General features: G+C 40.7%; 3 protein-coding genes and 1 long non-coding RNA gene across 8 annotated transcripts; 2 read left to right on the forward strand and 2 right to left on the reverse strand.

Moving 5' to 3' along the window:
• Positions 1 to 346: 346 nt before the first annotated feature.
• Positions 347 to 153,076, forward strand: KIAA1549 (KIAA1549 ortholog). 3 transcript variants are annotated; one of them, XM_064514007.1, is made up of 20 exons: positions 347 to 1,033; positions 74,019 to 76,739; positions 78,245 to 78,333; positions 84,325 to 84,502; positions 86,219 to 86,349; positions 87,648 to 87,831; positions 95,273 to 95,332; positions 97,975 to 98,120; positions 106,207 to 106,384; positions 108,209 to 108,393; positions 123,718 to 123,920; positions 127,308 to 127,432; positions 133,924 to 134,129; positions 135,907 to 136,130; positions 137,094 to 137,238; positions 138,870 to 139,199; positions 140,063 to 140,115; positions 143,949 to 144,094; positions 145,993 to 146,147; positions 151,508 to 153,076. In XM_064514007.1, the coding sequence occupies exons 1-20, from the start codon at positions 817 to 819 to the stop codon at positions 151,760 to 151,762; spliced, it is 5,931 nt and encodes a 1,976-aa protein (XP_064370077.1). In that variant the 5' UTR covers positions 347 to 816; the 3' UTR covers positions 151,763 to 153,076. The 3 variants fall into 3 exon arrangements, with proteins under 3 accessions (XP_064370077.1, XP_064370081.1, XP_064370088.1); XM_064514011.1 differs by having other exon boundaries at positions 138,870 to 139,103; XM_064514018.1 differs by lacking the exon at positions 145,993 to 146,147.
• Positions 153,077 to 153,267: 191 nt separating this feature from the next.
• LOC112995053 (uncharacterized) lies at positions 153,268 to 161,527 on the reverse strand. Its single transcript, XR_003262083.2, has 3 exons — positions 160,859 to 161,527; positions 155,469 to 155,539; positions 153,268 to 153,445 (listed from the first exon to the last, which is right to left on the reverse strand). It is a non-coding gene; the product is annotated as an uncharacterized LOC112995053 (long non-coding RNA).
• A 678-nt stretch (positions 161,528 to 162,205) lies between these two features.
• Positions 162,206 to 168,673, reverse strand: TMEM213 (transmembrane protein 213). Its single transcript, XM_064514027.1, has 3 exons — positions 168,489 to 168,673; positions 166,456 to 166,521; positions 162,206 to 165,223 (listed from the first exon to the last, which is right to left on the reverse strand). Exons 1-3 carry the CDS (start codon positions 168,568 to 168,570, stop codon positions 165,054 to 165,056), a joined length of 318 nt encoding a protein of 105 aa, XP_064370097.1. The 5' UTR covers positions 168,571 to 168,673; the 3' UTR covers positions 162,206 to 165,053.
• A 6,567-nt stretch (positions 168,674 to 175,240) lies between these two features.
• On the forward strand, positions 175,241 to 205,431 carry ATP6V0A4 (ATPase H+ transporting V0 subunit a4). Of its 3 annotated transcripts, none has more exons than XM_026119824.2 (22): positions 175,241 to 175,378; positions 175,467 to 175,519; positions 177,301 to 177,480; positions 178,007 to 178,085; positions 179,177 to 179,271; positions 180,423 to 180,548; positions 180,933 to 181,027; positions 182,105 to 182,231; positions 182,847 to 182,929; positions 186,845 to 186,938; positions 188,461 to 188,673; positions 189,092 to 189,242; positions 190,122 to 190,261; positions 191,132 to 191,289; positions 191,758 to 191,851; positions 192,744 to 192,862; positions 194,972 to 195,188; positions 196,852 to 196,959; positions 199,787 to 199,921; positions 200,881 to 200,998; positions 202,935 to 203,106; positions 204,470 to 205,431. In XM_026119824.2, the coding sequence occupies exons 3-22, from the start codon at positions 177,364 to 177,366 to the stop codon at positions 204,561 to 204,563; spliced, it is 2,535 nt and encodes an 844-aa protein (XP_025975609.1). In that variant the 5' UTR covers positions 175,241 to 175,378; positions 175,467 to 175,519; positions 177,301 to 177,363; the 3' UTR covers positions 204,564 to 205,431. The 3 variants fall into 3 exon arrangements, with proteins under 3 accessions (XP_025975609.1, XP_025975611.1, XP_025975612.1); XM_026119826.2 differs by having other exon boundaries at positions 175,241 to 175,362; XM_026119827.2 differs by lacking the exons at positions 175,241 to 175,378; positions 175,467 to 175,519 and adding an exon at positions 176,481 to 176,791.
• Positions 205,432 to 210,923: the final 5,492 nt, after the last annotated feature.

The raw sequence follows: 210,923 nt of genomic DNA on the forward strand, positions 1-210,923 counted from the left end.
CGGCGGGCAGCCAGCCGCGCCCGCCCCGGCCGCGAGAGCCGTTACTCGAGTAACCCCCTGAGGGGAGCGGCCGTTGGGCACCTCCCCCCCCCGCCCCCGCAGCCCTTCCCGGGCTCCTGGAGCTGCGGGCCGAGGCGGCGGCTCGGCCGTGACAGAGAAGAGGTACCGGGGGGAGGGCGAGGGAAAGAAAGGGAGAGGGAGGGAAGGAGGGAGAGAGGGAGGGCAGAGGGGAGGGGCGGTGGGGCACTGCCGGCACCGCCCGCCGCCCCGCGAGCAACAGGCGGGGGCGGGGGAGGGGGAGGGGCCTGCTGGCCCCGCCCGCCCCGCCCCTCCGGCGCGGGACTCGGCCTCGGCTCCTCCCGCCCCCGCGCGCCCCCGCGCAGACGCGGACGGCGGGGCGCGCGCAGGTGGCGGGCGGCCCCGCTGCGCTCGCCGCCGCCGCGGGCCGGCCTCCGGCGGGGTTAGCGCGTCGCCGCCGGGAGGGAGGAGGCGAGGGCGCGCGTGCGAGCGCGGCTGGCTCGGGGCCGCCGCCTCCCACGTGAAGGGCCGCGACCGCCCGCCCGCCGGAGCAGCCCGGCTGCTGGCGCGGCGGGGGCGAGCGCCGCGGCCGGCAGGAGGAGCCCCGGTGCCCCGCGGCGCCAGGGCTGCCCCGCCGCCTCCGGGCCGTGCCCCTTGCGCGCCCTTCCGCCGCCCGGCCCCGGCGCTGCCTGCCGCCTCGCGGCTGCCCTCGCCGCTGTCGTCGTGCGGTGGGTGGTGGCGGGGGGAGGGCTTGCGGCGGCCCCCCCGCCCCGGGAGCTTCAGCCGTGCCGGGAGTGGATGCGCCCAGGAGGAGCCGCCGAGCCCGCCCAGCCCCTTCTGCTCGGCCGGCGATGCGGGGCGCCGCGATGGCTTGACGCCGGGCCGCGCCGTGCCATGGAGGGGATGACACGCTTCGTGGTCGCCTCGGCGGCCGTGGCGCGGTGGCGAGCGGCGCTGCCGGCCCTGCTGCCGCTGCTGCTCGCTGTGCCGGCGCTGCGCGGCTCGCCCGCTGCAGGTAAGGGAACAAAGGGGCCGCGGGGCCGCGCCGCGCCGCCTGCCCGCGGCAGGTGTGCGGGGCCGGGGGGACCCCGCCGGCCGGGCCGGGCGGCGGCGGGGGGCAGCTGGCTGCCGCGGGGGGTGGTGTAACGGTGCCGGGCGAGCGGGGGCCGCGCCTGGGGCGGGCGTCCCGGGCCGCGCCGCGCGCGCCGGGGCGGGCGGGAGCCGTTAGTAACGGCCGTTGGTGGTGGTGGTGGTGGTGGTGGGGGGGGGTTCCGCGCCTCCCCTGCTCCGCCGAACGGGTGGGGGAGAAACCCCGCGTCGCCGCGAACGTAACCGCCTCTCCTGCGCGTACGTACACACACGTATATAAATATATATGTGCGTGCAACGTATGTCGTAGCGCTGTGCGGACTTGGAGTAAGTGGGTGACTTCACCTTGTTGCGCGGACTGCGGGGGAGGGGGGGGGTGGCTGCTGGGCCGCGGGGGGCCGGCTCGCGCCGCCGTGCCCGGGCCGTGCGGCGGGATGAGGTGTTTCGGCGGGATGATGTCATCTGCGAGCTGCCCTTCCCGGGGGAGGGGGGTGCGGAGAGCCCCCCGCCCCTCCTGCGTGTGGGGCTTTCTGAGGACTCGGGGCGTTTGGAGGTGCCACATGTCAGGCGGTAGTAACACCTGCGGAGTGCGGGATGCGCTGGCTCTTTTTCCACGGTTTCTAACGTAGAAGTCAAGCGTTTGGAATTAGGAAACGGCAGAGCCCCTCGAAACACAAAATGCTGCTCTCCAAACATAGCCGGGGAATGATTTGTGTGTGAAGAAAACTGTTAACGCTTCATATGGTGGCTGCATTCTGCAGATAGTTCAAAATTGCCAGGAATCAGTGATCTTTTTTTTTCTTCTACCCCCTCCCTTTCTCTAGTGGCTCTAGATATTAAAATTAGTCTGTAGTTAAGCGCACAGTTTAATCACAAAGATGTCTCATTTGGTTCTGTTCCCATAGCACTTTTTGCTTGATTTTTAATACTAGATTTTTTTTTTAAATGCAGCAACTGACATCCCATAGGAAGAGACAAAATTTTTGCTCCGATTATGTCTTCTCCTTCTGGTAGACACCAGGTATAAAGTAATATGTTTTTATCAACATAAAAATAGTAGTAAGATATGGTAAAAACGTGTTAACCTGTTTCACAAAGTGGACGAACTGGTGTTGACCTTCTTATTTAAACTGAAAGAGCTAATTGAGGTGTTTACTGTTGGATGCTTAAATATAGGAAGCCTTGAGCCATTTTACATAGTGTCACCATCTTTTTAGTGATAGTTTGTCTCCAACTCAGTAGTTTGTTTTGGTGGTGCCTGGTTAGCTTTTTAGTTGTTAGGCTCTGATCCACCTCACTTTTTAACCAACAAGAGATGTTCTGTTTATTTTTAACAATTGGATTGTTAAGATGAGAATTCATAATTTCTGGTAAGCTTCAGAGATTTTTTTCTTAGGTGGAATAGGTTTTAACAACAAAAAGGAGGAGGCAAAGGGATAACTCAGTTTTGGAGATACTTTGTTTTTCCGCAGAGGTTAATAGAATATGGTTGGGTGTCTTTTTCTAGAACTTAATGGTAAGTCAGTAGAGGGTTTTGTTTAATTGTTTGTCTAATGCTTAATAGGCTTTAACTGAAGTTGCTGTAGAGTTCTGTAAACTTTTGTGTTAATGCTGTACATTCTTGTATAACTTGCGAACAGCAGTACAAATATTATGTAACTTAACGAGTTTTCGAGCTGCTCGGAGAGAACATTTGGAGACAATAGATCTCACCCGGAGCAATGCTTTCCTGTTTAAAATTGTTAAGACTAGAGCAGGAGCCTTCAAACTCTTTTGATTTGTGAACCCTCTACTTGGTCTTTTTCCACTGGACATGTGAATCATGTACACTGAGTTTCAGCATAATAAGAACAGACTTGCTTTTCGCAGGATACCTCTCAGAGGCACCTTAGAAATGGCCCGTTGATCTGGAGAGATTTGAAGACCTCAGGTTGCAGAGAAAAAACGTGTTTTTGTTCTTTCTTTATTAAGGTGAAATGCTTTATTAAAAAGCCTGCCAGGAATCTGATTCCTGTCTCATGGGCTGATAATTTTTAACAAGTTAGGACAAAATCTTTATCCTGGCCTTTTCTTTAGCCTTGAAATGTTTCGATGGTGTGGTGGTGGTACCAAACAGAAGAGGAGATGTGGGCTGGTTATATGCAGTAAACTTGGATAATGTTCGCTTGATTGTTCAGGAGATTTTAAACTCCCTGAGTATCCCCCTTGGTGCCGTTCACTTGCTTTTCAGTGCCGTTTGGTCTTTAACAGTATAGGAATGGCTAGAGCAAACTGCTACAGCTTAAAGCTATGCAAAAGAGACATATAGTAAGAGAGGGAAATGGCTATTATAGCTACTTGCTTGCAGTTGAAATAGCAAAGTGAACATCAGTACTTAAGAAAATTAAGTAATAAATCAGCTTGGATTTTGGAATGCTTAATCCAGTTCCCACTGAAGTCACATGTTGCTGAATCAGGGCTTCAGCTTCTACAATTAAGCAAATGCTGAACTCTTAGTACGTGGATAGGCAGCTAGTGCTAAATTCGGTACGTATCTGAGTACCTTGGTGAACGAGGGCTTTGGTCAGGCTCTGTGAATGTCTTGTTGCTCAGACAGGGTTGTATTTTTGCTTTTGTTTTATTGCACAATCCATGTAACTCCTGCAGTGACAATCAGGAGAGTTTATCTTGTTTTGCTGCAGTGCTTTCAAAGGAGAGAGGAGAGCTATGCACCAGACTGAGGAGTCTCTCATGAGTTTCCGCAGAGGCTCAAGGACCAAAGACAAGGTGTTGAGGTCAGGAGAGAAGATCAGATATAACTGCCTTATGGGACAGTTGCAGGATATTGCTTATTCAGCTTAATTACATGAAGGTGTTGCAAGACACTTTAGTTGGCATTACGTCCCTTGTGACCAGTTCAACTTGTCAAGCTTACTTCCAGTTAATTTTCACAGAAGACCCATATGTTTGGAAGATTCCCACTAAGGCTGCTTTCTATGCTGTGCTTGCTTTATTTTTGTCAGCTTTGTGTCTACAAACTACACTTAGTCTTGCCAGAAGAAATGTGTTTTTTGTTTGCATGTTCTTTCAAGAAGTTAGAATGCTAAAACAAGCTAGTGCAGCTTTTTGTTCAGTTATCTGTTTTGAGGGTGACATTTGTTCCCTGTGGAGCTAAGTTTTAAATTTCTCAGACATGCATGGGACTTTGTTAAAGGCATACCTTTTTTTTATTATTAAGTAAAGTAACTTTTAATAGCTTTTGCCTACCTTGTGTAATAGATTTCAAGAACTGGACACACTAAAGAGCAGTGATTCTTGCTGCAGCACAAAATTTTGAGGTCTTGAGAAGCTAATTGTGGTGAGTAGCAGATTCTGACAACCCTGTTCTCATTTCTCAATTCGGAGAGTGCGTGTGCGTGTGTTGGGGGGAGTTTCGTGGGAGAGGCAGTGTGAAGCAGAAATAGGCTTCTCTGTACTCTCACTTCAGCTGTGGGAGACGTGGCTTTCCTTCATTTGAAAATAAACCTACTTACGGATGATGTCTGTAACTACTAGTGTGTCTCCAGCCTTGCCCATTGTGGTATTTGATACAAATAACACTAACTGGATAAGAGTTATATTAACTATGAGTGTGTCGTGGGAACCTAGGTACAAGTAAAAAGGCATATGGAAATAGCACAAGAAGTCTTTTAAATTGTCTTAAAACCCCAAAGTCACTGTATAATAGCATTAAGTGAACAACACAAACTTATACTAGCTGGAATTAAATTAAGAATTACATGTTCACCGAGTCCTTGCCAGTATAGTGGCTTTTGTACTCTTGAGAAGTGTGATTTGATGTCTTTTTATTGCTTTAAAAGTCATATATCTCTGTGCTTTTCTTCAGTAGTTTCAAAACACATGAGCAATAACAAATTTGATTGGCATACATTTTTCTCACTCCCTATATATGCCATGTTTTCAGCTGTTGATGTTACTTGATACAGCTACTTTGGAAGGCTGATAGAAAATACTACTAATCGGTTGCTCTCATGAAAGGTTTTCCAACTAGTCCACGAGACAGGAAAAAACATAACTGACCATTAGTAATCACATCACTAATTTCATCAGGGTGATTAATTGTATGTAAAATGCACAGAATAAATACTGGACAAAGCTAAACTGGGCTGATAGTTCTAGCTCTTATTAAAGCTTTAAGATGTTATGAGATACTTTTAAGAAATGGTATTACTTTGCAGCACAGTTGGAAACAAACAACTATTTCAGTTGCGATTTTCTTTACTATGTGTTTTGCCATAGGCTGCAGTTTTTTGGGAGTTTTTTTCAAAATGTCATCTGAAAGAGTTCAGCTACTTTGGTGCTGAGGCAAAGAAACAAACAATAGTTTCTGTTTTGAGTTCTGCCAGCCTCTCTTCTGAACAACTTTAATACCTTATGCTGTGGAGCATGCAATTAAAATCTGGCAGGTTGTTACTGCTGTGAGAAGGATGTTTTCTTTGCTGCTGCTTTGAAAGTGACTTTTCTTTTTCAAAAGCTTATAATAACCACACATGGTCTATGTGCCCTTGGCAGAGAACATGTGGTTTTTGTCTGCTAAAATTTAAGTATATTGTATTCTTGCAGAACCACCCCTGTCTCTTAATACTGACCAGGGTGTGTGTGGTACCTTGACAGAGCTATTAAATGTGTTTCCCCCAGCCCAGAATGATATGTGAAATCTGACTACAGTGTAAAAGTTGACTCAGACTGCTCCAGCACTTAGGCTGGATTAATCGTGAAGAGCTGGCACCTACCTGCTTTGTGTTTAAGGACATATCTGTACTATGTAATGGAAAGTTTTCATGTCTTTGAGGGAACTTGGACATCTATGTTGTGGTGCAGTATTGTGTGATGTTACTGGGTTTCATTGGGCAGGAAGAGGGGGAAAAGGAGAGAGGGCTCTTAAAAGAAGTCATCGTGGGACTCTTAATTAAGCAGTGGGACTAAGACAAGGATCTATAGATCTCCTCCGGTCACTGTCGCACTCACTGAGATGTGCGCGGGAGCCTGGGAGGTGCAGGAGTAAGAGGGAAAGAGACACAAATTTCAAGAAGGTTTGTGAAGTGAAAGAAAGTGGAACTGATAGGACAAGAAGACCGTTAGGGCAGGAGTAGGAAATAGGTCTGGGATGAGGGAGACTGCACTGTGGATGTTCATCCCAGAGGAAAAGCAGGGCAGCCTGCTAATGGGATGAGCAGCTTGGGAAACATAAACTGACTTGGTAAAAGAGGCAAATAGTGTTGAAAGGAGGAGCTAGAAATAGGGACAAGGGACATAGGACAAGGCTGGAAGAGACCTAGTTGAAGGAATCAAGCTTTAAATTTAGGAGCAGAGAAGCTTGTTCTTGTTGCTTTGGGACACTTTCTCTAGAATTTGGCATGGAACCGAAGATATTGGAATATTGTCACTTTCCTCCTCTTAGCCAGGAGTGTGATGATTTGTTGCTACTTGGACTTTTGGTGAATGTATATGATTCAACTCTGTGGCAGAATTGTTTTTCATGGCTTATTTTAAAAACTGGAAAATTTCTTCCACAGACTGTAAAGACAAAACTCAAAAAGTTGTAAATGTTGAAGTTAAAATCACATGTGCAACTTTTAGCTCTTTGCTGCTGTGCATGTAAGTTATGGTACAGCCTGTGCTAAGATGTTCACAAAGTGTGTGTGTGTGTATATATATATATACACACACACAAACATAAATATATACATGCATGTTAATTACATATTAATAGCTATATACACACATGAATATGTATACCTGCACACACCCACACATAGACAGGACCACCATCGCGTTCAATATACAGAATTGATTCTGCTCTGGGGAGAAATTTATGTTGGATAGTAAATGAAGAAATTATCTATAGGACTCATGCTGCTTTTGTAGCAGATGTTTGAAGGTGTGAAATGAATGGGGCAGAGGCAACAGAGAAGTTTTTGGTTTTTTGTTTTTCTTTTTCTTTTTTTAAAAAAAGGTTTCACTGTTAATGTAGTTAAATGCTGTCCTAGACAATTGAATTCTGTTGCTGTTGCAGAGTTCCAGCATGATATGAGCAGGTTGCTTAAACCAAGCTTCCCACAGGTGGTCACTAGCTGTGTGTTCCTCATTTACTGGACTTGAGACCTTTGGGATCTGTTTTGCAGAAATACTGAGTGCTTGCAGCTGCAACTGAAGTCAAGGGGAGCTATTCTTGAATAGATGTTGTGTGTGTATGTAACTTTAAATATTTATTAATGCTTCAAGCCAGGGATGCAAAATTTGACCTTGTTTCTTGGTTTCATATCTGTAAAGCTTGCATTCTTAGAGGTATTTTGAAAATCAAACTATGAAAGATTGTGAAATGTTCAACTGTAATAACTGATCACAAAAGAAAAGTCCATCAGGAAGCTAAAGACTTGTGTTCAGAACGATAAGATCCAGTGGATCAGTCTAGTAGATCAGTCTACCTGACTTGAATCCTCAGAAAAATGTTGGAAGAAATAAAATATTTCTAAACAAATAGAAAATAACAGGTGGTGATGTCATGGTGTGCATTTGTCGATGACAAAATTTATTTATTCTTTTTTTAGGATGAATTAGCAAGCCCTACAGATGGGAGGGAATTACTATGCTTTATCCAAGTGTTTGGGGATTTTGATTTTTATTTTCTTTTAATCATATCTTCAGAAAAACAACTTGTGTTTATGGTGGTTGATGTTTGTTGCTCACTTCTGTTTTTTATCAGTGTCAGCCTACGTCCCCTACTTGTCTGTTCTTCGCACATGAGCTGTTTTCTAACCCCTTTTGTCCCATTCTGTATTCCCACTCTGATTTAGAGAGGCTTCTCTTCCATGATGTCCCTGATTATAATTTTGAATCAATTTCAGCCATCTGGTCAAGACAGTGTGTCTCGTCTTGTGGTCTGAAATAAAGGGAAGAGGCTAAAATTGACCATTAATCATTACCAGCAAGTAAGGCGGGGTGGGGGTGGGGCTGCTGGAGACATAATGAAAGAGAAGCCTGAAAATCTGGGTGCTTTTCAGGAAGGAAAGTGCATAATATTGTGATACAGAAGGGGCTGAAAACCAGCACAGCTGTAGAACGGGGAACGGGCGATGCAGTGGTTCTGCACAGGGTGACCGGGAATTTATAGCAGATCACAAATTGAATGTGATTCAACAGGATCGCAGTGTTGCTGAGCCTATGGGTTAGGATCCTTAGCACATCATGTGTAACTGCTTTTTTGTTTTCTTCAGCATCAAAGTGCTTTAGATGGAATGCTGTGTCTAGTATTGGGCACTGAGCTTCAAAGAAGCTGGGCCACTGGAGAGAGTTCAGGCCTGATCTAGAGGAAAAAAGGGTGGACAGGACCTTATTCAAAGATATAAAAGATAATGCAAAGAGAAGGATAATAAGCTGTTCTTTATGACTGTGCTGAATAAGAAAGCAAGACTTAAATTGCAGTAAAAGAAACATAGGTTTTCTAATTTCTGACCTTTCTAACAGTGGGGATACTGAAACCCTAAAATAGATGATTTGGGGCAATAATGTAATCTCTATTACTGAAGTTTTAAGAACAACTTAGATAATGATCTAACAAAAATGGATTGCACCAGTGATCCCACAGTGGTGTAGAAGGATAGATTAGATGACTTCCTGATGTATTTTGCTACCCTGTTTTTCTGAGATTCTACGAATAATGTGTAGACATGCAACACTGGGGCCAATATCTGTTCATTGCTGGAAACTGTCTGATGTGATGGTGAAACAATGCATGGTCATATAATTAAATACTGTATTATAATGTTTGTGCAGAGAATGGCTGCATAAGGGTTTCGTGGGCAGACCTGGTAATGACAGCTCCTAACTTCTGAATGGTTGACTTTAGGTTTAACAGTTTCATCAAGTTTCCATTTCGTACCTACCGCAAAGACTGTTTTGTAGTCTTTGCTACAGCGATCTTATCCTTGGTAATAAAGAATAAAAATCAAAAAGTAAACCTTCAATGTGCTGCATTTATTGCATGCTGTGTACATTTTATGAAAGCAGCTGTAAAAAAAAGAAATCTATTTAACAAGAAACAATATTAACATAAAATAATATGTTTAAGTGAATCCCAGTTACTAGTTATTAGGGACTGTTAAAATCCTCTCCCTCTCCGACAGGTACAAGAAATGGTATGGATATGATTTTGCATGTGTGAGTTTTATTCATTAAACTAGTATTTATATATTTAACAAGTGGAAAGAAAAGAGAGGCAGTATTAATGTTCGAACACATTATTGATATTTCTATGAAACACAGTTAAGCGAGTTGGGAACTTGTTTGCCTTAATACAAAAATTGGGATTAGCCCTTCTCTTTAGGGAAGGGAGATGATGGTCAGAAGAGGTCCATGTGAAAGTAATTCATCATATCGGAAAGGTAGACAATACAGGTGAAGATGCTTTTCCTTACTCAGTATTGCTATGATTTACAAATATTGTTTGCAGCCTATTTTTTTAATTACTTTTTTCAACTGCATTTCCTATTGAGTGTTTCCATACCAAATAAGAAAATCAAACTGTTTAGAATATGTGTATCACTTCTTACCTGAGAAGAAAGGTCTCCTTTTATATGCTCCCCTGCTGAAAGTGTATGGAGCTGGTTTGTAGGTATTTTCTAAGTAAACGTTCTCTCCTAGTTTAGCGGCAGTTGTCTGATACTGTAGTATGATGCGGTGACTGCTCTTCTTTTGCTTGATAGGAACTAGAGTAGATGCTGAGCATATCTCACCTTTCTGTCTGGGATTTATAATTCTATTGTAAATAAACTCCACATCATGCATGCACATTTCAGTGAGTACTGCTCTCAACCAGAAAGCCATGATGCATGATTTAATTCAGCATAACTTGGCATTATTTGGAAATAAAACTCCAAACATTTATGTAGAAGGTCCCTCTGGGCTAATATCAGGTTACATTTTGGACAGAAAGAAGAAGGTTGTGTCTCAGCTACACAGTATTCTGATTAAGTAACTTCTCTAGTGCATGTCTACATTTAAAACTGGAACTAATGCTGACTTGGGACTAACTTGTGTGCTATATCAGGATAGAAATCTCATGTCACAAAGACACAGAAATCCCGATCTGGATCAGAAGTCTGGTTTGAAGATGGTTTCAATTAGAATCTGACAGTGACCTTACTTCCTGTCCTTATGCTGAAAGATGAGAGATTTGGGCTTCTAGCCATTGACATTCAATTTTGAAAAGACTTAATTTGTTCCACTCTGACAGAGCTGAAAAAAGTTTTTCTTTTGTCTTTCCAGAGAGCATGTGCTTTTTATAGTAACTTGGTTTAAAAAAAAATCATATAAATGCTTATCAACATAATAACCAATTTTCTGTCATAAAATATTTTATTCAGTGTTAGTAGAACCAAGGAATTTTAAAGAAAATAAAATGCTTTTGTCTGTTTACTTTGTGCATTTCTTTAAGTAGTTACTTTACTGCTTCTACCACAGCCACTTTCTTAAACTATAAAAACTGTCAGAAGGATTAGGATAACTGAGGAATGTGAAGTGAATGTAAGTTCATTTTGCTGCTTTTAAAATTCACTGGATTCCTAGTAGACAGTGTCACTTGAAAGTATAATCTTCTTAAAGATCCTGCGAGCATTACAAACTTCTTTAGAAACAAAACCGAACATAGTTTCTGTACTGAAGTATTAATTCTTATGCTATGTTAGTATTACCAGTGCTGTTTACTGTATGTAAAGATTAAGTACTGAGTTCATGTGAAGATCTAAAAATATTATTGTTAAGGAGATTCTTTCTGATTTACTAAACTTACACTGTTAGTTGTTTTTCCTTACTTGAATGAGCCAAAAACATCATCAAAATGAATGCTACTTATGTGTGAGACTGTGCTGGCAGTTTAGAATGGCTGTATTAGTTTACACTTGGAAATAAAATACATCCCAGAAGAATGGAATAACACTTTTACTTGATGCTATATCATGTATTCAGTGCAAACATCCTTGTCATTCAGATATGACACTTTAGAAATGTTCTACAGTAACAGACAGTACTTTCCCTCATTCCAAAATAGTATGAACCTCAGAGGTCATATTTAAAACTTGTCCTGTTTGAATGTGGTCTTAAATAGCTTTCTAGATTTTTTTTTAAAGGCAGAAAAATGTATAAATTTGACATCTTCCAAATGCGGGAACAAGAGTTAATGTGCTTTGAAAAGAGAAGTACCTTGATTTGAGTGAATACTTCAAGCTCCTACTTCCATTTCTCGTAGGTCAGAAGAATTTATATTTCTAATGAATTAGTGGACTTGAGTTTTATGAAGACATATATTTTGAGATTTGCTCTTTCTGATTTTGAGGGAGTTGGAACAATATGAGAATCTTGCATGCAATATGAAAGTAACGGTTTCATTAAAAATGGTGGCTATTGGAATTCTTTCACATGTTTAAGGTCAGTCCTTGTGGATTGAATTATTTGGAGAAGGGTAGGTGAAAAGCACAGGTGCATGTTAAATATAGTTTGTTTTAAGCAATCAAAGCAACCACCCAACAGAACAGGTGTTTGTGGAATATACATATAACCTTAGGCATATGGTACTCATTTGTACTCATACAGTAGAGCACTAGCGTTTTTGGTTTTTTTTGTGAGAAAGAGGAAGAACTTTAACGTGCAGGATTTTTTTTCTGCATCAGTGTATTTAGGAAGTTGAAATGGAACAGAGTAGGTATAAGGTTTGTTTTTGTTTGTTTTTCATAACCCTTTCAACAACTGCTTGGTGGTTGTATATTTCAGTTAGGGTAGCCTGACTTGCAATGACTTACCTCTGATGGTCACGTGAATAGCCTGTTTTCTACCTAAAAAGTCTTGCAGATCCCTTCATAGCATTCCTTGCTGGTGTGTGTGGAAAGTGGCACATTCCTAAGTAAAAAATAATGCTTTGATAAATGGGCTGTTCATCAAGCAACCAGAACTTCTATTTCAAACAAGTGAAAACACCAGGTTTTCCTCTGTTTCTGTGTGTCATAGCAAGTGGCAATATATATTGAATCAGAAAACACAACAATAGAGTTAGAGCTAGTCTTTGGAGCTCAGGCTCTTTCTGTATCAATGTTGTTATGTTGTTGCGTGTCTGAAATGTTAAATTATCATCATACATAGCTATTGAAATAGAGACAAAAGACTAAGAGATTTCAGTTCCACAAACATGATAACATGATTTCTTTCATCCATTTGTTTCTGTTCAAATATAGCAAGTTTCAAATCCTTGTTCTTCCTCTTCAGTTTTCTTTTGGAAGACAATCCTTTTATGGGATTTTGTTTTTTTAACGATTGTATCAGCTTTCTCCAGTGTCCCTTTTATTTATTTGTTTTCTTGTATTCTGTCCTCTCTTTGTTATGTCTCAGTTGCTCTCCTGGAGTGAAGTTCCATCTTACCTCCTACTGAAAAAGAGAAAATGACATGATTCCAACTTTGGTTGGTTTTGCACTCTGTATGTTTCTTCCAAGCTTTTAAGGAGGAGAGTAGAACTTGTTAGGCGTGAGTGGGATTTCTTCTTTGTGGGGAAGGGAGGACTTGGAAAAGGAGAAAGGAGGAAGAAAGCAGGAGTGCAACCTCTTGCCAGACATGATTTTCCTTAATATCAGGCTGTGGTTCCACACTATTATTTCATGCAGGGGCAAATCCCAGTTTAAGATGTTCCTGTTACTTTTATCTTAGGTTGTCATTTCAGCTTTTTGGGTGGCTGTATTATATGCTGTATTTGCAAAACAGTCCTTTTGGTTTTTTTTTTACTTTTTTTTTTTTGTGTGCGTTCTCCTCTCTGAATAGGATAGGTCTTGAAACCCTACTTGGAGTAGAGGCATGCGAACAATTGGACTGGCACCTTTGGAGCACAGAAGTGAGCATCTGGAGATGTCAGGGTGGGGTGAGAATCTTTTAAAACAGTTGTCACTGACAGAATGGCATCACAGCTCTATTTTACTCTGTAGAAATTAATTTAAGGAGCAACTGCATTAAAACTTGTTTGCTCTTAAGTAGCCTCTGCCATTGAGAAGCCTTCATTTAAACAGTAACTTTGTCCCCATTTGAACTAGATTGCTCATTAATAATTTTTGTATGACTGCGTGGCTACTTTGGGAAGTTTTATCTTCTGAAAGGAAAGTAGGCTGTTCTGTTTGTAGGCAGTTGAATCAACTCAGAGTACATGGCTATTTCCATTTTTTTTAGGGAAGTACTCGTATGAATGATTGAGTTAACATGTTCCTTAGTCCTCAGTCACTTCATACTTAATACAGAAAGCTCCAACATTTCTCTAGATAAAGCATTTTCCCTTCTGTAACCGACAGCTTTAGAGAACTAGTGTTCTTGCTAATGCATTTTAGCAGGGCATTTTGCTCTTTTTTAAAATTGCCTTCCATTTTAGAACGAGGTTCAAAGTTTGCCCTAGCTTCAAAATTACTTGCTTTTCAGTCTCTACTTGAGTACTTCAGTTCCTTTCTTTACACTCTTTTTGCATATGCTCTCCCTGCATTCCCACAGATCCCAAACATTGGCGACACACTAGGCTTCCTTCCATCTGCCTTCTTCCCTGTGTGACAGCTGCTGCTCCTGTTTTGTGCCTTGCAGTGCCAGAGGACTAGTTAGAGTATTGGCTAAACCTGTGTCACTTGCATTTTTGCCTCTCTTGCATTTCTGTACCTTACATGAAATAGACCACCACCTTGTAGGTATGTCTGTATTACAGTGTGTAAATCAGGCCCTTACTAGAAATTGGTTCCAGTCTAACAGGCCATGGTTGTCTGTGGGGCAGTAAATGCATCCTTGGGCATACTGAAGTAAGGGCACAAATGTAAGCTTAGAGCTTTCAGAGGCTTTAACTGGGCAAGCTGGGGTGTCCAGGACAGTGTGAAAAGCCTGGCTAGTATGTGAGAAAATGTTAGTTTGAACTTGGGATGCACAGTATAAAACATGAAATGGTACATGTCTGGCCCCCAACTGCAATCATGCTATGAAGCATCTATGATGCATCATGCTCTCTGCCTACCGAAGAGTTAGTGCTGCCTTAGATACCCTTCCGTAGCATCCAAGAGAGATCAAGATTGCAATCAACAGGCTTTAGCACTAACTAGATACTGAAAATGTTTGTTCACTTGCCTGATCGAACACTACCATGTGTGAGACAGGGCTTGAAAGACAATGTTTTGTAGTGAGCACATTCTTAAATTCCGGCGGAGTTTTGGTAACTCTTTTGAGTGCTGCTGCTCGCGTTTTCCTGTTAGCAGAAAAGTTAATTTAACAACGTGGGCCCTGTTTTGTTGCCTTTTGGGGCACAAATTGACAAGAGGCATCGTGGCATGTCAGTTTCATTCAGAGCTTACTTGGGGAAACTGATCAGAGTTGGACAAATTCACTCTGCACTAGAAAACCCAGGACTCTGCCTGAGTGTTGTGATACTGTGAGGGACTCAGAGCAGAAGAGAATGCTGAAATATTTTGGAGAAACATAAAGGCAAAACAAGTTCCTTATTGTGAGGTAAACATTTTTATTTTATCTTAGTGTCTCTTTAAAGACAAATGATACTGAATTAAGATTTTGTTTTTTCTTTTTTTAGTCTGTTGCCTTAATGATGGAACAGTATTTTGGGGAGAGGAAGCCCCAACAGGGAAAATGAATCATTTGAGGCTATGCATATGGTAGGTCAGTTTTAAGAGACTTTATTTTTCAATCTTGCATGGAGTTGGAAGCATCACCCTTGTGATTTCTTTAATTGTAGTTTAAGTATCGCATGGATAGGGAGCATTAAAAATTCTAAAGCATCTCTGGGACTGAAATAAAACAAAAAATCTGAATACCACTAATCAGTGTTGCAATTCTCAGTGGTACTCAAAATTGAGGAAGGCTTTTTGCCAGAATAGGTTTTCACTGAAAAGCAGACTTTCTGCTGTCTCTCTTCAAAATGGTGTAAAAGCTTTAGATCTTTTGCTGTGTTTTGCATTGTTAGCTTTGATAATGACTTTGCATTGCCTCTAAGAACTGATGCAGGAAAACTTGCAGCAAGTATGTATGTTAGCATGTAACCTTAGTCATATGTCGCTTCATTCACACTGAGAATTTACATAGGTTCTGTTCAATCAATATTTGAAGATTAATAATAGGTGTCGTTCTCTATCTATTTCTGTCTAGCAATGGCTTTTGAGATACTGTGAGAAATGGTCATGTGAAGATCTTTCCTGATGCTTACTGTAAGTGACTTAGGCTCTGATTAGGACTGGTTTATGCAAAACAGTCTGGGAACTGTCAAATTCTCAATTTCCTAATCTCTTGGGAGTGGGGAGGAAGGGGAGAAAAAGAGGCTCAGGAGGCTCAAACCTTTAAATAGAGCACCATACAAATCTGAACTTGCTGACTTTTTAAGGAAAACTGCAAGTGTTGGAAACATACAGGTTTTAGTAGCTTAAAAAATAATCTATTTAATAACAAGCTGTGTTTTTACTAGAACAGGCTTCTCTAGAGGAAATACTATCATGAGTCTTTGCTGTGAAGTGATACTGTATTGAACATTCAAATTTTCATAGCTTCATCTGTTTTTCCCTGCATGTTCCTATATGTATGTTGTGGGAATACTGGTATGTGACTTGCATTTGAGGAAGAGGTAAGGACTTAATATGGAGACTGACTCCTTGTCTGAACAGAAATTATAGCCACATGCTTGATGTGGTGAAGTGCTTTTCATTGATTGCTCTGTGAGTTCAATGGAGCAGGGATGAAACTAAAGGCATCTTCAGATTTTCCAACTGGAAAATAGCTCTCTGTTGTAGAAAGATGGCCTCAGTATCTGTGTTAGCTCTTTGTCCTTTAATAGGTATATTTTCTTCTACCTATATCAAACTTGAGTCATATGTGTTTAATATAGTATCATAGAATCACTGAGGTTGGAAGGGACCTCTGGAAATCATCTAGTCCAACCCCCCTGCTCAAGCATGGTCACCTAGAGCACGTTGCACAGGATCGTGTCCAGACGGCTTTTGAATATCTCCAAGGAAGAAGACTCCACAATTTCTCTGGGCAACGTGTTCCCGTGCTCAGTCACCCTCACAGTAAAGATGTTTTTCCTCATGTTCAGACAGGACTTTGTGTTTCAGTTTGCACTCGTTGCCTCTTGTCCTGTTACTGGGCACCACTCTCTTTGCCCTCTCCCTTCAGATACTTACACACTTTGATAAGATTACCCCTCAGTCCCTGTGTTGAACTTCATGCGGTTCCTCTTTGCCCACCTTTCCAGCCTGTTGAGGTCTCTCTGAATGGCAGCACAGCCCTCTGATGTATCAGCCCCTCCTCGCAGTCTTATGTCTTCAGCAAACTTGCTGAGGGTGCACTCTGTCCCTTTGTCCAGACTGCTGATGAATAGATTGAACAAGACTGGAGCCAGTATTGTGACCCCTGGGGGACACTGTTAGCTACAGGCCTCCAGCTAGACTTTGCACCACTGAGCACAGCCCTCAGAGCTCTACCCTTGTGCCAGTTCTCAGTCCACCTCACTATCTGCTCATCTAGCCTGCACTGCCTGAGCTTGCCTATGTTATGGGAGACCACGTGGAAAGCCTTACTGAAGTCAAGGTAGACAACATCCACTGCTCTCCCCATACCTGTGCAGCCAGTCATCCCATCATAGAAGGCTATCAGGTTGGTTAAGCATGATTTCACCTTTGCTGACTCCTCCTGATTACCTTTTATCTTTCATATGCTTAGAGATGGCATTCAGGATGAGCTGTTCCATCAGCTTTCCAGGGATGGAGGCAAGGCTGACTGGCCTGTCATTCCCTGGGTCATCCTCCTTGCCCTTTTTGAAGACTGGAGTGACATTAGCTTTCTGGCAGTGCTCAGGCACCTCTCCTGTTCTCCATGTCCTTTCCAAGAGTGGCCTAGCAATGACATCTGCCAGCTCCCTCGGCACTCGTGGGTGCACCCATCAGGGCCCGTGGAGTTGTGGATGTCAGGTTTTCTTAAATGATTTCTAACCTGATCCTCCTCCACCAAGAGAGGGTCTTCCTTCCTCCAGACTTTCTCCCTGCTCTCCAGGGTCTGGGATTCCTGAGGGCTACTTTTAGCAGTAGAGACTGCAGCAATCTTCAGTATCTCCGCCTTCTCTGTATTCGTTGTCACCAGGTCCCCCGCCCCATTTGGTAGTGGTCCCATGTTTTCCCTAGCCTTCCTTTTGTTGCTGAAGTATTTGAAGAAGCCCTTCTTGCTGTCCTCAACATCCCTTGCCAGATTAAACTCCAAATGGGCCTTGGGCTTCCTCGTCACATCCCTGCATGCTCTGGCGATGTTCCTGTATTCTTCCCAGATGGGCAGTCTCTGCTTCCACCTTCTGTATGCTTCCTTGTTCTGTTTGAGCTTTGCCAGGAGCTCCTTGTCCATCCGTGCAGGTCCCCTGCGCCCTTTGGTTGACTTCTTGCTCATTGGGATGCACTGTTTTTGAGCTTGGAGGTGGTGATCCTTGAATCTTAATGAGCTCTCTTGCACCCCTCTTCCTTTGAGGGCCCTACCACATGGGATTCTTCCAAAGTGGTCCCTGAAGAGGCCACAGTTAGCCCTCCTGAAGTTGAGGGCTGTGATCCTACTTTTTGCCCTGCTTCCTCCTCCTCCTCGCAGGATGCTGAACTCCACCATCTCATGGTCACTGCAGCCCAGGCTGCCCCCAGCCTTGACATCTCGAGCCAGCCTTTGCTTGTGTGTTAGTACAAGGTCCAGCAGTGCACCTCTGCTCGTTGGGTCCTCTGTCACTTGTGTCAGAAAGTTATCATCAGTGCTCTCCAGGAACCTCCTGGACTGCTTGTGCCTTGCTATGTTGTTCCTCCAGCAGATCAACAGGTATTGATCTTTCAGGTAGAGAGACATTATTCTGATGTTGACATCATCAGCTTACGGCACCTGTAAGACCAGATGTTGGCGTATGCCTGACATTTGATAACTAGTGACTACTTTCAGAGGCTCTTAACATCTGCATAAGTTGTGCTTCGTTAAGTGAAAAAGTCTGTTCACAGTCCAAACAATTCAGTTTGTTTCTCAAATGTTTAAAATGACATAGTCTTCATTGTTTTACTTTTGGCCACCTTAAAAAGCCTTTGGAACTTCATCTCCTCTGCGAAGGTGTAGTGTCTTCCAGTGAGCTTGAAATGGTCTTTCTTTTTTTTATTTTTACATCCATTTGCTACCTGTTTTCTTAGAAATAGAATCATAATTTGCTTCTTGAAAAACAAAAGGAGAAAATCGTGTTAAAATACTCTGGCTTTGAACCTGTCTGGAACGAACTGGATAAGAGGGGAGGGAGAACAGAGGAAATAAGACTTAGTCAATTGGCTTAACATACTAGAGAATAAGTGGACCATGATCGAGTCTTGGCATTACAGTTGGGTGAAGAATAGTAAGCATATTTAGTGGTGGTTTGGGGGATTTTATGTCTCTAATAACAAATGAAGGATTTTTTCTTTTCTTTAAATCCTCATTTAATTGGTTTCCTTAACAGATTTTGATAGAATAAAATGGGGGGAGTGAAAAAAAATTGTGCAGATGTCTATTGGGAAGCTGGCATTATCAGATTTCATATTTGCCATGAAGGAAAAGTGTTATTGCTTTTAATGAAAGATTCCATAGATACTTTTTATTTATTAAAACTAGGTTTCTGATAAAGTAAAAGATATTAACTGTTGCTTGTTTTCTCCTTTTTCCTCTTCTCCTGTGGGGTTAGGAGCGTGGGAAGACATTCAGTTTTTAGATTATAAGAACTTCTACATTTTTATTAAAGCTGTTTTTGACAAGGTTTATAAACCAGCTATTTAATATTCAGACTGCAACCTTTCATTTAGTGGTTCTCAGAAGACCTAATATGGCAGCTGCATCAGATACTCCATAGGTACTTTGCTTCAGTATTACTCCCCAGGAAGCATCTTGTAGACAGTGTTCTGTGCAGTCAGTTGTCACTTAAATGGTATTATTACGGTTCTGTCATGAACGAGTTATCACATAATATACCAAATCAGTGCCTACTAAAAGTAGGATACTACTTTGAGAACATGAGAGAGTTGTTGCTAGTTAAGGATATATTAAATGTGTCAGAGATGTTGCTTTGACTGACAACGTAAAAGAGACGTGAAATGACTGAATTGCAACGATGTTGTTGGGAATTGGGATTAATGTGCCCCTTGGGAGCTGAGTCATTAGAGTGTACTTCAGGAAGGTATCTGTTGTGATTGGGTATTAGCTTTAAATTGAAAAGGTAATTAAACCCATTTGTTTAAAGATGCCATAGAACAATGTATTGGTTTCTGTTCAGTAATATGTAAAGTAAAGAAGCAGACCTTAGGTGACTTTCAGATGGTTATTAAAAGAATGTTTACTTCAGAAAAGAACAACTTATCCATTTGGTTGGTTTTCAAGTTTCTGAAGTTACATGGAGCTGACTTACACTAACTGGATATAATATGATTCTTCTCTTAAGTTTTATCTAATTCCTTCACATAAAATTTTGTACGAAGTTTCATTTTGTGTTTTTTAAACAAATAGCATGTAGAGGTTAAGCTGATTCTTCTAGGCAGGCTTAAGCAGTGAAGGCTGTGTTGACATGTCAAAAACTATTCTGAAGAGCAGTGACTTTGAGGGGGGGATATATCAGGAGGAGGAAGAATTTGGTCGGTAGTTGAAGTGGAACTCACTGTGCAGTGAGTGGCTGGGAATAATCTTCAACTATATAAGTGAAAGCTGAGGAGTTTTCTTACATATGTGTGTGGTAGTTGTATGATAGCACCTGATGTCAACGTTTTGAGAAAGACACTGACTAACTGGGGAGGATTCAGAGAACGTCTTTATGAAGATTTGGGAAATGTATTTCCAGGTGAAAATGTTAAAAAGAGCAGTCTATTATCAAGTTCAAGAGAAAGTGGAGATGTGTCTTGATTGCAATCTGTCTGGAGAACTTAAATTTGATAGTAAAAGGGCCCCTTGCGTCAAACAGGAATGAATTTCAGTAAGTGGAAGTTGAAGCATAAACAAAATCAGATTAGGAGTTATGCATACGTTTTGTAACAGTGAGGAGTCGTTAACCAAAGAGCAACTGCGCTGGAAACCTTAAAGTTAAGAATGATCAAGGACATTTCTTTTCTAAAAGCCTCAAAACGGGAGTTAATTCAGGTAAGTTTTGTGAACTGAATTAGGCCAAGTATAGTGCTGGAACATCACATTGTTGCTTTCTGTCCTTAGAATTTATAAACTTCTGACTAGGTGCTGTAGAAAAATGATATTATGGAGTCTAATAATCTAAAATGGAATCTAATTTTCCCCTCTTGGGCTCCATTCACCTTCTTTTGGAGTAAATAATAAAACCTCCTCTGAGAAAGCAGATGCAGTACTGCCTCTACTTGACTCCGTTGACTGGATTATAGGGAAGGCTGATATAATGTTTTAATCATTTAAAGAACAACTTCTGTACTGAAAATAAGCCAAGATGTCAAGATGGTTGTGATTTGCAGTAAGCACTTCTAAAATATGGCACTGAAAGCATAACATGCAATCTAATAAATCAGTTTTTGGCTGATATATCAGTTTTGCAGTGTAATTATGGAACATGTAATGTAGTTCTGGAGGGTGACAGGGCACAGTGTTGGATACTGCTGGTGCTGTGGTGGTGTCAGCAGGGAGGAGCTGGAGGTGAGCTGAGCTGAACTGCTACCACCTTGGCTGAGTGTGCCTCACCCTTTTCTCTGGGGCCAAAGGGTATAGATGTTGAGCAGCCTGTTGTGCACCCATACCAGGAAGGGTTCTTTTGATTTAGAAGTGGATGGTTTTTTTTTGGGTGATATCCTGAATTTCCATGGAGAGGCAGCAGGAAAGAAGTCCCAAAATCAACATCTCTACCAGATGTCAAGTCCCCCAGAGGTGCGTGGCACTGCAAGCAAAGGAGGGAGCTCTAGAGTGAAAACAATGAAAGGGCCAGAGAACGAGTTGTAGAGACCACTTCTCTCATCCCCTCCTCATTGACCCCATTACACCAAAGGTTTAATTCGCTTGGAATATTGGGTAATGTTTTTGATCCTGCTTTTTGTCATGGGCATCATGCCAAGGTTCAAATGATACTGGCCACCATTCCTTGTGGTATGGTTCCCCTCAAGCCTATTTTGCATGTTGGCATCTGTTAATGTGCACAGAAGGGAGCAGCTGGGGTGGGTTAAACTGAGACTTCTGTAGCAATGGAAACTTTATAATAAATAATTCAATACAGTACCATAGCAACTGGTATCTGTGGTTACCAATATTAATCATTTTAATGATTCTCTCTCACTTCCTTGCTATCTTAGCCATTTACATGGAGTTATTTGTTCTTTTTAAAACTGTGATGGGAAAGGGAGAGAGGGAGACAGCAATATCTCAGTAGTTCTGTTTGTACAGTTTTCGGCTGTAACCTTTGACGTTCCTTTGAGTGAAATGCTGCCATAGGTTTTTTGTCAGTAACTTTCTTACCAGAGATCCTGCTGATCTTGTACTTGCTGTGGTTAAGATGGTATCATCTGAACTGGAGCCTTCGGGCTGAACCCATTTACTGTTTACTGTGGGAGAAGTGTTGTGTTTGTTCAGTTCAGTTGTTTTCTCTTGTATTGCTGCTGTGTTCATAAACGGTTACTGGATTCCTTCCTCTACAAGCTATGTGCTACAGAGCTCTTGATCTTTTTTAATTTGTAGACTCCTAGCAGCTAGTGGTGTGGTGAAGCTAAGTCTTATGAGTTGCCTTTTTGTGGATAATTTGGAAATAGTATATGGCCTCAGGAAACTGGGAAGCAAAGACTGAAAAAACTTGCTATAGTAATGTTTGAGGGTTCCTCAGTCCAGAGCACTTACAGCTAGTTTCAAACTTGGTACAGTGTTTGACCAAGAAAAGCAATGGGTGGGGAGAAGACCACTTTAGTGGAGATGAGACAGCTATTTCATAGTTTGTTTCTGAAGCTGCTCCTCAGACCTTTTAAAGTTGTGTTTGATTTTTCCTTAAAGAGAAATTAATGGAGCTTAAGGAATGTGCTTTTTTTTTTTTTTATGGTGCCTTGTATTTTATTTACACTTGGCACAAAATGTGAAGACAACTGTGTAAGGATCTGATAAGTGGGTGGAGAAAGATGCATGATGATGTGATTGAACAGGGTTGTGTTTTGAGAGGTCAGAGTAGCAAAGCACAGACTTACGGGCATTGCAGATAAAGCTATAACTAGAGCATACTGCATTAAATCAAAGGGAATTCTACTGGAGGACTGGTGTTAGACAGATTATTAGTATCTAGAGCTGGGAGTGGTTTCAGCTCTTCAAAATTAGCATATTTAGGAAACCACCCTTCTTTAAAACTTAAGTAAATGAATGTCATCAGTATTGTCAGTGAAGTTAGTAATGTGTCCAAAAAGGAGATCTTTTCAGAGGTATATTCAGGATACGCCTGTGATAGAAGATGGTGTCTGTCACTAGTAAAACAGAACTCCAGAAAGAAGCTAAGTTAATGCTATATCTGATATATACCTAGTGTCTAAGGGAGAGATGTAAAAGCGTTTATAACAACATGCTCTATGAGATTTGCCTTAGAAATCCTTTAAAGTATTTGGCTGCTTTCAGTGGACAGAAAAGTACAGTCCTACTTGCTGTTTTGGCTTTGTTAGGAATTAGTGACCATTTACAGATGTTATATTCCTTGAGTTGGTTTATACTATACCTATTCACATCTGGTTTGTAAGCAATCTGGATTTATTTGTACCAGTAGGTAGGATGTATATGAATGAAATTATTTGTGTTTCTCTTTCTGTGTGTACATGTATGTACATCCTTGAAGCAAAGGGGAAGTAAGGAGGTACTGTTTAATACACCAGTTCCCACTAGGCTGAGTGGAATCTAGTTGAAATTATTTAAAAGGTAATATTTGTTTCTTAAGGTATCATATGTTTCTGAGCTCATTGTGTTCTGCAGCTGGTTTTCTCATATCTCTCTAATATAAATGCACATCACTGCACTTAAGAATTGCGGAGTAGTATGCTAAGATATGTCATGTTTCTCTCATACTGATCTTAAGCCAAGTATCTCTCTATATATGTACGTACTTTGGCTTCCTGATGTGCAACAGCGAAAACCTGGAAAGTAAGAAATTTGTCAGTTAGAAACCTGTTTTGAGACCCATGGATTTAAGATCCCACAAGATGAGAAGTTGTGTCTACTGAAAACCCATTCAATTTAAACAAATCTTGGCATTACAGCTTAAAATCAAACTCCCAGCATGTTGCTGCTTAACAGTGCTCTGCTCTTTCCTTAAGCTACTGAACTGGTGCAGTTCTTCAGATTGCCCAACGTGGTGGATATTAGCTTGTGAGATCATTCTCTTAAATGTTTTTCTTAATCTTCTGCAGCTTTCAAGTGGGCTCTTGATCTAGGAAATCTGTTTATCTCAGATATGCAGGATACACGCGTACATAACATCCAAATCTTGCTGAGCGATGCTGTGGAGGAATTCTTTTGGGGAAATATCTGGAAGGAATGACTCCATGACTTACTGTCTTTAGTTCTAGAGTGAGCTACATGCCACTTTTGCATCAGAATACATTATTTTTGGCTGTGTGTGATTTTCCCCCCCCGCTGCAATTGCAGGCATATTTATTCATGCATAGCTGATGTGAGTCAAGAGAAGATAAGTACCAAAGAAAGTTAGGGGCAGGTGGGAACAGGAGTAGTACAAGATGCTGCATCCAAGAAGCTAGAGAAGATGTGTCAGAGACTAAGACAGTACACAAAATACTTCTAAACTGTTGAGTTCACTATAAGCATCTTTAATCATTAGGGGACCAGATAGGTTGACTGAAAGATTGGATAAATTTGTTGACATTAACGAAGGCTGTGTATAATAGTCACCTTCACCTATTTGTGCTTGCTAACAGAAAGATTGGGAGAGCAGTATAAATGGTAGCTGTCCCTTCTCTTAAAATCCTCAGAGGGAATGTGTGTGCAGGGGCGTGTAATTTCCTTAATTCACGTACAACATCTCAACCAAAGTTTACAATATTTACAGATGACAGTAGGCTAGTAAGCCATGCAACTGGCTAAGAGAACCTTGTATTTTAGTAAGGGCTTTTAAATTGTCTGACCATATAGTTTGTGGGTTGATATTGTATAGTGAGCTGAAAACAGGCATTTGCTGTTTTCTTTGGAAGGGCTTGATGAAATATGAAACTGTCTTGAGATTTCTGTTTTTTTTGCCATGTGTGCTAATTGAGATTGATTATTTTTTCATGATGTCAGACAATAGCTTTTCCTATGAGTTTTATTACCCTCTTTTTGGCTTATTCATAATACTAAGATGTGGTTGTCTAAGGTACTTACAAATTTGTGCTTCAGAATTCAGGGCTGCAAGTACCTCTCTGAACTGGAGAGAAGACATTGCGGGAAGACGTCTTCATATCTCTTTGTCAAAAGGAACTAAGTCATGACTTTGTGCAACTGTACGTTGTGCCTCTAGTGTGCCTCTTAAGTGAGGTTTCCCCGTTTAACTGTATAGAAGATTTCAGTTTTGTTCCCTATTGTTTCTCTTACAACTAGCAATATGTGTTATTTCACAAAAAACAGTTTAATGTTTGTGTATTAGCAGCATTTATGCCAGTTGGGTCCTTAATGATATCAATAATGGGATACTGTACATCTTCAGAGCATAAGTTTCTCTGTGAGGCTCCTGATTTAAGATCAACAGCTTTGGATATCATATAGAAAAGATAATACTTAAAAATGGCAAGTTGATTTCAAACCCTTCAGTCCTTGACAGCAAGAAGATTTTTTTCAACAGTGCCTTTAAAGCTTTGTACACAATGTGAAATTATATGTAGGGATACAACATATATGAAAATATATGTTACTGTTTTGCTTTTCCCTATTTCAGCTAATAGATATCTGAGATGATGTGTTGATGTGGAAGACACTTAACCCATTTAATTCATTCAAAATCTTGATTTGTAATACATTGACTACGTTTCTGAAAACAATTTGTGTATGGAACATGTTTTTAATAGCAAAACTTTAGTAAGTTTGGATTTTTTTTTGCAGTGTCTTTGCATTTATGTTCAGTGTTAAGTAACCTGTCAGTATAAAGCTCACTTCATTTTCTGACAGCTTAACATAATTCACAAAGAAAGCAGAATCATCCAGACAAACTGACCTCAAACTTTCAAGAGTATTCTGTTGTTCTGTCTTCAAGACCTTGCTCGTAGAGTTGAGAATTGTTTCAAAGAATATCATCCGTTTACTAGGAGAAAGATTAATTGAGTAGTACAGCTTGTCATTATTATTATTTTTTCCAGTTTCCACATAGCAGTCAAATGAAGCATTCAAATTCTGGTGTGAGAAGGCAGTGCGTAAAGATATTTTTCATGTGTGTTCCCACTGGTTCCCTGAAACGAGGGGCATTAGAGTACAACACCTGTTTAAACCATGTATTGGAACTCTTTTAATTAAAAAAGTGATATCTTTAACAGAATAAAAGATTCTATGGGTGGTTAGCAGTAGAAATAGATAGTGAAAAATGACATACCTATCTTGAACTCTTGCAGTCTGCCACTTTGGAAATAAAAAGAACAGAATTATTGCAGTGTTATTAGTGGTAAAGTCAACATATATAGTAGAACTGCACTGTTACACTTTAAGATATGAATGGGATTTATTTCTAAAAGTTTTATGTGCATTTCTCTTGAAATAACATGACTATATTGGCCCTCTCCTCTTGAGGTGAAACCAAATCCTATAGCTGTCAAGGTTTAGCAGACAGCAATCAATTTTGTAGGAGAAATAAAACTTGTACAAATAGCATCCATCAGACTAGACTGTCTGTATGTTTGTTAGCTGTTTTTACTTCCATAGTTTTTGAAGATCCTAAGGAACTGAACATTTCTCCCTCTGCTCCTTCTGTCTCCCCACTTACTCTGGGGTTACATCCATTAGGTTACATCCATGTTGTCAAACATGTCCATTTTGGATGGAAGGTCCCTTCTTAAAATATTTTCATTGTTCATTTATATCTAGGGTATTGAGGAATTACATTTGTTTCAAGTCTGATGAACTTTAGTAGGGTAATAGCCAAGCAGCGCCATATATATAGATGTCCCTACATTTCATGATGAAAAGACATACCAGCAGAGAAGTACTGTGCTGGATCTCTTGGATCATCCCTGGCTCCATAATATGTCCCATTCCATTAGAATTGAAATGCTAAGGTTAATTTTCCATTGTTATTGATAAACTTTTTGTCACTATCAGCTGTGAATAAATTCACTGACTCTGTTTTGTGAGGTTTGTTATGCTATGGCTATTGCTTTTGATTGGGCAGCAAAGTGGAACTGCAGTTTCACTAAGACTTGGACCCGCAGTAGGTCTTTCCATTGAACTTCTGCAAAGATATCATTGCACTTTCTTTCAAAATTGCATTGTTAATCACAGTGACTTCAGTGAGAAGAATTAACGTTCTGGTAAAATGTTTGGCTGAGCACTGTTTGTACTGTGGGCAGTCTCTGGATTTCCTCAGTTGAGTGGATCTTCCCTTGAATTGTTCAGTATCGCTTCCCAAGGCTTTGTTGCAGGTTTTGCTGTCCTAGGGAAATCTGGGCTTTATCTCTTCAATATTAAAAGAGCAATTAAAACTCTCCAGAGCTCCTCAGCATTTAGTGAACAATTACAGCTCTTTTGCTAGAAAGAAAATGGGACTAAGGAGAGGGTTGAGGGGAGAAGGGATTGATTCTTACTTTTACTGTAGAAGACACTTTCTTTTGTAACCCCTGAGCAAAGACAAAAGAAAGATTTACAGACCGTGTTAGTACTATAGGATCCATATCTGTATTGGTGTATATCCTTAATATAACAGATATGTAACTGAAAACAGTGCTTAAGTTGCACAACGCTTCCTTCTCCCTCATGTCAAGGAACTTTTATTATGGCTAACAGGATTATTTGCTGAAGACAAGACTGCAGAACTGGGAACAAAAATATTTATGTGTTTGTGATGGAAATTTGTTTCCTTAGCTTCCTTGTTAGTTCATGGAATCTAATTGAAGAAATCTTTTGCATACATTTAGGTTGTCTTCATTTACTTTGTAAAACTAAATTGCTGATGAGATATTGAAATGAGTAGTCTTTATTGTACTCTCTTGTAAATTCTCTGAAAACTTCATCCAACTAGTAGTTTAGGGATATACTTCCCACTACCTACTCTTGGAAACAATAATTATGTATGTCTGTGTATGTAATTAACTTGAATATAGTAATCTTGGAAAGATGAGATGAAGTGTGCTGCAAGACAATCTGTTGCTTGGCTTCACTAGAATCTACCTGAGACCTATGTGTAAATAGAGGCAAATCCTAGATGAGGCTTCAGCATTAGTGAGCTCCGAAGGCTTTGAGTAAAAGTTGTACAAGCGTTATAACGATGCTGAGAACGCCAGGAGCTGCAGTAGTTGATCAACTTTAGCAAAGAGTGTAAGCACTAGTGTTTCAGTGTGTGTGCTTGGCTTTTTAAGTGGCCTATGTCTTTGGATCACAAGTAGCAGTTGCACAGACTTTTCCAAGGTCCCAGGCATCAGGTGCCTCCTCTCATTGCTTTCTTGGTCTCATGGGGAGCATGTGTAGTGTGCTGCCATAGTTTGCAGCTGTGAAGGCTGTGCATAACTCCTGGCTAGCAAAGCTGCTTCTTCCAGAACAGACTGTGATTATAAATCACCAGGTTTCAGTAAAAATTGAATTGCACTGCTGTAACACTGTCTGTAACTAGTGAAGACTCAAAATATCTGTCCTGTGGGCTGATTGCCCAGCTGTTGCAAGAAACTCAGCATGCAGTAAGCATCTTTTGGCAAACTGTCTGATGTTGACTGCTCTGGGATACAATATAGTACACTATTCAGTCTCTTTGTGCGATTGAGAGCACCAATTTCTACATTCTTCAAAGAATTAAAGATACTAATTTGAAAAAGTCTTACTGCAGGTTTACTCGCTGAATAACAGAGCAAATACATTGTGTCATGGTTCTGTAATATGCAAATTCTCAAAGACCGAAGGCATGTGTTAGCAAGAGCTCGGGCTGGAGGTGATGCAGGAATTGCAGACTGTTGCCAAAGAGTGTTCCTGACAGCTACCTTGTTGGTATCAAAAGCTTACGTATGACAGTGTGTACTTATCATCTCTTAAAATCTTATTATTAAGAGTATACTTTCTTATAATGCAGCTGTTTCCTACTGGAGCTTAAAGGATTGTAGTTGATCGGTTGATCCTGCATCTGAGTACTGAACATTTCAAAGTCCTGTGGCTTAATGAGTTACCCTGTGTCAGTGGAGCTGCAGCAATAGTGTGTGTGTGTGTGTGTGTGTTAGCAAGTGCAGACTAATTTGAGTTGACTTGGTTTAGTCCTCTTTACATGAAGACTAAATCATACAGTATATAGCTGGTGTGAACTGTCTGCCCAGACGGTTAGGCAAATCAGCAGATATTTGGTAACTTGGTAAGACCTCCTAACTCGGTTTTGAGCCCAAGCCCTTAATGTTTCAATCATAAAATATTTTGGTGCTAATCTCTGTCAGAAAGGACATCAGGCACTTGCTCTGATTTCTTGTATAGATCAGTGCTCTGCTTATTTGAATGACAAGTTAGCATAGGCAATGTCAAGCACATCAGTTCTGTGAAATACTGTAACCTCTGGAAAAGTACTTTCTGACTCTCGGAGGAAGAAGGGAATGGTGTGTGCATAAAAGCAAAACAGAAGAGGTGACAACTAGTGTATGTACTGAGAGGGGATGGAATAGTTTTGCTTTTGGGTCCATCATAAAGCTTTTGAAAATAGGAAGCATGCATAAATTTATGTGAAATATATCATCCTCTTTTTACTGACATGTAGTTGTAAATTATTTATAATGAGCCACGTAATTTTAGTCCATTTTCATAACACTCTTTGCATTTAAGCCAAAAACTGAGAACTGTTGTTGTCTCCATCACATGTGGTCCCTCATGGCTCCACATGAGTCCCTAAATTAGTGACTGTATCTAATCTTAGATTTCCTAACATTTAAAAGGCTTATTGAGGAAACAAAATATTCTGATTTTTCAGAGAAAGGTCAGGAAAACCCTGAGGATGGCAGTTCCTATTGTTTTGCCCAGTGCATTATGCTACTCTTGGGGAAACTTCAAAAGGGGCATGTATGTTTGCTATAGAGCTGGCAATTTTGATGAAGTATTCAGTACAGCCTGCTTGTAGACCTATGCAGATCTCGATCAGTGCTCTTATCTCAGTTATGTAACATGATATAAACCGTATAAGCCATGCTCTGAGCAAAATGTGGTTTGCCTAATATGCTGAAATGCTGTGCTGGAGAGCCAACGTTTATCAAATTGGATTGATGAGGGAATATAAGTAGCGTGGAAGAGAAGTAGTAATAAACCTTTCACGCTAGTAGTTTGTGAAATAGATATAAGTATGATGTAAAAGTTGGGACAGAAAATCCAAGCCTTTTTAAATGCATAGAAAATTAAAGATAGGGTTATTAAAACCTAACCCCCCTGCCTATCCAGGCTGAGAAGCTTAAAAGATACAAAGGGCCGCTGGGGTATGACAGAACAGTGTAAACCACCAAGTTGTTATTCTTGTAGTCTAGGAAGAATATGTGATTTTAATTTCATAATGCAGAATTGAGGTATAGTTAGATTAAATACAAGAAAATACTGCACATAAGCAATTATGCCTGTGTGCAGGGGAAGTATTTTGAAACTTTGTTGCCATCTACTACTTGAAAATGGCTTCCTGGGCTGTGCAAGATTCCTGAATGGTAAAAATAAGCAGGAATGGATACTGGAATAATAGGATTACGGTAGAGATCCTAAAGACTTCAACACCTGCCCTTAAAAAAAATAAAGAAAAAAATTACTAATGGTAGTCTTTAAACTGCATTTTCCTTTATCATACAAACTTGATATTATGTCACTTTAAAGTGAGTTGTCTGCCTAAATCTGACTGACTTTAGTCTGCAGAGTGTGTGTTGATACAGTAGGAGTTTTCATTTTAGTGTTTCATAGATTTTTTTTTTTTTTTTTTTCCTTCTTCCAAAGGAGCTATTCAAAACCGAGCTCTGGCTGTCTGCTTTAATGGAATGCGTCAGTTAAGGCAATTTCCTGTTGCATGGAGAGAAACCTTAAGTAGATTTACTGAATGTGACAGGAGATGTACACAAAAAGCAAATTATTTAGTAGTTCAGAACAAGACATTATGTTGCTTTGGAAAATTTGACTGAGCGATATGTTATGTAACAGGTAATTCTGTAGGGTATTAAATATGTCAGTTTGGGGCAAATTATAAACACGGAAGCAGTTTTCCTGTGCTTCTCTTACGCATTTGATTATTATGCAGATTAGACAAGACTCTGCCACTGCATCATCCTATTCCTGTCCTATTTCTTCTGAAATGAATTTGTATGAAAATGGAGAAGCAAGGTACTATGGTACAGAAAAGCGTGCCCCTTTAGGTAGTGCTTCAGTTCTAGCATCTCCATTCTCATGACTTGGCTGCAATAACAGTTGCCTTTAATGGCTTGCCTGTTAGTGCTTCAGTTGTCACAGGTGAGTACTAAGTTGCTTTTGAACTAGGGCTTTTGTTACTTCTGTTACTCCTTCCATGAAAGGTTGGTACATTAAATTAATAACTTGTGTGGGAATTACAGCGATTAATATCTCTTTAATAAAATGGTCAAGTGCTACATGTGTATGGCTTGGCTAAACAACACCTAATAATTTGCAGGCACTGAAAAGTTTTAAACACCAAAGTTGTGGAGGGTTTCCTTCACATGTTACTACTAGTGGTCTGCTGAAATAGGGAGATGAGGGCAAGGAAAATGTTCTTAGCCTGTGAGTAGCCTTGAGGGAATTAGTTGCAGCACTGCAGTCTGTTTATAAAATTAAAATGAGGAAACAAGCAATAAAAAGTGCAGGGATAAAAGCATCGCAGTAATCCATGGTGAAACACAGTATGTGTACTAGTGGAATGCACAGGAAAAGGCATCTTTCTCTTTGTTTGAATCTTAGAGACCTAAAACATTTATTCTTGCTGTGTAAAGATTTGTTAAATGCTATCATTTTGTGGTTAATGAAAAACTTGAGTTTGAGGAAGGATTTGTCAGAAGGTGCTTTCTGTTTTTCTCCTTTTTCCTAATAGGAAAAGATTACTTCAGGGGTAAACACTGTGCTATTTCTTCATTTTTTTGTAAAGATCCACTGCAATGTGACTGCTGAGAGGTAACTTTGGGGTCATCTGTTAGTGAACTATTTCTGAAACAGAAATGATTTCTATGTGGGGCATGGATTTCTTTAATTGAAAAAGTGACCAGCTTTGTGTTCCCCTTTCTTGTGTAACTTTGAGCATCTGCATAGTTTTTTGTATAGGTGTATATGAAAGATGTATGCCGTCGCAATGTCCTAGCTTTTCTCACTTTAAAGAAATGTAGAATTTAATGAAAATTAAAACTATAAATGTTTTTGTTCAGTCTGAGCTATTTTTCTATCATGATGTTTTTCAGTTGTGCAAATGGAAAGCAGAGGATGGTACCTGCCTTTGAGATCTGCACAATCACAGGAGAGCATTTTGTTGTCAGTTAAATGGAGCCTTTAAAAGAGGAGAGCCCTGTCATTCCACTGTTTGTGTTTGCTACTGCGAAGCAAATCCAAACTTGGAGCAATAGCACTTCTCCAAAGAGAGGAAAGGAGTCATCTTTCTTTGTATCCACTCCCTTTTTTTCTTTTAAAAAAGAAAAAAGCTTGAAATGACCTTATTTGGTCTAATCTAACATTATGCCACGTGAGATGATGTTCCCTTTTAAAATGGGAGCCTTACTTTTAATATGTGGTTTCAGTATGGAAAAGACTTGAGCTCTTGATCTGAGAATACCAAAGCAGGCAAAGTAAAACCAGGAGTGAGTTCTGAATATGTAATATGCAGTGTGTACTCTGCTGCTCCTTCAGACCATATGAGGGGGGAAGTATTGTGCTGACATGTCTACAGGGAGTTATTTAAGAAGGTGAAGGTGTGTGTTAATTAAGAACTTCCTGAAATGTTAAGATTTCTGGTAGTCCTTGATTTTTAAGTGTCATTTTTTTCCAGTGAGATATAAAATAAACTTGCGTTTTTGGTTAGGAGTGGGAAAGGGAGCATCGTAGTTCACGGTGTGTGGCTTTTCTTGTTGTTTTTTGCTTGTTTTTTTTTTTTCAGTCCGATCAGTGTTATTTTGAATTAACCTGTCTGGAAGGTGATGGGAAAACTGTCTACAGCATTGTGTGTTCAGTTTTATGATGCTGCAAAGAATGAAGAGATTTGCCATGTTAAAGGTTTTTTTTCCTCAGCTCTTATTATGTCGTGAAAGTTCAAGAAAGAAAAGTGTTGAGCATATTTTGACCTGATCTAATCTGTAAAAGTTTTGTCATTTTTGTGCCGCTTTCTTTGTTCTTCCTTTCCTCTTAGTGCATTTCTTTGGCAGCCTAGAAATACTTTGAAACCTGAGTTGCAGTGAGCTCTAGTCATTTAGTAAGTGTAGTTTAATAAATAGAAACTGTATTTAGCATTACTAGAGCCCAATGAACAGCATGCTTGTAGGAGCATGGAAGATGCTTGTAAGATTTAACTGGCAGGTCATGCCTGAAGGAATGTACCTCATCATCCCTGTTGAGGGTTTTGAAAAGTTCTGGCTCTGTAGATATGCCTGCTGAGTATCTGTTCTGCAGCAGTGTGTCATCTGCCTCTATAAGCAGTAATTGCTAAAACCTGTTCCAATAGCAGCATGGGAAAAATAAAATGGTATTGAACCCGACCTCTTCTAATAACTTCTGTAGAAAACAGCTTTGAGGCTAAGGATCCATTCTGTAAGTTAATGTGACTGTTAAAATGGGATGAAATATGTATGAAGCCTTAGGAAGTTTTACTTCCAGATATACCATGGTCCTTTTGCTACCAGATTCTTGATGCAGCAGGGCTAATGCAGTTATCCTAACATGTAGGGAAAGATGAGGTAAATTGCCTTTTGACTTTATGTGGCAGCCATCACTGTGGAACTGTAACTTGCTACTGTTCTGGTTATTGCTTGAGATGTTAATTGAGATACTGCTTGAGATACCGCAAGTATTTCAGATGTAAACAGGAGATTCTTACTGCTTTCTGTTCAGTTACAATTCCCATTAGTGCCTTTGCATTCTTGTGGCTATCTAAATTTGTCAGTTCAAACTCTGCCAAAAACTTCAACTAAACAAAAATCACATTTGTTTCTTTTGACAGGTATGTTTATACATACCGCTGGTTCTGTAAATTGATCAGAATTGTTGTTTAACACTATAATCTCTCAAATACATCAAGTCCTTTTTTATTTTTAAGTTTCTCTTCACAATTGTATCACGTGTTTATAATTTATGGTAACTTGAATAGTGAGGAGGAAAAGTGCTGCTGTTGCATGACTAAGGCTTGAATGATGAGTAGGGCCCAGGAGTTAATTTTGTAAATGTTTCAGTGTTTTAAAAATGTTCATAAACTTTGTCTCTTAAACCAGCTTGCTCCTCATTAAAAATAAAAATCCTGCCCTTCCCCCTCCCCCCCAAAAAGAACCTGCAGTAGTAAATTTACTAAAATAAATTCCTAGCATCTGTCATGACTTATACTTAAAGGCATTCTTACTGTTTGAATTTTTGTGTGTACTTAGTTGTATAACTTGGATAACTTTAGTTTCTTCTCTAGAGGTCTCCTTCAAATGTCCATTTCCTAGACACACCTTGGCTTTGTCTGTAACCCTTAGATGGAGTGTGGAATTCTCCTGTGAATATCCTGGTGCCTAAAGGCTGGCAAACTGCAGTTTCCTGTATCTATGAACAATTCCACTTCATTCTTTTTCAACTCTGAGTTAATGTTTACCATGGTAATGTGAATAAATGCCTCTATGCAGAGAGCCAGATATGCTGTATCCCCTCTTCCTCCTAAGAGAGCTGTCTCTCAATTACTTTTTTTTTGAGTAAGAAAATACATCAGCTGTTTCCTACAGCATAGTTTTTCTGAGTCAAGAACTGTACTTGTCTGTCCATGATTTCTCTTGGATATGTGCACTATTTAAATCAAAGGTTGCACTTCCACCATAGCATCATGAAATAGACTTTAAATGGACTGATTCTTTCTTTTTGAAAAACAATTATAGTATGCACTTCAGCTTTTCCATACGTTCTTTTTGTAAACACTGTTAGTAAAGAACAGCTTAGATCTTAGTTATCTGCTGTATAACTGTGGCAGAAAGTACCCCTGGGCAGCATACAGCTGATGTGAACTTGGCCTCCTGTGATGGGTCAGAGAGAATAGTATAGATCAAGGCCTTTCATTTTCCTTGGCTTTGCTACTTAGATTTTCATCTAGGGCTACTAAACAAAAAGACACAAAAAGTTTGCGTAGCAACTATTGGCTCTCTAGGAACTGAGCAGAGATCAGCAGTGTATTTCAGGTATGATGGGAGAGGACATGATGTCTTCATGCCTTTCTGTCGCTCTCTTCCCTCCCCACCCAGCGTTGCCCATTTTGAGTGGTGACCCAGAGGTGAGAGCCTCCAAGGTCCTTGCTGTAGGTGGCTTCTGAGTTGCAATGTATAGCTGTTACATTGGAAGGTGAAATGAACTAAAAATATGTTGCAGTACTGCAACAATTAGAGTCCCAGTTAGTCCTAAGTTACAGTAGGCTCTTCACTGTGCATCAAGAGCTTTTGAACTGCTCTGCATTTGAAAATACTGGCTACAGCCCAGGGAAGCACTTTACCTATCTTCCATACAGCTAGTTCACCAGTTGCGCTTCCAAGATCTTGGGTCACAATTTCACGCTCCAAGTGGTAAACAAGCAGCCTGGTCTTTTTCAGAATCAACATGAAGACTTCAAAAGCTGCATTCAAAATTAAGAAACACATTTTTAGCGCCAAATCAGGTTCTTAAGCTTAGTTGGAAGAACCTAGTGTCTGAAATGCTAACCGTGCAGCACAGAAACCATTTATTATCAAGGTTAAGGGCAAGGTACTCTGGGGAAAGCCTTTATCCACATCTTATGAAGGAAATTTCCTTGCTTCTCCGAGCTGTGACTGCTGTGCTTCCAGGCAGACCAGCTGCCTTTCTCGGACGCCTGTTGCTTTTTCCTGCAGAGGTGCTGGTGTAGTATCCTTGAGATGTGTTTTGGCAGAACTAGGCCATCTGCAGATTTCAGGGTCATGGGCAGTTAAGAGTTGCAGCTGACTGTTATTTCGCTGTTGTGGATGTTGTCTTGTCTGCCCCTACGCCCTGAATGTTATAAGAGCCAATAATCTATTCTGAGACCCGAAGACTGATTTCCTTCGTTTTGAACTTGTGTGGTCAGTGATATGTTGCTGATGAAATTGAAGTCAGATTGTCTCCCTGAGTTGGTTCATATCAGCTAGATAGGGAATAGTGTGTGGATTTGACCTCTCTTTGTTGTGGGACTAGTTCCCTGGATACTTCTGTACTACCTAAATTAAGGAAACCTCCAGAAAATACACATGCTTTTCCCTCCTTCCTAAACAGGGAGTTGGAAGCACATTCAATGGTGTCCATGTTTCTGATGTGAGTCCCAGATGGGGAAAACACCTGATCCTCCATGGTAATTCTTACTGTTCTTTGATTGTATTTCCTTTTCTCTGCGCATCCTTTTTTACTCCAGCCAGTTCTTATCTCCACATCTCCCGGTATGGTGACTGTGGAAAGCTCTTGGAGGATTTTTGTTATAACTAGTAAGCCTATTTGTTTCAGAAAATCTTCAGCCTTGTTATTTCAAGAGCTGGGAAGAGTTCGCATGGCTTCTGAAACTACTTCAGCTGAAGTATAGTAAGGTAATACATAACATACATAGATAGGTTTGGTTTGACTGTATAAACAGAAGCCAGTTAAATGCCCATTCTTTAATTCTTTCTTCTGTTGGATCAAGTTTCCTTACCACCTTTATGAATATCTTAAACACAGTAATCTTCACTAGTGTCGTGTAAAAACACTAGATGCTAAAATATTTGTTACATCTCTACTTCAAAAATGCCTGTGTGCTATTGTTTTTTTTATACTTTGAAACAGTGACGAGGTAAGGCTGTAGACATATCCATGACTGCTTGATTTGAACACAAGAATATTAAAGAAAGCAGAAACATGTTACAGATATTACAACTGATAGGTGAATCTCTCAGAAGCTTATTTATTTTGTTTGTATGTCTCCATAACTTGCTAAAAGCCTTAATAGAAATACTTTCATATGCAAAAAGTCTGAAGGCTACATGGTGCTAAAAGCATATTCTTTGCTGGCTGTCCCTTTCTTAATTTCACAAGCAGCTTTGGTACAGTCACTTTTTACATTTTAGAGTCCTTTGGCATTTTAGTTAGTTATTGATTTAAACTTCTATCTTTGCCATCTCCTCTCTGGTATACACTTATTTTTGAGAGGACAGTGAGAGAGCCCCAAATATGCAAATTTTTATTTGAAATGATGAGGGAGGAGAGAGGATAACTTCTGCCTTGTATTTTATTTCAGGTATTTAGGGCCCATCTGTACTTTACAATGACATGTTTCATAAGTGATTTAAACATTTTTTGGCTTTCTCATCTCTCAGTACAAAACCTTGGTGTTAAGTCAGTTCATAAGTGCTTAGGGAGTTCATTCAAGTGTTTTTTGCAAGTCCTGCACTGGCTATATAAATGTTTGAAACCAGGTTCCATTTTCTCTTTTCATGGCACCTCCTATTCTCTATACAGGAAGTGTCACTTTTCTGAATAGTAGCAAAGCAGTTATGTGGGCTACTTAATAACGAAGGTTTTAATAAGGGCTTATTTACAAATGCAGGAGACTTAGGGATAACTTCCTTTTACTATGTATCCTAGACTGTTCCATAACTTCCAGGCAAAACCATTTACTTACAGCACTGCAGACTTGTCTGTGCCAAGTGTCTTTAAAAAACAGCTGGCCTAGTGCCAACACTGTTATCCTGTCATTATTGTGACAATAAAGAAGCGCAGATGTGCCCCAGTTAATACCATCTGAAGCACTGAGGAATTGGGAATGATCAAAGCGCAGAGAATAGAATTTTGGCCCAGCCTTATCGTGGGGGAACCCCGAGAGGAGGGTGCGGTTGGTTCAGCTCTTTTTACATCAGCTTACTGTATTCTCAGCAATGTTGACTTGTTCGTGTTGGTAGTGGAACTGGAGCTGGTTGGGAGATGGACCTTCAGGTATGAAATTCATAATTTTAGGAAAATGATTTTTTATAAAATGGGAGGTTTTCTCCCAAAAGGCCTGTGTGCCTGTAACTGTGCTTATCCCTAAATGCCAAGGCGTTATTGTAATGGGAAACAGTGAAACATTCTCAGCAGTGCTGGGGGCTCAGACATCATTGCAATAATCTTTGTGAGCTATTTAGAAGTCCAGAAGACTTCAAAGGTAGAATTGCTGTGTTTTTCAGACTCTGACCTCTGTGGAAGTTTCATCTGGGCTCCAGAGGAACAAAGATAGGAAACCAGGTAGAATTCAATTACTCCCCCCCCCCCCCCCCCCCGGCTGAAATTAAAAAGTTTAAATTTTTATGAATTAGTATTTTCCCACAGAAAAATATTTCTGTGGGAAATTTTCAGACTTAAGGTTTGGAATAGAAACCTGTTTTGGACAGAGTGGAGTGTTCAAGAGGCACAGGCAGTAACTCTGAGCTTTGGCTGGCAAACAGTGAAATTCTGGAAGGTCCTGAGAGAGGATGAGAATTGGTGTAGACAAAAATAGCACTTTCCTTTAACAAAAGTAAGGCGTGAATTGGTAGGTCTGATGCTTCTGGCGGTAAAAATACACTGAGAGTGTGTGTTTTCAGGGAAATATAGCTGAGGCCCTTACGTAAGTAAATACTTGATAGTGGCAAGCTTCCTGGTTTAGGGTAGGAAACATAGTCAAGTATGCGTCAAAACGCACCTGACATAGTGTCTGTTAGGCTATCTTACATCCAGCAACTGTGTGCCTGTGACCAAGTCAAATACAATAAAAAAAGTCAGGAGGAAAAATAGTAAAGTAGCAATATATCTGAGTTAATATGCCTTACCAGGCATATGATACCTGAAAGTGGCTTTACAGAGACTCTTTTTACAGATCTCTCTATGTACCCCTGTGATTTACATCTATTACTTTAATCAATAGTCAGATCTTCCCAAAACATCTACTTGGCTGAAACTATTGAATAAATAATAACGGTTTTGAAAGAAGATACTTGATGTACTAGCAAGGGAGGAAAGAAAAAACCTTTTAATAAATGAGGGAGAAATGGCTTTTGCAGATTGATTATTCAAATAGGCTTTTTATTTTCCTGATTGTTACTCCATTAGCAATTCAACTGAAAGACCTCTCTGAAAGAGTCTATGGAGGAGGGCAAGCATGCAGACTTTTAACACCATTGTGTTTTTGTATATGACTAATTTGAGCCTAGAGTGATGATTTGCATAGTGTTTTCTCGGTTTTTAAATGCAATAGAAACAGCCTCTACATTATTTACCTTTTGCTCCAAGGTGGGGCCAGTTGTATTAATTATCTTACAAACCACTTTCTAAAGCTTTGAATTAGCACTGCAGAGATCTCATTTCATTTCTTGCTCCCTCTAATTTTCCAGTGCTTCCAGCTACAGGTGTTCGTTATTGAGCCCTTCAAGAGGCAGCTGCATGCTTCATTCATGGGCGGGTTTTTGTGTTTTTTTTCCTTTTTTTTTTTTTTTTTTTTTTTTCTTAGAGCTCTTCCATAAATTACTTAATTTGAATTCCTTCTGAAAATCCACTTTTGGTGGGACATTAGGTGACAGAGAGAGGCATACTAAAGAAATAGCGTGGAATGCCTCTTCTGTCTATACTGATAGATACCGAAGTATGCCAAACCGAGAGACAGGGAGAGACAGAGACACAGTGTATTGGTAGCTGCTATGACTACTGCCTTTATGGTTATTTACCTTTATTTTTTCCTTTCCTCAATTCAGCAGTAGAACTGTGTTTAATAATGGTTCATGGGATTCTGGTTACGACCAAGATGGCTCTGCAATAAGCAGGCTTGGACGTTACTGTTTTTATTGGTTCATGCAAATATGGCTATGCTGTTGGTTCCAGAAACAGCAGTTCTGTTTTGTAGCCCTGCCTCTGACCTACTGTGTCCTGCCAGGCCTAAGATACCCCGGAAAGGATTCATGCAGAGTAACTGTCTCCCATCTCCCCTGCCCTCCTGCCATAGCGATTTAGATAATCTGTCTATGGACAAAGAAGAGTTGCCAAAAAGAGCTGCCAAAAGAAAAGCATCTATTGATAAGTGATGCGATCTGTTTTCCAAAGTATTTACTGTTAAGAGCGCACATGGATTCAGAAAGGTTTGCTGTGATATTTTTATAAGCACAATTACAAAGAACATATGAATGGAGTCACTCTACAAGGCCAGGGGTGAATATTTTTGGATACCTCTTGAGTATTGTTTGCTTCATTGTCTAATAATGTTAGGGTTTCAGTGAAGAGGTGATTCAATAAAGTATTGTTTCCACTGCATTTCTGCATTCAGGCCATGAGGGCAGTGGGGAAGGAATAGATAATAAGCAGTCAATTAATAGAGGTTGTCTGACATCTCTGTGGCGAGAGCTTGGGCTGCAGGAGACAGGATGGCTTTTGTAGCAACCGAGCAGCATTGTGGATGTCTTTGCTTGTCTGTCAGTTCATTTGTGTTGGGAACTAAATGCTTGGAAATACATTTTACTTACGCAGGGGAAAAAAAAACGAAATGCAAAAATAGCTTTCTTAAAGGCTTGGAGGAAAAGAGGATTACCTCATACATAGCTTCCCAGTGCTTGTGGCCCCTTTTTTTTCTTTCTTCTTTTTGATGTAGCCATTTAGCATGATCAAATCTGGATTTATGCCATAACGAATGAGTTAAGATGAAGAAAGCTAAGACTGCTTCAGTGGTCATTCAAGAAACTGGGAAGTCCTAAGGCACAGCAGCCAGCAGTGCCCTGTTTTGAAATAGAGACAAAATGGAGAGCGAGGCTTTCGCCATTGTGGACAAAATGCATGTTACTGCACTTGAATAGACAGGGCTAATCCTCCCCCTTCCAAGCCTTCCCCTTCTCGATCCCTCTTTCCTCTTCCTCTCCCCCAAAGCACTTGATATGACAGACAGTTCAGCTAGAGACTTCTGCTTTTGTTGTGCTCCGGTAGCCTTGCTGCCATGAATTGTTCAGTGGTTTGAGTTCATTCACTCTGAAGAGTAAGTTAGGTGGCTAACTTTGAAAGTTAACTGTGGTGCTCTACCTATCTCATTAATTTCCTGTTTTTCAGTTTACATATTTGACATCCATCCTTTTGTGGAATGCTAGCACCAAATACTAGGGCATCTGAGGATTTGTTTTTTGTTCTTTTGAAGTTTCTTTGCTTTTTCAGCGGGCAGGGTTGAAAGATTCATCTCAAACTGCAGTCTTTCTTAGTTGCTGATTATTTTAAATCATTCTTCTAATATAGGCTGTAGCCAAGTCAACTGACACGCAAAGTTGTGATTTATTCAAAAAAAGTTTACTGTCACATTATAGGTGTAGTTATAGCTATATTCTGTATGTGTATATAGCTATGTATTCATATATGCTTGTATGAATGTGGCACATGAGATGTATCTTAAAGTTTGTTTTCAGCTTAGTAAAAGGAGAGAACAGCTACTATTTGAACTCTTTAGAAGAGTATTTTAAATCTTATGGAAAGACACCGCAGGGGAAAGCTGTGATGGATTCAGTTACTAGGAGTGTCATGATCCTTGTATAGTACTTCCAAGCCATTATAAAAGGATGCCGTAAAAGGCAGATGTGTGGATACCCTACTTCTCAATGAATGTTTTCTGCTTTCTTGCAGACCTGGTTTCATTTCAGTGTGGCTGAGTGCATCAAGCATGCTGATGGCCCTTGGTACTGTGCACATACTATAGAATGCTTTGTGTCTTCAGGACTTTGAGATGTTTTCTTTCTGCCTCCTCTTTTCTCTTGTAGAGCTATCTGAAGCTATAAAACAGGTGAAAACTCCTCTCCTCTCTCCCTTCATCATATGTCTTGTTTCTGAAAAATGAGAGGGAGAGAGGAGGATTGTAGAACAATCCAGAGAATGATAAATTGGTGGAGACTGTCACCTGATTCTGACTGCACGTGAGGGATGGTTGTATTTGCTTTAGGTGGCTGACAGTTGTCCTGCTGCTGGTTGGCAAACTGTCAGAAGTTTTTGCCAAATCATACCTCAGGAATGATGGGGGTCTCTAACTTCACTTAGGCTTGAAAGTAAGCAGGAAAAGTTTGGAAGTGGTTGGCATTCTTGGGAAGACATTGCTGTATCATTTTTCATTCATTGTTCTGATTTGAATGGCTAATTTCATGTGGCTTTTAACATTTTTAAAGAAGCTTAAAGTCTTCAAAATCTGGTGTCTTAGACTAGTTGGGGAAATCTTGCTATTCTTCTTCAGTGACAAAGTAACTCTTCTGAAGTCATGGTAAATGATTCAAATCATTTTTCACTTGTGACACCTACCTAGATATTAAATACTGATATTCAGAGTTTAAAAAAAGGTAAGTGAATGAAAACATCGTAGCTTTAAAACTTCTAGTTGCAAGGTGGAAAGTTCACGATTGTCCAGCCGAACGTTAAAAAGCTGTCCTGTTTATCCTGTTTTCTGTGGGTGGCAGGCCCATATTCAATAGAAAACAAATCAGGTCACCTGTATCTCAGTAGCATGCTCCAGATAGGCTCTTGTATTTCCTCATTCATAAATAAAACTGAAACATTACAAGCAAGTATCATCTACTGACTTGGCCCCCAAAGAAGACATTTTTAAGATGGGATCCTCAAAGTATAAAGGTCATTCTTATTTTAAGTTACTTAAATCAAGGAGAAAGAAAATTCTGTGTTTATAGGATTTATGTATATAGATTCCTAAATAGGTATTTATATAGATATCCAGTATATCTAAATATATATTTACTAAATACATATAGAGTAGATTATTCACAAATTAAAGAAATAATTTATTGTCCACTTGAGAACTTCCTACCTTTACAACTTTTCTGATACATTGATTAATTTAAAAGTAGTCTTAAAAATTTAAGACTAGGTTCTTGAAGTTACTGCAGGCACCCTCCTTTTTTAATTACACTTTTTCCTACCTATGCTTATTGGCTTTTCAGTGGAATCATAACTTCCCTAGAGCTGCTTTTGCTGTTCCTTCTTCTTTTGTGAAGTTTTTACCTAAACAGTTGCAATCTCAAAATGATTTTCTGTATGTCTGCCTTAAGACAATGAAATTAATTTTGGAATCTGCAGAAAAGAATGGGTTCTTAAATCAGAAGCACTTCATTTCTGCATTTTTCTTTGGCATTAAGAATATAGAAATATTAGAACTAGAGCTTTATTAAACTGTATCCATCAACAGTTCAGTAAGATTGGAAATGGGCCGTTTGGCACTTCTGCAGTGTGGTCGTCCGTGTTTCCCCCCCCCCGAGAAGTCAGAAACTTGGCTTTTATTGTAGTAACTCCATTATATCAGCAAATGCTTCAAAATAAACTTCACTAAATTAGATTTAGATCACTTAGATGTCAATGTCAATTTCTCCTTCTGTTTTCTGTTAATTTCATAGTCCAGCCATTCCCTCTCAATCTGGTAAGTAATGGAGTAGCTAAGCATCTAAAACAGACTGCTTCATGAAATTGTTCTTAATGTCATTTTACAGTGTGATGAATGCCTCCTTGTAATCTTCTGTCTGTCAGCTATTACTTTGGCAGAGATTTTGACCTTTACTGAAAAAAGTCTTGATGAAGACAAATATTACAGAAACTTGGTCTGACTAATCATCAGTTTACTTGCACTTAATGATTCAATATAAACTGTTTTCAAACACTGTTGTCTGTGCCTCTTTGCAGATGTTTAAACTGTGTCCAAATTGCAACCGTACTGCAATTTGGAATCTGCAATAAGTAGTCAGCAGGGTGTGTGTGTGTGTTTTGTTTTAACAATCAATAGAGGTGCAATCTGTTTTCTAAGTGTTTTCTAAAGCTAATTCCAGTTTGGAGAGTTGTGTTCTGGGGACTTGGATTGCTTGATTTCCATTCTGCTGTCTCTGTTGTTCAGTAGTCAAGTGGCCTTCTTAGGTGAGATGAAAGGTCCTTCTAGTACAATGCCCTCTCGGGAACAGTGGGTGCTGTTGGTGCTGCTTTGCTTTTGATTGTCCCTCCAATTCCTTGTGTTTATGTTGACCCGTACTGCCCTTAACACCCCCCTTCCTTTTTTTAATGTTATCTGTTCAAATCATTTAGTTTATCCTCTTTTATTTTTCTATGACAAGGGCTGTCTGGTTTGGTTAGGGAGGAGCATCAGTCCACCTCAAAGGGGAAGACCGTTAGGAACAGTGGGCATAAGAAAGGTGTTAGTCTTCCCTGTGGAGGAGGGAGGTAGGGCCTGCTTTGTCAGCATCCCTGCCAGGTCTGCTCTGTCCACCTCTGGGCCCTGCCAATCTGCTTGTGGTGCAGGCAGTGTGGAGGGAGTGTGCCTTCTATTTGCCTTCCTCTTCTGGCTCTAATGCAACAGGCAACTCTTTCCAGGTGGCATGAGAGCTCTTCCTTGATGTCTCTGGTCTTTTACCAGGCACTGGAGGCTCCTCAAAGCCCCTAGGTGCCCCATAGTGCCCAAGCTCCCTAGTTGAGACCCTGCTGCACAAGCCCCAGTGCAGTGCCCTGTGCAGTTGGTGGCTGGTCCTGCTGCCTCTTGCGAACATCAGGGACCTCCTGAAGAACTGTTGGGAAGGATGGGGCATTTCCCTGGCTGCATGCACAGGTCAGTGGGTGACCTGCCTGCATTCCTCCTTCTCCACTCCAGAGCGGGAGTGGGGCATGTGCTGAGTGTGCCAGACTCTGTTCCTCCCCTCACTCTTTCAGAACCTCTTGTGGAGGTCCTCGCTGTACTTGTGTTACTTTGCCTGCATCCTTCCTCCCCCTGCAAGAATTTCTCCTCCTGGCCCTGGCCAGCCCTCTCCTCCACAATGCGAGGAGGAGGAAGAAGCTTGACCAGAGAACACTTACAGCCATGCAGCTGTGGCATGTCGTGCCTGTGCTGCTCCTTTTCTGAATGATGTGATGGAAACTTATTCTGCTGGAGTACTCCTTTCCCTCTGTTCACTCACACTAGAAAATGCTGGTTAATTGAAATTGATGCATACTGTGAAACGTTTCTGTTTTGATGCTTCTGTTAGGAACCTATTGCTTCTGTATTTTTCTGAAAATGGCACATATATTGTTGAGTGCCTTGTTAAACTTACTATGTACATCTGTGTGACAGCAAAATGAGGTCACAAAATACTCTATTTTGCTTATATGTAATTTTAAAGACCACAGTAGCTCACCATATGTCATTAGTGCAGGTTTTCCACGACTAAGTGGCACACCAGTTTGACTTAAAATTTGAGAACCCTGAACTTGACAAAGTATTGAGCTTTCAAACTTGGAACAAGGCTTATTTTGAAAATGTTTGGTTATCATGTGTCTGACTTCCTCTTGCTTTCTGAAAAGCAGAAGTAAATATTAAGAAGCATGCATGATGGCAAGAATTGCTAGTGCTCTGCAGCAAGGCTGACTTAAATATTCTGCTGTAAGTATTTAAGTTATGAAATATGAGCATAAAAGAATCATTGTATTAATTTACCTGCAGTACTGACTGGGCTTGGAAGAGGTAGAATTTTCCCTCTTTCGGCACATATGTTCGGTTAAAGGAACCTCCGCTACTTTAGGTAGACTGCTTCTGGCTCTAGATGAGCTAGCGGACAAAACCTCTATCTTGCTCTGTATATAGAAGTGCAGATATGTTTCTTTTTTCAATATTAGTGTCTTTATTTCCTCAGTGTGTTGACTTTGAATGAGCAGTGCTCTGTCACCCTTGACAAGGAGTAAATACAAAATAGATTCTGACTGCCTCTGGCGTTCTCAAAACACAGTGTGCTCTTAAGAATGGGGGTGTTGTGTAAGTTGGTGTTGTAATCGTATATTCCAGATATGTGGGAAAGGCTGCATTTCATGAGTAGTGAGCAAAATCATGGGCAGATGATGCACTTTTTTCCAGGCCCAGATGTAGTTCTGACACTGTTGTGGCCTGGAAACCTCTGTGTAAATGCTGGCAACTGTGTTGGTGAAAAGGGGGCTGTATCCCATTCTCTGTTGGAGAAATTTACCCTGCTTTCGACCAGAATGGTTTGCATCTGTCTAGCTCTAGCTGAATTGCAGATTTGCATCAATAAAAAATTAATGACCTACAGCCCAGTCTAAATTAAATATTAAAACTTCTCCATTCTGCCCCAACGTTGTTATTGTAAAAAGAACTCCACAGTATTAAAGCTTGTCATTCATATAGGGCAAGATCTTTCAGGAATTGCTTGTTTTTTATGTTAAGTATTTTACTTGCCAAGTAAGGTTTTTCATTCAGAAACCTATACAAGTATCCATCTATTCAGTAATGCAACATGCACCAGAATTGGGTCAACTACGGTTTTGCTAAAACAATCATTTACAATGTCAGCTGGACAGTATTTGACAGTTCTGCTTCTGAAATCTTGAGCCACATCTGTTAGAGTACTTACCTGAAACCAACTGTAAAAGGTTTTATTTTGGAGAAAAGAATACTGAATTTAGGGGTGGGAGGGAAATGGAATTGTTAAAACTTCCTTTTCTGGTCATGGAAGCGAGAATGGATAACATTTTCATATTAAATCATTTCTCTTGATTTAATCTTTTTCTGCTAATAGCAAGATAGAGTTTTTATGTGTTTTTGGGTACACAGGTCTGCTGTTAGTTTAGGAGAGATGGCTACTTTAGAGGGCTTAGTAGATCTACCAACTAGCAGAACATCCCTTGGCAGGCCTGTTATGCTTTTGTTTTATGACTAAAAGATAATCCAGTGACATGTACAAATACTCTGTTTAATATTCCTCATGACTTTAAAGGTAAGAGAGCTTATGTGCGTAGTGTTGCTGAACTGCTAGTGCTTATGTCCATTGTTTATTCTGTAACCAAGAGGGAGATGGTCTGAAAAGGAGTATGCAGGTAATGTTTAATCCACTGAAATCCTTGATGTATGGAAGACATAACGGCAGGGATAATAATGAAATAGCTCAGTATGAATTGGGAGTAATTTCTGAAGTCTACATTTTGAGGTGTACAACTGATACGTCGTTGAGTTCAATGAGTGTCTAATGTACTTTGTTTCTGGCAGAAAGCATTTGGCAGCTTGCAGGAAGAAACTATATCTTAACACAAATGATTTTTCTCAAAGTAAAAAGTGAGTATTCTTTAGGTCTTTAGAGAGAAGCATTTGGATGCAAAATATGTTTGACTTTTCATAATCAGGTTCATTTGAGAAAGATGTAGGTTCAGTAACTATTAAAATGCTGTGGTATCAGCTTACTAAACTGCTGACTTTTTTTCTGACCTTTGCTTTGGTTTCCATAGTTATGCATATTTATTGTTGCAGTTCCATATGGGGCAGCTGTAAACTGCAGTGTTTAAGAACATCTGGTTATGCAAAGCCTTGCTGAAGAGGAAGGGATGAAAACAAATGTAATGAATGAAAGACTCCTCCTTAAAAAGCAAAAACTTTGCATGTAGAGTTTAAATATAGCATCAGGTTTGTTTCACTTTTTTTTTCTAACTTAAAACATTTTCTGAAATATATTTAATAAACTATGCTTCTCCTTGTATAGTTCTCTTAAGGTTTCATTCTGTCTTCAAGGTACTGCCTGAAAACAAACAGAGAAAAAAGTCCTCAATCCCTTTTCCCCATTCTGAAGTCTCCAGTTCTTCAAGGGGATAGAAGGGGTTGGAGAATGCCAGGCTGCTGAACCTCTGACCGTGTAATGGTAGGAACTATAAATTAAGCCCATCTGTGGAAGCAAAGCCCTTTGGTCTACAGGAATATCAAAGTATTATTATGGAATCATGAAACAATTGTGAGGGTAGAGAAAAGCAGGCAGTTTTCTCTTGGTGAACTCCTAAGGAAATGTGTTCACTCTAGGCAGTAATTAGCACATCTTCCACAAGTGCAGTGGTACTAGCTACCTCTCTGAACCACTCATAACTGGATCTTTTTGACTGCATCTTTTTGACTCATAACTGGATCTTTTGCAAGAGTGTTGCAGCTTTCACACAGTGGTAACAAGCCAAGTGTATGTATGCTCAGATGTCTGTCTTTCAAGCAGTATGATGATAAAGAATCTTTAATTTGAAATAGGTTACCTGTTATGTAAGAGAAAGCTGCATCTAATGTATTCATTAGAAGAATGTAAATGTTTAATAGTTGTTATGTAATACTTTTAATGTTATTAACTGTGATAAGCTAGTTCCTTTTTTTTAGTTTGTTGCAAGACTCTTCTGGAAGCACTTTATCAGCTTAAGGGTAACGTAACAAAAGTCCTCTTAATAGAAGGATAAAAGTCACACTTATCCTCATGTCCTTAAGCTAACAAGCCATTGCAAATGGAGAAACATTGCACTGTTAAATATTTAGATGAATACACAGGTGAGCAGATCTAAGCTGTGGCTCTCCTGAGCTTTCAATCATCTATGCTTGCCCATATGGGGGAGTAGGAAGCAAATGGAGGGGAACAACAGGTGGATCTCAGGATTTGAGACTTCAGGAAATAATTTTCCCTCTCCCCCATCTTTGTTTGAATTGTAGTGAGGAGGGAGGCTATGAAGGAAAAATACTTAGTAGTTTTGAACAGTCTTAGGGATTACATCTTAATGTATTGTCAACACATCTGTTGCATTGCAATACTATGTCATGATTACATTTTAGAGAGAGAGGAAAAAAAAGAATTAGATGAAGTGATCCTTTAAGCTCCCAAGGGTTTAACACACTGCTGTAACATGAGTTACAGCTTAGAAAAAAAAGTTTAATATTTACTTTGTTTCTAATGAATTAGGAGAGTGGGATCCCCAGATAACACATGCACAATTTACAGAACTTTAAATGGACAGTGTCATTCTGGAGTTGACAGAAGTTCATCTAGAGTTACAGCACCTTGTATGGCATTCCAGTCTAGAGGAAGATTTCTCAGACAGTTTAGGATGCTTACAACAAACTGGAAAAAAAGTCTGTTATTTTCTTATGGACGTTGTGTAGCTCTGTCATCTTGCTTGCGTGGTGCAATGCCATGTGGTTGTATTAAAGGAGGCTCTAGTAGAGGTAGAAAAGCAAGCGGTGGCAAGGATAAGTATACGTAGCTGCTTTGCTTTAGGGAAACTTTAATAATACTTACTAGATTATCAGCTGTGGGGGGAAGTTTTAACAATCTGTCTCCATCCAAATGAGGATGTTACTCTTTTTCAAGCTATGTAGGGGATCAAAGGAGATTCCTGACTTGACAGACCAGGAGAAGGAAAGTGTTCTGAAGTGGGGGGAAGGATGGAGGTGCACAGGGAAAGAGGGGCAAGTGCAGAGCTGGAAGGGGTGAGGTATCCTGGTACTGCCAAAGATAGAACTGAGTGAACCTGGGAGTTAGAATTCTAAGTTACAAAATGCGCAGGTTTTATTCATTTAATGATTTTCTTCTGAAGCTTTGGTTCTGAGATGCTAATAAATCTTACTCTTTTTAAGGGGGTTGAATTACTCTAAGCAATGGCAAACCTGTGTTCCTAAAGACTCGTGCTCAATTCATTCTCGGTTGGACTTGCTGAACTAGGCACAAGTAATACTCTGAGGACTGTGGCCCAGGTCCTTTCTTAGTAGTCAGCAAACTGTAGAAAGTGTGAACTCTATGCTTGACATCTGAGAGTTGCAGGAGGATAGTGTGGTATTGTTATGTTGATAACCAGGTCAGTGCTGAAGCACTTAGCTTTTTAATGATATATTAATCTGCAAAATTTAGTTATGGTACAGATAAAAGATATGTCAAACATAGAGCTTAACTGAAATAAAAAGCATAAGACTGTAAAAGAGGGAATGAAAACTTCCTTTTAGGAATTTATGCTATCATAGTGTATTACTCTCATATTAAAAAACATAAATCTGCTTGTTCTCCTGTGTTTTCCTCATTCTGAAGGCTCAATGGTGGGAGGTGGGTTTTGGGGGGGGGGGGGGGCAGGGGTCCTAATAAATGTCAGGCTGATGTCAGTAGTTTTTGAACAAAAGCTTAAACTCTTCTAAAACAAACTGCACCCAGAGACTAGGATGTTTAGATTTACTTTGTTAGCATAGGGAAGAAAGTGAAAAGCAAGTTGAGTGTAGTGCTTAATCTGCTTTTAAATGTTTTTTTTTGTTTAGCATCAACTCAGCTTTGCTGCTGTTAAGCTCATATATTCTCATTTACATTTCTCCAAAGGTTGTGCATAAATCAGATTTTTGTCTGATTAACTATTTAACCTGAAATTTGCCTCACTTAAGTAATTAATTTAACTTTTCAGTTTTTATTTTATTTTTTCTCCCATTAGGATTCTGTCGGTGCTCAGGATTAAGTTACATGGGATGGCTGAGCAGACTGAACAGTTCACTGTTGCTGAAAGAGGGAGACATCTCACTTTGCTTCCTCCTTCCACTACTCTGGCTTAACTTTGCTCAGCTCTTTCTCAGTGACTCTGGTGCACTTTGGACTCTCCACTGAGCCAGTTCATCCTACTAATCCAGCAAAGCTGTTCTGCTTCTAGCAGTTGTATAGTGTGAGGCTGGCTCTGCTGTACAGCACAGCTGTCCTGGGACACTTCCTACCTTTTAGACAATTTTGCTGTAGTGATTGCATCCTGGTTTTCATGACTGCCACAGCTACTACTTGAATGACAGAATCACAGAATGATTGGGGTTGGAAGGGACCTCTGGAGATCATCTAGTCCAACCCCCCTGCTTAAACAGGGTCACCTAGAGTGCATTGCCCAGGATTGTGTCCAGATGGCTTTTGAATATCTCCAAGGAAGAAGACTCCACAACCTCTCTGGGCAATGTGTTCCCGTGCTCAGTCACCCTCACTGTAAAGTCAAGTGGAACTTCCTGTGTTTCAGTTTGTGCCCGTTGCCTCTTGTCCTGTTACTGGGCACCACTGAAAAGAGTCTGGCCCCACCCTCTTTGCACTCTCCCTTCAGATACTTATACACTTTGATAAGAGTACCCCTCAGCCTTCTTTTCTCCAGGCTGAAGAGTCCCAGCTCTCTCAGCCTCTCCTTGTATAAGAGATGCTCTTGTCCCTTAATCATCTTAGTAGCCCTTTGCTGGACTCATTCCAATAGCTCCATGTCTTTCTTGTACTGGGGAGCCCAGAACTGGACCCAGTACTGCAGATGTGGCCTCACCAGGTCTGAGTAGAGGGGGAAGATCACCTCCCTCGACCTGCTGGCAATGTTTTCCTCATGGAACCCGGGATACCATTTGCCTTCTTGACCACAAGTGTGCATTGCTGCCTCATGGTCAACTTGTTGTAGACCAGGACCCCCAGGTCCTTCTCTGCAGAGCTGCTTTCTGGTAGGTTAGCCCCCCCAGCTTGTACTGGTTCTTCCCCTTCTCTGTATTCGTTGTCACCAGGTCCCCCGCCCCATTTGGTAGTGGTCCCATGTTTTCCCTAGCCTTCCTTTTGTTGCTGAAGTATTTGAAGAAGCCCTTCTTGCTGTCCTCAACATCCCTTGCCAGATTAAACTCCAAATGGGCCTTGGGCTTCCTCGTCACATCCCTGCATGCTCTGGCGATGTTCCTGTATTCTTCCCAGATGGGCAGTCTCTGCTTCCACCTTCTGTATGCTTCCTTGTTCTGTTTGAGCTTTGCCAGGAGCTCCTTGTCCATCCGTGCAGGTCCCCTGCGCCCTTTGGTTGACTTCTTGCTCATTGGGATGCACTGTTTTTGAGCTTGGAGGTGGTGATCCTTGAATCTTAATGAGCTCTCTTGCACCCCTCTTCCTTTGAGGGCCCTACCACATGGGATTCTTCCAAAGTGGTCCCTGAAGAGGCCACAGTTAGCCCTCCTGAAGTTGAGGGCTGTGATCCTACTTTTTGCCCTGCTTCCTCCTCCTCCTCGCAGGATGCTGAACTCCACCATCTCATGGTCACTGCAGCCCAGGCTGCCCCCAGCCTTGACATCTCGAGCCAGCCTTTGCTTGTGTGTTAGTACAAGGTCCAGCAGTGCACCTCTGCTCGTTGGGTCCTCTGTCACTTGTGTCAGAAAGTTATCATCAGTGCTCTCCAGGAACCTCCTGGACTGCTTGTGCCTTGCTATGTTGTTCCTTCAGCGGATACTGGGAAGGTTAAAGTCCCTCATGAGAACCAGGGCCTATGACTGTGAGGCTATCTCCAGCTGTCTGTAGAAGGCCTCATTGACTTCCTCTTCCTGATCAGGTGGCCTGTAGCAAACACCCGTAACAGTGTCACCCATGTTAGTCCACCCTTTAATTCTTATCCATAAGCTCTTGGTCCACTCATTGTCCACCCCTATGCAGAGCTCAGTACGTTCCAGTTGCTCTCACAAAAAGGGCAACTCCTCCTCCTTGCCTTTCTGGCCTCTCCTTCCTAAATAGTTTGTATCCATCCATGGCAGCATTCCAGTCATGCAAGCTATCCCACCGTATCTCTGTAATTGCAATGAGATCATAGCCCTGCGACCGCACACATCTCTAGTTCTTCCTGTTTATTCTCTATGCTGCCTGCATTTGTGTACAGGCACTTCAGAGAGGTATCTGAGCACACTGATTTTCCAGGAGGGGGTGCAAGAGGTTTCTCCATAGTCTTGTTTTGTAGGTACCTCCTTAGCTGCATGCAATTGCTTGAGGTGTCCCTGCTTGAGCCTTGTTTTGCTGACTGCATGGTCTCTGACCCTTCCCTTCCCATGTCTTTCCTAGGTTAAAGCCCTCCTTAGCAAGTTGGCCAGCCTGTTGGCAAAGATGCATGTGCCTTGTTTAGTGAGGTGGATTCCGCCTATCCTGATCATTTGTCGATCTTCAAACAGAGTCCCATGGTCATAGAAACCAAAACCCTATTGCTGACACCAGTGGCACAGCCAGTTGTTTACTTGCAGTATCCATCTACTCCTCTTCCCATCCTTCCTGCTCACTGGCAGGATTGAGGAGAAGATGACCGGGGCCCCTCCACTTCTGACCATTGTCCCCAGAGCTCTGAAATCCTGTTTGATACTTGCCAGGTTGCCTTTGGTAGTATACATTGGTGCCCATGTGGAAGAGCAGCAGGAGGTAATAGTCAGATGGGTGGACGAGCTTTGGCAGTCTTTCCATGACATCTTGGATTCGAGCCCCTGGCAGACAGCAAACCTCTCTAGACACAAGGCCAGGTCAGCAGATGGGTGTCTCTGTCCCCTGCAGCAGGGAGTCACTCACCACACACACTCACTGCTTCTTCTGGGTGTTCCTGCATAGCACAGAGTTTGTCAGCCCAGTTGCTTCAATTGAAGCCATGCCCAGCTCATCCTCAGCTTGGAGGGTACTGAACCTCTTCATCAACTGCAGGTGTTCAGGAGGAGGAAGAACCTTTCTACTCATACGAGAAGTGACCAGTTTCCAACCTTCATCTACAGAGTTAAGACTTACTGTTCAACATGGCACAGAGCCTGCCTGCACCTCTGCTGATGTGAGACTCTTGAAGCTGTAAGGTCTCTGAGAATATCCTATCTCCTGCTTGTCGTCTGGGATGCTATGCAGCCTGCTTACTTCCTCCCAGACTCCTTTACCTGGTGACACAACTCAACAACAGCAGCTCACCTTCTGCAGAAAAGTTGACTGCCAGCCCCAGCCTCATAGAGAGGCCCCAGGCACTCCCTGCAGCCTGAGACCTGCAGAGCTGCATCCACTGTCAGAAGGTCTGTCTGGGTGGAAGCCTCTCACATGGCTGACACAGTGACTCCAACAGCTACTGCAGAGTGCGCTGTGCAGAGTGCCCATATCTGAGGAAGTGTACGCTACTATGGCTGGAGACGAGGGCCCCTTCTTTGCACCCTGCTGCGCAAACTGCTGCTTCTATTCCCTGCCTCTGGGCCTGGCACTTTTATAGGCCTCTCCCTAGCACTGGCTTGGGTGCTTGGGGTGCTTGACCCACCCTAATCAAGGGTCAGCTGCAACAAAGGCTCCAACTCCATCTGATCAGGGACAACCAAGAGAGCTTGTTAGCATCAGCTACACCTTGCTAGAGCTTCCCAGGAGACCTGAAGGCCTCCTGTAGCTGTCCTTACCTAGCTTTCCTTACGTGTCCACAGCAAGCACACTCTAGTTCCTCAGGGGGTCCCCAGAAAGCCCCCACAGCTTCCAACAAGGTTCTGAGAAGCTCCAAGCAGAGCCCAGACACTGCTGTGCAAACTGCTGTGTTTGTTTGCTGCCTCTGTTAGCTGCATTCTCAGTAGGGCATTAAAGTCTGTTTGCAGACTGTGGAAGTTTGGGCTACGTTAACTTTGAGGGGCACTACTGCGCAAATGGGAACTTACTATTGGTACTATTATGGTTTTACTGGTACTATTTATTTTATTGGTACTATTTAATGGTACTATTTAGCAGACCATTCTTAGATTTAAAAGGCTGAACACCAGAAAATGGTCAAAATAGATCAAATAGATCAAAGCCCAACATCATCTCTTTTCTCAGTTTTTGAAATCAAATGCAAAAGATGACCTGTTGGAATGGAGATGCTTTTAATCAGCAAAGCATCATTTGTGCTTGTTTCACTTTAATAACTGAGCTTAGCCAGCCTGAGCCTGGTATTCTCCTAGTTACTGTCCTCTGAAATACTGTGCAATTTCAGATTTTACGTTTATTGTATTCACTGCTCCAGTACTTCCATTCTTGGCACCTGAATAAATATTTTGTGACACTTCATCTCAGCTTGCATGTTTTCTAGGCTTCTCTGTATGTAGTGAAATAAGTAAGATGTAACCTCTTGTTTACCTTGCTCTTGTGAATTATTGGATATGTATCAAACCAAAGACTATACTCATGTTTAACCAGCTAATCAGCTATGTAATTAAATGACAATACGGTATCTCTCCTGCCTTGTTCTCTTTTGGTGTTTCGTCTTCTCTTGCTGTTCCACAACGCCATGAAAATGACCATTTCTTTCCCTTGACTTCTGTCTTGTACTGCTTGCTCTTTCCTTTGGGAAAGAGTTATGTCTCCTTTTTTTGGCCACATTTTTTTTTTTTTAGCTGCTGTAGGTAAAAAGAATAGAGAATGTGTTTTAAGCACTGCAGTCTTTTTCAGTACTGCTTCAAATGTAAGCATAGTGCTAGTACTAAATGGAGGTAATATGCTGCTTTGCAGTAGTTTCTATCATTACTTAAACTAAAGAATGGATTCTTCCTTCACATGTTTAAAAGAAAAAAATAATTGAATCCTAAACTGATACTAACACAGAATAATTTGCTTTTGTTATTTGAAAAGTTCTAACAGTAGAAAGTTAGAGGTTGTAGAATGTGCATCTTTTGGGGGGTCTGGTTATTGTTGCTGTAACATTCAACATATAAACTTATTTTCACATAGTTTAGTTTATTTTTAAACTGGGGAGCAACAGATAAATTCTGGCTTTCTCCTCTTCTACAGCCTCATGCTATTCCTCCTCCTCTTCTTCCAACAGAAATGCCTTTGCACAGATAGGAAGAAATATGCATGCACGGAGAATGTAGAAATTAACTCTATACAGCTGTTTAGTTCATTAGTCTTTCCAGTTCCTTATGGGAATTGAATTACTGGCAGGATGAAGAGGGCAGAAGGTTCACTACAGTGGGTTTCTTTGGTGCAGTGATAATCAAAAGATACTTTCAGCTGGCATGCAACTGGTTAGTGCTGAATTGTAGGGTTTTTTTTTTTTTTTTAATAGGCAGAAAAGATCAGTACCCTGCTTAGTCGTGGTACTGTCCCATCAGTTTTCTGAGTAATTATATACATAACAGACTGTTTAGGCTCTTTTATATAATATTTCATGATAGGGCCTTGTTTTGAATTAAAACATTTTTTGAACAGATGGTTACCAGAGGTTTGGTGTGTTGCCTTCTCCTTTGTCTTAGCACATTTTCTTCAGGGGTTAGTTTAGTTTTGCTGCTTAGGGTGTTGACAGCCCAGCTCCTGGCACGGCATGGATAAAGGGATGGTTGCTCTTTTGTTTTGGTATAGCTCCTGACTAAATCATCCAGTGCATGCACACTGATTTGTTTGGGGTGTGTGGGGGGAAATAGATTTTGGACTTCTGCCCCTAAAACCATCTATGTAGGTTTGGTGTAACCTGCGCATACCAAAGTCTCAATTACTGGACCAGAATGTAGCATAAGCAGGAAAACTGAAAACCCTGCCTTTAGGCCAGATCCAGCCTGCTTGATGTATTTATCTAGATCCCATGACAGATTGTGGAGAATTTTAGCTTGTGGCTTTGAAATAGAAGCAAGATTTCTGGTCCTTAGTTGCTAAGAGGACTAACTTCCAAATGTGAAACGCAGTGCTGTTTTAAGTGTCCTGAAAGAACAACTCTCAGATGAGGACTGCTAAGCATAATTAGAGGATTTCTAAATCAAATCATTAAATAACTTAAACACATGAATATATGCATAATTTAATTGTGCACATAAATTAGGTAAAGGGGGTAGAAAGACTGGAGAATATTGAAGGCGCATAGCTTACATCCTTTTCTCTTATGCTGAGTGATGCTGGGTGCAAGACAGGGCAGTACACAGTGAGGCATTCTGTTCCCAGCTGTTGTCTGATCTGACTGATGGTGTCTGTAGGAGAACTGCAGAGATCTGAGAGTAACATATACTAAGTATATGCTATAATATATATTGCTAAGTAACTAACTCCAGCCTTCAGGCCAAGTTATAATTGTAATTCAGTCCACTCTGCATCTTTCGTTTGTAACCTGCATGTTAAAACATAAGCATAAACTCTGCTTCCCACCAATTGATTGTTTTTTTCCTTTTACACCATGTCAGATAAGAGGCTCATTTTACATTTTGTATTGTTAATGATGTATCGAATTGGTTCTTATATGAGCTGTGAACAAAGTGTTCAATAAGAGCGGAAAAGGAAAAAGATCTTCAGAGGACTTCAAGCTGCAGGCTGAAGTATAAGCAAATGCTGTAGCTGTATGTTACCATTGGATTATTGAAAACAGAAGGAAACCCTGCTTGCTGGCTGAGAAGTTTTTGCAATATAGAGAGCTGAGAACAGAATTTAGGAGAGGGCAGATTTCCCTGAAGTACAGAAATGAGTTTGTGTAGTGGAAGAGGGGACTATCAAAGATGATCATTTCGGGATGGAAATTTTTCTTGTTACTCAGAATCCACTGTTGTCTACGGTCATCTGTGTGTGAAGTGCAGTCATTTAGTAATGGGAGCAGGAGGCAGAGCTGGAATAATGTAGCATTTTGATACTGTTAACATCATTTTGGTCATGTAATTGCTATAATTTTTTTGCTTACCTAAGAAATTAATAATTACTCAGGAAAACATGATGTTTCAGATTGGCTGTCTTCTTGTTGGGGGAAGAAGTGCTGTCTTGTTACTGAAAACTTTCTTATGTTTGTCTTAGACTTCTGGTCCAACTAGTTGCTAGTTGTGAGCTAATGGTTGTGGCAACTGGTTGCTAGTGTGAACTTTGCATCTGGGAGTATTTGGCTGCTTGGTTTGTATGCAAAAAATAGCTTTCAAGAAAGATCCAGTTTCTAAACTTACTAGGCTTGTTCTGTTCAGCCATTTGAAAACTGCTCTTGTCACTGGGTGAATTTTTGGACTTCTGTGCAGAGCAGAACTAGGTGAATGGAGGGAAAGGCAACGTGTTCCAAAAAAAGTGTGTTCCATGATTGGTAGAATCCTTGAATCCTGGTGCATTTGACACTGGTATCCTATTTCCCTCTCCTTCCACCTTCCATCCATATCTGACCAGGGCAGTAACAGCAGATCTGAATGTCAAAAAGATACCTGTACTGGGCAAGAGACAGTATGTGCGGTGGCATGTCTGGAGCTGTGGTGTGCTAGCCAGCTGTTGCCAAAAGGCGTGTTAAGAGCTGAGCTCTGTTTGAGTCTCTCTCTCAGAGGGGGGGTGGATGACTAATTTATACTTCTTTCCTCAACCGAGATGCTTATTTTCATGAAATTTGAGAGAAACGGATTATTTCTGAGATTCTGCACCTTTTTTTTTTTTTTTTGAATTGGCCAATGGATTCAGAAATTATTGGAGAGGACTGATACTAAAATAACGTACTCCTTACTTGCTTAGGAAATCAGGCTTAAAATAGCGATTGTTAGCTTATGGTCTGTGCAGAACTGTGTAGTCTTGGCAGCTGGTAGGAGGCTGCTAGGGTGTCTCCCAGTGATTACACTAAGAATCATGCTCCCAAGTGCTGGTTTGCTACCTCCTATTTAGAAATGAGACAGGAGGAATAGCACACTTTCTATATATGTTTGCATAATCATAATTTGTTGTCTGGTTTTGTGTAGCCTTCCTCAAGGTGAATATTTCATGTAACTATGCCCAAAGGCCCTTAGGTGGATGAGGATGTTATAAATCCAGACAAGGGCATTAATATCTACATCCTGACTTCAGTTGCTTCCTGAGAATTGGGGAATGGGAGCAAGAAGAGAGATGAGGTTAAGGATTTAAATGTTCAAGAAACCATAGCAGAGTTTGGGGATAAACATTATGTGATTCCCTTATTATACTCTGTTGTGTTAAGGCAGTCTGAAGGACATAATCATTGACATAAGAGCTGGATACCAGTCTACAAATCTGGGAGAATGTTATCTCAGCTTTATAGCTTGGCTGTGTGGGAAGGCAAACTCTTAGAACTGATCTAGAACACAGGCACATGTTGATATATGTACGCATTTTAAAATATATTTTTATATCTCTTTTATATATATATAAATTTTCTGCTTACCTGTTCTTCAGACCTTTAATTGTGTTTATATTTTGATTACATGACACAGTCTCCGTCACATCCTCCATTTGCTTTCATTGTAAGGTGATTCATTTAACAGGAAATTTCAGAGGTCTGGCAAAGAAGAAGGCACATCCCATGCTCCTGGGTATGGAAATCACTAAAACTGGACTTTCAGCCACGTTTAGTGCATTGCATCATAATACTTTTCTCTATCCTTTCAAAGGATAACAGGATCTTTTCCCACAGAGTGCGGTTATTGCTCTGAGAATTAGTGCTGCAAGATGTGTGAAAGTGATTTTTTTTATTTTTTATTTTTTGGTGACTAGAGTTAGCAGAGACTTTCAGGTGCATAAGAAGATTACAGGGATAATTACTGAACCTTTACGGTCTCCAACAAGCTCATTTTGGGGGCGCTTTTGTGACTTAGCTGCCAGCAAAGACAACTGTACCTCCTCTGGCTTTGAAAATCCTTGTGTTAATACATCTGATTTTTCTACGAGGTTATGATCTGACTGAAATGTATACTAGACCTGGTTATGTCTTTTAAATTGAAATTTTCTTGGATGGGACAATTGTGCTTGCATCTCTTAGGCAGCTCAGTTTGGGATGAAAGTGTTTCAGACTTTTTTTATGTTCATTTGGAGAGACGGTAAGCAAGTTCACTTGACTTGCACGTGAAATGATTGGGTGATCTGATTAATCAGACTGGAGAATCCTTCTGGAAACAACCTCAGTGTTACTCTCAACTCTGTAGGAAAGTTTGTGTGGTTATTATACTTCCCCCCCCCCCCCCCGCCCCAAATCTTAATTCCTACAGAGCGAGTGTATGTACGTGTGTGTGAATGAATAAGCTGTAAGATTGTCTGAAGCTGGAGAAGAGCTCCATGGTTAACTTTGAAAGGAAGGGAAAGGAGATGAGGGTGGAGAATAAGTAGCAAAAGAAAAAATCTTTTGAGTCTAGTTTCAATAATTTCAAACAATAGATTTAATTTAGAAAATTTTCACTGAGATAAAACTCCACTTACCATCACTTACTATAATTTCTGAGGCAGGATGCTGTGGACCAGGCACTGCCAAGGCCTGGAATCCTGCTCTCTGCTAGGGGCTCGTACGTGCTCCCAGAAAACATCAGGTAATAATAAAATATCCTTCACTTGTGATAACCGAATGCATCACTGTGCCTGTCCAGTGTCAGCGTACAATGGGTAGACCAGACAAATGACACCTTTTTGATCTCGGGAGGGTGATGTTAGAACAATTCCATCTCTAAGGGCAGGACACAGGTAACTTTCCTTCTAGTTTCCCTTCCTTTGGTACAGGAAGAGCAGCTTCTCTTGACTTCCTAGCTGAGGTTTGAAATAACCTGCACTACTGCCCGCATCAGGGCCTTGACCCTGCAGCTCAGAAGTGTAGCTGTCCTTGGCCATTTCTCTCCTGAGCTTCTTCAGGTGGAAGCATAATACAGGACAAGTTTTGGGAAAATTTCTCAGTCCAGTTTGTAATATATACTTGCAACTTCCTCTCACGCAATCGTTGCCAGCAGTGATAGGACTTAAAGCATACCGCCACAGCAGGAACTGTTCTACTTTGCCCTTAATCTCTCTGAACAGGGCAGCATTGGTTCATAAAACGTGTGCAGTTATGGAGACCCAAGTAGGTCCTGAAGTGCAGCTGAGGATAACCTCAGCCAAGGTTGTTGAAGAAACTTTTTTGGTAGCTGCAGGAGTCCAAAGTAGCTCGGAAGAGCTTTGCCATAACTGGTTTTTATCCCTGATGCAGATATTGTGGGAAGCAGCAGGGTAGAGAAGGAGGGGATGGAACATCCTCAGAAAGTAAAACTGGTATGTGTGTATGATGAGGATGGCTTTCTTGTCTGTGCAGCTGTACAGACATCTGTAGTTGCACTGGTTTTAAATCGTTTATTTATAATTAAGAAAGTGGTTGTGATTTCTTTGTCCTTTCTCATGGTGGTAGGAAAAGGTGGAAGCAGTTTTTTGGGGAGCTGGATGTTTGCTTCTTGTTTACAAGTAGAATTATACTCTGTATATACCCCTTTTTTACTCCAGTTGTAATCAAGAACTGAACAGTCTGGCCTTTGAAAGAGGGAACAGGCAATGCTGGAAGGCAGCATAAGCGAAGTGATTTGGAGGTTTGCCTCACTGGAGAAGGGCCTCTGAAAGCACAGCTAAACAAGTTGTGCTCTTACAATGAACCCTGTGGTTGTTTGGAGATACTGTAAACAACATACTACTGAGGATGCACAACTGCTGACTAAATCATATGCATACTGCTTTCAAATACTTTAATTGTCACTTTAACTGTGAAGTTCTCAGTGGCAAAGTTGTTTATATATGCTTTTATCCAGCTGACTTCTGAAGATTTATTCTGTTACTCTTAGAGAGGTAGCATGCACTTTGCTTACTATCCATTGCCAGCTAATTACTAGTTAGGATTAGGGAATTCTTTATAATCACCAATTAAAATCACTGCTTAGGATACTATTGCATGTCTTAATTGGCCTATTCCTTGGCAACTTCATATTTATGGCTGAAATTCACTGTCTATAAGCTGGCAATTTTATTTTAACAGATCTTGGGCACAGGCAAGAATTTCCTTTCCCAAGGAGCAGGAAAGTCTGGATTTTCATAAACAAAGCTTATTGATCTGTTCTTTTTAAAATAGCTTTGCTGTTTATGAAACTATGTGCACAAAAGGTTTAGTCGAACTACTATTTCCCCCCCCCCACAAACATGCATGACATTGATTTCCCTCTGCAGTGCATCTGAACAGCCTGGATCAGAGAAAATAGGGCTGGAAGAAGTCTCAAAGTCATCTCCAGACGGAGGATCAGTTATAATTATCATTCCTGATATGGCTGTTTAAGCTGTTCTTAAAGACCTCTAGTGATAGAGACTCATGAACCATCTGGAGCAATCCTTTTCGATACAGAGCAATCCTGACATTTCCTAATGACTAAAGTCAGTATTTCATTTCCACTGTAGTCATAATTAATAGCGCTTTCCCAAAGACCACATGTCAAATGAAGTAACATGTAAGATACTTTTCTTAGAAATGCACTCACTTAAAAAGAAAATGGAAATTTCCCTGTGTTTCCAAAATGCATGCTTATACTAAGCTTGGGAAAACATCCTCCCTAAAGCCCTTCCACCCCCCCTTACCCCAAGGAAGTGGAGGAATTGTGATTTAAGTCTATGATAAACATACTCCTCCTCCTGCCGGTCTCCATATTAGGTCAGTTTATGGGAAGAGAGAGTACTAGTGGGGTAGTAGGAGTATCACAGAGATAATTAGGCTAGAAATGCATTCCCACTTGTCTGTTGGCTGGAGATGGGTTTGAAACCACAGGGAGTGAGGTAGAAAGGGTGAGCTACAGTTCATACCTTGCATAAGACTGACCTGCTTTTCTATCAGCATAAATAAAAATTTTATGTTAGTTTGGTTATGTTAGTAGTGCAAATACTTTATGTTGCGACCTGATCCAGAAACAGTGCCCATTTTCAATCATGGGCAGTTAAGCAGTGTAACTTGTGTAAGGCCAAGCCGTCCTAACAAGGGAAGACAACTATATGCATGATGCAGCCTTTTGAACAATGGAAGTCGTTGATATGAAGAACTTTGTCCTGTTTTATTGGGGGCAATTTTTTTCTGTAGGGAAGTACTTCCTCTTGAGACAACTATTCATTTTTTCATTGAACAGTTTTTGGAGATAGCTGCTTATAACATTTTGCTTTGAAGTACCTCATCTTGGTATCCCATTTTTTGGTTTCTAAGATGTGGACGTATAGTTCCCATGAATGACATTATTTCTTGGCATTAAGGTATTAGGAGCAGAATGCATCAATGGTTAACCAGTGTCTTTAATTCAGCTCTTCCATCCAAGAAAGAAGAAGAATCCCAACATACAGGAACTGGGATCAACTCTTAGATTTTGTCTCGTTATATCTAATGTGCTGTCCTATAACCATTTCTTTCCTTGGAGAGAGAAATGAATTTTCTAGGTAAGACAGATATTAAACAACATGAATAATACCAATTTTAAATATTCTATCACAAGTACCTGGTAACTTAATAGAGGAGGTTAACATCTTTTTTTCCTCTTTTTTTTGAACCTGTTACATTTCAGATAGAATTCTTTTGAACAGTTAATTTCTTAAGACATAGTGTGAAAGAATGATCTTATCAGGATTATTTCTGTAGTCAGTAAAATTGTTTATTTTAACAAGCTATCTTCTGGAATAAAAAAGTGAAAGTATTTATTAACATTATATGCAGTCATTTTCATTTGATTTTTCATCTGGAAATATTCCAATGTGCATAATTGCAATTTTTTTTTTCAATCAACTGAAGAAGCCTACGACTTATTTGTACTAAGAATGCAATAGAGGGGAATGGGATTGGGTGCGTTTCACCAGAAAGGGGTTTATTCATTAATTTGGAAAATCATATCTATGTATTTCTTTGTGTTTATACACAAAATAAAAAGGTGCATCAACTTTGTGCCTCTCACCACCCATTGTGTGCTTTTATTCTTGGCATTCATGTCAAGATTCCCAACAAAACTGAATTCTTGCTCACCTACAATTCTGCCTTTTCCCCTGTTGCAGATAGAACTTAATTGCCTCCTTTCTCTTACAATATTTCAAAAAGGGAAGGGAGGTGCTTCCAAATATGTGGTTGCCTTGTGGGGAACATTGCTGTTTATCCCGTTCACACTGTGGAGACCCAGTTTCAATGCCTTTGATTGTGCCATTGATATTTTTCTAGTAGGAAGGTCTAAGCAATTCACAACACCATAAACGAAACCCAGAATTTTTCAGTTCAGTTCTGAATCCAATGGGTAGCTCTTCTAGCATCCAGACACACTGTGTACTGTCCTGAGGAGTACCACGTAGCAGAGGAACCCATCAGCACCTCACCAGGTTAAATTTCTAGGTTGTTCTAAAATGTGGATCAGATGATCTAGAAACAAATACCAAGAGAAACGTGCATTCTTATAACGAGATAAATGTTACTATTCATGCATATTTTTACTATCCTTGTCCCAGAGTGCCTGCAGCCAGAATGCATCCAAAGCATGTGTTTCCCCATTGCTTTCTCAAACATGCTTGGCTGCATGCATGCAAACATACATCAGCTTGGTTTTAACCAGGTTCAAGATTCACCTGAGCTGCTTTTAGTTTTAGCCCAGTTTCTTTTTAGTGGCGAGTACCTTTAACTGTGCCATCTGTGTTTAGGTGGAGTAGTGCACAGTGCTCCGTGTTTAATTGGTGTATGTTGCAGTTTGTTCCTGGATATGGCAGAGTTTGACTATTGTTACCTGCCTTTGCATGTTGCCTTGCCCATCTCCTTTCCTTTTCATTGCTCTGAGGAAGGGAAGATATTTTGCTCCACGCTGCTAACAAATTTCAGTTTTTATTAAAAAAAAGAAAAAAGAAGTCTTCTCCAAGACTGGTGTGGCCAAACTCTGGCTCTTCAGTCTCTTTAATGCTCAGTTGCTCTGAACCATGTTTTGGTTGCTCTTTGCTAGCATTCGTGTTTGAGAAAGGCATATAAACTGATTGGTTTCCCAACAGTTCTTTGTTTCAGATTGTCTCACGTGTGTTAAGTTTTCGTAAGAGAAAATTGCCCATCTCTTTTTTATTTTTGTCTTTGTAAATATATTCCAAATAAATTAGCAAGGAAGTGCAATTTTGTGATGTTCCTGAAGTGATACTGTTCCTGTTTAAGCGTCAGGTGGTGGAGAATACTATGATCAGACTACTCAGTAAACTAGGACTATGTAATGCCTTTCACTCCTGTATTTTTCTCTGCCCTTTGCAATGTTTTATTACTTTTCTGATTCTCCTATGTGTCTTTCTATTAAAAATACTCTCCTTGGATTCTTTTTTCTGAATTACAGATATATACAGATACAGCAGATCTTGTCCTTTCCTGATTTATTTTTGCCACTCCAGTTAACCATCTATTTACTTATTCTTTTATTTCTGTTTTTAACTCTGCCTATGAAGTTTCTAGGGCCATGTGGAAACTCCGGTTCTCGTTTCAGGGTAATCTTGTCACTAGGCAGGATATGGAAGTCAGGAATGTTGGGGATTTCAGCATTCACTGATTCTTTCTGTAAGTTCTGAATGCAGCATGCACCTCGAGCAATTAAAAATACCAAGAAGTAGAAGACACACCACTTAAGATCCTGGATATTATTTTATAGCAGATAAATTGTAGTCTCAGAGGATCAAAATCACTGCCGCAAAAAGGTGATGCAACTTTGCTGAAGCCAATAGGGTTGAACTCATTTATGTTGGTAATGAACTTGGCCCCAGGTCTGAAAGCTTAAATTGCAGTAGCTCAGGATAACCAATTTTCAGGAGAATGCTCTGAGAGCAGTGATTAGGCCTGCTGTATTGTATTAAGGAGACAGAAGAAAAGCCTTTGGGCAAGTTTCTTTTCTCTAAGACATAACAACTATGATTCTTTTACTTGTTGGGTTTTGAGGATGTTATAAAAGAGAAAAACACAAAAAGACCAGAATTAATTGCTAAATCTTGTGTTACTTAATAAGCAACAGGATATATACATTTTGACATTGTAATTATTCTTAGAATTCATACAGATCCAAAATCTCTAACTAGGAAATTTGTAGTGAATTTGCAAGTATTGTGCAATGAATGCCCAAGCCTAACATTTTATTGAGAAAGGTCAGGAAAGCCATTTATTTATTTATTTAGAATAGTACTTGTATTACCTTTCTTTTCTCTCCTGTAGAGATTTTGCCAGGGTGATATCTTCTGGAGGTTCTATGGCTATAAATTATGGCAGAAGTTTGCTCTCTAGTGTTATGCAGTGACGCTTTCTATTACAGTTTTTTAAGGGATTTCTCTTTTTACAAGTGAGGTCAAGACCAACAATCCTTGCACATTGTAAAGAAAAATACTAAGCAAACTTGTGTCCAACTTCTGCTTAAAGCTGGCCCAAGTGTCCTCAACCGACTCGGAAGGAACTGACCCACTACCACCACCAGGTCCGCTCCTTCTCTCTATATGTCCCTTTTGTTTGTATGTTTTCCAGCTCGTGCTGAGCACTTAGATTTAATCCAAAGGGCTTCTAGCTGACTGGGACTATTCTGCTCTCTTTCCCAGCTTATTTTCTCCTTCTACTGTGAAAATGCATTGACAGGATTCTCATGTGAACTGGTTTGCCTAGTGACAAACACTGAGAGTACCACCAACGACCTTCATATCTGACTGTGCAAGAGCTTTTCAATATTACTTTTGCATATACTGCTTATTTCAAAATCAAGTATATACAGACATATTTTCATGATCTGGGCCTGGAGCAAGGAAGGTTTTTGGTTTGCAAGTTCCATACAGAGTGATGGTACTATGCCAGTTGGAAATCTTGTCTTTTCAGATATTTCATCGTGCTTTGCTTAACAATAGTCTTCTGAATTAACCTCTCAAAGGAGCTCATTTTAGGCGTTGCGGGTTGGGACATCCATGTATTCCTCTAAGTAATATAATTCTGGAGCAGCGTCACTGTACAAGCAATGAGCGTGATGGCCTGAAGCTGTCAAGGTTATTTTTCCTTTGTCAGCACAGCAGAGTTAAGGATCTATGTCAATGAAGAGAGTCCCTGTGGATAACTGGGTTACTAGGATACAGAATAGGCTCTGTTTTAATTAGGCAGTTACGCTTATATTTAGGCTCTGTTATTTCATTACTTCTAGAGGGTTGCTTTTTCTTTACAGTGGTAGTGCAGTTTAAAAAGTAAAAATCACTGTGCTTTAAAGATATATTTTCGCTAAAAGCATTTGTATGCAATAGATGCAAAATATTTCTCCCTGGTATGTGTTACCTCTAGAAAGGAGAGGCTAATATAAATTTAACTGGTGCTTTCAAAAGCTTCCAGTATCTCCATTTTGGAGGAAGCCGCAGTGTTGAATGTAACCAGAATGCTTCTCAGTAGTCACTTGGTTGGAAAAAAAACTAACACAAGGTCTTTAGAGATTAGAACGCAAGTTGCAGGGCAGACAACTGCAATTTGTTCAAAAAAGAAAAAGGGGGGGAAGAAGAAGAAAGCGTTTTCTTTCTCTTTTCAAAAATGTGACCTAGTTATCATGATGAGCAAATCTGAGAGTTTTTCTTAGAATTAACATTTGTAAAGCCAATTCAAGTTTGTGTGTACTTTATCCCTGGCATATGGCTTCCCACATGATGATGTCATATACAGCCAAATGCCAAAAAAAGCGTGAATGCTCCCAGCAAAAGCTAGGCTTCGGACTGTGATTTGATTTGCAGTTTTCTGCGTGTGTGCGTGCATGCAAGCCAGCCAGACCTGTTAGAGCCCTGAACTCTGCACAAAGCTGTTGCTTTCCTCAGTTGCGGGTGATGGTCTGTATGAATGAGCAGCAGCTACAGAAGGCTTCTGTGTTCAACATCTTCTCTCCTAACTTCCTTCCCCCAAGATGTTCCCAATGGTTTTGAATTGTCATTGCTAACTGGTTTTCTCACCTCTGAATTGAGGTTTATTTGCTCAGAGAAGCTCTAGAGAGTGAGTGTCAACTCAAGGCATCTTGATCCTGTAAAAGCTTCATGAACTTCCTCAGGGAGGATTTCTTATGTTTGGGTTCGTAGGATTTCTGAAGTCATGAAAAATTACGTGCTCAGGTTGTGTTCCCAGCCCACTTGTTAACAGGCAGGTTTTTTTCAAGGCAGTAGTACTGTTTGGGGGATGTTTCTCTGTGGCTGTGTTCACAGAGTTTGTGTGTGTGTGTGTCGGTGGGTTCACTCTCTCCCCCATTTCTGTGCTCTCCTTACCCTACTGCCTGAGCTGCTGGTCTGCTGTTACCTTTTGTCTTATGAAAAGCTTCACTTGGATTGCGAGGTTTTTCCTCTCTTTCCCACAAAACAAAATGTGCAACATTGGTACTAGATAAAAAAAAAGCTGTGCTTTTTTATTTAATCTACCAATTACTGTAAGCTAGTACAGGCTCCTGTTCTGCTCCAGCAGTGGGTTTATTTAGAAGATTTCTGGACCAGGATTCTGATTACATAGATTGCAAATTTTCTGATGAGGTCTTCCATCAAGTGGCTAGTGGAAACTGGGATCCCAAATTTCCTGTAGGTCTTTCAAGCGATGGTTGCGGAAAGAAGCATGCATATTTTTAATGTTGGATAAGAAAATGTAAATGTTAGTGACTGCTATTACAGGTTCATTGGTATCATTTAAGTACGTGTACCCCAGTGAGTTTTCAAATGCAGTACTCAGTGAGAAGTGCCATGATCTATTTTTTGAGTTGGAAAGACAAGTCGTCAATTTTATAAAATGCAGTTAGACTTTGTCTTCTAGTGAGCCTCTTTCTTTACACAGACTTCATCAACTTTGCTGGCAAGCAAAAAAGGGTATACCTTTGCCATTTGCCCTTGTGTTTTGGTGCATCTTTTCCCCTCGTGCAAAGATCGTGAGCTGTGTTCATTTGCTGTGCGGGAATGGAAACTTTTTGTACCCTTACACCTGCACAGCAGCTGAGCCACACCTGCTTGCATATGGATAAAGAATGCTTTCAAGATGTTGCTCTTCTTTCTTTGCTATGTACAAAACCCTGAAGTGCACAGAAATATGCCCTCACTTTGTGTCCTTCCTTTTAACACTAGTATTTTTCTCTGCACTTTAATACAACCTTTTCTATTTGTTAAGAAATTTTACTTCCAATCTTAACTGCAGTGCAAAAGAGTGTTGAGACTTCGCATAAATTTTGTAATTCTCCACTGTCTATTTTTACTGTTTTTCAGATGGTATAAACAACTTAATTCATTAGTTAAAATTCATGAGCGCACAGGTTAAATGAAGACCAATACTCTGGATCTTTTAATATAAGAAAATGAAGATGAACATCTTTGAGAAATGGCTTTTAGGAGTCCACACAATTTTTGTGCCTTGCACAGCCTGAATGTATGTTATCCTGAAGGAGTGTTGAGCACATGTGCATCATGTGATAGGGGAACAGGATCTTCCAAAAGCTGATGAGAGCCTGTCCCATAAGGGAGCTCTAAGAGCTGGATACAGCTCTGGAAGGGAGGACTAAAGCAAACTCCCATCCCCATCCTCCTTGTATACCAAGGATGATTACTGTGAGTGTCTAATCCATGCTTACATGTCTCGCAGAGAAGAAAGGAGACAGCTTTTCATCTGCACATGCTTGTGCACTTGGTATTTTCCTACAAGCCAGACAACTGAGGAATGTAATTACAGACTTAGACAAGAGAACCGTGTAAATGGTTTGCAGTGACCTAACACATACAAGACCTTTTTGTCTAAAGCTGAAGTAAATAGTGCTAAATGAGTTAGAAAGTTACTAAGTGTTAAGCCGTATGAGGAAGACTTTGAGATTTTTTTTGGATGCATTTGCCTCTATCATTCTCTTTACCAAGCCCTTGGGTGGTCTTGTCCTACGCTACTTTCAGTTACTTTGGTTTCCTGCTTCCCTGTTCTCAAACAAAAATCTCAATAGTGGCAAATGGCAAATTTGTTGAGTTTCCTTGAAAAGTGATATGCACTAACCTACTCCATGGTCAGAGAGCCATTGCACACAATGAAAATTCTTGGTGCATACAGAACTTTAATTTTAGTCATTTGGGATTTGTTGCTATCTAGTCAGCTAATAGGAATTTTCCATTTATATTTGGAACATATATAATATTAGTTGGCTCTCTAACTAAACTGCCTCTGTTTGAAAAAATGGGCAGTGGTAAAGGAGGAATTGTTACCCCTTGCTTAAAAAATGAAGGGACTAAAATTTAATTATGTAGATCATTGTCTTTGTAAACAAACAGAAGATCATTTTTGAAGTGATTCACGTTTTGAGCTACTTTGCTGGTACTTTCTAGTATTTGCAAACTTGGTTAGGCCTTGCTTAATTTTGCTGTGTTATGTTCTTTGAGAAACAATTATTTCTGTTCTCAAGTTGTAGTTTTATTAAAAGCTTCTCTATTGTATTCATTGTTGTCATGCCTGTACCTATCATCTAATTGAACATATTCATAAGGTAGGAAAGTATAATTACCACATTTTTCTAGCAGAATGCAGAAAAGTGATGTGACTTCTTTTTGAAATCCCAGGAGAGTGCAGTAGCAGAGTTGAGATTAGATCTTGGGTCCTGTGTGAGTGAGTGTGTGTGTGTGTGTACTTTATATATTTTAATGCCAAACCAGCTTTCTTCTCTTTATAGTAGGACATAGAACAGACACTGCTCTCTAGCACTGCAACTACAGAAAGAAACCATTTTTCTCATGGCTCTCTGGAAAAATGACTAGTCTAGTTCCTGGTTTATGAACACACGCTTGTCTGGCAGGTTGACGTAGTATACTTTTGTCGCCAAAGAAGTCTACAGCATGCAGCAGTCCTTTGCTGTAATCATGGGAAAGCTCTGCACTGGCATTGTGGCCCTTCCAGAATTCACATGAGTCTCAGCCAGAGTTACTAGTTATGGTGCACAGCCGTGCTTCTGCAAATACAGATTTGGCAGTTGAAGAGGTCATTGTGTTCAGTGATGGGTTTCATTTCTTCTGAATTTTGCTCAGACTCCTACCGGTTGTGATAGGCAGCATAAGCAACAGAGTTCATCACCCCAAGCACATTAACGTATTTTCTATGCTGTCACTCACTGCTATAGTGTCTGAATTTCATTGTCTAAACTGAGGCATTGTCCTGGTGCCATCTGTGGCTCATTTGCACAAGTGTTTTTCCATTCTCCCTCTTTGCTGTAGCTTGGGATCATGGTTTTGCATCCCAAGCTATCTAGTCCTGTTCATAATGTCATCAGTTTGTGGAGTTTGGCTCATCTTATTGTCATCCTGTCAGCGTTGCCTAGCACTAGGGCAGGGTACCTGCTGGGCAGTGAAACTGTCACCCAACAAAAACAGCTGTGCAAGCAAACAAGTCAGAATTTATATTAATCAATAGATTTGTGCAGTTGTGGCATTAAAATATACCAGGACATGTGTGATCTGCCTGCTTCTTTGTCTCATGGTATCCCCAGATCAGCTGCTCTGCACGGGTGAGGATGATATGCTTGTCATGCAGTCTGCCTTCACGTCCTTCAGCCCACCTTGCTTTTCCTTTCTCTTTGTGCACTGTCTGCCTGTTCTCCAGCGCATCTGCTGCATGTCCCATCTGTTCTTGATGAGTGGCACACACAGTTCTGACAAGCAGCATTCAAGTAGTTTGCTGTTCTTCTGGAGATGACAGAAAACAATTATTTGTATTATTAATGGCTTGTCATTAATGCTTCCTGCTTCTAATAAGCCCAGCAAAGCAAATAGTATAGAACGCTGGCTTGCAGACTTGCCCATGAGTTTTTGTTTCAAAATCTGACATGCAGAAGTGAATTTCTCCCACCCTACTTATCTCAAGTAATCGGTGCTCTTACCTTGTCCAGTGGCTTGCAGTTTTCCAAGATCTAGTGTGTTTTGGGGGTGGTGTTTTTCTTTAAAAAATAAAAAAAAGAGAGAAAGAGAAAAAAAAGAAAAAGCAACTTCTTTCTCAGAAACAGAGTTTCCTTCTTTGCATGAATGGGAATGTTCTTTACATTAAGGGCACAAGTGTTTGATACAATTTTTAGTTACTATTATTCTGTGCAGTTCAAGAAAAAAATTTAGTAGACTCTCAATAAAAATTGTAAAGTAGCAGTGTATTTAAACCCAAAATTGCCTTTGCCTTACTTTGCCTTATCCATGTCCATTAGATGGCTTATAGCCATGTAACTAACTCTTCAAAGTACATCTTCCTGTGATTTGTAGTTACTGCCAGCAGAACTTTGCTTTGTGGTGGTCCCTCTATCAGATTGCACAAAGGTGAAGGCATTTTTCTATGGGTGAAGGAAGATGAACACACGCAGCATAGGCATGCTTTGTGTGGAATTGCTTTGTTGTGTCAGTGGAATAAACATAAATATCATCAGCTGTAGTTTTCAGTCAGAGATTTGTGCAGGTATCTGATCAGAAGTGCACTTTCTAATTAGAAGGTAGTCATCTTTGCTAGTCAGAATAAAAATGGCTTCTATAGCAATGCCATATTTACCGTGTTTATTTTGTTGAAGGTGTCTAACACATCTGCCTTGTTCTGTTACTGATATAAGGAAATGCAATGTGAAATCATAAAGATGAGCACTGAGCAATATATCTATTAGTATGTTTGTCTATAATTTGGAATTCATTTTAAGCAAGTGTTCAGCATACAAAGTGTGACAAAGATGGACAATATTTTACAGGATCAGCTGAAAGGAATTCTGATATGCCTTTATACACTGCATGCATATATATGAAGAGAAGTGATTCATTTTAACAGTGTTTCTTCTGTAGTCTTGTGTTTTTTTTCCTTCAACTAACTCCCTGCTTACTCAAAATATGTTAAAAAAAAAAAAAAAAGTCTGAAAACCTAAGTCAAATGAACGAGCAAGGTCAGGGTGACTTTTAAGGATGAGGAAACAGAGAACTTTTTTCTGATACCAATGGGGGGCTGCTGTCACCAGCACGTGCTCAGAGTCCATGATTAGGTTCCGTGGTTGTTGGAAGCTGCTGCTTCTGCTGCTTTTAAATGCAAATGAAACTCATGATTCCAGTATGCTACACTATGTTGTGTTCAAATGGTGAATCTCTGAGGAGGAAGTCAAGGATGTAGTTGTGTCTTGCACAAATTTTACAAGGAGTATACAGTAATTATTTTTTTTTCTGTTTTTTCCTTGAGAATGTTATAAGACTTTTGTCATTACCCTGTAAGGAAGCACCGTAAAGTTGGCTATGCTTACTTTGAGTCTTGGGAGGAAAAGAAGATTGAGACTACTGAAGAGAATACAATCTGTTATGCTGCAAAACACTTGTGCTTTAGATCCATAAAGTATAGTATAGTATCACAGCGCACATGTTTGTTTAGTGGTGATGAGTGGTATTAGCTCTATGCATTAATTCTTATGTTTAATTGTGCTTTTCAGATCATCAGATCGAAAACATATCAAATCAGTATGTCAGTGTTTGAAATATTGTGTCAGGGTATTTAGAAAGCAGACCAAGGAGGAGGGGATAATTACAGCAATATATCATTTTTGGGAAGTGTTGTTAGACTGCCAACAGTGTGTAACAGATTAGTGAACTACTGCAAAGGTCTCCCATGCGTTACTGACTTTGAGGCATCCTCTAGAAGGTTACAAATGCAGCTACAGTTGAGCACTGGTACTGTAGCACTGTGGCACACTTTATAATGTGTATTACCATGTTTATTTTAATCTATTCCCTCATTGTGTACCTGTGTTCCCCTTTACCTCCTCCTCCCTACCTTTTTTAATGCATATTGTCAGTAAGCTCCAGTAGCACTACAAGGACACTTCTTTATGAAAGCAGTAGTGTTGGGAAAACAGGATGATCAGGTAAGATAGCTAATTTCAGGATGAAGGCTTTGTGCACATCCTAGCAAAATGTCCTGGAGCAATTTTCTGTGATTTCCTTTAATATTCAGCTCTGAAGGCTAATAATGCGGTCTTGACACTTTAGTAAAATAGTCAAGGACAGTTTCTCTGCAAAACATGTCCATGGTTGGAAAAGGCTGTATACACATCTTCACAGTAACCCAAGAATGCTTTTGTGAGAAGGGAGGGATTATAGTCAACTAATGCAAATGGTATTCATATCTGATTTTTTGCAAGCATCTTGATTAAAATATGTAGTGAATTCTTAGCTTTTCTCTTTTGTGCCTGAAGCCAGCTATTACTATTTAAATTCTGTAAATTGGAACAGTGAAGTTTTATTATAGGTGGCCCATAAACTAAGCACTCTTGCTGTGGATTGTGAGTGAAGATGGCAGTTGTGGAATGAAGCAATTTGCTGCTGACTGTTTAAAGGCCAGATGTGAAACGAATAGCAGGCAGTGTCAATGTAGCTATTGGACACTTTTCTTCTTAGCAAATTCTTGCCATTGACATCAGAATCACGCTGCGCCTTACATGAAGGCAACCCCTCTTCATCTCTCATAAGTGGCATAAATGTCACTCATTGCAGATACTGGCAGGAGCTCGTCCTTGAAACAGCAGAAAAATGCTGCCTGGAGTTTGTGTTTGTGGAACAGTTCAATGACTCAAAGATCGCCCGTAAAACTAGTGTGAAGGTGGAGGGCAGCCCTCAGCAACAAGCAGCATGCTGTCTGCACTTCCAAAGCATGAGCTCTGGTACCAAAATACTCTCTAGTTGCATCAGCTGTTAGTGATTTGGACTGTGAAGGATCTCGGGATCATCATTAAGACCTCTAATGAGAGACGTAACAGTAGTCATGTTTAAGCGGCAATGGAAAGAGTAGATGTACTACATTGGGAAGAAAGTAACTCGGACCACAGTTTCAGTGTTTTAGTGTGACTAAAAGTTCTAGTAGGACTGTGGGTTTTCTGTATTGTAGTTCTGACAATGTGAACTGAAAGTCAGAGACAGGAATAAGCAAATATATAATTTAATAATATAAGCAAACTGTGGACACCTTTTTCTAGGGATCAAATGAAGCAGTCTCTCAGCTCAGCAAATGTGTCTCTGGCAGCTGTCAGTAGGCAGTAGAAAGGGCATGATGGCTATCTACTATTTTTTAGGTAGGTGGCAAAAAATGGCAGGAAAGAGCTATGAATTTTGGGACACCAAAAGTGTATGAGGGCCATTTTTGCAAGTACTGTTTGCCAGTTGAAAACAAGATATGCTCCTGTATTAGATAGAAGACTCCATATTTCAATGCCTGAACAATATATTGCTAAATTCTGGCTGTATCTCTCCAGAAATATAGTTTGTAATGTTTGCTGATTCCACTCGTACTGCTTGTGCTAATTTGTTACTTTTGTTCTTTCTCTCTTTCTCTCTCTCTGTCGATTTAGATGAGATATCCTTGGAGCAGCAAAATTTTTCCTTTTTCTCAGCGGGCTCAAAGGTGCACCAAAGCATATCAGGCAGCAGAACACACATGGCCTTAGCAAAAAGTACTTTGGAGTCCCAAGAAAATAATTTTCTTCAAACGGTTTTATCATCAGTTACCGCTCCCTTTGATGTGACTTTATTTAACCAAGAAGAAATGGTCAGAAGTTCCGAAGGGGGAAATGGACCGTTGGTACACGTCTCCATAACTAGCAATGAAGCATTCTTAAGTGACGATGAATTTATTAGCTCATTTCCAAAGGCACAGTGGACTCCTCCACTGAAGTCTTTTGTGGCTTTAACAGATCATCACTCAGTTAATACAATAGAGCCACCAAAAGAAACATTAGAAACTGTGTTGCTAACACCTTCGTTGTCTGTCTTTTCTTCACCATATGATATGAAAACAGCACAGCAAAAGACCTTAAGTGCTGTCCCTGAAGACAGTAACACTCTTATGAAATTACAGCCTTTGGTACCAGGTAGTGAAATTTTAACTGCAAGCAGAGACTTGCTATTGTACCCTCCAAATACAGATGTTTATTTCACTTCCATTCCTTCAGAAGATGTAGTTGCAGTGTGGGAAAATGTAAATAAAAGTTTAGCATCTCTGCCTTTTGGGGCCACTTCAGAAGGGTCATCTGTTCTTCTTAGACTGCTGGATACAGCCAGCCCTATTACACCACATGCTACAGCACAAAATATAGACCCATATAGTGACATTTACGCCAATATGAATAGCAGGGCAACAGAAGCTGTCAGCCAGAGGACCTCTTCAGGCATTCCCTGGGCCACATCTGTTTCCGTAAGCAGTGCTGAGCCTGCTTTGTTCCCGGTTAGTCTTCCATTTGCATCTCTCCTGGTTCACTCACCTGCCATTTTCAGTGACTCTAATATGGTTCTTAATGGCAACTTGTTTACACACAAATTCTCCAGTGCAGCACCAAATTTGCCTGCCAGTTCAGAAACACCGAGTCAATCTGAGCTTTTCAACGAGCTCCTAAGCCCAGTGCCTTTCACTAGTTCATCCATGTCTTGTTTGTATTGTGACTCAATTTCACTTCTCTCGGAACCAGGCTTTTCTGCAGAGCATGATGTGGGCTCAGGTGATTATGCTGAAACTTTGTCAGTGAAAGCCTCTGAAGTAAAAGGCATAACTCCATTTACAACTCTAATTGCTGATGTGTATGAATTAGAGGAGCCTACATCTGAAACTTTTGATACTTCTTTTCCATCAAGACCTGTTGTTTCTTTTTCTTCAAGATACGCAGAAATCCCTGAGTCAACCATGTTTTTATTAAGCACTGTGGATGCTGCCCTTAACAACGAAAAGCCTACAACAATTTTTCCTTCCTACAGTCAACTTTCTGGAGGCATGGCATTCAACATCTCTTCTGCTCAATTTTCCCTCCCTATTATGGAAACTATTTTGTTAACACCGAGCATTAGTGTAGATCTTCCTGATGCTACCAGTGTTCTCTCTGAATCTACCTTCACCTTGAGTGAGCCAGTACAATCATTTGCAATCAGTCATACAACTTTGCTGGAGTCACTAGAATTTATGCCATCAGAATCTTTATTTTTGCTTGACAAGACATCGTCAAGGGAAGAATCACCTGTAAATATTACAGATTTTCCATCCAGTCCTTTATCAATGCCATTTCTTTTTGAACCTAGCTACTTGTCTTCATTATCATCAGCCATACTAACTTCTTACTCTCTCATGCCAAGTGATTTATCAACACTGTTACCTCAGACCTTGTTGACTGGGACATCAGTACTTTCTGAGGACGTTTCCAGTTGGGACTCAGCTACCCCTGTCAGCACAGACACTGAGGCTTCTCAGTTCCCTCTCTGGCAAACGTCATACTTCTATTCAGATGCATCCTCTATTCTAGGGGCGCATGTTCCTGAAATAATGCCATCATCAAATTTTCATTCGGACTCATCTACATTTCTGGAAGCAACATCAGTATTGTTAATGGATTCTGAAGTTTTGTTTACCTCAGCTTTTACAGGAGCTACCTCTGCGTTAGAGTCTTCACTCTTCTCCTTTCAACCAGTGGTTCCTACCCCGGTGCTGTCCATTGCTGACACTGAGTCTGTTACCAGCAACATCTTGCTCAACGAAACAAATCTGATCTCCTTGTTTACTACCTTTCCGACAACTCCTGTCTTAAATGTATCTTCATCTCTACTGTCAACTGTTCTAGCGTCTGATGAGGATACTGGTGCTACAGTTAATCCCACGTTGCTTTTAACATCTTACACCATGGTCAGTGCTGACACTGCACTTCCTACTGCAAATCCTGACAATCTCACCTCACAAAGCGACGTGAGCAGTATTATTTTCTCTCCTGCAGAATCTGTATCTATGACCACATCATTTGTCCCTACACAATTCCCTACATCTTTGAACACTCCCACTGGATATGATGTTCTGCCAGGAACTAGTGTAACTGATGGTACTGATACGACAACTGCTGTCCCCATGACCACTGCCATTAGTGCTGTGGGCAGCCATGGCACAACGACTATGGAAAGCAGCCCAAGTACATTCTCCTCCACATCCCTGGTGGCCACGACTCCATCTGAAGCTGTATTTGTAACCCCTGCCATGACCACTACCAGGCCACCATACGTCTGCGACATCACAGTTCCCGATGCTTACTTGGTCACCGCTGGTAAGATATTTCTAACATTTTTATTTCATTTTTCAGAAACCACTGTAATGTGATCTCTTAGTTAAATTACAAGTTTTGAATTAGCTCAGTAAACATTTCAAAGGAATATGGTGGAAGTTTAGACAAACAGCTGTAAAACTGATTTATCATTTATTATTGCAAATAATAGAATTCACTTGAATAAAGTCCATTGTAATAGTGAATTACATATACATTACACAGCACAGTGAATGAAAGTGTTTTAAAATTGCTTTTATGTACATAATAGCAAGCTGTATTTGAGGTTGCTTTATCACTTGGTTTGTTGAAAATGAATGTTATTCTCAAGGTCCTGTTCTGCCAAATTATTAAATTTCCTGCCTGAATAAGTTTCTCTTTAAAGCTGTTGCTGTTGTTTGTAAGAAAAAGCCTACATTTAAGGAAATGTTGTAATATGAAACAGGAAATTTGGGTTCAAACATTTTGTTTTTGTTTTTATTAGCATTTTTATCATTTTACCATACTATCTTGCATTTGTATTTTCCCTCTTCCTGTATTTATTTTGGTTGGATTTGGTGTGGTTATAACCAGAAAAGTGACTGCTGTATGTTTCGAAATCAGTTGTCTCTTAGCATCTGTGTTTGCTTTTTTGGTGTTTTCCTCTCTCTTTCTACTTTGTTAGCAGAACAGTACCACAGAACAAATACAAGGCAGCTGTAGAAGTGCTATATATTCTAGCCAGTCAACACATTTTGCCCTTAACTTTGTACTTGTAATGAGTAAATGTAATATATAAAGCAGAGTGAGCATAATTTCCTCTTCCAGGTAGGAGGGTGAGCTGGCTATCATGGTGATGAGGAAGAGTTTTTTTAACTTGTAATTTGAGTAGTTTTGTAGGCAAGTTACTGATTAAAAGTAAATGGAGAATGACAACATGGTGTTTTTCAGTTTTTTCCTTGACCATAGTCACAGTCTGAAGTGTGACTGTAGCAGACACAACATCAATAAGGGTGTGGATTTTTTAAAGCAGTTTCTTACTCAGTGGGTGTCTCTTTCGGTAATCAATGTCACATTTGTTTACTTTTTATTTAAGAGAAAAGTAGATGCATATTTTCTGTGGCTTTTTTCTGACCTCATCTACATTCCATGCGTTGTCTACAGAACATTAACTGTGTTGTGACAGCAGACTCATTGTGGTGCACAGATCAGGCTGAATATGGTATGACTTTTGGATCCTTTTTAAATGCCTCAGTGGCTCGTAGGAAAGTTCTTTCACTAGAATAGTAAAGAAGTTAGATATGGGGAAAAAAAGAGAAAATAAACCTGGAGCTCCTTAATTTTTATTTAGCATCACTTTTTAGGATGCAGTCACACCTTCACCTGTTTCCTTGTCCATTGTCTTATGTGTTTGACACAGTTGATCTCATTGCCTGCTTTTTCATGCATTGCACAATTGAAATGTGGCTTTGAACCAAGGCCCCAGAGATGAAGCTAAAATGTATTTACTGACTGGCATTAATTTCCAGTGCTGGCCCGAAGAGCAGTTCTACAAAATGTCAGTGAATCCATCAGAGAAGTGCTCAGAGTTCAATTCAGGCGTTCGGTAGAGCTGGAGGTAAGTGGTATAAAGTGTGCGTAAGTATTCTTTGATCAATATAATACAACAGCGCTTTTAGTTCACAGGATGAAATGATGATTTAGAAACAATCCATATGATACTAAATCACAGAGAGGTTTATTCTAACTTAAATCTGTTAACCATATTTTCTTTCTTTTATTGTGTCTGTAACATCAGCTTTTTACTTTTAGAATGTAATTATTTTCTAGGGCACACCTTCTTCTTTCTGACCAAGCAGCGCCCTGCCTCTGCTCCTCACCTGCTTTGTTGACTGGTGAAGTGAAACTGAAGGAAAAGCTTTCACCCTTCTGAAGTATCTGTTAAAGTTCTCTGGCTCCTGCTAGCTGATTATAGGCTTAGCACCTTAGACAAAACAAAACCTTCTCCACAGCCCTAATCCTTTTTATCTTGTAAGTGAGGTCATCAACATTTGCAGGGTAAATGGTGGAATCCTAAATGCAGGATTTGGCAGATGAAAGAAGAAAGGAAAAAAAAATTCAGGTGTGCAATGGTCAGATGTTATTTTTAAGCCCTTCAGATAGGCAGTACCTGGTTCTCTGTGAGGTTCCAGTTTCTTGGGTTTTTTGAATCTACGATTTTATTTTCAATACATAGTTAACGCAAATTGCTGTTTGAATGTTGAATGTAACTTGAGTACTTCCATGCACAGGCCCCCGTACCATGGGAGTGGTGGTGCCTTTAGCTTCCTCTTGCTGGTTTGTGCAGGGGAATGGTCTTTTGACAGCTCCTGCAACAATCGCTGCATGTAATAATTAAAGTACTGTTTAACTGTTCCATTGCAGTGACATAGGGCAGCTGCTCTTGTTTTAGAATATACCTCTCTCTTACTCAGTCAGAGTTTTATGAATCTCTGCCAACCTTCAGCCACAGTGTTTTTAGCCCTTTTCCCTCAAGCAGTAGCAATTTGTACCTCTGACTCTGGATTGTGATTGCTGTTAACACTAGGCAGGTTTTGTTGATAGTATCAGACTACTGCTCTTGATGTGTCTGGCTGGCTATCTACACTTTTGCTGTACTCTTTAAGTGATTTCCCCCCCTCCAAAGTAGTGGATAGTTCAAAGAATTACGCTTTGGTACACTATTGGTTTCTAATCTTTTATATATATATATATTCTGTACATTTTAGGATAAATGCTTTTTCAGGAAATCAGAAGAACAAATAAGGTAAAAGGTGAATTAGCCCCTTTTACTCACTTCAGACAAAAGTAACTGAGAAGCTGGAGTCCAGGATTAGTGAAAACGTAGGGGGAAGAATTTCTATGAAATTCTTACTTATTCATCAGTCTGTAGTCAATTATTGGAACCCCACACATTATGCTTATTCCTCCTGTTCTGTGCAGTGTTATTTTACAAGCTGCCGCTGTAGGTTATGTTTACTTTAAGTTCCTTTATCAATACCTGCCCATAAGCTTTTTATTTTTTTGAATAAAAAATATTTATCTTCTGGATTGTGAGTTACATCTTCAGATTGTGCAAGTTGACATAGTCAAGTTGAAGTCAGAAGTTTATGATGATGAAGCTACACTGTTTATCAATGGCCTTATAAAATATATTCATCAATAATATGGAAGTGCTTACTTTCTTAATGGTAGCAGCAACAAGACAAAATACATTGCTAAATATTTGGAGGTTGAATGGAGCAAATATTTTATATCTTTATATATTTTCCCTCTAAATTCCTTCCTTTCGTGTCCACTATTGCCTTGCAAAGCTCTCGATAGGATATATTGGCCCTAAGGCTGCTTGAAGGCAACCGCTTTTATAAATAATGCAGTTAGTCCAGGTGCATTCTTTGCAAATTCTTTTTTTTATCAAAAGGAGAAAACATCTCTGTGGAAGCAGTTATACTTATTTAACGGTACAATGCTGCTATCATATGTGTTCTCTCCTAGCGATGTCTTTGGTATGGGTTTTTTTTGCCCTAAAAATCACTAGCCAATGTCTTCATCTCTAACAGTGAAGTACTAGCAAAATATATTTTAAATAAAGAACCGTCTATAATATTGGCGTGTTTAATGGCGAGGTAATGCAACTTTTTAAAGAGAATTCTTCTATATTACTAAACTTAAGTAAACAGACTAGACTTTTGTTAGTCAAGAGTACAGAGGACCTGAGGAGTGAACATTGAGAGTTATGGTAAAGTAGTGCACTTCTTAAAGCTACTTTTTTACTGTCTGCAGTTACAGCTCACACATCATGTTTCCGTGCAGGGATGTAATGCACAGTAAATCAGGAGAGAGTCTTGTTAAATTTAACTTGGTGGTAATGTAGACTTTGAAAATACAATCCATGGCAACGGGGGATGTAACTATTACACATTTTAAACACAGACCAAGTTTTACACTGAAATGAGAATTTAAAATGTTCCCCCAACACACACACAACTTTTAGAGTTGAAGCTTGGGTCTTTGATTCTTCATCGTTTCAAACATTAACTGTTGGAGTGAAAAAAAAAAAGAGGGACAGACTTGAATCCTGTTTAATAAAAAACTTTTGTCAGTTTTTTTCTAGCAAAATTCCTTACAATAAGCTGAGGATGACCTGAAATTTTAGTGTTCTCTTTCCAGTTGGTCTCACTGAATTGCATCTGCAGAAGAATAAGGCCCTATCGTTTGAACAAGTGCAATTTTTGTCAACCTTCTATCGTGTAAACCTTATGACACTTGCGTAAGATCTGTTATACAAAGTTCTGTTGACTTAGCTTTGTCACACTGGGGTGTGAAAAAGAAATAGTGTTGGCAGTGCTCTGCTGGCAGGACAACCTCTGATGCCAGGGAGATCGTGCCAACAGAGAAAAGATTTTCGTCAGCCTCATTTGCGGTTTGGAAATTTCACCTTGAAGTCTAATGTATACCTCAGTGTATACACTCAGAAGTACACACTTCATTGCTATGTTTAATTATGACTTTTAGACCTGTCCTTAGCCTGTTAATGTTTATAATCCAAAGATTGTAAACATCTGCCTTAAAAGTAAGGCAAGTTAAGGCAGTTAAAGTCAGTCAGGCAGTTAAATACTTTTTTCAAAGATGCTATCATGTGTACTTGCACCGACTTCTGTAATACTTAGGTGTGTAAAAATGGTGTGAGAATGTTCTCTTACGATCCTAAAGTGTATAGGAGCACAGTCTTTGCTTCATTTTTAAGACCAGTCAACCTTTGTAGTACATCTTTAGAAAATTAAACGCTCTCTGCAGATTCTTTACAGAATACTTAATAAGGTGAGGGTGAGGAAATCCATTATTTATGCTTTCTGTCAGATGTTTACACAGCATAATGCAGTGGTATGTAGAAATAAAAGCAGTTGTATTGGATTGTACCAAAGGTGCAGCTAATTGAGTATATTTCATCTGACAATGATCAAATGCAAGTGCATAAGGAAGAGCATAGGGGACAGAGTAAGCATACAGTGATGTTTTCCCCAACTACTCTTCTAGCCTCTAGTAAACTTTGGCTCAAAAACTTTCTGTTCTAGAAGCAGTCATTCTGTCAGGGTAGCTCTGAATGAGATAGGTTGTGCCCTGGAAACAGCAGAGTTGGATTAGCTGTTTCCCTTTGGAGAAGACATAAGTTAACTTGAGATAGTATAGTGGCTTTGCACTCTATTGAAGTTTTCTGCTTCTGCTGTGGGAGTGGCTCAGAAGTGCATGGGGCATTTGAGCGCTTTTGCAGCTTTATAGCCCAACAGATTAAGATAGGATATTTGTTGTTCTTTACTTTAATAGGTGGGACTCTGCATTGTGGTGGTTGAGCAGCTAGTTTGCCAGCATCTAACTGTTCTGGTAGTAGAGATAAAACCTCCAAGAGAGGGTTGAATGGACGGCTGGGTTTGTGAACCACTAGAGCTGTGCCCAGAGGAGCTATTCTCATTCATGCATCAAGAGTCATCAGCTATACTTGTCTATCCTAGATAACTTTCCATATTTCTCTGTGAATTAACTTGTAGAGAGCAGCATGCTAGCATGGCTATATTATTTCTGGCATCTGAATTAGGTTGTTCAGAGCTCGCTCTAGACAGCTCTGCAGTATCTCAAGCAGAAATAGCTATTGCTTTGAGCCTATGGTGGTTGTAATCTACCTATCTCATATTCACACTTAAAATATTTAAAATATCTGTTCTCCTGAGTTACTATCCCCCTTCTGCTACAGTGAGTCGCAAAAGGGAAGCATGAATATTAGCTGTTGAGACTAAAAAGCCAATGCAAAATTTCAGGGAACTGTTTGGGGTAGACTGCTTTCATTGCATCCATGGTGCACTGGAGTATAGATCAGAGATATAGGCAGCTGAGTTACTTATGAGAGGCTTGCTTTCTTGTCTGAAATGCCAAACTGTAGTACGTGAATGCAAGCAGGCTACGCTGGGCCCCTCTTCCTCTGCCTATATTGTTTTAGAAAGCACCAGCAAGTTGTTGCTAAGATTTGTAATTCTAATTTGTCTTTTTCTTGCCTTTTAAGCAGTCTCTTTTGCAAGTAATGGACAATTTTCCTTTGGCCTGTTATATGCTGTTTCCATTTGACAAACTGAAGCTACAGAAATCATTCCATCCTGAGATAAAAGGATAAAATTTCAGGCAAGAAGAACTGAAAAGAGCTGTGCATATTATTCGTATCAAACAAATTGGAGTGCTATGGGTCTAAATCCATTTAAAATAAAAGCTGGATGCTGCATGCTTTTGTGGACAAAGAAGAAGGAATAATGACAACAAGGAGAGTTTTTTTTGTCTTTCTGCTACTTGGTTTCTTTCAGTGAAGATGTTCTTTTTAAAAATGCATCATATTTTTTAGAGGACAGGAAAGGACTGCTTGGTGTCTCATCTAAACAGCAATTGCCAATATTTTACACTGCTGCAAAAATCCTATTAAGGAACATGTGGGTCATGATTTAAGTAGCACTGTGCTTTTCCATAAGGCTGATCTTGAAGTTGAGGATATCTAACATATCCCTTCACCAGAGCAAAGCTTACAAGGTGCTAGTGCCTTTCCATCTACGAGGTGCAGATTTATTAGAACCTCTGTGACTGGTCTAGATTGATGATTTGTGAGGGCGCCATGTTGGACATCTCAAAGTATTGTAGTGTGACTGCATTGGGCAGACAGAGCAAACTCCTAGGAGAGTTAAAAAAAAAAAAAAAAAAAAAAGCTGGGGAAATGAGTGATATTGAGAGACCCTCATAGGGAGAGAAGACACTGCAATGTGTTTAAATAAATAAAAGCCTTCACTTTGTTTTTATTTAGGTGACAGAATGATGGCATATAAACATGTCTTCATTAAACCTAGGTTTATATTTAACTTTCAATTTTATTTCTTTTACACAATGACTAAAGCTTTTCAAGATTTCTAAGATTGCTCAAAGTCAGGAGATAGATGAATTGGAAGAAGAAAATTGTAATTGCAGTAACTGTGCTATAATAAGCAAATGGGAAGAAGCGTTCTCCAGAAGAAAAAGTGTGCTTGTTTGTAAAAATTATACACATAAAATACAGGCTATGTGTATTTTGCTTCTTGCATATCATATGTGCGTATTATGGGATGTATGTGCTATGCAGTATGTTTGACATGCAGGAGCTATGGAAGTGATTCCGTGAGTGGCCAGCGATTTGTGTGGGAACTTTTATGCAGTCAAGGGAATGCAGACTAGGTGGAGTGGTACCCATAACAGGCTACGGTATGTTAACTCATGGTGTGTTGAGATCAGTGTGTTGGACTGAAGAGATTTTGACAGGTGAGCTTTGCACATGGAGGGTACCATTCTGGCATACTGGAGTAGAGGCTAGTGGATATGGCGCTTTTTTTTTTTTTTTTTTTTTTTTTTTTTTTTCTTCTAGTATCTCTTTGTAAAATATAAGTAAAATAAAGTTTGCATTTGCCTGCCTCTTGAGGATGTGGCTTTGAAATGAGTGGGAGTCTGTAGGTCTAAAGTGTGTTTGCCAAATTTCATGTTGAAGATACTTTCTTTCTCTTTTTCGTAGGTTTATAAAATATCCCCCAAATTTGCTTTCTTGGTGACATCAGGTCCTTTTGTTTACACGGCAGTGGCTGTCGTAAATGTGCTTATGAACAGCAGTCTTCTTCGTGGTCAGGCCCCCCTGATCCTCTCACTGCATCCTTCTTTCACTGTGCCAGATAACAGATTCCAAGTTCAGACAGGTGAGTTGTTCCTAACACTAGGAGGAGGAGATGCAACTTCGTACTGGTTCACACTTCTTCACTTGTGGATGGTCTAGTGATTAATAAGTATGCAAGCTTGAGTCAAAAACCTTGCATTCTACTGCTGAGAGTCTTAATTCATGCCTATTAATAAAATACTTGTCGAATCTGTGGTTGAGAAAGATTATACATTCTAAACAGTTAACTCTGTAATTTCACTAGTTCCAGGAATTTTTTCTGGAGAAGTATTCTCTTTTTCTTGCTTATTTTAACCGATGGTTCACTACTGGACTGAGTGGAGGGAGTTCGCATTCTTTGTCCTGCTTTAAGCCGCGCTCTTATGTTGCAAAATATGCTTATTTTTAGTAGCTCTTTGCCTGTCAGTGCCCTGTTCTGCACCTTTTGTAGCATTTTGGAAAAGGTGAGAAGAAGAGAAAAACTTTTGTGTGTGAAACATTTCGTCATAAAATCACAATGCAGCCACTTTTTAGTGCATGACTCAAGTTTTGAATTATCTTTACCTTAAATGCCACTTTTTCAAATTCTTCTGATGTGGGAGAATTGGTGAGCAAGAGGATTGCCCATGTAGGATTCAGCTTTCCATGGCTGCTCTGTGGCAGTAGTTAATGTAAAGTCCATGATTACTAATAATCTAAAGTAAGATATGAACCATGAAATAGTTTTTGAGAGCCAGTGGTATCATTTGAAATCTTCAGCCAGTATTTGCATAACAAAAACACTAACCTGGCCGGGTGACTTTGAGTAAACAGGTAGTGACAGGGATTGAGTAAATGGGGAGTACATGAGCAGAAATTGCATGAATTTCCAACATAGGTGCTTTTATTCATGTGTGCTTCATGTGCTGTTTCTGCTCTGCTAACACCTGTACTGTAATACCTAACTTCTCTGTGCCAGCGTGATGTCTTTCTCCACTGCTTAACATGGTTATAGAGATAGATGGCAGACATGTTTTCTGGTCTCGATACTCGTATAACCCTGATACTAGCCTCTGTAATGTAATGATGGCATTCATTTGCTTAAGAACATATTATCAGGAAATCTGCAGATGTGCATGTAGTTAAAAGTGTGTGTGCCCACTCACTTGCATGCTCTCTTTTCTCTCTCTCACTCCCTTTTTCTCTCTCTCACTCACATGTGTGCAAACCCATGCATGTACAAGTGAGAAAGATTTTAAAGTGTATCTGTATAGTTTTAAAAGTATGCTTGCTAATGAGGTATTTGGAAGTGTTAAACTGATATTAATGTGTGTTAATGGACCAAATATGCAGTCTTTTAGCCAGATTAAGTATTAAATTTTAGTCTATGAAGAATTTTGTTGTTATTTTTCAGATTTTCATTGAACTGTTGGGTACTGTGGATTTCAGTGTGGCCGTTTCAGTGTTGAAGTCCTATAAAACTAGACAGCTTGTGTGTAGCAAAGATCTTTCAGTATGCTAGAGGAAATAGTGGATATTTTGTCTGTAGAGTCTTTTTGTAATCTAATTACTGCAACAACAGATATTAATGACTAGAGAGTTACTGCAGCAGTACAAAATGCATTTCTTTCAACAGTTTTACCAAGGTTTTCATGGTGTATGTCCTGAATTCCATGAAAAGGTGACAGCCCTGTGGCCTGAGGATTCTCTTGCTTATTCTGTTCTCTTTCTCTCATGGAAGTGCTTCTCTGCAGCAATAACATATACCCTTTGCCTTCAGTGCTTCAGTTTGTGCCTCGGAACGTGGACGTTGGGTTCTGTAACTTTAGCCAGCGCATTGAGAAGGGACTGACAATGGCATTCATGGAGGTGAGCAAACATCACCAGGACTTCTACAACTTCACTGTGCAGGTGAGAGTATTAAAGTGTTTTGTATCTGTCCCTTTTTCTCCTCACCTTTGGTTGTCTTGTGTTTTACCCAACCAGTAATACTGAGTTAGGTATTCATTGCTGCCACTTGCTTTCTAGATCATGCAGAACTGTGGTGCTTTGTCATAAAGTCAGAATTTTTTTCCTGCAAAATACTTTGGCACTACACATCCCTCTGGTTTCAAGCTTTCTCAGAAGATGATCCAGGATGATGAAAATTTTTGTCAAGAATCATTCATGAATATAATAGGAATATAAATGTGTTCATACTTTTTCAAGTAAAGGCTGCCCGGCCCTTGTCAAAATCATTCTTATCATATCTTGCCATTACAAAGTAGAATGAGGCTAGTATGGTTTTGTTTGAAGATGCCAGTCTGATATAGTTGCTGCTCAGGGGTTCTTGTTCAGGAATATAGAACTTACATGCACTCTGCCATCACGTGAGCAAGCATGGTAGTTGGTTACGAGGTCTAGAGATACTTATATACTGCTTATAGTAGTATATGATGTCTGTGACATCCAACTTTCTTGTAATACCAAAATTACTAAAAATTGTATTGTGTTGTTTAACTGGCACCATAAATGCCTGTTCATGGTACCCTAAAAATAAAATCATAGAAGAAAATAAAACATAAGCTTTATAGTACACACAGTTGAAAGTGCATAGAGATGTACTTGGAACAGTGCATTTGAATGACAAAATACATGTAGATAAAATGAAGACAGATCATACAAAACAGCTTTTTGAACTATCAACTTAGCAAACTTCTATTTTAAATACTTCCTGTCTGGAAGAAGTTTGTCTATATGAACATAGTTGCTGTGTACATTGGTGCCAAAATGGGCTTCTAACCGTTGTTAGGGTCTGGGAGTGTGCGGCGCAGTAGGTTTTCACCAAGAGAACAGCTGTTTATGTGCTGTCTCTTTATCATGGTCTCTTCCTGTCTGTTCCATGAAGATTGATATCCACCTTAGCTTTTTTTACTGTTAGATTTATTTTGCTGACTGTCTTCTTGGGCATTATTTTCTATCATTTTTTGAGCAGTTAGCTTTCAGGTCATCATGGATTATAACTGACCTTAAAGGATAACTCTCAGAAGAGGAATGCATGTGTGACTTTGCCTCTTCTATGACTTAGCAGGCTGAATTGATCTGGAATTGAAGTTCCTCTGTTCTGATGTAGAGTCCCATTTCACATTAGGAAGAAAATTTCTGTGAGGGAAGGAATGGAAATGACAATGATTTGATTTTGCTAACCTTGCTTCAATCTTGTTTTTCAGATACTGAATATAACTCTGAGTAGGGCTGGGGTAGCATTTCGACAGGGCCCTGTGAGCATTGTTTTTGCCATCCGAGATAGATACGGTTTTCTAAATGGGTCTGACATCAGTGAGCAGCTAAGAAACTTGTCTGTGGTGGAATTCAGCTTCTATCTTGGCTTTCCTGTGCAGCAAATTGCTGAACGTGAGTACTTGCTGTTACCAAGACTGAAAAATACTATTTTTATTGTTTTTTCTCCTGTCTAATTTTAAAGTGATTCTGCACATAAGTTACAATGTAGCTTCAGATATCTCATTTGTGTCAGGAACTTTGCAGAGCAAATCTATACCTCTCTTTGCTCAGATAGTGTGTACCAGTGTCACAATAACTTACTACTTTTGCCAGCATCCTTTCTTTCTGCGCTGGTCAAGTTGTGACTAACCTGGCTTCATTTTCCCTGGTTTTGCTTTAGATATTAAAAAAAAGAGAAAAGAAATAAAAGGTCACTCCAATCATTACTGCTGTGAACTATGATCCTAGGTTTGTCCTTGGATATGTCTACAGGGGCATTTTCTGCTTCTTAGCAAGATTTAGTGCCTTGGGTTCTGTGCCATGCTTAATTGTGGCTCTGTGACTTCTAGTAGGCCTGGGACACTGGCAACTTAAGTTTATATTTGCTTTCATACAGTCTGTCTTTGTTATCTGTTAGTAGCAGTGCTTTTTAAAGTAGTCTGTTATCTTTTAAGATATCCCCAGCATGTCTCTCTCCTTACGTACTACTTCCATTGCATGTCACTTTTTCCAGTCCATGGCCATCCTAAACTTAGATTAACAGAGAATGGTCACATAGCAGAGTTTGCCTGACACTCAGTTTTTATGACTTATGTTTGGTTAGATATTTTGCATGACCTCAGTCTCATAAATAAGCTAAATTTCTAAGCTCAACACTTATCCTTGCACACTGATGGACTATTGCATGACAAAAATGGCTAGTGAACATAAGTAAGATTGTGAGAGTACAGTACTGCCTTTCCTGGTGGCAGGCATTAATGTAATCGAGTCCATTAATTCCCAGTTTATCCTACCTCATTGTGCATTCTAATACAGATTTTTAATTATCTGAGTTATGTTTTGAGGGCCTGACGCAATGATTCTCTCTACACACTCAAGTGTCTAATGGAATTTCAGGCCTAATGGCAGCTGCTGTTCATTTTCTACTGTACCGTAGTATGTCAGCGAAGATATGATAAATAGAGTAATTTCCACGAAAAACAGTTGCTTTCGGTAGCACCTTTAAATCTATGTAAAATGATGGTGCAGGATGCTTTTCAAATAATTAGAAGTAGTGGAAGTGTACTTTTGTTTTTTGCAGCCTTTTTGTTTTCACTTTTGGGGATTTTGATCACTCTGCTCCCACAATCCACTGAAAAAGTGTGGCAGGCTGTCGTATTTTTCTTTTCATTTCCTTTAAACAATTCAGCTCTCGTTTGGTCTCACATAAACTTTACCTGTATAGTGATAGCAGCGTTTAATTGAGCTAGGACCAAAATCCTTGGCATATTATGATTTGCCAGCAAGAGAAAAATCAGAACCCTTGTCCACAGATAACTAACGTTTCTTTTGTTCCTTGTGAGGCCACAGAGCTTTTCAGATTGTGGGTTATGTTCTTTATCTCTCACTGAATTAAAATTAAATATTGCTGTTGCCTCGATTGCTTGAAAGACATTTCTGTTCGCTATGCATGGTATCTTTTGCACCTTTGCCCTAGGGCTTATTTTTAGCAGCTTGGGTATTATTTTTAGTCTCTTGTTTTTTTCTGAGCTTTACACACATTTGGTCCTACAGTTTTTAGTTTTGTCCGCATGCTCTAGATTGTGATTTGTAGTGAATTTGCAGGTTGCTCCTTGCTGAGAATCCATCTTTTAGATTGTGCTATGTTGCTACAGTGCAATTAAATGAGAACAGAATTTCAACCAGGGCCAATATATCCTGAAAGGCAGACTGGTGTTAGGGAAAAGCATTCCTATTAAGCATGCATTTGCACTGTTCTCCTTTTCTTCTTTTCCTGATGATACTTAAGAAATGTAAAGGAAGGTTACTTCTTTTTATTTTTCATTTTTTTAAGCTCTCAGAGCAGGAACTATGCATGTGTTATGTGCATGCCTATAGTTCCCAGCCAGTGGGGCTGAATCCTGGCTGATGCTAGGAGAGCTCTATGGTAGCTTATGAGTTAATGAGAAAATTGTAAAGTAGAATGAGTGACAAGGCCGAACAGTACCCACAGAAAATGGTCCCATTAGAATTTCTCCTTTTGCCTGACTACTGTGAGGATTTGCAAAAAACTCATGTAGATGTTGGCTGCTGTTCCCTGGCACATTTAGTTTCTGTATGTACCGCAGCATATCCAAGCATGTGGATGAGATACTTTAACTTTTTATCTGAAGCTTCAGGAATTGTTTGTTTGTTCAGATTTGCAATCCTTAACAAATATGCCAGCAGTGTTCTAATACCATTCTTGCAAATTCCAGCCTCGGCATCTAGACTGTGCTTATCATCAAACACTAAATTATTCTCCTTCCCCCCCAATCTGCCAGCAAATCTCCCAAACACCTCCAAACCTCAAATCCTCAAACAAACCCTTAGTGTAGGAAGGCAGACTTAATCGTCAATGGTGATTAAGTCCTTTACGATAAATGTTTTGTCCCAGACTCGTTTCTGGAGCTTTTGACGAATGCTGTTGTTTTGGGTTAATTTGTGCTGTATGCTTCATTTGAGCTACATTTCCGTTAAGAAGGATGATGACAACCAACCAATCTATATATATGCACCCTTGCATTCAATGACCTGGCCTAACTGCTGACATGGTGTATTGAATGAATACTGCCAAGAAGAGCATAGCATTTGCCTCAAAGATCTTTGTCAGAGTTTGACATTGTTGGTGTCTCTTAGTTTGCTTAATGGTGAAATTTTGAAGAGCCTTCAAATTTGTCTAGACTAAATTTTCAATACATATAATTTTGAATTAATAAAAATGAAATAAAATGAAATACATTTAGTAAATTAAAATGAAAGTAAATGCACTAAAATGAATTTTTTTTTTAGGAGAGATAAGATCTTCCTAAAGTCTGGGATGTATAAAAATTGAGAATTTGGTGGATATGGTTCATAAGGAGTATCTTGTCAGTATTTGACTTGCATATTACTTGAGCAACCCATTTGCTGTGGATTTAGCTAACTGCAGGACAACTCATTTTGATTTGAACTCTTCCATTGCAATCTCCGTAGTGCTTCAAGGTGTTTATGTTCACTGTTTTGGAACACCAGACATGGTGCCATTTGATAGCTCAACAAAGTGGGAACACAGTTTCTCAGTTTGCTCAGAGTTATGGGTCTGTCTGTCAGCAAGCATGAATGTAGTTCATACATTTTTATAAAACAAGGCAACCTCACTGTTATTTTTAGCTGTTTCTGCAGTTTCTTTGCACTGTTGCTGTGAAACAATTTTGATCCAAGGGATTTTAGATCTTTGGTATTCAGAGCCAGCAATCATGCCCAAAGGCTCAGCAGCACTGGGCAGATCGTTCATGAGACATCTTACTCAGCAGTCTGTTGAGGATGACCAAGAGCCAGATCCTCAAAGTACTTTGGCAGTGAGATGCCTAAATACTTTTGGCTCCCTAGGCCCTGAACTATCTTGCTTTCTCACTCTCCCATGGTCTACAGAGCAGTGATATAGTAGGGGAGCTACTGTAAAGATCTTCTTTTGACAGGTAGCTGCTTTGTTCTGTGCAAATTATTTACAACCCTTTTAACATGAAAATTTTCAGGAGTTTTGGAAGGTATGTTGACATGTAAATTTAAAATGTTTTTCCATACTGTCCTATGCCATTTGCTCCTTAGTTATCAGGCCCAGCAACACTTAATGCTCTTGGTGGTGACCCAATTTTTTGAAGGCTTTCAGAAGTTTTATTAGAATCTGCATCTGAAGAAAAAGAACTGATTTGTATGTGAGCTGAGCTGTCAGGGGTTTCACGTTGATTCATATTAAGGAAAAGCTACTTGTGTAATACTTGTAGCTTAGCATTGTTAGGCCAAGTGAAGTGAAACCTTGCCTTTGATATCCTGAATATGAGCCTTAATATATTTGCTCCCTAGTTTTTGTTCACTTTGCATTGCCTTTCACACACAGTCCTTTCATTAGGTTTTTCACATCATTTATATGTACCGTTTATACCTTTAGTGGGGTAGGTTGTCCCTGTGCAGTACATCGTTAACAATTAGGATTTTTTAGTCAGATTTTTCCCACTCATTTAGAACAAAGGTAATAGTAAAAATTGTCAGTTTGACAGAATGGACTATTCTGTGCAGGAATAGGGCTGTTCTAAGCAGGAAAACTTCCAGGCTTTGGGTTTGTATGTGGCCTGACAGAGGGGTTTGGGGCGGGGGGGTGGTTTGTTTGTTTGTTTTCTTCAGAGACTTCTACGTAACTTCAGCAACATACCTATACTAAAAGGTTCAGTTTACATCTTCCTGCCAATAATTTTGCCCTGTCCACCTTCCATCTCACATTTTAGATTGTTACCTCATTTGGTTAGATGGCCAGGAATTACATGTCAGCAAAAAGAAACCCCAGTCTAAGCGCTAGGCATTAGTTCATTAAAAATAATAGGAAGGAATATATTTAGTATCTCTTTATGGCCGGAAGACGTCTCTGAGGCAGCCAAAGGCTAGCCATGGACTAGATGAAGGATATTGGCCTTTGTGACCTTACCTGGAATAAATCTTTGGGTTTTTTATGGCTTAAGGTAGAGTGAGTTGTCTTGGCTCTTGCTATTTTTTCAGTGCTGTAAGTAGCACCTTAATGAGTAGCATCTATTTCAGAAACCTTGGAGATGTTGCAAGGTCAATAGGTTAATATAAAATCATATGGTATGGTACAAAGACTGCAGAAATTGTTGGCAATTTTTATTCAAGTGGGTTTTGGATCAGACTCTCAACAGATAAATCATTTTAGTGTTACCCACAACCCAATATTTGCATGGAATCTTACTTTTCAAGTGATGTTCTCTCATTCAAAAATGTGCATTTACTCCATGCTTTCTATTACAGTTCCTCCCTGTACCACAAATAAGAATGATCGGTATGGTACCAGTTCTATCATGCATGGTCCCACATGTCTTTATGTAAGAGACCAGAGATGTCCTTGTTAGAGCTTTTGCCAGAGTGCATGTTGCCAGAGTAGTATGCTTCAGACTGCTTTTGAGAGGTTTCTGGATCACTAGGTGCCCCTTTGCTGTTTCACTCAGTATTGAATCAATGCCATTACATGGTATGGCGCTTCAGGAATGCATATTAGGATCTTCTAATTATGATAGTGTGTGCTTCATTAATGCATCTATAGTCATTAGTAGACCAGCCACAATCTAACTTACAATTGCATTTTCTCTGTCCAATCTTCCCCTCAGAATAACAATCAGTCTATGCTGTTTTTAATCTTTAGATCTTAGGGGGCATTAGGAGTCTGGCAAATATGTTGTTCCTGTAGTGCTGAGCCTCCAGCTGAGCTCAGGCTCTGGCCACATGTGCATTGGTGTGACACTGAGTGACCTATGGTGAAAGAATTGGATTTTCTGACTTGTTACCATTGTCTAAATTTCGGAAGTGTCCTTCATTTCATGCATCCTTTGTCAGGTTTTAGAACCCAGACTTAGCTGCCAATGATCAGAGTACTTCCTCCTTTTTAGTTTTAAGATTTTCTGCTTGAGACTTGTTATTTTTAAGTTTCATTAATTCCATGTAAAGTTTAAGTGACTAGTCATCTAGCAATTTGCATGAATTAAATCATTTTCAAGTACTAATTAGAAAAAGCATGAAGAGCACATTAAGTGTCGAAGCAAAACATTATTGTGGTTTAAATGAAGAAAAAAACCCACAACTGTTAGCAGTTCAAAGTTGTATTGCCATTTGAAAGTTTTTGATTTTCTTATCTTGCTTTTCCCAAGCTTTGGAAACCATAGATGCAGTTTAGTTTATGCTTTTGTTGTTCGGGTTGTATTTCTAAATTGAAGTAAACGCTTGCATAAGCAGAGCAAATACACACCAGTTTTTAAGCAACGCTCAGAAGAACCATGCAGCAGCATGCCAAAAATAAATGTGTTAAAAGAAGTGGACTGTGGAGTGGGGTTTTTTTGTGTCTGAGTCTTAGAAATTTGATGCATCCTGGTCGGAGTACAGAGTACTGATGTCTCCTATTCAGAATAAAGGCCTATATTCTGATACTCTTCTGAAGATTAAGTGACGATGTGTCTCCCAAGTGATACTCTTGAAACCAGTGGTGCTATTACTGAAATAAAGGTGGAATAAGACTTCAGAAAATGTCACATTTTATTTTTTATAGGATTATTTATAAACCTATAAAAACAAAAGGTATAATATAACTAGTGATTCTTTTGCTCTTTCATTAACAAAAAATTGAAAGGTTTTTGAGGGGCAAAAGATTGGATTTTAGAAAATGAAGCTTGAGTGGGTACACTGACAGAGGTCAGCTACTCTACAAGTATGTGTCATAATTTCTGAAACAAGTAGTAGTGCCATACATACTAGTTCTAGAACTGAAAACGTGGTATCTTCATTCTAAATAGTGGTCTGGCACCGACCAGGTCATTTTAATTATGTGCCTCATTCTTTCTATTCATAAAATGAATTAAAAATTAACCTTTGCAAAATGCTTAGCAAACTGCAGCTGGATTATCAAATATTTTGAGAAAGTTATGACCCTTCCTTTTTCTCTTTGTTATACTGTCATTATACTGAACTTAAGACATCCCTTGAGTAAACTGTTGGCCCAGCCTCCATCTTCACTTGTTTCCCAACACGTCTTTACTGCTCTCCAGTGGAAACCTTGGGAAAAACTGTATTCCTACTGAAGTCGGTCGAAATTGACTTTATTCACTTCACTGGGGCAAGGATTTCACTCTGGAGCATGGCTTTTTGGAAGAATTGTGAAATAAAGAAAACTTATGGCCACAGATCAAACATAAGCCACAAGATTTGTCCACAGCAGTGCTCTTGTACATGTTCATTTTGTGATTTTTATAAAATAATTTAGCAGGGCGATGTTTTTCAAATAGTACTTCCCCCACACCAGCCTAGAACACAAATCAGGTCTGTTTAGTTTTCTACTTTGCACTTAATATTTCTGTGTAGTTTCTGCCTCAAAGAAGGTTGTATTCCCATTCTCAGGCACTCATGAATTGCCCTATCACCCTTTGAGCAAGAGCCTCATCCTGCAATTAGCTCAGTAAGAATCAGAATTTGGACGGTGAGCTTTACTTAAGTTTCTAGGAGTGATGACCTCAGTATAGTAGCTTGAAATCTTTTAGGTAATAAATCTGACTGCTTCTGTCAGCGTCTTTGTGTTCAGAGATGAACTGGGGAGTGTATGGTCAGAGCACTTGCCTTACTGTTGGGTCTGCACAGCCTCAGGAGTTGTAATACATCTGTGTAAATAAGATGCTTACTGACTATGAATTATGAAGTGGCTTTTTGTGTGTGCGTGTGTGCGTGCGTGTGTGTGTGTGTGTGTGTGTGTTGTTGAGAATACTGTTCTTACGGATGTTTTTCCTCCATTCTATTTTTCCCCCAGCCTTTCATTATCCTAAGCTTAATGTGTCTCAGTTGATGAAATCTTCCTGGGTGAGAACAGGTACGTACAGTCCATGTGAGTAAATAAGAGTGCAATTATTTTGGCAGTGGGGAAAATATCCTAGCTGAATATTGATAGCTTAGGGGTGCTGTGTGTTTACAAGGTAATTATGTGCCTGAACTGTATGAGTTCTAAAACTGAAGGCCTAATGACCTGGAACATCTGGGAGATATAATTCTTGGATCTGGAATGAACTACTGCAGTTCCTTGATAATGGACACACAATGGCTTTTTGTCTGTAAAGCAGTTCATTCTTAGTGAGGCAACTTACACTCTCAGGCATAAGGAGTCTATTCCATGTACTATCAATATCACACTTTTTTAAAAAGGATTTTTCATTTTAAGTGAAAATTAAAATTTTCTTTATATATGGCACTTTGCACTAAAGCACGCCCGGAATACAACAGACTAAAAATAGATGCAGTCAGAGTAAGTGAGACGATTTCATCACATTTCATCGATCTCTTCTGATTCATTTGTGGCAGATCACTCCCACCCAAGTCTGCTGCAATTTTTACTCTGTAATTCACAGGTCTGTTTGAGCTTTCACTTATAGATGCTCAAAGGCTGTTGTGTTTGTCTGCAAGCAGTAGCACCTACCTGCTTCTCAAACCAAGAAAGCCTGAATAGTGACCAGGCTATGCCTAGCAGCCTTCCTCTTAAGGTGCATATGCCCTCCTAGGTACACTTTTGCCTTCCTCCAACTTTCCCATCCTGAATTCACTGGTAATATACACATACTGATTTTTTATTTCAGATATCCCTGTCTCCTCCCATCAGTGGACCAGTTTACTTTTTAAGCAGGAAACCAAGTGGCTGCTTATCTACTGAAGTCCACATATTTTTTTTAGAGAAAACTAAACAGATGAAGTTCAAGAAGTGGGACAGAATTACATGTGTGTATCCCACCTTCAATGTTGCCTCCACTTTGAGTTTTATGCTGGCTTTTTTGGTCAGTTCTGTCGAGACCCACACCCTTCTCTCCCCTTTTCAGACTTAGATTTGCTTTATCCATTCTTGCTGGAAGTTCTCTTAGATCCTGCATTAAAAAAGGTTCTGCCAGCTCAAAAGTCATGCCCTTTTATATTTTCTAAACCTCCTGACCATGACTTAAAAATCAGTTGCAGCAGCTTGCTCCTTCTCTGCTGCAAGGGAATCTTTTGTAACTCCAATTCCTGCAGGCAGCCTGAGAAGAACTAGTACACGTGGGCTTGGTCAGTCCTTTAAACCTGCACTTCGTATTGTAAGGGCAAAATCACTCAGTGTTAATACCTTTTTTTCTTTATTTGGTAGCTGTTTCTAGGCAGGCGACATGACTGATGACATAGGCAAATGATAGGATTAACACACACTAAGATGAGGTTTTTAACTTCAGGTTACCAAGGTATAGGTCGATGCATGTTCTGAAGTATCATGACGGTCACAAAACAGTGGGACATACAGTATTCTCTGTAGTTATGCCTTTTACTTGCAGAATACAGTTCGTGCTATTAAGTATAATTCCCTGCTGTTGAAATTCAATATGCAGGCAAGAATGGTCTTCAGTTTGTTGTATATAATAGCCCTAGGTCACTGTCTATTTATTTTGGTATTTAGTTCTGTGATACTTAGTCTATGATTGAAAGTAGTAGAGAGAGGCGATTGATCTCAGTGTGAAATTACGGAAATGTTTCCTTTTTTCTGATATATCCAGTGAATTTTTTTAATTTAGAAAGTGTTCTAAATCATTTTTTGATTTAAATTAAAATAATTAAAATTATACTATATCTAATTAAATGACTATTTCCTAAGTACCACACTTTAAAAAAATTAAACACACTTGAAAAACATTTACTGAAGAGGCTTTTTTTAAAAAAATAAACCATTTTAGTGGAGAGCTTAAGGAATAAAAGCTGAATTATTTTACTGCAGTCGGTGGTGAGTTGGTTTACTGTACTTTGAGGTTGTTTAATTAGATTGTTTGAATGACTGTCCCTCCGTTCACTCTCCATTTATTTTACTGGCTGCCATCCTGTTAGTAAGAGTCCATAATTTTTTTTTGTTTCCTGTGTGGTGTTCCTCAGGGGTTCCACTCACCATTAGCTGCCCCGACACAAGTGCCTAGGGTGGGGAGTGAAGGTGGCAGGGCAACTAACCAATTTGGCAACTAACCAGCAGTGCTGCTGCTGCTGCTGCCCTCTTCCCATTTTTTCTGAGCCCTTGCCCTGCCCATCTCTATCTCTGTTTGACTTCCGAACATAAAATTTTGACTGAAAGTAGTTGCAGCAGATGATTTAGCCTGAATTTTCCCTTTTGGTTGTTTATGAGTAATTCATTAAATATTCAGATGTTCATGGTTTTTTAGGCTTGGAATTATTTCTTCAGTGTTCTGGGTCTGTCTAGACTGGATGAGATTCCAGAAATGCCCTCCCCCTTTTTTTTTAAATTTACATTTCTTTTAACCTTTTCCCATCCAAAGCCTTACATTCCGGTGTGTAACCTCTGGCTGACCTTGGCAGTATTCCCATATGAATACTGCTGCTCTTGAATTGTCCATAAGATATCACAGGGTGACTCAAAGCTTATAATTGAAGTTACCGAAAAGACACTGACAACTCTTACTAATTCATTTGTGTTCTTGGGTTACTTTCTCTGCAATGTAGTTCTCTTGGGTGTCGTCGACCAGCGAATTCAGGAGGAAGTGTTTCAGGCTGAGATGGAGCGGAAACTGGCTCACCTGTTAAACGAGGCTTTGGCCAGAGGGCGGATATGGAGACGAGCCAGTTTTGCAGGCAGCAACATTGTGCAGGTATTAAGAGCTCAAAGTCAGAGGAAGAAATGAAGGAGAATAAATTATTAAATAAGTTAATAATATCTAGGTTTTGAGTGGAGGAAAGATGACACAAAAGTATATATTGCATCCGGCTAGTTTAGCTAGTTTATTGTGGTTGTGTTCTGCACCTAAAATATTATTCTTTTGGTTACCTTGTTATCTTTTAAACTAAAATTAATAAGAGGAAACAACTGAGTATTTAAAGTGACTACCAGAAATACTAGTGACTTTTTTTTAAAGCATATTGAAAACTGCTTTTGCCAATGTCCTACTTTAAAAATTTGCTAACCTTCTCACTTACATGCGGTGCCTAGCAAAAGGAGATAGAATGGTACTTTGAGTCAAAAAGGTACTCTACTGGAACAGCCTCTTCACAGCTCTTGAAATGTTTATAGATGATCTGTGGTATTTTGGTGACAGTGTAGAAATATGAAATAGAATGAAGTGTTGTTTGCAGCAGTAGAATAGTATATTCCACCTCTTAACTGCCTATTTGTCACAGTACTCCTAGTCACAGGAGTGGTTTTCAAATAAGACTGATTAATTATGTCAAATTTTGCACACATGGCAACTTCTGTTTGTGCTATCTGGATACCAGTGCTTCCTTAGAGTTTTGTCATAGGTGGATTTATTGACTTAATGTTCATGAAAGTTTAATTTTTAGATTCTCACATATGTTCCTCTAGCCAGATCACCAAACTGAAGGCCAAATTTTTAATGGATGATCTTCTTTAAAATTACCTTTTCCAGCTAATTCATGACAAGTACGCTATCTCACATATGCTATTCTAGGAGTTCAGACCTATTATCTTCATTTAGTTTAATCTTGTAGTTTTTGCTACCACTTTTAATTTCCAGATGTTGGGGTTTTCTTATTTTATTTTCCTGTCTCAGAAGCATCTGTCTCAGTAATAGGGTTTTTTTAATTTTTCTTACGTGTGGTTTTGAATTGCTCTAAATAGGTATCTGCTTCGGATCATATATTCCCAACACCTCTTATTGCACTTTGTTTTTTCTGCCTCAGTCCTGCCTTTTTGTATAAAATAAACAAATAATCCTTATGTTGCTAGCAAAGACTCCAGAGTCTATAAAAAGTGTATGTGTAGATTACTGTTTTACTATTTTAGGTAATAGAGCTCAGGTAGTTTATCGTTTCCATGCACAAAATTGCAAGCAAGTCCTTTCTAGCTAAGGACTAGTATTTCAGAGGGTGCGAATGCAGTATTTTTCTTACAGACTTTGTATTACTTGTGGGATGTAAAACGTTCTCGGCAGCTCATGTTCCAAGTCTCAGTACTGCTCATATATGCCACTTAATTAGTGCAAGAAATCTGGATACTTCCCTCTTCAGACAGTGGAGGACTCCCTCTTCGGACAGCGGAGGTATGATGGTCAGCACATCATACATTCCCACATAACACATTGCTATTCCAGGTGCTCACAGCTAACGCTGTTAGAGATGGTTAGCACTATAATAAAGGAAGTGGGGCAGAAGGAAGGCTGCAGCGTTCTCCTTGCAGTGTGTGATCCTTGCTGCTAGGTGTCTGTGATGTGTGGTGCTTTCCTGCAGGAGGATAGTATGTACTGTCAGGTACCATAGCTTCTTGTTTGCTTGCTTTTGCAGGCTAGTCAGGGGTGTTGTAGGCTTAAAGGCTGTTGGTTTATGCTATCTCAGGTAGCCTTTATTAAGCATAAATGATTCCTATTATCTAATGCTTAAAGCTCCCTTGTGAATTGGTTACTTCTATTCTGTCTCTGAGGTCAATTTCCTAACACTCAGAAAGTGAGCAAACTTCTATGTCATCTGTTTTTGAGTCATTTGTTGGTGCTCTCAGAAGACATATGGGGAAGAGGTTCTCTTCTTGTGGGCAGTATTTTGCAGCATTGATAAAGGTATCTGTGACTTCTTACATTTTAATTAGCTTGACTGGATATTTCAGTAAGCCTTCTGTTTCTTCCCTCCCCCACCTCCAGCTCTCAGAAGCATATTCTAACCTGTGTACTCTGCAGGAAGAAGCTACTGCAGGGATGACTGCTGTAGAGAGTGTACATGCTGAAATGACATTTCTGTAGAAAACAGAACAGGTTGGCTAGGTTTGGGTTGCATTAGTCAGGTAGATAATTAAGAAATAGTTCTTCCTTAAGAATCATTTTTTCAGAAAGTACCTATCTTTTTACCTAGATTGTTATCTTTTGTTTTTAAGGGCTCAAACATAAAGCCACCAAACATGTTGCTACCTTTTTCTGTTGCTCGATTACAGGGCTGTCTGGAGCAACTGAGTTATATATGTGCAGCAGGGCTGTAAACTTAGCCTGTAATTGCTGCAGCGCTGTAGACAAGGACCTGGAGTCTGAGCATGGGGAACACTTTTATGCTTACAGCAGGTTTCATAGGCAGTGTCTCGACTATGTCAGTATTCCTGTGCTGTAAGAATTGTTGACCTCTTCCAGTCCCAGTGTAACAGATACGTCAGCCTTGCGCATAGTACAAAGACGTGTGCAGCTGGAGTGATGGCAGTGTTAGTGATCTCCTGAGTGGAGAAGTACTCCTTTTGAGGGTACTCCCCTGTCAGTCAAGGATCTAGTCCATAGTCACTTGCAATAAACCATTTAGTTTTACTGCTGCTAATTCTCTTCTTCATAGCCAAGTTTATAAGTTCTGTTTGAAATACATTATATGTATGCATCTGCTTGTGTCTTCGGGGACAGCCATTTATGTTCTTTCTGTGTTTTATATTCAGAATTTCCCTTATATATTTCTTATACACACACCAATGATTAGTATAATAACAAGCCACAGTTAAGTGACAATAAGAACAGAAGCTTCCAGTAACATCAAAGTGTTTGGTACTTTTATTAGCAGGTCATACATATATCCACAAAAGACAAGACACACTCATTTCAGTTGTGTTAAGCCCCTGAGTTTTGCCTGAGGTGAAATATATTTATAGTATATTGAAATTTATAGTGTACTGTGACATTGCTAACCTCTGTGGAAAATCAAGACAGTGGGTCAGAAGGTGAAGCAATTATTTGTGAATGTTACTGTAGGCATATTAGTTTAGTTTCTTTTCCTTTCCTAGTTTTACCTTTTTTTTTCTTTCTTTTTTCCTTTTCTTTTCCAAGAAAATAGAACTAATAATGTGGAATTTTAGATTTCATTTCTAAATGAATACGTTATGAGCTAAGAATGTTAAAAATTACTCCTTTAAATCTAGACACTTCGAATAAGAATTTCAGATTACCTAGGGTACCCAAATGGCATGTTTTTCCTCCTCTTGTACACCTATCTATGTTATTAGCAGGTGGTACTCCATGATTAAAAATCCCTATAACCATCACCTATAATAAGGCTCTGAAGCCTCACAGCTGGCTGTAATACATAAGATAGTTCTATTGATTTTTGTGTAATGTTCATATTAGTGTTTCACAGAGCATGTAATATATTTTTTTAATAAGTATCTGCTGCTGTTGCAATTTTAAGCTGCGCACTTAATGTAGACTCTGCTGCATCCTGTGCAGACTGGACCATGTGATGTATTTTGTCAATAGTTTATCACAATACTCCTAATCCTCATTAATTTTTTTGAGGAATTAGGGGCTTAAATGTAGTTTAAAAATACACCAGCAGCTAATACAAAAATAATTAGTTTTCCTTTATTTCAGATTGCTTGTTCTTTTGAACCTAATAGAAAGCAAGAGGGTGACCCTGCTAAGTGACAAAAACCAATGGTCTGATTTAAAGAAAAGAGCACATTAAATGGCACTGTAGTTATAGTGTGCTTGAGAAAATAATAGCTATAGAGGGACATATGACTGAATCAAGTTTTTCATTGAAGCAGAGGTTCATTCTCTTGTTTTTCTGCTAACAGCTTGTATGTCTCTCCCAAGTGCATATGATCTGAGCAAAGGCCAGGTCTTTCTGGGAATTTTTAGGTTTTAAAGCAGAGCCTTTGGGAACTGGTGCTGCTTGACCTTCTCGTTATAGAACTGTTTTGCCCCTCTGAGAGCTGCCCTGTGGGGAGTGCTGCCCCTCCCTTTGCTGCCTGGCACAGAGCTCGATGGGGCACCAGAACAGTGCTGGTGGCAGGAGCCTGAGGACCTCTCCAGCCTGGGGAGGACCTTTGCAAAGGCAGATGCTACAGGTGGACTTCTGCAGAGTTCCCAGCTTTTTGATAGCATTTTGCCTTTTTAGGTTTCCAGTCATTTACTGTCAGGCTGCCCGCAGCCTGTTTCTGTCTCTGGCATACCAGTTTCTCAGCTGGCAAAGTAGAAGTGGTTGGCTGGCTGCAGCAAACCACCAAAGGAAAATTCCTTAGTGGTGTGCTCTGTATTCTGATCCTTTCCACTCATTTACAAGTCTCCCCAGCTCAACATGACAAGGGTCTGCCTTGCAGGATCAGGGCCTGTATGCCAAACTGGATAAGTACTGGGTAAGACAACAACTGTACTGTACAGTCCCAACCAGAGTACTTAAGGACAAAGCTGGAAGCCTGTAAGCTGCACCAGTACTTCCTATCTTGACAGGTTTATATAAGAACTTTCTCAGACCTAGGGCAAGTTGTGTGTGATGCTTATTTCATGTATGTTTTATGTTGCATTGTCTGCTGTACCATTCAGACCATGGTACAGTTCGATTTAGTTGCATAGACACTAAAATCCTATTTTTAATAAGGTGGAATCTTTTTTGATTATTTCCTATGGGTTGAACATAGTGAAATGGGAAAATAATCCTGGTGCATACATTTTGGAGTTTTTATGTGTGTTTGTTTGCTTGTTTCTAAGTAACCCTGTGCCTTCAAAACCTTGAATTGATTCACACAGGGATTCCTTACTTCTGAATGGGTTGCTGACTGGGAGATCTCACTTGGCTGACTGACATTCTGCAAATGCTTTTTGAGTACGTCCACCACCTGGATTTTCCCCACTATAATTTATGAACTAGACTTTGTTACCAAGGCAACTCTGCTCACTGACCTATGATATTCTTTTGAAAACACTTTTTAAATTAAATTTACTGACACCTGAACACAGTTAAGCCTTTATTCTGTGGAGGCTAAATGCACATCTAATATCAACAGAGATGATGCAATTTATGTACACAGAAGTTGAATGAATTAGTCTTTTTTTAATTTTCTGTCTCCAGTGTATCGAAATTCTGTCATCTCTTCCCTCCCCTGTATGTTTCCTCACTGCCAAAGTATAAATGTAAAATGCTTCCTTATGCATGAGCTGCCTTTCTGGATGCCTGGAAAATAACATTTCTGTCCATGCTTGCGTTCCTAGCACTCTCAAGTTGAGGGGGACCTCTGTAGAGTATGAGAACAAGAGGAATCTGAAATTGCGTGGAGGATGTAATTTGGAGCAAATTGGTATAAAACTTACTATACAGAAATTATGTAAAAAAAAAAAAAAAAGTACAGGAGTTTCTGAGCACTACCCTGTGTGTATAACACATATATAATCAGTGTAATACTTCTCAGGTGCTTAAGAATCTTCAAAATGTCTCTAATTCTGTAGCTTTGCATGTGTCCCAGGGAGGCTATGTAAAATTGAAAATAGAACCCATTGACTTTTTACCCCATGAGGCCCTTAATCTGCACTGCTCTCCATGCAAGCTATGTGCTGGCTAGGAATTTGTCCATGCTGAAAGCAGATACCACTAAATGCACCCTACTGTATTGTGTGTTAAGGCCAGGTTGTGAAGAAGGCAGCCCAGCTGAATAAGAAATAAGTAGTTGTGGACATTTGTTAAGTACATCTGGGTTCTGGGAAACCAGCCTTCACAGCTGCTGAGTATGTGTGTTGAGAAATTTACATTTACTGATACCCTTTTGTTGCCCTCAGTCTCCCATTAACTCTCCATTAGTTGCCCATTAACTGACAGAAAAGCGAATAGCAGTCAGGATAAGAAAAGAGGCATTTGTTAACTGGTCCTTTTATCAGGTCTTGCTGTGATTCAGAAATGTGCTCACTTTTTTACTGTTTGTGGGTGTTCTGTTATTTATACCAAATATAACCACCAGTGAATATTATTCTTTGCTTTAGCCTTCAGACGATTGAGTCTAGAAGGCTTTCATGATGATTGCTTTTTCTCTTTTTTTACTGTATACTTTAATGTTCACACCTGGGAGATACTTTTTTGCCATTCCCTGTGCTGGCTTAGGGCACTTGACTTGATGTCCCCAAAGACCACAACATCATCCCTGTTGAACTAGAACATTGCACTGCTTCCCTTCAACATGATTGTTTTGTTGGAAACTAGAAGAGGAAAAATGGAAAGCTTTGTGTTTGTAAGCCTCAGTCATGCAAGCCTTTGCATGTTTTCTTTACTTTGGGCCTATGAGTAGTTGTTTGAGATTCTAATTTATTAGTTAAATATGTACTTCGTAATAAAGAAGAGTTCTGAAAGAAACTAAGTGTATCGCCCTATTGTGGCAATTACTTACAGATCTCTTTAAACTCTGTTTAACATGATAGAATAGCTCCTGCTATTTGCTTGGCCTAATTGTAGATTGAGTTCACTATTACATGTAAATGGTTAAACAAAAGAGTTAAAATGTATGAGATTTAATTTTACAGGAATGTAAAACTGTTATGTGAGTCTCATCTGCAATTTAGATGTTCAGTGGTTAGACGCTATCTACAGGGCCTCCTCATAGCACACATTCTTTTGATTACTAACATCTTAAGAACTTGGTAGGAAAAGTGGCTTCCCACAGGGTCAAATAAATTCCTTTCTTTCCTGAAGAAGGGTGGATGCCGGGGGGAAGATGAAGTTGACTGTGCAGGTGCTTTAGCTGAGGAAGAGTAAACAGTTCTGTTTGAAGCTCATAGAATATTTGCTTATGTACGTGCTTAACATTCAAAAAATCTGGAACAAAAAAGGGTGTGTTATAAATAACAAAGTGAAATCAAAATAGGTGTTTAGAGAAGGACAAGTGCAATCAAATTAATTTCTCTTGTAGCTTCTACTAAGCGAAGGGAGTAGTAAGGTATTAGAGGCTTTTAGAATGGGATGGTGGAAAGCAGTTTTCTTACTTCAGAGTGGAAGACTTAAGAGTTTCAGGCCTTCTCCCTTCCCCCCTACCATCCCATATTTCCCACATGCATATTTGAAAAATTAGCATGCAAAACAAACCACGGTTTAAGTTCCAAACATGTACAAAAAATCACAACCAACCTGTAGAACATCAAAACAGGGAACCCGTTTATGTTGTAGAAACTTTGGGTATTTATGAACACTTGATTTCATAAGCACCATTGTAAAAGTCAGTTGGTAATCATTTCTAATTGGTGTGGGGCTATTTTCCACTCCCATTATCTGTATGTCATCATGAAACAAATGGAGAAAAGCTGGAAACTTTAGGCTTGCCATAAAAATGTATTATGTAAATCACTTCCCTGGAAGCTTTCCTTTCAGTTGCAAAGCAGCCTGTAAACCTGTAAATTTCCAAGTGTCCTGAAGTACTCAAATAGTGCTTGTGTAGTTAGGCACTGACTAAACATTCCTCTAATGTTGCCTTGCCCTGGAAGAGTTCCACTCAGAATCTTCTCTAGTAATTGGGAGCCAATTATTATTACTGAATATTAACTCTGTGTATGTACACTTGTCCAGTGTTGACTACAGTTCTTCTCAGATGAGAGAACTATACTGTGTATATGTTCCCTTTGCCACTTAAAGTATTTTGGAGTACTACACATGCTATGTCTTCCATCAGACTTCTCTGGATAGTGACAGTTTCCAAACTTTAGCAGTTCATAGCAGTTATGTAGTTAGTATCATATCATGTCCTTAGGTGTGCTGGACAGAGGGATTTTTTTTTACAGCAATTGTACTGCTACACTATTATTTAATGTTTATGCCCCGGGGGTTGCACACAGTGGCAATTGAGAGAGATGCTGATGCCATCCTGGCAAAGCTGTTCCAAATCTTTCTTTTTAAAGAAGTGTCCTTAAGATTCAGGCCCCGTGAGTGGGAGCGGTAAGAGTAAAGGCCAAATATGTGGGAACCCCAATTAAATACAATTTAAAATGTAAAAAAATTCCGATTTCTTTTCAGATCGTGAATGTGTCACGATTAGGTGGTGCTGATAACCCTGTGGAGCTGATCTATTTTGTGGAGGATCGAGATGGAGAGAGACTCAGTGCTCTGAAATGTTCAGACCTGATGAACAGAGTTGATATCCAGCGAGCTGCAATCATCCTTGGATACCGCATTGAAGGCACCGTTGCACAGCGTAAGCCTTATTAAATCCACACTGATGCCAGCAGAGAGAAACAGGAAGGGTGACATTAGCTGTGGAGATTAGGGCACTTCACAATATCCACCACTGTGGTATTTTGTCTTGGGGTACTCCTATTTTGGCAGTCCTGAAGAAATAAATCTCAGCAGTCATGTAGTGCTGAGCGATGTGGTGTTGCGGTCTTTCTTGAAGACACTGCTGAGCTTGGAATTGCAACAAGGTCCTTAAGAGGGTGGCCTCACTGTTCCCACCATGCTGCTTGCACTAGAAGAACGCTTTGCTAACCAGATACTGAGCTTTAGGACCCCTTTGTGCCCTTTTCATCTTCTTCTGCTAGTCCAGTCTTTCTGTACAGTTCATCTTGTCCAGGAGCTTACAGAAGCCACGCTATTGTGGGATGGGAAGGCATAAGTGGAATGGGCATTTCCTTTATCTGAGCTGTGGTAATGAACCTTAGCACTAGTCCTTATTTGTTGTTTGTCTGAATTACTGTTTCTGTGAGTGGAAGATGGGCTAATTTTAGCTCTGGCATTTTGGAGTGTACAAGCTAGAAAAAACCCTTTCTTTCCTTCATTGAATATAATGAATCTTATTTTTATTTATTTGTCCATCAATAATATAGAAGTAACGTGAACTGTTAATAAGGTAGTATTGGTAGGTATACATCAGAATAAATATGACAGGTCCATAAAACAATGACTATGTTCAGGAAGCTTGATATATAAATAATTTGCAGTAAGGTGCCAGACAGCAGACCTATTCAAAACATTGTATTGTAGTTAGGAAGGAAACTTGAAAATATTTAAAAAACAAACAAACAAAAACCCTCAAACCCCCCAAAACACAGATGTATATGAACAATAAAATACTTCATAGATTTAAATGCTTCATAGATAGATCAGTAACCAATCTGCTTGTTTTCTGTTAATGGAATATAATATTGGCTTGACAAAAATGCAAAAGGTTATAAGAATAAGTTCCCTTCACAAAAATAATAAGGCTTGACCAAAATTCATGGAGCATGTATAGCTTATTCTGTGTGTTGAAACTTGGTATCTCCAAGACTTAATTAAAAAGTTATTTAAAGAGGCATAGAAATCATGTTTTTAATGTTTCTTCTTATTAGAGGAGAAACTAGATGAAAAGAAGAAATTTTTATATCATAAAATAAAATGGCATGGACGAACTGTCATGTAGAAGAATTATAGTATTTCCATTTAATCTCTAGATTCATCATTAGAAAATAAGATTGTACAGAAACACTGTTTTTAATTTGAAAATATTCTTTAAGAAAATGCATTAATTTACCTGGAAATGTATTACTACTGTGGTTTTTAGTCCCACCTGCAACCACTATCCAAAATAGAGCAAATGAAAGTTCTGTCAGTTCTTCCATTTCACGATTAAGACGTGTGACTGATTCGATTGCACTTTCCAGTATTAATAGTTTTGTCTTCTGTTGGGTGTAAAAGTTCTTCTCACCTTTGTTAGTGGTAGGTCATTTTTCCAAACCCATTTCACTATGGCAGCTTGGTTTGGGGTTATAGAATGATGTGACAGAAATGTTTTTTCTTTAGTAACTTAAGCACAAGTCTTTAGAAGGTAGGCAAGAACAATTGATTACCTGCCCCATGCTTCCTGAACATGACATACGTTAACTTAAGTGTGTGACACTTCCTGTGGTGTGTGGCTGGTTTCTGATAAATCCTTTAACTAGCATTTGCAAGAACATAAAAATACATATCCTTGAAGTGTCCTCAGTTAAAAACATATAACCACTTAAAATAGTCTTCTTTCTTCTTTCTTCTAACTTTACAGCTGTGGAAAAGCTGAAGGGGTCCTCTTCAGAGTCACAGAATAGCAACCTATGGATTATTGTTGGTGTAGCAGTCCCAGTTGCTGTGGTGCTCCTGATCGTTATTATTTTGTACTGGAAACTTTGCCGAACAGACAAACTGGAGTTTCAGCCTGACACAATGAGCAACGTTCAGCAGCGACAGAAGGTAAAATAGGAAGCGGCATTGACGGGGTGTTTGAGTGTTCTGAGCATAAATGAACATGAGAGTCTAGGGAACACTTAACCATCCATTAAAACGATGTGGAAACACTGTGTCAGAGCCTTCTGGTATAAAAATAGTTAAATGATAGTGCAAGTCAGGAATCATGTAGTGTTTTATCTGTTCTGCTAGGTATATGATACTGCGTTAAACAGATAAATCTTTCTGAAAATGTGGGCATTGAGGTTGAAGAGAACTTTACTTCATTTCAAGGCTTTGGCTAGGACTGAGTAAGAGAAAATGTATTCACTGCTGAATCACTGACCTTGTTTTCTACAGAAGGCTGAAGTTTTCTGTGGAGAACTACCTCTAAACTAATTTAGCAACTCAACTGCACCATCCATTATACCCCACATTGGCACTAGAATTTGCTAGAGCCCATCCTTGCTGCTCAGCCTTCCTCAGAGTTTAGTAGGATGCTGCCCCAGTGCTCATGTTGCTATTGTGAGAGCCTGTTACGGGACTAGAACTTGAGGTGCTGAAGTTGAATGAGATTGCATGGGTAGGCATTTTGGTTGAAGTGATAGAGGACTGGGTTAGGATGGTGAGAAAGTCAGTAATCTATTTTTTCCTGCCCCAAACTGTAAATTATGAAGAATGTAATCCAGGACTTGCAAAAGGAATACATTCATTAAAAAGAGTGGAAAAATGACTAAAGGATTACAAATCTTACTTTTCTTTTTTACAACTGAAGAGGACAGGTCTGTGTCGCAAATACTTACTCTGACTATACCTTCACTTCCCCTTGTCACAGGCATTAATAAGGGCGAAATTGCCTGCCTGTGCTAATCCTGTGGTACTATAGTCATGTTCATAGTACTGTCACCTCATGTTCAGTCATACAGTTTCCCCTGTAACAAGTCTTGTCTGTGCACCATGCTCTCTCTCAAGATAATTAATGATGTGAAAGATGAGAGAAGCAGAAAGCGGTTGCACTTCTAAAGCAGTCAGAACAAATCAATAGCAACTTCCACTTGTCTTGCCACTGTAGAATGAGTATCAGAAACATGGTCAGCAACAAGTAATAAATACCCTTTGATGAACTGCACCCCCTGGTAGTTGTTTCACCTGCGCTGTGGTAACATTAATGCAGACTTTGATTGAAGAAGTTCCCCATAGTAGTTTAAGGTAATTTGAGAAGGGTCACAGGAAAAAGGTGGGAGGGAATCAGTATCCTTGGTACACTCTTTCATGACCTAAATCTGAGGTACCTCCCTGCTGTCTCAAGTTTTTTGTAAGAAAGTAGTTGTTGACTGTAGGGCCAGAACCATCTTTCATAGTTTTACACTGTTTGAGGAAAATCTACTGACTATGCTCAGTTTTTTTTCTTTCTCTATTGCTTCCATAGGATTCTTCACTTTAATCACTCGACTCAGAAGCCTTGAATGTGTTTGTATGCAAGTCTTGTTTTGGTTTGCCTAGAGAGCCTGTCACTTTGCCTTCTTTAGGAAGTCTCTGTAAGCAAATTAGAAAGAACCTCTAAGGACTTCTAGTCCAATGTTCATGTGCCAGTGGATGGCTCATAGTTTAGTACTAAATGAGGTAAAGCATTAAAAAATGTCTTAAATTTTTATCATTTAGCACATGAAACAATTGGCAGAATCCACTTCCAAAAATGTTTTTCTCCTTGGCTCAAGAACCAGAATGAAAGATATAATCTGGCTTCCTTGGTACCAGGCTGTTTTTCAACTTTCTTGGTGTCTTCTCTTCAAACAGTGAGTTGGTTTTCTGAGTCAGAATAGGGCATATTTAGCAAGTACTGAAGACCCTCAAACAGTCAAAACAGCATTAAAATGACGAGGTGCAGTTGTCCTTGTCTTGTCTTTTGTTTATGTGTTTTTTATTCTGTTTTATTGCAGTGAATGCAAAGAAAAGATCAAAGGAGTGAAATCATGTGGTCAGGGATTTGGAGCTGTAAATAAACTCCATTTAAAAACCATCTCAGACCCTCCCCCCAATTATTTCCTTTTTCTAGCCCTCAACTTTAGTACCAAAGGAAAGTGAAGGCCTGCACTGCATCTGTAAATGGAAGGATATTTGGGTTAAAGATCTATTTTGTTTTTTGAAATCAAATACTTCTATTGGTTTAAAAGAAATCATAGAGGAGACACATTTATAGTGTTAGCTCTTCTCTATCAATCTTAAAAAATAAACATTTTAATGTAAATATAGAAATGGAATGTGTAAATATCAAAGTATTTCATTAACATGTACATGGTATATCTACACTGGAAATAGAGCATAATTCTTGTCAACCATATAACAAGTCTACAACATGTTTTGCACTTGAAAATGTGCTGAGTTTTTTAATATTAATCACATTGGTTTGGAAGATTGGAAACTGGGACACTTTTCTTATTCAGGTGAAATAGGATATCACATTGCCCTGGTGGATCTCTAGAGGTATCACCAGTCTGCTCTTCAGTGTGTTTAATGACCCGTTTTACCATTGCAGATCAGTGGGTATAAAAACCTGATAGAATTTATAATAGTAGAAGATAGCAAATAATGTCATCTATGATTTAAAGCCTGATGCAAGGTTGGGAGTGGGCTGAGGAGAAAGCTTGTGGTGCTGTTTCACACTGCTGAAGAAATACCTCACCACTAACAGGCTAGGTCATTGAAATGTCAACAGAGAACTTCTGTAAACATATAGTAATGTTGATGACTTTTCTGCAAATTGTGAAAGTAAGACACAAGTTTTAGAGGAGGTTTTTCTTGGTGTAGAGTCTATTTTACAAATTTGCATTCTTATCTTGAGGAAGATGTTTAAAAGATGCTACCAATTTTCCTGGATTCTGTAGCCGTATGTGTCATTTTAGTCCCTTCCTCCCTTCTTCCAGGTTTTAAACATCTGCTTTTATCCTAAAATATTTTGATGTGCACTCAGGCAATATAATTTTTTGATATTTAATTTTAATCATATATGTATAAACATTTGCTTCCACAAAACTTTATTCTTTTTTTTTTCCTCCTGGGTAAGTATGACTTCTATGTTTTCATCACCATCATTTAAAGTAACTCGTAAGAGAAAAGTGCTATTATCTGTTGGTAATAAGAGCCTAAATGCATTTTGAGCATGCCCCTGAGAGTACGGCTGCTTGTTACACTGCAGTGAGGTGAAGATCTCAGCATAGCCTGCGTCTGGTTATCCAACTATTCAGTCATTCCAGGCAGAGGATCCTGCTAGGACAGCTATAAGCTTGGTGCATTTGCTATGTAGACATTCTTCACTTGGGACTGGAGATTGTAGCGTACCTTCCCACTTCAGCAGTCAGAACTGTTAAGAAGCACTCAGTTCCTACTGTGAGGAACCCATATAAGAACCTGAGGCTACATCTGTATTGATGTGCCAGAGCAGCCTCGAGGCTGGCATGAATCCTGATTTGCTGCTTGTTCCCACTGTCCACCCTTAAGGCCAGGTCACCCTCAAAGATAACACTGATAATAACAAAGATAATGTTCCTTCTAAGGCGATGACCTGGCCATGGTGGAGCATATTCAGAGAAGCCCTGTTCTGCAGAGGGATGTGCCATGCCACTCTACCCTACCAGTTCCTGTTCTCTTCATCTGGCCTTCCAGTTGCATCACAAAATTGGTGTCTTGCAGACAGGATGGCATCAGGGTCCTTCCTAAAAACAGTGTCACATAATGTTATCTTCTGCAAAGGATATATAGCTAGCCTGAACTCAAACCAAGTTAAGGTTTCTGACACAGAGAATGAGAATGTAAGATGCAAAGTCTTAAGGCATGGTCTAGACTTTGGATATTCTCAAAAACCTTTCTACTTGAATGACTATAAACATAGCTGTATATAGGAAAGAAAAGTTCTGTGGGGAACGATGTTAGCAAAATACTGAGAAAATGACTTGTTCTGCATTTCTACTTACAGTGAAAATTAGGTTTGAAAATAATACTTAAAAATGGACCTGGAAGAGACTCTGGTAGATGAGCTAGTCCATCCCTCTTCCTCTAAGCAGGATCAGGTATATCTGAAAAATCTTAGAGTACATACTTGGTTCTGGAGAGTAGATGGAAAAACAGATATTTAAATCAGGGTTATTTTGGAGCCTTTTTAAACTGGCAGTTAAGGAAGCAGGTCAGAGCAGTGAATTTTTATGCAAGATTGATTGGTCTGTGCAAAGATTACTTTTCAAGAGATGGAACCAAGATATTTAAAGGGCACATCAAGTATTCATGACTTGCTCTGTAAGCTGCAGCATTCTACAGGAAAATCACCTTGATGTGATCTGAGTTCTTGCACTGGATAAAGATGTCTTTGCCTTTGGAAATAAAAAGATGCATAAGTGGCATTTGTAAATTACAGGTTTCTCTCTTGCCGTTTCCTATATCCACCACAACATCGTCGCGTCGTGAACTTTCTTTATTGCAAAGAAGCTGTGCCTTTATGGGCAATTGGATTTTTGCCATGGGTCATTTTTCTTCTTCATGAGAAAATGGATAAATGTCTTTTGTGCCCAGACCCTCATTCTGCTCTGTACTGGATTACCGCCATTTTTGTGTGAAAATACTGTCAACTCTTTTCCTCTTCCCAGGAGAGGAAAGAAACATTCTACATAATATCTGTAATGCAAATAGAGTTGGAAATATTATTTTTCTCCCTATGAACATCCAAAAATTAAAATGAAACATTGTTCCTTATGGATCTCACTTTCCCTGCTGTGTATGAGCTTTTCAGAGGACAAAGTCAAATCCTTTGCTACAGCTTTTCAGAGGTGGTTTCAGCCATTGACAGTTATGCATGGCAAGGCTCCCTTCCCTGCTAACAAGAATATTACTGCTATGGACAAGCTCATTAATTTCTTTACAGGGTCTTGGAAGTTCTCCTGCAAATGCTGGGCATGCTGAAGTCATTGCCTTTGCAGTGCTGACTTTGAGTGAATACTTGTTCAGTTCCTTGTTTTGCTGAGGGTACATCATAAAACCCTAGAGAAAAAAGTCTGCTTCTCTAGTTAGGAGACACTCCTCTCCACTCTGGGCCCTCTGTGCACCAACCACTAAGATGCTTGAGGGCTCAGCACATCTTTCTGGCACAGTGTCCCTCCTGTATGTTCATGTGGGGAGAGGTGGGGTGAGTAGGTCCCTATGAAGCCTAGGAAAACCCATATTGTACCCCACCTTCTCCATGAGCCTTAGCACAAATAACGTCAGAGCTGGAGGGCTGCCAAATTACATCGTGTTTTGGCAAACCTCAGCTAATGTGTAATCACTGGGGAGGCTCTTGCATGTCTGTCCTAATCTGCGATGCTTCTGTCAGCCAGTCAGAGCTCCATGTTTCACTCATAGCTACAGGTAATGAGTCATGCATTCTGCAAGATGCCTGAAATACGGTTTTGTGGATTTTTATTTTCCCCCCAAGCAGAGGGACATCTGATATCCAAATCTCATGTGTCAGGTATAACTTTACACCTTTGAATTGAGAGTGTTGCTTATTGTTGTGTATTCAGTAGACTACCTCTTGGATGTTCCCAGGATCAAAGAGGCCAGCCCTGCTGGAGGCTGAATACTAGACTTCTGCTCCTGATATAAAGAACTCTTATGATGTTTTGACATTCTGTAATGCTTTTGTTCATCTGTATAATGTAGAGGCAACAGCTCTGCATTTCAGAATAATGCCAGTCAAAAGAGACTCATGTAAAGAAAAGCAGCTGACACCAATCTTATAAAAGCTATCTGAAAAGTGACATGAGTTTCTGCAAAGGATTCATGTCTGTGCTTACTGTTTGCATAACAAATGTTGTTCATTTCTAATAGCGATCCTAACTAACTATCCAAAATATTATTTTTGAAATGGGCTTACAGGTTCTGCTGCTTTAGAGTCAATAGCTGGATTCTAACAAGCAACACAGTATTCAACAGATTAATTGCTTCTCAGAAATTCATTTTACCTGATGGCAGATCCTCTGCAGGAGCTCTTCGTGGTAACTCTTCTATAATGTGGAGTAACTATTGACAAATTGTGGATCTAAAATGCCACACTTAAAAGCACTGCTTATACTGGTAGGAAAAAAAAAGTGACATGTCACCATCTGCTTTTTTAGAAAGATTTAGGTAGCCATATGGAGGTCAGATCAAAAGGGCAGCTAGCCCGGTGCCAACAGGACAAGTCTATAGAAGGGGACAAGGACAAGGCAAGTTTATATGATGCCTCTTGGCCTTGAGTGACACTTTGGCCTCCAGTCATTTGTGGCTCATGGACTTTCAGGTCCCCATAGTGGTGATGTTTAGCAACCCTCTATGGATTTATCTTCTGTGAACTTGTTCAGTCCTTCTCCTAAACCCATCTAAGCTGTTGACAGTGAGTTCCACAGCATGTTATATGAACCATGTCATCTTATTTTGTTTTGTTTAACAGCAAACAGTTGATCTTTAGACAGCTTCTCTATGCCAGTCCTAGTTCTACACATCTCTGCTGTATTCCTATCTCAGTCATCTGTTTTCCAGCCAGTGGAGTCCGAATTTACTTAGCCATTCTTTTGAACTCAACTTTGAACTAACTGTTTCTTTGAATTAGCTTTTGAAAAGACTGGAATATTTTCTTTTCTTTTTCTTTTCTTTTCTTTTTTTTTTTTTTTTGCAATCGTTTTTGAGAGCAGAAGACTACAGAACTGCATATGCTATTCAAAATGTAGTTGACCCATGGATTCATACAACGATATTTATATAGTGACTACTTTTGAAAAGGAGTTAAACCCAAAGAATCCATTTTTGAAATACATATTAACTGTAGAGTGTCCTAAATATAATAGGCTGCTGGGGCTAGATTGCGAGTGGGGAAATGTCCCAATTTTCCTACTAAAAGGTGATAGAACGTTTACCTTAGAGTTTAGCTATTTTGGGAGCAAGGAAATGCGCTTGTGTCAAATCACTGTTGCCCAAGGTTTTAATGTTGCTGTTCACTTGTTGCAGAACAGTGAGAAATTTCACTAAAAATACTTTGCAATTTACATTGTGATTGTAGCAAAGCGACAAAGTCATTGGATGCCTTTTGCAGCCACAGAGCTGATAGGCTAGGTGACTCATTCATTTAGCTTATCTTCCCTGCATGAAGTGGCAGCATCATTTGAAAGGATCCCTGGGCCTGCAGTGAGCAACAGATTTACCTTGGTTTTAAATTAGTCACTAGTCACTGATAATGAGGAAGACAAGGAAGACAGGAAAAAAAAAACTGTAGCTTCATTTCAGCAAGTAGATTTTCTTCAGTATATATGAAAGGGCTTACTGTAAACAAAATGAAAGCACATTTAAGATATATAAATGTTTGAGTTATAAGACCACAGTGTTATCTTCATTCCCTGAGCCCAACAAAATACCAACACAAAAATAAATTAAAATTGCTTATCTACACTCTATCTTAAAGTTTGTTAGCACTTTCCTCATTATTTGTGGAGAGAAAGTGTTTCTGGAATGTGTTGTGTACGTGCTCTTTCCCGACAGCAAAAGCCATGGTATGAAGGTATTTTTTTGCTTCACAAATTAAGAAAATAGTTTCCTTAATTTATAATTTTTTGAAGTGTGCTGCCTCTGTTAGAGCTTGCAGTTGATGTCAGACTGGTTTACATGGCCTTTGAGGAGTATAATTGTTTGATACAATCAGGTTATGGAAAAGAGATTGGTGGAGCTGAGACAGCAGTGACCTGTCTTCCCTCTAAAGGTGGCAACCATTTTCTAACTTACTTTCATTTAAGTAGTGTGTGAAGGGGCCTCACCAAAGTGTGCTTAAGATCGTATCCACCCTGCGGCACTGCTGTCTGAGAAGGAAGGCTAAAACTATGTACAATCCAGACACAAAATTCTGCCTGTTACAGCTGTTATCCCAGCAGCCCGTAGGCATAGATGTACTCAGAGTTACGGGCTTTCGGTAACATGATCCCTCTTGTATTTTGTCAAATTTACTAAGCTGTCACAGTAACATTAATGTGGCAGGAGAAAATGCAGAGAGAAGGATGGGGATGATCAAAACTGCTGAAAAGAATCTGTCATAAGAAAATATTTCAGAACAGGAGTCTTTAAGAATTTCAGGCTTTATGAAGTTTTTGTAAATTTGGGGGTTTCTTTATTTGCTTTTAATCCTACTCCTGGGGCAAAGACTCCTGAGGTGGTACTTCTTGCAGGATTCATTCTTTACTTCATATTTGTACAGTGGTGAGCTGGAAACCCCAGTTTTGATTTTTTAGAGGATGAGAGGAGGGCCAGGTGATGTACACTAGCTTTTTAAAGGCTTGTTGTCCTGGTTTTTCATGCCGGTTCTGGTGATACACTGCTCCACTTTTCCCAGACTTGATGGTAGAATCCTCTGCAACCATGAGCATGGTCCTTCTCCACAAGGACGTGTTTGCTGAACTGCCTGAACTCTTCCCTGTAATGGTGATAGTTGACAGAAGTGCTGTTGTGACAATATATGTGAGAAAGAATTTGTAGCAAGAGGTAGTTGGTCCAACATGAGAAAATGCACAGCACTTTGCGTGTACAACTCTTTTGGCCCTTAGAGCTTAAAATCCTGCTGTTTTGAAATGAGGCTTGCCACAGTCATAATGGGAGGGTGATGGTATCCCACCAAAACGTGATAAAATGAACCACCAGAAGGCAAACTTTTCTCTTCCTTACATACATGGTTATCAAGTGGAGGTATTTAAATAGTTAAAGACCTTTTTAGTTTCAGTTAGAAGTCTCTTCCTAGGCCAGCAGCTGTGAATCTCTCTGCACTTTTCCTAGTGATGCTGCTATAATTTTTAAAAGTAGGCCAGGAAAGAGTTTGTGGTTATGGCACAAGTTGGTCATATCCCATTTTCATAGGCAAGTTGTGTTCACTGCATGAGAAGACCTGAAAATACAAATGGGCCTGTTAGTATTTTCGGGGAGGCAGTGGAGAGACAGCTCTGTTTCTGTGTCATCTTCTAACATACCTTTTGATCAACACAGGGCTCTTGTGCCTTTACTCACATATGCATTATTGTTACTGAATCCAAACACTGTATGCATATATAATTTCTAAGCATACCTTACAGGCAGTCCCCCATGGTGATCCCGAAGGGTTTTGTGTTGAAGGGGAGCCACGTAAACAAAAATATGGAAAGTATGTGCATATGGGGTGGGAATGAAATAATGAGCTGAATAAGAAAACGAGACTGAATGGGAAAGGTGAACATGCCTCAGTACTTCTAAAATCTTATTTACTGATAGGTGTTTTAAAATCTCAAGTGATAGTCACTGCAGAGAAGCTGGTTGAATGATCCCTTTGGGAGGAAGTAGTAGTCGATATCTCAGAGGGAATAGTAGGAACATGCTGAACAAGTGAGTTAAAATTAAGAAGACCCTAGCAAGCCTGCTGTAGCAGTTGTAAATATTTGGCATTACTGGTGCATCTTGAGAGTAATACAGTGAATTCACGCTTCCTTGTGCAGTGGTGTCCTTGGAATACAAAGATAGATTTGGTGCTGTGAATCTTACATTGTGGAAGGAAGTTTCCTATGCTTAATAATTTTAAGGAATCTCAATCAGACTGCTTATGTAGGGCTTCAGCACCTATTAGTGTCAAGCAAACTGATTCTCACTTCCTTGTTACATATAAATTAGTAGATGTGAAAACATTTTTTTCTGTGAAGTTTCTTTATCGTCTCATTTTTGTAGAATTCCATGTGTTAGCATTTAATAAGGCCATAAGTCAGCAGGGCTTCTTTACAGGGATTCCAGTCCCGTTCATAGATTATGTGCCAACACTAAAATACTGTTTTTGAAATCATGCTTAGCTCCTTCGTTTCATTAGAAATGTATTTTAACAGCCTCTGTTCAGTGCTTCTGTCTCTATAAAAAACAAGGCAAAACTGTAATATAAAATCAATAAAAAATTGTCTTTGATACATTGTTCTTCATATTATGTCCAAATTCAAATGCTGCTGCTACTCCTAAAAAAAGAAAAAAGAACAACAAAAAAACCCCTTTTAATTAGAGGAAGAATGCTGAGTAAGTGTATTTTTTCTCTGCTGCTTTCTACTGAAACTATTCAATGACCTGCATGTGCAGTTTTGCTGCCTTGAGAAAACAAATTGTTGACATTCCTGGCATGTATCTGCGTCTAGGAAAGCAATATATTGGTAACTATGTAGTCTTTCTGTGATGTAAACAGTATTGAAACTATTAGCTGCTGTCATGGAATAATTCCTTACCAAGGTGTGCACACTTTAAGTTGGTAGGCTTTTGCAGAAATTATTTGATTTTTCTAAAATTGAGTTTCAAAGCTTTTTTAAAAACTCAGTATCTAACTACAGAATTAGAAAACTGACTCGACTTTCCAATTTGAAATCTTCTTCCCCTTAGATTTCCACAAGTACTGCATTCCTGTAATAATATTATAATGCTTTAATAATGCATTAATTCATACATGCTCATGTTGGTGATAAACCTCATAGTAGTTTATATTTTCCCTTTCACAAATGTATATTTAAAAATGCAACAAATCAAAGCCCTCTCTAACAAATTACATATAAAACAAGTATTGCTAGTATTGGTTATATGCAGTCTTTGGCAAAGGCCCTTGAGACTGAAGTTCTGTTCAGTGCTTGAACAGATAGCAGTATCAGCACTAGTGTGTGCTCTTTCTTAAAAAGAGATTGTGTTCCTTCCTTGGTTAGTTTGAGTAGTAAATTACTGATCAGCACATGGTATTCTGACTACCTGTGGTAAGCTGAGCAGCAGTCTTCCAGTCTGTTACAGTATATAACTTGTTATAAAGAAAAGAAAGAAAATCAGCATCCAGCATGGAGAAATTGATAAGAAAATATAAGGAAACTTTTCAGTCTTGAACACCACTGTTCATTTATTCCACTGGATCTCAATGATCTGACTATCTAGCCTTGCAGAATGCAGAGTTGTGTTTCAGTGTCCTTCACTTGTCACTGAAAATGTAGTTTTTGGTGAGTATCGATTCTCAGTGAAAGCCATAATGTTGCCATGGTCTAGGGAGTGAGAAATTGGAAAAGTAATTTTTTTTTTTTTTAATGCAGCAGGGTCCTAATGTTGTTTCTGCATTCAAAATTGTGTTAATATTTCTAGTTTTATCTCAAATAATAGACATTATTTTTAAAAACTACTTATTTCTATTTGAGTTGAGGACAATCTTTATATTCAATCAGGTGTCATATTTTTACATATATGTATTTTTTGATATTGTATTTGTTATTCATGTTCATTTCATATGTACACACATATGCACATGCCTACAGTCTCTCATACTGTCCATGTATTGGTTGGAGCTGGTAATGCCAACTTTACTTAAGCTCTTTTAGTAAGAAGTATCATGAAATCTTACTGTACAGCTGTACATGGCTTTGCCAGATTTGAATCAATCAGGCAGAAGTTTTCCATCCTGATACTAGTTTCGTACTGAATCTTTTTTTAAGAACAACAACTTGTTCTTTCAAAGAGCAAGGTTAAGAGAAAATATAGTTCATTGCCCAAATTTAAAAAATAGTCTTAGAAATTTAGAGAAGCTGTAGTGCAACTTCTCTGCCTTTGGGGGTGCAGGGGAGGGAAGGAAAGGGGAGATGGGACCAGGAGGTTGTTTTGTGTGAGGGAGATGCTTTTGCCAGTTCTGTGGGGAATTGCCCATTTCTGACCAAGTTATAAAACTTTGGGGAGGAAGCTTGCATGTGCTCAGCAGAGACTTGTTAAAGGTTGCCACCTAAATTCTCATAAGGTTCCACCTGTGCTGAGTGTATAAACTCTGTAGAGCTGTACCTTAAAAGCGAAGAGGAAAGAGGTTGTTATGAGGCTAGATAAAGAAGCAGAGAACAAGGAGCCTCTGTTCTCGCTTGTCTGCCAGAGTTGGCCTGCAGCTACTGCGTGATACAAAGTGGGACTGGCAACTGGCAGAGAGAAGGAGAGAGGGGCAAGAAGGTGGGCTGGAGAGATTAGATCTGCCTGGCAAGGAAGACTAAGATCAGATGAGGAATTAAGCTGCCTGAGACTCTAGGAAAATAGAGCCACACATTCTGTGATGTGTGGGGTGAGCTCTTTTTGAGCTCTGGGATGAGTCAATGGTATCTGAGGTTTGCCATTCCTCTGTTGCCAGCAAATATCCATGAAATCCATTGGCAAAATCTCGGCCATCCTAGTTGCACATTTGTGTAGAAGAAAACATACTTTCTCTTCCTACGTCCCCTGCATCATTCACGTTGGCCAACTTTTGCACAAAACTATATAGGTGTCCCGGTTCTACAAAAAACATTCTTCTATTCTACCCAACTTTGACTAATAGCAGAAGGTCCAGCCTATGCCAAAGATCCAGCAGAGTAGGAGAGAGCAAGAAGGAAGAAATAGATATATGATTATATAACTGAAGTCTCTTGCAATGCTTATGCATGAGAGGATCCACTTGTGACTGTTCAGACAATTTTAACTGTGCCATTTCTTAGAGTCTGAGTGTTTGTAGTACTAACAGTCTTTTAATACAGCTTCTGTGTGGTCTGTCTGCAGATAAACATTTGTGCTTACATATGCTCTGATGTATGTACATGTACACACAAATGCATCTGTTTCTCTAAGTGTGCTTAGACAAAAGGTTACATTAGACTGCAGCTAAGAATAGGACTCTACAGTCAAGTTTAAAGATGTTTAAAAAAAATACATGTTGTTTTACTCCCCCAAAGGGTTTACAAATCTAGGAAGTTAGAGTTAGCTCTAAGATATGTTGAAATGTGTGCTTGAGACACTCAGCAATCTGAATTTTGCCACTGGGTGTGTCATCCATTGTGATAAAGATATATTAGTACTTCCAACATTACTAGAACGTTTGTCTTTTTTAGGGTTGTTGTGTTGTGTCATCACCCCCCCAACTCCCAGCCTCACAACACTATTATAAAAGGAGTAGTAACTTTGCAAGTCCATTCAAGGGTGCTGAAGAAAGGTGGAAGAAGCACCAGATTTTCTATGAAAGAACTTTACCCAGCACGTTGTGAAGTTCCTCGTCATTGATGGAGCAAAAGAGGCTTGAGGAGAGAAGTCAGTGAAATACATGATGTGGTAACTGGGAATCAGAAACAGGGCTATATAGCCGAGAAGGTTGGAGTATGAAAGGTTAGAAGAAGGGGAAACACTGAAGTGGTTCAAAGGGAGGATGTCATACACAGAATTATCTTCAAAGGGAATGGAAATAATGTTTTAAATAGGTCATAGATTAAGCTGAAGATTAAGGAGGAAGGTTAGGTCTTCTGCTGTTTCATCGCTATTGAAACTAGGAGGGATGAGGATAGACTTGATGTTCTGAACATTAGGCAGGAAAGAGGCTATCAGACACCTCAGGTCAAAACTTTTTTACTGGAAGGAAAAGTAAGGTGGAGAGAGACAATTAAAGGCAAGAGCTGTAAATGGCATGCCTAGGAAGGTTAGGGACAAGCAAGTGTCAGAAAGATGGAGCTGTTTTGATAGGTACAGACCAGAAGTAAGGGGTATTAATCAAGAAGAGCTGGGTAAGCATGGGGAGAAAACACACAAAAGGAAGATGATTAAAGGGATGTGTTTAAGAACTTAGATCAAATGAGGCCATTCCAAAAAGGATGACAGTGCATAGAGGAGAACAGGGAAGATGTGTGCATGACAAATATTATGGATTTCTTTAAGTGAGCAAGACCATGAATACAGTGTATAAACCCTGAGGGGGAGTAAGTTTCAAGAGGGATTCACTAGGTGGCTACGACTCAGGAAATAAAGAAACAGTTGTACCGTCACCTGATCTACATCAACAGTGCCTTCTTGAATCAGTGGTTGCAGTGATTTGCATAAATTCAATAACCGAATCACCCAAAATGCTGAATTGAAGGGGCTGTTGTAGAGCCTAAGGAAGATGGAATATAGTGGAAGACATCCAGATCATCTGTTCAAATAATAAGCTTACTCATCCTATGAAAAATGAACTCCAAGACCTCAACCATTCTGAGTTCTTAGTTTTTACAGGAGAGCTTTTATTGCCATCTACTGGTCTAACTAGGTAGTTCACTCTTCTGCAAGTCCTTTTTAAGAACCATTTGGAAAATGTTTGCTTACTGAAAAAATATTTTGAAGAGATTGTTTCAGAATATTCCTTAGGCAAGCTTATCTTTGGCATGATATCAGACGAGTCTGTTTGTAGTTAGCTATGTCGGCATGCCAAGCTTTATGAAAGGGGGTTCATATAAACATCTGGAACCTGACGCACCCATAAACACACTCCAACACATGCTTCGCTTTGCAGGAAATTAGCTCTAGAAACACACAGAGGTTTTTTTGTGTATGCTATGCAGTGAGTATATGTGCATGCGCTTTGAAAGCTGGACTTGTCAAGATTTCTTTCCACTTTCAACTTCCAAACTACTTAAAAATTGAATATGACTTCAAGAAAAGCTTTCTCTTAATTAGTTTTGCAGAAGCCCAAAAAAATTTCAGGGGAACTTGATACTTGTAGGCTTAATTCAATTAAGTCTGAATCAATTCATTTAGAAAGTGGGATTAGTTATTTTACAAATACAGTTATGAAAGCGAAGGGCCTAATTCTGAGACTTTTTTAAGCAGGACTCCAATTGAATATGTAGTCCCTAAATGAGACTGCTGGGATAAATCTCTAGTTTCTCTAAACTGGAAAATCTTTTGCAGTATGTAGTTCCTAAGGGCTGGATCTTGAGTGTCTTCCTGGAGGCATCTGTGCTGGCTAAAAAGTCATTGCCAGGCTGCCATATAACTCAAATCTGCAGAATGTTTCTCTTTCCTCGGTTGAACTAGCTGTTTGTATGAGCACTCCCAGACTCCCTGCAGATTTGAGAGGCTCAAAATGGAGAAGATAGTAGTGACCTATTCAAATTATTTAAAATAACTTTACTTATTTTGATGAAAAATGGAAAGATGGCCTGGCAATGGTAGCTGCTTCAGTCTGCACACAGGTGTGTGTATACCCTTGCATCCACATGTACGCAAAAAGCTTCTCCTACAGCATTAAATCTGAAGAAGCTGCTAGGAAGGGGGGATGTGAAGGCAACAGAAGGCCATTTTTTCACTAGATTTGCTGCTGTGGAGTTGTAAGCTAAGTATCATCTACTGAAAGAAGATGACAGGCTCATGTTTTCTTTTCCCTCCAGCCCTCTTATGTTCATTCCTGAGAGCACCTTGTCCTGACCATCATCCTAATGGCCATTGTTTGCCGATCTTAACCAAAGCTTTTGTACTCATTGTCGCTCATGGTTCCTGTTTTTTCTTTCTTTTTTCTTTATTCTTCTCTTACAGCTACAGGCCCCCAGTGTGAAAGGCTTTGATTTTGCTAAGCAGCATTTGGGCCAGCACAATAAAGATGAAGTCCTGATTATCCATGAGCCAGCTCCTTTACCAGGACCTATTAAGGATACTACCCCATCTGAAAATGGAGATGTGCCCAGCCCCAAGTCCAAGACTTCCTCAAAGCCTTCAAAGACCGTTCGACACAGAGGGAGGTCAGTGCACAGAGGAAAAACAGCATTGTGGTAGCTTACAATTTATTAATGTCTGATTGTTACTGGTTTTTGTAGGTTAATTTCAGCAGACATACCTCAGCTGCAGGAGTTCTAGTGGTCTCTTTAGTATAAGGTGGTGAGAATTTGGTGTCCATTTTTCTCTTAATGGCAGCATGCCCAATTAAAAGGTTTTTTTGGGACAGAACTGGACTGGTTGGAGTCAACACATGGCTTGTTTGTTGGAGACACTAAAGTGTGTGCTTTCTGATGCATTCTTTTTGTAGTGACCCCTAGCTGCTAAGGTAACAGGTAGTTAAATGAAAAACATTGATGAGTAATAACAATGTGTGTTTTAATAATATTAATAGCAACTAGTATATGTATGATAAGTCAGAATTTCCAAAAATAAGCAGTAGCTATAAAATCCAATGAGGATGCATACGTGTTCTCTGTTGTGGTTATCTAGTTGCTCTCACAGCAAGCCAGTTTTGGTTGGGAAAAGGAGTGATAATTTACAGCTGTGCAACAGGAGAAAAGTTTGACACCCTTCACTGGTGGTTTCCTAACCTTCCCCAAGATTCAAATGAAATGAATCTGCTTTGCCAGAAAGAATTGTATCTGTAGGAGAGGAGGTGGAACAGAGTTGTGCAGTAAGGAAGGATCTGTGCGTAAAAAAATAAGGCATAAGTGGGAGGGAAGTAGGTGGGAAGGACATGGAGCCCTGAGGAGAGCTGTGCTATGATGAATCATAAACAACTCAGCAGGACAGAACTCCCCTCTGCTCCACTTTCCAATAATTCTTCCTCACCCTCCCTTTCATATTTTTTCACTCCCTTGTCTCCAACTCTGCATGCTCCTGTGCTTTTACCTCTGTGCTATTGCACTGTGGGAGAAGACAAACAAGGGCAGTGTTGAATGAGATCAGAAAGAAGCTACTGGTGGTTCTTCCTGTGCTGCAGGTCTCTGTGACACGGCTTGCTCCTCTGCTCAACCTCCTGCACTTCCTCTAAAGCCCCAGTTGCTCTAAGATTCTTGCTTCATCTTCCCCACTTGGGCTTCATGCTGCTCGGTTTCCATCTTCGCAGCTGCTGAGCCTGACTTCCTAACTCCCCATGGGCTTTGCGAGCAATAGATTACCATGACTCAGTGGGAGGCTGGCAGTACTGGAAAATTATGGAAGAAAGTGTAGCTAACTCATTTTGATGTAGCTTAAATTAATAGAAATCAGAAGGACAAGTATTCCTGTATTTTTCTTTAAAATTTCAGAAGTGGCCTAAGACAGATGATACTGAGGGGGAGGAGGAGGTGTGTTTGTGTGTTCATATGCAAGTAAGAAACAAATTTTAATTTCAGAATGTTACTGTATTTCATCTAGAATAATCCAGAAAATGAAAAATTTCAGAAGCCAACATTTTAATGTTTTGCCTGCAGACTGTAATAAATTGATCAAACTTGGAACATTTTTTTTTTTTAATAGGCTCTAAATTCAAACACTTCAAAGTGCTGTACAAAGAGAATTTCCCTCCTCTGCCTTATCCACCATTAAGTGCAAATCTCCCTTTAGGCTTAACTGTGGAGATGTTACCATCATCTCCGTAACATGCTGATGTGCCCATGTCAGCCTCAGATTTAAAACATTTATTCCCTGAGGGAGAAGCTGAAATGTGAAATGATAGTGTAAGTGTGTTATGTTGTTTTCAGTTGTTTTCTGAGGAAATACAGAACTCGATTCATTATAATGCAATTCAGAACTCTGTTGCGTGCCAGTAAATATAGTGGTGATTTGGGTGTATTCCATATTGGTTAAAAAAAAATTAAAAAAAAAAAAAAAGAAAAAACAGCATCTTTAGGCTCCAGCTGAGAGTTGGACTTGTTGTTTTTTTTGGAAAGGGTACAACTGAATACTCCACAGCACTTACCGTAAAGGATGACTGATGTTGACTTGACACTGTTGTATATTCCTGTAATATATTTACTGATAATTTAGATAGACTGAGGAAAGAGTATGAAGGAAAGCAAAGCAGAGATAGGTGAAACAGTCAGTAGCAGATCTCCAGTCTTACATGCTGTTCGCTGAACCAAGACAGAGTGAAAAAGATGATGGAGAAGATAGCTCTGCCCTCCCTTTCCACTGTAGAAAAGAAGGAAAGGTGCAGTGGTGTGGATCTGTAAGCTTGTTGAGAAACATATCTCTCTCTCCCCCCCGGTAATATTTTTTTACTGGGATAAGTAAGAGTAATTAGTATTACAATCCTGCAGAAAAAAAAAATGTAATAGAGTGTTTGATTATCAGGGCATTGTCCAGAGAGGAAAAAAGGGGAAGTTGAGTTAGGAGCTCTGCCTGCTGCAAGCATTAGGTTTAACTTTCAAAGAACTTGTCTGTCTGAGTGTAGTTATCTTAGTCTGTGCACTCCAAGCAGGCTGACGTTTAGCTGAGAGTTTCAGACTTGTTCAGATGTCCATCTAGCACTAGCCAATCTTGCACTTAACAAGGTTAGTGCACTGACAAGTGCGCACTTAAGGTGGTTGACTCCCTGCATAAATAGACTATGAAAGACAAAAGGATTATTAGAGACGCTATCACAAAGGACAGTCCCATATGAAAAGACAGGCTTTGGTGTCAGCTGGATGGTGCTGTATGTCCTATATTTTTGGTTTTTTTATGCTCTATAATTAGTTTTACAACCAAATCATTCTGATGGATAGAATCACATTATTTCTTTAGATATTTCTGTAATCACCTGCAATGATTTAGATGAAAAATTTTAAGTTATATAAATGGTATTTCTGTCTCCTGAGTGTCCAAAAAAGGTTGAGGGCAAGTTGTAATAATAGCATTGTGAATATGTTTCTTTAGGCAGAGACTGGGCTCAGAATTTGCAGGTAGCAAGTAATTTTAAGGGTTTTGTGACTGCATGGGATAAGTACATTAAAACATGAATGGCTCTATATTTAACTAGACAGGAAAATATGCACGTGGACTTGCAGTGTTAACAAGAGAATACCAAGTTCAGAAGCCTGAATATTAAACCAATTAGGTATACAGTTTTGTTTGTTTATGATATAATTCCTTTCTGTCTGAAAAGTAAACCTGCGCCTTACTAATGCAGAATGTTTTCTTGAAGTATATCTTTAGAAGAAAGATCATTTAATAGTCTTGTCATGTGTGAATCCTGTTTCAGCTGACTTTCACACACGTGATAACAGTAATATCATGGTAATGAATAGATAACTGATTATTTATAACAAATTTACTTAGAAAAATATTAGCAGTCATCACAAGATACATTAACGCAGGATTCTTTGCATGTGAGAACAATGCCCCTTTATAAACTTACATTACGTGTTGAGCATTTGGTTTTGTGTTTTTTTTAATGTTTGTGGCAGAGTTTCGCCATCAGACGCTGACTCCACAGCAAGTGAACAGTCCAGTGGGAGAGAGACAGGAGAAGAAACTGCGAGACCATCAACAGTGGCAAATGAGGGCAAACCACGCAGAGCAGTGAAGAAAGGTGTGTTACTTTTTTTTTTCTTCTGTGCAGTAGCAGTGTTTTATTGGGTTAGGTTGAAGAGTTATTCTAATGCTGTAACTTTTTCTAAAAGCATATCGGCAATTAAATTTTCTGTTTTGTGTCACAGAGACTTTTGTTCCTCTCCCTTTTAGTTTAGTTTCTTCTGTTGTAACTGAAGATCTACACATTTCTTTCATTCCGGCAAGCTTTTGATCCTAATGGCTTGATAGGAGGGAGATTTCCCTCCCCTTCGCTCCTGCACCTCCCTGACAAACCTCTTTCCATTTACACGTTATAGTGGCTCTCTTGGTAGCAATCTTGCAGATGGTTATATGTGCAGTGGAGGTCGCAGCAGGACTTGATGCAACATGAGCATATGTCTGTAACTGTAACTTTGAAAAAGTGAGATTAAAATAAGACCAGAGAGCTAAAAGTTTTAAAGATGAGATATAATTCAGGTGTCAGGATGCCTTGATGTTATACTTTAGAAAGAGGAAAATGCAGTGCTAATACATCAGTAATGGTGAATTTTTCTTATGAAGAACCAGGTTTCTACCACTTAAAATGCAGCCATTTATCTTGGAGGTCCCATATGGTCTATTCCTTTCCTCACTTAGGAGTTGATAAAACACTGCAAAATCACTTTCTTTTTTTTTTAGTTAAAGCATTTTTTCTTAAATTCTATTCCAGTTTAAAAGTGTGTGGTTAACTGTGTCACAAAGTTTTGTTTCTGAGATCTTTTTAAGTTGAGATGGCCTGCTCCTTGCTTGAGACTTTATTTATCAGATCTTTGGCTTAAATCACAATAGCTTTCCTATGGAAAGTTCTGATACTAAAATATCTTGTAAAGAAGCTTGTAATATCCCAGTCTGTTTTTAATACATGTGACCTTGGTAGCAGTAGAAACTGAGAAGAAGAAAATATTGACCATATTATGAGTAGAGTCTGCCATATATTGAATGTTTTCCCATGTGTTCAGTGAAATACCAGCTGAGATGTAAAGGTAGCTATTGAAGAATGCGGTGCCATTGAAATTCAGGTCATAGCAGGCATTGTTCAATTTATGTTCATTTTGAAGAAATGACATTTAGAGGAATATGCAAGATAGTCACTTTGTAAGATAGTCACTTTGGTAAGGTAGTCACTAGGCCTTGGCCAGTTAAACAGTAGGTTAAACAATGTATGGTTTGTAGCTTTCATAGCCTGGACTACTCCTGCAAGAGCAAGGGTGATGGAGCAGGCTTTCTTCCATAATGAGCATATAAGTCCATAATGAGCATATAAGAAAACAAAGCACAAGCTGTGCAAATGTGACTAGAAAATTATACCTCCTAATAATTCAGAAGGCAGTATATGCTATACACACTTTACAAAATTTATAAAAAGAAGATACTGTCCTGTTGCTATGTTTATATTTCAGTGCCTTGGTTTGTTCTAAGGACCAGAAATCATGCCTAGATTGATATATATAAAACAGGGTTATGACAGAGCTCATCTGAGGCAAGACAGTTGCTTCAACCTATCTGACTTCAATTCTGTTGCCCTGGTTTGGTGTTGTCCCATTTCATCTTACCAGGGAACTCCACTTTTTTCTCTCTTCATTTTTCATCTGGCTTAAAGACCTTTATGTAAGGTTTAGCATGTTGTTTTGGTGTAGAAGTGTTACATATTACCACATCTTATTTATCTGACAAGGACTGCAGAAATACTGTGTAAAATGTGTCCTTTTTACCAGTAGTGCCCTTGCCAGATAATTTCTTTTCTTCAGCAGTTGGTTCCTCTGATTTGGTAATCAGACAATTTTTAACATTCAGAGTTGGCCTCAGTATCTGTAGAGAACTCTGTGCCTGTTAAATGGCAGATTCAGCTCCCTTTCTGTGCAGATGAGGCTTGGCTGTTTGATCCAAGTTATGCATTTCATTCAAAAGTAAACACAATAATTTTACTGCTGTATTTTTTTCCAGTTGCCATTGCAGCTGAATTATTTGTAATAATTACCATGTTGTCTCTTCTTTTTCCTTTATGTTGTCAGGAGCAAACAGAGTGGGTAAGTAACCAGAGCTGGTAGTTGAGTACAAGTATGAATAGAGGTGTTGGGGTAGCTGTAATTATATCTTAAGCATGAAAGGATTTGTCTTCTGAGTCGAAAAAACAAAATTGCTTTTGAGTTATTGACGTAGAAAAGGTTCTCAATAACACAAATTATAGTCATTCAATACAAACACATTTTTCTAATTTCCTCCAAATTCTTTCAAATTATTGAGGAAAACATCCTCACTGTGAAAGAGGCAAAACTGAGGCAAGCTGTTCTTGCTTGGTATAAACAAGTTACGGTCACAGTTAGCAGTATTTAGAATTGGCCTCTCTACTGGAAGCTTAAGAGAAACTCGGGCAACCTACAAGGAAGCACAAATATTTTCTCACTAAATAAAGTGTCTTACTGATCAGGACTGAGAGATAGCAAAGATTAGATAGAAGAAAGCTGGCACTCTCTTTGCTAATGCATACCATATCTGGTTATAAATTAAGGACTGTGTTCTTTCATAGTCATTTCTCTCTCCTAAGAGTAAAGATGGATGAGCAAAGGCTGGCGATGAGCCTTTCCATTGTTAGCTTTGTACTAGTAACTAATGAGGGTCATCAGGCTGCATCCTGGGGATGTAACCTATTGGGATATAAATCAGTTGTGTGAAACTCAATCTGAGCAGGATTCAAAGCCCAGTGGAAGATTCCCATTGACTTTACCTGGTTTTGGATTAGGCTTTGTGCACCTTGGTTGCAATGTCCCTTGTTTCTTTAAAGGAGGTGGGGGAAGGAGTAGCCTTCCTCTATCTGCTGCCAAATTGGTTTACAATTTCCTGCAGAGCAATTCATTTTCCCAACGCTTCAGTTCAAGTCAGCAATTTCAACACCGGCAGTAATGAATGTTGATTCTGACATGTGACCTATATGGACCAATTGTTGAAACCTGTTCTGTCCAGTATTTGGGTATTTTAATTTTTCTCTGTTATTTTTCAGCTTCAGCTATCTGGTCTGAGATCAAAATTTCATTTGTATAGTGACATATGATAGCTTTGTAAGAAGGACTTTCTGACCATGGATGATAGGGTAATGAAAGTACTTTGAAATGAAAAATCATTCTTTTTTCACCCTGTCTGAACTCTAAAGGAACTTGTTCAGATGCTGAATTTGAAATGGTCTGTTCTTTCATTGCGCGTGTACAGCACCGTGCAGTTCGCAGTGTTCTTGTCTACTTTGCTATACTTCCATCTTGGTTTGCATTTATAGATGCATTCAGTGTGCATACAGAGAGGATTTAAAGGCCAACTGTAACATAGGCATGTTAAATTAAAAAAAAAAAGCCCTAAATCATTAAGAAGTGGCTTTATATATTTGAGTTTGCAAGTGTACTTGAGGTAACTCTCTTAGCTGTAGATTACCTAATTAAAGTTTTGATGAACTGAAATAATACTATGTTAATTGTAGGATTGAATTCTTGGGAATCTTTCTTCTGCTAGTGGTAACAGGAGTTACTTGTTTCTGTGCTTAAGGAGACATAATCAAATCCAAACTGCTACTATCTGAGTGTTTTCCTTTGAAAGTAAGCCTTATTGCTAGCACAGTAGATGACATGAAAGTAAATTTTGCCATTTTTACCATATTTTTCCTCTGTCCATTTGTCCATTTGGCCTTTTTTTGGTATATTTCTTTATTTGGTGTATTTCTTTGGTATATTTACTCATTTTAGCACTGGTACTGTGAGTTATTTCCTGGGAACAGCTCCCACGCATCCCTGATAACTTCTGGTATCCACTGTGAGGATAGGGCTTATCCTTGCAGTGTTTACTACAGGAACATGGCTTCAGAGAGTTTTTCCTTTTTTGTGTGTACAACTTTTCTGCAAAAGCAAAAGAGAGAATAGCATCTTGTGTTACTCTAGAACCTTACCAAAATTTGGCAGTGGACTTCTGGACGGTTTTACAAAATGACTTAAGAACAGCTTCAGCTTAGAAGTCTGCCAAGCATCTGTTTATAGAACTGTCCCTTGGAATGAAAGGATGAAGTGTTAAAGATTCAGAGTGGATGCTCAGGTATGCTTCTGGGATCCCCAGTGCAAGAAAGACATGGACTTATTGGAGCGAGTCCAGCGAAGGGCCACAAAGATGATTAAGGGGCTGGAACATCTCTCCCATGAGGAGAGACTGAGAGAGGTGGTGCTGTTTAGCCTGGAGAGCAGAGCGCTTGGGGGATCTTATCAGTGTATATAAATATCTGAAGGGAGAATATAAAGAAGACAGAGTCAGACTCTTCTCTGTCGTGCCCTGTGACAGAAGAGGCAAAGGGCACAAATTGAAACATAGGAATTTCCATCTGGACATAAAACCAAAACAAACAAAAACAAATCAAAACAACCCAAAACCCACTTTACTGTGAGGGTGGTTGAACACTGGAACAGGTTGCCTGGAGAGGTCTCGGAGACCATCCTTGGAGACATTCAAAACCTGACTGGACATGGTCCTGGGCAACCTGCTCTAGCTGACCCTGCTTAAGCAGGGGAGTTGAACCAGAAGATATCCAGAGGTGCCTTCCAACCTCAAGAATTCCGTGATTCTGTAATTGAATATGTTGGACCTTCCTAAACAAGTAGTATGAAAATAGAGCCTAAAAATTCTTTGTTGGAGGTCTGTGAGCTTTCAGAACTACTGTTAGAACTGGAAAGGTTGGAAAAAATAACTAATGTGTGTAAAAATGAATAAGACAGATGCAAAGTTCAGATTTCTGTTGCACTGCAGGCTCAGTCTGAGGGATTTGGACAAACTGCTTAATATATCTTGTGCATCTCTCTGTGCGAGGCAATGCTTGCTTCAAAGAAATGAGTGAAGATGGTACCCATTAATTTTTGTGAAGATGACAGATGGTAAAGATTGTATAAATAGCTACAAAAGAGAGGTGGATATATTTCAATTGGTTAAAAGGGTCTGTGTCTTGCAAAACATTTGACACACAGAGATCTTGAGCAGAACTGTTTACCTTCACTTATATAGGAAAGTCTCATTTATAAATGATGCACAGTATTTATACATGTGTCAATTTTACAATGCATTGATCAAGTTTCAGAGAAATATGGGAAATAAGAATTTTTCTTCATTTGGGGCCAGACTGCATTCCAGCCCATAGTAGTATGGTGTGAATATTATAAAGTGTGCCATTCCTTCCCTTTTTTGCTCCCCTTCTGTGCTATAGGGGGGAAGTAAAGGAATAATTAATCTACTGCAGTCTTCTACAGATGGTAGCATTCACTTCTCTTCTGAACCCTGCACTTCATTACCACCAAGTATTGCAAATGGATCCAAGCAATGGCTGTTTTCTTTCCTGTCTGTCAGAGTTGGATTAGGCTGATAAATTCTGCTCTTTCTCCTCCTGATCCTGGATCTGAGAATCACAACCTGTCATTAGAAGTCCATGCAGGGATTCAGGAATCTCTCCCTCTACTCCATTGTTTCCATATTTCCATAAGAAAGGTCACAGATCTAAACCTCTCATTGTTTGTATTTCATGGTGAAAAGCACTTTGAGAATTTGTGGTGTTACTGTAAAGACAAGACAAATGGTTATTTTGCAACTCTTTAGTAGTTGTTGCCAGCTTAACTGACATAATGGTTCATGTTGGCCTAGCTCCAGTTAAAAAAAAAAAAAAAAAGTCTTAAACATATGCTTAACCACAAACCCCTAGGATAATCCTACAGATTTCAAGTTTTTGAGGGAGATGATCCATTCCTGTTCAAGTGATTACCTGTTGGCTAGACCAGGACTGTAGCTTTCCAGGTGTATTGGTTTCCATGATTTCACTTTCTGATTGTATTTGGGTTGATATAACCTCTTCAACAAATTACAACATGGCAATATTTGTGCAGCTTGCACATTAGTATGTTAACTGTTTATCGTGTCACTAAGAAGAAAACAGTGCTCTAAAAGCTTAAATCAGTAAAAGGGCTATAAAATTCTTTGTGGGTTTTGTGGATTTTTAACTCTTTTTTGTTTAGTTAATGTAGTGCTTCTTCTATGACTTACCTTTTAGGAACTGCGTTTTGCAATGTGACAGTTTTTTATTGCTTTTTTGAAACTCCATTTGAGGAATTTGCATCTCCTTAAGTACTGATAAGAACCAGCATTAGCAGTATGTGCTAGAACAGCTTTTTATGCTAGAGTGGATTGAGATTTGGGGGGGTTGCAAATGCCAAGAGCTTGATTTACAGAAATAAAGAATGGCAGTTCACCTTCTGGAAATGTAATGGAAAAATGTTTATAATTTGCAAATGACTGGGTAAACTTCTTATGCACTAAATGTGAATCAGCTGGAAGGCCTAAAGGGCAAATTAAACACAGATGGAAAACATGGCAGTCTCTTAGTATAGCATCTGTAAAGCTTGACATTTGACTGAGATAACCCTAGCAGCACTACTTTACTCTGTATTTGTTCTGGTAACTCAGGACCTCCTCAGACCAGCAGTGGAAATGAGCAACACTCCTCAGCCTCTATCTTCGAACATGTGGATAGGATGTCACGTTCCTCAGATGCCAGCAGACGGGTCCCAAGCAAGATCCAGCTGATTGCTATGCAGCCAATGGCAGCACCTCCAGTTCAGAACTCCATACTTTCTGATCGAGTGGCAGAAACCAACAAAATTAATAAAGAGGTATTTTTAAAGTGTTTTGAATGTTCATGGAGGACTATGGCACTTAAACAGAGATTTCCATCCAAAAGGGAAGTAAAAAGAATCCGGTTTCTTTCTCGTAGTCAGGAGTTCCTCATTAGTTCCTTGCCAACTCCTCAGGGATAGAATCTTGACAAGTCACAGGTATGATCATCTTTCCATCCAAAGAAGTAATCTGACCTGTTACAAGAGATACCTGAAGCAAAACTTAAACAGTAAGAGACCCTAAGCTGTGCTGATAGTCAGGATATCTTTTGCTACCATGCTTTTGCTAGCCACCAGTCCATGGCTTATGAGAGTTCTGTACATGAATGTGTGAGAGTTGGGGTTGCCTGGCCCACCTGGGCCAGTTCATTGTGCACTATTCCGTTGGCTTTCCTGCAACTCAGGGTGTGGGTTTTACAAACAAGGTATCTTAGGGCACTCTGGAGTGTGAATTTGCAACACACTAATTGTTTCCAGCTTCTCATGTACATATGCTTATTTGGCAGTAAACATAGAAACTTAGTGCTTTCTCTGGGGCTCAGGTTACTTTAGGCAGAATAAGAGTATGCCTGGGGGCAGTAGAAGAGACGGTAATGCACTGTAAAACCACATCATATGCTGCCTGAAAGTGCCATGCACCTGTGTCGTGATTTTGTGCTGAGTAAGATAGCATCCTCCCGTTAACTTAACTGTGGTAAGGTACCATTCATCTCAGTGCCTGACAAAAGAGAGAGAAATTGATGTATCTGATATATCTAGACAAGAGAAGCCAGGAAATAAAAATATAATTATGTGGGCAGAAGACTGATGTAATTCTAACTATAAATGCAAACAGTAAATCTGGCTTATGACCCTCTTATGCCTTTTTGGATTTTTAAAGAGAATACATGAAAGTTTCCATTTCTATTTGTTTAATTCACTGCTGATGATGTATTCCAGGACTAGTCCAGCACAACCAGGGTACTTGTGGCCCAAACCAGTGCCCAAGTCTTTTCCAATGAAAAAAATCATTTCAATGAACATTGAGCTGAGACTTAAAAGCATGGTGATGTGATAGCTTTGCGCAGATGCTGAGATACACACCAAGAAATTTGAAAAAGAACAGGAGAAGGCATGAAAGCTCAGCCTGAAAGAAGCCATAGAGCTTAGGACACCATGTCCATCTCAGACCTAGGCTCTGACACTGCTGCTGCATTTCTGCATAGCTTGTGTCAGCCCCTCATACTTAGCAAAGACATTGATTTGTTATGAGCTCAGCGAGCTTCTTTTTTGAGTTCTCATTCCTTACGTGACTAATGGCATTAGAGGGAATGGGTGACAGGCCTCAACCCTATTAGTCAAATATCTGTTTGACAAGCAAAAGTAGATACAGTGTATGTTGGTTAGTCTTATTTTCTCATAGCAATGTCACTTCTGGCAAATGGCAGGACATTTTTGTGCTCCAGTTGCCCTTTATTAATACACTGTCACTTCTCTTTAATTGCACCCGCTGTGCTGGCAATCGTATTGTGTATAATAGTACATCTACCTGGGGTGATAATATGGAAACTGGAAGCAGGAGGGAAAAATATCCATGAAAAAAAATGTACTCACAAATTTCATGTGCCTTGTTTTAATCCTTCAGGTTTTTTGTTTTTGGTTTTTTTAGGAGATGGGGCCAGGCAGTGAGGCGAGGAAGAGAGGTTTATGGAACAGCAGCAAGAAGTTGTATTTGCAAAAAATGCAAATAAAAAATGAAAAAAGTGCTTGACTTTTTCCTCCTCCTTCTTTTAAGATACAGACAGCCCTGAGGCATAAATCTGAGATTGAGCATCACCGCAATAAGATTCGTCTTCGCGCCAAGCGCAAAGGGCACTATGAATTTCCAGTGGTGGATGATGTGGTCGTGGTTGACTCCAAAGAACAGCATAGAATATATCGTAAGGCACAGATGCAAATTGACAAGATCTTGGACCCTGGAGGCAGTGTGCCTACTGTCTTCATAGAGCCCAGGAAGAGGTAGGGATTTCAAAGATGGGAAAGAACAGTTTTCTTTTAGAGTCAAAGTCCAAAGTACGTCAGATCTGTTACTGATACTTGCAGAGCTTAAAATTGTTTTGATCCTTAGTTCAACTTGTGTTGGCTGGGTGAAAAGATTGGGGTTATTCTAAATATTTTGGTTTACTTCTGTATGTACTAGTATGCTTTGTTTTCAGATTATTCTTTTACAAGTTCTCATGGATGAATTCTCAGTAAGTACACCCAAAAATATGAAAATTGTTTTTAAACAATTTAGTATTTGCTCTGCAATTTGTTTGTTTTAGTCTCCTGTTTTGTAGGGGGATCAAAATTGTAATATATTGTAAGCACTAAAAAAAAACCCAGAGAAAATACAAACTGCAAGAAACACTTTTTATAAAGGAAAAAAAAAGATGCAAAGTAGAGAAACTCTTGAACAACTTAAAAGACATATGAAGATTTTGAATGTTAAGGGCAGATTCACAAATAACATGTTCTTCAGCTGACTTGTCCTGGTCAGGTTAAACCCAAGGTGCCAAGTACAAAGACTTGGTTGGTGGCTTTGTCTCTTCTGCTAGTTGGAATGTATCAGACTTCCCATGGATCTGGGAGGTGTGGAGAGGAACAGGGGGAGGCTGGAGCACGGGTGGCTTGGAAGATGGGTCTAGAAAAGGGGTGACACTGGAAAGAGCTTGAAAGAGGAGGGGGACTGTTTGAAGAGCTGACAGTATATTAGGAGGAGAAATTTGAGGAGAAAGATTTGGGGCTAGCGAATGGGATTGGATTGAAGAACTGAGGAAGGGAAGAGAGAGAGGGCTGAGACAAAGATGACTTGGAGGGAATGGGCAGTAGAGTTCAACCTGGAGTGAGATTGAGAAGGAAAATTAAAAAAAAAAGAAATGTAATGACCTGTGTCTTGTTTGTTTTTCTCCATCTCTGCCTTTTTGTTTTCTTCCTATGAAGTTCTCGTGCGAAACGTTCTCCCAAGCAGCGCCGGCGACATCAGATAAATGGTAGTCCTATTGATGCGGAAAAGGACAGGTTAATCACAACTGATAGTGATGGGACGTACAAAAGGCCTCCGGGAGTCAATAACTCTGCATATATTGTATGTATGTCTCTTGAATGACAGCAGTATTCTGAATTGTAATGACCATTGTTACATGGGGCGGTTTTGGCCTTCTGACTATGGTCTGTGTGGCTAGTTTCAGTCAAATGTAATTAGCATGTAGATCAGAGTGAAATAAGGATTTCATTGGCAGTCTGTTAGTATTAAGCAGTAAAAATCTGCCAAGAATTCCATCATTTTAAAGAAGTCAAGAACTAAAACTTTGTTTTCATTAACACTACCGTATTATGTGCATGAAAATGTGCTTTGCTTGTTCCACACTATGCTGAACATAGTTTCACTTTAGTCCAATTTGCTGCATGTTACAGAAAATTTTATCCTTTTCTCTTACATAGTGGAAGACTCAGTTCCCTTCATGAGAAATTTTCTCATCTTTAAAATGTAGGATTAATTATCAATGCAAGAGTAACAGACATCTTTGTAGTGCAGTAAGTTGGAATAATTCTAGTACAATGTCTGGGAAATTAATTTTGTTTCCTGCTTTTAAAAAAGGCAAAAAAATGGAGGATGCTTCTGTTCAATGGTATCCATGTCATAAACTGTATTTGAGCATGTTTTAACTACTTTTAATCAGTCTTTACTAAGCCTAATGCTAGCATTGGAGCCCCCTGGACAGCTTTCATCTTGAAAAATAGATTAATAATTTTAAGAATTTCACTATTAGCTGTATATGCAGTCAAGTGGCTATAATGTGGATTTCTGTGGTTTCCCCTCTGCATTCAAACAAGAGCATGATGCTTTTAATGTCATGCTGTAGCAGAATGAATTATCATCTGAAGCTATTTAATTAAGACTTGTCACACAGCAAGCTCAGCCCCTTTGGCATCTGTGGAGAGAGAGTACTCAGAATGCTAAGTTCCTGATGAAGCAGAGGATTTTGCATCTTAACAACCGATTTTGCAGTCTGCATGGAGTGGCAGGAATGAGCTTTGATAATTGGTCTGCTACTGCAAAGCTGGTTTAATTTCCTGTTACTGATGAGCAGTAAGCCCATGTGGTAAGATCCCAGGTAGCAATTGTGATGCATGCCTCAGGTGATACTGCTGTGAAGTACTTAGTGAATCCCATTCAGGTGATGCACCCCAGTTCAAGTTCCATGCAGCTAACCACTTAGCTGTTTAACAGCTCCCTTTGTGTATTTTTTTGGAAAGCAGTAATTGCTTAATATTACTGCTGATGTGGTCAGTTGTAACCTACAGACTGAATTCATTTCTTGGTATTGCAAAGACTTCAGAGAATTCAGAGATGTATACAGAGCAGATTGTCTTTTTCTGGGTGAAGTCATGCTCACTGCATGACTTCATGCACATTTGCAAACCACACAATTTCTGTTATAGCTGTGTAACCACCGATGGCACTGCTGCCTTATCTGGTATTACAGTGTTTCAAGTTACGCTGAGGGAAGCATTGGAACAGTTGGGGTCATGTATGTGCATGCATAAGTGGGGAGGGTAAGGAGCAAGTTTTGTCCAGTGCTGGCACTTGTGCCATTTATCCTGTTCTGGTTTGGCGAAGAGGACGTTACTCCAAATTAAGGCCTGCTGCATCTTGGAGGTTGCCTACTTAGATCTCCTATCTGACTGCCCTTCACCTTCTTTCTGCTTTTCCAGTCTGATCCGGATTTGCCTCCTGAACCACAGACATCATCTTCAGCTGACCTTGGGAAGTTTCCTGCCTTGCCTTCCCACCCGGTCTCCCAGTACATCCCACCGCAGCCATCCATTGAAGAGGCTCGGCAGACTATGCACTCTCTGCTGGATGATGCTTTTGCCCTGGTGGCTCCCAGTAGCCAAGCAGCCAATTCCACTGCCGTCACACCACCCGGGGTCTCTGCAGGACAGCCGGTAAACAACACTCCTGCTCGAGCAGGGAGGGGAACCACATGCACCCAGTGGGGATCAACTTATGGTCCAGCTCAGGCAGTAAACAACCTGTTTAATGTGAGTGATGCATTTTGAAAGGCTTTGCTGGGCAGGAAGTTAGCACCAGTTGAGTCATGGTCGCTGTTACTGTACCTTTTCTGCCAGGACTTACACAAGCACTGAGCAAATTCTGGAACCAGGAGAGTTCCTAAGTGATCTGTCACAAAATGGTGAACTTGCTTTTTAAGTCAGTTGCATTCTTTTCCCCTTTTCCCCTCCCTGCCAAGAGAGAAAATAGTTCTCCTCCTTTAGGATAACTTTTCTGTTCTTCTCAGTTGTGATCATTCAGAGATCAGTCTTGCCATGTCTAAGAGAGAATTTTTTTTTTTTTTAATACTTGCTAGTGAACTATGTATTTTGAAAAGCAAAAAGAATGTATTGTTTTTAGGTTGTGTTTTTCACCAGGGCATCCAAATGCTTTGGAAGCTGTGAGATAGGGAAGCAATATTTCTATGTATGTTCTTTGCATTTTATGGAGCACTGAGACACATGGATAGTCAGGTCAGCTTGACTTCCACAGCAGTTCAGCAGAAGTTGATGAGTTTGCAGCATGTAAGAGAAGGGAAAAGTTCAGTTCCCTGAAAATTTTAAGCTAAATAGACATTGGGGCAGCCCTTCATCTTGAGGTGAGATAGAATATTTTTGAGAGGTTTCTAAGTTACATAAAGACCATGATCAGACAGAAGAGACTGCTGTCCCAGTGTAGAGATGCTTCCCAGACCTTCTTGTGCAACTCCGTTTTTAAAACTAAGCTGTAAAGTTGCAAACCAGTTGCTCATATAGGCCTAGTGATCTCTGCCATTCATCACTTAAAGGGCTGACAGTGAACTTCCCAGTGTATGGATTTTGATTTTAATTCATTTGTTTCATTCTTTCAACAGAGGTATGTGGAATTTGGAATGACTCCGCCAACAGCACCAGGCCTCCTACCAAGGTAGTTTTTCACTGATGGAATTATCATTTATTATTTTCTTTGCAGTTTCTCCAGAGTTCTTACTGGCATTGGTATGTTATTATGCAAAGAACTGTAGAGAGTCCAGATCCAGCCTGTGTAATTTATTTATAGAGGATAAATGACATACTGAGACTGTGTGGAATCCAAGCCTCCATTTAAGAGAAATGGATTTCTAGCCCCTTGGCTGTAGAGATAACTTTCCAAATACTGAAGGAACCATTGAGTTTCAGCCTTCAGAGAGCCTAAAACAGTGACTCAGATGCAAGCACTTCTCCCAATACTCTTGCTTTCATCTCATTTCTGTAGCCTCAGTACAACACTCACTTGCAAAAGCTTGCAAATGACTAACCAGCTCGTTCTATTTTTAGCCAAGTTAAGAACAAATTGCAAGCATACTGACCCTCACAGAGAAAGCCTGCTTTGCAGGCCTATTGCTGTAAAATCAGAGGGGAACAACCTTTCCATCTTCCTCTGGCCTTACTGTGGGAGAATCACATGAAGAGAAGAAACAGTTGCCCAAGCGATGGTTCATTCCTTGTTTGGTGTCTGTGTGCACATGAAGTCAGGTTCTTCTCAGTCATGGTACCCACTCAGGTGATACTTGTCTTGCTCACACACTCCAAACTGCTTCAGCTGAGGTAGTAAAAAGCTGGCCTGAAACTACTCATCCATTACCTTCTTAAAGTTCACCACATGAGGAGGAAGCCCACTGGTACCTGTGTTATTCATTAGATATCATCTAATGTCTTCACTGCCTTGGAGACTTGGTTGTTCTCTAGCTACAAGATGGATATGGAGAGCTTTCCGGTGTTCATTTTTCTGCAACCCTATTTTGAAAGTACCCACTAGAAAAAGAGAGGGCATTTGAGTCTGTAAACACATTTGCTTGCTTAGGTCTTGGCTGAAACGGACAGTTTCAGTGTGAATGGAGCATATATGAAATGGTGCAAAGTATGACATGCAGTCATCTTTGTCATGGGTTTATTTTCTTGTAAGTTAGAAACCTTGTGGATTATGAGTTTTGAGACTGCCAACATTTTATGTACAGTGCATAATCAAATGTGCTGACATTTGGGGTAACTGTTGGGGATTTTTTTCTTTCTTGGCCTGTTGCAGATTCAGGGAAAAGCTGATAAACTAGTTATGAAAGTGCTGTAACCTGTGTTAAAACACCTGAGCAAGATACGGTCTTTGCAACATACTCTTTGTTCAAAAGCTCATCAACCCCTGGCTTAGGCATTTTGGATTTCTGTAAGTTACAAATTGACGGTGTCATTATTAATAGTTCAAACACTTGACTCTACTAGTACCAGCAGATCAAGTTAACAATCTGCAAACTCACTGATCCTAGCAGGAAGAATTCCTTAAAAATTTCATTAAAATAAAATGTTTCCTAAAGCTTGGTTGACAGAAAACCAGAAAAGAGCTGTTATGGTTGTGGAACAGAGGTTATGCTCAAATTCAGAGGATGGTAATAATTTGATAAAACAGTGCACAAACTGGAGAAAGGAAAATAACCTGAGGTCAGTGTGATTAGGTGGCATGTATGAAGGTCATAGTTCATTTACTTCATTTAAATGCCCAAATGCATGGAATAATAGTTGAGTAACCAGGCTGTTCCCTTCTCTGTACAAGTGCAGTCAGCATCTTTAATGGGCTGGAACAAACCTGGGTAAAAAGATTTAAATGTTGAAGAGCTAGGTCACATAACAGCTGTGCAAATATAAAGGCACAATGAACAGCTTTTACCGGAGAATGAATATTGCATAATGCAACAGAGATACCTAGCATTCAAGCCACAGTGGCCCAGTGCTGCAAAACTGATTTCTGGGGCCGTCTCTGGAAGTAAAACCTTTTTTTTTTTTTTTTGAACCTGAGAAGATAAACCAAAGGCTGGATCTCAGTCTGGCAACAGAAAGCAGCACTAGAAAGCATGTATAATATAGATTCTGAAATGTATCCAGTTTCCATCCTCTTTTGTTGAACTCTGAACTTTGAAGAGTAGCTAAATCTATCTATTATAAAGAAGGTTGGGCAGAGAGGGGGTTGGTTATTAAACTTACTCCTTTCAGCTACAAACCCATCAGCAGTAAAGTATAGACCTCCTCTCCTCTCAGAAAAATTGGCACAAAAATAATACATTCAGCAATAATGTTAAGATGATATTTTCTTTAAAGGCAACAGCAAAAATCATAATAATTTATCAGTTATAAGGTTCCAGCTCTGTGCTGTAGGCGTAAAATGCTGGGTGATCACATCTTTCTTTTACTAGTTACAGTGATTAAAATAACAAAAGGCGTTGTTAAACATTACCTACCCTTTCAACATTTATTTTAACTAGTCCATAAATCTGGTTGAAAATTGTTTCCTCTGGAGCTGCTGAGTGGACAATTGGGAATGTATGCAAAGAGCTAGGGAAATTCTGACAATTCAACAGTGGAATTGTTATAGCTTGAACCCCTTACACCTCTTGCATGTAATATTGTATGCCAAATAGTTATTACTTTATTTTACAATTACTTGTTCTGGCTTTACTTGGATCTATATTTTTTTTATCAACCTTCTTGGCTATCTGTTCGCACATAGGTCGCTAGTTTTCCAGATAAAGCCCAGATCAAGAATAGGCTGGATTGGATGCAGTCACCTGTTTTTTTTGTAGAACAAAAGAATGTAAAAACATAGGTGTTAAAGGGTGGCCTAGGCTTCAGTCCTCACTTTGCGTGACTTTTTGCGTGACTTCATGTGCCTTACTTAGGAGGTTTGTCTCCCTTGCTTCCTTTACTTCACCTGTGAGATACAGGTTCTTTCAGAAAAAGATTTAGTGCACTAAATCCTTTGCTATGAATGCCTCTCAAGGAGCATGTCTCTCCCCTTTAATTTAATTCTGTAATCATACGTGGAGTCTAAGAAAGACTAGCCTCGTAACCTGGACACCTGAACTTTAGGTGTTCACCCATCCACCATATTGTCAGAGAAGCTTAGAAATCATCCATGAAAACTCAGCTGCCATCACTCTCTTAAAATATGATCTCTCCATGTCAGGGTTAAGGTATGTTAACAGGAAGTGCAGGAAAAGTAGCATTTCTACCTTCTTTTCTGTGCCTGTGAATGAATCATAAGGTTTCTTCAACAAGTTGTGTTACCTTGGCACAATTAATGAAGATAAATTTATGACAGTTGCTGTATTTAACTCTTCTCAGTAAATATATAACAACAGTGATTATTACTGCATGCAAAGACTACCAGTGCCAGCCTGAAACAGGAAACATTAATTTTAGTATACACAACATCTTCCTTCACTTGTGCTATGACACCATTTTGTGTAGTTTGATGCATGTTGAAGAACAATGTGTTTTTGAAAATATCCAGAAAAATGAACAGAACGCTTGATGAAATAACTGTTTGTGAAATACGCATGTGAAGTTGTTTGTTCTGTTTGATTTAGTCCAAAACTATGGGCCCAGCAACTCTTCCTTTTTTTTTTTCTTTCACTGAAGACACTGTTCCTGCTATGCAAAAACAGTATCTGTGGGTTTTTTTATTTTTCTCTGCATTGAAGAAACTACAACATGTGAAAAACACTCGTGTGAAATTTTTGTTAGAGTTTCTAACTTCTATTCCTGTGGAGTGCATGTTATGAAGGAGGAATGTATTCTTCGGATGTAATCATTTTGTAACATTTAAGGATAAAACATACAGCAGAGGGATCATAAAGAGCTGAGGTATGAGGTGTACATTCATACATACATATGTATGTATGTTTTAATTGGGTAATTCACTTACTGTAATCTTGAGTTCCTACTTTTCCGCAGACAGAACTTTGGGCCAAGTTTTCTTCAACCTGCAGAGTTAATGCACCCAGACCAGCAACCGCCAGAGGCTCAGTATACCTCCAGAGGGATGTACTCGGAAGAAATGCCATCAGTGGCGCGACCACGACCAGTCGGAAGCACTGCAGGTACATTTCACTTAAATTGAACAAGCACTGAAATAACTGGCCCTTTTCCAGGACTACTCTTAAACTGAGATCACCTTTAACACATCATTCTTCTTCAGCTACAACATTTGACATGTGACCCTTGTCTTCAACTGCCAAAAAAAATCATCACAAGGTGATAGTGAGGCCAAAGCTAGGCCCTGGCCCTGGCCCAAGTTAGCTTTACATACACAGGACCTTGCGGAAAAAGGCAGTACTTTGTCAGTTTTTGTTAGGGTCTTGCAAGCATTGGTTATCTCACAGTGTATTTTCAAAAACAATATTCTGTGAGAATGGAAGATAACTTAATTGTTTTAGATTACACAGTGTATGCTGACTTTCCACTGCAAATCTTCATTTCTTTTATGCTAAATGAACTAATTGATGCACCCCAAATCAGCCTGACAGAGAAACAATTTTTTGTACTTCTCTGAATCTTTATTTTTTATTTCCATTCCTAGAAACGTATGCATAAAAGCAGAATCTTTTACTGTCTGAAGATTCTATCTATTGCTGCTGTCCCATATGAAATCATTTTCCCTGATTTGGTTGCAATAGCACTAATGATTGCTGTGGAAATTGTCATGAATAAGATTCTAACATCACATGGCAGTTAAGCAGCAAACACTGATAGAATCTTTCATTCTTATAAATCTATTATCTAAATGGCACAGTTTCTCCCAGAGAAATGTGTTCTTTCAAGAGAGTTGAAAAGTACTGAAAATATGATCAGACACTTGTGTCATAGTCCTAATTTTGATCGCTGCTGACCTCTCCCTGTAACTGTGAAATGAATGAGAATGACAGGTTGTAGTGACTGTTATCATTTAATGCTGATTATTTTATTCTCTGATTCACACTATTTTATATGTGTTCATGCATCTTCTGCTTTTAAATTTGGGGTGAATTCAGATTAGTTCCAGTCATTCAGCATAAGTAAGTGCAGATATCAAACTTCTGAAATATCAGTTGGGTTTTTCTGAGTGGAAGACATGAAAGTGAACTGACATCAAGTAAATCAGACTGTGTTGATTTTGTCTTTTCCTCACTTTTTGTGCGTGTGCACACACATTTTTCTGTTATGTATATGTGGGTTTATTAAGTGTTTCATTTCTGGTGTATTTATGAAATAAATTTTGTATCCCTGTGGGAGAGAATTCAGGCAGTAAAAAGGAAAGCTGACATGTTGCTACATGTCTCTTGCAATTAATGATGGTGGCTATTCTTGTATGTGTTCGAAAGCAGTGGGGAGGAAAGGGAAAGGGAGGGAGGAAGGAGGAGATTATCTTTCAGGCTGAATTAATAAAGGAGATACAGTGTGTTCTGACCTTCTCTTAGTCAGTGGCAGCATCATTTAATATTTAACCACAAAGCAAAGCTGAAAGAACTGTACTCTTATATAGTCATGTATTTTATTCTTCTGAAAGATGGAATAGAAAGCAGTCTAGAGAGTTAAGGTCTTGCCAGTGTGATGCAAATAAGGTGTACCACAGTAGTAAATGTCTTCTCTTTGCTGCTAAGTCGTTTACATGAAAGCATTGCCAGGGCTTTCAATAAACACTGTTGTGGAAAGAGCTGACATATTTGTGGAATGAAGTACAGTCCCTGTCTGAGATACAGGTATCTCAACCTCTTCCTTTAGTGCAGTGGCAATGAAAAGCATCACACTCAAATGAATTGCACAAAATGCACATAACTTTTCCTTCTTTATTCTGCACCGGTAGCCTTCTTTCTGCTGATTTTTTTTCTTTTTAATTTACACAGAAACAGAGCTCCACTTTCTTCTTGTCTTCTGCTTCCAACAAAGTTTTATATTGTCATTTGTCTACCCTACAAATTTAACTGTGTATAAAGATGAAAAAACAATATTTGCTTTTAAGGTTCTCAGATACAGCACCTCACTCAGGTGGGAATTGCTAGCAGGATCGGAGCTCAACAAGTGGAGATCCCCTCAGGCAGAGCAGGGCATGGCCAGCCGGGGGGGCCAGGGTGGCCCCAGTACCGTGGAGAGGATGAATATGCTAGGCGAGATGCAGTGAGTACTGTGTTACACATTTGCATAGTTTCCAAAGTAGTGATATGTTCGGGTTTTTTTTTTTTCCTTGCATTACTGTTTGGAACTTTTTCCCTTGGAATACTTTCAGTTGCTTCTCTGACATCCTTTGCTTTGCTCTTCGAACCTTCGTTAGCTCTTCTAACTTTTGCTTGCTGCTCTTTCACCTTTGCTTCTTTCTAACTGCTTTCTGTCACTCTACCCTAACCTTTTTTTTAAATCAGTTGAGGCCTTCACTTATTAATTGCAGTTCGCCACGTTCTGCTTCTGAACTCCAGCAGAGGTGGAGACTGCTTTCCATTTTCTTCTTTGAAATATGCCTCTTTATTTTGAGATCATTATAGGTAGAAAAAAACTGAATTAAATTGTCCCTCACTACCCTCCAGTTTTGGATTAGTATAGTTCTTTTTTCTTCCATATCAGTGCACAACAACAACCATAGAATCAGGTACATATTTATACAAAGCAGTAGAGGTGATTCTAAGTGAGTTATTTTCCTAGCTTCAGTCAGCAGGATGTGGTAAATTAATACATATTAGTTTACAAGGTTGCCTAGGCAGCCATCATGTTTTCACATTCTTGGAAATGCTGTTTCTGGAGAATGACACTTCTGATTCAGCCAGCTCTAAGGTGAGGATTGAAAATAGTATATGGCCTTTCCAGGAAAGATACGGGTGTCTGTGACTGGTCACTGTTTGATATACTTGCATCGTGAAGCAGATTGACCTGTGACTGCTTCATTGCAGTAGTCTTGAGAGTGACACCTCTATACCCTTTCTTTTGGTGGGCCCTTGCTAAAATTATCATTTTTCTGGTTCCTTCCTTAAGGAAGAAGGATCTGCTTGTTTTGTGTATATACAGCAGTGTGTGTTCCGATGACGAGCAGTGTTTTACAGTTGCTTTGCAGTATTGCATGATACTGAAATGACTCTACAGAAGAAAAATGCAGTGGGCCTCATCTTTAGTTTTTCATGGACCCGAGCTTCCACAACTCCAACTGAAGTTGAGAGGAGCAATGTAAAGCTTTTGAGAACTGCACACAATGGAGATAAACGTACTGATTCCATTGAAAAGCATTAACTGTCAAAGCCAAAAGATGTATTTGCCTAATCGAACTTGCTGTTTGTGCTTAGAACTGTGGTATTTGTGTGCATGAACACTGCAGTTTTAGTTTACATCTAGAAGAACACTCACATGAGAGATCTTAGTGTCTCTCCTGGTCTGTTTTCAGAGGCATCTCTAGGTTACTGTTCCTTGGCAGCTCTTGTCGTTTGTCTTTCATTCCTGAAAGTGACTCTGCTTTTATAGATCTGTGAGCCTCTCCCCCAGCCCTCCAAGTGCATGTTGAATCATTAGACCATTAGTATTTATTACTTGTATTGTTAACGTATTACTGAAAATTCAGTCAGAATCAGGGCCCCATTAGCTGAGATGCTATGCAAACAATTGTTTTTGACAATGGTTACCCATACAACTTCACACCTTTGGTTACCATTTCATATGGGTACCTGTCACTTCACTCTGGGTTTACTTTCTTTTAATTAATGGGCGTTTAAACACTTTGGCTTTGACAGAACTTTTTGGTTGCTGCAGTTTATATGTTACTGCATTGTGATTTTTTTTCAGTTTGCTTAAAAAAAAAAAAGGTGAAGATTATAACATGGCTAAAACTATATGGAGTATAGTGTCAGTTACTTGTAACAGAACTCACCTAGTGCCTGCAGGTTGCTTTCCCATGAGGAATTCTTTCTTTCTTGCAAAGGATAATTTCCTTTAATAATAATAATAATAATTTCCTAATTTCTTGCAAATAATAATAGGGGGGGAAAAAAGATTGTTAGATGAGTCCTGACCTTGTAGTTTCCTGTAATAAACTAAAGTACTGTCAGAGTTTGGTTTCCTGCACTGTGGCAGAACTCTAAATTTGTCTTTCCTCCTTTTGGAAAGGAGGATTTACTTAATGAAAGTCAAGTTCCTTATGCTACTATATTCAACTGATCTTTGGCCAACAGGCTTCTTGTATTGTTTCCCTCATTTTGTGCAGGTTTCTAAAATTAACCTCTTGCAGGTAGGAAGATCAGAGCTAGAGTGCTCGTTTCACCCATAAACTCAAATAGGATCTGCATTTGTGTTCCTGCAGTGGCCCTCCTCCTCACAGTAATTTCACCTGTAATTCCTATAGTTGGCACCCTCTGATTTTTCCACTGGAATTTGATCTCTCACGTGTGCTTCCTGACCCAAAGTCAGCATGCAGGTTACCATCAATTCACCTTAATTCTTTATCTAGAAGGCCTAGGCAACTAGGGTAATTTGCAGCCTTTCCTTACCTGACAGACAGTACAATACTGAGCAAGTATTCACTTGGGAAGCAGAACTAATGAAGAATTGATTTCTTAGTCTTACAGATATGTGTACTGTCTTGCATATCTCTACCTTTCTACCACCACCTGGCATCACCTTCTATCCATCCACAATCCCTGTAGCTCTCCACTGCAGTACTTCAAGTCTCCTTCAGGTTTCCCATGTTCCCCCAAGTCACCTATACCCTCCTATTTTACTTTTTTCCCATGTCTCCCCCTCCCCCTGCCCCAGACCATCTCAACCTACTGCTAGTTGTCTCTCCTGTTCCCTATTACACATGAAATACATGCTGACTGGCTCTGTGCTCCGACAGGCACAGCTTAGCGCATCCTAACCTGTCTTTTCTGCCACTCAGAAGCAGATTCAATGGTAGCACCAATCCGGCTATATCTAATGGTCTGCCTGTTTTTTATGAAGTTTATAATATATGTGTATGTTTATATATACATATTTTTTTCTATTTTTATATATATATATAGTGTGTGTATATATACACACATATGCATACATACAAATACACACATATATGTATATAAGAGCGATCTTTGATATCTCTCCTTACATCAAGTTCACTTGAAATTGGCCAGAGAATTCAACAATTAAGTGGAGATGTAGACCATGTGATCTCATAAATCTTATTTCCTTAAGAAACAATGCTAAAAATCCAAGTATTATTTTTACTCACTACCAAAATAGAATTTATTATGAGGTAGGGAGGATTCTAACTGGAAGAAAACTCATTAAGGGTATTTTTGTCAATTATTTTATATTACCATTAATCATATAGAAGTTTTTGTATATAAAATATTTAAATATATAAAACTGTATATACTGTTATATATGTAAATATACATATTGTGCGTAAGTATATATTTCTTTTTAAAAAGAAATGCAAAAAGAAAAAGCAAAAATTCTTCCATCCTTTTTAGTGATGGACTGTATTTTGCTATTGTAGTGCTGTGCAGATGAGGTTTCTAAACTAATCTGTGTTTTTGAAAATCCTCAGGCTTGTTTAATTCTGGTGTTACATATTAGATCACAAAAACATGCACTCTTATGAGCTATTTAAGAAAGTTCAGATATCCTTACTGTTAAAAACTAGCTACTGTAGTCAGTAGATATTCTTTCTAACTTCCGCTAGGAAACCATTCTTACAGTATTAACTCAATGCTGTATGAGATAGGAGGTGAATCATATAGTGTATTTTAGTGTGAAAGAAACCTGAGCACAATTTAATTTGCTTTTAAGGCTCATGTGTCAAGGAATTATTGTTTTTAAATTTTTTTATATCATCTCTTTTCTAGAAACCCACAGAGTACTTGTCAGGTTTGCTAACTCAAGACTGCATGGGAAAAGTAGTTTCAGGTTTCAGTGCCAACTGCAATAATTTGGAACAATCAAGAGAGCTATTCATTCCTTTCTAATATTAAAATCACCTCCCTTTTATAACAAGTAAGATCGGATGTTACTTGGAAAACCTTCTTTACCTACCATTCTTCTATTAAAGCTTCTTTTCGTCTTTATCTCTCCCCTCAAATTAAATGTGTAAATGATCTGTGCTCCACATGAGCTATACAAGAGAGTCAGAGTGTGTTATTAGTTCAGTTGTGAACAAAATGGCTTAGATTTTTTTTCATTCATATTATGAGAGACATAAAGCAGCATACTCTCCTGCCTTTTTGTTTCCTGCATGCTGCTGCCGCAGTAGCTCTAGGTCTCCCATATTTTCCCCAGGCTTTCCTCTGTTAACACCTTCATTCCCCTTCCCCTTTCTCCAGAAATCTTCTTTTAGCTGACCTTGCTTTCATTTCTTCTCTCACCAGGTTGAATTCTCTTCCACTACTTAATGCTTACCCACAGAGAAAGTTAGTGCTTACTAAACTGTGATAACTGTGATCTGAAGTCTACTGCAACTAGCTGTTCTTCATCCCCCAACACAGACCCTTTGAAAGGGGATTGTGCTGCTTTGCACAGAGTTGTACTTTCAGTAGGGTGCATTCAGGCAGCCTTATGTCGTTTGTGTCCAGTGTTTTCTTCTGGCTATCTCTCAGCCTTCACTGATACTAGCCAAGAAGAAACACTTGCTTTAGGGATCTCAACTGTAATTTAGGATTTCAAAATGTAGCCTGGTTCGTGTCTACACTGGGAGTCGATACAGTCACTTAGTGTACTGTAAACTCCTTCAGTTAGTGTACTGTAAATTCATGCTCCATTTTAGTGTAAATGTTTTTTTCCGTATGTACAAGTCCATAAATTCAGGCTTCTGTTTTATTTCTCCCTTGTTTCGTGAGAGAATATATGTGACTGAAAAAAAGTAGAAGTAATCCCTTTTTACCTTGAGATAATGATTGTCCCTAAATTGGGATATGTTTTCTCAAATGTGTAAAAGTCAGCTCTAAAGTATGGGAAATTCAAACTTTCTGATTTGAATCATTTTCTCCAGCTGCTTCTTCTGTTGACCATGTTTTCCTGGGTGCTGGTCAGCCACAGGGTCCTCTCAAGTGTACGGTCTGGTCAGGCAAGCCAGACAGAGAATGAATAGGTGAAAATAGTAGTATCCCTATTCCATAGGTAGCAGGGAGAAATGACACCTGGGAAGGTAGTGTTTTGCCTGCCTGTCTTTTAGGAAATTCATGGCAAGGCAAGGAAAGTGAAGCCAACTCCCTCGAATAATTCCAGTTTGGTGTTTTTTCTACCCAACTCTTCCCCGTAAAAGTATCGGACATTAGGAGAAGGCCAGACTTTCTGTGGATGTTCAAAGAGATTTTGAAAATCCTTGAGCTTGAGGCAGTCCAGCAGTTTTATGTATGCTTGTTGTTTTGTGCTCATAGAGGAATCACTCATTCATACAAAAGAACAGTGGCAGCAGTAGAAACATTTCCATGCTGCTTTCCCACTGTTCTTTGCCGTTTTGCTTTCTTGTCTTTTCTGGGATAATCGTGTTTGCTCGGAGTACAGTAATGTTTTCTGCCTTTTTCCAGACACATATGCATGGACACCAAGAATATTCCTCCTCACCAGTATTCCAGATGCCGAGGACTTCAGCCAGGCAGCCTTCGGCACCCCCTGCTCAGCTTCCACACAACAGCCTTCAGGGCCAGGGGCTTTGCTACACCACCAGTTCCACTGAGGACCTCCAACCGGGTCACTCTTCAGCCTCTCTTATAAAAGCAATTAGAGAAGAACTTCTACGACTTTCTCAGAAACAGACAACAGTGCAGAACTTCCATAGTTGATTTAGCATTCTCTTGCAAATCTGCCAGGTATCTGCTTCCTATGGAAGTAAAGAATTAAAGGAAATCAGCAATGTTATTCTCTCAAAAGAATGAACTCTCACAGCTCTGTTGACAGCACTCTGGAAAAAAGAAACAGGCAGCAAAATGAGGATAGTAAGGGGAGACTGGAGACAAACGGGAAGTCATCAATGTCATCGCAAGCAATGTTGTTCAATCAGCTAATATTACGGTGCTTCTCCTCTCTCTCCACCCTCATTCAGTCTAACAAATAAATAAAACTTTAGGTGAAGGAGTCAATACTCCAAAAAAAAAAAAAATCACAGGAAAAAAGTCCAAATATAGTAGACTCCTTTTTCTAAGGAAAAAGGCAAAGGTTTGCATGAACTGAGATGACATTTTGCAAGAGGTTACAAGTATTCTGATCTCTCCAGTGTTTATGGAGAACTGTTTTGTGTTGCTGTTCTTCAGGATGACAAACTGTATCAAATCTAGGGTGTGGAAGGTGTGATCCCACCTAAGAATTACTTTGGTCGACAATAACAGTAGGACTACTTAGAATAAAAGGATTTTTGAGCTACTTGTAACAAACTGGAACAGTAATTGTTATAGGTCTGTGCTTCCGAATGGAGCTACCCTCTGCACTCTTCCTTGTTTTCCTTCTGGTGCTGAAGCTTCAAGTGTTCCTTCATCTTCAATGTTTGCAAAGTGAAACATTGGCCTTGTATAACTAAGAAAATATCTGTAGACTCATTCAGGCTGGAAAAACAAAACAAAGCATCCAAACAGAAAGGGCTTGGTGTTTATTTGGTTTAAAATTATTGAAATCTAGGTGAGAAATACTTAGCCACAGTTGAGTTTGGGGAATTGTGTATGTATATCTTTTAAAAATATATTTACATACTATATGCTCTTGTAAGACCAGTGATAAAATATTGCCACTCTGTAGTTTGCTTTGTGGACAGAAAGCAAGCCAGCCTGACTGGTACAGGGTCACCAGCATTAAGTTATAAATTGATGTCCTAAATCATTGCTTATGTTTGGATCTGAATAATTTTAGTGAAAGTCAGTGACAGTTTAGAGCATTAACATAGGCTTAGATTTGCAGTTTTGAGACATTTTCTATATTTATACATGTTTCCACTGTCCCTCTGGACAAAAGGTAAGCATTATCCCCATGGTAAGAATGGTACGTGCCATGGAGCTGTTTGTCACTGTTTTTTTCCAGAGTTTTAATTTAATATTAGCTATGAATTTACTAATATTTGGCCATTGCATAACTGTAACTGACATAATACATATGAGAATTTTAATTAAGTTGTGATTCATTGGAGTGTTTTTATTTTCAGATCAGACTGAACTAAAAGCTAACAAGGTGGCACAGAGAATAGAGGGTAAGCTTAGTGTTTCTAAGGAGTTTTGGAAGCCTCGTGCTATGAAAATGATAAGGAAAAATACTTGGTGCTATAATTTGGGTATGTCAAACACTGAAGTGGATAGTAGTCATAAAAGGTCTAATGAACAGTTGTCTGCCAAGAAGATCATTGGGCACTTACCAGGGTAGGGCTGGGTTTGCCTCACTTGGGTAGAAATGGCAGTGGTAAAATACAGGTATGTAACACTGGTACAGTATGGTGTTCTTTGGCTTCCAACTCTGTTTCCTGGTTCCAGTGCATGGTTCAGTAGCTGTGACAGGACAAAGAATGAAATGAAAACAGGTAGAAGGATGCCATGGAAGAACCGTATGTACCTTGTTCATGGAACACGTATGTAATGTCATTTGTTGCCAAAGCTAGAAAGCAACTGGCTGCTTACTGATGTGGAAAAAAGGATGGCATGATCTTTCCTCTCTTTATAATGAAGTTAAGTTATTGTTTAGTTTTCCCAAGTTCATCACAAAGCTGTATGAAATTGTTTGAGGGACTTACTGTAGCAAAGCAGTTGGAATTCATTTCCAATTCCCTGGCCAATAATTTAAGCGCTGATGGGCACTGGTTGAAGTTTGAAATGAGTCAGAACACCTGGATGGTTGTGACCAGCAGTACCTGTGGGTCATTAGTTTTTTGAAAATTTTTTAAGCTTTTTGTGTGATGATCAGTTCTACCATAAAAATAAAGAAGCGTTAGATCTCTGCCAAGTTTATAAACAGGAACACTGCCAATACTTTGAAGAGAGACTTTCAGAGTAGATATAAAAAACCAGAGGTTTTGCAGAATGAAGAGTGTATCAGACAGTGTTCACTGGATCTTTTTGAAAATGCTGAAGACTGTTCATAAGTGTTCTTGTAAAAATTCTCTCCTTCACAGCCCAGATCCTTCTCCAGCTTAATTCTACAGTGAAGTCAGAGTCCTGTGCTTATAACACCAGCCTCTCGTTATGAAAATTATCATGGTGTAATTAGCACATTACTGTGACTTAAATTCAAGAAAATGTGGGATTCTAGAATGCTATTTCATTATCTGTGTGCTGGTTCCAGCTGCTTAAGTTTAATAATGAATATGGAATAAGAGCTTTGAAATTTATAGATGCTGATGCCATTTGTCATTTGGTTTTGGTAGTGATGGCGATGCTATTATCATGGTCAGTCTTTCTGTTTGGAAGAATATCCTTTCTATTTTTTTCCAGTCCCAAATATTACAAAGAACGTGTAAAGGACAAATAGTTTTAGGTAAATAAAAGAAAGAGGCCTTTTCTGATTAAAAAAAAAAATCCCTCTTCAAACCCTAACAAGTTTACAGGTAAGTATGGTAAAGTATAAGAAGTTGCAAAGCTGCGTTTGGAAGTTCTGTTCTCGATCTGGTTAGAGATGTGATTTGCTGTTCACAAAAAGTGGCATGGCAAACTGTATATTCATATAGTAACACAGATAACACATAAGGCACTAAATGTTTCAGTTCCAAGGATGGACTTAACAAGGGGGAATCACACTTTCTGCAGCTGTGGGAAAGCTGGGTTTTTCATGTGCTACAATAGGACTCTGTGGTATGTGCCAAAATATGTCGTTCTGCTTGGGAATTCAGGGAGAAAATCTGTATGCTTCTGCATCCCCATGTGCATGAGCTCTTTTGCTAATTCATTTTTATTGCCCTATTAAAAGAAAAAGACAACCTTTTTTTTCTAAATTTTAAAGTATCCTGGATTCAAAGCATCTGTTGTGAATCTACCAGTTATCAAAACTGATCGAATGAGAAGTGGGTACAGGCACAGAAAACTGTGTTACAAGTGCTTATATCCATTTCCCTGACTAAATCATCTGATTCATGGAATCCTCAGGCTCTTGTGTTTCTTCACAGTTTCCTTTGACATTTTTGTTTAGTCTGTGTTGGTTTGGCATATAGAAGAAGCTGGCGAGATGAGAGCTAAGTAATTGGGGTTGGTTGGTTTGCTTTTCCTTTCCTTTCCTTTCCTACAGACCAAAATGTTGACCTCCAGCCTGCTTCTTGGTTATCTCTGGAACTAAGTGAAATTTTGCAATTCTTTTTCATACATTCGATTTGAAAAGTTGGTCATACTTCATTACTATGAAATATTCTCTACTACCATGTAACACACATGGTCCCGTCGGTGACTGTGGGCATGTGTTTCAGGAAGGAGAACTTTGCTGTTAGAGGGATTCAGTTACATAGATACTGGATTCAGGAGGCTGAATTTGTGCACTTTTCAACAGTAAGAGGAATTTCACTGACCCTTTGTAATGTACTATACTTACCAGGGTTTGGGACCTGCTTCGTATATAGTGGTTGGAGAGTAGCCGCATCTCACAAGGTGTATATATTGGCCCTGCAACCAAAGGAGGACTTTCAGTAAGGGTGCCCCAACATCATGCATCTTTATGCACATACATAAACACCTAAATTAATAGATTGATTACCTAAAAGTGCATGCCCCTACTAACTGTTGAAATCAGTGCCTTTGAAATTAGACTGCTGACGACAGGGTTACACAATTATCTTAGAAAGAGACTGTTTATTCAGATCATAACTTCCCCAAGTACCAAAACAGCTGGGGCTCTGTTGTATGTTAATTCATGGCTTGAAAGCACATTAGATGGGTTGCACAAAGAAGCCAGGGTATATTCAAGCCCAACCGAAGTCACCAGTTGTGTGGCGTGGATGATGCTAGACAGCTGAACTCATTTTTAACTATCTTACCATCACCACATCTTCCTCTTTTCCAGCTTAACAAGACACTCTCATTTTTCCACTCCTGGAAAAAATGGGCACTTTCCACTCCATGCCTTATCTAGCAGTTCTTCTCCATTAACAGGTACCAGTCATTGGAAAAAAGCATATCTTGGCTACAAGCTTTGAAGTGTCAGGATGAAGACCACTTGTGACTTTGAGGTGGGAACATGTTGTAAGCCATATTTTTGCACCAGCAAAGAAATAAACATCTTTAAAAAAATTCCCAAAAATGGCACCTGTAGGTGTTTTCTGAATATGGACACAAAGGTGAGAGCTAGTTAAAAGAAAACCAGTGACATCTGATTGTCAGAAGACAAAGGGCAGCAACCAGGTCTCCACGTCTACCTGTAACAGTGCACTAAAGAGAGATGTATAAAATCTTGGGGAACTCCCCCTGCATCCTCCAAGCTGATTGCATAACATAACCTCTTTTTTGCACAGTCCTTCACCACTAACAGTGCTGGTCTGTACAAGTGTATGAACCCATCTCTTATCAGTGGGACTCCCAAAAGCAGTTCACCAAGATTGTAGAGCTTCTCCAGAATGTTTAGAGGTGTCTAGAGAAAAATAGCAGATTTAAAGTGCTTAAACATATGAATAAAAATTCAGTTGCTTTACGTGGTGGGGCATCTTTTCTCTCTTCCTGTTATATTTTTATTAAAAAATGAAAAAAAAAAAAAAGCCTGGGGACATATGCTAGTGTCATCACTGTGCTGCTCTTTATATATTGCAATATTTGTAGGTTCTAAATGCTGAGGAAGGGGAAATTAGGAAAGAAAACTTTTGGCAATGCTGACAAAGACTCTATAGTTTTCCAATATTTTGGCATGAGTTTGACTGCTTGAAGAGTCTGTTTCCTCCGTGGAGAGTGTCATATGAAATGAAGCTTATGTCAGAAGTAGTACTGTAAAAATGCTTTTCCAACTGATATGCTCCTTGTGTGTACTCAGATCGCCTGTCTTTAAATGTCAAAAAAGGGCACCCTGACAGTAAGCTCGAAAAGCAAAAATCATAGAGAGTTGCATTGCCTTTTTTTAAAGAGACTTTCCCAGAGTAGAACTAGAGTCCTGTGAATCCTATTGAAGACTGATAGATAAAAAAGTTACATTAGTGCTATAAAAATAGCATTTCTCTACCCTTCATAGTTTGTAGAGCTGGAATATTTTGTCTTGCTTTTGTTTTTTTTTGATACCTTTTTCACATTGAAAATGTTTTTTGCTTTGAGGTTATTTTTCTTTTGCAACGGCCACTCCTGCCTAGTTTTGAGTAGTTCTTACTCCGTGACTTGAGGTTTATGTTTAGGCTATTACATCTTATTGCCTTAATCAGAATAAAATGTTGGCACATTTGAACAAATACTCTGAAGATTCTTTTGAAATGGATGCTCAAGCTCCGTGGACCTTTGATGTGATGACTTTCAGTGTCACTTACAGTAGTCTTGTTATTATCATATGTAAAGTAGGCAAAGTGAAATGGGAATTAAGAGAGCAGAAGAAAAATTGAAGGATGAAAATTACATCATTTTGCATTTCCAGTTACGTTCTAATGTATACAGTTCCTATAGAGTGCTGCATCATGTTCCTGTGAATGCTTCTCTAAGATTTTCTTCCTAAGGCTTCTCAGAGTTGGTTTTCTCATCCAGCCTGTTTATTTGACTGCTTTAGTGCTGTGTATGATTTAAAAACAGTACTTGGAGATTGCTTTGTGTTTCAGGAAAAAACTCTTTGTATTCAAGAGAAAATTAATTCAGTGTTATATTCAGCAATGCCCGGCCCTCTTTTGGACCTGAAACACGGAACCAAATGAAACTTGACAAACAGGAATTTTAAAAATTGCAATAATAATAAATCAGGAAACTTTTATCCTTGGATTTGAGGAAATAGGAGACAAAACTGTGAATTAGGCACTAGCTACTACAGTAGTACTTCAACACAGTTGCCAGATATGAAATTGATGAAATCTTGTGAAATACAGGTGATTCAAGCATACATAAACAAACTCATGAACTAGTCACAGGATTTATTAATCCATGCAGTCCTGGATAAAATTGTCTCAGGTATGTAGCCTTACATTTTGCATGTAACACTTCTTATCAAGCATTTCCATGGATGAGGTCCTCGTGACAGTTTATTTCTCTGGGCTTGATGGATGGATTTAACAGGAGCACTCTAGAAATTCGAGATTAAAAGAGGAATCTCCCATTCAGAGGACTTCTAGATGCACAGTCAAGTATTTACATTATTGCTACATTCTGTGATGCGGAAGAAATTTGCTAGGATGCTGGAAGCCACATTCTTGCTTTTGCAGAGGGTATGGTAGAACTGCAAAAATTTGTTGCAAAAAAAGTTGTTTCTCGCTTCCAGAGACCACATCACTGACACAGCATTGCCTCACAGTAATCCCATTTCTGCCTGGGAGCAAGGAATACTGTTTCCTGTAGCATTGTACTTAAGAAGCTCTTAACACTAGGGTCTATGAGCATTGTTTAGTCCTCTTTATTTAAGGATGAACTAACAACTCTTAGCTAACACTGTCGCACAACATCTGTATAAGTGTGTTTAGTATAGATCAGCTGAAGCTTGGTAACTTCTTCATATATTGGAGCCCAAAGGGTTGCCACACTAGAACTGATTTTGAGCTGGTCTGGTTTAAGTACATGGTATGTAGAAATACCATGAAGGGGACACAGCCTTGCAAAGAGATTGCTTTGTGGATGTCTCCCTTCTCTTTAGTCATTCAGACAAAGCAGCCAGAGCTGTGGGGGCCTGAAGAAGTACTGTTACTCCTGCTCCAGAAAGTCACATTTGAAAAAGAATTTGGCTGCACGTTTAATAATGTGATCTGGAAACTCCAAACTAGGAAAGGTTGCTGTCCCTGTGACTCACCAATGAGTTTGTTCAGAGCACTTTATTTTATCTTTGTGATTAGATAAACCAAAGAAACTGGAAAAGCCACTGATTAAGTGTATTAATATAAAAAGTCATAAAAGAAAAGAGGAAGAGTTTATAGACTATGAGCAGCTGGGGAGTGATTTGATTTGAAATGCCGCTTCCGTCTGGAGAGGGAAGAGAAGAAAAGGAGGAGACAGAACGTTTGAGTTGTTACAACCAATACTGGGTACAGCTATGGGCAGCAAATGAAGGGAAGAAATGTAGCATGCTGTTTAAATAGAGACTGCTAAAGGTAAAGCTGAAATGGGTAGATGGGTTGGAAGATATGGCTACCAAAGAGCATAGAGGCAGCAGAAAGTCAGTGGGGATCCAAGGATTAGGGAAACATCTGTATGTTTGTCTTAGAAATAAAACCACTCACATGGAATAGTTGCTGTGTGCCACACTATGTTTAAGGTGGTGCACAAACTTTTAGTAGTGAATATATAAGGTTTATTGAAAATAAGATCATTGGAGGGAGAGGAGCAGGGGGAACAGGAGTGATTGTAATGGGAAAAGTTGAAGCAAAAAAACCATTGAAAAGTATTATTGCCTAAAACTATCAATAATCCTCAAAGGATTCATTTCAAAATGCCTAGGGGAAGAGCCACTGTAAGAAAGCTGTTACTCTGTGTCTGAAGGGTGCTGTATTTTACCTGTGAGCTCAGGAAGCGATAAAAGGATTGCTGTGTGTGCTGTGCTTTTATCTTCCCCAAGTATCTGCCACTGTGAGACAGTACCTGACTAGAGGGGCCTTTGATGCCGCTTTGTTGCAACAGCATGTGAGAGATCTGTATGTCCTGTGGCATCTTCATCCAAGTTAGGTTATAAACTGCCCCAGGCTTTTTTGGTTCCATGAAGTAGAAAACCAAGTTGTGCATGGGAACTTTGGAGAGACACAAATGGAGGGATTTGGGATGGACACAATTTGAGGGGTGTTTGTTTAGTTAACACTCTCCCCAAAATACCAATGTCTTGCAGGTTCATGTAGAGAAGACATGACTTTTTTGCTGACAGTGGCAGAGGGAGAAAATGAAGGTTTCACAATTAGCTTAGCTCTTTAGCTTTTAGAGCTAAAGGCACCATAAAGAGCAATATGAGGGATTTGGAACAGAGCTTTACTTCAGCGATCACAGAGGCTGGAGGGGCATCTCTTATTTTCCGCTGTGAATGCAGAGGTATTGTTTTTTGGAGGAAGAAGCCAATTTAGGGGGCAGGAGGGGGAGTAGGGTATCAGCAACTTATAGCAGCCCTTTAGATGATTGTTCTTGGTGGGTGAGCTGCAAAATAGTTAACTGTTGTGTCTATAAATTTCATACCCATGATACTCCAAGCTTTTTGGAGACATGGGAGGTGATACTGCATTGTTTACCCTGTGTTTATTTCCAGAAGGTTATTGCAAAATAGGAGTTGGAAATTCTTTGAAAAGTATATGTTTGATTCTGGCATAGAAATCTGCAATGAGCTTTGAATTCTACAGCAGATCCTAATGCCACCGATTCCACAAAATAAGATCCTGAGCATGAGGATCAGAGAGGATGGTTGCTTCCCAGGAATACCTATATTTCATTCCTTTGTTGTAATCAGTTACAGTGATTTCCTGAAACTCTAATATTTGTAATGGCTTTAGCAAATGTTCTAAGAAGTCCCAGTACAGAGCACCTTTTTTTTTAATGAAATTAAGCTCTATCTTTTCTCTGCATGTCTCATGCGAGTAGGAAGCTCTGATGCTTGCCAGTTTTCATCCCCCTGATGATTTTGTAAAGTGTAATCATTGTAAAGTGCAATTGCTTAATATGTAGCTCATTCACTAAAACCCCAAGGATAGAGGCAGTGAGTAATGTGAGTCATTACCAGAGCAATGGTATCTAAAGAGATGAAGAGTCATGCATAAAGTACCAATCAATTTAGTTGTGAATTAAGAATTAAAAAAATCACTAGTTAGATGTGATTGGTATTATTTCAGGGCAAATTAAAGTAGTTACCCTGGAATCCTGTGCTGCTCCTGATGTTCTTCTGTTTTGGCAGCAGTTGTGTGTTCCCTGCAGCTTTGTTTGTCTGTCGATATACTTGTAGACTAGCAGCTTTCCTGGTTGCCTTCTCCATCTTCCTTTCCAGGCACTACATACTTTCTTGCCTGAAATTCAGAAATTTTGTCCAGAAAATATGAAGACATGTTCTAGCTTGATCAGCAATGTTAGGATTCAGACTGGTGTCTTTCAGTCACATTTATTTTTATTCAGCCATCCAGGTTTCAAGCATTTTTGCCTTTCTTTATACTAAATCCTGTTAGCTGGAATAAATTTCTTTTTCATCTTCTTGCCAATGAGGAATTTCTTGGTGCAAGTACATATAGTACACTAGCCAGTCAAATTTTAAATAACTGGAGTGTCAAGGTTTCCATCATCATTCTGAGAAGGTATTTTGCATCTTAATAGGTGATATGATCCAACATCTTCATTTTTGTGTGCTCTCTTTGAGAGCCTAAACTGGCTGAATGCTACAGCGGGACACAACAGTGTGTGACAGCCTGAGGATGCAGCAAAGTTTAACACAGGTGAAATGATATATGCACACTGATAAATCAGGAGTTATGTTCTGCTTCCAGGCTTTTCTGTGGAAGTGAAATTAGCTGGCTTCCTGAATTACAATGGAAAAAAAAGAAAAAACAAGATTTTTTTAGCTGAATGGGCTGAATATATTTTTATTAGCATATATAGCTCCCCTGAAGTAAACAGAACTGGGCAGCATTACACTAGTTGGGGATCTTCTATTAAGTGTATTTTAATAACTATCACTGATGATATTAGGAACACGAGAATATACACAATAAGTTAATACACAAATAATAGTCTGTGGCTTTGATCATAGACTTCATCATAAGGTATTGTTCTATAGAGTCCTCTTTAAGTCATGCATGAAAACCAGACCACAGCCTTCTGAAGTGACTTAATTTGTCTTAAAATATGGGTTATAAACTACAGACTGTACTACTGTGTGTTCCCCATCTAATAATATTCCAGGATATGTAACAGCAGACCACAGATAATCTTTAGATTACATTTGGGTATGCTGATTTCCATTGTACAGGAGGTATAAATAATCCAGTTCTGCATATTAATCTTGGTTTGTCGTTATACTAATTTCTCATGTCTTTTGGATATGACCATTTAATTCTGCACCTTCTGTAACTGTTGACAGGCCCCTGAAATACTGAAAAGGCCCATTGGCTGTTTCTCCTCCTTTTGCCCTGTGCATTGTTTTGCACTGTACTTGTGATTGCTCAGCATGCCTGGAATCAGTGTAACACAGCACGTACCTCAGAGACCCCATGTTTTTAAAATAAGATTTTATTGTTTTGTACTGTATTGCATAGAAACAGGTAAGATGTTTACACTGGTAGGCTATGACCTTCTGGGATACTGCCACTTCATTTAAAGATCCCAGAACACACGGACAGTAGTAGTATGTTTGTGAAATTCATTACAGGGCTGCATTTTATCAGTGACCTGATCCACTTTGTTGTAGGTCAAATAACTTGAATGGAAAATGCTATAGATCAAACTTGGTAATGTCAAGTATCAAAGGGGTTGGTACAGTAAGCAAACAAAACTGTTATACCAGATTAGAAGTTTACAGATCAGTGGTCTAGAAATGGTATGCATTTCACAGCAGCAATGGTATATAAGATATTCCTTTTCTATACCTGACTTTGTTGAGACTTGGTTGTCACCCTTAAACAGAGGTATACAAAACTGTGGGGGTGTTACGCTATATCAAAAGCCATGATTCTTACACCCATACCAAGTTTGGCTGAGCTGAGAATACCTGAAGTAAGCTGTGAGAAGTAAAACTTGAGGATTAAGCTACTACATTCCCTGAAGGTAGCTGCACACAAGCAGACTATTTTGGAAAGTATGATAAGCAAACTGTGCTTTTAAAGGCAGGTTTTAGGAAGCCAAAAGAAATTGCCCAATTATTATGGGGTAAGTCTGCACGTGTTGTGCTGGGCTATAAGACAGCTAGAGCTTGGGTCATGTGTTTACAACTCTAGTTTGGAATAGATTTAGCTTCCATGACTGCATGCATGTGCTTATGGCCTTAGCCAAGGAAGTGAGAAAACCATAAAACAAATCTGCTCAAAAATCAAAACTGATGCCATATCCAGCAGTCGCTTCTGTGTTTCCAACCAGGAGAACAATTTTTATAAAACTGGAGAACCGTAGGAAGAGATCTGTAGCAGGTAGACACTAAGGCAATATGTGGAGATTTTTCACAGTATCTATCATATTGCTTTCAGACCAATGCACATTTTCCACTATTAAAAATAATAAATCAGGAAAAATGATGTATGTAGCTATAAGATTTGTTGTCCATCAATAATTGCAGTGGTTAATTGTCAACTCACTATTCTGTCAATCAACACCAACAATAAAATGTAGAATCCATTGTTCCTGTGAGTTTGTACATGAGCAAGTTTATGTATTTTTTGTGGAAAGTAGTAGTTGGCTGGTCCAACATTGAGATTTGTCTCATGATTGTTACTTTTGTTTTAATCATTCTAAGTTGAAATGTTGAGATTTTTTTCTTAATTGAGCAATGTTTTGTGATTGTTTGCTAGTAGCGTTATGGGGCATGTAAAAATAAAACAAAAAAGTCACACAATAAAAATGCCACAGAAGAGTTAAGCCCTTCCCTTTCAAAACTTTCTTTCCTGATGCTAGCATCTTAGCTCAGCATTTTCCCTCCGTAAGAGTTTCTGTGTGAGGTGATATTAATGATTGGGAAAGGTGTCATTCTCTGTGTCCAACTTTACCCATTCCTACAGTTAGAATTGTTCCTGCTCCAGGTGATAATGGGTGACCATCCTTCAATTTGAGATGGCACAAAATTGCCCTTTAGGCCCTGATCAAAGTGCTTAGTTGTGCCAGGATTAATTTGAAGAGTTTTAGATTGATTTGTGTTTCCTAAATGGGAGAGTTATACATTAATAAGCAGAGATGAGCCTTTAATAATATTTAATAAATACAAATCTCTAATAGAGTTTTCTTTGGCTTAAGAATGACTCTTCATGGTTCATTTCAGTTTGTCTCTAGCAGGTTTGCTAATCTGATGTATGTCTAGATGGATTTAATACTGATTTATTGTTTTAATAATGGATGGAAGTCAAACTGGTGCAACTTCCCCATATCAGACAATTTCATCGCAGTGGGATAAACCCCTCTCCATGAATATTTCTCATTTGAAATGTTTCTAACAATTTGGATATGATAATTCCTTGGAAATATAAGCTTTATCAACATAAACTAGGATTAAATTAGTCAATTTGAATTTTTCCATCAATGCAAATAACAGTGTTTATCAGCATCTTACATAAATAGGAGCAGCTTTGTGCATAAATTGGATACACTGGTTTAAACTGGCTTGCTGCAGTTCAGCATGGCTTAGTTAAATGGGCAGGTGCAAGCTGAATAAAGACAACAAATGTTAAATTCCTACGAAAGAATCCACATACAAATTACACTGGAATAACTAGATTTAATTTAAAACCAGGCCAAACAAGGCTCCATCTTAAGCCTCCATAGCAGAGTTTTCACTAGTATCAGTAAACAGGCTTTAAAACACAGTTTAATGAGTGAAAACAACTCAGTATAATCAATGAGTTAGATCAGTTTACTCATGTAACCTGGCTCATAGCTTAGGCTCAGTTCGCATGCTTAGTAATGGATCTCGTAACATTGATCCTGCAGAAATTAGGTCTATCTGCCCACTTACTATTTCAATGCCAAACATCATGTACTGGGTTGCCTTAAGGCAGTCTAATGTAGACTGGTAACTGGTGATTCAATGCCCAGTTGTTGCTGGCACACTCACAGCAAGCACACGCAATTACACATTGAATGAGGGCTATATTATACTGTCTTACTATGAGGATTCAGGGAAAAGAAGGTTTTCTCTACACAGTGGCATGTACTATAGTGACTTGCAGGGACTGAAGTCTGCTCCACAGACACTGGCAGTTCTGACCTGCTGGGGAGGATGAAGCCTCGCTTAGATCTGGTCTTTCTTAGTTAAAGGTATGTGACTGTTCTTTTTTGGTCCTTAGCAATTGAAATGCTTTATTGGTCTGTCTGCACCTTGCTGCTCCGGGGTGCTGCTGCATGCTGGCTTGCCTTGCTTTCAGGCTACCAAATACTTGGGTTCATCAGGCCGGAGTTTCATAAGCTTGTCCATACAGAGCAGAATGAGAGTCAGAAACCAGAGGCTCCAGCCAACGGCAGCTGCAATCCATCCGTAATCGTCCATACCCGTTGGGCAACATACGGCAGCTTGCGTGCAGAAGTTCACTTCTGGTGGCAAAGAAAAGGAAGTGAGCTGGTGCAATGCTAGGTCATAACAGGCTTTTCTTTGCTGGAAGGCAGATAAGAAAGTGACTTCCCTGTCTGCCCTGTGGCCTGTCCCTCTGCCTTCGCATCTTTCCTCTAAGCCTGGTTCTTATTTTGGGGGATAGCAAAATTCAGCTTCATCTGTGTGTCTTCAAGATTGGTCATGTCTGTCATTCCTGGCTGGCCAAACACCTGAGCTGGTCTGCTCATCACTGCCCACCATTACCGAAATCCTTTAAAACACCTACTTAGCATCCGCTCAGGCAATTTTAGGAATGGAACGTGATGAAAGTGGCTAGTTACAATTAAAAATAAACGTAGGGTAGAGAAAGAGAGTTTCATGTGAGATAGTAAGAGGATCTCGAAAAGAAACAGCTTCAGCAGGATTTCTAATATTTTAGGCACGCAATACCACTGTTGCCAGTGGAAGCAGTGGCTGCTCTGTGCTGTGAACTGTGACCAGCTTGTGTTTTGCAGTAGTTGCACGTACCACCAGTGGGATTCCTTGCTCTCCATGGTTAAAACTGAAACAATTTTTAACAATGGCATATTTTTTTTCTTGCATTGTTTGCATCTTTTTTGTTGTTCAAGTTTCTAAAGTCAGTTAAGGAATTAAGTCATTAGTTGTGCCTGTTGCCCAGGCACTGAAAAGAGCAGTTCTTTCCACAGCAGAAGATCAATGTCTTGCATGTGCCTAGAGAAGGGAGAGGGGGATGCCTGTCTCCTCTATCTGTGTTGTGCTTTGAGGTAGCATACTTTTCTTGGTACAGGTACTCTGGGAAGTGCTGGCCCTTGTGGATGTTTGGCGTTTGGGATGGGGGATGACTCTGGGAGGGCTGGTGGGATCTCAGATTACTTAAGGTCGGCTGTTTGAGGAAGGCCTAGTGGGTGGGGGGGAAGGGGCGCTCCTGGGAGTCTCCATTGCACATATGAATGTCTGGTCTGGCATGGAGCATTAGGATACACAAACTGACCAAGCTATAAATCAGTCTATTCAAATTATAAGTCCATCTGAATGTACCTTGGATATACTGGGTGGAGTAGTTTTAAAAATGTGTCCTAGTCTTTCACTCACAACTGAAACTTTCAGTTAAGTTTATGATAATGGGTAAATCTTTTCCAGAGCAGCCTCTCACTGACCTGCGTAGTCTTGTTACCTGGATTTATCATGGTTGTAATGACTTCAGAAGACTTACTAAGGCACTGTGGTTCATACTCGGTCGTAGGCGAGGAGCTTGTTGAAACATTGGAGCCTTCCTCAGCTCGGGGAAAAAGCACAAGACAAAAAGCAAATTGGATTAGAAAGGCAAAACCAGCTATTGACAATTGACATGAAAAGCTAAAAGCTGTGGGCCTTGCAGGGATCAGTGTGGCAGTCTGGTGGAAAGCAGCTTGGAGAAAAAAGAGTTTCTACTCCCAAATGTTGTGGCATCAAGGCAAGCTTCCCTCACCCCACTGCTGTCAACAGGAGCTTAAAGAGAACTGTGCTGGCATCAGCCATAACAAGTAGTTAAATCATTGTACCTTTGCTTGAGTATGACCCTGCTGCGAGCCATTCACTCAGAGCCCACATTAGCCACCCTCCTTTCCAAGGGAGCTCCCAGTCTACATGGGCAGAATGAGCAAGGACTGAAATGAGAGAACGCATCCAGTGACAGGGAGATCCATAACCAGTGAGCTATAAATCCACCTCTTTTTGTCCTCAGAAAAATCCTCATGGCTTCCAACGTGAAAAAGAAGCTGGCAGAGCTGAGAACTGAGCCTATCAGTGCTGCATCTCAGCAAATTCACCACAGTACCTTTGTGAAGCCTAACCTCACAGGTAGGAGGAGCTTAAACCAGTCTATTTCTTGGCCTTGTTGAAGTTCAGGCTCAGCCGTATCTGACACTGTTCTGGTTTGGTTCCATGAACCTGATCACGTTGGAAAATACAACCTATAAAATTAGGTAAGCTCATGGGAGAAGCAATTCAACAAAGCTGGGGGGGCTTCACGAACGAGACTGTTCTACTTCCTAGCCAGAATTGGAGCATGCTTGCACTCCTGCAGGGCACTGCGGCTGGGCTCCGGCCGTCTAAATCGGTACATAGTGTCACAGGCCAAAGCCTCCTAATGACTGCCACTCCCACCAGCTTCAATGTGCGTCTCAGAGCTGCAGGATCATGTGCGTGTTCATTCAGTTGCAGCTTGATTTCACTGAAGTCTTCAAAACGAATCGTTCAGATTTAGTTTCAGATCAAGATAACAACACTGTACAAGACCTTTGAACAACCTTTCAATTTGAGTAACAGCAAATAAGCCGATGTTGTCCTGCGAGAGATGTCACCCTTGGGGTTACCTGCTGTTGTTCACATTTCCATTTTGAGCTGATTGTCAGCAAGATGTGATCTTTTCTTACTGTTGCTGTCACGCTGGGAGTGGGTTCCCACACAGCCTGCTTTAGGGAAGGTTATGAATACTTCTCATTTCTCTTTCTATCTCAGCTAGGATTGCTGTATGACCTTGCCCAAGTTCATTCAGTGTGAGCTTGTATTTCTTTTCTGGGTTAATAAATACCTCACAGGAGCACAGGGAAGAATCATTAAAAAACACGCAAAATTGTGCATGACCTGTGGAGGAAAGTGCTGTGGAACACTCTTAGTCCATGTTTATAGACTTTGCAGCCCAAAGGACAGACTGTCAAAGCAAACCTATCTTGAAAAGTCTGGCAGTTCTCAACTGCTGCTGATCTGCAAGTGCAGGCAGTGTCCTGATGGGACAGGTCTCATTTACATTTTGTTTTTAGGCAACCTCTCTAATTAAGAGGGTAGTAAAGCCAGGTTTTCTGCAAAAAGTACCTAATAGGAGCCATACCAGATTACACAGAACCTCTTGGGTGGTATTTCAAAATGGTCCCTGCCTCACCTAGCATGTGGAAGCCAAGAAACTGGTCCATGACTGTGATGTCCTGTTTTCTTGTAATTCAGCAGAGCAAACTGCAGCTCAATCACATTTATAGTTGATCTGTAAATCCCTAGCAAAACTAAGTCTCTTCAGAAAGATGCTGTGATTGATCGCATTAAGTAATTCTCATTAACATCAGTCAATTCCAGCTCTTTACACTTCTTAGATGAGACAAGGGAGCCCACCTTGTTTTTAAAGAACAAATTACTGTCAACAGGCAATATATTTAGGTACAAAGAAGAGTGGGGGAAAAGGCAGGGTACAGGGGTATAAGAGAAGAGAAATACCTGCTGAGGAAGAATATGGGAGAGTGGCGGTGAACAAGAGCACGGCAAAGGCTGCCCAGGGCTCACTGCTGAAGTACTTCATGCCAGGGGTCCAGGTCCAACCTGAGAGACTGTGCAGATCAGTTTGTCGTAGTGGCAGTTCTGGTTCAGCGGATCCTCAATAAACTTGGAAGCCGGGTGTTTGGAGCGGAGGGTGGAGCAAAGGAGCTTCCTGCTGCCAGGACACCTTGAATTTTCCTATCACAACAGGGTGATGAAAGCGCAAGGCTCTGACCACAACAGCCCTGCCACCTGGCAGGCTGCAGCAGGAGGTGAATACCAACACAGGCAGGTGGAGGTCCCCTGAAGGGCAACCCCAAAGATATCTGCCCAGGATCTACTGCAGCCTGAGAGAGGAAAAGCCTCCTGGAGCCAGTGTTTCCTGGCAGGGCCCTGGGTGGCTGCTCTCTGTTGCATTTCTGCTTGATCTCATGTAAGGGGTCTGAAAGAGCTGGGTAAGAAGCAGAGGATGGGTGTAGAGAATTTGTCTCCCAGTTTTGCTCTGATTTTTCATGATTGCTGGCTTTGCCCCTGATCCCTCTCCCATCCCTGGCTGCCCAGTGGAGATGCCATATGCTTTTTTGGAAGAGCAGTCAAGCGACAAAGAAGCAGTTTTTGATTACACTGATATAGCAGCCACTGAGCTAACACAGGATATGGGTACTTGTCCACCAAGAAATGAGCTGAAACCAGTTGCTTCATGTAGGCAACTGGCAGCTATTGCATAGCAACAACTGCCTTTCCCTAATGATCTGTAGTCAGTTACGGATTGGGATGAATTAAAGCTATAGGCCTTTCCACGCAGTAGAAGCTGTCGCTGTTGTTATCGTGCCAGCATGGTTATGTCAGTGCTGCTCCCTCACCTATGTGCAATGCAGCGACAGCAGCATGTGTTTTTCTCATGCTGCAGTTACACCACCTCTGCCATGGCACAGGCAAAGCCAATAGCTGCTGCTTTCTGCCAGCACAGCACTCTGCAAACTGGGAGAGTTGCTGGCAAAGTGCCAGCCAGAGGGTAGGAAGTTCTCCACAGTGCTAGCTGGAAAAGCTACACTATTGAAATGCTTGTGAAGTCGACTTGGGCTCAGGGCCGCTGCATAGCTCTGCAGTTCCCGAAGCTGTTGGCTCTGCTTGTCTCTTGATTGTCATGTCCTTGTTGAAGAAAATTTTAGAAGGGAAGGCAGGCAGGAAACTCCTGGGACAGCTGGTTTCAACAAGGAGTAGATTGCTGGTCTGCTCAGCTGTGATCACATGTGACTTCAGGAGCTCGCATGAAAATGAAGCTATATGGGGCGCGTTCAGGCAGTGCAGATGCCCCTGTCAGAGTGCCACACGTGGGGGCAAGTGAGAAGGCTTCTGGGGCAGCACACTCAAATATGATGGGTGCTATCTTAATATTTTTTCTTTCTTTTTTTTCGCCGCACTGGTGAAATCAGTAGGGAGCGGCATAACAGACTTACCCGTGGGAACTGTAATGAACTGCAATGGGGCACTGCCAAAGAGCTATGAGTTTTTTTGTTTGTTTTCCCTTCGTTTAAAGAAAAACTCCAGAGAAAAAGCTGTGAAAAGCCTAGCCCTGCCTGGTGTTTCTGGGGGGAGGGGAAGTGCTGGTATAAGCCAGAGTTAGGGGGGCAGCACGGACTGCCTTTTCTCCAAGGCAGTGCTCCAGTGTACCTTCTGCACAGTGTGACGCCCTGCTGCATGGAGGTGGCTCCAGGTGCCCTCTCACACCAGACCCAGACCAGCTTTGGCAGCTGGGCTGCGCATGAGCTTCCCAGCCCTCTGCGGAGCTGAGCATGTCAGTGCAGCGCCTGGTCAGGCTATCGGGGCTGGCTTCTGTCCCATGGTGGCCACCTCTGTATGGGTGCTGCTGTGGTCCCCACCACCCTTAGCTGGCTTGTGCCCACTCCTGGACACCACCAGGGCCAGGTGGTGTGCGGGTGCTTTGCTGTCCACGTCCATTCAGCCTGTCGCCTCTCGGGGAGCGTGAGGACATGCTGAGAGAAGGGTCTGGGTCTCTGAAGAACGGACCATCATCACCAACCTCACATCCACAGCGGAAAACTCTTGGTTTTTTACAAGCTGAAACATTTCCGTGACAAAAAACATAGGCAGCCTGAGATTTCCCTTGGAGAAAGGACATACCAAGTTGCTGATAAAGACAGACCAGTTGAGACAGGAATATTTATAGACCTTGTCTCTCTGTTTTCATATCAACATGCCTATTGCAGCTGGCGAAGTTAGGGCTGCCGCCAGCCAGCCTGCAACAGCCTGCTCCTGTGTCAGCCTTCCTCGGCGTGCACTGCCCCGTCCTCCTGGTGCCACCGAAGGAGCTGTCGAAGGTGTGTCTTGCTTGACTGCTAACAAAACCAGACACGTGACCCAAGTGGTGATCACTCCGTAGCCTTGATAGATATGAATCACCACAGAAAAAGATTGGCTTAAAAAACACTCTGAGCGCTCAGGGTTAATTGTATTTAGCCTATAGAATAATCTTCATATCTGCTTAATTTCAGTGTCTAAGTCCTTCCATGTTAATTTTATTTTAATTTGTTTTTATCTGAGCACTCTGTTACATTAAAACGGAAACTAAATTATGTAGTAGGGAAGAGCATTGTGCTCTCTTTCAGCTTCATCTTTCCCTTCTGACTTTCTCACCTGTGATTCCTGCTGAAAGTTGATCTGGCAATTAATACTGCAAGAATGATGAGTACAAAAGTGTTTTGTGCAACAGAAAATGTCTGAAGGGAAATAAAAGAAGAAACTGCACTGCTGTTACATGAATGATTCAATTTGTAATGAAACATCTTTTGAATGTTAACTATTACCCAAATGCTCTTTGTCAGCTTGCAGTTAAACATGCCTATTTCTGAGGGAGGCTGAAAATGCTTTGCACAATTATCTTCATGTATTTCTTTTCCTTTCCAAATTTTCTTCCTTGCATAGTTCAGAAAGACTCTTGAAGCAGTGAAAAGGCTGCCCTCAGCTTCAGAGATTTCTGGATAGGATTGAAAATGAAGGCTTTGTTTGATAAGTTCAGACACAATAGCAGCTCTATAAATTCGTTGCCTGATACAGATTTGGATTTATTTCATTCTTTACATGTAAGAAGTTCACATTTCAGTGGTGAGACTCTTCAAAGTCCACGGAGTCACCAAGAGCGATAAGACTCTCCAAAGTTTTCCATAGTTTGATTTCTGTGCATCATGTGAACCCCTGTCTCCATAAGGGTGTCCTGGCATGAAAAGCACAGACCTCAGCAACATAAGAGACATGGGTCTTCCTTTCCTTTGGCCTTCACTTCCATGTAGTTCTCAATGCATGGCTCAGTTTACTTTAAAATTATGTATTCCTCTCCCTGGAAACTATTCCCCAGTGTGTAGAGCTGCTGGTCAGCTTTTTCTGATAATTATTAGAAGGCAATCTACCATATGGTAGATTTTGTGCCACAGTGAGAGCTTCAAACATAAGCTTCTCTGCTGGACTAAGTATTTTCCTTGAAACATCACCATCAGGTGTGGCTCTCAGAGGATCATTGCCTTTGTCACACACACACATATACACATACCCTCACTCTGTATATTTATATTTTCTCTTTACATATGTTATATATTTATATTTTATATTCTAAATATATCTGAATGCTGCAGCCATCCTGTTGCATTCCTGCAGTGAACAGCATGATGCTAACTGAGCGGTAGCACCATACGTAACTTGGTGCAAAACATATGATTCCTGAGAGCACAGCAAACCACATACATCAACTGTGGGCTGACAGGCAAGAGGACAAATATGATAAGAGGACAAATCCCTTTCTAACAGAAGACACCCGAGGTCAGTTTAACTACACTCCTACTCTGGTTTCAGTGTTCCTGAGGTGCTACTCCATTTAGCTATTGCAATAGAAGGCAACTTTGAAAGAACATTCACCAATTAATGTTCGATGTAGCTGCTCAAAACCTTCCGGATGGTGGAGCTAAGCATGGAGCGCAGCTCAGATACTGCTCCTGGAAACACCTACAAGTGCACAAAACTTTCCTATGCTGCTGAAAATTAAGATACTCCAGTGTGAAGGAGTCGAGCATTTGGGACCTCCCTTAGTTTTGTGTATTGACACGCTTTAGTTGACACTTACTAGTTGTTATTCACTAGGGCTCTACATGGAAGAGATCTCACAAAAGATCTCTTAGTAATAAAAGATGAAGAAAATGCTAGGTCCTGTGTGTTATTGGTGATACCACAGGAGTGGCTCTATCTTTTACACTTGTTTTGTAGACAACAAAATCTCCAAGTGCAGCTTTAGACAAGGCGTCTGTCGGGAGGGCAGAGTCTGCTTGTTAGCAACCAGATTTCTTAGTCTGTATCATGGGGTGATCTCTCTCCCATGGTGACCTTTATTTATAAATAAAATAACAAGGCGTTTAGAGAAATGCCCAACTTCAAGCAGGTAAATTCAATGCCAATTATGTCGTGTGTCCAACAGGGAGGGGATCATTTTGATTTATATCTTCATTGAAAATGAAGAGTGTCCATCTAAATAAAACTTGTCCAGCTACCTATGAACAGGGGATTTGATTTTTAAAACTAGGAAAATTGGGAAAAAAACAAGAACACAAAGATTTTATTATTGAAATGAAAGAAGGGGAGAGGAGATGTGCTTTCTGTAAGTTCAGAGGAAAATGGACCTGACATTTTGAAAAACTATGCGAACAGCTTTGTGTTTTCCAGCCCCAGGCTGGCTTTGTTACTAGACAAATGTTGAGCTGGTGGCACTGGTGTAACCCCATGTTCCCCCTCCAGCGATTCGCTAGGGGAGAGGCTGAGATGAGCTCCCTGGGGCAGGCCGGCTCCCTGAGAAAGGCTCCCTTCAGCTGCCCCTGGCAGAGCTGCAGGCGCGCACAAAGAGCCACTGATCCGCTCCTCAGCTCCTGCGGCAATCGGTGCAGACCCCCTTCCTTCTTCCCTGCTCCGCTGAATAGCATCCACTATAGTGGCCTGTCAGCAGCAGTGATAACTTGATCTTTAGTAATAAGATTATTTTAAAATAATGTTCCAACTTCTAAATGCCAGAGGAATGGAGTAGGATATGCTTTCCGCTTCCATCCTCTGCCTGGGAAGAGGGGGAAAAAAGGGGGAGATGGATGGCTTTATTACGGTGCTTTGGGTTCCCTCAGCTAATTGCATTTGGGGGCTCATGCAGCCAGGGTTTCTTGTGATGAAGTGTGCATTGCCAGCCTCTGCTCCTCCCCTGCCCAGCTCGCTTGTAAGGGAGCAGCTGAGTGCAACTGTGGCTCTGAACAGAAGGAGCATAGCTAACTGTTGTGCAAAGCAAAACCAGGTATCATCAAATGAATACCATGACCTTGCTGGGAGGAAGAATAAGCTGTGGTTTGGGGGTTTGGTAGGAGAGAGAGCCTGAGAAACCATTTTTTTTTATCATGTCAATAGGCCTCCATCAAGAAGTGAAGGATGATTCCTGTTATTTAGCAATATAACTGTGGCTGCTAGGCAATGCCCTTCCTTACCTGTACCAGCTTCTCCTCACTGCTACGTGGTGGATATGATACTTTCACATTTGACGAGTGGCTGACAGCAGTGACTTCACTTCTGCTTTACTGAAAGATAGGTTCCCAAAGTCCAAAGTTTACTCAGCTTTTACTCTCTTTCTTTGGTATCACTAATAAAAAAAGAAGAGCCAACTGCCTCTGGCTTGCCAGGGAAGAGAAAAACGCAGCCAAAGCAGGTGTGAAGCCTGAGAGCACCATGGTCTCGTGGTGCTCTGCGTTGGGGCCCCGTTGCCAGCTCCAGCAGTACGGGGCTGCCAAGCTTTTGGCCTGCCTGCCAGAGTTGTCCCATACTTTTAAATGCCTGCCTTTGGGGTTGCACAGCTTAGACAGCTGGCTGTCAGAAGGCAGTGAGAACCCTCTCCCACCAGCCGACCTACGGCAACGGGGCCACTCCTAGTTTCTTTTGAACAGAAAATCTCTGTAGTAGAAAACTCACTATTGTTACTAACCTTTCTGCATTGTTCCCTTGGACAAGTTATACCCTACTGCTTGTCAGGGCAGGGTTACTGGGCACCTACAGAAGCCTGCGTCCAAGAAAGCACTTCTAAAATAATAATTTACATATACCTGTGCATTATTGTTAGCTCTTCTTTTGAGATAAAACGTATACTTGTGGATGCTACCCTTAATAGTGACCCAACAACTCTTATCTAACGGAGCAAAGCTGTATGTCCACTGACCTCAGTTGGAGTTATGCCATTGATTTTAGCAGGAGTGGAATTTCTCCCATGAGCCCTTCCTTTTGCAGCTGAAGTGGAGGAAAGAATAGAGAGCACCCTTTTTCCACCATGCAACATTTGTTATTTCGAGCAATAGGAATCAAGTTCCCAGCTCTTATCGTTGCCCCATGCTAGCATTACTGTCCTGACAGAACCCCTTTCCTATAGCGTTCCCTGTATAGCTCCACCAGTCCCTCGGTTGGATTAAATCAATAATCTCCTACTGTTCTTTTGTCCTTCACTGTATGTCTCTGGTGAGGAAAAAACAGTGAGAAACAGCATAGAAGTTTTCCTCCTTCCTGATGCCTGACACTCCATGCAGTGCTTGCAAATTTTTATTGGGTTATAGATCTCAGAGTACAGCAGGTTTAAAAGCTCTTGCTTGTTTTCAGATTGCCTGGGCTGTGCAAGCAGGCACGCCTGATTTGTTATTAATCCCAACAAGCTGCATGCTGCCACAACACAACTTGTTCTTGTCAGGGACAGGACACGAGAGGTTGCGACCTATCTAGAAGGCTCTGACCACCTGGGACTGTTTCGAGGCAGAAAGTATTTCCCTTCTCTGGTATAGGCCAGCTCAAACTGTAAAGAAAAGGTTTTCAGTGTCCTGTGTGAGCCAGGGAAGTTAACCTCTGTGCTCTGCTTGCTTGCAGCCAGCAGCTGAAGTGGCAGCTCTGGGACAGCTGGAGCCACGCGGGTGAGCAAGGTAAGTCTGGCAGCAGTCAGTGCCGAGCTCCACGTTTCCAGTGGTGTCAAAATGCAATACTGATATGGGTGTGCGATGGGATTGCTGAGCGGCTGAGGGGAGAGCTCGCCGCTGCCGCCTAGGAAAGGGCCAGAGAGAGGGGACACGGGGACTGAGAGGTCGATCCAAGGAAGGCACTTCTCCAGAGCAGTTACGAGTGCTTACAGCACCGGGCTTTACCAGCCCCAAAATCTAGTGTGTTTTTGCTGCAGTGTAACATTGCTGGAAAAGAAATGGAGAAAGTGTGAGTGTGGGTGTTTTTTGTTTTTTTTCTTTTTTAGTTAACTGTTTGTTTGCCCAAATGAAGAACTTGGAGGTGTGGGGGGGGATTGAGGGAGTACCTGACAGCCACCTCGTTTGGGACTGCCTCCCGCAAGAGGAGGAAGAGGGTGAAGTGAGAATGGTCTGCACCCCTCAGCACCAGAGTGGAAAGGGTTTCCTTGTTTAAAAGAGATTTTTATTTAATTTTTTAATTTTTTTCTCATTGCAAGTCAAGATGAAAGTTAGCCTGAGGGTTTTTTCCCTAACTGATTGCGAAGGAAAAATAGAGCCCTTGGACTGGATGGATTAAAGCACTTGAGCTAGAATGCTTCCAAACATTTTGTTTGGGTTTTGATCTTTTAACTTTGACTTCAGCATTTTTTGTGTAAGTAAGTTAACTGCAAGTGTAAAAATGCAAACTGCTTTGAGTGAAGTTCACCTCACACTTTCCAGTTTCATTTTTCAGCAGTTAAAGAATTTAAGATGGAACATTTTGATGATTTTTAACTCTTTGAAAATCAGAGCTGGAGAATTCTTGATGTGGAGTTTTTTACATGAACAGTTTGGCTCTCTTGCAGCTTTTGTGCCTTCTTCCTATGGAAAAATATATTTTGATGAAAAATTCCCAGCCAGCTTCAGTGGTTAAATCCTTATTCAACCCAGTGGAGCTGGCACATGATATTTTTATTTTAACAAGACATTAGTTATCAAAGGTTGCATTTTCTGCATCCTAAATCATTTAGTGAACAAGTGCAGAGAATAAGGCGAGGAAAACTCACAGCACAACTGAGCAAACACAGAGTAGTGACAGCAGTGCTTTTTTGTTAAGCAGAATGTTTCTGTCACATTTAAGAGAAGTTCTTCATAAATGACATGATTAGAATTTACATAAAACTGTAGGGGAAAAGTGTTACAAGACAAGGTTGATGTTGAGTGAGCAGATAAAGGACAATTGCCTTCCCACCTCTCTCGGTAGGTAGAAGTAAGGTCTTAAAAGGATTTAGTTCTGCTGGTTAAAAATGTGTGTTTGCTATAGAATTCTCAAAATTATATGCATGCAAAAAATACTTGCATGTTTTCTCTGGGCAATAATAATTGTTATGTTTGCACATGCAAATTAGTTAATTTGGGGCAAGAATGACTACAGGCAATGTATATGTTCATTACCCAAAGTAAATAATGATAAGCAAAGAGATAAAAGAATTTTTTATGAAATGCATAATATTTTATATATCTCATTTTGAAAAAAAAACCCTTTATGGGGAGGAAATGTTTTTTAAATATAAAAAATTTGTTTCAGTTGTATAAAATAGTCCTCCCCATCCCCAATACAAACATGCTTCAGGTATGCTTGCAGTGCTGTGTTCTTGCTGTTTGTGCAACTGATAAGGATGAGCTGGGCAGCCTTGGATTAGCTTCCAGCATCCTGACTCACTGAGCCTGATGTTCATGCTGTGCTTGGCCCCCATGGTACTTCCCAGGACAACGACGGTGCTGCTGGCCAAGGCCTCCACGGACACCCCAGCAGAAGGAGGGCAGGCAAAATGGCCTCTATCTTCCGGAGTGAGGAGATGAGCCTGATGCAGCTCTTTCTCCAGGTGGAGGCTGCCTACTGCTGCGTGGCTGAGCTCGGGGAGCTGGGCTTGGTTCAGTTCAGAGATGTAAGTAGTGCCTGACTCTGCCGGTCAGCTGGTTCTCCTGGCTGCTGAAGCCTTGGGAGACTTGCTCCTTGGGGTGCTTGTCCTCCGCCTGCAACATTTCACGGGGAGGGCGCGATCCTCACCCCAACAGGGTGGGTGAAAGCCCACAGGGGTGAGGGGAACCTTCTCAAAGCCGTTCAGAAAACCAGGTACCCAGCTGAGACCCGACCTCTCCCTGAGCCCCGCTCCTGCTCTGGTTGCTGGACATCCCTGCGCGACCTCAGGATGGTTCCCTCCACCACCAGTAAATCGGGAGCTCAGCTGTGACTTCTGCCACTCCAGCAAGGCTAGTGGAAATGGGCCTGGTACAGCTAGGATGTCCATGGCCCTAAGGAGATCCATGGTACAGCTCTGCTGTTAGAAGCCTATAAGATACAGTGATATAAATGGTGACTGTTTGCACAAAAGGCATTCTCCACTGATGTTAAAAATGTCTGCGGTGGTGAGCAGCATTGAGCCCAAGGCTTGCTTTCCCTCCTGTTTCTAGCTGAATGTGAATGTCAACAGCTTCCAGAGAAAGTTTGTGAATGAAGTGAGAAGGTGTGAATCCTTGGAGAGGATCTTGCGTAAGTAAACGCTTGTGAAATGCAGTCAGCTTTCCACCAACTGGTTGTCTGGGATTTATTTCTTTGTTAAGTGCTTTCACACTGTGAAACAAAATTAGTGGTAAAAATGGTGATATTATCTTCTGAGTTCCTGAAAATGTTCTGTACGCGTCAGCTAATTATCGCTTCACCCCATATGGGCAAGAAATTATTACCTCTAACTTGAAAATAGTTAACTGAACTGAAAGGAGGTTAATTAGCTTGTATAAAATCACAAAAATAAATGTGGGACTGGGCAGAAGACTCAATCCAGATAAGCTGACTCTCACACCAGTGCTCCAGCTGTTGCCGTGTGCCTCCTGTGGCCAAGTACTTCAGCTGGGGACAAATCCTTAAAATACAAGCAGCAGAACTAGTGGAGCCTGGTTTTCTATGGATCTGTGTCCTGCGAACTCTGTACTCCCCATTGCAATAATACCCATGTCCACCACATTTATGGTGACAAGGCCAGTATATGCTGTTGCTAGAGCAGAACTGTGTAGGTGCTGGTTAATCTACAGTCGTCTTGGAAGGGCTTAGTGTTCTCTGTGGGACTTTATTATGGCAAGATCATATCCAAGAGCCAAATCGATAATACTTGGTGAAGCAGGGCTGGTCCTGATGCTTGCAACCTGCTGCTCACACATGCAGGGACACCTGTGAAATGCCCCTTCCATCCAGCGCTCCACATGCTGAAGGGCTGAACAAGGAAGAGGGTGGATTAATAACTCCGACTGATGGGGCAGAAAGGCAGAGGCAAGGGTACTTTAGATAGGTATTTACTAGAAAGCATGTAGATAAACCTAAAGGCTGGGTTTTAGCGGCGTCTGAGCAGCTACTTCTGCCCTAGGAGAACCGGCCTCCTCATTGAGCAGGGAAGCTGCCAGGAGTTAGATTGTTGATGGTCACATATATTCGCTGGGATAATGTACCTTGAATATCAGCTGACCCTTGTTGCACTTCACACAACAGTGTGATGCCTTGACCTGGCAGGGAGTTTAGCAGCAGCCAGTGACCAGGATGATGCAGCAGAGATGACCCTCTATCAAGACTCTTGTGTCCTTTCCTTGCAGGTTTTCTGGAAAATGAGATGGAAGGCAATGTTGAGATGGTCAAACTAGAAAAGTACCCAGAGACCCCTCTGCCTCGGGAAATGATTGATATGGAGGTACACAATTTGGAGGGGGCCAGGGAGAGAGGAAAGGGTGCGTGCGCCTGGGTGTCCACGTAATGTGCTTGATGCAGACCCTGTGCCAAGAGTGATGCAGGAATTCAGGCTGGAAAAGCTGTTCCTGCCTGAGGACATGCTTTCCAACTCACTGTTTCAGCAGGTAGATTAAGGCTGGTGGTGTTGCACATTCCTCAAGTAGACGGGTCTTTTTACCTTCCCCCGTAAAACCCCCCCGTCCAACCTATTAATGGGAAAGGCATCGTTGTCACAGAAACACCTCCATTGTCCTTTAGGAAAGAATAAGAAAGTTTTTGGTGATTAGTCAGGGGAACTAATGTCAGAACTTGCTTCACCGCATACAAACACAAAGGCTGTCTGCTCTGGTGGCAATATGGCTATGGTATAGCAACACTGGTGCCTGACACAAGCACTTGGTAAATCTGAATCGAGGGCTGTTGAGTACTGAGAGCTCTCTGCTCTTACTGAAAACCACTAAGAACCAGTGGGAGCGGAGGGCATTCAGACCTTGGAGGTTTGGGCCATGATATGCCATGACTGTGTGTTGTTTTCAGATGTGCAGGGATTACTTTCTTCTAGCTCAGTTGAAAGTATTTTTAAATGCTGCGTATCTAGATGATCAGGAAGGAAAATTACCCTTCCTGATGGCCTAGGTTTCACAGAAAAATGTGGTTGCCTGGTGCATTCCTAGGCCTTCATCCTCTCTGATTTTTGACCTGTAACTAAAGTATCTAAGCTAATAGCCCTGTTGTACCTTCTTTTGCAATCAGGGAACTTAAAGTCACCCCACCCAGGGTCTAAGATGTCCTGTGGTGAACCCCGGAGATGTGGCGGCTCAGGCACCTAACCCAGGCACTGTGTAACCACCTGCAGCTAGGTCAGGTGAATTCTAGCTCTAATCCCTAAATAGGGCAAAGCACCCAACAGAGAACATAGCAGTGGGGAAAAGAAGTGTTGACATTAATAAGTGTCTTTCTACAAACTCAACGCTTAGTAAAAGTTGAATAGTTTTATATCCTTCCCCCCCAACCACCTTAAAAATAATCTCTTGTTTGAGATTTGATGTGAGCTTGGTAAAGGGTCATTGGGCTGCTTCTGAGTTTTCCTGGATATGCTTGGATCCTAAACAGACGGTGCTGGAGAAACTTGAGGCCGAGCTGCTGGAAGCCAACCAGAACCAGCAAACTCTGAAGCAGAACTTCCTTGAGCTGACAGAGCTCAAACATCTGCTGAAGAAAACACAGGACTTTTTTGAGGTATGAGGCCTCTCTGCTCTTCCAGTAGAGATGCTGAAGGTTCTTAAAAATGTTCACATTTTTGTTTGTTGTGTGTTGCTGTCACTGATTTTTAAGCAGTTCTCTTGCCACAAGTTGTAAGGTCATGTTTCAAGTGTACATCAGTCACTTGGGAGCCTGCATCTCTCTGTGATTCAATGGGGCTCAAGATCTTGGTGCCTAGATTTCTTTCAAAAACAAGATTTATGCTTTTAACTTGCTAAGATAAAATTTATCCCCCCCATACATTTTTGGCCTAAAACTCTGTGGAAAGCTACCTTCAAAGGAAATAATGTCAGGAGAAAAATGTGAAAATAGTTTTCAAATTGGAAGTATTGAATTGTTTTTAAAACTAATGTTTTCCAGACAGAAACCAATCTGCCAGATGATTTCTTCAATGAAGACACATCTGGCTTACTGGAGCTGAGAAGCACTCCTGCTGCTGCAGCTGCCAAGCTGGGGTCCGTATTGGTAAAGGCTCAGAGTTTGGCAAGATTTCCCATTTGGACCCACACTAATGTGACACTGATACACTTCCTTCAGCTTTTTAACACAGGTTGCTCACCAGTCTCTTCCTGTAGCTGACTAATCAAGGTGAAAGAGTGACTGCACTCTTAAAGGAAGAAGTCATAATCAAAACTATGGTCAGGATATGGGCTAATGAGGCAAACGGACTTTTACTTCCAAGCCACCAATTCCAGTGAGCCCTTTAGTAGGTATTGACTGAAAATTGTTAGCTTACGACATCTCAAGTGTAGCTTCTGGGCTCAGGCTGCAGGATACCAACCTGGTCACCATGGATGGAGACATAGCCACAGCAAAAAGCCATGTGTTTGCTTGCATTTGGGGTTTGTCTAGAATAGAAAGCAGCTCCACATTTGAGAGTTAGTGGACCAGAAATGCCACAGAGCATAATGCTGGTGGTAACTTGGCAGCCAGCAGAGACTCAAACAGCTTTCCCTTACACCTACATGAGATAGGTGTAGTTAAACCTGCTGCCAGTTTTCTCCCAGGCTGGTACTTTTAGCTGTTCATGCTGGTTTTTCTGAAGTCCCTTTCAGTTCTTGTATGAGCAAAGCTTATGTGTGTAGAGGGCTTGCCTTGGCAAGCATATGTGCTAGTATGCCACTGTGCACTCCAAAGGTGCTGCCTGGTGCTTTTGGAAAAGGGAAAACAGGAGGGAATAGATATATACCGCCACTTCAGAACTGCTACCCACTACCTCCATCATTCAATTGCTGTCTGTATGTGTGACTTTAAACACCTCTCCATTCCTCCATTTTTCATCAGAATTGTCTCTCCTTCATTTTTATTGACATGTCTTAAAAGAAGAACAACAGGATAAAGTCAGAAGTTTGAGAGATAAGTTCAAGCCTGGCTCTTATCAGCAACAAGGTATTTCCTAGAAGTGTCTACAATGGCAGCAGAGCCTTGGCTATCATGGACTATAAAGCTCGAGACTGTAAACTCACATGTGCTAAAGGTCCCAGAAGACTTAGAACTGGCTCATAATTTATTTATCTTTTAACTCTGCTCAGATTCACAGCAGGGGTAATAAAGAGGGAAAGGATGATACCCTTCGAGCGTTTACTGTGGCGAGCCTGCAGGGGAAACATCTACCTGCGGTACACTGAAATGGATACTCCTCTGGAGGACCCTGTCACGGTAGGCAGCAACCTGTTTTTCTTTCACTCTGCTCCTCACACATGCACACGACTTGCAAAAACCAGACTGCTGCCCTGGCCACCCAGCAGCACTGGCTGCCTAACTCAGAGTTGGGTGGCTGAAGGCAGCCTGTAGAAGAAAGGAAGGAAAATTTGAGGATGGGAGAATTATTTTTGACATTGTTTTCCCCTCTTGGCATTATTGATGTGGCTTTGTCCTACCTGGTTAAGCCTCAGCCGGGTGGTTTACATTATGGTGCAGTCATGCTCACTTCGGGCTGGCCACAGAGGGTTGATTTCCCCCCGCCCGCCCCGTGTCGCTGGAGTGAGCCCTGCACCCTGGCAGACCTCCTCCTCCTCCTGCCCTGCCTCTCTGCTCCACATCGCTCCTTCCCCCGTGGCTCAGCCCGCATGTGTGGGGCTGCTGGCGGTGCCTGGTCCCCAAAGGGAAAACCCAAGGTCCCTTGGGGAAACCCTCTGCTCTGAGCATCGTTGCTGGAAAACTGGGACTGGGGGAAAAGAACAAACCAGCAAAGAGACTGCCTAGAAAAAAAATCTTTTCTGTGCTGGATTCTTTGTTCTGGATGCTTTAAATTCTGCTGGGATTGCATTGCAGAGAGAAGAGATGAAAAAGAATGTGTTCATTATCTTCTATCAAGGAGAGCAGCTTAAACAAAAAATCAAGAAGATTTGTGACGGGTAAGGCAGGCCCATGAGCAGGTTGCAATGACTCTTGCAGAGGTGTTTACTTGTCAACATGGGCTAGCTGAATTTGGAGCTGGAGATGAGAGCTCTGTGCTCTGCCTTTCTGTGCTGCCACTGCATTCCCTTCTGCTTTTCAGTTCTGCTGCTTGTAATCATAAAGTGTATACATCACCTTGGCATCTGAAAATTAAAGTCCTAAATCTTCCAAAGTGATGTAGAGATGTTGGGAGCTTCAGTTGCTAGGTTTTTAACTTGAGACATCTAAAAGGGGACTGTTTTTAAAAAATGTTTAGCTTCCTTCCCCTGAAAATCAGGGGTCTTAACAGATGTTATGACTTGGGCATTCAGAACATGGTAATCCCCAAACTTATTTACAGTCTTATTGTGTTTCGGCATGAAAAGATTATGCTGTAGTTTAGTGAATCCTTTTACAAGGCCTCCGGGCAATATCTGTGTAATCAGAGACAGAGCCCAGAAGAGAAATGGCTTCAGGCTTCATACAGGCTGTCTTGTTTCCACTCTGTTAGGCATCTTAGAAAGATAATTCAGTTTGAATATTTTGTTACTCTTTCATAATACTGATGACTGACGGGCTTTGTTACTGAGTAAGTCAGATTTGATGAAGGGATCTGTATGCTGTCACCGAATCCATTTCAGATACAACCCCTTGGCCAGGTGAGGCTGGCCAAGCTCCTCCAGCCTGCAGAGTTTTGCAGGGAGGGAAGGGGAGAACAAACAATTGCTCCTACCTGTCACGTGCACTCGGGGCAGGTCTTTCCTTATGTCCTGGGTTTAATCAGATCAAAATCAGGAGAAAGTCAATTCACCCAGCTGAAAGGACTGACTTCAGTTCAAATCAGTCACATGAACCCAAAGACCCTTGAGGCCTATTAGGAATTTCTGCGGTGGGAAGGTGGCCATCCTCCATGCCACTGTTGACAGTGGAGGGCGGTGGTCATCCAGAAAGCAATTCAGCCCACACATGGTGTAAGGTACACATTTCTGTCAGTGGGGTGTGGGCACTACTGGAAATGTGAGCAGATTCCTGCACTTTGGGCTGTGATATGCAGTGATGTCAGGAGGAGATCACGTGGCTGTGGTGGTAGGTTCATAGCAAGGAACTTAGATTAATCTCTCTCAACCTTTTGTAAGTGAAGGAAAACATATCCACATGATACAAATCCCCAGGATGTCCTTTGCAGAGCTAGCGTACTGGTTTTCATTTAATGCCAGCTAATCAGTCCAGACTTGAAATTGTCCTTTATCTCTTTTCTTCCCCCTTTCCGTATTTGTTGTTTGCTAACATGCATGCATACGTGGCTCTTTTGTTGAGTGGCTTTTTTTTTTAATGTATTAATATTATGACTCTCATATTGTGCTTTATGGGTCATCAGCCATCCCTGGTACGCAGGTCATGACATTTTGATCTAGTCCATCCTTAAGGCAGGGTTAACTATGCCTAACGCAGATGGCAGTGTCATTCCGGCTCCAGCAGAACGTTTCTGCTTAGCACTAAGTCATTGTTCACAAGTAACTATCCTGCAAAAATCATGGGACTGGTGTAAGCCCATCTCCTACAAGGCAGGGTAAGATTTGTTTGCAGAGCAGTGCACTTCAGGTTATGCTTGTAGTCCCTGCTTGACTCTAATTGGTAATATTAGTCTGCCAATTTCATGAGCATTAAGTCCATGCACAAATTTAGTAGTGAAAGGTGTAGAGGGAGCAGGCAGGAGGAAAATGTAAGAATTTTTTTTCCTTCTTTTCTTGTGGCTGCCTGAGTGCTAATGTGAATACTAAACTGGTTTTATCAATGTAAGGATTCCCTGCTGAATTCTACCAGAGCTCTCAGAGATGTCTGTGCCATTAGGGCGAAGCTGATACTCAGTATGCAAAATGGCTGTTAAAAGATCAAAGCAACATTGCTATAATAACCTTATTGGAAATGTGGGAACTGTGCAGCATGGAGGAATAAGCTTTGAAGTTTGATTAAAAATCCTTATTAAAGATGAACTAAGAGCTATGAAGAATAGGAAGCTGGAAATAATTAGGTAGGATGAATAACCTTCGGAAACGAATGCCAGGTGCTGAGTGAGGAGAGATTCAATTCTGGAAAGGGAAGTTTAGCTGAAGAGAACATGCTGGCATTACACCGAGCTCAGGGCTGATCTCTAGGAAACGGCTGTGTATTTTGTTCAATTTGCAACTGTCCTCACTTGTGTCTGTGCTGGAACTGATTTTGGAGAGCGGGTGCTGGTAGGTTCTGTGCTCAGGTGAAGCCAGCACATGAAGTTTATTTGTACACAGAGCATGCATATTTTTGTCTCCTAAGCAGGGATATAACTCTGTGGCCTTGTAATGCACTTTATCTTCTTTTAATTTCATTACAAGTGCACAAAGGCAGACCTTCAGCTCCACTGAAGGATGGCAGAAGAGTGTCACCTTACATGGGTAGAAGGCCTGATGCTTGCTCCTATGCTACTCTCCTCCCCTGTAAACAGGAATGCTGTCTTTCTGCAGAACAGCGATACAGCAGGACAACACTTCTGATGCCCTGGAAGTGGCAGGGGTGGCACAAGTAGTAGCTGTCACTGAACAAACTGAGTAGGAAAAGACAGAGCGGTCTCTGCTGTGCTAGTTACTACAGCACCTTAGCTCAGTTAGCGTCTGTATGTGCTGAGAGCTCTGCAGCAGCGAGGTCCCAGCAGGACATATGGGCACCTGCTCCTTATGAACAAGATATACACTGACACTTGCTTTGCAGGCAGGGTAGTGGGCTTTACACCTTTCTGATAGACATGTAACTTATTTATTTCTAATTGATGTCATATAGGCCCAAGCCTTAGAGTTCATACAGTGGCTTCACCACACTGCAATGTATTATACTGATACAAGCACTGTTATGCTAGTAGCACTTGTAGCCATACTAGAGGAGGTCATTCATTGTATAGTATAGATAAAGCAACATACAACACTTGCAAGGAGACAAGACCTTCAGTCACATATTAAAAGCCTATATTGCCCCTCACACTACCATGTTAAACAAACCAGCCACACCTCCCATATGCTGCCTTGAGGGTTTGTGAAAGGGTTTATATTGGCCTGGACACTTGTATGCTGGCATGACAGATACCAAGCTCAAGGCGTTTAAAAGAATTCACTAGTTCTTCCTCTCCTCCCAAGCTGTTTAGCCAAAGAGATGGACCAGAAGTCAAGAGCCAGCTGTATGGGCACTCTGCATTTGTTCTAGCCTAGAAATACAGGCATTTTTTCCACAGACTTATTTATTTATACAGGCTGCATGCGCTAAGGGCATTTGATTGCTGTGTAGCAGTAGCTCAGCTGATGCCTTCCCCCAGTGATTGTGCAAGGGTAGTGCAGAGACAGTGGCATGATATTTTTCCAGCCTCAGTGCAAGAGGGACATCTGTTGGCTACTGTGTTAACAAGGCAGGCTTTGCCAAGGTTATTTTCTCGCAGCTCTTTGCAGTCCTTGCAGTGAAGGAGAAGCTGATGCCCTGCCACAGGAGAGAATAAGGAGAGGGACTGTCCAAGCAGCTCCCCAAGATGTTAGCAGGGCTTCTCTATTGTGTGTGGGAATAACGGAGGCTCCTATGTGTTAGTGCAGGTCAGTTCATAACATCATGCATCTCACTTGATTCATCTATGACAGGGAGTGCTTTTTCAGCTAGTGCAGCTAAAGGTATCATTTTTCTCATGAGGGGAATACACAGGCCTTTTGGACATAACTAGCAGGCCACACGCAGCTTTGTTCAGCAATAATATGCAAGAAGTATATAGTACCAGGCCTGGAATAAAGTCCAGTTTCCCCACCTCTGAGCTCAGAAGAGTCCCGATGAAGAAGAATCAATCAAATAAATGGTGCTTTTCACTTCTCTCTTACTGAGGCTAGATTTCGTGCCACAGTCTATCCCTGTCCTGAGTCTGCATCCGAGCGTCGAGAAATGCTTGATGGCGTGAACACAAGGATCGAGGATTTAAACACAGTAAGTGGTAACACCTTTCCTGGGGTCCCAACCTGCAGGGCTGCCTGCAGGGTTCAGAGCCCCTGCTCAGGAGCAGCCTCCCTGCTGCCATGCAATACTGCAGCTGTGCTGTGCTCTGCCCATTTACCCTCCCAGGAGCTGCTGGGGCACGACCTCAGTTTGTGGGGGACAGAGCACAATTTGCTGCTGTTGGCCATGCAGTCGCAGGTCAGAGGTTTAGACCATATAATGTGGGTCTATGAGGTGGGCTCTAAGGTCATCATCGGGTTGAAGGTGTCGTAACCAAACTTCACATTGTGCAGGCTGCCCAGGATGGTTACATCTAGCTCTTATAGCATGATTTTGCTCATCAGCTCTCAAAGGACCCCAGTCATGTCCTGCTGGTGGCTTACAGAGGTGGGAAGTGGCTTGACTGCAGTCTCTCCGCAGGCCACTGGCAGGGCCAAGCCCACAACCTTTGATTCTCTTAGGATGAAGTGCCACCATACTCCTTGTACTGTCCTGCCTCACCTCAGAGCCTATTAAAAGTCTTTTCAAAACTTCTCTAGGAACACTTTGTGGAAGAACTGGGCTCTTGTGTGTAGGGTGTAGTCCAACCACACTGGGCTGAGAGGGGATTCTCAAATTTTTTTTATATTTAAACTGGGTTTTCTTTACTGGAGAAACCTGTCTTGGGGCTATTGTCACATAAGCAATGGAAATCCAAGTCTTGTTTCCTAGAGGTGCAAGTCTCCCATCTCCATACCCCAGAATTTTATGTAGGACTAAAGATTACTGAGCTGAGTGGGCTGTGGGTACTCACTAGCTTGTAAACCCATATAACATATCAGGACGACATGCGTTTCAGAAAGACTGCTGTGCGTGACCTTTGCATTGTTACACATTAAAGTCAGTGGGTCCTGAGGCAGCAGTGAATAGATGCAGTGTTTGCCTGAGGCTGCCCAGTCCTGGTGTCGCCCCCTCTGTGGATGCCCATGACAACCCAGCCAGCAAGCAAGCCTGCTCCAGAACTGACTTTCGGTCCTGTGTACCATGGGCAGCCAGACCTCTTCAGCCATGTAAACCCCACAGGTTATCTTCCTAACACAAGTATCCCTGTTGCTAATTGTGCAGCGGCACCAACCTTCCCTTGGTGCACAGAGCCTGAGGACAGACAGAGCTGCCACACAGAGCTACCCAGTGGAGATAGAAGGGTGGGAGCCCACAGCGAGACATGGAAGGTTGGTAAACAACCAAGTAAGGGGCCAATCCTGCAGCCACAGCTCAGCAGCTCCTGAAGTTCTCCTCTACATTTATGGGGCTCAATGCCACAAAGGGCAAGCCCTTAGTGCCCAGCATCATGCACCCTGTGTCGGGTGCTCTCATGTTGAGAGATGAATGGATTGTGCTCCACAATGTCTGGCTCATTCCCATGAACACTCCCTTTCCACAGCCCCCTTCCACCTGCCTTCCCAAACAACTGCTAGTAGATCATGCTACCTCCTCCTTCCTCTCCTGAGCACTGCTTGTGGTGTGCTTACAGGTAATGACCCAAACTGAGTCTCACCGCCAGAGATTGCTGCAGCAGGCAGCAGAGAACTTGTGGTCCTGGGGGATCAAGGTGAAGAAAATCAAGGCCATCTACCACATTCTGAATTGCTGCAACATTGATGTCACCCAGCAATGTGTCATTGCGGAAATCTGGTTCCCAGTGGCTGATGCTGGACGGATAAAAAGAGCTCTCCATCAGGGAATGGTAAGAAGCTAATACTTTGGGTCCCTGAAGCCCTTATCCAAACAACATTGCTCATATGTTGAACTTATGTTCAGGCTTCTGTCTGTTACCATAATGCTGGACTCCCTTTTCTGTTTTAATTAAAGTTGAGGTTGTCGTGTGATCACTTGGCCTCAAGTAGTTTTTGGCCAACACTAAATCTTGGCAGGTTTGTGATCAATCCATAGGAGTCAGCAGTGCTGGCAACTTTCCCTGGACAGAGATCAATAGCACAGGGAATGGGAAAACCTGGATATTAGCAAAGGGTTGAGATCTAACACTCTAGCGCCTGGCTTTCATGCCACTCTCTATGCGTGTTTGGACACAGACGTTAGTACTGTGGGACTGATTTCTCTTCACTAACCATGGATTGTGTCTGTCCTTGTCACCTGGTTTGCAGGAGCGAAGTGGCTCTACCATTGCCCCTATCCTGACTGCCGTGCACACCAAGATGGCGCCTCCCACCTTCAACAGGACCAACAAGTTTACGGCTGGCTTTCAGAACATCGTGGATGCATATGGCGTGGGCAACTACAGGGAGATGAATCCAGGTGAGAAAATGCTTGGCTACCTGGACCTGGCTTATCAGAGCCAAAGCAAAGCCTCTCAACTCCATCACCATCCTAAAACGTACACTTATTGCTTACTGAAAAGTCTGAGCCATGTTTTCTGCTGGTTAAAATTAGTACTGTTCTGGTGCATAGCATGGATTTGCTCAGGCACAGAATTCAGCTGTCTGTCTTCAGTGATTGATTTAGGCAGGAATAACAAACTGCATAAATACAGGATGGGTAACAAATGGCAAGGTAGCAACACTGCAGGAAAAGACCTAAGATAACAAGGTAAATATAAATTGACCTCGTAATACTGAGGCAAAAAAAAGGCTACCATCAAAAGGGGATATATAAGCAAGAATTTGCTCTGCAAAATTTGTGAAGAAATACATCTGCTTTACTCAGCACTGACAAGGGCTCAGCTATTGAGGACAGTTTTGGCAAAGTGCCTGAGAAAAGTGTGGAGCAGTTGTAGAGAATCCTAAGGAGACCACTGAGAACAAACAGAAGCCTAGAAATGGGGGCCGATGGGAAAGGATTGAATGAACTCAGGTTGTTTAGGCTGAGAAGACTGAGAAACGTGATAGTAATCTTCAAGTACTTTTTTCCATTTAAAAAAAAATGTAATTATCTATTCACTGTGTTTGTGATGGTGAGACAAGAAAAGATAGCAAGGATGATGCAAGTCTGGCAATAGGAAAATCTTGCTAGCGGTGAAGTTAGTTCAGCACTAGATTTGATTGGCTGGTGATCTGGGGAGACATCAGTGGAGGCCTTTAAGAACAGGTCAGGAATGGCTTGGTGGAGTGAACTGCTCCTCTGCTGAGGTCCTTTTGTTTAGGAGAAGCTGAACTTCTTGCTATTTCCTTCCCACAGCTCCTTACACCATCATCACCTTCCCCTTCCTGTTTGCGGTGATGTTTGGAGATTGTGGCCATGGCGCTGTCATGCTGGGCTTTGCACTCTGGATGGTCACTAACGAGAAGAGCCTTTTGGCACAGAAGAGCACTAATGAGGTGAGTAGCAGGGAGCTGATGCACCCTAATGTACCCTACAAGCTAGCAAAAGGTTCCTCATCCTCATTTGATAAAAGGGGCATCTAGAGTCTCAAAGGCTGAATGTTGTTCTTTCCAAGACACTCATGAGGGACTAAGGTAGAGATTTGGCAAGTAATTCTGCCTACTTCTACACAGGGAGTTGGACAGGCCTGAGGGACCTGGAGTTTCCTATGACTGGTTGTAGATGTTTATTTGTACTGTCACGTCGTCAGCATCTGCCTTTGCATGTGTGCACCAGGGCTTTCCAGAAATAAGATCTTCCCATCCATGGCTCTCTCTCTGGTTAACCTGGTCACACTCTCAGAAAGCAGCTCCTGTCAAAACCAGTGGCAGCTCCTGAGGGGGCTGCACTCCAGTGAATTAGGCTGTCCGTCTGGGAGCTGAAGTATGCTTAGGAGCTGAACGTCATGCAGTTTTTGGTGCCCTATTTATATGCACATAGATTAGAGTCCTGTAGCCAGACACTGACTGTGCTGTGAGCACTGGGTCACCAGTACAGGAGAGCAAATGTGCATACATGAACCAGATTTAGCCTTCTGTGATAAAATCTGAGAAGTGGAGCTGAGCTGGAAGGTGGGCACTGAGTGCAGCAATTTTAAGAACAAATATTTGCTGTGGCTCAGGTAGGTGGATATTTTTAGCAGAATGAGAAACTGGGCTGCAGATGGGGAGTGATTTATATTGCCATGATCACCCAAAAAAAGCAGAGAATGGCAGAGGGTGTGAAATGATTGCTGCAAGAGATTTCCCCTTCCCTGAGGCCCATCATTTGATGGGACTGGAGGTATTTTCTGTCACCTTCTCTGGGCCTGCCTTCTCCCCCTGCAGATCTGGAACACCTTTTTCAGCGGGCGCTACCTGATCCTGCTCATGGGCATATTCTCCATGTATACTGGCTTCATCTACAATGACTGCTTCTCCAAATCATTCAACATCTTTGGCTCTTCCTGGCATGCCATCGCCATGTTTAAAAATAACACTTGGACGTAAGTGGCTAGATGTGGGAAACAAGTCAAAACATGCTAAATGGAGTGTGTAGGCTTTAAAAGAAAGACACTGAATATCTGTGTGGGGAGGGGAACAACTCCCTGCTGTGGTTTCAGTCATGAATGAATCAGAGGTTTTGTCTGACACACACACACACAGACAAAAAACACTATTGAAATGAAAACACAAAATCCCTGGGACCAAACCTACTTGTCCAGTCACTGCTATTCATAAAACCTGCAAGTGTCCAGGACTGATGCGTAGAGAATTATCAGTGCAACGGAGAACCATTGTTGTGTAGGATCCATTTCCACCCATGCCTACATGTGCACGCAGCCCAGGATAGAAGTTCACATGTAGTCAGTAACAAGTATAATGTGGTAGTCCTTAGCACTGCTCACATTAATATACCTTAGGCTTATATGGTGAGATTAAGCTATAAAGCTCATTTCACTTTTCTCTGGTAGTAACGATATGCTTCAGGAAAATACGGCGCTGCAGTTGGATCCAGCAGTCCCAGGAGTCTACTCTGGAAATCCATATCCATTTGGAATAGATCCGGTAATTAAATTAAATTGGTCTAAGATAATTTGTATTTCAATCCTGTTTCTACATATCAGGTATATCAGTAGCTTCCAGATATCTCTCCTGAAGCCACACTGTTCAATTTTGCTCTTTGCCCATTCTTTACACTGTGGTTGTGATGCTTTTCTTTAGCAGTTAAGGATGTAGATACAGTCATCCTTTTTTTCCTTTTTTTTCTTTTTCCTCTCTCTCCAGTAATTTTGCACACGCAGCAGCAAAATGGTAAATAGAAAGGAACTTTGCTTTTGCCAGAGGATGGTCATGTGCTCTAATCTCTGCTTTCTCATGAGACTGCTGGACCCAGCTTCCTTACAGGAGTGTTTAAGATGTTCCACAGCTACCTCACAAGTTTGAGGGTTAAGTCCTGACTTCCAGGCAGTGCATTTAACATATAGACTATGAAATAAATGACAGTATTATTTAACTGATCCACATGTGCTGCTCTGTGGTCTACTTCCCCTTTTTTGCTGTTCTGTATCATGTATTTAAATGCTGTCATTAACATCAAGCTTTCCTGTTTCCATCTTAAAATCACCCAATTAATATCTGCTTTGCTGGATGTGATCTCATTTCGGTGGGTCCAACAAAGAAGCACTGGTTTCTCTTGAAAGGACTGAAGCAAAGTCATTACATTATTTTAAACATCTATTATTTTGTCTATTAAATGAGGCTAATACTGCATACCTTTAAGGCGAGAAGCCTGGAAGAGTGAAATGTATTATAAAGAGTATGTAGATTTCTGTCACTTGGCATCTTCTTGCTGGAACTAGTAGGAGTAAATTGACGGCATCAAAGTAAAGACTTCCACAGATTTGTTATTGAGCAAACACCTGAAAGTCTTGTTCTTTTGTCTCTCTTTCCTCTGCAGATCTGGAATATTGCATCAAACAAGCTGACTTTCCTGAACTCCTACAAAATGAAGATGTCGGTTGTCATAGGGATTGTGCACATGATTTTCGGCGTAATACTCAGTCTCTTCAACCACATGTAAGTCTGTTTCAGTGGGCCTCTTGCTATAGCACATGAGTCCCCATCTCTAAAATTCTGGAAGCTCTTGGCATCCTTTTTTTTTGTTTTTTTTGCCTTTCCCTTTGCAAATGTATTTGCACTGACTTGGCCTTCTAGAGCATTTTCCCAAGCATAAAATTCCCTGAGTTATTCGCTTCTGCACTTCAGCAGCATCAGACTCAACAGTCCCCATTATAAGCTGGTTGTCCCTCAAGGCAGTGCCACATACTTAAGCATATAGCTTTGGCATTGTAAACAAGCAAAACATTTAGGCTGCTCTTACTATAACAATTTCTACTTACCACAGAAAATGCTGGCAGTCAAGTCATCTGTACTGCCTGGACTAGATGCTTTTTTCTTCAGTGACATCATGATCTTCACTAATTGTTAAAGCTTAACTGCAATAATTTACATAATTTTAAGGCAATTAAATATAATCCTAATTGCTTATTACTAGTGATATAAGGCCCATTGAGCAAGGCAGATTAATATTTACCCCATCCTTATACATACATAGACTGTTCCACTTGTTGCCAGGTCAGTGACAATACTTCTCTTTTGGGGGCTCTGCCTTACTCCATCTTCAATGACCACCTTGTTTTATACCCTTTTGTGCTCAGGTGTTACCTCACAGTAACAGTTGGTTTCATTTCTCCAAAACCAGTGAGATATTCTTCCAAGTGGGCACATATGAGTTTGTGACCCTGGCACACATAATGACTTATGCTGAAATGGCCAGCCAAGCTCTTTTCACTGTCTTTCAGTGGAGTCGTGTCACATATCACCAGCCAGCACTGCTTGGTTATTCTTCCCAGTGCAGAACAGTGCCATCTAAGCAGAGTTAGTCTTTTGTTTTGTTTTTCTTTCTTTCACTTTTTTCATGCTCACAGCAATTTCCCTACCTCTGCCCCCATTTTATCTAGGTTTTAGTCCTGCTCCATGACACATCTATCGGTGATGTCAGTTTGCACAGTGGTGTTGACCAGTTTCTATTACCTGGTGTTCCACTTAGCACAACAGTGCTGAAACCAAAAAGCTCAGTTACAGTACTCATTTGTGGGCCTGGGAGCTGAGCTGGTGCTCAGATAAACTAGCAAGCCGAGGTATAAAGCCACACTGGCTGAGAAGGCAGAACGGGGAATTGGCCCCACTAGTGTCCTTCGTTCTGAGTGAGCCTGATGTCTTGGACTGGTAATTCAAACTGTGCCCTTCCCCAGTACAAGTCGAAGTGCCCCGTGCACTGCCTTGTGCCACTGTGGGCGCAGAGCACTGGATCCAAAGACTGGGAGGAAGGCCGTCGCATTGCAGGTTTTCTCTTGCATAAATTCCCTTTTGCTCCCTCTCTTCATGTTCTTGATTTTGCAGATATACCAAAGTACAGTAAATTAAAAATATGTAGCATCTCCCACTATTGATAACTTTCATCCTGAAAGACAAAAGCTCTTGCTCTAGTCCAAAGACCATTGAAATTATGCACAGCATGTGTGCATGTCTTTCTCCTGACCTAGCTGGCCTTTGGCCAGGATCTGTATCTGTGCATGTCTGTACTTCTGCCTTTGCGCTCTCTTTCTATGTATATATTTTGCCACGCACACGCACACACAAAAGCCTAGCTGGATTGAAAACAGTGGAGGGGCCGATGGCACTGTCTTGTAAGGCTCTCCAAAGCTGGGAGGTGTGTAGTGATCTGCAAAGATAGGAAGCTTTTGCAACTAATGGAGAGATGGGCTGGCCCTACAGGTTTGAATCTACCCCTGATTCTGGCCTTCCCCAGCTTATGACGTTTAACTTCATAAATCTACCATGCTTTGAAAATAGGCATTTATTGCAATGTATTAATCCTCTGAGATGCTGAGATACTGATGAGTCAAGTACAGGAACCTGAACAGAATCATCATGAAAAAGCTTTTGTACTTAAGCAATGACTTTTATTTATAAGGAATGGAACTACAGAATTCTTTCTTGGCCAACAATACTTGTTATGCTTTTTATCTTGTTTTACAAAGACTAAATAGTGCACAGTACTGTCATACTTTGGGGCAACCTTGTCCTGTATTAATTGTACCTCTCACTTCTGGTTCTTTCCAGCTACTTCAAGAGATATATAAACATTATCCTGCAGTTCATTCCAGAGATGATCTTTATTATCTCTCTTTTTGGCTACCTGGTCTTCATGATTATTTTCAAATGGTGCTATTTTGATGTCAACTCATCCCAGAGTGCGCCAAGTATTCTCATCCACTTCATCAACATGTTCCTGTTTAGTTACAGTGATGACACAAACGCTCCATTGTATCTGCATCAGGTATGGATAAAGCAACTTGAATCTACTGTACCTGTTTCCACTTGACCAGTCATGGTGGAAGTTGTGGAGGGTGGGCATGAGGATGGGGAACAGACTCAGAAACTCAGCTACACATGCCAATCATGTAAAAGAAGACTGTTCTTCTGGCATTTGTGTTGGCCTTGTAGACAGGGAGGAGAGAAAAGCTGCTTGAGCTGCATAGGAAATCCCCCTCTTAGTGTCATCCTTGCAAGTGTGATGGTGCAATTTAAGATACTTCAGAGGGAAAAAAAAAGGAAAGAAGGGTTATTGGAGAAATAAAGATGTATATTGCAGGTGTACTGTCCTGACTGAGGTCTTGGCATTATGCTAGGGACAAAGCAAGTGTCTCCTTTCCTTGATGACTTCTTCCTTATTTTTGCTTTGGAAAACCTGAACACTTAATATTTTCAGCTAAAAATTAAAAATAATTAGACAATTTTATGTCAGCTTTTGGTCAAAAATATCTCCACTGGGAAGTTATTTAAAAAAATAAAAGCAAGAATTCTCCACTGAAAGAAAATTTCTTTAAAAGTCAGCTCTATCTATTGGCTTAGAACAGGGAATTATTCTTTTTTTCTTGTTTTTTTGTACTTGCCAACATCAGTGAAGAATCAGCAAGCAAATGCTGCCACCAGTTACATTTACCTGTCTATGTTACTGACTTCCACGCTTCGGCACATTGCCCTGTGCTTTGTTTTAGCAAGCTGGGGTTAGAAAAGAGCTCGGATTACTTCCAACGAACTGCATTAAGGCTGTAGGGGAGTTCAGGAAAAAGCAGTTTTCCCACCCTCCAAAAAGTAATTAAATAATGTTTTGCCTTGCAACAACCTAAAGACTTTTGAAGATAAACATTTTTTCTTGCAGAAAACTCTCCCCCCCATTAACTCAGTCCATGCCATCCACCTGGGTAGTCTCAATGCAAAGACTGTATGAAAAAACCCTAAGGTGATCAGAGACCTGAGACAGTCTTTTTTAAAAAAAAAAGGGGGGGGGGCACAAAAGAAACATAATCTTACAATGTTGTTGTAGTTGTGGGGGTGTTGTTAGGTTTTGTTTGTTTGTTTGTTTCTTTTTTGTCTTTTTTTAAACTGGATTAGTTCCCCAATCCAGTTGGCAGCATGACAGTACCAGCAGTTATGTTAGCATAGCAATAGGGGTAGCACACTGCAACAGAAGCACCTCAAATTGGTATTGCTGGCATGGGTAATGTATTCTCAAACCTAAGCTACTCGGGTTTGGTTCCTTTCAGGAACTGAAGATCGACAGCTAATCTTGGATCCCCTGCTTTCCAGGGGAGACCCCGAACAACTTGGCTCTTCCTGCAGCATTTCTACTTTGGTCAAAGCAAGGAAGAGTGACTAGTTCAAGCAAGGCAGTAACATTGGGTTTTGGCAAATTAACACGTTCCAACATGAAAGCCTTTCATCTCCAAGTCTCCAACCATCTCTAGCTGGCAGTGCTTTCTGGAGCCCTCAGCAGTATACATTCACTTTCATGACCTTACAGAGGAGACTCAACCTAAAAGGGGAAGATACCTACTGAATCAAAAAAATGTTATTTTATAGAATCAGATTTCTTATAAGTGTAGTTGGCTAAAGAAAGAAAAAGTGACTTTTTGCTTTTCTTGTCATCTCTTTTGCAGAAGGAAGTACAGAGCTTTTTGGTCATATTTGCTCTGATTGCTGTTCCCTGGATGCTTCTAATTAAACCTTTCATTCTCCGAGCCAACCACCAGAAAGCACAGCGCATGGTACAGAACGTGGATCTATTACTGTTTCAGGCATGGGGCTTCGGTACAGCAAAGGCAAAGTCGAGCAGACAGCCCCCAAAAGTGTTTGCAATGGTCTAATTCTGCTTTCCTCTGATGTCAGAATTTCACCAGTGATTTCAAACTGTGTTTTACTGCCCATGCACTGAGAGACATTCAGCTGAGCCACCTAAAGGAGAAGCAAGTGCTTTTGCTCATATAGCCATACCCTTTTTGTTGCGAGACGTGTTAGGCCGATACTGAGCTCTTTCAAAAGTAGTATCCAAAACCAGACATGGTTAAAAGAGACTGACACGCTCGTAAAGCCAACACAGGTCCCTGGCAAAGGCCTTCATTGCCTGTTCACAGCTGTCATTAACAACAGGTTGGCTGCTCTGCGTGAACAGGGAATCTGGGTTACTCCCAGCCTTGGAGGTATCACCACAGTTTGAAGGGGGTGCTTGCTTTAAAAGCTATTATCTGCTTGCAGACAGCACTTTCTTCCCTAACTGATTGCCTTCACATTATGAGAGCTCTCCTCCTCTTGGGCTCTGCAATTTGCCCAGCTCTTCAGTGTGTAACTGCTGCAGCTGTGGCAGTTTCCCAGTTGCTCATTAATTCCTTTATTACCTCAACAGGTCTTTACTTGTCTGTCACGAGTTATTTCTCTTTATAGTTGGAGGTAGTGCCTGGAGTAGCTTTTATAGGGCACAGATGTTCCCATCTGAAGAAAGAGATGCTAGTTGTGCTATGTGACCTTTTCCCATCCAGTCACTTCTGACCTATAACTGAAAGCCAGGTCCCATGGGGACTTTTGCAGTCCTGCCTCTGTGCTGTCATTTCTTATTTTGTGAGTCTTCTGGGATTTGGAGGAAAGCTTGGCATGGATGACTCCATCTCCTGCTTTCATACTGGCAACACCTGACAGCTTTTCCTCACCTCCTATCTTGCCCCTGTATTTCAGTTCCTGATTTACATGTGTTAGCCATATGATCACATCTTATATTTACCCAGATTTATACATTTGCAATGAAGTGTGTTCTCTATGCTGACATTTGGATAAACCAGAGATGTAGCAGATGTGACAAAGATTACTGGTGCAGTAGGAAACAATACGTTGTTATGAGGCTTTGCCCATGAAACCTGTTGGAAACTATAAAGAATGACAGGATAGAACCCAACAGAAGCTGTGAAGTGAGTATTTTGTTATAGTATGTAATAGGACTGTTATCGGCATATGATACAGGGCTTTTCTTAGACTATGCTATGCTGTTGTTTCTGCAGCGAGGCTCACATCAGATTTTTCAGGTCTTTGGCAATGCTCTGTACAAAATGGTTATGGAGAGAAGATGGGTGGTCATGAGATTTTTGTCAACTGAAAACAAATCAGGAGATCTCTGTCTGTATCCTGGTTACTGTTTGACCTTCATCAAGTCACCTGATCCTTCCAGGATCCCTTTCCATTTCACTTGCATTGATGCTAATTCCTTTGATATCAGCTCCTATTGGTTTATACCCATGGATCATCAGCCTTACTATGCCTCAGTTTTCTCATTTGCCAAATGTGATGTTTCTTCACAGAATTGTGGAGGTTGGAAGAGACCTTTAGAGATCATCTAGTCCAACCCCCCTGCTCAAGTAGAGAGTCTGGCCCCATCCTTTTTACACCCTCCCTTCAGATACTTACACACTTTGATAAGATTGCCCCTCAGCCTTCTCTTCTCCAGGCTGAAGAGTCCCAGCTCTCTCAGCCTCTCCTTGTATAAGAGATGCTCTTGTCCCTTAATCATCTTAGTAGCCCTTTGCTGGACTCGTTCCAATAGCTCCACATCTCTCTTGTGCTGGGGAGCCCAGAACTGGACACAGTACTGCAGATGTGGCCTCACCAGGTCTGAGTAGAGGGGGAGGATCACCTCCCTCGACCTGCTGCCAACGCTCTTCCCAATGCAACCCAGGATACCATTGGCCTTCTTGGCCACAAGTGTGCATTGCTACCTCATGGTCAACTTGTTGTAGACCAGGACCCCCAGGTCCTTCTCTGCAGAGCTGCTTTCCGGTAGGTTGGCCCCCCAGCCTGTACTGGTGCCTGGAGTTATTCTTCTCCAGGTGCAGGACTTTGCACTTCCCTGCATTTAACTTCATGGGGTTCCTACTCTGTCCATCTCTCCAGTCTGTCAAGGTTTCTCTGAATGGCAGCACAGCCCTCTGATGTATCAGCCACTCCTCATAGTCTTGTATCATCATCAAATTTGCTGAGGGTGCACTCTGCCCATCATCCAGGTCATTGATGAATATGTTGAACAGTATTGGACCCAGTATTGATCCCTGGGGGACACCGCTAGCTACAGACCTCCAAAATAGACTTTGCACCTCTGAGCTCTGCTCTTGAGCCAGTTTTCAATCTACCTTGCTGTCTGCTCATCTAGCCTGTACTTCATCAACTTACCTATGAGGATATTATGAGAAGTGGTGTCAAAAGTCTTGCTAAAGTCAAGGTAGACAATGTCCTCTGCTCATCATACAATGATGTTTCTCATGGGTATTAAGGGTGCACTGGGAAGATGAAGAAACCAGCTCCAAATTATGTTGGAATCATTGGAAAATGCTCTAGAAAGGAAAATATCTAAGTATTACTAGTCATTTGGTAGGAATACTCAGTTTCTCTCGTTCTTGTCAAATGATTATTGTTGAAACTGTCCTCATATCCATGACAGTTCTTATATGTTATGTATCCTGAGGTTATCAATGAAGTTGTGTGCCATGATCTGCGTCTTTTTGGTACAAGCCTGTAGGATGACACAAAAACCACATTGTATTTCCTTTTTGAAAGGTTCTGTCCCAAGCCAACTCAGGAAACCCTGCAAATGAAAGCGAAGCAGATGTCCCAGAGGCCAACCACTCCAAGAAAGCTGCCCAGGGAGACCATAGTGGTGGCCATGGAGGACACGAGGATGATGATGAAGAGGTAAGCAAACCTGAACAGGCTGAAGACAGGAAAGAATCATTCAGACAAACACAACAATACAAAATACAGAGCCAAACAGAAGGCTTCTGCAGAGTTTCCAGTCCTTCCTTTTAACAAGATACCAAGACATGCTGTGCTAGCAGTTTGTGTTTCCAAACACAGTACACTTTGGATTTTAATAGAATAAATTCCTCTAACTTGTTCCTGAAGTTTTGCCTAGTGTGGTCAGGCGTTCTTGCAAATCTCAAACTTTATTTTCCTCAGGGATATTGTTTGACTTTCATATTGCACCCAGAGAAGGTCAAAACTTCCCCAAGAGTTGGCAGGCTTTTTGGCTTTAAATTGCAAAGACACATTTAGAAGTCAGCAGGCTACAGTGTTGGCTAAGGAGAAAAGTCTCCCTTTGGCACATATTGTCAAGTGCTTCTGTGGCATGCAGCAACACAGTGAAAAAAACCGAAAAGGAGGTTTCTAGCAGTTTGAGGTACCAACAATATTGCATGTAGATGTGGCTGATTGGGAAGGAAACAACACTCAGATTCTAAGAAGATATGCTTATTCATTGATATCTCCCAAAAGGCGTATGCCAGTAGGCAGACAGTCTGAAAACTCCAATTGTAAATAAGAATTTCTGTCTCCAGAAGAAATCAAAACAATTAGTGGCATTTGGATTGCCATCTTATCCATAGTTTGAAATTGAGACTGGAATATGAGCTGGTTCTTTGCTTTTCACTGGAATTGTATTTCTTCAGCGGATAATGTGTGGGATGACCATAGAGAAGGGACATTTTTCAAAGCAATCTTTGAGATCTGGGAAATATCCTTGTATTGCTCAGTAAATAGCAAAGAAAAGGGAGGCGTATGAAGAACCTTTCATAGAGTGTTGCTCTGTCACTGAACAAACACTCTGCCCTGAACTAAAAACTAATAAAATGTGCTTGGTTTTTACGTTGTTTCAGTTCAGCTTTGGAGATACGTTTGTCCACCAAGCTATCCATACCATCGAATATTGTCTGGGCTGCATCTCCAACACAGCATCCTACCTGCGGCTCTGGGCACTGAGCTTAGCTCATGCACGTGAGTGGTTGACTGTGTATTAGTTAGCTTACTGGCAAATCCATGCTGACCACTGCTTCTGCCAGTATTTGATTGTTGCTCTGATTTTTCCCCATGAAATCAAAGCTCTTGTGGAAATGTGTGTCTTGAAATTGTTTGCTTCAGATCAGATCAATCCAAGCATTTTGCAGTGGTCGTCTTAGTTTTTAGTGGTGATTCCTGGAAACTATATGTCATGAAGCTCCTGACTGCATTTCCTGGCTGAAACTCATTTCCCGCTGTCTACAGCCTCCTCTCTGGAAGAATCCTCATGGTGTATGGCATGGTAGGAGGTGCAATCCACATGTGTAGTCCAGTCCATAGAGGTAAATGTAGTATGGGAACCTGGACTTCATTTCCCAGGAGGCACTTGCTGTAGATTTAGTGGATGCAAATGTCTAAATGATTCAAAGCAGATAATTTGATTTGGCTCAGCAAACCAGAAATAAAAGTTTCATTTTGAACACTCTTGAAACTTTTAATTTTCACTGGAATTTTTCCTATCAGCATTTTCAATGTTTCATGGAAAATGTACAGCATTTCAGTTTCTCTTGTCTTGATTCAAGGTAAAAACAAATCCTCAAATACTAGAAATTCTGTCAGGCTGTATCTTCTAATTTTCAAATACTCTAATTGTTCTGATATGTTTTTTATTAGTATTGCAGTACTGCCTCTGGCTAAAAGTTGTGCCTGCCTTAAAAAAATGGGAACACAGAGAAGGAAAACAGGTTGGGGGGTGGGGAGGCAGCTGGGTGCCACGGATTGGCAGGGATGAGCTGTGCTTCTGGGCGCAGAAATGAGCTTAGTAGGAATTGACTGGAAGCTGACATGCTGATTTTATATGGAAGATAGGTATTTAAAGAGAATAAAATAAACCAAATAAAGAGCTTCACTAAGGGCGTGTTATGTGTTATGCCAGAATTCTGCCTGGAAAACCACCATATTCCTTTGCAGCTTTACAAAGTGGGCTTTGACAAGAATATTTTCCTGAGGGCTGCAGTTGCAAGGGGTCCTTCACATCTGTTGTCACCTGAAGTAATAGGTCATTGAATTCCTAGTTTGAATATGGCCTAGGACCTCTCTGTAATGACTGAAAAAATGGAAAATAAGGCTGAACTGGTGGTTGGGGAAGAGCTGGGCTAAGTCCCTGCTTTCCCTGTATCTCAAGAGGAAAAGTACTCAGTCCTGAATCTATCCTATGAACTAAGGCAGTTAAAAGTGATCTTGTGCTGACAGGATACCTCAGATGTAGGAGTGCTGTGAATATTGATGTAAACCTGTGCAGGAAGAAAAATGCTCTAAGAACTAACAGGCATGCAGTCAGCCTAGACCTTAATACATCCCGCCTTGGGTGAGACCATGCATTTGTCATTTTTTTCCATCACATCTTCTCCATGACATCCTAATGGTTTGGACAACAGATGCGAAGTCCATGTCTTCTGTGGGTCTTAGCTGGCACAAATTAGTAAAGTTTGTAACCTAATCTCCACTTGTACTGATTATATAAATCAATCATGTTCACTGGGATTTAGCAGCAAGCGGTCTTAAAAGGCTCAGTGTACTGCCTAGCTGCCATGTTAAAGAGGTTCAAATTAAATTGATGACCATATCATACCAGGGTACCATCCGTCCTAGCAGCATGCTCATGCAGACTTGTGATGCAAAGCAAAACAGCACCATGAGCTTCCAACAGAGGGAAGAAAAGCAATGGAAAATGATCCGCATCTGCTTTTCCTATCCCATTCATCATGGGGAGACAGGGTGACCATACGTGATTACTATCACAGGGGCTGACACTTTTTATTAGGCCAGCTCATCTAACTGGGAGAAATGGAAGAGCTTTGAGGCTAAATGCTCTGGCCTGTGGTGCATTCGTGGAGTTTGCTCAGCATTGTTTTCCTTTTATTTCATTTTGCAGAACTGTCAGAGGTTCTCTGGACCATGGTGATGCACAATGGGCTCAACAACAGCAGCTGGGTAGGCCTCATTGTCGTCTTTATCATCTTTGCAGCATTTGCAGTGCTGACTGTAGCCATCCTGCTTGTCATGGAGGGGCTCTCAGCCTTTCTGCATGCTTTGCGTCTTCACTGGTAAGTGTATTGGTCTGTGGGAGATTTTCCTGGAGCAATCCTTGGGAGGAATAGGGCTGAAATTGAGGTGGCCACACCAGCTAACGTTAGACACAGCATGAGTACCTATAAATTAGACATCAGTCTCCCTAGCAAAGGAACGAGAGAGACAGCTCGGAGGGAGGGGAGATCAGAGCTCTCTGCTCCTCCTCTGAGCTGTTTTCTGCAGGAACCTGTCTATCCTCATGAGCCTATGGAGACTGGTCTCTAAACACAAGCTCCTAACTCAGAAGTGAGCAAAATCTTTCAGGCACCTAACATACACAGCTTTAGGTCCAACTTCAAATCAAGAGTTTGACTTTTGTTAATCACTAATGGCACATATGCAGTTAATATGAGATATCAGTAATGGGGCCATATCTGCAGTCACAGTCCCATTGAGATACTGTAGCTGGTGTCATCCAGTCTGCCACTAGCAACATTTGGGGTCTCCTGTATTGGGGGTGCCAGACCAGCAAAGACATGCAGTGCCCATGTGACATGGACAGACGTGGCAAACAGCAACCTGCAGCTCTCTGCCCAGGTCAGTGGGCTGAGCCTCCGAGGCCATCTTGATGTGAATGATAAGGGCTGAAGGCACAGTCACATCATGGTGCTGCATACCCCAGTCAGGGTTACCGTCAAACAAGCCAGCTGGAGATTAGCTACCACAGCAAGAGTTCAGCTGGGGCTGCAAAAGCTGCTGAAAATCTGGGTCTACTCTCATGCCATCAGCCCAGGTTGTGCTCCTGGCTATTTTAGCTCTGTGGCAGACCAGCTTCAAGTTAGCTCATCCTTGTCTTAACTGGACAGCAGTCCAGGCAAAGATGGCCATCTAGACATACTCTCAGGCTAAGACATATAGTAAGACTAACACAACTAATTCCCCCTCACCACCACCAGTCTTGGCCTTATCTCTGAGCATGGAGAAGCTGTGGCCTTTTTCACCGTGTGATGCCCCACCACTAACGACAAACACTGCCAATGAAAATGAGTGTGGAGCTGCTTGTTATTGTGCTGGGATGGGGAGAAGTCTGTTAGGCAGTGTTGTGCTGTACTGCACAACAGCGTGATCGATCTTGGCTCCAGCACATGGTTATCCAGACTCTCAGAGCCATTAGAGCAGGGTAGGATCAGTTTACCAGGCACTCAAGGTCCTGCTGGCTGGGCTCACCGAGAGCATTTCCAGGTTGACTTATGAAAAGTCAGAGCAGACGTGTGCCGAGTCGCTCTCTGGAGCTGCCTGTGTGTCTCTGCCACTTCTGAAAGGGTACCCTTCCCTTCCCCCTTTGCTGCGGTTTGCAATGGATGCGGGTGCGATGCCCCTCTCTGCTCGGTCCTGCAGGGTGGAGTTCCAGAACAAGTTCTACGTCGGGGCAGGCTACAAATTTTCTCCATTCTCCTTCAAGCACATTATAGATGGCACCGCAGAAGAATAAAGTCAGTGCATCACTTCCTCACTCCTGAGAACAGGTTTTATTTTCTCATAATCAATTACCCACAGAGTGGGGTATATAGAATTAAACAGTGGGATGTGGCCCTTAAAAGAAGAAGAGCCGTGATGAAAATGTTTTAGCTTGGCAAAAATGCAACTCTCAAAGCTAGCCACTTTCACATGTAGTACTGTATCAGGTGAGAGCAACAAACATACTGCATCAACTGGGCTATCTGGACCCTTGGCTGCATATTTCTGCTGAAGTCTGCCAAGTACCTGGACCTCAGCACTTGGTCAGGTCAGCTGTCGACTGCTTGGTTAAAAAGAGGAGATGCACCTTTTTGAATTCAATTGATCATCAGTAATCAACTTGCATATGTTTTGTGCCATTTAGTGCCTTATATTTGTGGTATATTTCTTTCCCGGGAAAATAAATTTTGCCTGTTTCTTCAAGCTGTGGTTGATCATATGACAGCGATTAACTCCCTTAGAAGATTGTAGCCCTTCATTCAGCACACAATACAAAACAGCTTAAAGACAGATCATATTGCAGGCTTGCAATTTTCTATATACTTTAGTACAACCACCCTCCTTTTATCTGATTTGCTCCAGGGCTTGACAGTGCTAGATTATAGACTTTTGCACACATCATCACTTAAGAAAAGTGTTAGTTTTGAGCAGTGTAAACAAAAGAATGTACTAGTTTGCATTTTGTCAGCCAACTTATTTTTTTGTATTGACTTGTTTCTCATTGGAGATTTAAGATGACTCCTCTTGTGCAATATTTTTCAATACTTTGTTAAAGCAAACTGTATAAAATGGAAAAACCTAGTGAACAGAAAGAAGAAATAAACTAAGACAATTGAGATGAATTCGGTGTTGATGTACTATGATCTTTCCTAAATATTAGTGCATTACAAATTTTTAACAGTGAATAGTATTAACCACGATAGGCTATTTTTTTCAGTCAATGTTGGTTAGGGCACCATGGAGAGTGTAAGAGCCTGACACAACACGCTGATGAATTTGGAGGCCGCAGTGCTTCCGTGGGGTGTGACAAATAGGACCTCCTCAAACCTCACATCCTTGATATCCAGATCAACTAAAGAAACCCACCTGGCACATGTTCCTGGCAAGATGAGGACTGGGATAGTTAACGGAGGCAGTGTGATTGCTATGATCAGGCTTGAGAGTTACCATCCTGCTATGGTGACCAGGGAGAAAATATAACCCCAGTCAAAACAGTCATTTCACCTTTCCTCTTGTGGTGCCAAGAAGCCATACCGGTGCTGGGCATACTGGTTACCAACAGAGCCTTGTTTCATTTCAGTGAGGTTTGTAGCTGTGGCTGGAAGTGGGCATCGGACTGTGTCTGCGACCATGTGTGATGTCGCGCCATGAGTTCTTCAGGAAGCGATACACTATGACATAGAAACAAGAAATGCATGAGCATAAATGCAACTGGTGTCATAGTTTCTCTGCATATGCAGATCACCTTTGTTTCTTCATTGTAGTTTAATTTGTTTATTCCTATTCTGCAGAGATTCAGGAGAAAAACTGTCTTGAAGACAGGCCAAACCAGTTTGATGCATTACCCAACACAGAGAAAACAATTTGCTTTATAAAACAGTGGGCAGATTTTCTGCACAAACACATATTTTATCTTTATTGCACCTTTCCACGTGATTGCAGTGTAACTGAGAAGGTGATTATCTGGAACAGAATATCCCTTCCTTTTAGAGCTTCTTTTTTTTCTGTTTTGCTTTTTGCCCAAGGTTTACATTTTAAGCAGGAAAAACAAGTTATCCTGTGAATACTGCAGGTGACAAGACAGTCTGTTGTTTACTGTACTGAACAGTGACTCAAATATTTGGCTTAATTTTGTATTCAGCTCCATCTTTCTGCATGCAACTGAGTAACTCAGCAGAGCCTCTAGCTCCCTTGTGCGGTTATGAGATGGGGACACACTCTGCAAGAGGACTGACTCCTTATAATCAGGGAGCATTCAGATGAAATATTGCTGAGAGCCAGGGTCATTCTTACCCACTTTGAGGAGAGCACTGGCTTTTATCTAGGCTGTTTGTAAGACTTACGTAAATTCCCCCAAAATGTTCCAGAGTGCCTTGTTTTTAAAAAAAATTCCTGCAGAAGATGAGGGGGATTTTGGAACAGGAGTGTTGCCTGCCTATTCCCCCACACAGCCTCTACGCAGAAAGGGGCTGCGTTTTCTAGCTTGTGCTGTGAATGTGGCCAACAGATTTGGGCAGGTCCAGCAAAGATCACCGCCGTAGACTAGAACACCTCGGTACAGCACCCTGCTGTCTTGTTTGGACTTTACACATTGCTAGAGGAGGTATGACTTCCAGTTACCTTACTGGGAATTTTTACCAAGTAACAACCTCAGCGTGCACCTCTGGGGTGAATTCAGGATCTGGGAGGAGGGAGGAATGGTCACTACACCACGTGGTACAGGACCTGTGGATCCAAAGCTCATCCCACTGCTAGGAAGGTGTTTGTTTCTGAGTGCTAGTGACGTAAGTTATATCATATTCTAGGAAATTAATGTAAAAAAAAAAAAATCTATGTGTGATCATATAGGAGGGGACAGTTATAATGAGTTTAAACAAAACTGGTTTCAGTCACTCATAGTCATTCTCTTCTCAGTTTTTGTACTCATACCCAGAAGAGCCAGAGGTGTGTGTTCAGGCCCTCCTGCCAGGTTTTCTTGTGGTGACTTGGAGGAGAGGGACACCAGCCACCGCGTTATCTTGTTTCTTGGGTCCTTCCTTAGAGATGATGAGGAACTGCTTTTTGGACAGATCTTTTTATATTCTTTAGGAGTCAACAGTCTTTATGCCTCAGACTTTTGTTCACTCCATCTTTCACAAATCTTAAGCAAGTTTGTTGCCCACCATCTTTTTGTCCTCATTTGGGGTGTCTCAGGGCTATAGTCTGTCTTCCTGTTGTGGTAAAAGGAAGCTTAAAGGCCCAGGCTGTGTGCTATAAACTTGCTGCCATCCTTGGGTTAGCAGCCGGCAAGTCATCTGTGCTGTGGCCGTGCTGGAGCTTGCGCCTCCTGGCTCTTGAGGTAAATGGCATTTTCCGCAGGGTTTACCAGCATGATGGCTGTCCATCATGTCCTCGGCTAACAGCACTGACTGTTCTTCTAACCCTTGCTCTGTTGTATCCTCTGGCGCTTTCACGAACAGACCTCTCCGTTCACACTTTGCTCAGACCAATCTTTGTATTTCTGTTGCAGATAATCAAAATATCATGATGTGGTTAAAAAAAATTGTAGCTATAAGATCGCTTTGTTCAGTCCCAGTGTCTTGTTGGCACTTGGGCCTGAAAGCACATGTCTGCGGCTGAGAATTTCATGGTATTTTGGTCCTTTTTTTTTCCCCTTCTGCCCTGGGAAGCTGGAACACCAAAATGTCCATACCATTCTGTGATTGCATACATAGTTTCTGAGTTTTTACAATAAAAACATGGATCTGGCATGGATCTGGCAGCCTGTATCATACATCTATTATTTCAGCAGTTGCCAATAATGGCTGTTACTGAATATTAGATATTATTAAAAGGAAGATGTAAAATAAGGCTATGAAATAACATATATTGGCTGGTAGCAAATGCCTTCCTGATATGTGGAAGCATGAGATTCAGTATGAGAGCTGCATGCTTTGAGAAAACTATTACAACATTGCCGCCAGCTCAGTGTTCAGCTTTCAAAAGAAGAAGGATTTGAGGAACCTTTAGGGGAAAAGAGACAAAAATCAATCCAGTATCTTCATAGGGAGAAACTGAAGCCAGTGCTTGCACACTTGAGCAGCAAAGGTCAACATATATCCTCTTAACCAAGAGCATATACCTGCCATAATTCAGATTTACTGGCTGGTGTACCGTGCTGCACTCAGACTTGCTGAATGGTGAAGTCAGGATGCCTGCAATGGATCAAGCCACAAATACTCCCTGCAGTTTGGTACTCAGCCAGGAAATTCAGAGGAACAACACATACATGCAGGCACTGTTTTTTTCACAGTGATGGCCCCTGCGCTGTTGGGGAGAAGCTGTAACAGCTCCCCTGCACTACTTGACTAACAAATGTATTAAGCTGGAGGTACCCTTGGCTGTGCTTTGGGGAGCCTGTCTGCTGCTCAAGCTGAGACCTCGCTGGCATCCCCACAGGGATATTTCCCTGCTTTTCTGCAGGGCACAGGTGGCAGCAGAGTCGTCCCTTTAAGAAGGGGCAGGTGAGCACGGTCCTGCAACGCGAAGGCTGTGCAAACATATCCGTGGGGAGGGGAGCACGGCACCTGCCAGGGCACCCTGCCTGCGGTGCAGGCACGAGGAAGGCACCCGCCTGCGCCTGGCCGGGAGCAGACCTCATCCCCGGGAACTGGATCCCAACTCCACAGCACAGCCGCCACAAGAAAAAGAAAATAGCCCGCCTGAAATATAGCCGGAAAGGAGGGCAGGCCGTCTGCCCTGTGCTGGAGACATTTCTGAGGTAAGAAAGCTTCATTCAAAAGAATAAAAAAAAATCAAGTGGGGGTGTCTGATCATTTTTATGTTGTGTGCAGAAGTTCTGTGATTTTACTGACAAAATTCCCAGCTGGTGCCGTGAGCAGTGTTGTATACGCTGTGCTTGCTGCCGACCCCCCTTCACCGCCTGCCTCGCAGCTGCTTGTGTGGGGTCATCTCGTTTTGCTGCTGGGTCCCAGCAGCAGTTTCACTGCACTCTTCATTGGTCCCTTCAGCTGGAGGGACTGTTATTTCCCCTGCCAGCAACAGCTTTGTTATTGCTGTTCTTTTGGCTCATGTAAATGGCACTGAAAGTTTTCCATGTGAAATACAAATAGGAAGAAACTCTTCCTTGTGACTCCCCAAAGAGGTTTGTTAGACAAGCTGGACAAACAGGGCTGCAAATGTTTGGGATGAGCGAACTGTGAGTTCACTAGGAACCACTGGGAGGTTTGTTAAAGTGTTGCACCTAAATCTCTGCCTTTTGGACATAAATGCTATTACAGAGCATACAGCGCCAGGGACTGGCGGGTTCTTGTCTAGTTATGGATGAGTAAATTTTGCTCCCATACCCTGATCGGGTGGGGAATGCAGGTGCCTGAACATAATTTCCAGTGTTATTTGGGATGCTAGAGCAGGTATCCCACCTGCTGCTGTTGGAGACCTGTGCGGGTCTCTCAGACATCCAGTCTGCCCTTGCCAGGGATGTCCTGCACAGCAGTGCTGGAGATGGACATTTCCTCCTGGTTTCTGGAAGAGTAGCAGCACTTACCAGCAGGGCAGCATGTTGCACAGAGCACATGGCTCTTCAGCAAGACACGGCCATGACATGTCAACTCAGAGCAGGGTGTGTTTATGGGTCCCTGATCATAAAGGAAAAGAAAGGGAGAAAAGTAGGTCCCCAGATTTCATTGTTGCAAAGCCTTCAGTAATTCAGTCACACAGCAAAGCTTTATTCCCTTCTCACGGGTTCTTCCAGCTGCCTCTTTTTGATTACTACTGAGCTCATTCCACTCAGAAATGGTTTATAGCTGATGACCAAGGTGATAGCTGGTGGCATCACATGGTGGGAGGGTATCACTACCTCAGCCGATGCTGCTGAGACACAGTTGTAAGCAATATCCAGCACAGCCTCTTGGATGCTGGACTTTAATGATCTGTAACAGCAACATCATTGTATATGACCTGATCAACTAATATAGGGCTATTATTATAATAGCATAATAGTAGCCTTTTAAGGGCTACTATTAGCCCTTAATGAACTGTTTATAACTGTACCTCAGTGTAATACTTTTAATATATCCAGCCTGTGCGTAGCCTAATTCTGTGTTTTTGGTGTTTGTGCTGTCCTCTATCTCAGTCGAGATTTTTGTATCTTTTTTCAGATATTCTCGATCTTTAGCTCTCTCAAGCATCACCCTGCCTTAGCCTCCTTGTCTCACTCAGGGCATCCCCTCCACACCCCTCGCCCTGTCTGCGGCGGGTGAGTGGCAGTGATTGCTTCCGTGGGCCAGGTCCGGCATCCCCGAGGGGAGGCCCAAGGAGAGGTTGTCATTAAATTTAAGCAGGGTTGAACCCCCCCCCCCCCAACTCAAGTGTCTGAGCATGCACGCAGCAAGAAAGCTTGGGGGTTACAGTATGTAACCCCAAGTCATGAGATTAAGATGATCTTTTCTGACCAGAAAAAGAGGCTGTGATCAGGCCAGAGGATCTAGTGTTAAAAAAACAGAAACTTAAGGGGGAAAAGCAGTTTTTGCTCCATTGCAAGCTGGAACTTGTGGCTCTGTTCCTTGCTGACATGAGGCAACCAGGGCTAGCATGGCGTGGTTGAGGCGAGGAT

Source organism: Dromaius novaehollandiae, chromosome 1 (genome assembly GCF_036370855.1).
Source record: "Dromaius novaehollandiae isolate bDroNov1 chromosome 1, bDroNov1.hap1, whole genome shotgun sequence".
Classification (NCBI taxonomy): domain Eukaryota; kingdom Metazoa; phylum Chordata; class Aves; order Casuariiformes; family Dromaiidae; genus Dromaius; species Dromaius novaehollandiae.

Bases quoted from the DNA above. Each gene is read 5' to 3' on its own strand.
- KIAA1549 (XM_064514007.1), top strand. From the start codon at position 817: ATGCGCCCAGGAGGAGCCGCCGAGCCCGCCCAGCCCCTTCTGCTCGGC. The intron at 106,385-108,208 runs GTAAGCCTTATT...CTAACTTTACAG, and splicing joins TGAAGGCACCGTTGCACAGC to CTGTGGAAAAGCTGAAGGGG. The intron at 134,130-135,906 runs GTATTTTTAAAG...CCTTCTTTTAAG, and splicing joins CCAACAAAATTAATAAAGAG to ATACAGACAGCCCTGAGGCA.
- TMEM213 (XM_064514027.1), bottom strand. From the start codon at position 168,570: ATGAAGTACTTCAGCAGTGAGCCCTGGGCAGCCTTTGCCGTGCTCTTG. The intron at 166,522-168,488 runs GTATTTCTCTTC...TTTTTCCCCGAG, and splicing joins CCCATATTCTTCCTCAGCAG to CTGAGGAAGGCTCCAATGTT. The intron at 165,224-166,455 runs GTAAGTCTTCTG...CTTTGCCACCAG, and splicing joins GTATGAACCACAGTGCCTTA to AAGTGAACTTCTGCACGCAA.
- ATP6V0A4 (XM_026119824.2), top strand. From the start codon at position 177,364: ATGGCCTCTATCTTCCGGAGTGAGGAGATGAGCCTGATGCAGCTCTTT. The intron at 186,939-188,460 runs GTAAGTGGTAAC...GTGTGCTTACAG, and splicing joins GGATCGAGGATTTAAACACA to GTAATGACCCAAACTGAGTC. The intron at 188,674-189,091 runs GTAAGAAGCTAA...CCTGGTTTGCAG, and splicing joins GAGCTCTCCATCAGGGAATG to GAGCGAAGTGGCTCTACCAT.